General features: G+C 42.8%; 4 protein-coding genes across 9 annotated transcripts; 1 reads left to right on the top strand and 3 right to left on the bottom strand.

The window, feature by feature from the left end:
• Positions 1-16,409: 16,409 nt before the first annotated feature.
• Positions 16,410-35,019, bottom strand: SINHCAF (SIN3-HDAC complex associated factor). Its single transcript, XM_065859375.2, has 6 exons — positions 34,918-35,019; positions 24,325-24,472; positions 22,422-22,521; positions 21,313-21,439; positions 19,759-19,909; positions 16,410-18,873 (listed from the first exon to the last, which is right to left on the bottom strand). The coding sequence occupies exons 2-6, from the start codon at positions 24,450-24,452 to the stop codon at positions 18,711-18,713; spliced, it is 669 nt and encodes a 222-aa protein (XP_065715447.1). The 5' UTR covers positions 24,453-24,472; positions 34,918-35,019; the 3' UTR covers positions 16,410-18,710.
• A 17,457-nt stretch (positions 35,020-52,476) lies between these two features.
• DENND5B (DENN domain containing 5B) lies at positions 52,477-171,365 on the bottom strand. 6 transcript variants are annotated; one of them, XM_071817239.1, is made up of 24 exons: positions 171,202-171,365; positions 122,346-122,411; positions 116,278-116,387; positions 110,535-111,201; positions 98,018-98,205; positions 94,059-94,595; positions 92,424-92,655; positions 91,539-91,625; positions 90,238-90,388; positions 80,223-80,316; positions 78,479-78,589; positions 76,271-76,402; positions 74,952-75,104; positions 74,327-74,405; positions 73,011-73,092; positions 67,742-67,870; positions 66,273-66,394; positions 64,177-64,322; positions 62,340-62,458; positions 60,979-61,166; positions 59,264-59,346; positions 58,974-59,100; positions 57,295-57,469; positions 52,477-56,424 (listed from the first exon to the last, which is right to left on the bottom strand). In XM_071817239.1, exons 1-24 carry the CDS (start codon positions 171,311-171,313, stop codon positions 56,241-56,243), a joined length of 4,074 nt encoding a protein of 1,357 aa, XP_071673340.1. In that variant the 5' UTR covers positions 171,314-171,365; the 3' UTR covers positions 52,477-56,240. The 6 variants fall into 6 exon arrangements, with proteins under 6 accessions (XP_071673340.1, XP_071673351.1, XP_065698060.1 ...); XM_071817250.1 differs by lacking the exon at positions 91,539-91,625; XM_065841988.2 differs by lacking the exon at positions 122,346-122,411.
• Positions 171,366-186,877: 15,512 nt separating this feature from the next.
• On the top strand, positions 186,878-194,468 carry ETFBKMT (electron transfer flavoprotein subunit beta lysine methyltransferase). The gene is made up of 4 exons (XM_065829442.2): positions 186,878-186,981; positions 189,206-189,668; positions 192,692-192,822; positions 193,539-194,468. Exons 2-4 carry the CDS (start codon positions 189,349-189,351, stop codon positions 193,901-193,903), a joined length of 816 nt encoding a protein of 271 aa, XP_065685514.1. The 5' UTR covers positions 186,878-186,981; positions 189,206-189,348; the 3' UTR covers positions 193,904-194,468.
• A 901-nt stretch (positions 194,469-195,369) lies between these two features.
• On the bottom strand, positions 195,370-219,816 carry AMN1 (antagonist of mitotic exit network 1 homolog). Its single transcript, XM_065829271.2, has 7 exons — positions 219,654-219,816; positions 211,463-211,595; positions 207,248-207,392; positions 204,754-204,971; positions 202,411-202,467; positions 198,959-199,070; positions 195,370-198,415 (listed from the first exon to the last, which is right to left on the bottom strand). Exons 1-7 carry the CDS (start codon positions 219,713-219,715, stop codon positions 198,342-198,344), a joined length of 801 nt encoding a protein of 266 aa, XP_065685343.2. The 5' UTR covers positions 219,716-219,816; the 3' UTR covers positions 195,370-198,341.
• Between the last annotated feature and the right edge of the window lie 1,106 nt (positions 219,817-220,922).

The following is a 220,922-nucleotide window of genomic DNA, read 5'->3' as shown; positions in this document are numbered from 1 at the left end:
CTGCCTCACCTAACTCCTGTCTTCATTTACTCTCAGTATTTATTACAAACAGTAGTTCAAATGCTCCTTCCTCAAATGTCTGCATAGAAACTACTCTGTTTTTCTCTCACCTTGTTAAGTTTTGCCATAAGCAGCAAGCTTTCACTTGGAACAATTCCGTTAAGTACTTGGCATTTTTATGTTGGCTGTGCTGATATGAGTGCAGCCACTCACACGAGTGTCAGAACATGGCAGCCCCAAGCTCCAGGGAACATAAACTGCAGTTGAGCCTGCAAATTATGTATTTAGGACCCTGATTAAACATGTGCATAAGCCCATGCTTAACTTGGAGAACTTGACTAATCCCACTGACTTAATTTGGACAATATACTCTACAAATTTAATATTTATTAAAAATTCACATTTTTGTTTGTTTGAGGCTTTTTTGTTTTGGTGGGTTTTGGGGTTATTTTTGCTGCTTTTCTCCTGATCACAACAATTGTGATCTTAATGAGACAGTTCATCTTCTTAAAGAGAAGCAGTAAGTGCTTCCTCAAGATAAAAATTTTGGTAGCTTTCCAGCACAATATTTGTATGCTAAGAGAAAAATGACATGAGAGAACTTTACTTAAAGTGTTTGTCAATAATTTTTTACTGTCTGTATTATTCATATAATTCCGACACATATGCATTGTTATGTTTTCAAAGTTATGAATACTGCTCTATTCAGAGATCCTGTTTAAAAAAAAAGAAAAACGGAAAACAAAGGCCTAGTGTTCCTGCAGCACTTTGAACATGCAGAAATGTGGTTGAAAATAACAATGAATAATATTGTCAAAAGAATACTGCTGTTACACGTCCTAGAGCAAATGGAATATGAGGCATGTTTTCTGGTAAGAAAAAACAGAACCAGCTCTAAAGCTTGCCAGAATATAGGAGAAAAGTTTCTCTAATTTGCTTACAATTTTCTGGTTTTTTTCAACCAGCTGTACATTAACACAACTGAAGACAAAAACCTGAGAAACAATCAGAGTCTTCAGCCTGCGTCAAGTTAACAGCAGCAGAGTGTTTTCCAGTCCTCAGAAAAGCACTCCCAGCATTATACTCCTGCAGCACCTCCACTGCTGATAAGAAAACAAAATAGCCAGGAGTGAGCCTGGGAGAGAGACAGAGATTTAATGACCATTCTACAGTTTGGAAGAAAACCTGTAAAAACCCAAACAAAGCACAACCTTGAAACCTGCTCTTACAGTAATGCTGAAAGGCAACGTGAACATATGTGGCTGTCCTCATGTTTCAGTGTTAAATAAAAATGTATTCATTTCACAGACTAGAATGACCTAGATTGACTCAAGTGTCAACAGCATGATGCACAGGATTCTTAACACGAATTGAAGAAAAAAAACCCCTCTTGGATCCTGCCCTGCCTCGTGTGCTGAGCTTATGGCCACATTGTCCTTGCCACCAGCACATCAATGAGAGCACAAAATCCTGGCCCACGCTGGATGGCCACACTTCCCAGGCCTCAGAGTCCTTTGGAAGTGCCCAAACTATTCAGTGTCACATACAGGGACGGGAGCAATGGACACTAGTCTGTTTTGCACTTGGGTTTCCTTCCCAAACAGCTGGTTGCAGGCACCAGGGCAGAGGGTGGGTGCATCCAGCATGGGCTGTGTGACTGGTGAGCGGATCAGATCTCACATGCAGGACCAGCAGCCAGTCAAGCTTCAAGTCCCTGAGGGAAGGTGGGACTCCTGGTAACCCTGGATCAGGGCTGTCAAACTCATTTTCACCAGAGGCCACATAGCCCTGCAGTTGCCTTCAAAGGACCAAATGTAATTTTACGGCTGTATAAATGTAAATACTTCTACAGTCCTAAAATGACATTCAGCCCTTTGAAGGCAACCGCAAGGCTGATGTGGCCCCTGGTGAAAATGAGTTTGACACCGCTTGTCTAGACTGAGCAGACAACTCGGTAGCTAAAAGCCTCTACTTCCAGAAATGCTGTTCCACCTACAGGTCACTCTGATGTCCCTGGTAACCAGAAATGCTCAGCCACTCTGGAAATAACACCAAAAGCCCCTGAGTCTGTAAATATCAGTTCACAGGTTTATCTTTAAGTATGTAAGTAATCCTGTAAGACAGCATCCAGCCTTCATTGAAGCCATTGGAAATATTGCCATGGGCTTCTTGGAGGTCAGTATTTTGCCCCTCACTCCTATGCGCCTCTTGTGTATTGAGAACAGGCCTAAATTTGACTTATATGTTCACAAGAAACAATACCCTGAATATTTGGATATATTTTATGGCAGAGGTTTTAAATTAAAAACTTCCACATTCTCCCTTACCTTGCTGTAATTCTGACCCATGATGCTGCTGTTATTTTCATGCTGCCAAAGGTTTACTAGTTTCATCTTTGCATTTTAGTTTGCTCTTGAATTTTGATGCAATTTAAAGAAAATATTCTTATAAAGCTCCCCCCTGCACCCCCCCAGCCAGCCTTGCAGCAACTGACCTTTCTCACAGCTAATCAAGATACGATTATTTACCCTGAAATTCTATACACAGACTTCAAGCAGAAATATTATCCCAGTTTAACAGGCTACAAAACATTTCTAACCTTTTTTATTTCTGCATTTAGCTGATGTTACTGTTGCAATTAGGAACACCCTTCAAGTCTGCAGGTGCAGTTGAAGGAACTTTACATGGGAACTTCCCTTGAAAATTGGTGTCAAGGATAAAAAATTATGTAAAGTAGCAGATTGAATTTTAGAAAACTGACCAGCTGCCTTCTCAGCCTTCCAAATAGTCTGCACCTCCAAATATACAGAGGAAGGAGAAGTTTCTGGTCTTTTATGTTACAATTATTAGAAGAAGAAGATGTGCTTCACTCTGTGTGTGTGAGGGGGAACTATTCACATCCGGTCGATTGAGAAGAAAGAGAAGTATTTCTGAGTAGGTGCATTTTACGTGATTACTATGTTGCCAGTCCAGCAAAGCACAGACCTATAGTGCTCAAGAAATCCAATTTACTCCAATTTAATTTTAAACACCTTCTTTTTGTGAATTTGTAGTTTCTTTAGACTTTTTAAAAGTATACTGCTTAGCTAATAAGTGGTTTGTTAGGCTCACATTATTCAATTTCCCAGCAAATCCTGGAAGTGCAGCATTCAGCCAGAGCTCAGTTGATTCCACCTTTTACAGGAATCTCATGGTTGTCCAGAAGCTTCCCACCCTGGGAGAGAATGCTTGTGGTGACAGGTGGCATCCTGATGAGTGAGGGAAGTTAAGCTATTTTTGTAATCATCTGTTGATTAGTTTCATCATGTTTCCTTTTCTAGTCATCCTCCTAATATTCCATTGTCCTCGGGGAGTAACACCTCTGTCCAACATTTTTTCAATGACGCTTCTTCTTTCTAATAGCCTCAGGCTACCTGCTTCCCTTCTTCATCAGACAATTACACCATATGAAGTGTGTAGGATGCAGATGAAGCGTTGTGAAGGAAAGGGTGTCTTGAACTCATTATTTGGAGAGATATGCAACAATGAACTATTTGTGATGCTGTTGGAATAACATATGAAATAAATTAAGTGGAACTGGCTTTGCCATTTTGCATATGACAATGGAGAGTTTAAAAACAATGTCTTAAAAAATGATGGAGTTGATTGAAATTATTATACATTTATTTTCTACCTCATACATTAATTTTCACCTCATACATTAATAAAAGAGCTGTGACAGTGATTTCTAAATAGATAATAGAGAACAGTGAACTAACACGGATGCTTCAAAACCATGATTTGAAAAATCTCCTACTTTGTTGCATAGTCATGAGGGCTGTAACTTGCGCATTTAATTGCCTTTGAATACTTTTTACCCTGTGAATGATTATGATTATTAAATGAATGTACTGAAGACTGAATAATTATTTTTATTGCTGTCTAGATACTAAGGCAGGTAGAAGTGATGATGTTTTTTTTTAAAGACAAATGTTTTATTTCTTCTGTTGAGCATAAGTTTTCAACTAATTTGAAAATTTAAATGAATTGACAGCTTACAACAGACAACAGAAAGACAGTCCTAAAAATAGAAATCTCATTTTCCCTTGTGTTGGGTTGATCGAAACAAACAACGTATTTTAAAGGGCTACGGCTGCAAGTATGATGTAGTGGTCAGCTCATATCCACAGTTAATTTATATGTTTTTATTTTGTTGGTTGGTTTTGTTTATTTTTTTTTGTTTTGGTTTTGTGGGGTTTTTGTTTGTCTTAATTTTAAAACCCCAAGATTTTCGAAAACCTGAAATAAAAACAAATTTTGAAATTAGGCAGAGGTTCTAGCGGTTCCAGAGTGTATTTGGTTTCCATGGCCAGGTTCTGATAACAGGGAGGCTTTGGTGAGATGGTGCTAGAAGCTTCCCCCATGTCCAACAGAGCCGATGCCAGCCGGCTCCAAGAGGGACCCGCTGCTGGCCAATGCTGAGCCCACCAGTGACAGTGGTAACAGCCCTGGGATAACAGAGTTAAGAAGGGGAAAAGTTGCTGCACAACAGCAATTGCAGCCAGAGAGAGGAGTGAGAATATGTGAGCGAAACAACTCTGCAGATACCAAGGTCGGTGAAGAAGGAGGGGCAGGAGCTGCTCCAGCTGCCGAGCAGAGTTTCCCCTGCAGTCCATGGTGCAGGTCAGCTGTCCCTCTGCAGCCTGTGGAGGTCCATGGTGGAGCAGATCTCCACATGCAACCTGGGGAGGACCCCTCACCAGAGCAGGTGGATGCCCGAAGGAGGCTGTGACCTCCATCCCATGCTGGAGCAGGCTCCTGACAGGACCTGTGGCCCCATGGACAGAGGAGCCCAGGCTGGAGCAGGTTTGCTGGCAGGACTTGTGACTCCATAGGGGACCCACCCCAGAGCAGTCTGTTCCTGAGGGACTGCACCCCATGGAAGGGACCCACACTGGAGCAGTTCATGAAGAACTGCAGCCCATGAGAAGGAGTCACATTCATGGAAAACTGTCTCCAGTGGCAGGGACCCCACACTAGAGTGGCAGGGACAGTGTGTGATGAACTCATTGCAAACCCCCATTCCCCATCCACCTACACTGCTGGCAGTGAGAAGGTAGAGAAATCAGGAGTGAAGCTGAACCCAGAAAGAAGGGAGGGGTGGGGGGAAGGTGTTTTTAAGATTTGGATTTATTTCTCATTAACCTACTCTGATTTGATTGGTAATAAATTAAACTAATTGCCTCAAGTCAAGTCTGTTTTGCCCATGATGGCCATTGGTGAGGGATCTCTTCTCTGTCCTTATCTTGACCCACGAGCCTTTTGTTACCTTTTGTCTCCCCGTCCATCTGAGGAGGGGAATGGTAGAGCAGCCTTGGTGGGCACCTGGAGTTCAGCCAGGGCCAGCCCACCACACAAAGCATCTAGAATACTGGATATTCCTTTACTATTTAATCTCACACTACCACCAATAGCCCTTACTGACAAGCCATTTTACTTATGTTGATTTTAAGACTTTTCCAGAAATATTTTAAAGCTCCTTGATCAACAGCTCTAATTCTTTGCATATTTAGAACTGGGTACGTGGCCTGATCCATCCTCCAAATGGTTACACACGGGGGCTATAGATTTCTAGATTCAGATCCTAAATTGGGTGGCTATAAAATTAGTTGCAACAACCAAAACACCGGAAAAGACTAGAAGAACTGGTAGTACAGCATCAGTCCTGTGATGAAGCCGGAACAGGAACAGGACCTTCTGCATATGCTGCCACCGGTGGGTTTCACCCCCAACAGTCTTCTTGCTCAGCAGCCTCACCTTTGGCAGATAATCCATGACAAACAGCTTGTAACAAGCTTGCAATAGCTTCCTAGACAGTAACATCGCAAACAATTAATCTGTTTGCAAATGTACATGGACCTGTGCCCTAACAAAGTTGTAAAAGTGAAAATACATAGAGTGTACAACTGACTGAGCACCTGTTTTCCGTGTTTTGGTGGCCTTTGTTTGCATATTTGTTACAGAAGTGGTTCAGACAACTGGAAATAACTCATTCTTCTAACAGAGCAAGAATGCCCTTCCAGTGGGAAATGTGATATTGTTATAACTCCAGTGTATTTTTAGAGATATTATTCTAATCCTTTAATAATTCATGCTTTCTGCCATAGATGCAATCAAGCGCAAAGGAACTCATGAGGAAAGAGAAGAGACAGTTTGAAGTTGCGGGGGGAAGCTTTAAAGTTGGCAAGGGCCCTGGGTAAACTCACCATCCTGTGTACACATGTGTATAACTTACACTGTTGGAACAGTGGACTCTGCTCATATAAATACTGATTTACTATCTGTAAATTTTACATGTACATTTACAGCCACTTTAAAGGTTATTTATATTGTCAGTACAGGCTGTTGTGGCCTAAGTTTAAACAGAAATCAGATTCTTGTTCTTTCTTAACTTTTGAAATAGCTAATCATCTTCAAAGACTATACAATAAGAGAAAAATGTGAAACAGAAAGAAGCAATTTCCATTTTGTTCCAGTTAGATAAGAGCAGAGGTGACAGCATAATTTTTGAAATTTTCTCACTAGATTTGGCCAATAACTTGTCACCCACTGGCTTAAGTGCTCTAAAGAAGGAGACAGGCAATAATTTACACCATTAGAAATCCCATCTCCATTCTCATTATAGAATATAGAACTGTGAGGGGACCCATCCAGGATCATGGAGTAGGTTCCTCTGCAGCCACAGGCAGCCAGCAAGCATAATTGGTCATATAAACACTGCCCTTTTATTTTGGCCACCTCACAGATACATAATCTCCAAGTTAGAAAATTAAGAGAAATCTACCTCATGGTTCACAGCTTGCAGATGTTGCTTCTTTTAACCTAATGCAAGTGATGTAAGAAACAATAAAGAATTCACGTGAAAGGGAGAGACTTGACATTCCTGATTTTTTATCAGAAAATCAAATTTAATCTAACTATATAACAGATTAACAGAATCACCTTCTAAACTCCACAGCAGAAATTTCACTCCCATAATTTCTTCCTTGCCCTTTAAAGCCTACAGAAGTCTGAATTACATTCCCCTGCATGAATATTAAATAATTCCTATTTAGTTTTAGTTTCTTTTCTGTTTTCCCTGCAGGTGAAAAGGGGTCTGAGGGATCTACACAGGTCACTGTGAATGGAGATTTTGCTCAAGAAAGGACATGGGGGGAACCAGCTGTCTGTTACTCCAACGGATCTCTGCTCAGCTGCCTTCTCCACAGCCCCACGCGGCAACCGCACAACTGTCTGCAGCTCACAAACTTCCCATCTGAGCCTCAAAGCTGTACATCGTGTTGCTCAGAGCGCTATTATCATAGGCATAAACAGCAGCCGAGGGTTAGCTCATATAAACAATGAAAGGTATGCAGAGGGGATGGGATCTTCCCGTACCTGCCTTCAAAAAGAGGAGAAAGCGCCTGCCTGGCAAACAGCTGGTCTCACATAGAAAGCTGGTAATACAGGTGAGACGAAGCTCCTGCCTGCTGACAGAGGCCTTCCAGAAGCAAAAGAGACAATGGACAGTTACTGTGTGCTAATACCACTGAAAATCTGTTCAAGTCCCGCTATTTCTCAGCTATCCTTTTATTCTACATTCCCACTAATCTCCATATTCTCTCAGACCTTTCCTAAAAGGCACATTTTTCCTCACCTGCAATAGGAAATCTGCGTTATACCGGTGACAACACTTAGATTTAGAAAAATAATATTTTCCTTCACTTAGAAAACTGACCCTTTTCTGTTTATTTCTTGTCACATTTGCTCAGTCTTCCTATATTGAAATCCACTTGGATACTGTCTGCTCTCATTTCCCATTTGATCTTTTTCTTAAACATTCAGCTCATATCAGGACTCCCACCTACTCCCAAAGGTGCAGTCTTGCAACAAAACCATTATAATCAGTTATCACTCAGACTTCAAAAGTGTGTCTAACAGGCTATGCAAAAATGACAGAACCATTAAAAGAGACAGAGGAACAACAAGATTGAAAAAGGCGAGAGAGAAAGTGGGGGGCGAAATCAGACTAACAAGGTGATGTTACTTAGGGGGAGCTAGTAGATAACATGATTAGATTTTACTGAGTTGTTCTTTCTAGGGTACCTTGACCTCTTTTCATGACTATTTCAGAATTTGTAGAACCTCTGTAACTTTTGACGATTAAAAAATAACAGAAAAAGGAGCAAAGGGGTTTCTATATTCCAAATGTATTTCAATCCAGCTTAAAGGAGGAAAATAAACCTGCTGCCCCTTCAGGATGCATGTTAACTCCAGTAGTATCTGTGCTACAGCAGCTTCAGGAACAATTGATCATCTTGTTTCCCCCTCCCATGTTTCTCTCCCTACGTCTCCTTCAGCAGGTGCCCGTGCACTGGCCCCGCGCAGTGTGAAGGGATTGGACCATGGGGATTTTGATAAATCAGACGTAAAAAGGAGGCTGCATTCATCATTAATTATTTACATAGATCTAATTAACTCCTCGTGAACTCACCCTGTGCCATTGTTCCGTAAAGGATTCTGGCTGTGGTTTGCTCTTGAAAGAAATCCTGTCAAGGAGACATTAATGTCTGATCTGTGATGCCCCACCTGGATTCAATCCATTGTGTTTTTCCAATTAATTAGTAAGGTTTCTCAAGCATGTGGAAGACCTCCTCGTACTAGATCAAAACTCTGCTTCAGCATCAAACTGCTGTGAAATGTCATGGCATTATTGAGGCAATCTTAACAAGTAGCAGCAGCACATAGCTGTGAGCTCTCATTAGAGTGGAACAAAAGTTGTTGCTCCTTGCTATGTTGCATCTGAGAATCAGCTGTAAAATTCACAGCCATTTAATTTGCATCTGTTCTCAGATGAAAGAACAGGGGCTTTTGACTCAATTGAAGTGGCCTGCATCCTTGATTGGGATTTGGCCCTTGATACTCTGTGGACTCTGCAAGCGATAGATGGCATGTACGCTTCCTGTATGACCTACGCTTTTGCTTCTTGAAGATAAAAATCACAGAAGGTATACCAGTGGCTTAGGACCCATGAAGAATGCCAAAGTTTCTTGATCAGCAAAGCTCCTCAAGCCTGATGAGGAGTGGTTGAGGGAACTGGGGCTCTTTAGCCTGGAGAAAAGGAGGCTGAGGGGAGAACTTATTGCTGTCTGCAACTACCTGAAAGGAGGTTGTAGCATGGAGGGTGTTGGTCTCTTGTCCCAGGCAGCAAGTGATAGGACAAGAGGAAATGGCCTCAAGTTGCATCAGGGAAGGTTCAGGTATTAGGAAAAATTTCTTCACGGAAAGGGTTGTCAGGCATTGGAATGGGCTGCCCAGGGAAGTGATAGAGTAACCATCCATAGAGATGTTTAAAAGGCAGGTTCTTAGGGACATGGCTTAGTGCTAGAGTTAGGTTATGATTGCACTTGGTGATCCTGAGGGTCTCTCCCAACTAAAATGATTCTATGATTCTACCTACTGATTTATGACCTGATGTATACTGTCCCGAAAGCAGAGCTGCAAAAAGACTGTGGGTGGGTGTAAGATCTGTTTCTCTCACTGTTACAGAAGGTGAGGAAGAGGTCATGGTCCCTGCTCAGGTCCCTTTCAGACAGAAGGGGAGCCCAAAGATCACCTCTTAGAAACAAATATCAAGGGTCAAGCTATGCCAGATCAGGCAGAGTCATCAGGGAGCAATTAATTCCTAGATGTCAAGTGAAACACTTGTGAGATGCAGCATTGCTGATCACTAGGGCGTGATACAGTTTAAATACTTGGGGACAGACCTGGCAGCAGGGAAGCATGTCTGGCACCTCTAGCCCAGCTTCTAAGAAAATTGCCTGCCACATGTACCAGCTTGCAGCAGTGTTGGGACCCTGGCCTATTTTGCCATGGAGAACGGCCAAGCACAGCACCAGTCTCACAGCCTTGCAGGGCCAGCATTTCTGTGAGCATAGCTGTAGCTCTCAAATCACGACACGGCGCTCCGGCAGCAGTGAGAAAAGACAGATGTGAGCACCATGGGCTGAATTTCTTTCCCTGCTAAATGATTCTTCTAGCGGTAATTTCTCTGCATCTCTGACAGTCTCTAACTACTTTTAGTGGGCCAGATCTTCAGTTGGTGCCACCTGGCTTGGATGAGACAATGACACTAATTTACGCTGGCTGACAACCAAGCCCATCACTTCTGTATTTTGAATCTGTACCATATTCCAGGGCTCGATGGTTTGCTAGTTGCCTGCTGGGGGAGCACATTTACTAGTGTGTGTACTGTCTGGGAGGAGTCTAGACCCTGTGGTGCTTCCATCTCTGCACTCTGGAAGCGTGAGAGTGTGTTGAACCGTGCTCCACTTCAGGGTGAATTACTGATTTGCATTTTTCTGTGATAATTATTTTCTAGCAGTAAAGAATCTACCCCTCGGAACAGTAAGGGTGCTTTGTATCACTTTGGTATTGTAAGGTTCCTCAAAATCAATGCATAGGTAACATACTCCTTTAATTCTGTAAACTAGCCTAGAACAGCTGAGAGAGACCTTCATATAAATTAAGTATAGCATTACAAGTAAACATGTATGTTGCAGAGCTCTGCCTTTAGACAAATTACTTCCATCTTCAGTTCCTTTGCAGGTCAACAAAACATGCTTATCATAATCCTTGTTTGCTTGGGATGCTATATATACTTCACTATATGAGCTTTTGAGGGAGGGAAGCAGAAAAATTTGCCAGGGAGGGTTTACTTCTAGCTATGAACTTGTGTGCAAACCCCAGCCTGGCAATGGATTTTCACCTAGCTGCAAACATTATTCTATTTTTTGTCAGTGAACTTTTTCTTCCATGGCTCCTCAATTACTTTTTTGTGCTAGCCCTATACTGCTGTCTGTCCCACCTCCATCCCCTGCCCCTGCTAAAAAAGTATTCCTTTCCTCTTCAAAACAATAAGCTGGACTTTAGATGGGTCCTCAGCACCCATCAGGACTAGACCTGCTTTAAGGAAAAAACTAAGGTACACCAAATCAAATATACTAGTTGTTCATTTGCATTTAATTTGGAAACCTATAGAGTGTGCACATTATAAACAATTTCACTCAACCACTCTGTACTTTAAAATGCAGAGACTGTAAAAAAAAAGCAATTTCAAATTAGAATATGTAGGAGGATTTTTAGGACTTTGCTTTAGCTGGAAATTTGATTGACTGAAGTGCTGATAGTCTTAAACCTTAAGTGCCTTGTGTCAGCAAGAAGGTGAACTTTATAGCTGAGTTTTACAATCTGAAAATAAGAATTTATGTGAAAACATGTGAGAGGTCCTTAATGAAAGTGTTATCAGGCAATGCTATAATAATACTAATGCTTCTGTGTTCTTACTCTTGACCTCCCTCCTAGTTAGATGTAAAGGTGCCAGGGGAGAAGGTTTGCTCCAGTACAGGAATTTTGGATGAGGACTCTCAAAAATAATGGATTTTAAAATTATTTTATAATAGTGCCTCTGGTCCCTCCACTTTCAGAAAAATCAGTAAAAATCTGTATATATCTGTCATCTCATACACATTAAAATCTAGATTGTAGTTAGGGGACAAAGGATGCTGCAGTGGCACCAGCCTCTTCAACAGCTTACCCCTGGGCAGATGACAATCAGGGAATGGCATCCAGGGGAAGGAAGAGGCTGCCCAACTTGTGCCATGTGAAGGATAACAGCCTGACAAGGGTGCCAACCCAAGAGCAATCATGCAGATGCCTGGGGCAACGAAAATGGAGGGAAAATTTAGAACCCAAGGAGAGGGAGTCCTTGTGCCCAGCAGGGCAGGGAGGGCATGGGGAGTGGTGTTTGGAAAGTTTCAGCTGGTTTACTTTTCTTGGTTTCTAAGTGGTCATTTAAAGGACAACAAATGATACTCAAGCAAAGGGTCTGCAGAGATGTGAGCTCTGGAATTTTACTGTCCCTCTCTACAGTGGAGAAACAACCTATTATTTAATATCCCTCCCTTCAGGAAGGCATTTAATGATAGGCATCTCCATTTCCATACAAAACACTACCACCACCCCTCACCCACCCACCTTAAAGTGTTTCTAAGCCTGTTTTATTTTGCCTTAAGTTGCCATCTAGAAGTGCCAGGCAACTCTGGGAAGGTGACAGGGAGAGATGGACAGCAGGTAAGGAGAAGCTGCTCCATATCCATCACACAGGCCAGCTAAAGTCATCCAGAGAAAATACCCAGCCACTGCCTTCCTTGCCACACAAGCTTTTCACAATCTTTTCAACAGACTGGGAGCACTGCTCTTTTCCTTACCCCCTCACCATGTTCTAGTTCTTTAGAAGTAGGAGCGGGATGATGGACAGAGACAAGACCAGGCCAACAGGAACATGCTTGAGAAGGCATGGTGACTTTCTGACCTGCCTATCACTACTCCAAACACCTGCACGTCTGTTAGTCAGAGGATACAACACTGAGCCCAACTGAACAGTCAGCATCTTGTGGTGTCCAAGATCATGCTGGCTAACCGGGATCAGCCCTTGATCTGTGCCGAGCACTATCCAGGCTCATTATGCTTTCGGCTCCCTCTTTACCGCTTCTCAAGCATCGTGGAGCCATGATGATGCTCACAGTAAAACCCACATAAGGAACAGCTGAGCATTATTAAAAGAGAATACAAACAAACAATTAAACTAGAACCTGGACAGTCACCTTATTCTGCTGATGCCAGCTATAATCACTGAGGCAATCAAAAAGCACCTCCTATAGCCCCGGAGCTGTTGTTGGAGCTTCTTAATAGCCACCACAGGTGTACATGTAAGTGTGACAATATTACCTATGGCCATAGAAGAGCCTTTCCAAGCCAGGCTGGTACTCTAAGAGTCACAGAGTCATTTTGGTTGGAAGAGACCCTCAAGATCATCAAGTCCAACCGTTAACCTAATACTGGTGCTAAACCATGTCCCTAAGAACCTCATTTGTTTCTCTTTTAAACACCTCCGGGGATGATGACTCAACTACTTCCCTGAGCAGCCTGTTCCAATACCTGACAATCCTTTCGGTGAATACATTTTCCCTAATATCCAATCTAAACCTCCCCTTGCACAACTTGAGGCCATTTACTCTTGTCCTATCACTTGCTACATGGGAGAAGAGATCAACCCCCTCCATGCTACAACCTCCTTTCAGGTGGTTGTAGACAGCGATAAGGTCTCCCCTCAGCCTCCTTTTCTCCAGGCTAAACAGCCCCAGTTCCCTCAGCTGCTCCTCATCAGACTTGTGCTCCAGACCTCTCACCAGCCTCATCGCTCTTCTCTGAACTCTCTCCAGCACCTCAATGGCTTTCTTATAGTGAAGGGCCCAAAACTGAACACAGGATTCAAGTTGCAGCCTCATCAGTGCTGAGTACAGGGGAACAATCACTTGTTTATACGAGTGCTCTGAAACTCCTTGTGGCCTAAGTCTCCAATGCTGCATCTTCCTTGGCCTCTTGCTCTCACTCCTTGTGTCCCCAGAGCTCTGTCCAGCCACCTCTCCTCAGAAACAGGCTCCACATTCCTCTAAGGAGGAGAAGTTTTTTCCTTATTTTTTGTGGCTGAAGAGCAGAGCTGGTAGGCCGTGCCGGTGCAGTTATGGAGAGCCAAATACTACTGGGTCAATCAGCTCTTACCAGCACCTGACGAGCAAAGTGACCATGACCAAGCAAGGGCAACTAAAGCTTCATCCCCTGAGTTGAGGAGGGTACTGCCAAAAGACGCCATGACTGCCATCCAGGCAAGGGACACTGCCTGCAAAACCTGTATGGGCGCTGCTGGCAGCAGCAGCCCGGACAGTCTGGTTGTGCCTCATGGCGGGGGCCCGTCTGTCAACAGCTGAAACAACTGGTTTCCACCTTTGACTGACCACCCCCACAGCCCGGCCTGCTCCCTCACACTGCCCGCTGCGCAAGACTCTCACCCAGTCGAATACGAGCTCCCAGCAGACACGTACTTGGCGTAGCAAGGCCCAGGTGAGGTGGCTGCCAGTCATGGGCGTGTACGGCCTCATCAAAAGCTGTAGACAGCATGAAGGTGAGAGGCACTGGCAGCTTTGCTGGGAGAAAATTGTGGTACGAATAGGACATAACCGCACTGGGATCATAGGGTAATTTGGGGTTGGAAAGGACCTTCCAAGGGCATCCAGTCCAACCCCCAGCCATGAGCAGGGACATCTTCAACTAGATCAGGTTGCTCAGAGCCCCGTCCAGCCTGGCCTTGAATGTTTCCAGGGATGGGGCGTCTACCACCTCTCTGGGCAACCTAGGCCAGGGTTTCACCACCCTCATTATAAAATATTTCTTCTTCACGTCCAGCCTGAATCTCCCCTTTTAGTTTAAAACCATTACTCCTTGTTCTATTGTAACAGGCCCTGCTAAAAAGTCTGTCCCCTTCTTTTGTATAGGCCCCTTTTAAGTACTTAGATGGGATACCTCAACAGCTTTACAGCCCCTATAATGTAATAATCCTGCAAGGGAGCACAGGTTTTGTGTTTGTTTACTGTAGACTGTTTATATGGAGGAAGCCAGCAGTGTCTACCTGGTGTCACTTCCAGTGTCTGAAAAAGGGGACCTGGACATTTGCTTCCTTTTCCCCTTGTGGCCAGATTCCCATAGGAAGGGAACAGAAAACAAGAGCCAAAAAGGAGCTGCATCTCTGATGCTGTCGATCACAGGACTGAGTCTCCAGAATACACAGCAGACTGCTCTTACCCCTCATCTGGACCACCTAAAAATGACATTATGTGCTGCAAGAACCCTTTAGACAGAGTTTCTCTTTTTCTTACATGATGTTGAAAACAGATTTTTATATGACTTCAAAAGAGTTGTAACTGTTTAGTGACTGGGGGTGGATGGCACACAGCCATCTGCTCAGAAAGCAGCTTAGAGGTTCAGTGTTGTAGAAGTCACAGACAAAGAAATTTCCACATCGTACAAATCAAAGTAAAATTACTCTTCGTGCAGCATCTTAAAAATGCAAACAATCTGCCCTTGTGTTCCTCACCAGCAGCACTGGGCACTCAGCTCAGGCTTTGGAAACTGTGGATCTGCTCCCTGTACGTTGGTGACCTCCAGCAAAATACCTTCTTGCCACATGCATTGTTTTTCTTCATCTTTTGAGTATAATACAATGCTCTGTAAAGCATCTTCACAATGCTCGCAGTGTAAGGTATCTTAGCACATGTCACACTTGTCATTGTGACAGCTGATTCAGGTGAAGCACAGGAAGGCTTTACCCAGGATTTTGCCTCCTGATTTCATTCCACGTTGTTCTGAAGATGGCAAGTTCTGCCTCTCCAGTGTTCTCACAGGAGCTTCCTCCTTCGCAGCTGTAGCCTCCATTTAGATTACCTGCCCCACAAAAAAAAAGGCCCTCTGTCCATCAACATGTTCTCAGCACCTGGAGGTTACCTCAACAGTACCTGTAGTCACCAGTGTGCAGCAGCAGTGTAAAAGAGAGAAGGAAAAGGAACATATTATTTGAAAAAGGGTTTAAGTTCCAGAGTGGGATACATAGTAAGTTTGCCTGCTTTAAACCACCTTTTTGTGCTTCTCTTCAGTGACTTTACACAGACCTTTTTAGGTGAACCAAATCATGCACCTACAGGAGATAATGTAAATATGTCCAAAATAGATGCTATTGTATTAAAATCATGTGGTCTTGCAATCTATGCAGAGCTTTCACTTTAATGTTTTCTACACGAATCTCTGGATATCATCGTGCTCCCTTTATAAGAAAACAGCCAGAATTATCAGCAGGAATAAATCAGCATCTACATTGAAGTTCAAAATAGTCTTTGGCAACACACCACCATGTTTAAGGTTGCAACGTTTTCCCCATTATGAGGGAACAGCCTCATCTTCTTCTGAACTCAGTTACTCACTGCCATCCCCTGCCAGAGACCTTGCTCCCACCGGTCTGCTGGAGCTTATCCAGCCAACTACACCCATCGTGGGAAGAAACAGTCTGGATTCTAGCTACAGCAGCAGAGCACTAGTCTCTTCCACCAACTCCACTGGATCTGGAAAGCGGTGTTTCCACATGCTGTCAGCTCCAAATCTGCAGCGGCTGCTGTTTCAGCTGCCCCTTGCTAAATGCCAGTGAGCTGGAGAACAAGGCCCCTGGGGACAGCACATGTCAGCACCACCCACCGCCTGCAAAGGAATGCCTGACACACAAGCAGTGCCAAGGGAAAGCTCTGTGATTCTACCCTGAGACAGCTGTCTATCATAATAAACACCATCTCCTTCCCTTGCTCTGCTCTTCTTTCCAAATTCAACAGGAAGAGAATTATCTCGCCCCCCTAAAAAAAAATCTTGAAGTCTTGTTCAAATAGAAACATGGGTTGCTTGGGCTAGTTCAAACAGTAATTAATGGAAAAGAGTTGAAATAAACAGAGAAGTTGTTTATTTTCTAAATAAGTCTAAATTTATTCATTACCCTAGTAAAAAAAAGTTTGGATTACAAGTGTCTGAACAGTATAAAAGTACAAAACAGGTTCCATAGATTTCTAATACATTAATACAAAGTGCATGACTACATACAGTTCATTTTGCGTTACTACTGGGAATGGAAGAGGTGGGAGGGAGTAGGGGAAGCAGTTGGCAGTTGAAATCTAGCAATAAATAAATAAATACAGAAGAGATGATCCGTATCAGAGCACATCCTACCACCAATACTGCAGCCTTAGGTGTACAGAATTACTGATGCTGAAAACACAAATTCAAATGGAAGCAGGTGTCTGCAAAAACAGCTGGGACTCTTGCTCAAGCCCTTATCAGACATGACCAACCTGGTTATGCTGTTATACAAGCAAGGATCCATTATACCTCTGGTTGGACTCCATGATCATAAAGGTATTTTCCAACCTAGGTCTTTTCTATTTGGTTGCAGATGAAAGCAAGGTAGGCAGCTTTGTCCTCCCTTCAGAATCTCAGAGTGTTTTGGAACAGCAAAATAAGATCGATGAAAGCTCTAAGCTGCAAGGCTGTGATAAGTCAAAGCCCTGTTTCCCCTGATGTTCTTTCTCTCCAGAGGTTGGATTAACCAACAGGAGAGGACAAAAAAAAAGTTTAAAAAAAGAAGAAAGAAAAGAAATAGAACCTTTGAGGGTAGAGTCTCCTCTTAAAACTTGCTTATCTTTCCCTACCTATATTTTCATTTGCTAAGCATTCCCATCTCAGGAAGTGAGATTACATGGAAGTCCAGTCCTAAACCCCACCCACCCCAGTATTATGCCAAAGACTCTCACAAAAAGGAAAGCTTGTAGCAATCCATTGCAGAATACCCCAAAAGAGTAAGAAAAAATCCTACCCACCCCCCCAATCAGAAACAAACAACAACAAAAAAAGCAGCATTCCCAAGTTACAGAAATTAAACCTTCATAAAAGGAACATGAAGAAACTGGGAGCTAAAACTGCAGCACCTTCTTCCAGGAAGCTGCTTCCACCCTACAGGTAAAGTGGAGTTTTGAAGGAGCATCACAATGGTTTGCACACAAATTTTTTTGGAAATCCATGTAAGAAATACCATCTATTTATCACGTATGCAAACAGAGCTGCCTCGACTCAGTACAGCACCATTCTTAACAGGATTTTTTCATATTCAGTATTCACAAAAGTACTGATCTGGTGGTTGTTCAAACAAACAAAAATAAAGCAAAACACAGAGAAGCACTGCAGGGCAAGGGTTCCAAAAAAGCAATCATGAATCCAGGCCCCAGGCTGCAACCAGATTATGTCCCTGGAGTAGAGTCTCATTTGCTGAATGAGGAGCTTGTTTTATATTAGGTCCAGCATGAAGTCTGGTCTGTGGTCACATTTCAGCTGCAGTGGGCTAACACACAGCAGTTACTCAGTTTTGGCCATCATCTACACCTAACTTGGGCATCAAGGTGTTTTGTTGGTCCATCTCTGATCACCAGTCAGTTACTACATGAAACCCAGGGTATCTGCTGCTGAGTTAAAATTAAAGTAGCCTCCCATTTCGCTATGGTTAATTCTTAGGTAAATCTTCCTCCTTAGCTAAGGAGGAGAGCTCTCCCACCCCTTCTGAAGAGCACTTCATGTTGGGGGCCTTCTCTGATAACTAACGCTTGTAGTAGAGACATCTGCAGTTTACCAGTCAGTGTCACACAGGAGGGATGAAATATTTGTCTTTTTTACGTCAGTAGTATAGGGTGAGATCTCCACACCTTCAAAAAATATATATTTATATAACTAGAGAGGTGACTTATAACATTTCTATGCATTAGTTCATCTTATTGACTCATACATGTCTAAGAATGAAATATTTTCTTGGGGATTTAAGGGAGGTTACTAACCAACTTAAAAAATGCCTTACAACCACTGCTTCTTTCAATACAGAAACATGAACTACATATACTTTAATATACAAAACCCCGTCCTCATATTCACTTGTGAAGCAAACAGAGTGGGGGGGAAGAGGGAGGGAAGATGAGACAACCTTGCAGCAGCATTCAGCTTTGCTAAGTGTTCCATAGCATCTTAAATATTATATACAGTCTTTCTGAATGATACAAACTGGCTTCGGAGTTTGTAGAATTGTAGCAGTAAAACCCAAAACAGTTCTAGGGAATAGTCTTTTGGCAGCATAGCAGATGTCCAAAGTGAACAGTCACTTTTCTAGTATTTTTCCAGAGAATAAGAGGATCTGTATAACCTTTTGCAGCTATCCAAGGAAGTCACCACTCCTCCTGGGTGGAGATTGCAGGAGATTGTGGTCCTTCTTGTTCTGGTTTTTCAGTGGCAGACTTTTTATTGCTACAGCAAGGTTTGAAGAGATGAGTGTCTATGAGGACTTCCCCAAAACGCCCTTTGTAAATAATGCCACAGCAGACCTTTTGCCTGGAAGAAAGGGCAGGGAGAGAGACAGACGGTTTATGTGTTTAGAATACACAGAATTTACAAAATGCAAAAAAATCCGTTTGACCCAAGGCACTACTTTTCTGAGCCTCCAGCTCAGAGGCTGGGAGGACAGGTTGCTCAGAAAGTCTGTCTGTAAATGCACATTGCTTTGGGAAAACAAAACAAAACAAAACAAAACAAAACAACCAACACAACAAAACACAACCCACTGCCAAACCCACGTCTGCACAAAACTAAGTCTCCCATTTTGCTCCCCAGAAGTTTCAGACAACTATCTGGGCTGAACTAACCTTGAATACAGTGCACTTGCAAACACTATTTGAGAGGATGCAACAAAGTCAGAACAATCTCAAGAGAGCAATTAGCTAAACAAGGGATTACTGTGTCACAACAAGCAATAAAAGATAACAAGCTCATCAGCTCCCAGAAAATCTTGTAGGTTTCCGCCCACTCCAGACTTTTTTTTTTTAATTACTATCATCACAGGTCAACCAAATCAAATGCTGTTTTGCTGGCAAGCTGAGAGCACTATTGTACTTGGTAACGCATCACGTCTACAGAGCACAGTTTTAAGATAAGATAACAACAGTCAGGAATATTATCTGTAACTTCCAAAAACGCAAAAATATTTTGCAGCAACTAGCAACTGTATTAGTTTTTAGGGAACTGAAAGGAGACTGGGGAAAATATCTTAAACACATGGCATTTCTTTCCAAAGGCAGATACTGTATAATACTCTGCGACTTAAATTATATCCTTAAAACAAATTGAAGTTCAGCAGCAGCAAATTCCTGAAGAAGCAGAATCCAGCACCGTGCATGTAAATTGCTGTCTGCAGTGAGCGAATATTCTGTCACTATTTACCTTTTCCAGTATGTGAGATCTAAAAAGGAAAAAACTGGTGTTCTGCTGGACCCAGCACTCATCTCTGTGTCTGAGCCATCGTCAGACTGGTTACTGTAACAGGGCGACTGAGCTGGGGAGGCACTGGAAGTGGTGCTGTGGGCATCGGAATCTGCAGGAGAAAGAAGAAACGCAACAATCAGGACATGCATTCGATGACTTGTCCTCTTCCTGACTTGTAAACTGTCACATGCAGATTTGGAACAGAGAGACAGAATGCTTTTAATTAAGAAGAAAAAACTAGTAACAGCAACCCATTTTTCACTTGCCTCTGCCAGATCCAATAGAGAGACTGTCAGCATTTGAGAGAGAGACCACAGAACTGGAGAGGGTGCTTGTACACGAGGGATGGAAAGAAGTTCAGGATCATCAGGCTTCAGTTCCTGGCTCTCAAACACGGTCTGTGCAGGCCACGCTTTGGCCAACATACTAGTCCTGTTCTGGAATCACTGGAAGATCCTTGAAGATGATGGGCATCTGTGCTTCACACCTAGCACGTTCTCTCTCACTGTAAATCTCCTTTCTTACCCATTCAGTTAAAGTCTTGCAAAACTCTTCTCATTAGTGCAATGGGTTAGGCAGCACTGAGCTCTTGCTGGATTGACACTATGAGCTACGGACTCCAGTGCAGACACAAACCATAACAGAGTGTGTACTAGCCTACCTTTTAGTTACAGTTTCTGGCACATGCAGTAGCACTGTTTGGTTAACTACAGCACATTGAATGAGGAGATATGAGCTCTTTGGGTGAGGGCCTGTACTGATTCTTTGGAGAGTTTTTCCTTCAGGTCAGGTAGGATAATTGAAAGAGAGAGAAGACCAAGTCAAGGAACAGTTAAAAACCTGGTTTGCTTTAGAGGAAAAACCTAAAGTACTGACATATATTTAGAGCATAACTGGCAGATGGCTTTGTTGGAAAGCTATGAATCCAAATCTATTTGAGGAGTCTAAGTGCTACTGGAAAGAAATCACCGAGACCAGCAGAGGAAGCTGTAAGGAAACTGTACAGAGGAAACATGGTAGGAGTTTAAAGGGAGGGAAATCTAGGCTAAATAGAAAGCCTGGGTTGAAAACACATATGGAATAAAAACACTGACAGTGGTATCAACAGAACTGTGCTGAAAACGGCTATTAGTGCATTACTGAGGGCAGGGGGAAACCTCTTCCAACTTCAGTTTCAATTAGGGTCTTGTCCAAGAAGTTCTTTCCAGAGACACATCATTCAAGAGTGGGGCATAAGCTACAGCTACCTACATTTTTAAGCCAGGCTCCCCACTCCCACCTTGACACTTCCCCACCCCTCTCTCACAGCCCAACCTGCGCACAAGCTCTTCCTCCTCATTCCACCCCCTCCCCAAGCCCTAGGAGGAGGATGAGAGGTTGTGAAAACAGAGTGTGCCCAAATGTGTGAGCACATAGTTGAATCTAGATGGTGATTCAGCCTGGCCAGTTAACAGGAAGCTATATTAGGGGAGGCCAAAGTTTATTGCCAGAATTCTCTTTGGATCTACTTACTGTGCCGCTTGAATTCCTTTTGCAGTTTGCTGATTTGATTGCTCTTTATTCTGCTTCCAGATAGAGTTTTCATTTTCTTTGGTTTCAATGTTGTTTTAAGACTGGGTCCAGCCCTGGCATCTACCACCTACAACACAGAAAATGCATGCGTAATACTTCTGTGTCATGCTGAGGTATTGCTCTAGCCAAGGTACCTGTACTGACTTAGCTGAAGGTGTTCAAAACCAATGTAGTTAAACAAAGGCACTTCTGTGCACCAACACTCATATGGTTCATTTAGATCAGGTTTGCAAGAGGCTGAATCTGCAGGAAAAGGCAGCAAACTCATTTAAAAAGCATATTCAGTTCAACTTTTGCCTTCTTTATATTTTTGACAAATTCGGTTTGGTGTAAAGCAGTTGTTTATGCCAATACAAGTTCAGTTCAGAGTGTCTGCCAAGCATTTGCCCTGGCATTTTTCAAAACTTTCATCAATTTAACTTCTGAATAAAGCTAGTGGTAGTAATAACCATAGTTCTGGCTCTCATTACCATCAAGGCTTCCCGAATAAAGGTTATAAAATACAAAAAGAATCCTGCTCATCTTCCCAGCCCTAGGCCTAAACTGAATTAGATGTATCAAAACAGAATATATGAGGGGGAATAGCTGCAAGATATTAGTCATTGTAATTATCTGACTAAACGACATTGATTTATGTGTTGCTTGAGCAAGTCACCTTGCTTGTTCAAACTATTAAAAAAACCAAACCAAAGAAGAGCAACCAATTTTGGACAGAGGCCAAACTTGAAATGTTTTGAATATCATAGGAGACTTTTGGACAAAGTTATGAGCTTGTGAAAACAACGAATTACAAGGTAGATTAGCCTGTGACTCCATCCTGGGCTTGCACAATCACCATCGGCATGTAAACCAAAGGTGCAAGTGACAGAGAAAAGCCAGGTAACAGGAAATACTTCAGGAAGGATTTAGAGATGCTGAGGATGGGAAGGGAGAGTGTGATGGAAACAGCAAATCCCAAACCCTTGCCAGCACCTCCCTCTCTAGCAGGATGGACTAAAGACAGGGATGAGTTTGTTTTGGGGCAGAGAAGAAATAAATAATTGACTAACGTGATTCCAGTTTTTTTTTGATCCTGCTGGCAATTTTTTCCATCTTTTCACCAAAAGGACACATGCATTGCAAATATCTCCTGAGCGGGCCTCATGGAGCCTGGTGAAAACAAAAGCAAAAATCACTTTACAACAGTTAATAAAAGCACCCCCCACTTTGACAGCAGCAAGAAGCATAAAAATTGTTGGAAAAGAAGGGTTCTCAAGTTCTGGTTTTCAGGCATTACAATTAATCTGGGGTGCTCAAACACTGCCGTTTAAAGACCAGGCCTGACTTTCGGAAAGCTTTCTTCCATATAGAAGTACAAGGTGTTGTGATCTGCCTCCAGAGGGGTACTGAAAACAGTCTCATCACCTTCAGTTGGTTGTTTTTTTTCCCTTAAACAAACATTCCTCTCCCCCAAAAAAGCAAACAAAAGCAAACGAAAAAAAAAGTCACACAGCAAAAAACCAAACCAAAATACCAAAACCAACGCACAGTTCCAGCGGGTTGGCTGGTTTGAATGAAGAGGGAGGGAGGAGGAGTAATCATACACCTTGAATGTGCGTTTGGGAACAGACCTCAGAGATCTGACAAAAGCTTATTCAGCTCCTAACTTTCTCACAGGACTTCAAGGATGAGTAACAAATACCAGCCAACATGCTCCTGCATAAGAGTAGGATAAGGTTTCAGAAACAGCAGTCACTGGAATGACAGCAATACTTGCTTGCTTTAACATGTTTTCTCCATAAATCAACGCTACTGCTACTTCACACTAAAAGAAATATACAGGGGACAGAATTGTAGAATTTGGAACTGTAGAACAAATAGAACTGTAGAATTTTTCAGTCATTTAAATGGGAAGACTTTGAAGCATTTATAGATGAACGGGGCAGGCTCAGTGTTAAAGACTACATTTTTACATTGGCAAACATATTTCAGATAGCACAAGACCAAAGGCTCTGGTATACTACAAGCTTCTTTACCGTAGTTCAAAAAAAAGCAATTTGTTTTCATACAGTCTTTCCACTGGCAAGGACAGTCACCAAGAAATACAACAACGAAAACTGTCAGCACCAGATTTATGTACAAAAATCCATGGTAAACACAAAGCACTATAAAGCTGTGCATGAAAAGAGTGTTTCTAGAAAAAGGGAGAGGGAAATATTTCTAAAGATTGCAAAGATTTACACATACGAAGTTATGAACTTCAGACAAGAGTAGCAATACTGATACGTATATATAGCTTTTAATCTGATGCATGAAAGTTCCAACTGGGCCCAAGATTTTGATGAGAGGTAATCCAACAAGACTGGAAGAAAAAAAAGCAGAAAACATTTATCGACAACACAGATGTTTTCCAGGGGAAATAATTTCATGGAAAACCACAGAATAAGCAGGAGAAAATCTTACTGCCTCATAAAAAAAAAAATCAAAATAAATACAGTAAAAAAAAAAGTAGAAGCTATCACAGAAGAATTTACGTCGCTGACATCTCAGGGACACAGGTCTATACAGAATTTCAAAGTTCTTAGAAAGTATTTTTAAAAGTTAATAGGTCACAACAGCTAGGTGTAAGAAATCATGGGTATTTATAGTTTTGCCTACCAATGTTTTCAAGTAACACTATGTGCAACATTGCCCAACTGGAAAGCCAAACACTTAATGCTCACTTTTCATCAGAATGGGTTTCCAATGAGAAGTTTTAATAACATCTTGATACACTGTATTTGAATGAAGGCACCAACACCTGAATGAAGGTACTGTGCATAAAACCTGCTGGAACTGCTAAATATTCATCCATCGAATTTTCATTAACATTCTTGAATCTTCAGAGTCTCTCAAAGCAAGAGCGCATCAGGTTTGTGGCTTGGAGGTTAACACTATGACTGACCACGATGTTGATTAAAGGAAGAATCTTACCCAAAACAATTCTGGAAATCCTTTTCATAACGTTTGCTGTCAGTGAAACGAGAACTGGAAGATTTAGCTCTGCAAATACAGCAGCCCTCTATACTCCGATACATCTTCGGTTTGTGAAAGCCAAACATCTTTTCCTCCCAGCTGTGGCCTGTGAAAACAAACAGGAACTGGTGTTACTCATCACTGGTAGATAATAAAAGAAAAACCTGGGCAATTCACTGGGCAAATCAAAAGTAAATTATAATTCAGGATGGCAAACTGCTAGATTAGGCAATAGCTCTATTCTGCATTGCCCCTGAAGAACAGATACACATGCAATACACTTATAAAAATAATTAACAAACAATTAACAACAGCTGGAATATTAAGCAATACCCAGCAGGACTCAAGACAAGCTCATTTACTGCACAATTCTACTCTAAGGGCACATCTACAACACCACAATCCAGAGGTGTGAGTGCAGCAGACTCGGTTAATGAAAGCCCCATGTATGTGGTGGGGCAGACTGGGGGACCCTGCCCAAGCCCCTGGGTAAGCAGCTGGCAGCTGAACCCTAGGTCACTGGAACTACCTCGTCATCACCACCCGTGTTTGCTGGAAACATCCCTGACAAATTTTGCTGAAAAGTGAGGAGGAGTTGTTTTAAATGAGCTGCAGTCATACCCCTAGGCTGCAGGGCAGACATACCTGAAAAGCCACTCTAAAAGCAGGAGGGTGGGGTCCCACCCAGCCCTCCGTGGCCACCTCTGCACCGCGGGACCCAGAAGCACTGCTTGACTCTCAGGTCTGGGTGAGCATCCCAGCGCCGTGTCAGCACAGGCTCAGTTCTTGCCCTCCCGCCTTCCCCACCCTGCTCTCACCATGGGAAGAAAACCCAGAGAGAAAAGGGACTGGGAGCAGGATCCTGGGGCGCTTACCACATATTCCAGCCATCGCCAATGACGCCGGAGCAAAAGGTGCTGCATTTATTGGGAAACTGTTCCTCAACCATCAGCTCAGAAAGCCAAAAGCCACGCTGCTCATGGGGGTCTGTGTATCCTTTTCAGTACACACAGGCTGGGCTTTGCTATCAGAGCAGGTAACTCTCAGTGGAGGACTTTTCCAGGCAGAAACTTTTAAAGTCAGTTACAAGTGGATTTACTGCAGTCACCACAACAAAGACCCCTTCAACACACGATGTCCACACCACCAAATCAGTTCTTCCCAGGCCCCAGTTACACCCCAGCACAGACTCCTGTTAGACATAGTCTGACACGGCATGAGAAGCTGTCAGAGCGAACGGAGCTCCCACAGAACTTCAAAAAACCAAACCAGCAACTGAGCAAAGCTGGTGCTTTCCTGGCGCTGGGCCTGGACACATAGCAAGTCCTCGCAGGCCACACAGCATTTGTCTTATACACACAGGTAGGGACTGTTCCAAGGTGTTCTCTTTCAAACAGACCACAGTGCAAGATTTGCCACAACCACCTGCTGCAGGAAGCAAGCAGCAAGCTCTGCTGCTTATCACACGCTAACTTCTCAGAGAGGAGACAGGCTCCAGGAAGCTCCCTGAGAACAGGAATCCACTGCTGAGAACTTCTGCTTTTCAAAAATTTAAAACTACAGCCATAGAAATAACACAAGATTTCCCCCTCTCCCCTTAACAAAAGGGCAAGTTGTTAAATACTTGTAGAAGCAAACAGCAAACTACCTCTTCTCCCCACAAATGCTGCTCAAATACCCAGTAGCAGCTCAGGCAGGACTTTTGGGAGAGCAGCATCTCCATAATTTGTGGACAAGTCTGGTGAGAGAGAACTCCCAGTCACTTCTCAGTCCCAGGGACTGTCAAGTCCCAGCAACCCAACTTGGGTTACTGGTCAATGTATCAGGCATAGGGATGTGTCCCCAAATCTTCCAGCTGCAGGAAGATAAGGAACATAATCCTAACATCCTCCAGAGAGACAGAGAAAATTAACCTGAAGTCTTTAGTCTACAGACTTGCCACATCATTACAACAATAAAATAATTTGAAAAGCAGTTTCAGATGAGTTCAAAAATATGCTTCCACAAAATGACCCATATCTAGTATCATGCTTACCTTACTGACAGAGACTGCACGTGATGGAAAAAAATCCCAAGTATTTTTGCAGGACCACAGTAAAAGCTAGTAAACTACCCAGTCCTAGTCACAGCCTTCCACACAGAGGTAAAAATACAATCCCCCACCCCCAAAAGGGAAAGATCAGAGCATGGCAGCACTGCAAAATAAACACGCAAGGTTCCCAGGCTCCTGAGAACAACGGAAAAGCAAAATAATAATATTGTTGGTTAATACTCTTACAAGAAATGCATTAAGGAATCCATATCCAGCTGAAAGCATACATGTTTACATTTCTGTCTAGCATATCATATTGTAAGACCAACTTGGTGCCCCCTGAGGTTGTGTCTCCTTGCAATTACGACCCCACAAACATGTAGAAAGACACAAGTCAACTCCCCAAAAAGCTTGTATTGACCAACCCCCTTGCAGAGCCTGTTGACAGAAAGGAACTTGTTAAGAGGGAGACGGAGCAGATAGGTCTTTCCTTCCCTCTTGTCCCAACTCGTGCTCTTTGCCGCAAGCTTTAAGTGCTGTATTCCCTTCTGCTGTGCACACTTACAGCGCAAGGAGCTCACCTAGGGCTGAGTTCTCACAAGGATGATTTGTGCAAATGTCCAGCAAAGTCACCCCAAATGCTGCCCGGCCTCTTAGGAGACCATTTGCTCTATTATCACAGTATTAGCCTGAAGGCCAGGAGCAACTGTAGTAGGTAAAATAAGGTACACAACCAGTGAGTGACCTGCTGAATGGGTTTGTTGAGGGACAGTTAGAACTACGCTCTGCCTCTGCTTAGGTACGCTTTCAGGGACACTTCACAAATCAACTTGAATGCACAACCGAATCAGGTTAGCATCCCTGGATCGTAAAGACAAATAAACAGAGTGCCTAGGCAAATACTTCAGAGTACCTATTTTGTTTCTTGGCATCTTATGTGCTCCTTCAAGAGACACTGTCTTCTCTTGAGGACACAGTGTTTAACAAGCCTCTGGAGATCCAACAGCACATTCACTTGGGCATTGTCAGCTACCAAATAGTGATTTTAGATTTTGCTTGACTACCCCAGCACTAAGTCCACAGCCTGGTGCTTTTCTTTGGAAAGTCAAAGACTAACTGCAGACACAAAACTTCAGCAGCAAGAACACTTTGACTGTTACAGGGCAAGACACAGAACTGATCTCTACAATTTTATTTACTTTGTAACCCAGTTTCTCCCACTAATCCAGACGCTCATGAGACCATCTCTGTCACTAGCTGGGATTTATACCACAGTGAGACCAAGATGCATGTTTTACAATTAATCTTCTGGCAAAGGCTGGCATCAGACATGAATATTCTGAAAATATTTTGTTTTGCATTGTTGTTGCCATTCTCACAGAAGCAGCCTTTCAACACAATCTCTCAATAGAAGGGAAACTAGTGCCATCTGTTTCCCACTTGATGAATGGTCAGCAATGGTATTACCATATATCATGCCTGAATGGGGAAGAGCTAGCAGCAAAACCACAAGCAAAACACATTTCTCTGACAACTGCATCAAAGTGCAGTTATAAATGTGTAACTGGACTGACGCCTTCCATTTAATCCCAAGCAGCTGCCATTTGACCATTATATACTAAATATTCTGTCAGCTGGAGAGCTTAATAGCGAATGTAGAAGCATTTGAGTCTAGAAGTACCTATCAGCACTGCTAAACTTAAAGCTCTCTGTCTCAGCTTCCATTCTAAACCATAATTGTGTGTGTGGTGCTGGAGTTGACACTACATTTCTATAGACTTAAGTGTACTTAGAAGTACATACGACTAAGTCCTTTAAAAGGTTTAACTTGAAAGCTTTGCAATTTATATCTCAAATCAGAACCAGGGTGTTAGACTGCCAGCTACTGTTAACACCTGAATCTTAGACGTGAAAGTTTAAGCCTGCAAAATTTGGAAAGATAAAAAGCCGGTAAGTAGGAATGTAGCTTCACAGAAGTTAAAACACATTACACAAGATAATTTTGCCAAGTTAAAGCACTTTATTGAAATACACGACATTTTTAAATCAGCAGTTGCGCAGAAGTGAAAGGGATAACTCAACAGCAAAGAACCATAAATCCTGGGAGAGTGTATTTGTCACTCTGCAGAAATGGAGATTTACCTGCATTAGAAGGGGAGTGGTATTCCCCCAAGCCAGGGGAAAAGCAATCCTTCTCCTCCTCCTCACTGGTCTCCCTGCAAAAGTTGCTATTCCCCTAAGTTCTGCTTTAAACAACTGGTAAGCAACTTGAATGAACTCAGAAAAAACTGCAGGAACAAGTTCTTTCCATCCCTCTGCCCTTCCACTTTCGGAAAAATAGCATCAAAAAGAGGGACTTGTCTTGCAAAAAAATTTGGGGTCAAGCGGGGAACAGTAAAGTAGGTGGGAAATTAAAAAAAACAAACCACCACACCCTACTCATTACATTTGTGAAAGGCTGGTACAAAGCAGCGTGCATCACGTGTGTGTGAATATGGTTTCATGCTTTCGTTACCTGTCAGGACTGGAATCTGGTGCTTAGTTTTCTTAGCAAAATTTATGTGATGATTTAAATTAAAAGGAGGTATTACTTCAGATGCTCATTAAGTTTTCAAGCTAAGGAAGGACTTCTGAACTCTTGAATTTTAAAACAGAAAAAAGCCGAGCCACTTTCATTTGCCCTTCCAAATTCCTTCTGCATTCTTTCTGATCACCCAAGAAGAATGAAAACCCTTTATAATAGAAAGGAAGGAATTCCTAGAAGGCAGGCATGTCTCTCTTTGTAACGCAATTATCAGGCCAGTTGGAAGGAACATGCTCACCTGCTTCTTGCAAAGCTGAAAAAGAAACATTCCCTGGGGTTATGGGAGAGCAGAGGGATGCCAGTCCAACTACTCAATACCTTCCTCTCTTCCCATCTCTGAATCATTCACCCTTTGTGCAACTTGAAATTGCCAGTACATTGTCAGAGAGGAGGAGAATGCCTGAAAGTAATTTGATTTTTCCCTTCTATGTACAAAACAGACTCAGCACAGCCTTCCTGAAGTGGGGCTACAAAAAATATGATCCAGCCTACATATGCTGATGCAGCCGGTTCCTGTCAGTAAGAATCTCACCATGCTCATCTCTGTAGCATTTCACTGGAACTAAGAAACGTAGCCAAAATGGTACTTTTTTTTTTAAATGAAAAGAAATAAATGCCTTACTATAGAAAGAATATACGTGCTCTGGATTTTACATATGCAAGTGCATACACCCAGGCACATGCACACACACGAAAAAGGCTTCCAGAGCTGTCTATGGCGCCAGAAGCAGAGTTGCCTGTCTCACTAATAAATTCTTGGGCCTGTCCCTCTGCTGAAATAAACCGCAATACCTCTACTGAAAATCAACTGTAGGACAGAAAATTGTACATCAACAGAGGAGCTGATCTATATCAGAGACTCAATGTAAACATACCTCCCCTGAGTTCACATGCTGCAAAAAGAAACTTTGGAATAGAAGTTAAAATTGGACCCCAGCAAGCCACATTTTAATATGCCCAAAGCCAGAATGCTCCAATGAAGAGACTGAGCTAATTGGAGTCATAAGGAAATGCAAACTTCAGTATTTGAAAAATCTTTTTTTTTTTTTTTTTTTTTTACACTGTCATCTGCCCTTACAGCTCAAAACACAGTGACTAATTTCCAACAACCATAACCTTAAAATTGTGTGTACTGTACACTCCTCTGGTTCCCTATATCCTCAGATTTTCCTTCTACTTCCCTTCCTCTCTCTACTCAACTTTATTCGGAAGAAAGCTGTATTTGGCCTCTACAGCCCAAGCACATCTGAATGAAACAGCATCCTGTGGAGTTTTCACTTGAGCAAAACCAGTAAAAGGTCAAAACTACATCTTCAGGAATCTTTTCTCTGCCAAAATAACTCGCTCTTTTGCTGATAGTTGTCCACAGCTACTGTTGTGCCCTCAGTGCTGCAGTGCACTCTTAACACACCAGATGTGAATGGCAGCAACTACTAAGCACACATTAAGAAAAAAAATCAAACTGGACATTTCTTTCCCATGTTTGAGCCTCCACATCATCCCGATGGGGTCACAAGCTGTTCTCAGTGAAGTTCTGAGAAGGAGTCAAGCCACAAAGGGACCTAATTACCTGCTGATCTTCAGTGGGAAATAGGTACCTAACCCATTTAGACAAAAGAAGTGAAAGGCTAAGCTACTTGCTCATTCCTCTAAACTGTCACGCGGTTAGTGCTCCAGAAGGGATATGCCAAAGCATGAAAACAGTAATCAGTAAGATTTGCATAGGAGGGGGAAAATAAAAAATCCCAAACCTATCTCACCTGCAGACATTCCATCTTGAAAGAGGACTTTCCCACCCCCTCTCCAACTCCTACTGCATAACTAACACCATGCTCAGCCTGAGCTGGAGCCCTGCAAGGAAAACCTGGGATGTTCCCAAGCAAGAGCTGGAGTTCAGCCTGCGATGCTTATCTGAGTACAGTCACTGCAGCTGTTATAATGCTGTCTGTCTGCAGCCACCTGCTACTGATAAAGCATCACAGACACTTCAGATCATGAGACACTGAATAGTTTGGGGTTTCTTATTTGCTTGTTTTTAAAAAGAGGGTAACATACCTGATGGGGATTTGAAGAGAAGCAGTAGAAATTATTTGGCTGAACAGCTAAAGTGACTTCATTAAAAAGGGTACATTTCCATGTCCTTAAGTAACATTACTGGTCACTTCACTTGGACTTTGGACTGAGCACATTCTACAGCTTGAGCTATGGAATGGAGTCTTGAGTGTACATTCTGCCTAGCCACTCAGTTTTCAAGCCCCAGCTCACTAGCTGCTGCTTTCTGTCAAAAAGCAAGTGCTACAAGGTGTGGAAGTCTGAGGAAGTTGGTTGTCAAGTGGGACTGTGTGTATAATTCCCGTCTTTATGAAAGAGGTACAAAGCATCAGGTGTTAAGAATCAATGCAAAGCAGAAGTTTTGTTTCACAGAAAGAGCTGTTCAGCATGAGTAAGACATTAAACCGTCACAGTTTTAATGTTATTTTTAACCTGTGTGAGTTTATCAGCATTTTTAACATCATCTTCTACTAAGAAGTCAGCAGTATCTTCTTTTTAAAGGAAAGAGTGCAAACGCAATTAGCTCTTCTTTGCAAATCTCTGGGCTGGGAGAAAAGTGAGGAGGAATTTTTCCCAGAGGCTTTGGCGCTCAATCCCACCTACTTTCGGTGGGAGCTGGATGCTGCATGCCTGTGGGTGTGTTTGAAAAACCCACGACTTATTACCTTCTGATTTTCTACCACAGATCCCAAGAAACCTGGAATTCACCTGGGTGCCAAAGGAGCTCAGTATTCACTGCTGTCAGCAGAAAGGCCTCCAGTTCACTGCCTGCCCCTACACTGCAGGGTTCACGCAATCTTTTTATCTTTATTTTAAAAAAGCTGTAAACTACACAGCGAATCTGGCCATGCGCAGACTGGGGCAAGAGGGGTTTCCGCAGCACACGCCCTGCACATGGCTGTTTAAAAACAGTCTCACCTTTGGAAGCAAACACACAGTAATAAAAGGGGTTTGCTGAGGAACTTGTCATCCTCCTGGCTTGCCTTGTAAAAGGGTTAAACAGACATCTCCATGGTTGCCAACCTACCACCTTCCAACAGCACTGACTTAAAATTTAAAAGGAAAAAGAGAGCATTACAGCTAGGGTGTGTTCAAGCATGTTACTCGGCCTCCACAAGTGCAATGCTGTTATAGTTCTGAGCTCAATTCAGGACACCAGGCTTTCTCCTCTCCTGTCCCCACTCAGGATGGGACAGTGCAGGGGCCCTTCAGCCCAGCCAGGAGACACATGTTTTGGGCACACAGCAGCAGGCTGAGGGGCAGCATCCTTCCCCAGCTGCCTGCAGAACTGCAGCTCCAAACTTTTTTGCAGTTGAGATGGTTATTGAAGTCCAAAGGACTGCCCATCAGGAGACTGATGGGGACAAGGCTCTTTGTAGCGTGAACCAAGGCACTCACCGCCAGGAGAGAGCTGCCGGGGAAGCCCCGGGGTGGGTAGGATTCAGCCCCGCTCGCTGCGCCGAAGCGCATCCGAGTAAACAACAGGTCTGGCAGGTCCCTTTAAATGCCTTTAGCTACACACCGCCGGAGACGGAGAGGAGGCGGCAACTTTTACCTCATGAATACGAGAGCGCGACTGGGAGCATTGCCCTGGCGCAAAACTGCAAGTTAAAAATAATTAAAATATATATATATATATATATATATAAAATAGTGGGTAAAGATGCATGAAAAGGTAGAGGCTGGTCGCGCCGCTCCCGCAGCCCCTGAGACGAGCGCCGTGCGGGAGGCCGGAGGCGGCGGTCGCCGCTTTCCGCCCAGCACCGCATGGCGCGGGAGAAGCGCTGGCCCCTGTACGGCGGGCGCCCCGCTCCCGCCCGTTACCGCCGGCGGGCTCGCTGGGCGGCTGGGGACCGCGGCGGGCGGAGGCGCGGTAGCGCCGGGAACAAAGACCCCCCGCCCAGGGCGGACGACCTACTTTCACAGGCGGCCCCGCCGGTCAGGTGGAGCCGCGGGAGCACACACACACGCACCCACGCGGGCAGCCCCTGCTCTGCCCTCCCCGGGGCTGCCAAGCGTTCAACTATCCGAAATGCGTAAAAATTTATATAAATTAAAACAGTACAGGAAGGGGCAGGCGGCACGCCAGGGAGGAAAGCCCCGAGCGCGGAGGGAGGTGGGCGCTGCGAGGCGGCCCCCGCGCTGCAAACGCCGCCCCACCACGCGGTTTCGGTGCAGCCGCCCCATCCGGCGCGGTGCGGGGCTGGGGGGGAGCAGCAGCAACGGCAGCAGCTCCGCCGGGCACCCCGACCCCTGCCCCGGCAGGGTGACGGCTGCCTCCCGCCGTCCCCCGGTCCGGTCCTGTACCGCCGCCCCGCGCTGGTTCCTCATGGCTCGGCCCTGACGTAATTCAAACATGGCAACAGTTGCACTTCAGAGGGCCGTCGCAGACCTCCCAGCAATGCGGGCACGCCGCGGCGGGGGCGACACAGACTCCCCCGGGCCTGGGAGTCTGCGGCAGCCCCGGGGCGATCGGCGGAGCTCGCCTGCACGCCCTTGCATACCAGCGCCGTGCGCGCAGCGTGGTACCCCGCGGAGCGCGTGTGCAAAGTTTCACCGACCCTCCAAAGTCCTCCAAAACCGGCAGCCAGCCGCTAAAAAACACCGTCCCCCGCAGGACAAGTTTTACCCCACCGATACCCCCACCCCCTGGGCCTCAGCAACCACCCCCTCCGCGCGTACGAGCGCTTTTCCCCGGCGCGCCGGGGAGCCGCGGCGCCCGCAGCACATGCGAGCCCTTTGTTTTCCCTGCAGCCGGGCGCTGCCTACGTGCCGCGCCGGGGGCACGCCGGCCGCCCCGCCGCCGCGCAAACCCCGTGGAAAACAGCGGTTGAAACTTGTTGGCGCCGGGCGCGGGCACACGTTGCCGGGGCCGGGAGCGACCTTCACTCGCGCTGTGTTGCGGGAGCGGTACGGACGCCATCGCCGCCCGCCGCACCGTCCCCACGCCGGCAACGCTGCGCACCGCGCCGGTGGCAGGGCGCCGGCCGGAGCGGGGAAGGCCCCACACGCCGCGACCCGTGCGACAGGCAGCACGTGTCACGCTAGCCCACAGCTGCACGTTTCCCCCCTCTCGGGGCGTGTACAGACCCCCGGCCCCTTTGCAAATCCTAGTTATAACTATTAATAAAACCGCACCCCTCACCCTCCGCGCAACACAGGGAAGGAGAAATCGCGGGAACGACCGTGCTCCCCGCCCCTCTGCCGACACCAACTTGTGCGCGCCGCCGCCACAGGTGTGCGGTGCGGGACTGCGCGGGGAGCGCCGGCGGCCGCACCTGCGCCACCCGCTCCGCTCCGCACCGGCCAGAGACGCGGCCGCGCAGCCCGCGTGGCGAGCCCGGGCAGCCGCGGCCCGGCAACGATACCGTGCAGCCCGGTTTCTGCAACCCGCGCCGCAGTCGAGGACCGCTTTGGGAGTTAAATCGTCGGGAGGGTGGCTGCGCTTCCTCCTTGAGACTTGGGGCTTTAATCGTACTTTGGGGTCTGCGGGAAGCTGGGGGAGAGGGGGGGGGTTGGGAAGTCAAAGTTGTCGGGACGGGTCTGCAACAATGCGGGAGGCGTTTCCCCCGGCCAGCACCTCCTTTAAACTCCAGTAATTGAAGAAAAAGGGGGGAAACCGCCGCGCGCAGGAACCACGCGTGTCAAACTGTTTCAGGCGGCAAAAGTCTTTTCGCCGCAGCAGAACTGGAGATGAGCTCCGGGATGAACTCGTGCTCAACACAAAACACCGACTGCTGAAATCAAACAAGCAAACAAACAAACCCTACCAAACAACACACACAAAACCCCCAAACAAACAAAAACACCGGTTTAAACCTCCCGTTCCCTCTCGGTTGTACTTTTCTTTCCTGCACTCCGAGCAGAAAGAGACACCACTCACCGCTCTGCTGCGCCCACCAACAAACGTGCGGTGCAGTGCGCGGCGCTCCCCGCCGCTGCGCGCCCTCACCGTCCCTCCGCGATCTGCCTGCCAGCCCGCGCGAGCCCACACCCCCCCGCCGCCTTCCTCCTCCCCCTCCCCTCGGCAACCGCCGCTCTGCGCATGCGCCGCTCCCACGGCCCCATTCTCCTCAATCGAGCCCTCTCCGCTTTGCGCGCCCCATTGTCCTTTTAAGGGAGAAAGGGCCGCGCGGGAAGGCTGGGGAGGAGGGAGGTGTTGTCCATTGTGACGACAGAGGTGACTTCACGCGCGCGCTCCGCCCACCGGTCGGTGGGCGGGTCCCCGGAGGCTCCAGCACCGCCCCGCCTCGGCGGGGACCGTCCCCCGGCACCTGCCTCTTCCGCGCCCGCGTGGCGTGCAGCGCTCCGCAGACCCGCGAAACGAAACAAAACGGAACAAAACTAAACAAAACAAAACAGAAACCACGGCGAACATGAGCGTTCCGAGCGCACCCGCTTCCCCTGCGCGGTTTTAACGGCGCTACCGCTGTTTCCTCACCCGGGAGCAGCACCTGGAAGCCGCTCCGAGCGCAGCGCGGCTGCCGCTGCACCGGAGCGACCGGCGGTGAACCTCGGGGCACCCGCGGGCGGAGGGTCACAGCCCCCGGGTGGAAGGGGGAAAGTTTTTTCTTGATCTTTATTATTATTATTTTTTTTTCCAGTATGGTTCATCATAACGTGCTTTGAAAAACCAGCGATGGCGCATATAATTTTTTCCTGCTGCGTCAGAATGATTTAAATATCCACATTGTCACAACCTTTGGTTCAGTTTTTGTGTGCAATTTAGGAGGAGTCGCTTCACAAAACCACTGGTGGGTTATGTTGAAATGGATTTCCTTTAAAAAAACCTAAACTAACTATGTCAGAGTGATTAGCATGTGATGTACAGGGTGACACTTAGGCAGTTATGACTTAGCACCAGTACAGCCTGTAACTACAGTAGAGCTGGAAGCCACTCCCTCCCAGACTCACACCCAAAGAAGCCCCAATATTGAGGGCCTTCCTCCCAGCTATTTAAAACATAAAACTTTTCCCACAGAATGGACAGCAGCTCATGCACAATGTGCAATTTCTGTTGTTTGATGCTTGAAAATATTAAAAGAATGGGGGTGAGTGTTTATATAACAAATTATTTTATCCTGATAGGGAGCTTTCCAGTCTAATCCTAATTTAGGAACAGATTCAGCAACTCACCAAGAATGCTGCTGAAATGATCATTTGCTTCAAGCAGCAGCACTAGCAAACCCTGCGGCATTTCCACGAGAGCAGGACAGTCTGCTTTTCCTTGCAGTTACTCTGAGCACCTCAACATCATCTTTTACTTGCTTGTAAATGCTTAGTAATTCTACACCTTTTCCTTCCTCAGTGCTGCAAAACCTGCCAATCTGGGCATGAAGGGCAGGAAGATTTGTCACACGGAAGTCTCGAGGTTCATCTGTGAGGGTTCTGTTATTTTGTGTGTGTGGTTATGCATATTTTTTTGGTTTTTTTGGTTTTTTTTTAAACAATCATAATGTGCTGCCTTTGTTATCTGTGCTTCCTTCCCGACACAGCTAAATCAAATCACATTCAACTTGTGAAACTGAATAATTTCCCAAAATGCGTATATAATTTTACTTGTTTTAACTAGTCTAGGGAACTCTACAAGCTTTTTGGGAAACTTTTGTTTGCATGAAACACCTGTCTAGCTTTATCTGCATTTTTTGGTTTTAGGCAGTGATTCTCCCAGATTATTTCCCATTACTTTCCCATTTTTTCTTCCACACATTTCTCAAGGCCCCTTAGTGCCATTCCTTTTAGTCCAATGCCATTTAGTACAGTATTTAAATTCCCAAGTGAAAAGGCATTTTCAAGGAGAATCCTCATAGCTATCAAGCAATGATGACATTTCAGGTCTACCTCGTAAAGTCAACAGTGGTTTGAGTTTTCATTTTTGGCTGGTAGCCAGCTTGCAAATAAACAAGAAGCAGTTAAATAGCTAACAAGCTTTCATCAAGGTTCCTCTAGAGCTGGGGTATCAAACTCATTTTCACTGTATAGTCCTAAAATCACATTCGACCCTTTGATGGCAACTGCAAGGTTGATGTGGCCCCCAGTGAAAATGAGTTTGACGCCCCTGTTCTAGTCTCTTCCCCTCAAGCAAACCACTTGTGCACCCCCCACTGTCAGAAGGACACATTGTCTGGCCTCACCGCGTGGAAAGAAAGTGATGAAAAATAGCCCCAAACTTGGAACAAACCTCAGGAGTTTAATGTGGAAAACACAGACACCTGAAACAGACTTTACACCACAGGTAAAGCCTCATTTGACAAGGCTCTGTTTTAAAAAAATAAACATCTTCCTTTCCACTCACTGCTTGGTATAAAGGAGGAATATGGGATTCCATGGAGAGCACAGGTGACCTGGAATATGAGCTTTAGACCAGAGGATTTGTTCCCATCCAGGTCAGTTCTAAAAAAAAGTTTAAGAGTGCATGTGGTCAATCTGTTGTTGCATTGCAGTTAAACTGGTACCTATCCTGGGTGGGATCTTAATTATTTTAGCTAGGATGCTAAATTGTGTCAATGGTGTAATGATAGAGCTAACCACAAGGGGTATTAAAATGTAAAACATACATGTATCATGAATGCTGTGGCAGGGGCACTAACACAGAGGAAAAGTAGGGCATTTGCTGGCTAAGACATCTGATCCTATTGTGTTATTTTTCAATATTAATGAATAAGTAAACACAAATAGGCCACTTGTTGTTACGTGAAGAGCAGCTGTCAAAACTGAACACAGGCAGCTGTTCCTGCTTTGAGATTTCACTGTAAAATATTTTACTTAAGTAATTGGAAAGTTTGCTTTATTGGTGAAATTCCTGGGCAAAATATCTTGAAAAAATTGCCAGGAGTACTTTCAGGAGGAAAAAAAAAAAAGGTATTGATTGTTTTACAGTTGTAAATAAGATTTTCCCAAGGAGTACAATTTCAGAGATAGATATAATTAACAGATCAGTTCTTTAGATCCTGCTTGCACCAGTTATCCATATAAGTAACAGCATATTAATTTTTTGAAGGTGCAAATGCTCACGGAACTGGTAGTTTAAAGCAAACAGGTCAATAAAGATATGTGATTCTTTCCTCTGTTTTATGTTTTACGACACATGACAGATGGCTACAAATAAACAGTGACAGCAAAGTTTGATGATAATAAAAATAGATATTATGATATCCATGCTGCCAGAATGAAGTACTCAAGTTATGTGGCTTAGTGAGACAGGACCTTGGACTGGTTTACTCCGATGGACAAGGCAGATCCTTTATAGCCCAGCCTAAATAAGACAGCCATCAGAGCTTAACAGAGAATAGTAACCTTTCTGAAGAGTTTGTCATTGATATTTGAAATTCCTTAAGAGGAAGATAATTCTCTTAAATTCTTAAGGATCGCTCAAATCCTATTGCAAAATAATAATTTTCTATTACAGCTTAAAGACCTTTAGTGCAGCTTCTCAAGTGATACTCATTTCTTTGCAGCACCACTGCTTTCATCCCTATTAAAGCCAGTAAGACTATTCTATGAGGATTTATATTAAGGCGATTTGAAGACGCCATTAAGGAGATCAGCACTCTCTGCCTCCCAGGCTGTTTCCTGTCAAGAAAGCTATTCTGCCATTTGGGGCAGTTCTGAAAATGGAGACCAAGTATTTGGAAACCCAGGAGATATGTCTCCTCTGAACCCAGACCTTAATCTTCCTCAATGGCCTGGGGAGACATTCCAGATTTTTATATTGACAATTTCAGAGTAATCTTTAGGGAAGAAAAAGTTATGAACTGCTTTGGAGCGTGTTGTGTAGGCCTGGTCTCACATGAGATCATTTAAGGGACAGGATTTGCTTTTGAAGCTTCTTACTGAACCTAAGACTCCTGACCAAGTGCATCCATCTCCTTAAATGTGTTGACCACTGCATGGCCCTGAACACAGCATAGCTGGCTGGGCAAGAGAGAAAAGCAAGGGTAGCTAGTTGGGAGAGCATCCATGGTGTCTAGAAAGTAATGCTTCAGTGTGACAGGCTTTTTCTCTTGACCTTTTTCTCGACAGGAATTGAACAGGTAAATAGGAATGCCTGAGAAGGGAAAGACCTAGGGAAGCTAATTGTTTTTTGTCATGTCTCGGGAATGAAGTCATATCCTGACACCTGAAATCCTCTGCTAGGGAACAACCAGCATTGTCAGCATGGGGGGCAACAGGACTCCTGGGGGAGCTGCCAGGAAGGATTTTCTTACAGGTGCAGGTGCTGCAGGATCATACCCTGAACTCTGCTAGATAAAAACAAGCAACCTGAGGCGTTATCTTTCCAGGTTAAAGTCTTCACTCATCACTATCCTTTCTTTGGAGATTTTCTAGCCTACAGGTCTGTCCTCAGTAACACAGCTTTTTAATTTAGAGTTCCAGCTGACGGAACAAAGGTCCAGAGGTTCCCTTTTCAGGGAAGAAAAAAAAAAATTATTAAAAAGAGATTTTCCCAGATTAAGGAGGAGCTAGCTGAAGAATGAGGTCAGCCTAACACTGAGGTAGCCCTAGGAAAGGAAAAAGGCACTTTGAGGAGGTGACGGTTTCGGATTTAATTCTTTGACTGCAGGGAGACACAGAAACCATGGAGTAAACCAATCTCTCTGTGGGCAGAGTTTTTACTCAACCACAGCAAGGCAGAGAATAGTGATGCCTCATCGAGCTCAGGTCCAAGTGACTAGTCTTGTGAGGGGACAGCATCTTGCTGACCTTATTGCCAAAGACTGACACAGTACCTACAAGTCTCCTGGCAAGGAAGAATAGCTGTGGGCAAGACTTGGCTAACCAGGGGAAGGAGGTGGTAGGAGGAAATGGTCCTTGAAGGAAATCTGCAGAACCTGGAGTCTCAATCACAAGCTTTGAACATGCAGCCAAGAACCAAGTGGAAATCTACCACTGAGATCTGGAGGGAGGAGCTGCAGGCAAAAATTTTTGCAACGGTAAGAGGGAATGGAGTTGGCTAAGAAAGTCACCACACTGCACAGATAACTTCTGATAGCTTAATTGGATTGAATCGGCTAATTGGACTGCAACAAATCAACCAAATTTGACACTTAACATCCTCTAAAAATCAAGCCAAGGGCAGGTAGAGGAAAAGGGCAGGCAGGGAGAAAAGCAGTGTGAAGGGAGGAGGCAGTAGGATACATCCCACTTCCTCAGGGCAGAGGCTTCCCATTCTGAAAAATGAAAATAAGGTAAAGAAAAGTTAAAGACTTTACCAGGAGGAAGGCTTCACTCACAAAACCATGTAGGTAAAGGGAGGACAGAAACAGGATGAGCAAGCTTCAGGTAAAATTTGAGCAGATGTTGGTCACAGGGATCCTCAAAAGCAAGTCAGGTCCCACAATGGATGTTCATCGTCAGGAATTAATTCGACAGGGTGATAAAAAAGACTTAACTAAACCCAAACCAGGACATACATCTGCCTTTAGTGACTTCCCTCAGTTCTGACTGGCTGTTCATATTGCAACTAACAGCATGCAGAGATGTCAAGGGACCCAGATGCTACCTCCGGGGCAGAAATGGCAGAGCCGGAGCCACAGAGCTAGCTAGTGTGCAGCATGAGCCCTGGGCCAGCGGGAAAATTCCTCTGTCTTCACTGACCCCATGATGCAGAGACAACCAAGGAAGCTAACACCAGTGCCATGTGGGTATGGAAGAGAAAGGACGCAAGAGGGTACTGGTTCTGCAGGGCCACAGGAGATATTCTCCAAGTTATCTGTGTCTCCAGAAAAGATGTATGAAGCCTCTGAGCAAGGAGAGGACAGTTTCTGAAGGAGGAGGCTTTAGGACTTCCACACCACAGACCTTTCACCTCCCAAAGACGTTATAGCCACAGTTGAGCTTTTACTCTTTGCACATGGACTGGGGTGACTGGGCTTATCTGGGAGATGTTAAGGTGGATTAGGTACTGTGGGAGGGGAGATATTCCAGCTGGGACTAGGCTCACCTGAGCAGGTTGGGGGCTCAGCCAAGCAGCAGTGCCCTGAAGCATATGGGATACGTGAGGAGCCCAGCCTCCCTGCAGGAAGGCAGGTGAGCATGTGTAGGCTGGCTCCTTGAGTGATGGCATCCCCAGGTGAGCTTCTGCTCCTCTTATGAGCCTTGGGGACTCCTAGAAAAGCTGAGCAAGAGCAGCCTGCAGGGATGGCCAGGCCATGAGGAGGTGTCCTGGGATGCCATTGACCTTCAGTCATGGGCACTTTTTGAAAAACAGCAAAACAAAGTGATTGCTATTTACAGAGTAACAAGCTGGCTGGTCAGAGACACTTCAAAAACTGGCCTTTCTAAAAGCAGCCAGCAGTGTGGTTTCTGAGATGTTATTTTCAGCATGCTGTCAAAACAAATCTCTATCCATAGCTGAACTGACTGACTCCTCTTGTCAGGACAGCTACCCTTAGCAGTGGCTGAACCAGTCCTAACACAAGGTTTCAAAAACAAGAGCAATACTTACTGGTTGATTTGCATTATCTGTAGGAGGGAAGTGGGAAAACCAGATAGCTACAAAAGTGACCTCTTTGTCCTGCAAATGCCAGGGCTGAGTATTTGCACTTGGAGTTCACTGGGGAATCAGGAACGTTTAATTCACACTGTGTAATTAAAAAAAGTTTGAGCACGGGCTAAACCCCTCCCACTTAGGCCAATTGCTAATTGCTTGATGGCAAGCTAAAAAGATCAAGGTTTCAGGTGTCTCCTAGCAGCCATGGTCCCACAGACCCAAGACTGCAGGTCTGACCAGCGAGGTGTTTACTTCTAGATCCTCAAGCTGTTTCAGAACTAAGAGACTGGGCACATTCAGACACATAAAGAAGGCAGGAGGAGTGGCCCAACTGCAGCCCTCAGGTGCAAGGATGTTGGTGCCCATCAAGCAGAGAGATGTGTATGTTGGGAAGGCCCAGATCTTTCCCAGTCATGTGTGTGTGAGCGTTCAAATGCTTCTCACTTCAATAGTCACGCCAAGTTTAATCTCTTATAAAACACATCCTGCTATAAATTAGAATAAGCAGCCATTCATAGGTGACCTGCAAACCAGGAGGGGTTTTGTATGCGCCATCCTTTAAGGCAGCAGCAACCCTTTAAAGCCTTTTTTAAAAGCTGTGGCAAATGGGCCCCCAGCATTCTCCTTACCCTGGGTCAGCATGTAGATGGTAACTGGGGCTCTGGAAACAACATTTTGAAGGTGTGCTGGGAGCCCCAGGGCATAGATACCAATTGCTAAACACAAGAGTCCAATTCAATCAGTGGCACCTTTCTATCTAACCCTAGATGGACCAGGATGTTGGGTGTGAACCTTGTGCGGGCATAGCATGCCAGAGACTCAGCTTCTTGGAAACTGACTCTGAAATAGGTCAGTGCCGTAGTCCAAGTTCCTTCAAGCCTGCTGCATAGATCCCCTTGTCCTTAAAGGCAGACTATTTAGCTCTGGTAAATACTGTGATGCTTTGTAATCCCTGTGCTATGGCAGTCCCCTCCCATGCTCGTCGTTCCAGGCTCTCACTACCCTGGCCATAAGGCTGGGATGCTCCTGTGCTGCCTTTTACCCCCTTTCCCACCTCCTGTGGAGCAGCAGGGCTCAGCGATGCCTCCATAACTTTTTTGTCTGCCAGATATTTTGGTGTGTCTTCATGATGGCAAGCTTCTGCTCTGCAACTGTACACCTCCTTGCTAGGTTTATGTACTCCACCATTATCACTTTTTCCTGCTCCACGTGTTTTTAGTGCTTTAAATACACAGAGAAAGACACAGAGTCCCCTCCAACAGGTACTTACAGTCATGTTTCAAGTGAGCCCCACTATAAATAAGTGATCCAGGTCCCTTTATAGGGAAGCCATTATGACAGCAGTCACTCATTTTCCATTCTCCAAGTCTGTCATGGTAAGCAGACAGGAGCAGAAAATATCATCTGCCTGTACAAAATTCATATATGGTCCTTGCCAAAACACTGAGAGTAGCCAGCTATAGCATCTAAACTACATTCCTCATAGAAATTTAGACTTGAGTTGCTGGAGTGCAATCTGTTACCATCAGTGTGGAAGCCCTACTATGTCATTAGTCTGACATGGTGGGCTAAGAGCTACTTTAGATTCGAAAACATCCATAAACCTCCTGAATAAGTGTGGTGTGTTCCCTTCACTGCTAGTTCTCTGTCGGGCTTCTAAAACTCACCTAAATTTTATGTATGGTCCTAAGAAAGCAGGTGTTTCCCTCTCCACAAAGGAAATGGGAGAATCCAACTTCTCTGACATCAGCCAATAATGTTGCTGGGAAACTCCCATTTCTCTCTCAGGCAGGAGCGATAATGCCCATAATAACACCAGTCACAGGAAACTGGAAATAGTACGCAGATCTAAGCAAATGCACAGTATATGTACCAAAAAATGGTCTTACAACAAAACACCTTCCAAAGTATTGGTCAAGTGAGTGACAGCATCCATTCCACACAACTGTCAAAAGATCTGCAGTGCCACACATGGCATCTGAAGCAAAGTGGAGAATCTTCTGTCCTGGGAAAGTAAACTGCATCATTGTGTACAGTAAAAAAAATACCTGGTCTGTTATCAGGAAGCTGGGGCTGGCACAAAGACCATCCCGTCTTCTCAGGTTGCAAGGTGTCTCTGACCAGCATGACCACGTCTAGGGTGGCTAAAGTCAACAGGGGTTCACTTTTGAAGGTGGAAGAAAGCAGTACCTGTAAGTGTGCAGATTGGTTCCAGTGCAGAGCAAGCTAAGCACACTCTGGTTATCCTCTGTTAAGGAACTGGGGACTGCTCTGACTGGATGAAAACCACCTGGTCTAGATTGTATCCATGTAGCTTAGTAAGTCAGGCATAAAACACTTGCCAGCTTTTAGGTCTCATTCACCAACACAGGATACCCAGAGTGTGACAGAAAGCGAGAGTGATAGAAAGAGCAAAACTCACTGGTAACTACTATCTGATATTGCTTCTGGACTATGTAGCTTGTAGCTCCATGAGCAGCTTACTCTTTATGGACTCATGTTGGTTGTGGTGCAAATTCTGAGCGCTAGACAAGGCTGGATTCAGGCCAGAAAGCAAGATCTTGGACCAAAGGTTTTCACTAGACACAGAAATAGAATCTTCTTCCAACACTAAAACAAGGCAGGAACAGTAGTTCTCGATTTGATAAAGGAGTACAATGTTATCTTTGGCCCCGGTCTGATTATATGATGGCAAAGATATTGACTTAGTAGGATATTTGTGCCTGTGAATCTGATACTTTGGGACAAGTGACTTCAATTGAGGTCATATAATGAGATGAATTTCTAGACAATTCAAGGAAAATAAGTTTTAAAACATCTTTTCTTGTGTTTAACTTTTCCAAACCCTTCATGAATTATTTTTTTCTAAAAGCTTGCAACCATGGGAGTAGATAGGCTCACAGTTACCTGCCTCCACAAATCCTGCAAGACTATTCAAAACATAGCAGAAATTGGCTCTTAAATAAACATGCAGGCATGTTTGTTAATGCCACAGAGGCTGATGCTAGCTGTCTGCTTCTGGTTTGAAGACTTCAGTGCTTTGGGTGGATAAATGCTTCCTATTCAAAATAAACTATCTGAAGTTGAATCAACCCATGAGGACAACAACAGAAGCCTAACCCAAAAAGCCCCCAGATGGAGGGCTGCCAGTCTTCTCTCACCTCCCAACTGGTAGCAGGTGTCAGAGCAGCACCTCCCTCACTGACGACGTGACTAACATTGAAAAGAAAGAACCTACACTGTTTGTCTATACTGAAGGGTTTTGACACTGGCCTTTCAGCAGAGAACAGATCTAGGCTATGTTATTGATTGCCCTCACGACAGACCATGCTACATTGTATTGGGAAAAATGAAATCAAATAGTTAATAGGACCAGGAGGTTCCTCCCATTAGAGGCTCCTCTTGGGTCAACTGAGTTGTGAAATTGTGCTAGGTCTGGTGCAGGCTTAGTTATTTCAAACGTGGCATGGCATATCTGGCTCTAACTTAAGTGGGGGTAGACTAAGCTTTCTATAATGTGATATGGCAGAACCTTGTGTCAGACAGGAAAGGTTTTGTTCCAGCTGGATGGGGTAGTTCACTGGCAGCCTCAGCTGGTGGGTTCTTCAGACCGGTACAGGGCCTGGAAACCCCACACTCTTCTCCCCAGTGGTCACAGGTTATCAGGGCCACAGCCTCTTTGCTATCTTAAAGAGATTATGGCCCTACTTTTCCCCAGGTGTTCACGTAGTCCCCATCACGGCCCTCTAAAATCACCAAAAGGTGTCTGCTGTCTTCCTGTGGGCTGGGACAGTGTGCCAGGTGAGGAAGAGGAGGCAAATTCTTCATGCTCCATTTGCCGTTTCGCTCACAGGCCCAGAGCTACTGCCCTCAAGCCCTTTGTAGCCCTGGCTTCCTCAGCTCTCCTTCTCTTACTATTATTTTGATCCTGTGCTGTCCTCCCTCTTTTTTTTTTTTATTGTTTCAATTTATCTTTTGTTTTATACCTTCAATAACTGCCTGGCTATCCCGCTTCTTTTGCAGCCCTTCCTCATAACCTTGTTGGTGAGCCACGCTTACCTGTACAGGTTTGCATAAAAGCAGAACCACCTCTCTAAATGTCTCCATGATTTCTGTTTAAGGAATGGGGTGTTCAGGATTGCCACACTCCAGCCCATGCTGTTCAGCTCAGCAAAGCTAAAGCACGCACTTGGCTTTACATGTTCATGTGATTCCACAGAGTTCTTAATCTTTAAAATTAATTGTAAAGGTTTTATTGACTCTGATTAGAAGGCTCAGAAGTTGGATCGAATCCTTCCGAGACAGTCTGGGGTTGCCACAAATGGAGAATTAAATCAGGCCTGTTCTGGATATCAGGTGCAGGGAGCGACCAAGAAGTTTCACTTGCTTGTTTATACCTTCCGGGTTCATCTTGTGCTTGTGCAAAACATGCTTGGGTTTTGATAAAAATGTGAACACACAAGAGCTGTGTGTCCTTGTATTGGACTCAACTTTGTTCTTGGCTTCACATTCACATTTTGTCCCTTCATTTTACATTACGGAAAATCTGTTCTTGAACATGCATTTAGCCAGAGGTTCAAGAACAAACACTCTCCTGTCTCATCCAAGCATTTTTCTCCTGCTTTAATGTGTTTTGTCTATTTCCTTGCTACTTGTGCTCAGCAGACGTGCCCTTTAAAATATTGTTCCTCTGCATATACCACACCTGTTCTATCTGTGCTAATTCTAGAGACATGCAAAGCACAACACGAAGGTGTTCAGACAACTCTGGCCCCTGCCAGCTGTTTGTGCATTTAATGCATTTTTAATTGTGCACACTCCTGTTTGTCCCCAGCTTAATGCTTTCATGAAGAAAGCCTGGCATTGGCTTGGTTTGCAGCCATGTACTCCTTCGTAAGCAAAATCCTGTTTCATAACAGCCTTTCTGTAGCTTGGGTGCTGGTTATACCACAGAACAATGTTTTAATAAATGCTATTTATATTTTTCATGGTAGCTAGAGGGGGCTTGGTTTTAATTAGCTGAGTAGGAGAGCCATGAGTGATTATACAGACAAGAAACAGAACTGCTACCATCATCTCCCAGCTCCTTACCCATGGCTCCTGTGCCAACACAGCTGAAACAAGGGAAAAATAGTACAGGCCCCTGCAGGCAAATATGTGTTTGCAAGAGGGAGAGGTGAAATTGATTGAGATGTTACAGTGTGTATTGTGCATGGAGTCCTCAATTGCTTCTCCTTACCTGATTGCCTAAGACAGAGGCAGAAAGTCTCTCTTAGATTTGGGAGGAACGAAGGGAGTGCGAGCCCTCCTGCCATCCTCTCCCAAGCAATACTTTGGTGGGGGGATAGTCAGGGAGGTTCTTCTATGGAAACGCTGCCTGCTGCAAACCATTTCAATGAGCTACAGGCTCCTTCCTCCCCCATCTTGCTGCTGCTTCCTTCTCCTTCCCTTCCTGACCCTTATTCTCAGCACAAAAGTCACTCAGAATCCACCTGCTTATGAAATCAAGGAAGGACCAAGGTCCAAGGGAGACAGGGGCATCCCAGGAAGCTCTTTGAGGAGGCACTTTGCTCAGTAGTTCAGCCTAGGACAAGGGTGTCAAACTCATTTTCACCGAGGTCCATACCAGCCTCAAGGTTGCCTTCAAAGAGCCGAATGTAATTTTAAAACTGTATAGATGTAACTACCCCTACATTTATACAGGGTAGTAGGCCAGGAATGCAGCCAGCCTGGACAGCCAGAGAAGCAGACAAGGCATGAGGCTTGCAGTGCTTGGGAAAATTTGCTAGGAGCCCTGCATCATTTTTTTGGATGAAAACTTCTTGATACTTTGGACGCTTGCAGGAGGCTGGACCCATTGCAAGCAGCTTTAACTTCCAATGTCAAAGGAAAGATTCATTCAGCCATAGGCCAAGTGTGAGTAAAAGACTGGTGTATGCAGGCTCCAGCTGGCAAAGTGCTTCTGGTAACTACAGCCTGGAGTGGCTGTGGAGGGGAGAAAAGGGGCGGGCCTACACTGTCACCCTGTACTGCTGGGTCCTGTTCTACCATGGAGAACGGGGTCTCAGGTTTGCCCACAGACACATCTGTGATCCTGGGGTGGGTGGGATCTCTGCAGGAGATCCTGTACTTGGTGATAAGCCAAACCATGCTGTTCACAGCTCTACCTAGAGTCAACACCCTGGTAGTCTTTGTGGTCAATCTCTTACTTGTCAGACACTGTGTGTGGCCACTATTCTCTTCCAGGCTATCATAATCAAAGAGGGGAACACAAGGCTTTTGAATATCTTCACTAGCGCAAGCCTGGCCCTTCACAGAGATAAGCATTTTGTACGCAAATTGCTGAGATCACCTTGGAGCAAAGTCTTATGCACAAGAGTGGGACTGGCTTAATAAACATCATGTGTTGAAAGCAGCAACAATAGTGATTTTATTATTTTCCTAAAAGAGAACTGCTTCTCTTCTGTTCACAAACAGGCTAGCAGACTACAGTGTTCATGGATGCCTGTCTAAACTTATCGGTTTTAGGAATTTCCACTGACTTCAGCAGGCCATGGCAGATCAACTTGTATTTGCAGTTCCTTGGACACACATTTGAATTGAAGATCAGCTAGTTCATGGCTCTTCCATGCTTGTTCATTCCTCACTTCTCAGCATTGTGCCTGTTAAACACAAATGACTAAACTTGGAACAGCTATCCTATTTCTCACTGATCACAGCTACCCACACTACCCCTGCCTGGCACAAATTCCTGCTGACATCTGAAATTCTCTTCTAACAAAGTCCACACAAAGTTTGAATGGAAACCTTTTTCACAGCTTTAAGAACATGAAAGTTGGGTAGAGCCATAGGGTGATGTTTCCTCTTATGTTCCCTGAATGCAGTTTTTTCTAAAAGTCATTTTATAGGGAGGCAGTGGAGGCAGGGGGGAATGTCCTGTGCACCACACCCACTTTCAGCCAGCTTCATACTGTTTATACAGTCAGGAACCACAGACCATCTGCAAGAGGTTTAGATTTCAGGCAAGCCAATAGCCACACTAATTCCAAGCTGGTGTGTTCATATTATATGGTCTGATTTAGAGCACATCCTATTTATCTCATGGAGCAAGAACAGTTCAAAAGCTGCGCATGTACAGGCAGATAAACTTAATTCAGGTGAGAGCATTGAGTAGAAGAAACAGGCTAAGGAGACTTAATGAAAGAGTTCACTGCTATCTCAAGTACAGAAGCACAGCCTTTGGGCTGACATCCCAATGCATTTGAAATTATTCCATGCCTTTTTTAAAACAACCATTTCTGACTACTATTGGAAATCTCTTGGTAGAACTTTAGATGTATTCCACCATGCATTTTCTGATATCGGTGATGATCTATTTGGGCTCACAATAAGCAGGGACAAGTTGTGAGTCAGAAAGGGAACAGGAATAACTTGATATATCTGCACACAGCAAGAAGGTCCTCCACATTCTTAGGCAACCCCCTGCCATGAGCCATACCCAGAGAAGCTAAGCTTGCAGACTTCTCCATCACCTCCACCCAGGAATAACTACTGTTTCTTGCTCTTGACAGCTTGTCTTGTTCCAGCAGCCACAGCTTCCGAGATGGACTTGTGGATAGGTGTACCTCCTAGAAGAGCTTTGGACTTAGGATGAAAAGCCAGGGAGACTTGCTCTTGCAAAGCATCTGTTTTCTCTTCCTCCCTTTTGGTAGGGAATTGGTTGCCATCCTCTCATAACAGCCAAGCGACAATTTATAGGCATTTCTGTAGTGCTTAATGACATTGCAGATAGTAACCATAATCACTGTATTGTAGTTAAGTACGAAGAAAGCCTGTTCTTCTGTCCTGTTACAAAACTCTCTAACCATACACAGCAAGACAGACTTGCACGTGCCCACACCACCATAAATCAACAGGTTTCAGAAATGCCTTTAAACTGGAATTAACCACGGATGAGACCTCAGGGTACTTCTGTCACAGGAGCATTGAAAAGCTGCTCTTGGTCATACCCCAATGGATGCTGGATGTGCAATTTCTAACCCTGAGTCTGAACTGCCTAGATCAGCAAAGCAGAGACTGACTGAAGCCAAGTCCCACCACTCTGTACCTCAAGCTCCCCAGCAGAAAAATAGGACAGGCTGTAAGGAAATCGCTTAAAGGTCTCGGTGGAAGTCAGGGAGACCTAGGAATTGAAGCCATATTTTTCTGATCTCTATCCTGTGCCTCCGTGAGACAAGTAAGGAATTTTTCTTCACATCTGAATTATTAATATATTGTAAAAAACACAGCTACCTCAGTCCATCACCCTTAAGATTTCACTCTTGTAAACTTCTTTTTTTTTTATGTATAAAGAACATTCTAATACATCACTTGGATGCCTTTGAAGAAATGAACTCACTATGGGAGGACAATGCTAGGAGGGGTTATTCATAAAGATTAATGCTAGCTTAGGTTCCACAAGCTGCCTCTGTTGGACTTCTCTAGGCATAACTAAAAGCAGCCAAGTGAGGTTTCTCCTCACAAGGCTTGCTGAAGGAGCCCAGCTCTTCCCTCTGGCTGCAGAAGCAGGGTAAGAAAATTGGTTTCCCTAGGCTAACACCAGCCTTTGTGACAACATCTCGCTGAAAGCAGGAGAATCCAAGGACTGCAGAGCACCAAACCCAACATCTGGCTGCTATTGAGGGAGGAGCTTAATTTTATTTTAGTTTAGGCTTGCATCAGCTGGCTGTAGGAGTGGGAGAGAACCTGGCACTGAATGTGCGGTGCAAAGATTGGGGTGGCTCTTGCATTCTCCATGCCTGCCACTCACTGGTAGAATAGATTCCTTGTGATAATAGATGCCCTGTGAGCTTCCTCGGAATTACATCTGCTGCACAGTCCTGACAAATGCACTTTGCAAACAAAACTCTGTTGTTCATTTGCCACCTGCGCTTGCTTAGCACTTCAGCCTACAGGAAGGCTTGAACTCCTGAGGCTGGGTGAACAGACCACTCCACAATTCATCCACTTTGACATGTCGCTCTGGCCAGGTCTAAGAGTAAGGAGATAATTCAGGGAAAGGGTCTCATAGAACTAAGGGGATCCGTATTGGGCAAAAGACAGTTATTTTCCACAGAGAAAGAATTATAAGTGTTGGCTATCTTCTACATTTATCCTTTGTGCAAATCAAGTAGACTTACACAAGTCTTGGATAATCACTACAAGCAAGAGGGCCAATGCTTCACAGATTACTTCATTACTCACAGTAACTGGTGTGAATACTTGAGCCTCTCTGATATAAACCACTGTTATTTTACATTTATGGATCCCACAGAATTCATTATTGAATTATAACAAGTTTGTCACTAGATCACACAGCAATAAGGTACTTCAGAGCAACATGTTTTGAAAAATACGCTGTGGGTAAGGATCAGGGACGTTTTAGCTGTGGTTGTGGTTTGGGATTCTTTTGTGTGTGTGTTTTCTATTTTGTTTTGGGTTTTTTTGTGTGTGTGTGTTTTGTTTTTCTTTTTTCTTTCCAGCTCCCTTTCCTCCCCCTGTTTCAAGACAAAGGTGGGCTTGGTTAAAGGAGAAAATCATTTGTCTGGTCACATCCTCTTCTGACAGAAGACATTCTTTCAAAGGAGCTGAAATGCCTTGCAAGGTCTGTGGGGAACACAGATGGGCCCATTAAAATGTCAAGCTTTCGTGCAGAACTACAGCTTTCCACTGACAAATCAGCTTCACAGTGGCTTTGGCAGATAGTTTACTTTAACCAGCCACTGGATAGCAGACCTGTACAGAAATTTTCCCATTCCTGTCACATCCTGTGCTGAGCTCAAGCCAGCTTATGATGATACATGTCTGATGGAATAGCAGAAGAAAAAATAGGAATGTCAGCAATGAAATGCTCCCTGACTGCAATGACAGGAGCTTCAACCTCTGAGCTGAGGGGGTGACAGACAGAGAAGCAGCTTCACCCTTAACTTGAGCACAATTTGTTCCAACAAGCTTACCTGAAATGCTGGAAAGGAACAAAGTAGATCGGTGAGCTATTTCAACTCCTACCCATGCAAGTTTTCTCAGACAGTTTTCTTCTACTCACTCTTCACACAGAACATTGTCGTGTTCACAGACTGTATCAATAACAGCGCAGTGGAAAGGAGTGTAGTCCTGCTTCACTTAAAGTACTTACTGCCATTAAAATGTAGATCCCACTACCTCCAATTTACGCACTTAAGCCTATCGCATTTAGTGGGCAGGTGTGTTAAGTATGGTCATTTGTCCTACTGAAATTTGACCACAAGCAGCTCTATGGATTTTATCTACATTTATGGGATCCTATAATTTTGCTGCTACACTGTTGATAAATATCAGTATCATAAAAAAAAGTATTTCTGATTTTCCACATATGTGGTCCCAAGCTCTGAGGCTTTCAGTCTCTGCCTTTTCAAAACCAAGATGTCAAATGAATGAATTGGCGTGCCCCACCTCGCGCACCCCATGCACACACACATGCAGGGAACTGCATTTCAACTACGCAGTTGCCAAAAATCTTCATATTTTTGCCAATTCCAGCAGAGCTACAGCTGGGAGGGACAAGGTGAGAGGAATTTCTGAAAAGCCAGTCCAGCTTAGAAAAGCCTTTAGTTACTAAGCAGGGCATTTCACTATCATTCTTTTGCACCTGTTTTTGTTGCTAGCACCCATCTCTTTTCTAGCAACTTCTCTTCTTACAACTGACTGGAGGATATGAATTTCACTTCAGCTTTTTAACCCTGAGCTCAAATATCAGAGAAACTCATGTGAAGAGAGGAAAGAGACCCTTGACTGCAGTTAATCTCAGTATCAGCTGAATCGTTTTGTTTGACTTGTTCCCTTTATGAAATGTGCCCTCCAGGTTCAGATCAGCTCTTTGGTTTGAGACTCGAATCTCTTGGTTCCTCTGCAAGGAGAAAGAGACACCGACCATTATTCTCACAGTTTTATTTGTAAAGGATGTAGCATGAAAAGCTGTATTTCAATGTACTTCAAAACCTGAAAAATCCATGTCAGTTTGTGATATGTATGTTAAAGTGCTTGATATAACAATACGTTTACTAATGTTGTCTTGAAAATAATCCAGTTCTTATTCAGTTAGTAATAATGTAAAGACAAAATATACTTAATGGAGACATTTAAGGATCATTTTAAGCTATACAGGGCACATTTGTACATTTCAAGTGTAACATACAGTATTTCCCCTTAAGATGCGCACCTTCATTTGATTGAAAGAAGGAAGTTTCTCAAATATGCCATCGCACAACTATTCTAAAAAGACATTTTTGAACAATGATATCTAATTACACAAACCAACTTGGAATAAACTAGTAAATTTCCCACAAAACAGTAGAATTTCATTCATTTCAGAGAATTATAAATACACATTTGATACACGATGAGGCATTTGATTCTCTGACTCCCTTAAGTTACCATGTTGGATGTTAGTATAACAGGACTATGCAAACTCAGACATCTGCAGACAGGTACCGGATAGGAATTTTGTTTTTTAAAAAGCAGATACCAGAGAGCTTTGGTCTTTTCCAAGATTCCCTTTCTCAACCCATGAAGGTGCTTTAACACTGAAGTAAAAACTGTGTCAGCTTAGAAGAATCCTGATGGGTTTCTCGCCACTCTAGTGGGCAGAATGATTTCTGTAAACCTTACAGAAAATAAAAACCTCACAGTTTGCAATAAACAAAAGTAGTCTACTAAAAAAAAGAAATACATGGTAGAATAAAAATTCACTACAAAGAACCATACTCCCAAGGTTGTCAGATAACTAGTCTTCTAGGAGTCAGAGGCACTCAGCTGTGCCTTGTTCAACGTATCTTAGGGTGCTTTATTGCCTACAAGGAAATATTCCACACACATCATTTTAATTGGATTATTATTAATATGATGTGAAACTTGACAAAAAACAAACAAGTCAACACTCGCTGAAAAAGCCGATGTGAAGTTCTGTTAAATTTAAGTGCTAAAGGCTCCTTAATGTAGTTTGAAATGGGAGAAGGCCCTGTTTTGAATTTTTAAATTTCTCAGGTTTTGACTTATTTTAATTTAAGAAAGACTCTGTGTGGTTCCTGCCCTTTTCTCTGTGTGTGGTTTATTCATCTATTCTTGACCTTTAGAGGTGCTCACATTTCTACTTTATCCTGCTTGCACTTAACCCCTGTCATGTTGGATGAATGTTAGGACTGCTTAAGTCATAAAAAGTCCTTGGAGAAGCATGCAGTAGTATGCGTCTGAGAAGTATCCAGCTAGCAAATGCAGATGATGCTGCAAAGAAATCTAGGACTGAAGAGGTTATTATTTCTGTAAAATGAAAGTCACTCAGACTGGGTTGGGCATGAAAAATCATGTACATCAGTCATTAGACATAAAAGGCCTGAGTGCTAATAGAAATCAAAACATCCTAAGCAGTCATTACCAAATAATGCTGCCACATGGCTTCTGGTGCTAAATGTGTAATTTATTGATAGAGTTAAGTACTAGTGACGCATTTTCAATAGCTGCTAAAGGGCTGCTGTGCATCCTCTGCTGACTTTAAGCAGACTCGCCTGGCCACACAGAAAACCCTAACACCCCAAATTTCACATTTCTGGAAACGTAAGAGAGATGTCACACAGCCGCGGGCTCTGGCTACTAACTCGTGACACCGTTCACAGCCCTTACGTTAGTTACTCACACCCACAGTGCTGCCGACAGTATTTGGGATGAGTTCAGACAGTGTAAGGAAGTACAAGCCCCGGAGGCAAGAACGGTTATTAAAAAGCTGGAACCCTCACTAAAGTCAATGACTCCCTGACAGTATTATTTTACTTTTCTTAGAAACAGAAAGCTTCTATAACAAAAAACTCTCCTTTCTAATGAAATGAAATCAACAAGAAGAGTTTTCTTCTGGCTGGGAATGTGACATGAAACTTGGACACTAAAGAGAGTTGCTGGTATAAGAACTGGACAGCAGAAGGACCGCAGGAAAGCAGAGAAGCTTCACAAAAAGCAGGTGAGGAAGCAAACCCGAATTTTCATCCTCCTTCCTTTTCCTTGGCTCTCACCCCTCCCTCCACCACGTGCACACTGTACTGAGACCTGCTGCTGCCCACCATTCCCAAGTCCCTCCTAACACCACTTGAGAGCACAGCACCATGGAATGCACTTATAGTACCAGCCAGGGGCCTTTCCCAAGCCACAGCTGGCAGCCACAAAAATCCACTGACAAAATGACCAAAATCATAGGGAATAAACAAGTGAAAATGAACACCTATCTTTAAACTAACCTCCAAAAACTAAAACCAGATGAAACTATGCCCTCATATCCTTCCAACCCCCATCTACGAGAACAGAAAGTGTACTCTGTATTTGCTGCACGTATCCATAAGATGATTTTAATATAATCTGTTGCTAAATTTTTAGCGTACAGGATTTCAGTTGCTCCCAGTTCCTCTTCAAGGGCTGTATAAGCACACTGTATTACTAACATATTAACTGGAAAGAGTGAAGTAGAGAAGCCTCAAAGAAACAAAGTGATATTATTTTTCCCCCACCTCTTGCTTAGTTCATTTTTCAGTAGCTAGATAATTAAAAAAAAAATCCTGTACTTCCTAGGAACACTCATTCTGTGGGATAAAGGAGTCACTCAGTGGGATAAAGGAAGACTCATAACCTGTCAGCATTTGAAAACCAGCTGATACAGTTCAGTAGCACAGCAACATCAGTGTTTGTGGCTCTACAGCAATGATTCCTCTCAATTACAGCAAGAATTTGGTATGAACCAAATTCCTTAATATGAAAAAAAAAAAAACCCACAAAACCAAAAAAAGAAGCCTTCCACGACACAAACTGGCTGAGCGTGAGGGGGAATAATCAGAACATCTGGACAGGCAAGGGACACACTGAGCAAGACAAGCAAGCCATCGTTCCCCATCTCGGGCTGCAGCTTAAACAGGCCTCATACTCGCAGGCTGACAGGAGTCTTCCTCTCCAGTGCTTAAGCATTTCAACACTTGTCTCCCCTCCTGGAGATCAACAGAAGTGACACGAAAGACCTTACAGAAAAAAAAAAATGACAACTCACAGCTTCCATGCATGGAAAGGGTTGAGTCTTTGAGCAAACAAAAAAAATGAAGGGAGACCGTGTACAGTAGGCCAAACAGCATATGCTTACGACATTTCCAAGAGTGAGACAATCACAATGGCTACATAAGGATATTTGCTGTATTAATTTGCAATACCTGAAAAAAGCCCTGCTGAGTTTGAGCTGTATTTACATATCGTTTGGCTTCTTCCTTGCAAGCAAGTAGGGGCATCCCTTCCCATCTTGGCCCTTCCCCTCCCCTAGTCCTTCCCCTGGGTTTAAGCTACTCATAGTCAGAACAAGAACATTCACTCTAAGAAAATTTTCTTAGAGTAATATAATTTCTTCAAGAAGATAGCATATTTACACACATCTAACACATGAAAATACTCTATTTTATACTACATTTCTGTTTCAAATAAACTACAATACTGCATCTTAGCTTTCTGCAGCTTTAGAGAAGAGTCCCCATCGGGCACAAACTGGGCTTCCCGCTCCCACTTCAACCAGCAGCTTTGCCTTACAGTGGTGCACTACCATCGCGTTCAAGTCCTGACAGGTCTCCAATTGTGGTTTGCTTGCTTGGGAAAAGAATAATGAAGTTCTCAGCAAAGCCATGCTAAACATCCACTCCTTTAATGAGCGATCCTTCTAGGATGATGTTGAAATCTTGCAACGTCTGTAGGACTCGGATAAGGGAGTTGACAGTCATGCGGTCTCGTAGGAGAGCGTTCTCCTCATACATCCTTGTAATGGGTGGGCACTCTGCCAGCAACGGGATCCACTGAGAGAGAAAGTGGTCCCTGCCAAGGGGATGAAAGGGATTATTTTAGCGCCAAGTACAACAGATCTCGAACCAAAATTCTCCTCCAAGAACACAACCCAAAACATGCAGTCTGTTTTTTGCGGGTGATGCACGTTGTTTGCACATAAAAGTTCCCTGTATACTCGTAACCCTTTAATTTGTTAGTAAAATATAGGTAACTGAACATCCTATAGGAATGAAGATGGAGAGATACCAGCAGAATTTGACAACTGACTTTGTAAGAATTCAGCAATATTTTCAGATCAGAAACAGGGAAAGTAAAACTCAGGCAAAACCAGCTGACCCTTTTCCAACTGTTTTTCCATGTATCCAGACAGGCAAGACAAAAATGATACTTATCTCTAGATATATCAGCTTCCACCCTTCAAAATAAAACTAAGCACCCGTGCCTTGCCCTTCCCCAAGTGCAAGACAGATAGCATCCTATTGAGAAAGAAAGATTCATCCAAAATAATTTTGTCAAAATTATAACAGACACCCAATTTTCATAGGCAAAGTGATTCAATCAGGATTCAGAAATGTACCAGCTCTTGCAAAGGAACTCTGCACTCCCAAAGGCAGCACGTCACTAAAAATACAATTTCAAGACATTTCATACATACGACTGTAAAACTAACGGTTATAATAAAGCTCACAATATTTTTAGCAGTCGAGAGACAAGTCATGTATCATTACTGCTTCTTTGCTCCAATTTCGCATCTAGTATTACAACTGCCTAAAATAGGTACTAGATAACAGATAGGTACGAGATATCTTAAAATGGAAAACCAGAGGTAATAACAACGGTGTAAAAATATTCTTCTAGTCTAATGCAAGAGGACACATTTAATAAAGAACAATTAGGTACCTCGTCCCCAGGCAAACCAGAATTTGGAATTTGCCATCCTTTCCAATGTTCCTTGGAGCTGTATTGATGGCATTCACATAGTGACAGAAGGTTTTGCATGACGATCTTTGAAGTAAGAGGGCCTCCTCGTTGTCTCCAATCTGGTCACTGGTTTCAAAATAAGCAACAGCTTTCTCTGTGGTTAGGAGAAAATCAGAATCCAGTGAGTATAAGCATATAAGTTGGGGAATGACCTATTAGAGAACAGCGCAGGGCAAAGGGACCTGGGGGTCCTGGTGGACAGCAGGATGACCATGAGCCAGCACTGTGCCCTTGTGGCCAGGAAGGCCAATGGCATCCTGGGGTGTATCAGAAGAGGGGTGGTTAGTAGGTCAAGAGAGGTTCTCCTCCCCCTCTGCTCTGCCCTGGTGAGACCACATCTGGAATATTGTGTCCAGTTCTGGGCCCCTCAGTTCAGGAAGGACAGGGAACTGCTGGAGAGAGTCCAGCACAGGGCAACCAATATGATTAAGGGAGTGGAGCATCTCCCTTATGAGGAAAGGCTGAGGGAGCTGGGTCTCTTTAGCTTGGAGAAGAGGAGACTGAGGGGTGACCTCATTAATGTTTACGAATATATAAAGGGTGAGTGTCAGGATGATGGAGCCAGGCTCTTCTCGGTGACAACCAATGATAGGACAAGGGGTAATGGGTTCAAACTGGAACACAAGAGGTTCAATTTAAATTTGAGAAGAAACTTCTCAGTGAGGGTGACAGAGCACTGGAACAGGCTGCCCAGGGAGGTTGTGGAGTCTCCTGCTCTGGACACATTCCAAACCCGCCTGGACACATTCCTGTGTAACCTCATCTAGGTGTTCCTGCTCCGGCAGGGGGATTGGTCTAGATGATCTTTTGAGGTCCCTTCCAACCCCTAACATTCTGTGATTCTGTAAGCAGAAGTACTTCATGGCAACTTAGAGTTAACAACCTGCTGAGGGCTATTGCACAGTTTATGTATAAATTCCTCGCTCTGAAGACCATAGGTAGCTAGTGATCTCCACTTCTGCTGCACAGCAGTGGTCAGCAGACTGGCTGATGTCTAATACAGTTAGATGACATCAAAGAGTCGCACCAGAGTGCTCTCATTTTAGGCGATACCATCAGCTTGGATTTTTAACCTTTTCTGAGTAAGCACTTACCCTCAGGCTAAGAATCTCAACTTGCCAGCATGTTTTAAGGGGGGTAAATACACCTTAAATTACTACAACATAGTCCTACAGATAAGCATCACCAGAAGACCAGTGCAATGGTTAGGAGAATTCTCATGAACAACTGGAAATCTAAACCTTTTACTTCCTGCCCTTTCCCAGCTCTCCCCCTAACATCAATTGCTACTCCACTCCAACCTCCATCCTACCTTTTTTCTGAATAGAAAAGCAGTTGTTTCTAACACTCATCTATGAATAAATGACTAGAATTTGAAGTGCTCTTAAATTTATGAACAGATTCACACTCATGCCTTATGGAGTGTTTAGTATTTCTCATCTTCCATCTTGTATCTCACTGACACTAAGCCACCTGGAGCAGTTGCTAGGCAGGAACAAGCAGCATTGTAGCTGATGAGAATCCAAGGTCTGTGCGTGGGTAGTCATTTTGCCCTAAGCTTTCTTCCCCTTCTGCCCCCAGATCACATACCAGCTTACCTATGAAATCCCAGATGAAGACATTCTTATGAAAAATGCGAGATGATTTGAATCCATGGTGGAAGACCTGCTCCAGTGCTGCGACCAGACCATTTTCTCCACACAACAGAATGGTAAGGCTCCCTCTCTGTGGGAAAGGGAACGTATGTAAGTACAACTTCCCTTGTTTGTATGCCAGAAGCCTCAAATCTAAAGATTAACAGTCTCTACTGGTGCTTGGGTTCCATTTCTGTTTGTAAAAATATTTACATGCATTGTAGATACCAGGCAAATAATAAAGTAGGAAGTACCTCTTTTTCTGGCTTGTGAAAGTGTTTCACAATATTGTTCACAGCTTCCCCGATTCCCTCTTGGATCTGTCCCGCATTAGGCTCTGTGAAATGACAGAGAGCATACTAGTTGAAGATACCAACTTTAAAACATTCATCAGATTCTCGTGATGACATAGCTTGAACTGCAGGAATTATTCTGTATCTTTATCAGAGTTTAGGCAGTCATTTGTCTTGAGTAAACCTGAGCCTTAATTACAAGCAACTGATGAGCAAGCCTGGACTAATCAAATAAATTGCCCTACTTAAAAATGCACAACCCAAGGATCTGGCTTAATAAATATTTTATTTGAGTTAATCGCATCTTTCCCATCACATAAAGTACAGCAAACATCACATGAAGAGACATGGGCTGAGAGGTTGTAGCCCAGTCATTTGACTCACTTCTACGTGACACAGGCCAGAAAACCCAGCACTCATTAATTCCTGACTTGAACTCAAAATGTTTTATTGAGCCAAGACAAGTATCTATTTTAGGCACATGTCATTGTACCAGTGTGAGTGGCCACAGGCAGAGAATATTCCTTATTAATGGTTCCAAGCGTAAGTTATCTTCTGCCATGTTTCTGTTCTGAATCTGTTTAGCTGTGTACCTCTGCTACTGAATCATGCTGTGCCTCCACCTGCTACCATCTCATCTTCCTACGGAGGTACCTGCAGAAAATCATGTAGTCCCTCATTAACTTTCTGATTAAAACAGACTGAACTTTTTAAAAACTTCATTTTAAGCAAATGTTTTCCAGACTTCAACCGTTTTCATGGTTTTTCTACAAGTCCTTTCTAGTTTTTCAAACATAGGCAGGTTGCTATTAGCTTGTCCTACAATTGTTGTTTTGGAAGTATGGAGTAATTCAGTATCATTTTAGGACCTGATGATCTCCACAGTCTTTGCCAGGTCTAACACAGAGCCTCATATGGCTCCCAAGGCAAATTAATTATTTGGCCTTAGTGTTCTCAGTCCTGAGGAAACATTCTGCAAGTAGCCCTGCTACCCACTCCTCCAGCTAATGTGGACTCACAGGTGAAGAGCTGCAGTGGTCCTGTGGTGGTTTTTAAATGCTGCATTGCTCTTGGAGACTAATCTTTCCTTGCTTGACGTTTCAGCAGTTGTGTTCTCTAATTTTGCTGGACTGATCTGTGAACAGGATCTACACTGTGTTCCTCTGTATGCTTTAGCACAGAATGCCTTGCGTTCCCCTTACAGTCCCATGCCCCATCGTAGCCAGGTGCAGTTACTCATAAAAAACCCATAATTTTAGGTACAAGAAGCTGACATCTCCTAAGGTCCTTCTGGAGACGTGATCCTCCAGAAGGCATTTCACAGCATCCACATCAGGCTTTGAACTGCCCTTCAGAAAAAAATGTCTTCCCACTGACTGCAAAGTGAGCAGCACCAGCTACTGCAAATTCTACTGCCTCCTATCTCCATGTTCCAAGAACAGAGGTTATCTCCCAGCTATCAAATGGGGACCCTGAAAGAAGCAACGTGTACAGTCACAGAGCAAGCTGTGGACATACAAACTGGGGCAGGAAAAAAGAAAATCATCAGCTCACAGGTGTTCCTCTGCACCAAGCCTTGCTTCAGTAGGAGCTCTCCTGTTCCCAGGAGCTTTACTTTCCCAGCAGTTGCTGCTGCCCACTTCTCTAGGGTCCTGGGGAGAAAGTAAAGCACTTACTAGTGTTCTTCCCTGTGAGGGAAGTGATGCTGAGTCGTCGAGCCGTGGTAGGAGACTTCTGCTGGGGTGGGGTACGGCACTGCTTTCCCAGCTCTTCGTCAGATGTGGAGGACACCAGCTCCCCGATGAGTATTCGCTCCAAGCTGCCATCGTCAACGCCCTTTCCCAGCCATCGCCCACAGGGAAACCTGCCGTGCAGCCAGCACAAGCACAGGTCAGCTGCACAGGGAGGCTACCTCCATCCCAAAGCTGCAGGGACAGACAGCTAGCACCCAGAAACACTGCTCATGGGCAGGGAATACTCTGCAGCCAGAAACTTGTCACAAACCAGAGCTCACCAGGCAGCATTGCCTGTACCACAACTGATCATCCTTAGGGAAAGGGAAATACGCTAAGCTTGCGTGAAAGCACAGGACAACAGAAAGTGTTATACACATGGTCTGCATCTTGATTTCTACCTGATTGTTTTTCACTTGCAACCACAACTGATATTCAGCCTTTAAGAAATATTGTGATGATTAACAATTAAATCCCCATGCAGAGTTCCCATCCTGCTGAAGCTGTGACATCTCCTTATACTTAAACCTCACCCCACATTTTATTGCTGTACTTTTTGACCCCATCCACAGCCCTAAAGAAACCCACACGCATGTCCATAACTCCAGTCCTTGTACCCCGTTTTCTTCCTACTTTCCCCCTTACACTGTGGCCAACTATGGCTTTGGAGCTTACGTCTCTGAATTATTGTTTTCTAATTCTGTTTTTAGGGGAAAAAAAAAAAAAGTCTGCTTGCCCAGATGTTTTGTAAAACCAGTAGTGGGTTAGGAGATCACTTCAACACAAGAGGTATGTGCTTAATAGAAAATATAGAAGAAATCATCAAAACCTTTTCTTTTCTTGCAAACTGAGTTTCTGTAGATTTGTTACAGTACTTAGATATTCAATTTTTTTTAAAAGGAAAATAAACCAATAAACCCTAAACTATCATTCCAGCTCAGGGGGATTTAAACAGTTCATTTACGCACAATTTTACCACACTACTTTAAATCAAGAGATTAAATTATTAGACACAAACATATGAATCAATTCAAAAATATCCACCCTATCTGTCCTGTCTCAGAGAGATGCAGAGAAAATCCTACATTCAAGTCTCATTTCATATTTATCAGATTATTTGACTTCAACCAGGGCTTCTGAAAAGAGAGAAATGGGAGTGGGGGAGACAACCCAACCATATTCGGTACCCAAATCAGCCTCCAGTGCTTGATCAACTGAGGAGAAGACAGATGCCTTCTTGATTTCTCTAGATTTAACAAACAGGAATTTCAGACAAAAAAAAAAAAAAACAACTTGTTGCTTACTTGTATGTGTGTCCTGTTATTTCATTTCTGACCATGACACAATCAACCAGCCACTTGGCTAGTAGCCCTGAGTTGTCATGACCAATCTGAACGGTCGTCAGCTTCCCTAAATTCTGGCACTGAAATGAATAACAGTTTTTACTTAATTTAAAACACAACACACACCCCCACCACATGCACACATATGGTCTCAAATGTATGGTTTTATTCCATTTCCTTTGATTTACACAGCAAGTAGTTTCAACCAAACACGCAGAATGTTTTGAAAAGCAGCATAATTATTTTAACACAGGAGAAAAGAAATACCTTGAAATAAAACTATTAAAAGCTTGCGAGGAGATTACATTCTTTGTTGTGAGCACTCACTCTGAATACTTCTGAGAAGTTTTCATTACAAATTTCTGAGCTAAGGTGATAAGGTATGCTTTTGTAGAGGAAATAGATCTCCAGTACAAGCAACTTTTAAAAAAAATGCATTTTGAGCATATTGACCTTCAGGTGACCCACTCTACACTATGAAGCAGTCCCGAGATGCTTTATTATTTTCAGAGATCAATTTACTTATTGTTGGGCAAAACAAGTCACCAACATGAGACAGAACAAGGAAAACAAGGGACTGTGAATTCCAGTGTGATATGTAATTGTAGGTGGGGCTGGCAGCAACATCTATTAACGTCACCTAAATACTTCCCTTGCAAGACCTTGGTTTTCATTGCTTCTAATACTGCCAAACAAGCAGCTTGGACTGACATTTTCCATAGTGGGTGGCTACCCAAGCTGATATTTTAGGAAAGCTTCAGCCAAAGGAGTATTCTAGAACAATGTTAGTATGGTGTTTAGTGTTAGAAGCTTGCAGATCTTTTCTACAAAATACTACTATGTGAATGAGAGGCAGCAAAATATCATGTCTCTGTCAAAATCTACCACTATTTGGCAAGAAGTGGTTTTTTGTGTGTGCTTTGTTTGTTTGGGTTTGATTTTTTTGCAATTGTTGTTGACCAGTCTGCCTATGCTCATTGGATGCAATTTCAATTTTAGGAGATTTTCCTACGAAATCACTCCTTACTGGATATGGTACAGCCTAGAGCTACAGGAGCCTGATGGGGCTTTCCCTACAAATTCCTGCTACCAGCTGCTTTGGTGCGGCACTTAGCCAACCTGTAATTGATGGGTGGGAAAGCAGAGGGGAACGCTGGGTCCTCAAACGCAAAGAGAAAACCACAGTAAGTACGGAGAAAAGAGCCTGATGGGGGTGGTGGCTCTGAGGTTTGCTGGGGGTAGCACATGAAGTTGGGAAGTTGAAGAACACAGGAGTTAGACTGGCTGGTTGGAAGGAAAGCAACATTGGACAAGGAGTTGGAGTGGGAGGAGAAGAAATTTGGGACTGGCCAGAAGAAGAAAGAAAGGGGAGAAGAAATTTAGGACCTGGGTGGTGCTAAGTGGGAAGACAAATTAAAACAGAAAAGAAACTGAGGAGGGAAATGAGGAGTCAGAAATGAGCCCTGAAAGAGAAAATTAGGATAGCTGGCAAAGAGATGTGAAAGGGAAAGAGATGTGGAAATAGATCAGCGAGGTGAGAAAAGAGGAGCTGGCCTGGGATAGGGACAGCAGTGAAGCCTGTGGTTAAAAGTGGTACCTGGTCACAGGAAACTTTTGTCTGGCACAGGAGGGGCAGACAGCACTATTTTTTTTCCTGATTTTGAATGTACAGAAACCTTAAACACCTGGACAGAATCTCAAATACTGTGCTCTTAAGACAATAAATCCTCACCAAAATAACATTTAATTCGAAGCATGTTTAATATTGAAAAGTAAAATGTAAAGAGCATGTACTCACCTCAAATGTCATTTCTAGGTGGTTTTTAGGAATCTGCATTACACCTGTATCTCCTAGTTCTCCCGACACACAAATCCACGGGTTTGATGTGGTTATTGCATTGCTTAGTTTTTTGATGGGTATTATCACAGACCTATAAGGGATCACTAAGAACAGGGGTGGGGGAGGAAACAAGTTAGTCTTGACTTCTTATTTTTTTTCCCCTTAAACACAACTTCTGGAGTAAACCACGCCTCTCCCTTGAGGGTAAGTTCTTGCCCCGTGTCTCAGCAGCCTAACTCCTCCGTTCTCCATAGAAAGGGTGAGACAAACCCGTAGAGTGTCCCACTGCGGCGGCAAAGCTTCTCCTCTCCCGCGGCTGGGGGGACCGCGGCAGTACCCCCTGCTCTTGCCAAATGCAGACCAGAAGCAGCAGCTTTTGGGGAGCTCCCACCCACGTTCGTCACTGCCAGCAGCTTTCTGCAGAAGCTTTTTCAGCCGCTCTCGGTTCAGCTGCTCTGCGGGCAGCGGTGCCGCACGGTGGTGCTGCAGCTCCGCGGCTGAGCCGGGCTTAGCGCAAAAACCGCTCCGGAGTCGGCCGGGGAAAGGGATTAAGCGCGAGGGGTGGGAAGGTAACGGCACACACGGAAGGTTGCAGGGACGAAAGGATGTCAGAAACGCTGGCGTGGATGGCAACGGCATAGTTGAAGTCTCAAGTGTCTGTGGACATGCCCCCCTTACATTAGGTAGATGCCCCATTGCTGGAGACATTGAAGGTCAGGCTGGATGAGGCTCTGAGCAACCTGATCTAGTTGAAGATGTCCCTGCTCTAGATGGCCTTTGAAGGTCCCTTCTGACCCAAACTATTCTATGATTCTATTATTACTATTATTCTTTTAAATCTGCACCACCCATGTGTGCTTAAGCCAAGGACCGCCACCCGCCCCTATTTGGATTTGACTCAGATACCACACGCTAGCACTGCAAGATTCTCTCTCCATATATTTTGTAAGCTGTCTTTTTAACTGGGTAAGATAAGCCAGGCTTTTGTTTGTTTGTTTCCACTTTTTGTGTGCCATGCAATGATACTGCACTCAGAAAAATACCATAGAATCATAGAATCATTTCAGTTGGAAGAGACCCTCAGGATCATTGAGTCCAACCATAACCTAACACAACTCTAGCACTAAACCACGTCCCTAAGAACCTTGTCCAAATGCCTTTTAGACACCTCCAGGGATGCTGACTCCACCACTTCCCTGGGCAGCCTGTTCCAATGCTTGACAAACCTCAAATCCAAACGCTTGTCCTACAGGGGAAAGCTGTCAAGCAAGATGCCCCACAGAAATAAGGTAACCAAGGATGAATAAATCTCTTTGCACTGTGCTGGTTCTGAGGGGATTTATTGCTTTAAGAGGAGAAAAAGTAGAATGAATGCTTGACAGCCATGTAAAACTTGCTTCACTTCACTCTGAACAGGCAGGAAAATGAAGACTAAGGGCTGCCAAGGTGAATTCAAATAATTAGGTCATCTCATGGCTCCTGCCTTCACATTGCCTGGTGCTAAAGAGACAGAGATTCATTTTCAGATTTCAAGCCCAATCTCTGCTCTCCTTACAGAAGGAGAAAGGAAAGGGAATCTTTTTGATATTTAAGGAGACACAAAAAGAGATGTAAAATACACAGCAGAGCACAAAGTGCCCTGTATTTCAGCCTCCAAAACTTCCATCTCCTTCTCAGTCTGCAGAGAGCAGGCTGTAAGGATGCACACTTTGAAAAGGCCAGAGGGAAGCATTAGGATGTAGAGGACTCATCTGGGAGGGAAGATGAAAGACACTACACAACTCGGTGAGGAATACCAAGTGCTAGGGCAGCACCCTCTGCTGATTACTCTCCTTTGTGCAGTGCTCTTCTCCCAAGCACTCCCATACAACCTTGGCTCTCCAGCTGGTTTCCCAGGGCAACACCCAGCACCCATGAGCCAGCAGCAACAACCAAGATTGGGGTTTTCAGGTAATGTCTCAGCTACTCAGACACCAGCAACAGCAACATCATCTCTTACAAATCATGACAGCAACTAATTTTTATTCAGGGGGGAAATTGATTCTCCAACTCACTGATTGTTGTGAAGACACTCGTGAAGCAGAAGTAATCCACGGCGTTGAGTGAGAGCAGGTGATACAGAAACTGCTCCCGTTCTTCTTCACAGCGCAGGAAAGCATAACGCTTGTAAAGTTTCCTGGTAGGAACAAATACATTGCTTTCTTGTTGAAAAAGCACCATGTATCTTAAAAGGTGTTTGAATCTCAAAACACCAAATGAAGAGTTGATCTTCATGGGAGGTATGAAAAGTGAGATTCCCCAGGTAACACAAGTTTCTAGAAACCCATAGGGGCCATTTACCCTTTGTGCTGTATGTGTGTTTTAAAGACCACTCTCAGCTCCACATTACCGCTGCAAGGCAACAGCGTTCATCTCATTAAAGGATCAGTTCTGCTTTGCTGCAAAGCACAGAAATAAACTAATGCTGCTCACAACAGCAGACCTGAACCAACACATGACAACCTCATTTCTTCCCCATATCTTCCCATTGTGGAATAACCTTGTCTAATAATCCGATCTTCCTTAGAAAACTAACCAGAAGGCACCAAGCAGCAGCAGGGGTCCTCCCGCCACTCTTTCATTTTGGCAAATGCAGCGTACATCATCAGCTGCCCAAAGCAGCACACAGGCACACCAGGAGTTAACCTGACCTGCTCTGAGACAGCACAGGGCTTGTGACACTGTGTGCAGTCTGAAGGCAACAGAGTCCCAAAAAGCAGGTAAGGCAGACAGATGTAGATGAAACTTCAGGAAAAGACAGGTCTGTCAAGGTGCCTTCAGGTGATCACCCAACAGGTGATGGTTTCCAGCTACTCCTCTCTCTACCTTTTAGCAGACTTGAGTATTTGTTAGCTTCTGGCATAGTGATGCATGTAACATCACAGAGCCTGTTCTGATAAGAACTGCATGCAATAGCTAGGATGTTTTCAAAAGGTTTGGGGTTTTCTTCTCCTAAATGCATTGCTTTGTGAAAATGAAGTCAGGGAACATCTAGACAGGCAGATCCTTAAGTGCCTGTGCTTGCAGAAGGAGGCAAAGCTGGGGGAGCTGCTAAGTGGCTGGGAGGGCTGATCTCTAACCCAACCCATCTGCAATCAGGACAGGAGCCTATGCTGAGCTTGAGTCAAAATAACACAGGGCTGATCTGAGAAAAAGGGGCATTCCTGCCCCTACTACTTCATTTGCACAAGACAGAGTGATTGTAGGGCCACAAAGTGGAATGGATCAATCCACTGATCTGACCAAATCCTAATGCATCCTTCCTGAAAATTGTGATTTGTTACTCCAGGTGGATGAGCAGATTTCTGTGCTGCTGGGTAGGCAGCACCTCCTCCCCCAGCTCCCCTCTGCCTTTCATTCACTTCTGGCTGGAAACCACAGTACCCAAACAGGGTGCCTTGCTGCACCTCAAGCCTGCACAGCACCCTCACACACCACCAAGGAAGATGTGAAAGTGAAGCTTAGAGAAAAAGAGGCAGCTTACTTGGCAAGTGCCTGGTTGGAAAGCAGCTGCTTCAGGTGCTGAGACAGAAGTTTCTTCTCCAGAGAAAGCCTTATCCAGGCTCGGGCTCGCCCCACATCAGTCTTTATCTCACTCATGTTCTGAACATGCCTGAAATGGGTGGGGAAAAAAAGAAACAAAAACAATAGATGAATTGTAAAAATCCTACATGCTTCGAATGGCAACATCCAGTGTGATGCAGAACTGAAAAACATCTCCTGACATCCATTCTAGAGAAAGAGACCTCCAGCATGTCCCCAGGGAGCCCTGCACTGTGGCATTGAGAACCTCAGCAGCCCTAGGGCTGGCCTGGGGACATGGGACAGCCCTTCCCAGGCACAGCACGTTGCAACCCAGGACACACTACAGCTCGTATCAGCTGCTCTGGGTCCTGGCATTTGCCTGGCCAAGGTGAGCAGGGGTAGATCTGCTCATCTCCGCATTGCCTAAGGTAGATGTCCCCATGGGCACCTCGTGAGACCCAGTTATACCACAGTCACTCCCTCAATTTGCTGAGGCCAGCGGGTTTGTCTGGGAGGGCAGAGGGCAATACACATCTTAAAGAGTTTCTCCAAACCACCATCTACTCTGAAGGCTTGATCAAACTGATGGCAGCAGCAATGGGAAATCTGAGAAAAGAGGATTGTTGGAGCAAAACCAGCAACAGGCAGTGACAAGCAGAATTATATTTTCACAGATATAAGGGGCCCTCATGTAAGTGATAATCTGAACAGCCCTCAACATGTTTGGTCTGTAAGAAAAGCAGAACTGTTCCATAGGGGCTTTCTTCTATGGTTTTGCTTTTCTTTTTAAAAACTTCCCATATCTTAGTTTGGGGAATGACAGAAACCCTAGTTTTAGAGCACAGGAAGCTTTAGAAGAGGAAGAGAACTGCTGTAGCAGGGCAAAGCTGCTTCTCAAAACCCCCCATTTGGTTAAACAGACAACAAGAAAAATGAGTAACAGCTCCCAGCAGGAGAAAGAAAAGGCTGCATTTTCTTAATTTTCACACAGTGTGCATGTTAAGTGCACAGGCAATTGAGCCCTCCAAGCCTCCAGGGCAGGGTACAAGTACTGTCAGCTGAATCTGAACTGACCTCTGTTACTTTACAACTCCTGCACCTTCCTTGAAGGCCCTCCGTACATTGCTGAGCATTAGGGAATGTGGCAATATTTACTCCAAAGAAAATCCAATGAAGTCACGCAGTGACTGGTGCTTTTTATATTGACTAGTACAGTCTCACTGTCTCGTGCTTTCCCCCATCTGTTATACCCAGACGCGTGCTTTGCGTTATATTTAGACTCTGCACTATTTGAGAAAAATACTCTCTTGTTTATAGAGCTTCTAATATAACAGCACTGGGCCCTTAGGGGCAAATTCGCAAAGTACAACTTGGTGCTGTTCAGAAACGTGTGGTTCCTCTGCACAGACGAAGTGGATACCAGACACAGCTTGGCAGCTCCATTCTCCACCAGGCTGACCTACCCAAATTCTCAAAGTACAGGTTTACTTTTGATACAGACACCTCAGCTTGGGCTGCAAACGGCTCTGTGCTGTACATATATATATGAAGCACCATCAGGAAGAAACAATCGATAGGAGTAACGGTAGCTTGCCAGTGGGAAAACCGAGGATACTTTAAATCTCTTAAAAAGAAAAAAATTTAAAGAAACTTTTCTTATTTTCTAATGTGACACATGGGTAGTTCTCTGATGGACCAAGTGAGAAGTACTAACTCTCAGTGAGCTGTAAAACAAACCCAGGAGGGCACACTATGCTCACATACAAGTCCTTGCCCTTTATAAGCAAGCTCAGCAACCTCTCTCTGCCAGCCATGACGCCGACCAGCTGAATCCCTGCCCAGAGCCTTGCTCCTGGTGCATGGAAAACCCTTCCTGGCTCAGAGCATGGCAGCCAGGCTTAGACCTTCCAGCCCAGACAGCTGGGCACGTGATCCTGGCTCCTTGAGAAGCAGGAGGTGTGTTACACTCAGCTACATCGTCGTGTTGAGACACTCTCCTCAGACATTTTGAGTCTTCTAGGGTGGGAAGATCAAAGCACAGACTATCAGCCCTCTCCCTCCCCTTCCCCCCTCAATGCTCGGCTTAAATTACATCTAATGTGAAACACTGAGTAGAATATGTTATTTTACTGTGAGAAGATTCCAGTATAGATGGACTCAACCTTATTCCATGCATGCTCTGTACCTCTTCATTACCTGTTTCTGGTTCAGATCACATTGGTATTAATTGTGTGTTCAGGAAATAAAAGGATCTGCAACGAGGCAGCTTGCCAGAAGCATTAAAAAGGTTCAGTAATAAGCCTTGGCGTCAGGAAAAGCAGAGTGTAACAGAACAGAGCATTCGGAAACTCGGATTTATTTCACCCTCAGTTGTGAGAGTCAGAACAGCTCTATTTTTATCAGTGACCTAAGCATGAGCACTCTATATTCACCACCACACAGCAAACTCTTCGTGTCAGAGCACTGAACAACAATTTCAGTGCAGCTCCCTAGGTTGGGATTTGCTTTTCATCCCATTAGTAATAAAGAAAAAAAATCTATTTTCCATGTCAAATGTAAGCCTGGGGTATGGCAAGCCATACCCTCTGCAAATAGCTGGGCTGACAGAAGAGGTTACAGCTGCTCAGTGTGGCCATGCCCCCAAGGATGGTGTGCTTGCTCCTGATCCCTGCGCAGCCAGAAACAAGCCGTACCAGTTCATACCATGGAGATAGCAGGTCTTTGCTAACCCAGCTTCTTTTGACTGCAGCAGGTTAAGCATCACTGCCATGGGCCCAGCACCCACATCCTCTGCTGCAAACTCCTCACGAGAGGGGAGGTGCTACACGGGCATGAAAGGAAGTGCCAGTGGCAAGGAAAGGCTTGCCTGAAGGGAAAGGACCTGAAACTTGAGCCCAGCAAGGCGAATGGTTTTGTGGGGGTTGCCTTGGCGCGGACTGGTCCAGCTGGATGCGCAGCAATGCACTCAGCAGTGAGGCCATGGCAGGGTGAGGCTGCAGCAGGAGTGTGCCAGGGAGCTGAGAAAAGGGTGGGAGAGATGCTGCAGATCCTCACCTGGGAGAAAGGCTGAGCGGCATAGCCCAAACACACTTCTGCAGAGACTCTCCGTGCAGGGAACCAAAATAAACATCTTGAGCATTTTCCTCACCACATCTAAGATGCCTGGCTTTGCGAGGGAGGCAGAGGACACGCAGCATTACCTGCAGCACAGGCTTAGCAGACATTCAGAGCGTGACTGTGATTCAGCCTTGCTTTTTTAAGTTGTTTACATAACCTTGCATGAGCCACCAAAAAACAAGCTCTGCTTAAGGCAATGCTTAATCCTCTAGTCATTAGTTCAGTTAGCACCACAACCTCAGCAATTTAACAATTATTCATCCTTCTAACTTCAGCATAAACCTATATATGCAAACAAATATTAAGCAGAATTCCTTCCAAGCAGGACAAAGTATGCCATGAGATTACAGATGACAAATTCGACTCACTATCTGCCCAGCATTTTTTATGACCAGCCATGTTTGTGGACAGTCACGAATACCCAAGATACTACAAAAAGCTAGTGCTCTGCTTCTGTATTTTTTCCTCTGAAAAGCAGTGGAAACACTCTTGTGATTCAAGCAAGAGAGCTCAAGATCTGCGCTGGGCTTTCACCGCTCAAGTGGAAGGACGTGGAAGATGAAACCCGTGCACGCAGCAGCGAGCACACACAGCATCACCGGCCAGCATCCCCCCCAGCATGGGAGTTTCCGCTCCAGATCCTCCTTCATCCTTTCCTTGGACTGACCCTCTATCAAGCCTGTCAGCCTCACAGGACTGAATTAAGTAAATAGCTGCCGCATCCCATGGGAGCGATGCTAAAATGACAGACACGTGTTCAAAATGACCTCTTGGCATTATACTCCCAATTACACTGCATATATTCTCCCTGGCCCTTTCGCATGTTGTTTTAGCCTTGTGTGGCATGTCATATTCTTTGAAATTGGAACACAAGACTCAAACTACATAGCATCAAACAAAAAAGTTTGCACACTGCAGGTGGGAATTATAGTCATTTTCTTCCAGAACAGTCTGAATAATCTGTGGGATCTCACATAAGAAAAAAATAACCATAGAACACACATGGTAAAAAATCACACCACTGTAATCATGGCTTTGTGAGTTAACTACAATTAATCTTATTTTTGCCATGAGATATTTTTGGTCATATTTTTACATGGAAGAAGGACATGATATTACAAGAAACAATACTGACTTTGCCTCACACACTGAATTGCTAGCAGTTACTAGCCGGTCTCTACAGATGAGCACTATTGCATTACTCCTCCCCTCTTTTCATGGCACTTTTATTACCCCACTGCAATGCTTAGCCGTAGCAAGTCCAGTGCCAAAACAGCAGCGTGACTTGGCAGTGGCTTGGTCAAGGAGATGCCCTGAAGAACAACTGCCCGGAGCCATCACAACCACCTCCACCTTTTCTTACTCTCTAATCCAGGGGTGTCAAACTCATTTCCACCCAGGGCCACATCAGCCTCATGGTTATAAATGCAGGATAAATATAGGAGTAGTTACATTTATACAGTCCTAAAATTACATTTGGCCCTTTGAAGGCAATTGCAAGGCTAATGTCACCCCCAGTGAAAATGAATTTGAGACCCCTGCTCTAATTCTTCCAGGTCTCAACCAACACTTCCCAGAAAGCTCTCCAGAGCCAGGCTGTGATCTACAGAGCACCTGCCCTTACTTCACATTCCAACTTCAAACTCACCCAAATACTAAGTTTTACTACATTTCTAAATTTGTACGTTTATTACTATTTGTCATAAAAATGCTAACTGAAAAGAAAGAATACTGCTCAGGCATCACGAGTAGTTTTTCATAACCCTTTGCTTCGGCTATCAACTGTACTTGCTTGGTCAGTAACTTAAAATAAATAAAAATACACAAACTCAAAGTACCAAGGAGTTCAGCATATCTGCTGTTATTTGTAGAAGTTGGCTTTATTGCTGGGAAAAACAAAAACTCCAGTAAAACTTGTTTTTCATTGACTTTTAGCTTAAATAAATCAAGTAAACATGCAAAAACATTTTGTAAAATAAAAAGGTAAGACTTCATTAGCTCTCCTTAGCCCATTTAGTTCTCCTTAGCCTTTGTAAACCCAAAGCCAGTGAGGATCTTTACCTTATGCTACACAGTTAAAACCACAATTAATGCCTTTGGAAACTGTGTACCTCATATCTTGTATCAGGGAAACCCTCAAAGTAGGCAGAGTAATTCCTGTATCGGACTTCCGTCTTTCTGTTCCAACAGCAACTACAATGGAAAAAATATATGAAGTTAACACAAAATTACAGCAATGGTCAACAATGCATTTGTTTTACACACAGCTGAAAACAATCTTAAATGGTTGGTAACTGCGATGTTTCTGTGCATTATCATTAAGTCTATCCTGGAAATGCAGAAGCAGACAAAATTAAAAACGCTTAATACATCACCTGTTTCTTCCTTAATCCAGTGCTGAACTTGGAGATGTAACAATTTCCTTTTTTGTATGTGAAAACATGAACACAAGTCTGTACATTGATGAGTTTTATTAGTAATATATTTTTATGGGAAGTTCACAGCTGAGGAGATAAAATTAAGCTACAGCAGCATATTTGATGCTAAGAATGCCACACATTTCTGTGCTCCGCTACTCTGATCAAACTGCTTTGTGGTGACGCATTTTGCTTTCAGGAATTTGTGCCTGCTAGCCAGATTGCTTAGTGCATTACTCATCAAAGCTTATTAAAAAGTCTTTTCATGAGCGAAGCTAGTTTGTCCATAAATGTGTCTTTGAGGACTGATCATGCAAGTTCCCATCTGCAGGATCTAGAGGATTGGAGTCTCCTTGGAAGATGATCCACTGAGGTTCAGAGACCTTCACTACAATCAATACCCAGCAGCAGGCTGCGGGCAGGGACATCTCAAGGTGATCAGAAAGCCAGCCTCTCTCACAACACAGAAGTAACTTAGTGATTGTTAAGGGACAAGCCAAAGTATAAACTGAGCACCTAGATTGATGGATAGAGATTAAATACACAACATGTGAAGTGTACTGTTCACCTGTATAAAGATTTATCGAACATGGAGTTATTCACATTGGGATTTGAGAGGCCGATTATGCTCACTGAAAGAAAAACATCAGCTATCTGAGCCACAGCTTCACACCTTCAGCTCCTTCAGAAACCACCTCTTGCAGAAGCACTGCTTCTCGCACCTCATGCAGGCTGGTTAAAAGGGAATGAAGGTAGTGAACAGACATCGAGTGACTTTCCAGACAGGGATAACAAATACGTTAATTTGCCTCCAACAATACCAGTCTATTTTGTCCAGACATCAAGGAATCTTCATAATGATTATGAAAGGTCTCAAAATGTAACTGTGATATTAGCAAGCAAATAAACCAAAAATCATGCATAGGATTTGTGTGGTTGCACTGTTCCTCTCAGGCCCCAGTTCATTCACTGTGATGGACCCTTCATGGCATCAGCTGCCAAGTACTCACCTGGGGACTCAGCACTGTGCTCTTGCTTCTCTTCTCTCTCCTGGTACTGAAGTAAATGGGACCACAAAGCAGATTTCCCCTGGAAATTGAATACGTAGTACATAGCTTTAAATAAATCAGGCTAAAGAAAAGAGGCCAGTGAACACAGCAAAATAATGGGATGGCATTTCATTGGGCCAAATGTTCAGTAGTGAGAATCAATTCTTCTCTCCTGGGCCATGAGACCTTAAGGAAGAGGAGAGGACAATCTCATTGACCTCGTAGTCACACCACCTGCCTTGTTTCTTTGTCCTCTCCCTGGGTTTCCCTTCTGAAGGTTGACAGAGAAGCAACCAAACACGTATTTAACAACATCATTGCAATTTCCAGAGGTACCTCTCAAATAAAAACAAACCCGAAAAACTACCAAACCACCAAACAACCAAAAAAAACCCCACAAACAACAACCCAAACCCCAAAACAAATCTCCCAAGCCCTCAGAAGATATGAACCAGAGACTCTGAGCCCAAAGACACCTCCCACTTTAAGTTGGAATGACATTGAGTAGCAGCTTAAAAGGTTGAGATGGCATTCAGTATTTGCTAGACCACTGTATGCACCAAGTCCTGAGTTCCCAGTTACCAACCTGTTTGACCTGCAGACCATGGCTCCAGATTCTTTCCAGCAGATCACAGAGACTGGCAATCAACGTATTTTCCTCCAGACCTGTTATGTTGGCTTCCCCATGTCCCAGCTCAACTGCTTCATGGCCCATCTTCTCTACCAACATGCGTTTAGTCTTTACAAAAATAAAAATCCCCAAAGGTTTCTGAGAATGTTATCCAACAAGGGACAGAATTTATAGATGAGTTTACTTAAACATGCTTAATCTAGAGACCATCACTAATGGCCTGACCAGAGAAACTTCAAATCTCTTTAGAGGTTTTACAGTTAAAAGAATAATTTAAGAAGTTTGCATGATTACTGTCCTATTTCTATACCCTTTATCTATTGTGCTATTCCTACACTGTTGATCTATTACCAACTAGTATCAAAAACAGAGTACAGAGCTAGATACATTTTCGATCTTACTCATTATGTTTTTCTTCCTGTTCTCATTACCTGTTTTTCTTCTTGTTAGAGCTATTAAAGTTTAACACTCAGGTAATACTGTATACCACCAGCTGCAACTGATACAAAGAAATATCTCCATGCATAGAAAAGCTTCTTCAATATTAGAAACTGCTATACTTAATTCCCTCTGCCTAAACAACATACAGAACAGTTGCACATGCTGAACACTTCCTTTTCTGACCATGGGTCTTGAGCTTATTACATTCAGGCTACATTTACACATGAATAATTACAGCAAATACTCCTTAAGATGTCTGACCCTGCCGATCCTCCTTCCAGTCCTTTTTACTCATTTCACCAACTTTGACTGCCTTTCAGTACTTAAAAGGCGTAAGAAAGATGAGGACAGACATTTTAGCAGGGCCTTTTGCAATAGGACAAGGGGTGATGGTTTTAAACTTAAAGAGAGGAGATTCAGGCTAGATGTGAGGAATAAATTTTTTACAAGGTTGGTGAAACCCTCACCCAGGTTTCCCAGAGAAGTGGTAGACGCCCCATCCCTGAAGACATTCAAGGCTGGGCTGGATGGGGCTCTGAGCAACCTGATGAAGATGTCCCTGCTCATGGCAGAGGGTTGGACTAGATGACCTTGGAAGGTCCCTTCCAATCCAAACTATCTACGATTCTATGACACAGAAGAGCAATAACACGTTCCCTTTCTAGCGGTTGAAAAATATGACACTAAAGGGACATCCACCCTGCAATAGCCTGGTACACCAGCAGACCAGCAGCATTCCAGCTGTGAAGGACTTTCAGGCAACCATCTGCAGATGCTGTTTTCGCTCAGTGTACGCAAGGGGAGAGCAGGCAGCGGGGAGGGGGAGGACCTACCTTCATGCGACATTCCTTCAGTAACCCTTCCACAAATTTCCAGTTGGTCTGTGCAATCACGGCTGGAGAGAGGTCTGAGAGTTTGGGCTGCCTTAAATTTTTTCCTAAACTCCTCGCCTCCTGCATGTATTTCTAAAAATAAACAGAATAATTTTAGACGTACGTACAAGTCAGAGGGATTCTCCTCATCCTAATCCTAGGCAAGCAAATGCTGGTGAAAAGGAACGACCCAGTGTTAAATCTAGGAACAACGTCATGATTTGTCTGATGCTCAGGAGGAGTGGAATCCTCCTTTTTGACAATAGAAAAAACAAGATATTTTCCTGCATGGAACCAGAACAGTCAACGTTAGTCAGTGAACTGTGCTGTTAACCACTAGAACAAAGTTAGCCACACCAAGTGCATAAAAGTGCAATACCTTCATTCAGCAAAATCAAAATATCAAGTAAAGTTTTCTTCCATTGTTATTTGGTTTTCACTTGAAAAAAAAATAATTTAAAAAATTAAAAGCCATTTGTCTAATCTGTTGCAGACTGTACGTGAATGGAAAACATCCTTTGAAAAGAAATCCCAAGAAAAAGAAATACACCTAATGAAGGAGAAATATTTAATCCATTACTTTTCATCTAGACAATTTAGGTGGGGGGGGGGTGGGGGGGGTGGCGGGAAGAGACTTGATTTTATTCTCAATTAACTTCTTAATTACAAGTGAAGCTTATTTTAAATGAAACCGACATTTAAGATCATTCATGTATTTACTGTGGGGTGGTAATTGAGAAGTATGGACAAAACCTGGCATGCTCTTTAAAAAAAGGATCCAAGCTATAACAAAAGACTTTTAAACCTTCTCACTCCATTGCCTTATTGTTCAGGGCTTTTTTAGATGTTTTTTTTGTTTGTTTAGCAAAACACCCCAAACCAATCAACAAAGTGTCCTCTGGCCCAGCATCAGTGAGATGGCTACATGCTGAGCAAAGCTAAGAAGTTGGCTGCATTTAGGGGTGCAAATAGGAAGCTTATGAAAAAGTTGCCCAAGCTTTTGTTTGTGTCTGTGTTAAAAAGAGTAAAATAACAATATTGTCAAGTAAAATGGTTTTGAAGCATAGTGCTCATAGCTGCTGGCTGTGTTTTCTGGGGAACTGAGAGGAAACTATGGCTGCTGAATCCTTAGAGCTTTCTGTCTGGCTGTCTGGGGAGATAATAATTTATGTAGCAAAAGGAAAATCCAAACACATTGAAGTTTAGTGAAATTGCTCACCTTTTTTTTTTTTTTTTTTTTTTTTTGTAATGGGAGAGTACAGTTTTTCTGACACACTTGGATTTTTTCAATATAAAATTCGGACAGGAACCACTTAACATCAGTCTCACAGGTCAAATGAGAACGTTGGGTTCTGCCATGGGAAGCTGTGTTTAACAACAGTGCTCAGCTATGTAATTACAGTTTCACTGATACTGTAAGGACTTAAAAATAGTTGAGAAACTACATGTGGGAATTAAAAAAATCACAGATGATGAAAGTGTGTTGTTCAGCAAGCAATCGCTTAAGTGACTTCCATCTAACTCACTGCAAAAATTAGCAATAAAAACAGTGAAAAGTAATACAGGGAATACATATATAAAATGCATAATTAGGATATCTCGTATTTCTTTTTAAAGGTAAAGGGATAAATAAAATACAAAGTGCGGTTATAGTCTGAAGAGTACAAAACACAGATAGCCTTAATTTATTCATCGTATGTCTTATTATTACACTAAAGTAAAAAATAAAAAATTATGAACTCTGATAAGTTCAAGAGAAGAGTAAGGGTGGGATGAAAGATCCAACTGATTGCCCTTTGCCTGTTCGTCAGCATCCACACACCTCCACCCTCTTTCACACCGCGATGTGACAACCCAGCAGTCAGAAAGCAACGCTTTTTGGATTTGACACCCTGAGCTGAATTGCCAGGTGAGGAACACAGGAATAAATGAAGCTAAACAAAATTCTCATCTTTCAGCCATGAAGCCATCATGTTTGCCAGGGAGCTGGTGTGGAAGCCTAGAGCTGATTTCCAGCTACTTTTCCGATTATAACCACACTTCCAAGCGCTACAGGGACGTGCTCATACTCTACGAGAAAGGGAGAGGTTTGAGACGCAGTGAAGACAGCGGTTCCGCATGCTAACAACATCTCAAAAGCAGCTTTCAACAAGAAAAACTAAAACATACCAGGCAGCATTCAGAGAAGGATTTTTTAGGAGGCCGTGCAGGAGGGGGTGGTCCCTGATCCCACTCCCAGAAGGCCATTGAGTTCTGATGAAGCAAAAGCTCCTCCGATGGCTAAGAGGAGGCAGATGCCACAGCGGCAGAACAGCCAGAAAGAAAGAGGAGACAAAGCAAAAGAAGCATGCATATGATCCACAGCCAGAAAAAAAAAAAAAAAAAAAAAAAAAAAGAAAGTAAATACATGACAAAGTATTGAAAAGGCTCTGGTGAGATATACATAAGAGGCAATGCTTAAAATATACCTGCAAAGCCACGTTAGCAAAAATCGCAAACATGTACAAGTGCTGTTTTGCTGCGTTTCCATGAAACGTGCAAAGCTGTGGTTCAAGAGTCTACTCATCAGTTCAGGTTCTTTCAAAGTGCAAATGCCAACACTGGCCAATATTATCCAGCAAGATTTGCCACAAAACAGCACATATGTTTTATTTTTGCTAGTGACATACAAAAGAAGCACATGGACATAAGCAGAAATATATGGCAAAAAAAATACTTAACGAAGGATGAAAAACTGAAAAAAATGGGAAAGAAATGTGTGTATGTGACTGACATTTATAAGATGCATGGGAGTTTCCAAGCACAGAAAGGCCCCAAAGTCTTAACCTTTCAAATAGGCTTACTCATGTCAGGAATCTACATAAGACTGAGAGAAAAAAAAAAATCCTTTAAACCAGAAAAAAGTCCTGCTCCATTTGCCTCTACAGCACCGACATCTATTCCAGGACTTGACTTTTGTGGAGAACTTAACTCTGTCCAGAGCTGGGCAGCTACACGCAGGCAGGCACCAGGTCACTGCTCTCTGTGTGTGGTTACATGACTAGGGTCTATGTCAGCAATTAAGCCACTTTCCTAGTGACAAAGGGGCTATCTTACTCCAAAATAATAAAAGCATTTGATTTCTGTTGTGCAATTTGGAGTTGTACAACCTGTACAGGCATCTTGGCATCCTGGGGTGTACTAGAAGAGGGGTGGTCAGTAGGTCGAGAGAGGTTCTCCTCTCCCTCTACTCTGCCCTGGTGAGACCACATCTGGAATATTGTGCCCAGTTCTGGGCCCCTCAGTTCCAGAAGGACAGGGAACTACTGGAGAGAGTCCAGCGCAGGGCAACAAAGATGATGAAGGGAGTGGAGCATCTCACTTATGAGGAAAGGCTGAGGGAGCTGGGGCTCTTTAGCTTGGAGAAGAGGAGACTGAGGGGTGACCTCATTAATGCTTATAAATATATAAAGGGTGAGTGTCACGAGGATGGAGCCAGGCTCTTCTCAGTGACAACCAATGACAGGACAAGGGGCAATGGGTACAACCTGGAACACAGAAGGTTCAATTTAAATTTGAGAAGAAACTTCTTCACAGTGAGGGTAACAGAGCACTGGAACAGGCTGCCCAGGGGGGTTGTGGAGTCTCCTTCTCTGGAGACATTCAAAACCCACCTGGACACCTTCCTGTGTAACCTCATCTAGGTGTTCCTGCTCCGGCAGGGGGATTGGACTAGATGATCTTTCGAGGTCCCTTCCAATTCCTAACGTTCTGCGATTCGGTGTGATTCTGTGATCTGTGGCAAGAAGCATCTACACACAATGGCGGCAGAGACCCACACAAACCTCACAGTAGCAACAAAACCGCTTGACGCAACAGCGTGCTGTTTGTCTAAATTGCATCTCCTGGATCACAGGCAGATAATGCCACCTACCTCCCTCAAATCGTTGTCCAGCCCGATGTGCTCCGAGTGCTGCCGCAGGCGGTCCTTCCTCCGCTGCGTGGTCGCGCTGCGACTGGCCCAGCGGCTGGGGGAGTCAGAAAGAGGGAAGACACGCGTGAGTGGGAAATATCGGAAAGGAAAGCAGTGGAAGACAGTAAAGCGCAAGCTCAGAGGTTGCAAGCTGGCACCTGAGCTCCCATGGGAAAGCAATGGGTGGTGACAGGCCAGCACGCAGCCAGGGGACAAACCCCTGATAGAAACATGTTCATGGCCTGCCAGGGTCTCCAGCCAGAGATCCTGTGTCCTCTGAATTGCAGATCATTGATGCCACCACTGGGAAAACTGTTGTGCTTGGTTACCCAACAACATCATTGTTTGCTATGTTTGCTGAAGTTTGGTAAAAATGGTGTCCGTAGGAACAAACAAAATACAAAGATGTATTTTAAACAACAACTTCTAAATTTTTTTCTCTTTTGTGAAAGGTGGTAACTTCTCCTTTTTGCACTTTCTGCAGTACTTCCAGGAATTATTTCAGAGAACCTTGCGTCACTGCAATAGTAAGTACTGTGATACTGAGTACATCTATTTTTAAAGGTTACAAACAATACTGACTTTCTGGGATTAATCACATTGCTATCTTCACCGTATCTTGCTTGCATCACGTTTATAAACACCACAGAAAGCCTGAACTTTTTGCTACATGTTCTTATGTGTGCAGTTGAATTTCTTCCTCATCGGAAGCTGTTGCCTGAAAGAAGCCACTTGGTAACCAGGTTTCAAACTAAGCCACCTTAAAGCTCCCAAGTGTCCAAACTCCTTTATGCTAGATACTATAACAAAACACAAAACAAGATAACTCTGTCCTGAGGAATTTCTAGTTTGATTGTAGAGTTTCTAATAATAGCATAGACTTCTGTTGCATCCTTGAAAACAAAAAAGCTCAACTGGTGCAGACAGTAAATAAGTTAATACATTATTTATAAAAGAAAGCTGAAACAACACTGTATAAAGCAACCTATCAAGCATTAAAAATTAGTATCTTAATACACATGAAGACTACATCTTCAGAATGGTATTACTTTATTACTGCAGTTGTGTTTATTAAAATGAAAAATATCTTTAAAATACAGTAAGAAAAGAAAAGCCTTTAAGTTTACAATCTTTCTGTCACTTCATGAAGTCAACTGTTCTGCCTCTCTCCTGCACTCAGAAGATAAAGAGCAAAACTGAGGTGAAACAGAACACAAAGCCTGCTCAGGGCAGCGCTCCAGTGCCTGGTGGGATGTATGAACAAGGCTCTACCTATGGGAGGAAACTGCTCAGCAGAGTTTGAAGGGATAACCTAAATCTGGAAGATGAAAAAGAAAGAGGGAGGGTCAGAAGAGAGGGAGAAAGGAGGGAGGGAAAGAAAGGAAAGACTGGGTGGGGGGGGAAAGAAAGACGGGGGGAAGGAAGGAAAAAAAAGAAAGAAGGGGGAAGGAAGAAAGGGGGAGAGGGGGAAAAGGAAGGGAGGGAGGAAGGGAGGGAGGAAGGGAGGGAGGGAGGGAGGGAGGGGGAAATTAATTAAATAAATAAATTTTTTTAAAAGAGACCAGGAAAGCAACACCCCACACTCCCCAGCCTTGGTACTTGAGTCATAGGGACCCTCCAACACCTGTCTCTGTCCTGGCCCCTGTACTCCAGACCGAAGTGTCCCTGCTGGGCACCACGCCAGAAGGACTGCTGTGATATGGCTTTTTTCTATAGGAGCTGTGATAACAGGCAGAGCCCCTGGGGGTTTGGGTTCTCTGCCTTTGATAGATCTATACAGAGAGAAACATCAGAGGCAGGAGAGTGTGCTTGGTGAGCCCCTCCACACAGGTGGTATTGGCGAGGACAGTGTCTCCAGAACCCAAACTCATCTATTTCTGTGTGTGCCCCAAACAGAAGCATACACAAATAGGATCTGGGATCTGAACTGCTTGGGCAATGAGTTTCAGCTGGTGACACGTAGGCAGATACATGTCTGGAGGGGGAAGACCATGCACAGAGCTGGTCTTGAGTCCTGACATGTCTGTCAAGCTGTCAGGGATGCACAGGGAGGAGAGCCTGACTCAAGAGAAGTGCAGGGACCTGACCCCTGGTAGCAAACCTTCCTTTCTCCAGAGAGAAAGATTTTGCATACATATACCTTTCTCCACTAATTCCTCCTGTGAGATCACCAAAGACCACATTTTGGCTAAATGCACAGGTAAAAAGGACCAAAAAAGAGAGTCACAGGATTGACAGTTTTTATGGTCAGAATCAAAATCCCTTCCTACCTTCCAAAAAATGCCAAGAAAAAAAGTGTAAAGGAAGAAATAAACATCTGGGTTTGCATGTGACTATGGTTCAGCACCTTGCCATCCCATATGACAAGAAATTTATTTTTAAAGCAACATAGCCTCAAGTCTCTAATAACAAAAAAACACCAGCCCGATAGGTGTCTGCACAGCAAACACCTATACCTTCTCAGAGGAATACATTACTGACATAAGCGTCTTTGCACTTCCTCAGAAGTCTTAAAAATATCCAGCCCATGAGTTTACTAAGTCGCCACTTTATTTTTTTCAGAAGCAACTCCCAATGCCTCACTAGATGACTGAGAGGGGAGAAATAAAACCCTTCATTTTAATAATCTCAACAAGTAGAAATGCAGCAGATAAAACCCCCACTTGAACAGATGATAGGAAACATAAAAGTGACTTTCACCACCTGGCTTTGGAAACCTTCCATTTATTGCAGGTTAGTACCACACAGATTTCACACAATAAAATGCCAATAACACATTAGAAATTTAAGATATATATCAAATATTATCCATATGGTATTTTTCTGCTCCTATTTATATTATATTTTCTGAATCCCAGACAAAGCTTTGATGTCTCTCCACCTGCATTTCTGCAGTTACTGGAAGATTAAAGAATTGCTATAAGTGTCCTTTGAGGGAATATGTCTCACTGAAGGTGAAAATAGAATAAAAGCCACAGAATAATTACAAGTAATACAACATCATTAAAGCATTTTCAGTTAATTTCAGCCCTGTACTCCATCTGGGAGAAGGCACAGATCATTCTCCAGATTATTAAGAAGAACTATTTGAACATTTTCAGCATTCAAACATAAAGATCATTGGCCATTTATGAAAAAAGACCACTGCTCATTAGCTGGAGTAATTACACATGTAGTGAGCTGCATGTTCCCTTTTCCCCACCTTCTCAGGGAAGAGGGAGCTGCTGGGGCGCTGGGTGAGGTCTGAGCATTCGGATGTCGCTCTGAATCTCTCTGGGAGATTTTCTGAAGATCTAACAGCAGATAAGCAGGATTAAGCAGCTAAATCTTTTAAAGCCTTTTCTTTACTGGGCCACATAGAATTTTCCCAAAATAACACTTCAGTATCACAATAACCATTCCCAACCTCCTCATCAGCAGAGATTGCACTTGAAATTACTCCTTCTCTCCCTTCGGTCACTCAAAGTGATTCTAAGGGAGGGTAGAAGTCTTCCCCAGTGATCACACACCACCTCCCCTTGTGTTGCTGACATCCCACACGAGTGTCTCTCCTGGCCCTGCCATCAGCTGACCCCTTTATTTTTTGCCTGTAGAGCTATGAGCATGGACTGCTGGCATATTTCATGTATTCCTTGCAATAGACACGTTGCTACAAGCACCAGGTCTCTGGGGACGAAGCAGCTGCAGCTCGGGTTCTGTGTTGTGGGGATCCCAGGGACAAGGTGCTTATGTGGAGAAGGGAGAAAGGGCTCGATTTGATTGTCTGCCTGTATCTAACTCTCATGTCCAAAGATGAACGGTATTCACCTCCAGGGACTGCAAAAAAGCAGTGACCTTTCAAAGGAGGGACCAGGGAAGACTGTGCTCTCTTCAGTATAGAGAAATGGAATGAAGACATTTCCAACCAAGACTCTTTTAACACGAAGACAGGGGAGTCAGTATTGTTTAATATCAAATTAGACCCAACAAGCATAGGAATAGGTTTGCAGACCTTGGAGGAAATGTAAAGGCAACATTTGGAAAAGATGACACTTAACCTGTGATGCTTAATTTCTGTAATGAAAATGGTAAGACAGCATCCAAGCTGTCTTTGATATCACAAGCCAATCTAGCAAAAGAGCAGCCTCACATCAGGGACTGTCCATGCTGTACTGCAATCATGTAATCTGCTCATGTTCAGGAGCAGTTTGACACAAAGATACCAAGTCAAATACACTTTGGATCGAACAAATTTAAAAAAGAAGGTCAAAAGCAAGCTCCATCTGATCACAGGTGGTCTGACAGGGGATGTGTTCTGCACTGTCCATCTGCTCTGCACACACTGCTCCATGGTGAGGAGAACGAAGGCTCAAATAGAGACTAATGCACCTTCTCCATCTCTGCTCAGGAAACATTCTAAACTGCTGATCGGGTGGACAAAAATGAGCAGAGAGTGGTCTTGTACTGACAGGCTGTCTCATCAGATTATATGAAAATAAGTGATTTAAAAGAGTGGTACCCACAACTGCCCTCCTCTGCAAGGAACAGCAGTGGCAGTTTGCCAGCATCACCCCGTAGTCCTTGATGAACCATGGTCCTAAGTGTTATTTAGTTCGCAAACTTGCTTGAGACAGTAACACTCTTAATGGGAGAGTAAATAGAATATAGGATGCAAGGATTCGACACGTATTTTTCCCTGTGAACTTTATCCTGAATAGCTATTTTAAAATTATATATTAGCTGAAATAAGTTAATTGCCCTTTTACTGCCTTGCACCAGCTGAGCAGAGGATCAGCACACAGGAGATATGCCCATGAAGTTCCAAGTCCCCATAGCACATGGTTCCTATTTTAGGAACCATTTTTAAGCACAGATTATCAAATTCAGTCACGCTTCATACTCGAAAACAAATATATTTGAATACAAGTAGTTAATATTTTCATTGCACCTGTCAGTGGTTTGCTATATTAAGTTACCTAATGTATAGTATTGTCTTGTTTCAGATTTTTCATACTTAGGAGGTAAGCTTTTACCTCTTGCAAAGTTTAAATGACGCCAGTGTTGTGTGTGGACAGCTCATTGCTGACTCATTTCTCACTCATTTAGATGCACTGCAGAGATGCTACCCCATACTACTTGAAAGTGCAATTGTTTGGCTTGATTCAGAAATTACAGAAATTTTTAAAAACCCAACACACTTCATTAAAGACAGTCAGCCTTAAAACAGTACTCAACATGCAGAGAGTAGAAAAAGCACATATAATATGAAGCACTCAGTACAAGAGACAGACAATTTCCTATACAAAAAATAATTTAAAGCCAGAATAAATTCTATTATCACATAGAGATTCAGCAAAAGGATACCTCTTTGCATTCTATATATGTGTAAAATATTTTCTTCAAAAACATTAAACAGTGTTAATATTGGTGAATAAACAAATAGCAGTCCTATTAAAAAATTAAGAGAGCCAAGGTGCCAGCCAGATAATCCTTGAGCAGTTCACAACTTGAAGGGGTCACTAGCGATAGAGGCCACGCATTGTGCCATAAACTGGAACACAAAAAGGAACCAATTTAATACACTTCCAATGCCCTAATTTCACAAATAAATACTGACACAGTGGTGATGTCAGCAAGACACAGCACAGGAACAAATGCCTGGAGAAAGCAATCAAGTACTTTTGAAATCTGCTTTAAGGGTAAGAATAATGCATCACTTTTAGCTAAAGCCTGAGGGCAGGAGGCCGCATACAGTGGGATCTGGGCTTGAAGATTCAGACTGTGCCTTCATTTGAGGACTGCTGCAGGTCAGGTAGGACAGAGAGGACAGACAGAAAGATACAAGCAAGAGGGCTCAGGAGAGAGAAGTGGTCAGGGTAGGAAAGAATAAATAGGCTGGTCAGGGGAGGAGGCAAGGAGGAAAGCAGGGTGCTGATAAAGGAGGAAGGGAAAACAGGGCTAAACAAAGAGAAAGGGAAAAAAAAAGGATAATTTAAGACATTTCGTAAATGCGTAATGAAGAAAAACCTTCCTTTGAAAACCAAAATACAAATCAGTTCAGTTGTTCTTTGCAGGCATTCACTACAATTTGCCAGAATGCAAATATGTTTCCCATGCTTACTTGGCAATCAGTGTTTTCCTCTGCAATATTTAACATCATTTATCAAGCTTCTTAGTACAAATTAAGTTACAATGTAATCAATTAGATTGAAAACACAGCTTGTTTCATTGTTTTAATTTTGCAGTATAAGCATATTCACCCTAATCTAACAATTAGCTAATCAAAAACCATGAAGCGTTTATGTAGCTTGGCTTTTTGTCATTCAAATTCCTTTCCTGTACCCTTGCGAATGCACCAGCCAGTGGAGTCCCAGCTAGGATTTTAAAAGACTGGCAGAAAACACACATGGGGAAGGAAGAGGGGAATGTGTAGAAACCAGAACGTGGTGCTGGGATTTGAAAAAGGAAAGGAAGACTCTGGAAATGGCTGCTCATTTCCAGATAAATAGCGAAACTGCCTATGGGACTGCAGCCTATTTTCTCCTGGAACAGTTTCTAGGAGGAATTCTGCAGAAGCCACTGCATTACGAGGCTAGAGCAGGGTGGATAGGTCACTTTTGTACCCAGAGGATGCTGCAGCTGCTGGCTGTAGATTCCGAAGGTTTTCCCATGATGTGGGGGATGAACTGTTCTTTTCTGTACAGAAAAATGTTTCTTCTAATTTCTAGGAATATTTCACATGATCGTTATCGCCTTTTGGTGAAGTCTAGATCTGCATATTCTGCAGTTAATGTCTTTCCATGTTCTGGCAGTTTTGGTCAAAAAGATGATTAGGGCAACTGCCTATTCTCCAGTTTTATGGAGGTGGGGGTTTGCACTGCAGTGGGGTTGTTTGTTTGCTTTGTGGTTGGTTCGTTTGTGTTTGTGGTTTTGTGTTGTGGGTTTTTGTTTGTTTGTTGTTTTTTCCATTTACTACTTTTTAAACTTCTCATTTATTTTCAAAAAAGTGCAGTTTGGAGTTATTTTCAATGAAGTTCTTACTTCAAAGAAACCAATGTTTCCTTACCACCGCAAGAGAAGAGGTAAAGACGAGCCCTAATGACACCAAGCATCCACCTGCAGCTTGTCCAGGACAGGAGCAGATGTAAAAGGAGGCTCTCCCAACCCACAGATGACCAAGCAGACGAGAGAAAGCAGCAAGCAATGTGACACTGGCTGGGGCCAGAGGAGCACAGGTTCACCCCCTTGGCCAGTCTTTTAGAGGACACCTTGAGGGGACGCGGGAGGAGGCAGCAGAGTGACAGAAGTGGGGCAAAGCATGCTGCTGAGCACGGCCGCAGGCTGACACACGAGATGTTATCAGACTTCACTTCTCTGACAGACTTTGGTGTTTCAACACTTGCACATGGTAATGTGATCAGCATTTGTTTCCAGCTGCGTTTAGATGGAACTGATCCGATGTGACTGTCAACCTTCCCTCTGTTCCCAAGCCCTTGCAAGCAGAACCAGACAACTCCTCTCCCACACACCATTTCTGCCTGTCTGGGCAACATGGTTTTCTGGGATCATGTATGGGATGTAGGACTAAACAAATTAAAAATGTTCAGTCTTTGCATTATATTTTTGATTTAGATATACTACACATATAACAGCCCAATAACTGACAGAGGTCCCTTCAGTGCTCTGCCTGACTACAGGAAAGGAACATTACATGATGAGCTCTAGTTATAATGTTTGTTACATTATCTATCCAGAAATGAAAGCAATAAAAATCTGATTGCTGGCCAGTGAGGACAGGTTTTCATTAAAACAGCTTTGAATTGGTTTATTTGCTGCTGTTCAACAAGAACCAACTGGAGTACAGGAATGATTTTTTTTTTTCCCCTGCAAATACACCTCTTTACAACATCCAAGACAAAATTTGCTATGTAAAACTGAAGTTTACAAAAATAATTCTCAGCTACATTGTAATACCCTTTGCATTAACTTTATGAACACAAAATTGCTACATGTGAAGTGCCAGGGAATAGAGTTGAAATGTTTTCTTCCCACATTCCTGTACGCAAAGGCACAGTTCTATATGCAATTATAATATCTCTCCAAGAAGCATGCAGTGGGAAGTTCAAATTAATTGAAGGCTATACTTCAATTGTTTTTGTGGTCAAAAGAATTATGCTGTATTTGCAGAGAGCATGAAAAGACTATCTGCTTTACATGTGGGTGTAAATTCAGCAGAATTTCATGTCTTAAATGAGAGAGTCCACTCAACTGCTCATATAAAAATCCAGGAAGCAGAAAGATATAAACAGATGGTCTTGAGATTTTCCAATTACAAACCTTTCTGGCAATATACAACTGGAGGAATTCCAAACATTCGTCACTTCGACACCACTTTGTGGTAAGTAATGAGATTTTGGTACTTACAAATTCTGAAACATGCTGCAATTTGAAGACCAAAACCAGCTATCTAAAATCAAGGAGTTAAAGTCACATTTTAGGACAGGTGCCAATATAACAGAAGCAACTCGGAAGGCACAAGGAATACTATTTTTTTAATGCTTATTCATAGATTCACTAAGATTCTGCAATAGATCCAGAAGATATAAGCAACTTTGAGCAGACTGAGCATGCTCGCACTGTTGCTGACACTGTAAAACTGAAACCCACCATAAGGATTAGAGGCAGACTGCTAAACACAGCATCCCACAAGATGAAGAAACCCTCCATTCCTCAAGGGAGCCTTACCCATAAATTTTTGTCTCTGTTTACAGGAACACTGCAAACAAAGGAACTTCAAAATATGCATTCTTTGTTCTGGTCGTGGGGTTTTTTATTGTTGTTGGGTTTTTTTTGCCTTTTTTTTTAAATCTCTTTTAAAAAAATTCAACTCTTTAAGCGCATTTTATAATCTGCAAGTCTTACTCCTAGTAGGTTATCAAAAAGGAATTAGCTATCGGGGTGGGGAGGGGTGCACAAAAGGTGTATAAATAGAATTGAGTGGGCACCTTGTACAGGAGCTCAGAGCAACGTGAGTACATGCACATATCTAAAACAAGAGCTAGCTTTAACATTTGGACGATTGCAGTTTTTGGAGCTCTTGGATTTATCTGTGCTCCCACATTTTGACTTGCCACAAAAACTGGAAGTGAGGGCTTAAGCTAATAATTTCAGGAACTAGTAATCATTGATGCACAGATCTTCCATTTTTGAAGGGGGAGAAAAGCCCCCTCATCCTGGGTTTTGAAGGAAAAAAAAAAAGAGAAGTAGTAACTTAGAACACTTACTTTAGATTATAATTGTATAAATGTAAAGTGTATCAGTACTTCAGGTTCTCATTTTACATTAGGTAAACTAACTAGGTAATGCCATGCTCAATTCCACAGCTATAGGTACCCCACCTTCATATCAAAGTGCTCTACAGAACCTTATCAAGCTCAGAAGAGAAACTCAAGTATGAAACCACATAATTTCCATCCTCACCAAGTTACTGCTCCAGGTTATTCCAACATGGAAACTGAAAGAGAGCTATAAAAATGTTTGGGTCACGTAATAACAGCTAAAGAAAAGAGAGGAACAGAGCAGGCATTAATTTAATTCTGCAGTATGGTGTGGAGGTTTCAATACCAAAATTGCTTTCAGAATCTGAATTTTGGCTGGGTTTCCAAATTATCCTATTCAGTGCAAAATGGCAAAGAAACTATTTTTGAATTTATTCCAGCAACAAAACTACAAATACGTATGAGAAGACACGACACTTACCACTCAACAGAAAGCAGTACTCAGGAATCTTCCCAAAACCAGAGGTAACACTTTCTAACATAACCCAAACCACAGCTATAAATTCAAAAGTCGCAGCCCGTACAAAGCAGAAATGGAAAAAGTTGCTAGGTTTCATCAGACTAGTGAGAAGGCATCCAAAATTATGACTACTGTCCAATTATGTTAATCTTTTATATGAAAAACCTGCTTTCACATCCAGAAAATAAACCATGCTTACTTGTTATTAGTGGGTCCCGTTGCCAAGACATCAGATTGCAACTTCGGAAAAAATCCTTGTTCATATTTCCCTTGACCGATTTTCATATCAAGTAAGTGTGGGTGGATGGCTGTGTGATCAATCTTCATCAGCCGCTGCTCGATGGATTGGGCTGCAAGTGACAGTCACACGTGAACAACCAGGTTAGTGAAACACCTTAAGACACGTGCCACGACAACAGAAGTGGTCATGCTCTGATCCCTGAAAACACTCTAGAAAGTTAAATACTTATTAATAGTGACTTCAGATCCAGAAATGTGTCACTTAAAGAAGTGAGGAAATGTCTGTGCTGTTATTTTGTTATTTTGCTTCCACCCAACACAACTAGCACAAGCAAGTTAGCTACTAAGCAAGCAGGTATTTACAGGAGCCTATGGGTTATGAATCGGAAAGAGCACTGCAATCTTTCCCTGAAATTCGGTGTTTGGCTTTAACGCTCCTTCAGCAGAATGGAGACCTCTGACACAGGCTGCAATTCTTTGTGGGGTTGGGCACATCGCTTTGCCCCAGACACCTCAGCCTGGGCAGATGCACAGGGGATGATACCCGAATTTTGCAAATGCCTGGCACCTATAACGATCCTCCTCCTGAAATTAGCAGGGCTTTTTGAAGGCCTGCCATCCTGCAATGACGTATCTAATTGTAGCAAGGCCCAAGGGTCATCAAAAAGATCAAGAGATGCCTGGAAACAAGGGAGGCTATAGCAAGACAGGAGAATCTTGGCTCCACTGAGACTAATGTGGTTCAGTCGTCTGTTTCAAGGACATGAGGATTTCATCTCAAATATTAAGCAGGATGAAAATAAAATCTGTCACCCTCTCAACACTGAAGAAGAGGGAAAAGGATGTGTACGGGGGAAATCACCATTTAATTAGCAACTTTAATATTCACCTCTGTAGTCCATCCATTAAGGGGCAGGCCCATTCTTTTCAGCATATCACAACTAGTGAATAAATATGCAAAACATGGAAGCCAAATCCAGTTTCCATTTGTCAAGAACAACACAGAACTCATTTCCCATTTTATAAAACTGTGATGGGAAATAAACTGTCATAAGATTTACATACATAATCATTAGAAACTTGGCAACTTTTTTTTTCCCCTTAGCTTAGTACGGTTTTATTTTGGAGAAATGGACAGGATAGTGTGGGACCAGGGGGTTTGAAGGATTCTGGAAATAGCAGGTTAAATTAACAGGTGTTGGATTGATACTGGGGTCACACATATTGTGAATATTAAATATGAGGGAAAGTTGGTATTACTATCAGTTTGCTGCATTTCACAAGAGAGAAAATGAGGTTCCGGTGCCACAATATCTACCAAAACTAGACGCTGAATAGACAGTCGACCTGCAAATTAGAATTGGTTTTAAATAGAAAAAGTTAAACAGGCACAGGATTTCTATTTCTGCCACATTTGTAACAAGTAAAATGCTTTGAAGGAATTGAAAAAAAAAGAGAAATGTATTTACCTCAGTTCATCAGTATGTGTCCCAACAAATCTAAGACTATAATTTCCCTGTTACTTGGAAATGAAATAAATACTTGCACAGTAAGAAACTTGAGCATAATTTGAAAATGCATCCTGCGACTGTAATGGAAAAAAATCCAAATCTTCAGTACACAGGGCATTGTTCATTAATACCGAGAACCTATTGCTCGATCGACTAAATATGCCACACAGGACTAGGTCCCCGGCATCCCCCGCTGCTCTAACCAAATGGCGTAAGGCAAAAAAAAAGGTCTTTTTAAGGGAAAGGGGAGACGAGGCCAGTGGAGCAGACACCAGGGCTCGGCTCCTCAGTGTCGCTGGCGCTGGTCCCACCACCATGGTGAAGGAAAGCTCTCCTGGCAATGGAACAGGAGCTGCCTGAACCGAGAAAGAGCAAGCCCAGCTCTGTGGCTTGGTTTGTGTTGATTAAAAGCACCAGCCTAGGAGAGCTCGAAGAGAAGGTTAAGGCTTCTGCTGTTTCTAGCATTTAAAGCATGCTCAAGTTTTTGTCTAGGGAAAATAAGGACACCGCTGAGTTCTCCTCAGGTAGTTCTAGAGCTTCCTCATCAGCTCCAATACTCAGATGACTGAGGACCTATATTTTTTTGTGACTGACATTGTACTTTTGAATATTTTACCAGCCCATCTGAACATACCTGCTTCTTTCAAAGTGCTGCATTTCTGGTAGTTGGATGTCCGCAGTGCAGGGGCCCTCACATTATATAGTTTTATTTTCTCAATGCGGGAGTCAAATACTCGCAGAAAAGGGTCCTTCTCCTCCCACTGGGAGATTATCTTATTGTCTATGAAGGTTGCAAACATCTGTGTTTCAATGAAGTGTGAAAGGAATGGGAGGTAAGGCTCGGGTTGGTCCGAAAGGAAGGAAGCCTGAAATACAAAACAGTTCATTAGTGCCATGTTCCTGCCCAGCGTTGACACAACGAACCATCTTGGAACAAAGAACCAATCCAACAGCCAACCACAAGGTTTGGACAAGGCTTCCCCACCAAGAAAACACCTCTCAGAGAGGTGTGAATTGATATATGAAGGGGTTTGGTTCATGGGTCACCTCTTGGGTCACGACTGTGAGAAATAAGCAGCTGGGGAGGCTTTGTGACAGCTAGAGTAAAGGGAATACTGAATTACTGAGGAAGTATCTGTGCTTCCAAGCTTTTCAAAGCAGCCTAGGAGCTACCACCTGCAGCAATGAGCCCTGTGCAGCCCCCAGTAGACCATCACCAACATGTGCCCACTGGGGACCTCTGGTCTGCGCAACCCTGCTTGGGACCACATCACTTACTAAGGTGTTACACATACCAAGGGGTGTACACTGCTCTTCAGCTAGTGCTCTTTTGTGAAGTCAAGCAGGGCAATTAATAATTAATTTCCAATTAAAACTGAGTGTGTGCCTACGTCTCTGTCTAAGCTTCAAAAACCCTGATCTTAACAGTCCATTTTATTGTAGCAGTAGTAACAGAGATTGCTTAAACTCCCTCCTTTTGAATGCTGCACTGTTCATTGCCTGAATACAAACAAGACTAATAAAAGGCATGGCAGCATTTTTTAATCTAAAACTGACTCAGATCAACACTTCGTCTGATCCTGACTGCTTACCCCTCTAACATTCTCCTTAGAGAAGGACTTGTATCTAAAAAGGATGATGGCTAAGAATGCTATCTACTTTTCAGGGTCACTCAGAAATAGTAACTCTGCAAGCTTCCCAACATTTCTCATTCATTTTACTAGTCTACAGTCTCTCTATTTCCTCATTTCTAATCACAGCTTCCTTTTCACTCTTGTGTACACACTACAATGGAGTCATAACATGACTCTTCTGCCATAACAATGTGATTAGCCTCTACAGAACAACACTACCTATTACCAAGAAGTTCTGTTGTGAAATTAGGAAACAAGAAAGATAGGATTCGGGTTTTGTCTCACATGTGTACCTCTCCTGGAGGAGGAGAGGAGGAGGAGAGGAGGATGAGAGGAAAGTTCACTTTCCATTGCCATCCTTTCACTAACATGCAAGAGAAGCCCATCAGCTGGGCAGAAGCCCAGCAGCTTGGTTTGTACAAGCCAGAACAGCTCTGACCAGCCCAGTGGATCTGCATTGATTTACTTTGGCAGGCGATCTGGCTCCGTGTAATCAAAATAGACAAATCCCTCGGTAAGGCAGATGAAGAATGGCGGATTAAAGAGTACCTAGGCTATATATACATAATACAGCTATTCTCCCTCCCTCCCAAAAGCACTCTCAGATGGAAAAATGAATATGGGGCTATCTTTACTTTGTCAAAGTTTTGCATTTGTTCCCTGTTTGTCAGCCATGACTCCATATCGGGGGCAGCCTGAATGACGAAAGCCTCATAGTCTGCAAACATCTGCGTGAAGCGGTTGGCAAAGACCTCGCGAAGCTGCACATTCAGTTTGTAGTCCCTCAGCTCCATCTCCTCACAGGGCAACTTCCCACCCTTCTCCTTCTCTGCAAGGGGAGCTGTGATGGTCATTTTTTCCATCGTCACGCCTGTTCTCTTGGCGAGAGCCTGCAGGCGAGCAACCGTCTCGTTGCCTTTCAGCAGCTCGTACACGTTGAGGGCATTGCTGGGTATGTTCCCATTCTTCTTGTCATTCACCAAGTCACTAAGAACCAGGTTCTTGAGTTTGGTGGCACTGTCACTGCAGTGCAGGTTACCCTCTGGTGGGATCCCAAACTGCAGGAGAACCTCGGAGATTTCCTGGATAAACTCCAGCTTGTTGGGGAACTGGGGAAATTCCTCTGGCAGTTCAATGAAATGGTTATCGATGTCCACAAAGCACAAGTTTGCCTGAAATACAAAGAAAAGTTTCAAAACAGAGGCTCAGCACTGAATTGGCTCCTCTGCTAAGTAGCCCTGTTTTCCCAGGGTGTTTCCAGCCAGAAGGATAAGAGCACACACTTGCAGGAGACTTAAGCTCTATCATCTAGCCTGGGACACTTCAGACTTCAGCAAAGCTGGTGAGCCAACGGGATGGCAATGATTTAATGAATAAATAAAGCCTCCTTCCCCCTCCTGTTCTCCTGGGACTTTCAGATCCCAAGCTTCCCACTACAAAGATCTGATATCCCCTCCCAGACCAGCCAAGGACACACCAGGAAGCAGGTTGTGCGACACTACTTCTCAGTAATTCACACAATTAATTTGTGTGAATTACTGCATCTCAAGGGCACATTTCTGTTACCAGGACCCAACTGCAATAAGCCTCTGTAGCTGTGGTACCAAGGAATGAGATGTTCAGGGAGAAAGATGACACTGCTACTAGCAAAGCTATAAAAAAGGGTTCCCATGCAAATCCTTCAGGATCACATCTGAGTATAGCTTGTCTATGGGAGGTCAAGCCCTATTTCCCCACTCCCCCTACCCCCTGTTTCCATGGAGGCTTTTAATCTTGGCAATTCCTCTGCACGAGATTTAAAGAGTGCTCTTAGACAGCTTAGCTATGCAGAGAGATGGATCTCAGCCCATAAGATTAAAGCTAAGTGAAGACATGAATCTAGCGGAGCAGATACTTTAACTATGAAAGTGTCAATGGGGGGATGGAAGAACCCTACATAAAAAGTAATTACATTGCAAATACACCCTCAGGAATAATAGCAGAACGAAAAACAGTAATTGATCTTCTGAACTGCAGCTTGCATCTGAAATTCTCTGTCTTGAGTGCACTGTGCTGAATAAAATCTTAAACCAGGTCAGATTCCCAAGGTGCTGAGTTTCTGAGGTTTTTTCCCCAGCATAAAGCTGCAAAATAGGAGATGCAGGAACCCACAGGGCAGCAGGAGCAGGTCTTTGTTAGCCTGACTTGGCCATTAGCACAGCTCCTCCACCTTCTCCAAGCCACTTTTCCTGTTCTTCCCAGAAATCACTGTAGACTAATCTTCAGATTATATGAAGAGAAAGGATTTATTTTCCTCCTTTTTTTTGAAAAGGTTAATTTTCAGCAGGACAATACATTCCACAGCAAACATGGTTATAATGTATCAGATATTTCAGGGATATGCTTGAGATTAGTCACCTTTCACATAGATACTTTGAAGGGTATTAGGATTCATTCCACAAAGCAGAAGTGTCCCTTCAGCTCACTTTTCCATAATAAATTTGGACTGTACAAAAAAAAGCATTTTTTCATACAAAACAATTTGCTTCACTTAGCTATACATCTGTTAAAGAGTTGTGGTATGCATCAGTACAGTTCTTTAGCTCAGGGACTGTCTTCTTATCTATCAATATTTCATTTCAAAGGCTTTTTAATTTCAGCTCTGCATATCATTTACAAAATTTGAAAAAATGAGATTTGGATTTAGAAAACCCTTGGGGAATTGGTCTCACTTCTCTCTTCAAAAACGTTTAATGATTAAAGTTAATACAGAGAGATTAGTAACCTTAAGACAGCATGATGGCCAGTTGTTGGAATTCTATCTGTAACAAACAAATGGTTCATATTTAGATCAAGAGCTTGAAAAGCTAGCCCTTGGTCTGAACAATAAAGGACTACTAAAGCGAACAGTGCTTCATCAATGCTTGCATGTGAAGGATTTTTCGGTTTTTATTGTCTAGAGGAATCTGAGATCCAAGATCTTCCCTGTTCAATACCTCTTCTTTTCCTTTCCCACAGTTACTGGACCTGTGGTGCTCATAAATGCTGTGCTGGTATTTTTCACTCATTTGTTAAACATCATAATGGGGTTGGGGGTGTTCCACCCCACTATTACTCTTCCCTCACTGGTGATATTTAATTTGTTATTCAAGCCATCCTGCAAGTCCAGCACATTAAAATTTTAATTTAAGGAAAATGACAGCTTAATCTGCTAAATAAAAGGATATGACTAATAATTTTTAAAATCACAGTAATTATGTAACATTAGCATGGTTTTACTGAAAAAGCATAGCTAGATACCACTGTTATTTCCATGCCAGTGCAAATTTCATGCAATTGGGCCATTGTATCCATGAGGTAAGACTTGATTTGCACTGTTACATCCCACCTAGGCTAAGAATCAGTCACCTCCACCTAATACTTAATATAGCTCTTTAATAAAAACTGTATGGTCCTTGTCCTGTTTTTATCTCCCCACTTCCACATACAAACTCCCTCTCCTTCATATTCTTCTCTGCAGCTGCTCCCACCTGCCTTCTCAGTAAGAGCCGTAGGGCCTCTGTCTCCAGGAGATGTCCCCGCATGGAGCTGGGCACAGTAGTGCCACCGTCATGAGATGTTACAGCCATACAAACACTTATTCTTGAGGTTCCCACTGATTTTAAGAAGAAACCCAAGTTAAAATGTGTGGCATGCTCAAGAGATGGGTCCAGACACCATCTCCAAAACAGACAGGCGAGCCACATCCCAAAGACATTGCAGTATGGAGAGTAATCAGTGGCCATGTTAAGATATGAAGCAGTTTTAATAATCTTGGTCAAATTTTGAGTAGAAAAATCTCCATTTCACTCTCTACCATCAGTGATTTTAACACCTAGACTAGGAGGATGGCCTTTCCTTCCTTTTTTTTTTTTTTTTCCCACTCTGGGGAAAATCTGATAGACCAGACAAAGTTTTCACTTCTCATTGCACAGGAGAGCAGAAGATTTTCAGTCCAAAAGATCATAATTGGAATGAGTCAATATTTCAGAAATATGTATCTACATATATAAAAATAAACACACAGATATATATATATATAAATAAGTGGTTCACAGGTATGGTATCAACGCAAACCTGGCTTGTCTGAGGCCAGGACACTGGTCTAGTAATAGACCTTGACCCAGTCAGGAACACATGGGCTCACCCATGGGTGGAACGAGGTTGGCAGGATGGGGCACACTTCTCATCAGCGGTGGGGAGACAGGAACAGGTTTATACCATCTAGCAAACAGACCCAATGAAATGCTCTTTAGCCCTGTGTCAATAGGACTGACCAAGAGTAACAAAACATGGTGAAGCGTGTGATGCAGGGAAAGCAGAGAGACTTTTCGCATCACAGCAAGAAGCAAAAAGAGAAGCATTTAGAAGCCAATGGAATTAGTGGCCTTCATTAAATTCAGAAATGGACCAAGAAGGGCCAAGGAAACTTCCCCTGCTGCCTCCCTCCTACTGGCAAACAATCTTCACGGTGCCAGAGAAGCCTCCCAACACTGGGCACAGCATTTTCCAGCAGGAATTCACACAAATATTAATAACATGTTTCAGAGTAGCAACCCCAAAGTTGGAGACTGACCTCCTGAGGCAGCTCCAGCTTGGAGCGGTCAGTTCCCTCCTTGGACTGCAGCCCCATCAGGTAGGGAACAGGAGCATCCAGAAAATGCAGGAGAGAGGCGGGAAGGATGGGGACGTACACGTGCTGCCACTGAAATGGGAACAGCAGCGTCGTGATCCCTTCTGCCACCGTCATCAGGCGCTGATAATCTAGACAGGGAGAGAGAGACTGAATTATTTTTCTCTGTTTGGCTTTTGAAATCTGGTTGGCAAGGACAGTCAGAGACAAAACAAGATAGACCATGTTTATACAGTACAATGTTCTTTTGAAAATAAGACAGCATTTAAAAGCCTTAAATATTATTTAATTCATCAAAACTCATTACCCCCAGGAAGAAAATGCTGAACATAAATATTCATATCTTATCTAGACCTTTTCTGTCATTAAATTCATTTATTAAAAGGCTATCAAAAGATCTCTCTAAAGTACAGGATAATAATACTCTGATTCTATTAAAAGCATGTATTTTCACATGGCAAAAGGAGGAGAAATAAGTGAACATCAATGAAACATTGTGGTAAGGTTTTCTTGCTTGCTCCTGCCTGCCTGGTTCTCCTCCACTTGCTACCACTTCTAAGGCTGAGTGTATTTTCCAGGAGACTCATTTTGGTCAAGTACCAGCAGAAGTTTACAGTCCCTACTTATTTAAAAGCATCATTGTTACAGAAAATCCAAACAGATGCCTAACAGAAATTTAGTTCTCAAAAATATTCTGTATAGCTAGCATAATTATATTGCATTATTTTCCAAAATTTGTATTTAATTCACTAGTTCATCGCTTTGCAATGTTTTGGTTCAAGTAAACACACTGCGCATTAGGCTTTTAATTAAAATTTGATTCAAAACAGTTGAGCTGCAAGAATATTTCCGAACTTGGATAAGAGCAAATTATTCCTCAAGTATCTAGCTGGCATGATGCAATAGCACAATCTATTTATTAATATAAATGAGGAAATTTAAATTTAAGAACACAGTTTAATAAAAAATAAACACCAGATGTTGACAATAAGGAGATGGCCATCCTTACAGTGAATTCCAAACTGCAGGCAAACCATCAGGAAACAGGTAAAGACCTCTGGGTCTTGTAAACTACAAGTGAATGCGAAACCAGATGGGTTGCTTCTACTCCATATTATAGCAACTTCTGCATTAGCAGCAACTCCCCTCAAATTACTAAGAACGCAAAAAATACTTAAACCTCAATTCCTTAGGAATCTTAACTTGCACTGAAGAAGCAGCACATGTCATAATGGTTAAAGACAGGGACACTGAAATGCAAGTTTGTGAATGACTTTGAACTTGCAGGAGGCAGGTGGCACAGACAAGCAGGGCAGTCGGTTCCGATTCCCATCCTGGGCCTCCTCCACTCATGAAAGCTGCTCTTCACGATGTGTAAAAGGAATGGTTCCCCACAGCTGCAGTGCACAGGTACATTGCCAGTAACCGCCAAGAGTGGCAGAAGGGATATCTCCGCTATGGCTCTATCCAAAACCAGTTCTCATCAATGCCAGGCAAGTCTCATGAGCTTTGGCTTGAGCAAGCAAAAGATTTTCAGCCTCACCAAGACCAGATCCTTGTAACACTCAGCTTGTTGCCCCTTTCTTCTAAGTCCTCTGCCCAACTCCATGAAATTAAAGATATACAGATGAACACTGGTTTTGAGTCAGGCAACAAGGCTTTTCTTCTATAGCTCCACTGACTGCTTCTGCATCGACAGGAACCCAGCTTGGCTCTTCCCATCTCCTGAACAAGCCAACCTGATACCCTGGCAGACATCAGTGAGAGCAAAAGTGCTGTCATCTGACACTGCTCTGCTTTTAGGAGGTCACTGGGAAGATGAACTTGAATAAATATGCAAATTAAAACAACAAATTGCATAACCCATTCTCCTTGCTAGCACCTCTCCGTGGAAAACCAGCCTCAATCTGTAGAAGGTCAGCCAGCAGGGCAAAAACATTTTTCATCTTGTCTTCATAATAGCTAGTCACTCAATCTTCAAAATTATTTTCATGCATGCAAGTCAGTCTCAAGGTTACACCTCAAAACCATTCCTGGCTACAGATCAGCCATTCATGAATCTGTCCCTATGCAATGGTCTATAATTATACACATCCATTGCCTGTCTTGTTGAGGAGCACTTATACAGGATCAACTTACAACACCTCCTGGTGAAGCTTAGGCATCTCATAACGTATCATAACTCTAAAAGCTTTAAAGGTTAAAACAAAAATCAAATACAGAAAGCAGCACGTCTTAGTACGCATGAGACCATTTCAAAGTCTGTTCTGATGTGCATAGCCAGGTGAAATAACAGGTCTTTATAGCAAAGTTGCAAATATCTTTTTGGATAAGGGCATACAACTCTGGAAACATGTACTCACTATTCTTTGATGCCATGATAGTATTTAACAGTCACCAGCACAAGTTTTGTAAACTACTTACTATGAGGAAAACTTTTTTTTTTCTTAAACAGGGATGATTTCATTATTAGGTTGTTACCATTTAGCAATGTTTGTTAGCAATTAGCAGAGAGAAAAACAATTCCGTACTCAGCAGTTTACATCAGAAGAAGTTCCCAGGTTCCTCCAGAATAACAACTTGAAATAAAACACTTAGAAATTATTCTTTTTGATATTTGTTCAATGAAATAAGAAAATCTAGTTGCTTTGTATTTATTTTCAAGCCCGTACAAGGTTAGACACCTATCCTATAAGGCATAAAGTCTTTTTTTGATGGAGAGATTCTTGCACCTGAGGGAGGCTTACGTGGTCACAGAGGATAATCTGGGAACAAGGGATTCCTCCATTTCCCCAAGTCACAGAGAGAAAAAGGGGAGACAGAACAGAATAAAAGGAAATAGGGAAAGGATGGAAGCAGATGGAAAACACAGGGTTTGTACAGACTACATGTGCTTGCATCAAGGGGGACAGAGTTTCCAGATCCTATTCCACCACCACTACTAGACTTCAATAACAATCTCCAACTGCAAGCCAAGTTTTGTCTGTTAATTTATGAATGACAGACTCAGGTAGGAAATCGATTCTCTGGTTCCACTCCAACCTTTAGAGCTAGAATAGGGGATTAGATAGTATTCACCAGTTTAGCAAGTGTCTTTTGAGAAGTTTGTTTAGCAGAGAAAGGACACAACAGTCCTGTTTCCCATTCATCTGACATTAAGAAATATCCAGAGAAGACACAAAAAGTAAAAACACTGCCTAGGTGATATCCACAGAAGGTCACAACTCAGAGTGATGAACAGCTCACATCAAGGGAATTTGCTGAGATCAGTGAAATAAATCCCTTCCTCTTCTTGGAGCTCACCCATCTCATTTGGTGTATGCCATGCTGGATGCAGTGAAAGACCCTTGATTAGTAGTCTGGAGCATCTTTCTCATGAGGAGAGACTGAGAAAGACAGAGAGCTGGATCTGTTCAGCTTGGAGAAGGCTAAGACGGGATCTTATAAATGCTTATAAAAATCCCAAAGGTGGGTGTCAAGAGGATAGGACCAAACTCCTTTCAGTGGTGCCTAATGATAGGATGAGGGGCAACAGACACAGAATGAAGCACAGGAGGTTCCATCTGAATATGAGGAGAAACATCTTTACTTTGAGGGTGCCAGAGCACTGAACAGGCTGCTCAGAGAGGTTGTGGAGTCTCCTTCTCTGGAGACATTCAAAACTCGCCTGGATGCCCTCCAGTGCAATCTGCTCTAGGTGAACCTGCTTTAGCAGGTGTGTTGGACTAGATGATCTCCAGAGGTCCCTACCAACTCCAACCATTCTGTGATCTCTCTTACTTGCATTGTTATGTCCTTCTCTACTTGGAAGTTTTAATTTCTTACCACTCCTGAAGTGCTAATAGTAGAGTGCAGTATTTATTTTTCTTGGCAGCTATATCTGCATCCCACGCCCTATCATTTTGGGACAGGGCACTATCCTGCCTTCTCCAGGACAGGGAGCACAGCCCCTACAGCAAGTTCTTTGTGCTCAGAGTTAAATCTCTAATTTGTACACAGGACATTTTCCAAGACAAACTGCACAGAGAGGATAATCCCAAGGTAAAGTGGCCCCTATGGCTTCTATTGCAACTGCTGCCTCCTAACAACCGCTTAGCTGTATTTGGCACGGGTCTGTCTCTCACACTTAACCTTCCCCTTGAGTGCAGAGGGCAACTAAGTCAAGTTCAAAGACTCTGGACTCCTTGTTCTGGCAGCTTCTGCCAGGGGTCCTTGGCCAAGTCCCTGCACAGGACAAGTAACCGCAGCGGGGACCTGCTCTGCTATGGTTCAGCATTCTGCTGCACAAGTGCCATGTTTCAGAAAGGTCTGGAAACATTCACAAGGTTTGCAAGGTACAGTGTAATGCTTAAAATGCAAACCCTGAGAGATTCTTGCATAATTACAAATCTCTGTTTTGTGCTAGAGATGGAAATGGTTTCAGCATTTGAATGTCAACTTACCATGTTTTTCTTAAAGAAGACAAAATTTTTACAAGTTTTTGCCTTGATGTCAATTCTCTATAATACAATAACAAGACAATAATCAATCCGCATGGTATTACAACAGATACTGTGCCTGCAGAAATATCTATCCTGAAGCACTTTAAGTCCAAACACAGGCAGTGACTGAGAAAACAAAACAAAATAATCCTTCTTTCATTTTACAGATTTGGTATAGAAGTGCTGAGATGTTAAGCAATTCACAAAGTTCAACATAAAAATCGCTATTCCTGCTACAAAGGAATCTGATATCTCAGAATCCTTCCCATGCTGCAGCAAAGCAAAACCAAGGTCCTTTGAGAAGGGAAAGGGACATCAATGTTACCCCTGACCAGAACAGCTAAGGCCTCCCTCATTCAGGAGCTACCTCCAAAACAGGTTCAAATCTTTGACTATAATCAAAGAGAAGATAATTTCACCTGGGGCCTTCTCAGCAAATACCCAGACACAGAATTTTTCAGCATAAGGCATGTGTAGGAGCACACACACTCATTCAAACCAGAAGCTGAGTTCTTGCTGTGATCAGTACAGTGTTATTGAAGGTCCCAACACACCCAGCCTTCCTGACGAACGAACAATACAGCAGTTTTCCAGCTCTCTGTTCCAGTAACCTACCCAAAGGTAACATAGAAGCCTACTGCAGAGCTGGAGTCTCACCCTGGACCTTATATATCCTCTATGGTGCTTTGAAAACAGACAATGCTTCCTCTTTCTATTCCTTTTGAAGTCCCACTTTTCATAAAATTTGAAAGCATTGGAAAAGATGGGTTACCTGGACACCACTTCCTTTCCCCTACTGCTTTTTGAACATACATAAAGTATAACCACAGCTTTACAAAGCCACCTTTTAAATATGTATCCTCAAAGATGACAATCAGATGATGTTCTCAGAGACTACCTTATCAAAAGGAACAAACAAATTCTAAGCAACAGTTTTAAATCAAACAAAGCCAACAACAGAGGAAAAAAAAATCAGGAAAAAAATGAACCTTACTGAGTAAGAATCAATAGTGGGAAAGACCTGAACCAGCTTTAAAACATTTTTGTGACTAATAGCTTTTCTATATACTCCCTCTTCACTCAAAGTATTAGAAGCAATTGCTGTTCAACAGCTACTACTGGATTAGCTGAGCCAGGTATATTGGAAAAGCTGACAAATAAAAATTAATATTTTTCTTTAAGCTCTGAGCGTGAGTCAGGAACGGTACACAATGGTTATGAGAGCTATCTAGGGGCTCGGTACCTTCAGATCTGTAGTGTTTATATACAGCATACTGCAGATGAAAAAGGAAATCTGAAATTCACATCTGAGACAAAAATTGTTTATGAAAGCAAAGGTTTGTGCATCAGATCTCAATATTTCCACAGAAGCAATGCATATAAGTGTCACAGGCTTCAAAGCACCCTGGAAGCTTCCATCTTTCATCTGGTTTATGTACCAGCAGCTGCGATGCCTGACAAGCTGGGCCAGGTGATTTTCAAGAGAAGTTCATCCAAAATGCACAAAAGTGCTTCAGGAAACGTTTATTTGCCATAGTAATCACCTCATAACAGTGCTGCCTTCAGCAAACTCGGACAGGTTGGTGACACAGGGCCATAAACATCAGACTGTCCTGCAGAATGACCCACAGCATCTCAATGCCCTTTATTCTGATGGAAGAGGGCATCTACCAGTCAGTGACACAGGACATGAGTTACAAGACAAAAACAGAGCAGCGATTTATGCAAATCTGAAAATACATCTTTTCTTACACTGGATGAAAAAGACGAGCCTGCAACTAATTGCCTGAACTAAGAATTAGCCTGGGGGTCAGCTCTGCCCCAAGGGAAACATCCTGAGGCGAAATTTACTCAGGCCAATTCTTCACATTTTCCCCAGTTGGCAAATGCTTAATGGAAAAAAATCACTTCCACTTCAATAAATTTCCATTTATACAATTTATCTGTGTCACAGCCTGCCATCAGTGGTTCAGCATAAATTAGTTTCTGATTAAGAGCCACCTTAAGAATTATTTCACATGAAAACTTGCACTAGCTCCCATTGCCAGCATGGTTAAGCCTTTGAGAGCAGGGCAAAAGTCTGTGCCAAGCTGACAATGTGGCAGCAGGACTCATGAAGATGCCCCTAATGACACAGGGAGCTCTGAAGGGGCAGAGCAGCCTCCTGGGTGGGCAGCAGCTCCAGGCCAGGGCAGCCAGGAGGACACAGACTCCAGCAGGCAACAGCTTTGCTCAAGATCACTTTGTCTGCCATGTTGTTTATCTGGTGTTCGCCATAGTTGGAAGGTAAAAGCCTTATTTAACTTCTCCTCCCGTATCCCCCCTCCCCATAGTTCTTAAAAGGTAAAGATGTTTTATAATGAAAGATTGTAGGTTCCAATTTAAATAAGCAGAGAGGTGATGGAGTGTGTGTTTGCACGTGTGCATAGTATGAAAAGTGGTTATTAAATCTTCCTCTACATGTCACTGTTAATACAAACTGGAGTGGAGCTGTGGTACAGACCTGTACTAGCTCCTTCTCCTTGTTTCCAGCTGCTTTAAAAACTTGACTTTTCAGGCTGTATTGACTTCAGGTAACAAAATTGAGCAACCTTTAAATTAAAAATGCATCCGTCTTTTTCCCTAAGTTAAAAACCAAGAAGATACTTGATTCTTTGATTACTCTATCCAATTGCTTTTCTCCTTTCCAGGGGAGCAAAGACTGCAGTCTCCTCTGGCTATGGTGCTGTTGAGGCCCTAAACTTGGATCTCTACCACAGCACAGACACATTTTTTCTATGTGTAAACTGTTCACCATTAGCTCTGCAATAGCTTCCCATTGGTTTTGACGAATACCCATGTGGAGTGCAACTATTTAAATAATGAGCAGAGAAGAGCAAAGGTTTTCCATGTAATTCTTCGGTGTAAAAAGGCTTTAAAAGGCAAATGCATCATGCATGTATTCATTTTAAAACATCTCCCCCAAACCAGACTTCGCAAGAAAGATCTTCCAGACACCAACTTTTTCTAAGAAATTACGACATATATGCATAGTCATTTGCATTATAATTTCTAAGACTGAAAAAAAAAATGCAAATAATATTTCAATCTTTGAGAAGCAATTACTCAAGCCCTTTGAAAAACAACTTGGGAAATGCTCAAAATTATAATGAGTAGAAATAGCCTAAGCTCTAAGTAGTTTATCTTTGTCTCATCCGCACGTTTCCTCTCATGTTTAAATCCCTAGAAAGGCAGACATACAAAATGGATTGCTGAGGTTTCCGCAGAGCCCATAGTTTAATTCATCTCTCTCCAGCAGACATCTCATGCCAGTGACGTTTTGTTACCGATCCTTGGGAAATTCTAGCAGCTATTGCCGTGTTATTAACTTGGACACTGCTGGGAGCCTGGACATTCACAATACCCTTACATCTTCACAGTTGCATGGGAGAGCTGTGCTTTGAATAAAATAAAGGGCACTTGCAAGAGTATTAATTTCTACAATTGAATACACTTAACAGAACTACAACAGCAAGTCTGTTTCGTAAATGCAAGTCTGTAAGCTCCAAGCTTACACAATGTCAGACGTGTGCTACACTGTGTGCCTTGTTTAGTGATAACAAGTATGACACTATATCAGTTTTTTCTCCTTTATTGCAAGTCTGGTAGTTCTTATGCCCTTCCTTTGAAAGTCACAGGAACACACCATAATCCAAGCTTTGATTTTTTAGAGGACCAAGTTTATAAGGCTGAAATCCAAAGACTGCACCCTGAAGAACTGCAGGCAAAAAAATATCTAATCCCTTCCCTTGGTTTTCAAAGTCCCATTGTTAAAATTTGGCCCTTTTCAAACTTAAAAGCATCCTCTAATTGCAGGAAGACGTAACCTGAAGCCATGGGAGTTCTGCTTCTAGTGCTTTCAGCTACAGCTTTCTGTACCACTTTTGCAGGCCAGTGTCGGCACTTTGAGCCGTCTCTTACATCTGCCCACCAATAGCGACCTTGATTAACTCCCTGGAACTCCATGCTGTCTCCATTAACATTAAGGATTTGTCTTTTTGTTCATGCTATTTAGGGCACAAGCACAGGTCTCTGGCAGCTCCCGAGCTGTTCTCACTTTGTTCTGCATTTTGGCCTAATGCTGCCCCAGCACTGTTTGCTGTTCCCGAGCTGCACAGACACTTCACATCTTCAGACTGAAATGCTTTGGTCATAGTGGCTTTTGCCTCAAAAGGAGGTAATTATCCACACCAGCAGTTCCCAAACTCTGGTTTGTAAAGCCACAGTGATAGCTTCTTAGCGCCAGGCTGCTTTAAAGTTTAAACCATAAATTTGAGAGAAATTGAGGATTAAGGAAGTTGCCTGCAATCCAAAATGTTTGGAAATGAAAGAGCTCAAAAAGTGAGCTCAAAAAATGAGCTCACCATTCTTTCACATCAGTCCCTCCACCGCTCTGCTTGACCACCACAGCTGCAAAGTGAAGTTACAGTCCACTGCAATCCCTTCATTTTCCCAAGTGATGGGACACTATGAGCAGAGCAACTAGATACCCAAAGTTGACAGCAGCAGCCATAGTACAAACAGCTACCAATTGGCCCTGTCTCTACCCCTGAGCTGTGCCAGACACTCTCATATCATGCTGGGAACACATCCAGGGCAAGCTGGGTAAAGTCACCCAACACCCTCACCCCTTCATTTAGTTGGATGCCTTTGTTCAGGCTGCTGGAAACATTATGCCTCAGCTACAGGGTTAAAAATAAACTTTTTCATCATCAGCTCCTGGTTCACTAGAGAAAAACCACTCCAGAAGAGCCAATACAGTTGTCTGTGCAACCTTCCTGCCAGCCCTTCACTGCTGTTATCACCAACTAGGTGCAACTGCACTTGAGCAGCACCCTTTTGCCAGGCAGTCCACTGCCTATACTGGCATAGACAGTTTGGGACTACAGTTGTACAGCCAGTTGTTCCCCATGTTTGCAGTCTTCAGAGCCCTCCTGCTCCTTCTTGGTCACAAAAAGTAATCTGCCTTTAGTGGTCACATGTTTAGTGAGAAAGTTTCAAGTTCTCAGCACATGGCCAGCAGGTTCATTGTATGGTCAGGGTTATGCAACAATTTACATTTTTTTCACTTAGCCTTCCAAAATAATTCTTTATTTTTAAAAAAGAACAGAAGTTTTGGCAAGTTTGAATGAAAAGTTTCCTTCCAACAAGGCTAGGAGAATCACAAAAAAACCCCCAGCTTTCGTTTTCCTATGTGCTATTAGCAACACTCTCTGACATAGTTTGGTGAACTGAGGTAGGTTTTGGTCCAGTGCTCCACTTTCTTGACTATGGTAGCATTTCAGTGAATTCGGATTTTGGGTTCATAATGCTATCTTGCTTGAAATTGCACCTCATGGATACAAGATTATCTTCTAAACTCTTGTTGAGTTTGCGAAGGCTGCAGCAAGGCCAGGCCACTGGAAACATGGTCCAGCAAGTCCATCCTCTTCCAAGCAGAAAGGGGAGGAAGGACAAATTTGCAAAATCATTCTCTCATTCATTACTTTGGAACAAGAGACACGTAAGCCAACAACTCCTTTTCATCTTTTGCCTTGAAAGAACTTGGTAATTAAGAAAGCATTTCTCCCTGATAGGTCTCAAAGCTTAGAGAGGAGACTTCAGTGCAATCTAGTCCAGTTATATCTCAAATAGGAAAAGAGCGGCTTTGTTTTGTTTTCCTCTTTCAGGAATCGCAAGACTGACATTTAAAAGAAGCCACAGTGCACAGTTAGCCAAGCACTCAGCTATCAGGATATGCCAAAACAGAGGCTTTGCACTTGACCTCCACTCCACATTCCTCACCTCTGGGAACCGGCATTATGATGCTATTTACATAATCACAGTATTTCCCTAATACAACTGCATGCTTTTCCCTGTGCACCATCAAGTTGTGTCTCTATTAGAATAGAGATGTAAAGGTCATGTCAAGGACATCCCCAGATTCACTAGTAATAGAGGAGGGGAAAAAAAAAAAAAAAAAAATCTAGATTTTGGAGGGTGGGGAGGATTAATCCTCACCATTTTATTTTTCTTAAAAAAACCCAAACCAAATCCAACAAACAACACCACACACAGTGAAAACAAACAAAACCACCAACAAATAAAACCCAACAAGTAAACCCTTAAATTATAGCCAGTAACTGGAAGAAAAGCACTTATTTATATAACTTCTGGTGGCACTGAAAATTGAGTCAAAATTATTTAGTGGATGTTTTGTATCTGTCTTGAGGACTACTGCACAAGTAATGTATCTGCAGGCTGTTCTTCATCTGCACAAAATATTACTAAAATGTAATCTGACAAGCAGATTTTTCCTAATGCCACCAGCTTACATGAAAAACTTAATTTTCAGTGAGTCCACAACCAGTGTGGGAATGACAAGCTGGGATGGGGAGGTATCTCAGTGGTGTTCTAGCTTTATGTCCAGCCCCAGTGTCAAGATGCAAAGGCAGCATGATTCAAACTGAGAAAGAAAGGGGTAAGCACACATACCCAGAAGCAGAAGGGAGAGGAAAAGTGGCCTAATCAAAACTAACAGCAGGATTTCTGCTCATACTTCAAACTGGGAGCAGAAAAAGCCCTTCATTTGCAGTTCTTGAAAGCAAACTCCTGGAGTCCATGTGGAGAAGTGCTCTGTAAAGAACTGACAATCCTTTGAATTCAGTGATCTTCAGAAGTATCACCCTCTTTCCACTCCCCGGAACATTTTTCCCATCTCAGTCACTTATTCATTAGTACTACTATTACACACTTACTGACCTTTTCTTTTATATGACAAACCCAAGTGTTCATTTTTGAAGCCTGAGGTTCATCACCTGTACTCATTTTAGATGACTTTCCATACTCCCCCTCCTCTTCATTTCAAGCTGTCTGATTTTTGAGAAGTTGCTTGAAACACATCTCTTGAGAAGTCCAGGTATTCACCATCTTCTTTTTGTTAAAAGGTATGTGTACCTCCTGGCTTCACATTCTTCACTTTAGTCTGATGAAACCACCCCCCAAACTTTTTCTCTGAGGTACATGTTACAAATTTAGGGTCAGCATTACAGATGCCACTTGGGAACCCAAATAATTTTGACAGACATCCAGCGAGGCTTAGAGGAACCTCAAAAAAGTTTAGACAACCCCCTGAAAGACAGCAGGAAACTGGAACTGGACTTGTTCAGGCACTCAGATGCACTGCAACAGCAGCAACATGTACCTTTTGGTACCCAAATGCCACCAGGGCCAGACTCACAGCAACCAGCATCATACAGGACACTGTACCAGGCGTGTCAAACCTCAGAGTGTGCCCAGTGCTATATCAAGACTCCCAAAACTTGCAGGAGATTATCACACTATTGCAGAAAGACACAAGCAGAAGAGAAAAGGTACAGTGCCTCAAGAAGTACCTGCATCCTTGTGAGAAAAGTTCCCAAACACCTTAAGTAGGGCTACAAAGGGATGCCCTGTCACTCCACTTGGTTACAACCCAGCATTAAAACTTCAGCCTCTAAGTGCTAAAAAACTCTCAGTGCTCTAACCAGAACCTATCCATCATATGGGAGGTAGGATTTCAATAAGCTGCTGAAATTTGAAAAAGAAAGTAGCAAGAGTGTTTTCTGCAAAACATATTACTTTCTGCTGGTATTTTTGCAGAAGATGGGATTAGTTTCTTGCTGTCTTGCAGTATGATCAAGGGCAACGTAAGGATAATAATTAAGTGAATTCTATTGCTAGCTGTCACAAGTGATAAATATAATGCATAATTAAACAAGCGGCATCTAGACTGCCTGGAGGAGAAATTATTTAGTTCTTTCATTAGGACAGACTAATATCTCTCACATTTTTGCATTGCATTCTCACATTTCATGAATCCGCTGAAAATCAACAGCTTTACATTAGTTTCTGTGGCTGCAGCTGCCCAGGAACTGCCCACTGGGAACAGATCCAACATGCATCACCAGATCAGCGCCCACCTTGTGAGTACAGAAGGATCTGCATCTCCAGAAGAACACAGGTGAAAACCTGGACCAGGTTCTCCAGGCCCAGCAGCTCGAAGACCTCTCGCAGCGGGTAGTCAGAGAGCGGCAGCTCGTTGGGCCCAGGTCTCTGGCAAATGATGGGCTCGTAAACTCCATAAAACTTCAGCGACCTCCCCGGGGGCGGCAGGGGCACCTCGTAGAGGATGTTGTGGATGTAGCTCTCCAGGGGCAGAGGTGGTGGCTGCTGGGAGGTCACCGCCTTATAGAGCTGGATCAGGAACTTCTTGCAGGCTTGCATGAAGGGCAGAGGGGTGATGAGACAGATGCATTTGGAGACATACAGCGTGTCTCTGCTGATGTCGTAGGAGTTGTACCGCTGGAGCTTGGCCAGGGACGTGGCATCGCCCTCGTCGATGCTGCTGGCCAGGGAGTCCATGCTGCACGAGGAGGAGGCGCAGACGCTGCTGTATTGCTCTGCATTGTGCATCTGGTAGAGGGTTTGCATGGCTGTGCAGATCTGCTTGCTCGTGACCTCCTCGTAGAACGTGAGCACGAACCCATACGTACGAGAGCCATCTTCTCTGGTGATGATGAACGAATGGAGCTGTGGATCTCTGTTGTCTGCCTGCGTCCTGAACGACAGCCCTTTGGGCATACACAGCTAAGAATAGAAAAGAAATATATATAGTGAACTAAGCTGCAAATTCTATTTTGTTACTTCTGCTTCACAGGCACATTGTTTTTTTGCACCACATCATAACAAGCCAGTTATCACTAAATATAACTCCCCTGAAAAGTAACTCAAAACCAAACAGCTTAAAACTGATGCTACTTAAGAGTTAGGCGTGACTGAAGGAAGGAAAACACCCTCAAAAATCACCTATTAAGTCATTATGACTTATTTCCATTACTTTGTAAATTTATTTTCACTTTGTGAGCCTTTGTCTCATTTACTTAAACATCACATAAAGACATCTACTTTTGTTGCCATTTGCATATATCATTCCCACAGTAATCTAAAATCAGAGCATCAAGGGAGCATCTTTTACCACTGAATTAAAATTACAGACTTTCTGAAATTCTTTGATCTTCCATAATTTTCTTAAAAGAAAGCAAAACAATTGATTGACAGCTATTCAATTCACTTACATTGGAAGAAGGGCGGGGGGGCAGGGAGGGGCAGGGATGTGCATGGAACCACCCAAAATCTATGGAAGTTTCATTTTTTATTTACCACTCTGCAAAATCTTTTGCACTGATTCCACTGCACTGGGTGTTTCTCTGAAATATAGCACTAGTGATAACTTGAGGCATTTTTCCAGGCATTCCTCAGGAATTCTTTCACCCTTCTAATACAAATTAACAAACATCCAGCAAAACTTGTTTGAATGCGCATCAGCATGAAACTCCTTATGTTCTATCTACATCAGTTTGTTAATAAACAAAGAATAAAGATTACTCTGTACCTTCCATCTGAAGGAATCGAAAGAAGAGAGGGAGACCCTTCAAAGTGCTCCTCCTGTTCCAAAAGGCAACACGAGAAGGCAACTTTCCCAAGGGATGTGAACATGAACACAACTGAGTGCACCCCCTAATGTCTCACCTTGACCAGGACTAAATTCTTCTGATGGTGGAAGAAGTAAAGTGAAATAATTACATATTTTCAGGCACATCCTATGCTGAACTTCACCAGTTCATCTTGCAGAGACCATTCAACAACCTGATAAACTGCTACCTGCCTGGCTGGGATTTAGACAAGTGCTCCAGATCATTCCACAACATGCTAGCAAGCCCCTAAGTTGTCATCTAGGACAGCTCTTACGTATTCCTCTAAAAGGTAATGTATAGGAAAATAAGTAGCTTGGAGTTGGTAGAATTTAATTCAGTTGATGAGCTTTGCTGACATAAACCCTGAAATTGCAGCTTAAATCATTTTTGAACAGCAGCTTCATTTTCATTCAAAAGATTTCTATTTTTTTATTGAGGCATTAACAGCAGTGCCATAGTTAAGGCTTCTCCAATAAAGAAGTACTAAAAAATCCTTCTCATGCTTTATTTAAATTTATTCTGCACAACAATTATCTCTTAAGTTCATTTTTTGGCAGGCTTGCTTAATAAAAATTTATTTCTAGAATATGGGCATTCAATGGCAGCTAGAGCCTTATCAAATCCAATCAGGCCAAAATCATAGGTTTTAATCTTGACACTATCAAAGATTATATTTTTTTTTTTGCTTTACAGAAAAAGCAAATTATATCTACTGGTACAATCAGGAACAGACAAGCATCAAGGAAATTCAGACCAGCTGAGATAATTTCAGAAGGCTATACGAAATAAATTTCCTCCAAGTCTCAATTATCACCCTCTTGTCTTTTATATACCGAGTGTATACACACACGACAGGACACATGTTAAGTTTCAGCCACAGCCCAGCATATAGCGGATATTGACATTTTAAGACCCTGGCACAGAGAACTGCCACCGTTGTTAGATCTACAAGAGGACATGAGAAAAAGCAAGGAAAGAAAGAAGATGGGAAAACAGGGCAGGGAAGAATGACCAAGAATCACTTAAGAAGCTAAGATCAAAAGGAAGAGCCTGTGCTCATTTTCCAGCAATACAGAAAGCTTCAAATTTGCAGTTAATGCATGAAAACTTTCATCTTAGTGCCTTGGACATCAATCACTTCCCATCTCATCCGTGTTTGTCACATGTGCCACAGGAGAGTGCTGGGGAAGAGCAGCTCGGGATGTGCAGCGGTTGAAAGCTTTGCCTGCTGGTGAAGCGGGCTGGCTAATGGCAGTCAGACACCTGTATCGTGTCTTTGTATTAACACAGAAAACTATTCAAGATTACTGATGAAAGGACAGGATTCTGGTTTTCAGAGCACTTCATTATTTACGTTTAAACATATCCATCAGCAGAAAAATGTGGAATTAAATCATACCTGCCATAAGGGTTACAATCAACACGGTTTGTAAAAACAAAAGGAAACCGCATAATGACAGAAAGATATCAAGTAATCCGTACCTCACCTCTGCAAGTGATGATCAGGAGATACCCTTTTCCTAAACACAGAAGCAGGACACACACACACAGTGTAATCCCTCTCTCCTTCCTCCTCCCAGCCATCACCAAGTGCAGATATTTCTGAACCAAAGGTCCCCTCTGGACCACTGCCCATTAGCATCAGTTCAGCTCTTCTCCATTGGATCCTCTTATTTCACTTTTTAAGCCCCTGCGTATTTTTAATGTTCAAAACGTGCCACGGCAGCAAGCTCCATACCTCAATTGCTCTGTGGGTGAGGGGGTGGAGAGAAAGACGCTTTTGTTTGTATTAAAGCCTGTTCCTTCAAATTACACTGCAGAACCTTCAATTCTTTTATTTTGGTACATGACATGTTAAACAGATGATACTTCCTTGGACTTCAGAAATACAGGCAAAGATTTACATACCTTGATGCGCTAAAATAGGAGGTTTATTTCCTAAAAATTTCACTTTCCTCTTAATTGAGAGCTTCAGTTTGGTACAAAGCATTACTTGCAGAATGGCCACAGAAGAAAGTATGTGACATTAGGCAGGGATAAGCAAAAAGCAGTGGGGGGAAAAGAAATACTTCCCTATTAAAGGGAACTCCATATACTTCGAAAGGGAGAGAAAACAAGACTCACAGGCAGAGACATTTCTTGGGAATTCACGGGGTTATTTTTAAAGCAACAAGATGGTTTCAGAAGGCAATTGAAATTCTTTAGGCATCCAGCAAAGCCAGAGTTCTCACAAGCTAACCTTCAAGGATTTATGCATTTTCTTCTCTGAAGAAAATTGCTTCTGGAAGCTCACATAAAGCAAAACATAGGCAGAACTAATACAGCAAAGCAAGATCAGAAAGGCCAATAATTGCTTCAAGGGATTCTGTGGAGGTGGATATTACTTTAAATGATGTCTCAGATCAAAACAATAAAGAAGTTTTCCAAAAGATTATTTAAAAGACCATTAAATACTGCTGGTGTTAGTAAACGTCTTTTTTTTTTTTTTCCTCCAAGATACATTGCAAATGAAAGCTGTGTTCTTCAGCTATTTGATTTTGGTTGAATGCAGCTCAGTTCAACTATTTTAATAGGTCTCTTGCTGGTTTTGTTATTCCATTTTTGTCTGATAATATGATTACACTTCATGAATACCAGATATTTTCAACTGCAACCTGAGAGACAAATAATGCAGCAATTCCAGCTATTGCCTTCTGCTGCCATATTCCTGCTGCACATCCCCCATCACTCCTCCAAACACCCCTAATTCAAAGGCAGAACTAAAAGGCAAAAGTAGCCTTGGTGGTTATTACCATCTTAACTGTGCTGATGAAACACCATTTGGAGTCCTCTGTATATGCAAAGTAATGTGGAGACCTGCCCAAATACTGCATCATCTCCATCAATGCACATTTGGAAGCAGAGGACAGAAGTGCTGAGCTGTTAGTGGGCAAAGTGACTGATACTGGTAGCAGGCTCATCTTTGCCTTTCTGCGCACGTGCAAGTGCCAGAGTATCAGTTCTCAGCATCACTGCTACTTCCATCTCCTGAGTTTTCATCTTAAGTATTTGGCACTATGCTAAAAAAATAAAATTCAGTGGAAATTGAGATGAACTTTGAAGATTCCTACACCTTCACAACTGCAGAGAAGTTGCAAATGTGAACTGAGCATAATTCAGACCGCATTTACAAAAGCCATTGTATTGCAGTTCCCTGTTTCTCCATCAGAGTGAGGGCCAGGAGATTGTCTTGACTTCCTACCTGCACCAAGTTTAGCTCTGGTTTGAAGTAGCTAGCATGTGGTCCTACACTCCTCAAATGTGAAGCACATCATGGAAAATGAAGAGTTCCTAATTCTCCAATTTTGAGTTAAACCCAATAGTTTTGAAAACATCTGGAATTGCTAATATTGCTTTAATGTTATTATTACAATAGCTGTTAAAGTTATAAAACAAACAGCTTTTTCTGTACTGGGAAGCTCAAATACCAGTAATCTGTTGTCTTTTTCAGGATATGTTCTTAACAAGTGCTTTAGTGATTTTGGGAACATCCTTTGAATATGAGCTCTTTGAGAACATTTCCAGTGGATTATCAGTGTTTTAGCTGTCACTACCCACCAGCTGTTCCCTCCTCCCTCCCCTTTAACCATGTAGGCAAACCCACACCAAATTCAGCCGAGAGGAAAGAGATGTACAGAAGATGCACTGGTGCAGGGGCACCATTTAAAGTGACCACCTAAACCAAGCCATGTTTTAGGCAAGTTCCAACTTCTCAGTAAAGATTCCTCTCTCCCTTGCTATATGCAGCGTCAAGGTGGGGTTTTTTTATACTAATGTCCATGTGAAATTTTTGTGTATCTTAAAATTCGGTTTGCCTTCTTCCCACCTGCTGATACATGTCCTGGGTGACTGCATCCCTTCTCAGACAGACATCGAGCTTGTGGTTAGACTTGTTTAATCACGCAGTAGACTTAACTAGAACTAACAAAGGAAATGTAGCATTTTGCTATTGTTATGCCTGAAAGTATTCTGTATTTTCACAATACCTCTTCCTCTAAAGCTTTTCAACCAGCATGCCTTGTGGATGCATCTAGTGTCAGCAGAAGCACCTTCTTCATCACATCACATGGGCTGGTTGTAAACAACTCAGGAACCACTGTAGAGCTGAAGTTGTCAGGAAACAGCTTGAGGAGAGAATTTCTCTACCTACCATATTGACGGCATCCTGGTCAAAGGGGTTCCACTCAATGTTCTGAGGGTAATGGGCCAAAACTTTGGACTTGAAGGTTCTTCTCAAGGGGCTCTGGTCAAAATTCTCTCCTGCAACAAATGAAGAAATAATGACTTATCACTGCAGTGATACTTCAGAGAGAGCTTGCCTGAGCAGCTTACTTTCATTACTTTCACTTTTTTTTTTTTTAAATGAAATCTGAAGGGCATTTACATTCCCAACAGATGTATTACTTATGAAAGAAAAACATAAAATATGCACATTCAGTCTGATCTTGCCCTCTTTCGCACAAAATCTTATTACTGTTGCAACACAGCTTCCAGGTCAGTATTTACCACATGGAAATGTATCATTAAGAGAAAAATTAATGCTGGAGTTTTATGGAAAAAGCTGAATTCTCCATCTTCTCCTATAGCATGAATATCTAGAAACGACTCTACTCAAATGCTGAAAGAGCACTTTCCCTGAAGTTCGTTAGAAACTGTCTTATACTCAATAAAAAGGATGAGCACCTTTCAGCTATTATAAATCATTCAATGATTTTTTCTATATCACAAGTCCTGTGTGAACATTAAACATATCTTTTTTCCTACATCAAATTTCCAGGACAGACTTCTTCCACACAAAAAATTCAGCAAGTGCAAAGAGGAAGAATGAAATTAGACCTCAGGCAGAAATGCATCCAGTTATCAGCATACAAACAGTGTATTTCACAGTAATATTGCTAATAGAGTTTCCATTGTTGGACAGTCTACAGTATACAACACAGTAACTAAAATAAGAAGTTCTTAAACTATTTGCTATGCTACCATCTACTACGCTTTTCTCAGATACCAGGTTACTAATTTTGGACCTCTTGGTTTAGACTACAAGTGGGTCTTTCTTGTCCAGTTCCTTTCTCACCTCAGAGGGGAGAATGGGATGGAAGCCTGAAGTTTACAATAGTAAATATTTCACCAAACCTTTCTGGGCATGCAAAGGCACCTTTCCAGACTTAGTGTTAAATAGATACTTTCAAAAATGTGTTATCAAAACATAATTGGATTTATTTTCTTTATATATATAGATATATATATCTTTATACTTAAAGACAGAATGACTATGTCATTAATGTTTTTAATGACAGGTTATTTAGGATGAAGAAAACACTCAATCACTTGGCAAGCTCTAAAGGCAATCGCTGTTCCTGCAGAAAAGTTAAACAAGTTACTAACCTCACTAACCCCTCTCTGAAAACAACATGGACTGTGGGAGTATAATTTGCGCTTGCTGAGTTAGATGTGACAACCCAACCTTCGCGCAGCTAAGCAGCCTTTGAGTGATGTTGCAAAATCCACAGTTCAGCAGTTATGTGAAGGTTTGTGAGGCCGCAGCCATTTCGGACGTGCCCTTTGCTCCATGAGAAGCACAGTCTACACCATCATTTGACTCAGAGTGAATTAATCCAAGGAAATTTCTGTACAAATTGATACCTGAAGGCACAGCTTCTCAGCCTTTGTCTGGCAGAACTTCGGGTGTGCAGATAATTAGGAGGAACACAAGAGGAAAAAGGAGTTGCAATTCACAAGGTAAAAGTTATCCAGACAAAGTTTTAGGAGGGTTGAAAACCATTTGCTGTATGAACCCTTAACACATCTTCAATGCTACGGCAGGAGCTGCCCGGTCTCTCAGGGGCTGCTGTACCAGGGCCACCGCAGCATCATCTGCACAACAAAGGCAGATGGAGGAAGAGAAGGTGGTCAGGCATTTCTTACACCAACACCAGCCGCCCACTCGGTCAGGAAGGGGAAGCAAAGGCGCAAAGGCTTCTGCCGGAGCTCCCCTCCATGAGGATGTGTGTAGGCAGATGGAAATTCCTCGGGAGGTGTGCTGGGACTGCGCTTTGCCCCGTTGTAAGAGCCACCAAGCCGAGCTGGGAGCCAGGCGGAGGAGAGCTCACCCGCTCTTCTGACAGTGCTCGCTTGCAAATGCATTCAGAGAACAGCTTCAAAAAAAGTCTTTTCCTTCCCAAGAGACCTCTGAGATTTTTAAGGATACAGGTAATTTTTTTACAATGGTTCATTTTTAACACATTATTTAGACACATTTCAGTGTTGTGTTTTCAATATTATGTCTCATTGATTTGGGTAGATTATTGTGGGGGAGAAAAAAAGCAAATAAGCTTCTACAAGGACATTTTTTATTTGAGAGTAGAAAAGGTCCAAGACAATGCAATGCTGCAGCCATATTTCCTGGGGCAAGAATAAATGTAAGTGGTAAGATGAGGATCTCTGGCAGGGAATCCAGCATGCTTCTGGAATTGCTCAAGGCAAACCAGAAATCCAGCAAAACTGTATGCATCACAGAAATAAAGAAAACTGAAAGTAACAGCTAAACTGGATCAAATTAAAAGACATGTCAGGATTTAGCTGATTAGCTCATCACATCTGTCAAACTGAACCAGACTTGCCATTAGATGCTATGGCAGTCCAGAGCACAAGCTCTACAAAGATCCTCTCCATCTCAGTTGTAAAGCTCAGACTGAGGTATACAAAAGAGAGACCATCACTCTATTACAGAATATGGCAGTAGAACGACCTCTTCTTTTAGCCCAGAAGTTCTTTGCAGAGGCATTAAAGATATAATGTCATCCATTGATTCCTGAAGTTTTACAGAATAAACACTTGAAGGACATCAGACTACTCAAAGGGATTTGGGAACTAATCCTGGAAAGCTTCTCCACAGGAAAATACCTTATCCTAGTTTGATGGTTCAGTTGCTAACCCCACTAGAAAGAGCTGTACTTATTTCCATCTTAGACCAAAAATTATATCACCAGGGATATGTGAGCAGGAAAATTCTTGATTTTCTGCTGTTCTAGTTACCCCCCCATCTTGACAGGTAATACTGCAACAGCATCTGGAACCAGTGGAGATGAACAAGGCATGTTTACCAATAAACCATAGCAATCATGAAAAATTAGGGTTTCAATCACCTTTTGGAAATGACCAATAATTTGTATGTTGCTGCGAATACTTGTACAGTCACTTGGATGTCAGAGATGTCTAAAAAGTTTTCTTTATGAAACACAAACATTGCTTTAAGAAACCCAGCCTTCCAAAACAGGCAGTAATAATGTTCTAGTAGGCCGACAACATGGATTCATTTTGTCCAGGAAAATGAATGGCACAAATAACTTACCTTTGCAGAGTCTCTGCAGGGTTTGTATTTTACTACTATGGTGGTTTTAAAAAAAAATAATCATAAATTAAAGGTAAAGCGCACACCCACAAAATACAATTTTCTCAATCAGTGATCACAAGACAAAAGAGAAGAGCCAAGAAACCACACGGGAGTGAATCAGCTGGTCATTAACTCAAAAGGACAGCATTAAACCCTTCATAAAAAGCTGCCCCCAGAAGACAGGCATGGTAAGCTTTTAGAGACACATAATTTGGGAAGGAAACAGTATAAGGATACAACAGAAAGCAGATCGCATGTCAGGGTGAAGCGTCATCATTTGGCCAATCCAGCAGGAAACACCCTGACTCTCACCAAAATTTGATGAGCGATGTGGAACATGACACCCAGCTCCACACTGACAAGCAGCTGGAAGAGAACCACAAGGAGCAAAACCTTCTTGGCAAACATGAGGGAAGGAATTTGGACAAAGGATACCTGATATTATCAGATCTCAGCCTTGATAGCTCTGAACTGTGGAGTCACATGTGACAAAGTTTATTTAGCTGTTATTCTAGGCAAACAGTAAATTTTCATTAAACCTAGTGTGTGCTTATTTAAGTACTTGCTTGCTAGCTTCCAAAACTGGATTAGCAAGGCACATTAATAATGAAGCAAGTATCAAATGTGAATTGAATCCATATTCTAAAATATTAATGGCTGGATAACAGTATTAAGAATACAGACAGAAACATTGTACTTCATGTGTGGTATCCATTCATGCAAACAGCACATCTCATAGGGTAAGCTGCCTGTAAGAGGCAAACTAAAACTTTGGTTTTGAATGGACTCCTTTTGCTTTCAGGATTTTTTTTTTTTAAATCATTCAAGTATTTTTCAAAATCATGTAAAATGTGTCAGATTCAAGTTCCATTTTGACTAGATACAACATCCTGTGTAATGGTACTTTTAAACAATTTGCACTTTCCCTTAAAGGCACTAATTTTTTAAAGGAATCTTTAGTTTCAGACTAAAAGCAAATAGTGAAATGATGGGTTCTATATCAAGAAGAAACATCCTGATTTCATTTTAGAATCAAAAGATTTCTCAAAATTAGAAAACTAGGATCTTCTGCATTTTGAATGAAAGATAAAATTTCTAGGGAAAGGCAGCTACAGTTGTGATGTTGCCGGTCCTGATGGCTTTCATATGAGTGATTATTTAAAAACTTAGCGATCTTAACATCTAAGCAGATCTGTTTTAATTAATTATCACAGCCACAGAGGCATACAAAAACATGTACCAAATAGGCAGAGGCATCATCCTTCACCCACACCCTCTGGTTCAGGGAATGCGAACTATCTGTCGCTCCTTCCAGGCTCTGGAACGTACACAGGAATGCCTGTCACCACAGAAGTAAAAATATCTTTTATTCCTTTAGAGGAACGTACTGGCAGCACGACTAACACACAGTACTGCACCTCACGGTGACAACCTCTTTGATAGTTATTTCTAATTAAAAGTGCTCGGCACATCCAGCTATGTCCTTTTCCTGAAGGCAGAACCTGTGTAAGCATTGGGTAACTGGATGACCCTGCACGAGAAGCAAGTGATGTACAACATGTGAGTGAGAAAACAACATGGAGACAGGAAAAATAGTGCTTGGCTGGGGAGCAATTAAACTGTTAACTGTCAGGCTCAAGAGATGGATCATTTAAGTAGGGCAGAAATTGTGCTCTGCTGCTTTTCTTCTGCATCTCACCATAAGACCAAAGCAGCAGTGGTAGGCCTGTCAGTGTTCAAGGATGTTAACTCAAAGGCATCATTCCTGACCACATATTCTCATAATCTTACAGTGGAGGAGGGAAATTATAGGAAAGGAAGGGCTGGGACAAGGCAGACAAAACAGCATTCATCCCAAAGTTTTAAAATCTGAGTTGTCTGTAACATGGTGGTGACTTTTTCAGGAGGCAGGAGAGATGAGAAGGGTCTAACCCACCTCTTCTGTGTCCACATGTAAAAGGATTAATGGATCGTATTTAAACAGGAAGCCATAGTGGGTTGTGTATCTCATCAATACATCTACAACGGCTGCCTCACGGTGGCCTTCAAAGGGCCGAATGTGATTTTTAGGACTGTAGAACTGTAGGAGTAGTTACACTTATGCAGTCCTAAAATGACATTTGGCTCCTTGAAAGCAACCACGAGGTTGATGTGACCCCAGGTGAAAATCAGTTTGACACCCCCGGTCTACATGATCTGGTTTGGGGTTTGTCAGGGTTTTTTTGTTGTTTTGTTTGGGTTTTTTGTTTGTTTGTTTTGGTTTCTGTTTTGTTGCTTTGGGGGTTTTGTTGTTGTTCTGTTGTGGGTTTTTTGTTTGTTTTGGGTTGGGTTTTTTGGTGTGTCTGTGTGGACCTTTTTAAATCTAGACTGCAAAACATGCTTCCTTGAGGTGTCAGGAACCTTTGGGTCTCAGCAGCAGAAACTGGTGGAGCTGGACCTTCCAGTACCCTTTGTACATAAGTCTACATAGTTAAGCCCAGTCAGATTTCTTGGGGAGTATTCTCTAAAGCAGCCTCACGCAAGATACTGCTCACTATTTACTAAGCACACTAAGATGTAGCAATTTGTATATCCATCAATATACCTGACACCCCCAGTAGCATTTCTTTGGAGAGGGGAAGCACATCTGCCAAGAGAGCTTCAAGAAGAAAGACTAAAATTTATCAGATATTGATTCAAATCAGGTAAAAGAATGAAAAAGTTGAGGATTTTTGGTTTAATTTTTAAACTCTGACCCTTAATTTGATTGAAAGGGAATTGGGAGTCAGAAAATAAGAGAGAGAAAGAGGGCCTGGTGATTGCTTTTGTCCTCAACGCCTCTTTACCTGAGGTTTTGTCTGCAGTATCTGAGCTCTTGCCATGGAGGTCTGCTTCTAGCCATTTGTACAAGACTACACAACATAACAAACAGAGATAAAAGAGAAAGCAAGTATGAACAAAATTAAAAGATACACAAATGTACGGGGGAAGGGAAAAACATGAGGCAGACATTAAACACACCCCGGTGCAACCTCTCTTCCCCCCACTACTGCCAAAGGGTAAATCCATGTGATAAATAAAACCCCCTGCGACTGTATTGCTATAAAGGTGTTGAATGCACTGACAGACACGGTAGAAGTACTTGTCAAAATTAGCAACAAGATTAAATTCTCGGCACTTCAAACAGTATGCTGCTGTACAGCTTCCCTATTATGAAAAACAGTTCTGTTCATATATTGAGCCATTCCAGAGCTTGTGAAACTCAGGGGGAAAAACATCAGTTCTGTAACTGGTATTGAACCAAACTCAAGAGGTTTTCTTTAGCATAATACTGTTAGCCACATCGTTACACCTTCAATGCTGTACTATGTGCCATTTTCAGGACTTGCTAAAGTTACCCAATAGTTTTATTCATCATTTTTGTCTCATAATAGGGTGGTTTTAGACAAAGACTGGAATAAGTAATCTATGTTTATAACTTGGATGAACAATTTTAATCTCTTCCAGTAACAGCTACCCCAATAGACACTTGTATTGGAAAAAATTCCTGCTAGCGTGTCTAACTGAGGTTTCTTCCAAAGGGTTTGCTCAACTCTTGCAGAAAACCACAGATGCCATGGCATTCCTTCATCAAAAACAGTCCCATTCATAGGCTATGCAAACACGTTATGCAATCCTCCTCAAGTTAAATCTATTTTTATAAACCTAGAGTGTCTACTTAAGCTGCAATGCCATTGACCTCTGTGGTCATTCAGTTTCTAGGTGTAATTTCAGAGTATTTCCACCATGACCTCCTACTTGAGCTGTTAATCCAGGTGTCAGTTCAGAGGACCCAGATAATTCTGCCAAGGCTGTATTTTCTGGAAGACAACCCTCAGCACAGGAGTTCTTTCAATAAGGACTTCTAGATGTGAATTTGTATTTGAGGATAATTTTTCTTATTTCTTTCAGAGGCACCTAAAGATAAGTCACATTCAAATCTGCAGGATGATGTTTTGCCGCTCTAGATATCTTAAGCTATTTCATTCTACTTTTGAGCTGTTTAAACTAAAAAGTTGTATAAGTATTTACAGTAAAGGAAACAAAACGATTTCCAAAGCTGTAGACTCCCCTTGCTAGTGACCTGTATCCACTGTGCCTTTACAAGTGTCTCTGCCAGGCTGTCCTCACTGCTCTCCCTAAAAGTCCTTTACATGCAAAGTCCATTATCATGCAAAAGGAATTTGGCATTGAGCTTCCACGGACTTAGCCACAACCTCTGTAATAGGAACTGTGAAAAGACGGCAATTTGTAACAGGATGCATAGCCAGATGCATTGGGACAGGTTCTGGTTTTGCTGCCCATTTCAGTATTTTGACCATTTATCATCATCAGTCATATAGCTAAACAGTCACAGAAGTTATGCAAAAACTCCTGCACAACAAGTCAAATAACAGAACACCACTGACATGATACAAATACAGAGCTATGAACACTTTTGTACAGCCTAATTCTTTATGCACACAAAATGCAACATAATATACCTATTGCCACAAATTAATTTCACTCAGAAAATTCTCAGTATTTCAAAAGTGTGTTTAAAAAAGGAGATTTGTTCACCTGAGTTATTGCACAAGTCTAAATAAAGATAAAAAAGCTACAAAGTTTAATTCACTATTATCCCTTTCTTCTGATTTTGATTAAAACACTTAATTATCTGCCTACGAAGTAACATTATACAGCATCAACATTGTCAGCTTCTTAAAATAGCCTCAGGTCCCAGCTGCCAACTGACCACAGGCATCCCACTACACTAGCAAACAACTATGAATTACACCATCCCCTTTCCATAAAGTTGCATCATAATCTTGTCAAATCCAAAAGGCCATAGTTTAAACTATGGTTGTTTGGGTGAGTGGGAGTTTAACAAACAGGTACCCCAGGCATGGTGCTCCTACACGGTTACCCTGGAATCTGTCCTCAAGTGCTGGAATGTATTAGGAGAAAACAGTGGAGCGGGTATAAAGCTGGACCTGTACTTACAAATATAGGGGATTATTTACACCTTGGGCCTTTATTTTTTGTAAAAATCATGGTGTGTGGAATTTACTCATTCTGTTCCCTGCCTGTCACCCTGCCTTTCCAAGCACAGGCTCCCAATCCAGTGTTGGTGGTATACAGAGAGTGTGCTCCAGAGATCCTTGGTCTACCCTGTTTATACACAGCAAGTATATAGATTTTTTTTAATTGCATTTTTGTATTAAAATCTGCTCTTCTTTTTGAATACATGATATGGAATGAAGAAGCATTTTTACTAATACAGAAAACAATTCAAGCTATAATTAAAAGTTTCGTATATCATTATTCTTAAATTGCCTGCTAACCTTTTGATTACTTATGTAGCAAACGAGCAACATATGAAACTGAAAGGTTTGAAATCCATCTCTCAGTTCCCAGAAGTGCATTAATGATAGCAGAGTGAAAAACGTTCAAGGAAGAGCAAAACACCAGCTCAGGTCCTTGAACACCGCAGGATGCCAAAGCCCATCAAGCAAGGGGGTCCCTGGCTTTGGAGCAAGACACCTGACTGCAGGCTTGGGCTGAACTGCCAAGGAATGTATGGCATTTTAGATGCCATCACGTCCTCTATGAAGTTCAGATGGCTTCCTGCTCAGTACAACGTGTTTCCCACTCCTCATTTCACACGTTCGCCTCCCTCCGAGCACTGAACGCAACAGGAGGCTTCCAGTCACGCCTTTTGCACAAGAGTCCTTTCACACTTGTACTTTCTACTAATTTACAAGGCCAGGACCAAGTTCAAATATACCTGATTTCTGTGTTAAAACATGATGTTGCACTCTCAGACTGGTTTTGGAAACACACTCTCGCAAACATCATTTTTGATTCAAGCGAATCTTAAAGCAGGTTTCATCCTCTACGCCCCTGGGACAGAGGTAGCACAAGAGTCTTGCTTCAAAATCTGCTTTATTACACTTGATCTTTCTGGAGATGAAAACAAACACACACAAAACCAAACAAACATACCATCCCCTCACCCCTTATCCCCCTCCACCCCCAAAATACAACCAGAACTTGTCATCCTAAAAATCCCTGTGCCATTACTGTTTAGGTTTGTGTGCAAGAATGTAGGAAAAAGAGGGGATTTTCCCAGTAAATTTTGCTTTGGGGACTTTTTAATACAAGAACAAGTAGCTTTATTTTTATTCTTCATATTTATAATTACACTGCATTCAGTTATATTTTAAGTTGGGCTGTATTAAGATAGGTTTTTCTTTTTAAACCACTCCGCAATGTCCATAAGACAATGCACCAAAATTAGCCTCCCTTGGATCATCAGGATGGCAAATTTCAGGTGTTTTGTCACTTGAAGTTAGAAGCAGTTTCACCAGAGCTGCATTTACACAACAGCAGAGTGCAAATAAATTCACCGACAACAACTTCTGCCACCATAATTAAGCTCCGTTTGCAAATCAGTACAAGAAAGAAGCTTAATTTGGCCTGGAACATTTTCAGCACTAATCAACTTTGACATAAACAGAGCACAAAGATGCCTGTCCAGCAGCTCGATGAGTCAGCTATGCCTGTTTTGGGATTTTGCTTTTTGGGGACTTCGTTTGCCCATCTCACACAAGCGTGAGGCCTCAGTTTCCTGGACTTAGTACTGTTACACTGGGCAATAGACTTTTCAGCTTTAAAGGAAACTCTTGATTTTGGAGGTCCCCAAGAACTGTCCCTTGGTGCGCTGAGCCACAAAGAGTATCCAAAGGACTCATGGTTGATGTTTTTAATCAGCCATGCAGAACCCAGTCACTGAAACCCCATCTTCTACATCCATCAGTACCTTCCAGGAGGAAGCTGTTCCAAATTTCTGAAGGCTTTCCTTCTCAAATAACTGAATCCACAACCCAATAGTGGCACTAAAGGTGACAACTTAAGACATGCTGGGAAGAAACAGCCTCTTCATGCTTACTGAAAAGCCAGCCCACATGTTCAAGGTCTAGAAAATTGGTTTTATTAGTGGGGCAAGAGGTGAATTTAGAGACAGTGGACCCAGAATTAGCTCCTCACTGTATACTTTTTTTTTTCATACCCTTTAGAAGCAATGGGTTACAGCAATGCAATGCTTGCTTGTCAAAGCTGCAGCTGCTAAGTCTTATGAAAACTTAGTTATATGCAGTTTCAACGTGAAGGAGATCCAGCAAAGAAAGAACTTTGCTTCTTGTGTTTAGGAAAGCTCTTTCATCAGCACGAAGTAGAAACACTCCTTTGTGTAGCACAAACTGATTTTGTTCAAGAGTCTTTGAGAAACTGCTGTTTAAGCTGCTGCCAACAATTAATTGTGCCTATGACAGTCTCCAAGAGCCCGTCTTCCACCAGTTTTCAACAACTGAATCCTTTTAGAAAAGACAAAAGGTTTCCACATACTCAAAAGTCACAAGCACCCGCAGGCAAGGCTTGAAGTTACCAGAGCTTCCGGATGACGGATAGCAGTGAATAGGAACGAAAACATGGGCAGAGGAGGATTCGCGGCCTGCACAGCCACACTGGACCTTAGAGCTGATACATCCACTTAAGAGCTACTCGAGAAACCATTTCAGTTTGGAGATCGCTCTCAGATGCTTTAACTGAGGTGTACCACAGTAACTAGAGATCACCCTATTGCTGCAAATACTTCTACTACTGTGGGTAAACCTACCACCGAAGGAACAAGACATTTATACAACGTGCTGGATGATGTTGTTTTTATTAACTTTTGAAAAAACAACAATGCAGTTTTGTCAACTAAAAATATCATCATATTGAAAGAAAGATCAGTTCTTGGAACTATTCACCTCTTCTGCCACAAACATCTCTGCAAGAACCTACATGTCTTGGTCAACACCACCTGCATTTAGAAACAGTTTGAAGATGAGGCTGCTGCCAGCGAGTTTACACAAGGGATCATTAAGAAGCTATCAGTGGACAGTAATTTCACATCTAAGCATAGAGAATATTTTTCATGTGGCTTAAGTAAACCATGACTAGTTAGATACAGCTTTAGTTTTTTTCCTCAATGCAGCAGAGCTCTATACATATCAGAAAAAGCATAAATAAACAGATTTATTATTTATCACAACTGACCGTTTTGTGGCCAGTTTCCAAGTCTACTGAAAATACAGAATGCTGAAAGTAGGACTCAATCACCATGCCAGAGTAAAGTGTCAGGATTCAAATCCAAAGGTGTGGACCAATACTAATTTCTAGATCCAAACCAGACTCCAGATGAGAAACTGAAAGCACAGCAGTGTTTCTACCATGCATCTAGATTTGGTTCAGATCCCTACAAAGGGGAGCCCAGAAAATAAATCCTTTGGCTTCCCCTAATGCCTTGGGGAGTCTTAGGTGCCAAAGCATCTTTGTAAAGGTGGATCTCCATTGAGAAAGCCAGAAAAATAATAGTCTCTGGGTTCAGCTTGCAAATGCCCCTGCAGCTCAGACCCTTTATTCCCTTGTTTCACTTGTTCCCATAGATGTCGGGAGGTGATTCTACAGGTTCATCCCTAACCTTTGTGCACCCCAAAAATACCATTTCAAGGTTTCCGTCAAATTCGGTCTCCAATGTAATTTGGGGTTTCCTGCTCTCCCAACAACCCAGATTTAAACCCTGGGATACATCTTCCACTGTCATCAACAAGATCTCTTAAAGAACACAGGTAAGTCCCACAAAACAGGCAAAAGGAATCAACACAGAGGATTCTGTATCTTAAAAGTATGTCCTTCGGCAAAGTTCAATGAAAACCAGTGTCTTACTTCCTGTCGCCTCAGATTTCCACTGCCACTCCACTAAAAATCCCTCTGTAGAGCAGTAGACACTCATGTAAAAACAGTAATTATTTTTGGAATGTTTTTAGACCCTAAAGGTAACAAGAAGGTAGAGAGCCACAAAAGGCGACAGAGCATGTTTCCTGGCCTGAAACAGGGTTGAAAAGAGCTGGTGGGACTTTCAAAGAGAAGCTGCAGAGATGCACAGAAAGGTAAGAAATCAAAGTCCACTTTCACTCCAGGTGCCTATTTTGCCTGCTGTTTTAGTGTCCTGCTAGTAGAGATGGAAACAGCAGAGAATGGAGATCTAAATAACCCTAAAATTACCTGGCATTTAAGCAAATGTTTCCTCTTTACCACTAATCCACTAATCTTCTAGTGCCTGGATCCCAGGTTGATTGGCACACTAAGAATACATGGGTTAGAAGGCATATAATTGCTGCTCTCATTTTTAAATAAGCACGAGTTGTCACTGACTACAGAGAGGTTAATTCAAAAGCAAACCATTTAGAGCCACCCCAAATAGGCACAAGAGCCCTCCTGGCCACTGCACACATCTCATGCAAAACCAACAGGAGTTGTTATGATATTTTACACTTTTCCTTTTGCATAAAGGGCAATTTTGTGGAACTAAACAGAATACTTCACATAATGAAGCAACCCACACCATGCTGCTTTGGATGCCTCAGTAACTGTTTGAGTGCATGTTAGAAAGGGAGTATTTCATACTGAGCAGATCAAGGCTGGATTAGGCACAGACCACACCATAGCTGAACACGCATTAGTACCTACAGTCTCTGTGAGTCTATTAAGGTCTGGGAGGTCTAATAAATACAGGGAAGCACACATAAAAGGAAAGAGGACTAACAACATACATGGGCATAGGAGCACAACTCTGAAAATGATGTTGTGACAATATGGGACAGCTAAATCAGAGCATCTTGTTACAGAAAACAAGAACTAATCATTTTTCATGGAGGAAGAAGTTGTTATTCCTCCAATCAAGACAGGAGAGAGTTGTTTATGCTGCATAAGGATGGGTTTCAATAGTCACCACTTATATTCCCTATCATGCATGAGGCTACCAGCTAAAGAGCGTTATTCTGTGTAAGAAAGAGCACATGTGTAATGTACTCCCAACCACACACGTGTATGCTCCTTCTCTCCCAAAGAGAGCGAAGTGACAGGAACATTGTCTTATAGGTTCAAAGTCTGTCTCCTGCACCTGGGGCTCTCCCCAGCTCCACCAAATAGCCCAAGCAACAATAAACATGGTCCTCAAACCTGGACACCAGCTGGCTCATCATTCCTCACAGCACTGCGGTAGCATCAGGGGTTCCTGCATTGCTCCCACAGGATTAGAATTCCCATCTCATATCAGATAGGATACACACAGGCCAGATTGAAGAGATGCAGGCATTTGCATTTATGTTCAGGGCTTGACAGGTTTCTGGTGATTTATTCTGCAAGATGCAAATCAACTGAGAGCATCCCTGATGGATACCTCTTCAATGCAAAGGTTAACAGGTTGGATTAAATATTTACATTAAGGAAGGACTTTTTTGGGGGGAGATACTTACACAGAAAGCACACACAAGAAGAAAGACACAAACTATAAATATTTGTAACAGCAAATGATACAGATAGCAGCAGTTACATTGTTGTGAGTTTACTTAGCAATACGCTAAGCAAAGGGTAGCTGAGCACAAGGATTACTAGATATTTGCGTACCTAAAGCCTGCAGCTTTATTGTCAGGCTGAAAAATATACCTTCTTATAAACGACTGTAAGGTGATTCACTAATATTAGATTACCACACAATATAATGAATATTTCAAGGGCTTCACACCTGTACAGAGAATCAGTCCAACGGGACTGGTCTCAGAGTCATCACAGGAACAGGCAGTGCACATGGGGAACAGAATTCCCCTTTGAAATCAAGGAGTATGTATGTACACCAGATTAAAGGGATCTGAGCACTCACAAACATCCTACAGCTGCAAATTCAAGGGCTGTGAAAGAATTAAAAAACACTCAAACTTCTAGCAAAGTTTATTTATAAGCCACAACAACAAAACTTCAAAAATACATTCCTCCTGCCTCTGAAAAAGGTTGTTTGTTAAAGCAGGAGTCCACCCCAGGCTTTGAATTCAGCAAGGTTTATTCTCTGTTTATACCAATATAACAGCCTGAATATGACTTATTTTAATACAGAAATATGAAACTTCAAGCTGAATCTGTATTTTGTGGCATCAGAGTATCACTTTATAAACAACCTGAGGAAATGGGTATTTTAAATCAGCTATTAAACTAGTGCAGTACCAGTTCTGGAGCTGCTTTTGGTTAACCCTTTCCCAAGATTAATCCTTCCCCAAAGAAAACATCTTTTTGCCACCTGTCCCAGAGATCTTAACTCTTTGAGAGTTTCTCTAGGTATCTCCCTCACCTTTTCTGCTCCCTTTCTTGTACCGGTGATTTCCAACAACGCTGGCTCAGGCTGCAGGTTAGCGCTGAGCCTCATTTTTCAGGTCAGCAACACTTTCCACTTTGTGGTGAGGGTGGTGGATGTGCCTTGTAAGGATCCTGCAATGGCACTAGCCTGCATCACCTTCCGACCTCTCCATCGCTGCTTCTACGTCTAAAGAGATGATGGATTTGGAAGCAGCCCACAGGGGTAGATCTTGAGCAGCTGACTGAATGGCAGCAAAACCTGAGCCCTGTATGGGTACAGCTCCTTCTCTAGTCCAGGTCAAAGTGCAGTCGCCCTACCCAAATGATAACACACAGATTCACATGACTCTGCAACAGTCATCCAGGTGGACTCTCTGACAGAGTTTTGCACTTTTGTAGGCAAAAAGACAACATTGCTTCATCTCCCTGAACTGTCAGGGCATGTTGAAGAAGCCATACAACCAACATTGCCTAAAATAACTTATGTTTCCTACGCCTTTTTAGTGTCTGCTTTGAAAATGTGTCTAATCACAGCTTTGTGTCAACGTGTAGAAGCAAAAGCACTTAATACATGTTCTGTCCTGACAGAAGGTCAGCTTTTCCCTTCCCGTGACCTTTCTTTTACTTAACATTTTGGAAATTTTGCTCTTCTGAGAAAGCTTTAACCTCAGTGGCTACAATAGAACAATACATACATCAAGCCTGCATCACCTCAGCCCCGAACACAATTCCCAGGTTCCAGCTTGGTCATTGCTACTCCTTGTCCACATGGCCTTTGTTGAGCTGCAGGCTAGCAGCCCGGCAGGTAAGTGATCCCCAAAGCTGCAGACACCCAGCAGCAGTGATACTTCGGGCACCACAAGCAGCTCCTCCTCTCACCTCTTCTCATTCCCAGCCCTGCACCCAAGCTTTTGGTTCATCAGCTCAGGTATTTCCAGCAAGGAACTGCACCAGTGAGCTGAGCCAGCTGAAGGATACCTGGGGGAGGGAGGGAAGGATGAAGAACAGAGGGGAACATGCTGCTTTTCAGCCCCCAGCTGGATTAATCTTTCCATCCAGTTAATCTCATCTGTGCAAAAAACTGTAGGAGGGTGGGAAACAGTAAGTGAAGGAAAGGAGGAGGAAGGAGGACTGCATACACTGGCACTGATACCTGGAACAAGGGAATACATTCCAAATGCAACAAAAACCACAACATCTCAAAAACTGAAAAAACAAACCACACATCTACAGAAGGAACTTTTAAGCACCACTCCATCAGGCTCACAAAGGGTCCAGGGAAAGCTAGGCAATACAGTAATAGTGCACTACAACAAGAAGCATAAATGTACATAGGTTTGGTTTTTTTATTTATTATAAAATTAGATCATTTTAAGCAGAAGAAAAGCTTCTGACCACAGCTTTTTTCCCCCCCAGCATTATTCAGAAAACAAAACTTCCAGTCAGATCATGAACTTGAAAATGGATGTGCCTTCAGACATTTGAAATCCAAGTTGTCCCTTTTCTTTAAAACCCTCATCTATACAAGCTAGACACATACAAAACTTGAAACTCACACATGGGTCCTTAAGATAGAGAAATGAGCTGCATCAGGTCAAATTTTCCTGGAGAGCTCTTCTCCTGGAAGATGAATTATTAGTTCCCTGACAGGCAGTGTAGATCTGTGCTTCTCACAGGATGCCCTGAGGCAGAAGAGGCAACAAGGCACTTCTGGCTGCTTCAGCTCCTCCAGGACAAGCTTGGGAGTTGCTGCAGGGAAAACTGAACCGCAAAAAAAGAGGGTTTCCAGCTGGGACATCATGCAGACAGGCTCAATAGGATTTCAGCTTTGCCTTATCCAGCACTTTCTTTACAGCCTCAACTGTCCAGAACATCAAGGTGCCTCTCTGGCCTATAAGGTAGACCTTTTCCTGCCTTAAAAAGGCTACCTGTTGTTTCTTCTTACATCTTCTCACAATTTAAAAAAAGCGACCAAATGCAAAATTCACCTTTTGGTTGATAATCATGATATTTGGAGTTTTGGATGGGGGATGGGGGAAGAGAGAAAACCATACCCCCAGAAAACTAGGAAGAGATAGGTTTAACATTTGCAAGCTCCATAAGAGCATTAGAAATCGAGAAACTGAGATCTGGACAGCAGGGGAGCCCTGGACACAACAATCAAGCAGGAGAGCACGGGCAAGCAGGTAACACCTCAGAACACAGCACTAGCCATCACAGAGAGCATCAAATCCCTTCCACGTCAGTCAGGGACATGGGATCTGTTCAAACATTTGCACAGACAGCCTTGCCGCTCTCTCCTGAAACCCTGTTTGTCATCACCAAGGTAGGGATGAAATTGTTCCAGCATCCCTTTAGCTGCCATCTGTGCTCCCACAGGAAGGGGGCTCAAACCTGTCAAATGCCTCAAATTAAAAAACAAAACAACCTCTTGCATTAGAAATGGTAAGAGGTAGCAATTTCAAGGTAACAGCCTGAAGCCACTGGCTGTCAGCAGAGCACACTGCATATGATTAAGCATGAAAAATAGGCCCCCAGAATCCAAGTGTAACACTGCATTTAGGAAAGTCACTTTTGAAGAACCAGAGACTCTGAAATAGTGATAGTTTGTTTATGAAAAAATAAGAGTCTTTAAGGAAAGAAGATAAAAGGGGGCTTGGGTTACAGCAAATCTAGTTTCTGTTACTTGCCTGCTCCCCCGCCCCCTCCTTTAAAGCAGCTATTTTTGATCACTTTTGTCATGGAAAGAATGAGACATATAATTAGCACAAACAGGGCAGGTTAGGATGTTGCTAGAAGATGGTTAGGACAAAGGAGAAACCTGAGAGATGTGCTCTGTACTGCAAGGTCCAGTTTGCTCTGCAGTGCAGGAGGTTCAGGGTGATGAGGGACCAAATGCTTCCCTGCCTTTCCCGCCTGTAGTGAGGGCAGAGCTTCCACACCAGCCAGGTTTCTCTCACCCAAGACTGGCTCAGCAAAAAAAAAATCAAAATAAAAATCAGAGAGAGCAGAGTCATAGAGGTTCATAACTAATTTCCACACATACCTGTGGGGACCAACCATTTCCATGTCTATTCAAACCTGCACATTGAAGGCTACTTTGAAAGCCATTCTATTTCTGTTAGTGCCTAGTTGGAAACCAAGTTTTCAAAACATTAAGGAATTTTTTAGTTTGATTTTGTTTGGTTGGTTTTTAACTTTTTACTCCCACTTAAGTACATCCCCAAAACCATTTCACTTCCCTTTACAGAATCACAGAATGGTTGGGGTTGGAAGGGACCTCTGGAGATCATCTAGCCCAACCCACCTGCTAAAGCAGGATCACCCAGAGCAGATTGCACTGGAAGGTGTCCAGGCGGGTTTGAATGTCTCCAGAGAAGGAGATTTCACAACCTCTCTGGGCAGCCTGTTCAGTGTTCTGGCATACGCAAGGTAAAGAAGTTTCTCCTCATATTCAGATGGAACCTCCTGTGCTTCAGTCTGTGCCTGTTGCCCGCATCCTATTGTTGGGCACCACTGAAAGGAGTCTGGTCCCATCCTCTTGACACCCACTCTTGAGATTTTATAAACATTGAGGAGATCCCCTCTCAGCCTTCTGTTCTCCAGGCTAAACAGACCATTAGGAAAGCAGTGTTTCAGAAAGCACTGCTGGTAGCCAATACTCTTCTGCCTAATCAATAACCTCACATCCACCAAATGTTCCACATTGTCAGATGTCACCCAAGGAGACCTCAGCAGAGAGGGCATTCAGGTTTCACAGGAGCTTTGGTCACACAGCGCTGCACCTTATCAGACCCTCGCGCCCAAAGCAGATAGAGTCTCACCAAGATCCCCACAGCTGATCTCACATATGAGTAAGTACAGGACAAGGCTGGGGACTTTGGTCCCTTCTTCACAGAGACCTGATGGATTTTTCTAGCAATGAGAGCACTCAGAAAGCAGATCTGTTCCTGGGTTTCTGTTCACTCATCTCAGACAGGTTTGTGGCTAATGATTTTTCCCTTACAAGAAGGATTTATTACCTTGCATAGCTTATAATTAATTGGGGCATCTTAGACCATAAGGTCTGCTTGCTCCCCCTAAATGAGCTTCCTCAACAATGACAACATGCTTAACATGTGGCAGCGACTCAGTTCAAAAGTTCATTTGGGCTTAGCTTTGTACTAGAAAAGAGTTTTTATGTGTAAATTTAGGCAGATGCAGATTTACCTAGAGGCTTAGGGGGCCTAAAAAGGCATTTAGAGCATGGCTGTGCCCATTGTGGATAATACAGGAGCATACCAATTTTATGTAATTATACAATGAACTGTTACAGCTACATTCAGGGAAGGGATGACTAATGCTGAGCAGATACACAAACAGACAGACCCCCTAACAGAGCTGAGAGGAAGACTGAGAATTTTAGGCAGAGAACTATCTAAAACATGCACCTGTGAAAACCAGAGGATCAGAATAACCGGGCTGGAAAGGACCTCTGGATGTCCAAGCCCCCATTCAAAGCAAGATCAACTTCAAAGCTAAATTGTGCTGCTCAGGACTGAGACAGAAATAATTTGACATTAAAAACTGCAAAGACAATTCAATAGCTGTAGGGAGAGGAGAGCAAAGTATGACATCAACATTTCAGTATCTTTGGAGCGAAAAAGCATATGTTGGTCTCTCTCCGATTTAATGTTTTCATTGCAAACCAGGAGGCACTCTTGAATCTGCGGTGTAAATACCAGGCAGAAAAACAGTTACTGTGAAGCATGAGAGCTATGAATCATCACTTGCCAAGCCTCAGGTCTCCACTCAGAAATATTTCCACCTCCCAGCCTTCATGTTTAGTATTAACGCATCTATTACAGTATAAAATAAGACTAGCAGGAACATCACTATCATCTTTTGGCTGGAGACCACATAGTGAACTTTTTCGTGCTTCCCTGCCTTGCCTTTCCAGGAGAAGAAAGCCCAGCGTGTTCAAAGGCACCACCTGTATCTCCTGGATATTTCAGCTCCATGGACACTGCACCTTCTCCTGCTTTTATATTTACGGACACATACGGTAAATCATGCTGAGTTCTCACTGTTAAGCCACTTTTTCTGGCAGTTGCCTAGGGACTTTCATAACAACAACGCCCAGGGAAAATACTCTGTGCAGTTTCGGTGCCTTTCCTTGCGCAGCTGCAACCCAGGCAGGACTTAACACTAATCCCTCCTGAACAGCCTTGCTGCTCTTGCCTTGCTACAGGGCAGCCCGCCGCAGCCCTCCCAACATCGGTTTAATGCTGATTAGTCCCGACACAATTCTGGTGCAGGCTTCCTGCCAGGCAAGGGAATGAACAAAATTGGTTTGCGCACAGGCCAGACGACAGCTGCAGTCACTCCAGCTCAAATCTGTTGAATAAGGACCCTTTTCTTGTTTACCAAGATGAGGCTAAATTAGCCCAGCATGAGACAGAAGGACAGAGCAAATCCTAAAAGCCAGCGATGCCAACCTGGCTCTGAAGGTGTGAGAGGCGGCTTGGTCAGGCCCCATCACTTGGGCTACAAATAAGCCACAGGGGAAGCAGAAGCTTTGTGTAAAGTGAAACACTACAACTCCCCCCGCCCAGGTAAGAGCTGTAGTTTTAAAAAGAAAGGATTTGAGGAGAAAGATTACAAACAGAATGTCCTCAGGTTTTTTCAGAGCTAGAGAAAGAGTCAGTGCACACTTGGAGCATATTTTCCCCTTCCCTCTTTTTTCCTCCAGCTCTATGAAGGAAGAAACCTCCAGCCTTCATAAATGCTCCCACCCCCCTGTGCCCTTACAGTTCTATTCTCACTACCACATCTTTCTCCAGTCCTGATTTCCTCCTATGCTGAACGACTGGAATCAATCTGTATTTATCCACTTAACTTAAAATGCTTTTACTGGGTAGCAACATAAAGATTATTGAGCACACAGACGTTTACAGACTGTTACCAAAGGCAAACTCAACCTGTTTTCTAAATTCATTCTGGTACATATTTAAGGACAGATAGCCTTTAGGTGCAAAACCATTAAGATCGGTAATATATTGTTCAGGTTACAGAAAATAATTAAAATTAAGATGCATCAAAATTGAGAGACACAGTATAAGTAAAGACTCATTTAGATGATTGCTGTTCCTTGTTTAGAAATGAGGAAATAGGGAAAGAGGGAAGAGTCGAGAAAGATTCGATCTGATGATAAAAAAAAATATTTTTTTATAAGATGGTTCAGCTAAAACTGCATTATGCATAGCTGCAGAAGCTGCCTGAATAGGAAGAGATTAAGGGTAGGTCTTCTGTTTGTTGGTGTAGTCTGAAGGGATACTCCTGTCATCACTTAAGCATACACTTCTGTGTTCCCCTCCTTGGGGAGCACTTCGGGCTACTATGGCCTGACTCCCCACATGTAAAAGACACTCACCAATCTCAGAGATGCTCAAAAGAGCATCTACAAATCTACAAAGGTTTCTAAAATAAGACGCCCTTATTAGCATGCTGTCAGTAAGTACCTGTATACTAGTATTAGCTATGATGCTTGTTTTCAAAATGCAGAGGGTATCCTGTTTGGAAGGTTTCCTGCTCAGGAGTGATCTATCAATTTGATCTTAAGCATCACCTCTGTTTGCAGAATGATGCACAGAACTCTTGACATGAATTACAGAATCCACCACCTTCCCAGAGGCAGCACACGCACAGAGGCAACACTTGCACGTGAACTGCTTGTCAGCAAGGCTAGTATTACTCAGGCTCTTTACAAAACGGATTTAATGGAAAATTAATACTGCTGAGCTCTCTGGTCTTTGAAAAAAAACTTTAAATCCATATCCAAAAGTGGATACACTACCATAGGATCTTCCTTATATATATATGAAAAGCCTGGCTTTTGGCACTGGCAGTGTTGGCTGGTCATTGATTGGGGGTTTATGGATTTATGAAATAACTTATGGTTTCAGCCTGAAAATTCCTTGGGTACTTCCAGCTCTGCAGGGTGCTCCTTTCCATCACATCTCAGCTGCTAGAGAAACAGCTCCTGCTCACCTCAGCTACAGTTCAGGCACCACTTTGCCTCATTTCCAGTCCCTGCCTGGCCTGATCCAGCAAGCAAGCTTCAAGTGTTTTACAAGCATAGTGTCCCCACAAAATGCAGCTATAGCATCTTGCTAAGGGAACAGCAAGGATCTGCTTTTACATGGCATAAGAGGTAGAACACTTCAGGCATGAAAGATTTGTTCAATTTGGGTTTTTTTTACTTGCTGGAATGGAGAGCGATTGGGTCTAAATTACCTTCTCTCACCTCCCAGGAGAGGCGATATCAACCCAAACTGGCTCACTCCACAGAAAAGGAAGTGCACCATTAGTACAATGGAAGGAGAAATGGAAGAAGGATCTCAAACATAACTCAGTGGCCCAGGATTTTCAGTCAATGCACGAACACTCCTGGGGTACGCTCCCTGCCCAGCTTCATGTGCATGGGGATCCCCATAACCAGCCCTCAATAACAGTGTGAGAGCAGGGACTGGCATCCAGACAGCCCTGGAGAAGGTTCTGCGTGGGATCTCCCAAGTGATGTGTCTAGCCAACAAAGAAGATCCCAGCAACTACAGGCCACTTCAGAAAGATACTACTTATTTTAGGCTTACTTCATATAGGCTACACTCCAACAGAGCAAGGTCAGCTCAATGATGAAGTCCATTAAAAAAAAAAATAAATAAAAATTTTTTTTCCTGTTAACAGGATTTGGGTCCCATATGTTCTTCAACAGCAGAAAGAGCAAAGGAAGGCAAAAAAATAATCTCTTCAGGTAGTTCTGTTCAAGACCACTGGAAGGAGGGCTGAGGTAGGGTAGAAGAAATTTTATCTTTAAAAGAATGTCAGGAAATGCATCAATTAACCTTTTTTAGGTTATGAGAGGTTACAGAACTTCTGTTTCACATCAACTAACCAAACTTAACCAGTCAGACATGAAGCTTAGTCAACCTAATTTCTTGCATCCTATTGATTTTAAAAAAGATGTCTCTCCTTTCTACTCAGGTATGGCATGCAAGTTTCAGGACAACTGTAGCACCCTGGCTGAAAAGGTAGCACCTTTCTCCATCTTATTAAGAACAAATAAAGCACGTGTCTGAAGGACTTTGGGAGCTATCTTTGGCAATAAACAGCATCTTCCAATTATCTGTGTACCTGTAGAGGAAGAAAGCACATCACCCTTTGCAGGGCAGAGTAGGGCTCTCAATCACAACAAGGTTCCCAGAGCTACTAGATGCTACTTCATTATCCCCACAAGCAACTTCCATCAAAATCCTGCCAAAAGAAGGAATTTTACTAAGCTCTTTGCTAGCCCATCTTAGACTTACATCTTGCCCAGCAGGAAAACAGAAGAAATTTATATTTCCCAGTAGTTCTCAGCATCTGTTATAGATGCAGACCAAAGGAACTCTGTATTTTAAGCCATTTGGGGAACTCAGTGCACAAGAACCTGGCCATGCAGAAACAAGTCTCGGTCACAATCTATACAACTTTCCCTCATTGGCTCATCAGCCATTCAATACACAGCTTTTACATAAAGGAAAAAGGAAAAGCCAGTCTTACTGATGATACTAAGAAGGAAATAAACTTTGTTAAGAGACAAAAATGGACACAGAAGTGTGGAAGTAATACAAAGTGAACTTTCATTTGTCTATATATTGACAAGACTGAAGTATTATTAATTTTACATTCAGAATTTATTCATGCAGTTAACAGCTCTTCTGAAGTTCCCCATTTTATCTCCAAGGCTTAATGTGTTTACATGAAGATAACGGTATGGAAGACTGAAGGACATTTTAAGCATCTCAGGATGAACACCAATAAACCACTAGCTTCTGGAACAATAATTTCACTTCCCTGAAAGTAGCAGACTGGGGAAAAAGGCCAGCCTCTTAGCAGCCAGCAACACTCACTAAATGGTTCGGTAAATTTACCATGGGAGAGTTATTTACCACACCAGTGCTGGAAGTTCACCTCCACCAAAAGATTATTACAGATGAAGCTTAGCAGAAATCTCAGATCCAGCACAGGATGAGCAGCACATTCGTCATTCCATCAGCCCTCAGAGAACAGTCAGTCAAATGAGCTTCTGTTAATCTCTTTGATATGCTATTCCTTATAACTAAGTTGCGTAAGTCATCCTGAGAGACTTTAACTGTCATTGCTTTAGACAGTGAAACTTCACAGTGTGCAAGGTGCATTGATCATGGTTACACCCAAGTAAATTTATAAGGTTCATATGGAAAACCTCTATTGATTTGCCATCAGCCCTCTGGCATGTAATGCTCAGCCAGGTGCCAGACCAGCTCCTGGGGAGGTCAGGGGTGTTAGAGGGACATAAGGATCTCCAAAGAAAGGAGGAACAGACAGCTATTTGGCTGGCAGAAAGTAGTCCCAAGACACCATCGGTCTAGTTTTACTTTCACCCATATGAGTGTTTCTCAACTTTGCAACTGTGTTGTCTGCATTTCAGTCTTGTAATTAAAAATCTTCTATGTTTACCTCATGCTGCTTCACAACAGATTTCAGGTCAAGTGATGAACACAAGACATTCCCTTTCTTCAGGGTAGCTATCCCAGACATGAGGGCACTGGAGCACCGTCACTGTGCCAGACCTTAGGTCCTCCAGTCATCCTGGAGAGACCAGCACAGTGCCAAGGAGGTGGCCACTCATGGGTGGCAAATGGTAGGACACAGCCAGGTGGCTCCCTGGCAGCAGTAGGACAGGGAGTGAGGGCACCTGAACCCCCAAGGAGTCCCAACCCAGGAGACAGGTAACAACCGCAGGTCATAGCAGAGCTGCTGACTCAAAGGGCAGAATCCACTACCAAAAGCAATTAATTAATTACAAAGTGCGATTGAAAAATATGTATGTGTTACTACAGATTGTTGCTTTGCTGCTTTCCCTCCCAGTGGTCCAACAGTTCATTGCTCTTTCTAATCCCACTGGTCCCAGGTATAGCTGACACTTTACTATCAAGATACAACCTCCAGCAGGCATCATCCTATGTAATACAGCTTAAAATTATTCAAAGCAGGAAGTAGACCCTTAATTCACAATTTCTAGTCCTGCCACTTTCCCTTCAGTCCCTCCCAAACTGTTTCTGTTACAACTCCATATTTCTTTACTTTTTTCTTTGGTTTGACAACCCTAAAATTGTACATGACTTGAGTCATAAACTGCATTATCAAAGAGAAAGCAAGCTTGCATTATGTGATTATGATCTGATTTTATTTGCTCCTCTTTTACAACTGTCTTCTATCCATCCTTTACAATAACCTAAAAAGCAAGGGAAACTCACGTATCCAGAAACCAGCTAGAATAAACATTCTCCTGTTTTAATGTGTCCTCAAGTGTTACTTATACGGATGCCTGATTACCCTGGGCTTTTTGCAGTACAAAATCTGACTTCAGACACCTCTCATGCCACAGGGCTTGACGAATGTTTTCACAAGGGCAATTCTTTTAAACAGGAACCAGAACGGGCCCTGGGAGGCCAGTTCCCAAGCAGGTAACAGGTAACATGCCCTCCTGCAGCTACCACCCACCCTGTTCTCCAGTGGAAACTGTGTCCACCAGTGACAGCGAGAGAACAGAAGTGACATCTCAATCTGCTACTCAGGGCAAGTCAGGCAGAAGAAGGGCGTCCCAGGGACAGGCAGCTCCAGGCAGACCCCTACATGGGCCAGTACCACTGGCTGCCTGCTTGGCACCACCCTGTAGAGATGGAGAGAGGCTGCACCGGCTTCTCACTGATACAGGGAGGGCCCAGAGGGACACCAGGCAGACTCATCACTGACTGCCAAGTCCTTTTGCACCACTCCATGCCCTGCCCTGGAGCCCTCTCCAACCTCCAGACAAGGGCAGACAGGGTGCCCTGACACCCCCTTCCCCACATCTCCAGGGAGCCTGAGGGATGAGCATCCAGGGACTGCCACCGTGAACAGATAGACTCTTGTGTCAGCAAAAACAGATGGCAAAGCTGGGCAAATGGGGAGACTCCTCTGCCAGAGGTGGGAGTAGGATAGGGATGAGAACGGGAGAAGGAGACCAGAGGTCCCCACCAGTGCTGCTGTGTGGGCTTTCCCCAGCCCAGACGTGAGGTAAGGGCAACACCACAAAATGCCCCAGCTGCAAGGAATGGCTCATGCTTATTTTCAAATGGTTAAAATCAATCATGCACAAGGCAGATCTGCAGGAGACTCAGGCTCCATTCATTCTAGTGCTCAAGGAATTGCTGATTGTTTGCTTTAAATATGTTAACTGCTATTGTGGGGAATAATACATATCACCTATTACTCCTACAATCTGATGTGAACGTGTATGTTGACATTGGTTTGTACTTTGTATGCAAGTCACCTACAGCTAACCCAGGAACTATCTCTTAGAATCAGACATAAAGAGCACTTTGCAATTTAAGTTAACTATGATAGAAGAGAGAGGGGGCAGGGAGGGAAATCCACTTGCAAGCAGAACAAAACCCTGTTTCCAGGGGGTCTGTCTCCATCATTTTCTAGCTACTGTTTTCCAACAGTAGCAGCCACTAATCCTCAGAAAGATACGCTTCCACTTGAAGAGAAAATAAAGAAAATGAAAGAAATTGGAAATTGTAAAGTCGCAGTAATGACAGCAACTGTTAATAGAAGAGTTTCTGTGCCCTGCTGGCTCCTATTTAGCAGGTTTCTGTTCCAGTGTAACCATAGGAACAGCAGTGAAGAGTCTCATTTAAAAGCCTTCACTTCAGCTGGTATGTTAAGTTATGAGACTGCAATGGGCTTGAATATTAAAAACATTCAAACGGCTCTTAGAAAAAAAAAAAGCTCAGTTTGAATGAGAACTGTATGACTGTATTGTAGGAGACAGACATCTGTGTTGTAAACAGACACAGTGCCCCGCCAATAAAGTGGCAAGGGGAAGCCTGACACCAGCCACCCTAGAACAAACAAATCCTACTGATGGAGGCAACCAAAAATCAGGCTCAATAAACAGGTTAAGACCACAAATCGTGAATTGCTTAACACACTGTGCCACTAAAACTGAAACCATATGTTTCCTGTAGCTGTCGTTTTGTTTAACAGAGCGCAGCAGGACGACGAGTTGAACAGAGGAGGTAACACAACAGCTTCATTGCAACATTCATCCAAACCAGTAAATTCTGTATGCCAAATTTTACTTGATTTTTCAAAGTAAAAAATGACTCTGTTTTAGCTCATTATCCTTCTTTAAGGAAATATGAACTAACATAAGTCAGCTATCTTGAAAGAAGTCCAGTCATGGGAACAAAGCCAACCAAATACATAGCCCAAGTAGATTAGAGATGTTAAAGGCAGCTCTCAGAACCAGGGAAATAAAAAAATTATGGACCAAAAAAGTGAGGCATACCTAGGGACACTGTATGGAATTACACCTTTCTCCCAAAGAACATGAAGATAGCAGCTAACCTAAGGCATCTGTTACTTTTCACACATTAGCAATAACATTCATTTGAAAGCATAGCTGGAGACATGTTCAATTATTCAGTAACACCTTTTTAAAACAATGTACTACAATAAACAACTGGACAAAAAACGGAAACAAGTTCACATTGCCCAAGCTGCAAGGAAGAGGCTTGTACATAATAGGAAAGCATAATGTCCCTTTTTCATAAACAAGCAAATATGAAAACTTTAAAGCAAATATTATGTAGACAATATTATGTAGACAATAACCTTCCAGTGATTATCTGTACAATTTGCTGTCTTAATTTAGAAGGAGTGTTGAAATATTTCAAGCAGTTACAAAAATTATAAGGTCTCTGCAAGGCCACATGAGAGATTAAGTAGAACATAAAATGAAGCTTCAGTAACCATCTACATACATTTTAGGGAACACGATTTGCTGTTGTTAAAATGGCTGTAATCTTCTGCTTAATTTCTCATCTGTGTCCCTATTCTAGAGGCTCTGGCAGGGAGGAGGCAGGAAGAGATGAATACTCTGTTCTCTGGGCTGCCTTAGCATCACTTGTCAAATATTTAGCCAGGATCAGACAGATCTATATTATTTTTCTTATAACTGTATGTCGAGGGTTTAGATTGCAGGGTGACAATCAAACCCTGGCAGATGTATTGTGAACCTCCTCTCCCTCCCACTTCCCCCTTTTGCCCCTCCCTCTCCCCCCTTCCCACTCAGGACAGGCGATCAGGAGGGAAAGAAGGACAGAGAGAAGAGAGTTGGAAAAGTTAAAGATGTTTTACTAATGCTACTAATAAGAATAGAGAAAATAATACAAAATATACAAAGCCAATCTTGAAAGTCTCAGCAACTGCAGAGCCAGCACCCGAAGTCCTGGATTAGATTCTGTAGCCAACTGGAGCTGGATTCAGTCTCTCACTAGGCCTCCGTTCACAGGGACAACCAGCAAGGTCCTCTCCTAATGTCAGCCATGAGGAAAAAGGGACAAAAAGGGACGAGATCCTCGTGATCTCCCACTTTTATATGAAGTATTCACGTGAATGGAATGTTATACACAGTTGGTCAGTTTCTTGGTCACCGGTTTCTCCTTGCCCCTCTTGTGAGATGTCCATCCATGCTTATCAATAAGTTTGCATTCCATTGCTAGGTTTACCAAAACAGGTGTCTGGTTCTCCAGGAAAATGCAGCTAATATGAAGGCTTTAGCTGACAGGCAAAATTCACTAAAAGAGAAAGTTGTTTTTTAACAAAACCAGGACACTGTAATAATTACCATTTCACTGGCTAATTTATGATTTTCTATCTATTGTTACTGCTCAAACATGTTCTTCGGTCTGTCTTGTGCATATTCACTTTTAACTAATGCTGAGGCTCTATCCCCACAGGTCACTATCTGCTTTGCCTGTAGTAATCAAATTTTCAGAAGTCCACCATTCCCTTCAAAAGTACAACTGATGTGGTAAGTAATGTGGAAAAATCCCAGTCCTTTTATGCTCTGTATAATGTCAGTCACCTCTAATTGCCTCAGAGGTGCTATCAGAGCTTCAGAAGTATATTTGTAGCATTAAAGAAACCAAAGAAAATGTAGGCTCATGTCATTTCAAGTGTTTCAGATCTGATGCAGGGCCGGCAGCCTTTACTGCCTCACTGTTGTGCCAAGGAGACTACAGGTGGTCTACTAACCAGGCTTTTACTGGCTAAAATAGGCACCACAATCTGTGCTTGCAGTTAATGTTGGCTTTATTTGAAGAGAGAAACCAAAAGTTTTCTACTTCCTATGTCCTTGTTGTTCTAAGCACCTGTGCAGCTGAGTTGATTTACTTTGCTAACAGTGCCACAACAGGATCCCTGACATCTGTTTCAGCTTTTCACATTTCTTTTGACTAATGAGTCTCATCATTATTGCAAAGCCCTGTCCTTGTTTTATTTACAGATGGTAAATGATTCCACATTCAGATCCACATATAAAATTTTCATGTTAAACATCTGCAAGTTAATTATGATATAAAAGTCTCCACAAGCTCCAGCGCCCTGCATGGTAGGTTAGTGATGCCTTGGAGATGGTTTCAGCCTCTTCTGTTAAAAAGACACCTGGAGGATGGGGAGAATCTGGGGAAAAACAAGCAAGCAAGCAGCACTAGCTTTAAACAGTTCAGGGAAGCTGTCTCTGGTTTCACAGGCAAAAGTTGTTTTAAATTTCTGAATAGTGGAAATGTTTACTAAAAGCAGAGACTTTAATGTGCACTGATTTAAAAAAAAAAAGACAATAAAATACAGACATTCTCTCTAGCAGTTGAGATCTCAAACTTGCAAAGGAAAACTGTTACGACACAGCAGAAAGAAAGAGTGAAATAAGTGAAAACTGACCTGAAATGCAGAATGATGAAAAACATTTAATTACCTCATTTTGAAATAAGGTTCCCATAGCTACCTTAGTAAAAGCTGGCTTACAAAGGGTAATCATGGGGTTTTCCAAATGTGTAGCCAGGGACTTCCTCTTAGGGGGCTACTGCTCATTTTTGCCTTCCCTCCCACACACACACTACTGCAAGGCAGTCCAATAATATGCTGCTGTTTGACATGACTGCATTTATAATTTACACCAAGAAAACTACTGCAGTGAGAGAAGCCTGCACCTGATGAGCCCGAGGCTCTTCATTGCTTTGGAATAGTCATTTCTGCAATGCGCCAGGGATATATTTTTTTAAAAATTATTTTAAGTGATTAGGATCTAGGATCAAATGAAGAGGACTACCCATTTTACAGTGTCACTGAACTATAAATGCTGCTGCATGCATTGTTGAGGAATTAGCCCAACTAACCAAGAGCAAAAGGCCCTCTAGGAGATGAACACCACTGTGCTTGAGTTGTCCATATCAGAGACATTGATCACGGAGCTGCAAATCACAGAACCATTTTGGTTGGAAGAGACCCTCAAGATCACCAAGTCCAATCATAAATGGGGCACTCCAAAGCGTTGCCAAGTCAATCACTACATACAGTCCTTCAGAGCCTACATGAAGGATTATGCATTACTTCAAATGGTGCCATGCCATTGAAAACACTTTAAAGGAAAAGTGTCTTGCCTGGCTAAGCCAAGAAGCTTGTAAAATGACCGCAGACAAGGCCCATAAGGTGACTAACTCTGTAGTCCCTTGGTGACACCACTCATCTGACAGGGATGAGCTTCATGTTGGAAGGTAAGTTGCCTGACCCATCACAGCTGGATAAAATACAGGGACAAATCCCACGAGTAGGGACTGGGATTTCCTCAGTCTCATGCTGAACTTTGTAACTATGTTACAGAATCAAAGTTCTTCTTGTGCTCTGCAGCTTTCATTGGGTCAGAGAGATTTATGGGCCCCATTAAGCAGAGGGTGATGAGCAATTGCTTCTGATTTCCTGGGGCAAGCTCTTTTATGGATATCAACCTAGTGACTTCGGTCCATGCAGATGCCTGTGACTGGCACTGCTAATGTCATACTTTACTTTCTGATGCTTACTCCCTGCTGTTCTGAAGGTGGAGAAGGGCAGGGGAAATCCTGTTCACATGCATATTTCAGGATAATCAGGATAATCTTCCCCTGCTTGAACTCACACTCTGAACATCAAGTTTTAACATTTTAATGAGGTGTCTAAACCATGCTTGTTGCAATTAAAGTTTAACAAGCATTTAAAGCAAGATTTTAAGTTCTACATTAATATTTCACAATGAGCTTTATTACTTTGTGCCATTCCGTACCAAATGGTTTATGCAACCTGCAAAAGTTTTTGATTCAGCCAGGCACTGCAGTTCTCCAAAACACAGCAAAGCAGTGACTCCTTCACACAGCCTCTTCAAGCTGCTACCCACCCCACAATACAATCAAAAGGTTTGTTCTTGTAAACCAAAGCTGTGACAGGACCTTGGAATATTTTAACAACGGGCTAACATTTACAATATATCAACTTATATTTCATACCATGAGGATATTTAATCTTTGCATCAACAACAACTAGTCCAGGAGCAGCTACTCGGAAGTCACACAGCATCCAGTCCAACCCATAACAACTCTGAAAGTTACGTGAACATCTGGGGTTTTTTTTGTTGTTTTGTTGGTGGTGGTGGTCATGGGTTTTTTTGTTGTTGTTTTTGGTTGGTTGGTTTTTACACATGAGATTTGCTGAAGGTAACTACAATAGTGGGACCTTAAGCTCTCCTTAAATAGTTGATGTACTTAACACCCCCTTTGTGAGGAGAGCTTTAGCAAGAGGACTTTGACATTCCTCAACCCCACAGATACTGCACATCAACTCTATCTGAAGAATACAAAGTTTTAGTACCACTGCTCCTCTTGAGGGACACCTCAGGGATATTGCCTAGACAAGAGGAGCAAGAAGAGGACAGCAGGGAAGAGTCTGCAGCTTGAGTGCAGGACTTGGGAGGGGAGCACCCCCAAACCTCTTCTGTGAGCCTGTGCCACTGCTTCCCATGTGCTCAGAGGTGCAGATCTGCTGAACCCTCAGCCAACCAAAACAAAAACTTAAATTAAAATGGACTTAGAAACTCTCTTTTGCTCTTCCTAGAAGGATTCCTGGGGCTCTCCCAGGAATTCTTGATAGGTAAGCCCAAACTTGAGGCCTATACACCACAACCTGTATACTTCACTTGCAAACCTGCAATAAGCAAACATGCTCAAAAACTGAGCCTCGCCACAGCAAGTTGCCTCATACAGAGTGCTGAGACTGTGTGGTGGGCAAGAACACCTACATAACAAATGAACTGGATAAAATGAATACATCAAAGAGCAAAGTATTGATGGAATCATTTGTAAATGAATGAAAACCATATTGATGAGTCCATTACTTTGTTTCAGCAGTACTTGCACTAAATAGCAGGGTGGTTTTGATTAACGCAGTGATGACACTGAACTTCAATTTCCTTAATATTTTATTTCTTCATATTACTGCTTCTGTTTGAAGGACTGTGGCTCATTGAGCATGAGTAACCACGCATTGAGAGGATTCTGTACTACTTCAGACAGGTTTCCAAAACGGCATTGTGCACTACCTTCTTTCCAGGGGCAATGAATGCACTGGTGCTGTGATTTCTTGGACTTCTGGATGGGCACAGTACTTTCCTGAGCTGGAAGAGTTTCTTAATATAGCATAAAAGAGAAGTAAGCATGTTCTTCAAAAACGCTAGTTCTGATTTTTCTGAAGACTGTACAAGTGCAGGCAATCTGGCAGCCTCAAGGAAGCAATCCAAATAACTACAACCTCCTCTCTCTCACTTCCAAAAATATCATGTCTCGATAAGCTGTGACTCCACCTCCCATCAACTGACTAAACAACTTTCCAAAATAAGGATAAAAGTTGGAATAGAAATGTAATACTGTGGTGGGGATAAATTCCATCCATCAGGCAAACTGAACAGAGTTATACAGGCATCACTCAAATTACTTTCCAGGCTAGGGATGCTCGTGAAGAGAATTCTGGGCACACAGGAGACAGACAAACAAAAACTCCCTTTGGTATCAGTAGAGGATGAAAAGCTGACTGGCCATTGACCTCGTCCACCCATCATGGCACACTGGGCTCAGCAGAAGGATGCACATGCACACAGATGGGCTCCCTGCTATTTCAGCATGTAAATCAACCTTTCCAAAGGATAACCATGAAGATGTGCCCCCTCAGGGACAGTTATTTTAGGACACTGGCTATGAATCGTACTCCACAGTAACAGCATATACCAGCTATTGGACAAGATGGACAGTACATCTGACCAGGACAGGAATTGCCGTATACAAGTTAGCTGCTATTAATAGGTAACAGAAAGCACACCGGATCCTCTCTGGCATTAGGTTGAACAGTTGGCAATCTAGGCAGACACTGATACACAGCACAGAACAGCACTTGCAGCTCAAGCTACTTAATCAACATACGGGACTGCCTGGGTGAGACAACCTGTTTCTTTCTTTTTTTTTTTTTTTTTTCAGCTTTCCAACTAAATTTAACCCAGTAGTACAAAATATGGCAACAACTATCCTTAGTAGTCTTTAAATTGCTTCAAAAAGGAAAGTACTTTTCTTTGGAGATGTAGCAACGTGAGAGAAGGCAAAGAGTTGTAAGACCTCTCCTACTAGACAGGTTAAGTATTGTGGAGAAAGATCAAGCTTGCAGAGCAGAGGACTCTTCCGAAGGGTATCTACTTCCATCAGAGCAAGTCCTCTGAGGCCTCTTACACCACACTCTCTCTTGAAAACAAGAAAAAAAAAAACTTACAGGCCCTTAGATAACCCTCTCCTTTTTGTTAGCACTCCAACACAAGAGTCAGACTGAAGAATAAGAAAACTTGTATCGAAAGTTGTTTTTGAAGGAAAGAATTTCAGACATCAGTGAATGGACTGGTCTTTGAGAACTGTCCAAATCTGCTTCAAGCTCCCACCCACGAGATTTTTAGCATGATAGTTCAGCTAAGCCTTTTTGTGCAGTTAAGCATCACCAGACAGGCCAGTCCCAATAAGTCCTTCATCTCCCTAAAATTCATCACGAACTCTTCTCTTCCCCCAGCCAACTGCTTTGCCAGTGCTGCAGTAACCATCATCACCACCACACCAAAATGCCTAACTCAGTCCTCACCCACTGCTACAAGAGCAGGGTGATTTTTGCAGCCCATTTCGGAAGCCACTCATCACCTCACAGGACTATGTGGTACCTGCACTGTGGGGACAGAGATCACACGTGCAGCATTGAAAAGCATCACCTTGGCTGAAGACACAGGGGCTGCCAGCTTCAAAATGAAATTTGAAACAAAACAACAACAACAAACAAACCCAAAACAACAAAACAAAACAAACACCACGGCTGTCAGCTCTGAGTCACTCTTCTAAGACCACTGAACATTTTGATGAACGTGGAGGAAACTGAGCTTGTGCTTTCACAGCATAAACGAAGACTTCTGGGTAAGTTTGTGGCAAATGACTTTGTATCAGAGCCATGTCATAAAAAAATCTACATGCTGTACTCATCTGGACATGCTGTGATCTGTTCTGCCAGAGGTTTAACAGTAGTTTATCTTGTACAAATACATATATATGTAGGGCAATCCCTATACATCACCTATCTCAACAAGTCATCTTAGAAACATATACCAAAATTACTCCCATATATATCTCTTTACTTCTTACTGCATGGATTTTGAAACGTGGATTTTCTATTAAGAGTCTTAAAGAAGTTAAGAACGTTATATTGGTTTATAATGAACACACACAAGAGATATTGATTTCTTGTTTCATTTTCCACAACTTTCTGTTTGTGAACTGAGGGACAGAGTGAGGGAACCAGGTGTCACTACTTAGAAAGGTTTGGAGAGATGCAGAGGATCACTCTTGGTGGAATAATAGAACTTGTGGATTAATAAGGCTCTTAAACAAGCATTAGAATCAATTGTCATGTACCATAAAAAGAAGCCTTTGCACATTGATCTGCAAGAACCATGGCAACAAATGGATTTGACTTCGTTGCTCAGATCACTGACTGGACACCCCATGCGAAAGATTATTATAGTTACTTAATTCTCAGATCTGGTGTAGAAAAACACACACATGAAGTCATTAAGTTTCCATGATTCTTCTTGAAGCTGTACCTGCTGGCCGTCAAGGTCACCTCTCATTTAGGACTATCAGAAAACTCCTTTGAATTCTCATTTAGTGAGGAGAAAAGGGTCATAGAGAGCTGTGAGCCAGCAGAAACTCCATTTTCTAACAACTTGAGTTATTTGGGGTCCCTTTGGCTGTGAAGGAAGAGAGGAACATGATCCACACATGGATTCGTACACACATTTCCCCACTGATTTGGAGAAGGAAAAGCTTCCCAGGGGTTGTGCATCTTTGCTTCGATGATTTTTGACAGTGTTGTAAAACCATTAGTTGGTGATGCTGGAAGTCTAATCTCTCTTCTGTTTGATAATATTTTTCCCTTATAACCTGGGAAAACTACCAAGTCTCTTATTGGTTTTGCCTGTTTCTTAGATTACAGACTTCTCCTCCCCTACAAATTTCTGCAAGTTCCCTCTTCCAAGCAGCAATCTGCATTCCAGCTTTAGCACACTTTTCAACCTCAACATTTCAGCAGGCTGTATTCCAGTTTTAATGTGCTTTTTAAACTCAGCTTTTGTATCTGGGCTATTTTAATGTGGTGTATGAAACAAAAAACAAACCCAAAAGATAATCTTTAATGTGTTCATTGCCTCCTATTCTTCACCCCTTCACTGCACTTATAGCCATTTCCTCCAGGTCTAAAAGAAGCACAATCTCCCTTAATCCAGGGCAGGAATCTCACACACCCACTGAGGCACACCCATGACCACAGATAAACTACACCCCGCTTCCCCTGACTGTATTAGATTCCCTTTTTTTTGTTGGCACATTTTAATAACCTATGTTCTGGATAGGACAAACAGAAAGCTCTCATTCTAAGACTAAGAACACAAACCCAGCAGCAAGCCTGCCTATTTTCACAACAAAGTTATAGTCTTCTGTCTTGGTCTGTTGGTTGAAATTGATCTCACTTCTCAGAGGTACCTCAAATACATTTGAACATTTATTCAAATATACCTGAAGAACTTGAGGTTTCTACCTTTTTACATTAAAAACTTTGAAGAGTTGGCATTCACCCCAAACCAAAGCAAGATGCATTTTACAAGGTTATCAAAACCACCTTCCTGCTCAGGCTTGAGCCTGTACCCTCAAATTTCCTTCTCCACCTCAATTTATCTTCCTCCAATTGAAATCACTGCTACAGCAGATGAGGTTTATCAAGTTTATCAAACAAAAACAGCAGCTCGTACATCCACAGCTCCAAATTAACTCAAATGGAAGGCATTCATTTGCACACCACTCCTCCCCTTCCCAATTAAAGCAACAACTAATTTGGCAGGATGTTAGTTCCTTGCCATCCCAGTAGGCAGGCTGGAATGGTTCAGAACCATCCCTCTGTACATGTAAATAACTGCAGCTTTTTTCACAGCCAACACTTTCAGTGCCCTGTACAAATAACACATTTTTTCCAGTAGACTGCAGGAAAGACAGAACATAAAGGACCTCAGAACCTACAGTCAATGCCACACCAGGATTAAAATTCAGAATTTAGGTTCCCTTACTATACCCTTATTCTTCCAGACACAAATGACGCTCCTGCATAATGGGATGTGAAAACTCTTGCCTTCCTCTCACAGCTCCCAAGTAATCCCAGTTTTCCTTCTCCATAAAGGCTTGATCAGATGAGATGCATTCTCCAGAGCACAGCCTGTGCAGGCACCTGCTTGGATGGCACCAACTACACACACTCTGCAAGGACAAAAATCCTTATGGTGGCAACCCATGCTGCCTGCTGTAAGCAGCTCATTTTTGTGCATTGGACACATGCTCAAATGTCCCAGACTGACTCAGGAAGAGGAAATGACCCACCGTCACCATTGGGTCAAGAAGGCATTTCAGGGCTGCCTCTTCAGTTCATGCAGCATTGGCTCAGCATTTTCCTTCACCTCTCTGCAGCTTTGAATGCTGCTGACTAGCGAAGGGAGGGGCTGAAACTGCTATGTCACGGCTTGTTCCAGCTTGGCAAATTCTGTTAAGTATAGCAGAAAAGTTCTTACCTGATAGAGCCAAAGCTTCTTTGGCTAAACCAACTAAATCAGCTGCTGTTTCCATGAATAATGTTTCCATCATTTTTGTTCTCTTAAGTATCGCTTCCTACCTGCCTTTTATTTTGAAGGTGTAGCAGATACAAAGACCACACAGAAACAGAAGACACAGAGGATCATACAGCTATCACTGTAGCAAGTTCAGTAGCTCCCAAAAAGCATCATATATACACATTGCCAATAGCCTGGAGATCACAAACAGACCACAACGAGCATGTTGGCTTCTCAAACTCAACACTCATTTTAAATGCACTGATAACACAGACACCTGGAAGTAACTGATTTATCGTCATTGGCTACTGCATCCCATTATGAGAACTTTCCTTAAAACCCTTTCGATTTTAATCTGCTCCCTTAAGCTAATGAAGACACTTTGGTGAAGCTTGTTGTCTCAGCCTGTAGTTTAGTGGAAGAGAACCAAGAGATTCTCAGCTTTGGTAACTTAAAGTTAACAGCATGAAAATGGTGGGCTTCCTCAAGCACATTTCCAAGGGTCCCATATAAGTGCTGGTACTTGACATGGCAGGGCCTGACAAGCCCTATCTTGGCAAGATATTTAAACTCCATGAAATGGCCAGGTAAAGCACCTAGGAACCCATATTAGTAGGAGCAGCCTGCAATTAGACTGCCTACTACATATGGAGCTCCGGTCTTTTTTTAAGAGTTGAGTACACTGTCATTTAAGTTAACCCCATTCACCAGGAATGCCACTTCTCTGGTGCCTACATATTTACCTGGAATGTTTCCAGGTTTGTTATGCCCTTTGGACCTTGAAGATCTCAGCTACTCAGAACCAAGATGTGGACTTCTGCTACAAGCAACCTTCCCTCAGCACCAGTGCTTCACATCAGCTGCAGAACCACCTCTGACAAAAACTTTCCTACCATATTTAAGGATGGGATTTCCAAGGAAGATAGATGATGCCTTAATCTCAAGATGAAGCCTGAAGAAGATTAAATATGGAGGCTGAGAAAAAGGTGGAAGAATTGACCTTATCAAGACCACACCACTGGTGTAGTTTCTGCAGGGTGTCAGGGGCTACTTCTCAGGAGCCATTAATGGACTTCAGAGGAAATCCTGGCTACCACATCTGGCAGCAGAGAGCCTAGTATACAACCAGGCTGCCACATCAAAGGCGGTCATTTTATTCATTTAATTCCCTCAAAAAAAAAGCTGCTTCTCTTCACAGCTGCCTGCACAGAAGAAAATCCCTCCTTGCTCAAGCAGCACAGGCTCAGGCGCAGAGCTGCAAGGAAAGCTGGGGCAGGGAATTGGACCTGGTTGTGCTGCTCAGCAGCTGATTGCCATGTCTCCATCTTCCATGTGACAGGCAGGGCAGGCAGCTCCCTCTCTCATATCAGCCCACAGCACCATGCCGCTCACCAGGGCTGGGAGCAAGTTTGGATAAAAGGTTAATTCAAGGAATGGCCAGATATACAGCACTCCAGCAATGAGAGCATGAGTTCCCACGTGGCTCACCAGCTTTCTGCTAGTGGCTGGCAACCAGCAGAAGCAAAAGTGTTGGTGGCAAACACTGTTTCACAGAAGGGTGCCAAGGTAGTACCCAGGATGGCTACGGAGGCACACGTTTCTGGCACGGTACATGGGGGGTTTTGTGTTTGTGGGTGAGTGGAAGGCGCCAGTCTCGCAGCTGCCACATTTTTAATGTGACATTCATCGGTAGTGCACTAACTCGCCACAATGAGGGGAGCATTGCACTTCCAGCCCCATATCCAGTGATGCATGTGTGTACCTGCACAGCTACAGCAGCCACACCAGTCATTTCCCTTAACAAAAATGAAAAGATGAACCATAAGAGCATTAGAAAGGACCAGATCAACCCTCTCCCCCCATTTTGCACCATCAGAGCAACTGGCTAAATAAATGAGCAGGACAGGACTGTGAGCCAGGACCTCTTTACCAGTGCTGGAAGTCCTGCTCGTCTCCAGCTGGAAAGAAACTGCGGAGGCTTTACCCCTTTTTTTTCCTAAGCCCTGCAGCAGGATGTTTTCCTGCCCTCCAGACCTGGATTGCGCAGCTCTGTGCTACCTCCAGTAGTTAAACATAGAAACAATCCATTAACAGTCAGGTTAACACATGGCACATAAATAGATTGTATTTGTCAGCATGTCTAAGCCCTACAGGTCGGCTGGTTGTTTTATTTAAGAGACTCTGCAGTGGAATCACTGCAGAAAGTTGAACTTTGCAGTCCGGATTACAGAGGCAGAGTACGAACATCTGTTCTTTTCTGTTGTTTCCAAGAGAGCACAAGACAAAAGTTTGGCACAAGTGAAAAATCAAATGAAGGCTGAACATTATTTCTTCTCCAATCTCTGCCTTATATGCTTATGTATCATAATAAATGCAAACGACCTGAAGGTAGCCAGATATTGCATTACAGAGAGCTTGGGTGGGGGCTGGAGGGTAGAACAGAACACACTTTGGGGGATGAGTGCATCTATTCTAAAATACAAGTATTTCAGAAGACATCAACCCATCACTAATGAGATTCGGACAGCCAGCTTGCCCGGGGGAGGGCAAAAGGGGAGTTCCTATTAATAATTTCAAAACTAAGCACAGTTTAAGAACTCAAATACAAAGGCCCAGAAGTTCTCAAAAAACAAACCAAACCATGCAACTTTTTCAGCATGCAAACTGCATCCCTTCTCCACAAAAACTTGCTTTTAGAAACAGATGGCAGCCTGCAAGACCTACAAATCCTTTGTCTGGAGTGCCAAACTAGGCCCTATTGCCCATCAAAATCAACCGTCACATTGTGAAGCACTGACCCTAGCAAATCCATTATGTTTCTTTCTACCACAATGCTAAACCAGACAAAATGAGTTGGACTTTAAATAGGAAATGGTGAGGGATTTAAAATCCCTTCCTCCCCCCATCCCCACAAAAAATAATGACAAAAGGGGAGAGGCTGTGTTTACCCTTCGCTCATGAGCCCTGCCAAACCCTGCGGTCAGGGCTGCCCACTTGGGCCAGGCTGCCCGAAGGAGGATGGATTTGAAGCATTTACACGGTGCTCTGCAAAGGCTTTGAAGTCAGCACACGTTGTCAGTCAAACTACCCACACAGTCAAGAGCAAATATCCCAAGCAGGAAAGAAAGGCCCTTCTGCTAGCTGAATAATTAGGTCTGATGTGCTTTGTAGTTCCTCAGCCCTCCCTTCCCAGCTCTGCCGAAGTACAGATACACAGCACACAGACGGGTATAACTCTTCACAGGTGGCTGCAGGGAAGAGAATATGTTTGTTGTGGTTTGGTTTTTTGGTTTTGTTTGCCTCTTGTGTCAGCTGAACCCAGGCAAAGGAGAGAGAAATGTGAAAAAACAGGAGCTCATATCAAAGGGCTGCTGCCTTCAGTCAAGGGAAGGAAAAACAGAGAAGCCTGCTGAGGAAGTGATGGATGGGGCAGTGGTGTGGAAAGGATCGAAAAGCCTTCTCCCTGCTATGGGTATTTGGTGCATCTTGACACACAAAAGGAAACACCCATCACTGGTCCTGTCAGCAGATACCTCCCAGCAAGGAATACTTTAGTCAAAGAGAAAAATCTTTCTCAATAACAGTGGGTCCAGTTTATGAATGATCCAACTGCTTTTATCTTGCATATTTAAAAACAAGATACAACAAAAAAGTCAATGTCTTCAAGAGCAACAGATTGGTTGGATTCTTCACACTCATAGGAATCGCCCCCCACTCCTCTTTACTGATTTTCTTTGGCATAAAACAATCTCTCAAGGACACGGCAACAATGACGCTGAAATTCAAAGCGTTGGGATCAAATACATGAAGCTGACGCTCATTATGGCTAAATTATGTCACCTATCTGAAGGCTCAAGCTTATTATTTAAGACAATACAAGAGTCATTAATCACAGACATTGTGTGCTGCTCGAAAGGCGTCTAGAAAGCTAAAGAATACAAGGGAGATTTATTATACTACGGTGCCAGATTTAATTACATGGTTTTCTCCTCAGTACCTCGCCGCTTGTAGCTCACCACCTGTTTGCACCAGAGGACCAGAAATAAAGACGTGCCTGCCCTTGAGGCTAGGCATGCCAAAGAGGGCTTGTGCTGGGCTTTTGCTACGCCTGCTGTAGCAGACCAGTGGGCAAAGAGAACAGACCATTTCAGGAGCCACTGGCTTGCAAATCACTTATGTAGAGCTATTGTTTTTCGCAAGATGTTTTAAACTTCCAGTTCCTCTGAATACATATTTCTGTAGAGAATGAATACACCCTTGAGCCCATGCGCAAGGCGATACAACTCACTGTCTTCTTCTAAAGCTGCAGCGCGAAGATTCATGCCCTCACCAACACAACAATGTCTTTAAGCAGTACGTCTGTCTGCTGGCAGCCTTCTGAGTTTGCATTTTCATCTATAAATATTTAACGTAGAAGAACTGTTCATGTTACCCACTTTGCCCGAAATGTTTTGACAGCCATGCTCACCACATGACAATGATGCTCTATTTAACACTGCAGCTGCAGACAGGAGGATTTGGTTTCAGTTTTATACAGTATTGTGAAACCGATGACCTCCCACAAAAATAAACCAGGTAATACATTCAAATTCTACTACTTAAAAATGTATTAGCAAGACAATTATTGGTAAGTCACTGCAAGAAAGGAAAACAGAAATTTAAGTCCCAAATGCAAGAGTTTGCTTAAATTTAGCTGCAATCTCCTTTTTATTAAACATACTCAGAAAGTGAAAATAAGACAATCAACCCTGCAAAAGCTAAGCAGCCTCCTGAATTGGTTTCTCTTAAGGCTAGAATAATTTCCAGACTTTCTGGACCGCAAATTATCGTCAGCCCTCAGAGACCTCTACACACTTTCACCAACCAGTTAATTGTATCCACTCAAAAGAAGATGGCTCAGAAGACCACTTGTCCAGCCCTGAGGGAGGTTTGGCCCCAACATCTGTCTAACATGGTTAAACTCAGCATAGTGTAACAGTGACTAACCAAGAGTCAGTCTTTTGGATCTGAGGAACACAACAGTTTTCAGGTGGAGGAAGTTCAGGAAAACAAAGGGTTTAAATAACCCAGCCACACAAAACAGCTCTGTGACTGTTAGTGATGCCAAGAGGAATTTTAAAATGCTCACTTTAACATGGAATCACTTAAGCACTGCTTGGAAAAACACATGTAGAGGTCATATAAGAAAGAGAAACTGAGTCAGCAACATTTATCTTAATTTCCCCCCCAACCCCCAAGCACAGTTTCAGTTACCCAGGCGCCCACATTAATGCACTCATCTATAACAAGCGTGCTGGAAGCATGGAACGATGCCACTTTGGTATGAGAAGATTAATCAAGTGTGGATTGCCACCCTCCCACTGCACTGCAATGCAATGCCGTCTCCTTCTAGGCTGTTTCAGTGGACAGATTCGGCTGAATATTGCCATTTACTTCCAAGACAACTCATAAATGCAGAGTGATTAGCCATCCCTTGCGGTGCCTTTTACTGGAGTTACTCAAAATTTAAAGCACTTAATAGGGTTTTATGACTCCTTCTGCATCATTAGCACTTTAACAGATCACAATACAGTTCTTGGTTTTTAACAATATTATCAGAAAGGTCAGAACAACTTTAAAACAATAAAGCATGAGGATAAGCTGATTTGTTTTAAGTGTGGGAAGGAGAAAGATTAAGGAGAAAAAAAAAAAGTAGAGAACCCTCTTCCCAAGCACATATCTCCCACTCGGTGCATTTTGAAAAACAAATAAGTCCTTTTGCACAGATACATCTATTGGATGCAAAAGCACCAACACCACCAAGCTCCTACATCCTTTCATTGACCCTGAGGAAGGGCTTGGACCAGCAACCAACCATCCTTGCATTGCTATTTATTGCCAAACACAGCTTTGCTCCCACCACCTGTTACCACATTATAGGAGCTGTAGCAGAATTGCTCCCCTAACAAATACTCTTCCTTTGAGGCCCAGACGGAAAGACAAGGGAAGATGGCATTAACACAGCTGAACGGATTCACAGGCATGGGTGAAGAGCACTCGCATTTATGTGACAGGATGCCAGGACAGAAGTCACGGTCCTCTCATCTGCAGCTCCTTTTGCTCACACAAGCCTGTGAGCTCCCATCTTCCTTCTTTTCCTTCCCCTCTCAGTACCACAGGTTACCCTTCAGCGCCCTTCAGTCCCTGACCCACCAGATGGGCAAGATGCAACACTCACTCCTCTCACATCCCAGCACCCCAGGCTACCAATCAGCCCACCAGGGTACCCGCGTGGAGGGGCCTCTCCTGCTTTACAAAGTTTTGTTGCTTTTCTTCCAGTCTTTGTATGATTGGAAGGTTAATGAGGATCTCTGCTCTAGCCGCAGGGAATTTACACGCACAAGAAAAAAATCCCATATCTTTTGAGTTCCACCTCTGACAACATTGACTTACGGGCTCAGAAGTTGATAGATAAGGACACAGCTTTATTTATTTATTTAGAGGGGTGTATTTTTTGTTGTTTTTGTATAAAGGAAACAGGCCTAGTGTGATCAGGTTATCAATCACGCAAGCCTGAGTGTTAAGTGTGATAATACTACACTACTAACAACACAGATGGTCTCTTGCTTAGCGTCAATGTCCCTTTTGAGCTGTTCGGTGCACAAGTGATGCTGGGACACAGAAGTCACTGCCACAAAGTGCTGACAAAATACTAACCAATAACTGAAAACCAAGACAGATTTTGAATTGCAAATAGTTTTCAGATCTTCACCACTATCAAGTATGATATCTTGGATATTTCACTGCTATAGTTGCTCCAGGCAATTAATTCTCAGTTTTAGGAAAGACCTAAATCTGTGCCTTTTTTCCTCAGCTCCTGAACAAATGCCTTTTCCAGCGCTAGCAGAGACCTGCAGGCAAGGAGCATGAATACATCCAGGCCCCACGACAAGATGTTTTCTCATTCTTACTCCTGCCGAAAGCACAAGAGCTGAACTAATCGGGGCCCCGAGCCCCTGGGTCACAGCCAGGGCACCGAGCCGGGGACCTCAGCTCTTTCTCACCTGCTGACCGGGACAAAGCAGGGCTGAGGGGCCTGAGCTCATTAAGGCAGAGTTTTCATGGGAAGTTCACCCCCCATTAAGCTAAATTGTTTCTTTTTGTTGGTGGTGGTGGTGATTTTTTTTCTCATGTGCGTATTAGACGGAGCAATTTTCAAATAGGGCTCTTCCTTTCCCCTCCCAACTCACCATCCTGCATGCAGCTCCAAGAAGAAAGAAAACAAAGAAACAGGCATAGAAATTATAGTAAGTTATTAGCCAGAGCAGCTACTGCTAAAGTTAACATCTGCCATCACTTTGCTAAGACAGACAGCAGACCACATCTACAGCTGCCTCACCCTATGCAGATGTTCATTTTTTCATAAATAAATATGATTACTTAATAGCATTCCTTACACTGAGATTCTTTAGTTCTTAGTCATTCCTCAATTTGAGATAGAAACACTAGACTACACATCCCTGCTTGAATTAAGAGAGTCAAACAACATCTGCTATCACACTAAAGCCAGAATGAGACACTGAAGCCAGAGTCAACATATTTGCAAATGCTAGTCAGACAAACTTATCTTGAACAGCATCACCTTGGGAAAAGGCTAAACACCTAATTCAGCTGGGCTGAAGAGCTGCTTTCCTGACTTCAGAGATAAATATTCTCCCTTAACAGATACATAACCATAGACACTAGAGGTTAACAACCCAAAAAGGAGGTGCATTAGAGAGACTGTAGTACCATTCTTCCTGGCCCTCACATTCTTGAAGTGTTTACAAGGCAAAACCTACAGCAGAATACACCCTTCAAAGCTCTTTGACAGAGCGTACATCACCATCAGCTGTTTTACAAAGTGCCTGGCAGTTTTACGCATTGAGTCACGACCAGCCATTTCTTCTTCATATGATTACACAAAATTTTAGCGGTTTGGGTGTTTTGTTGCTTCTGGTTTGTTTTAAAATAAAATGCGAGAATTCTGCCCCAAATACTTGGTGCTGTGTATTTTCAAATTGTTATACTGGAAGAATAAACAAAATGAGAAAGCACAACATCTACATTACAAAAAGTCCCTATAAACTGTGCAACAGCCCTTCATCTCTCCACATCAGCCGACATCACAGCTGAGACAAAGCCTATGTTAACATGTCTATGTTGTTTTAAGCATAAAATTGTTCTTCATTTTACATTCACGTCAGAGTGTTACACAGCATAAAGCAAACAATAATATCAAGTGGAAATACTGATAGAAAAAACAGTACTGTGTGAATAACTAACTAATCAGCAAATCCTCCCCTCCCTCAGCAATGGAAAGCCAAATATTTACTCAATTGTATATTATTGCGTTCTTTGCTCAAATACTTCATAGTTTGAATCTGAAAAAATAAATCTCAATTCTCTTTCCTGAGCATCTCATGGGAGACCAGAGGCCCTAGCAGAAGGTACCTGCATCATCTGACTGGATTTATCTCAGCAGCAACCCAGACAAAAAGCAGGAGAGAGGGAGTCCTAAATCAGGAACTTGGATCCTCTAGACAGTCACCAGGACAGTGAGAACCTGGGCTCCAGATCTCAGACATTTAAAGTCAGTGTAACCAGTACCTATTTGGACCATGACAGCATCCTCCTCTCCCAGCAGGTTCCAGCTACATCTCAAATGTCAGTTGGTCCAAAGCAGACCACTCGGCCCATTTGATCAATATTTCATTGAGAAACTACCAGTTCAGTAAGCGCTTGGTTTCATCATTTCTTTACAAGAGCTCAGCCCTCTTGTTGTTCAGTCACAAGACACTGGAAGCACCTTTTCTACCTGGGGGGCCTCAGCTAAGGGGCATCCACAGCGACACTTGCTTTTTCCTTGTATCTATAGTTACTGCTAAAGCAGGTAATGTTGCATTACATCGCATGCCAGTTTGCATGTGAAAATAGCTATGCATGGAAATGAGCATGGGTTTATCTAGATGCCAGGGGGAAAATGCAAATTTATACAAATAATTTCAGTCATGCATGAAAAGCACCAGCCACTACATACCCATGACAGTTGAGCTTTGCCTTTTTTTAAATCCTATTACTGTTTAGACAGAATGGTGTTTCAGATTAAGCCCCCTTACCCTTCCACATGTTAGTCTTCAACATAACAAGAGAACACCAAGAAGAGGGTGGACAGGGGATTCTTCCAGCTTTCATGCTGTGCAACCTACCACTCACACAGCTTTGAAACATGATTTGACTCCATTTCATACGCAGCTTATTTAAAAAATGCTACTAGGTGCCAGAATTATTGTTGGAATTTCATTACTAAGATGACTGTAAAGCAAAGCCAAGTTTGTGCTCCAAGGTGGGGGGCAGAGGTGGAATCTCATTCTCCCAAGACTGACATTGCCTCTGAACACAACACAAGGACTGCTGACATTTTTGTATGAAATCCTGAAAGTTCTTCTCCAGTGAGAGAAGAAGTTTTCTTTGCAGATCCAAACCTCGACATTTGCCCCCATGTTATATTCTACTAAGAGTTAAATTTTGTACTATCAATCAAAGCTGCTCACTGAGATCTAGTGAAGTCCTTCATGACTACTCTACATGGAGTATCTATTAGCAAGGGAATACTCTTACCATTTCACCCTTTAAGTATCTGTTGGGGTGTTTTGATGTTATTTTTCATGGATTGAGTTGGTATGTAGAAGTAGGACGAAGCAAAACCCCTCACCTTGAAGGAGCATGGTTTCACATTTCCAGCCAGGCATCTTCATCAAGCCTAGGACATCTTAACGAGAAAGCTCTCAGCTAAGATATAATAATCAGACAGCCAAGTAAAACCATCTTTGACTCCAAGCAAGGAGCAAAAACTGAGCTGTTTGTACTTGCATACTTCAACAGAAGCTTCTTCCAGCCATGTCAGTATCTGACACCCCAGCAGTCTGTCACACAGTCGTCTCCCCAGTATGTGTCTTTTATTGTCATTATCCATCATCATTTCTTTCCTATTTACACTTGAGATTGTCAATATCGCTCATGCGACCAAAATAACAGAGTATGTCTATTGTTGCCTAACCAAATTTGTTTTTCCTCAATGTAACACTTCCTACTTCTGGTCAAGAGGTAGATTAAAAAAAAAGTCAGTTACTTACACTTGCAAACTCTATGAAGGCTCATATATTGACTGTTACAGTTCCTCTCCATGTGCACAAGAGATGGCTGAACAAGCTACTTGTGATCTTCTTCCCACATATGTAAACAGTCCTACAGATCTCAAATAGAACCAACCAAGCACCACACCATTAACTGGATCGAAGTCCAAATGCTGTTTATTTTTTTTTTTTCTTTCCCTGCTTCATTCACATTTCCCATTGACTCCAGCCCTCGTTGCAGCAGATCAGCAGCTGCAGCAGGGAGCAGCATGCCAGCCGCGCATCCAGCGTCAAGCCTGCGCAGAGGCTTTGCAGGCTGTACGTTTGCCAGCGTGTTTCAGGGACGAGCTGGCATTAAGGACAACTTGATTAGCCCATGACAAGCAGGTGAAAGAACCCAGGCAAGAGAGCCCTGACACCCTTGCCCTGCTGGCTTGCATGCATTTTAACCAGCTTATTTTGGAGGTTTTCCTACAGTGAGTGCTGTGCTGGCAGAGGAATGCTGTGGGCACAGTGTCGGGGAGCTGGCACAGCTCCTGCAGTGCTGGTAGATTGCCCTGGAGAGGACGGAAAGGCTTCACGAGCAGACAGCTGAGCAGAGAAATCAATACTCCAGCCACACACTGCCCTGGACAATTCTGACATATCCACTGTTTCTGCTCTCCTGTTTTGAGAAGAGTAGTAATCCTCTTCCCCCAGATCCCACTTTCCTCCAGCACTGTGAGGACCACCACAGAGGTGGATGCTGACATGGGAGCCCCTCCATTGGCAACAAACACCTTCAACGTAAGCTCTAAACTATCATTTCATGCTTCCTACCAACACCTAGCCATGACAAGGCCTGATACAGCACTGCTACGGTCTCCAGGACATCATAGAATATTTTGGGTTGGAAGGGACCTTTCAAAGGTCATCTAGCAGAACCCCCTGCCATGAGCAGGGACATTTTCAACTAGATCAGCTTGCTCAGAGTCCCATCCAGCCTGGACTTGAATGTCTCCAGGGATGGGGCATCTACCACTTCTCTGGGCAACCTGGGCCACCCTCATAGTAAAAAAATGTCTTCCTCATGTCTAACCTGAATCTCCCCTCTTTAGTTTAAAACCATAACCCTTGTCCTATTGCAATTGGCCCTGCTGAAAAGCCTGTCCCCATCTCTCTTATAGGCCCCTTTTAAGTAAGACATGTGCAAGTTTGCCTTTCAGAGCTCTTTGACTGAGGCACGTGGTTGCAGCCCCAGGGACCTCGGTGCTCCCCAGCCACCGCACCACTAAGCCATCAGGGTGGGACTGGCCATGATTTCAGGCTGATGCTCAGGGACAAGATTAGAGTTGGATTTAGGTCGTTCTTATGAAGGACAGCAGCTCAGCCAGTCCGCCTGCCAGCAATTTGATTACTACTGAGGTTTACACTATGTGAAGGAAAAAAAGCTACATACCCCAATATTAACAGATCAGTTACTAGAATTTTCCCTAAAACAAACCCTCATGTACATGGTCACACCTTCCTCTGTGCTACTGCAACAACTGCTGCTGGCAGCTAAACAGCCTCTGAGAGTGCAAAAGGTTTTAGTCTTTCTAATTGGAAATTAAAACAGCAGCTTATCTAGCAAAAAAGTACATGAAATTATCTTTGGTTTAGCATTGATGAGTCAGTGCTATTGATAGGAATAATGATTTTTTTTTCCAAGGAATAGAGTATAAAAACTTAGATGAGGGCAGACATATAAAAGAATAGTCACACCAGGGTTGGGGGAGCATTTAAATCCAATGTCTCTCTGGCACAGAGAATGAAAACGCTATTACTAAAGCATAATACGTCACAACCATTAGAAATTCCACAAATGGTCTGTTACCCAAGTAAGCAAGACAGTCAGTCCTTAAAGTTTATCATAAATGGAGATGATACTTGTCAATAATATCGACAATTCTTTATAAAAAAGCACTGCTTCCTTTGGCTGCAGAGATCCCCCTACAGCAGCTAAGTCTTTAATTTATAATTCAGAAATCTATTTTTTAGAGTCTGTGTGGTGTCACAATGCAGTTCTGTCTTTCTCTGGTAGCAAAAAAACAAAAAAACAAGTTTAAGAACAAACCATTACAGCAGTTGTCCACGCCACCACCTTTAAAGATGCACAAGAGAGCAGAAACATCATTTCCATTTCAGCATCAAGCTGAGGTGGCACAGAAGCAGGGATGATCTCCAAACTCCCTTTAACTATAACAGCTGCTCTTTACTTACGCAGATCAAGATCAAAAGATTTATTTTCACATGAACAAAATATTAATCTGGCTTAGATTTTTATCAAACAGGTTTCCAAAATGTCATAACAAACAAGGAAACACTGGGTATACAAGTTACAAAAAAACCCAAGTTACTTCAATAATAAGCCAACTGCTCCGTCCAGTCCCTCATCCATGAGAATTGCTTATTCCAGCCATAAAGTCAGAAGATTTAGCTCTGCATTTAAGCATCGCTTCTTAAGCAGGAGAAATGCTTGAGTCCCATCCATCCCACAAGCCTTACAATTATCAGAAAACCTCAGCAATCTACTACAATTGCTTCTGAGGAACAAGTTAAGTTTTGTTAAGTTGCACAGTACTCATATCACTCTCATCCACATCCAGATTACTTAACCTGGGCAATCCCTCCAAAAATCCTTTATGCAACTCTGGACTGTACTTAAAAATGAAAAGCAAAACTCCCGTAGCCCGCTTTTCATTTGTGGCAACTGCGCAAGTCATGAACAGGAACTGCAACTGCTCAGATATTCCTTGGTAAAGGGAAATTTCTCAGTCTATTTCCAGTAAACTAGGAAAAAAAACCCAATTACTTATTTTCAGAAAAAGACATGTACATGAGAAGTTGTATTGCTGTAGCAATACCAGCAAGTTATCTGGCACTGCAGGGTGACTTGGCATGAAGGAACCGGGATGGAGAACTGCAATAGAGAAACCGCACGGGCTGCAGGGACGCTCTGCAAGGCGTGAGCGCGCAGGTTCCAAGCTCACACAAGGACAAAAAAGGTCCTTTAGCTTTCTAAAACTAAGAGCCTACTAGACAAAAACCAGTTAGTCAGATTGCAATACAACCTGTTTGGTTTTCAACATTATGAAATGAACTAGCATTTAATTGGGGGGGAATTAATTACCAATATCTGTAGGGAAACAGCATGAGGCAGAAGTAGTGTTTATCTTCGCGAAGAGACTCAACATTTCCAATGAGCATGACTGGTAAAAGCATTCTCAGCTTCAGCAGTCATAAAAGAAAAGAAAGCAACCTTAAAAGTAGAGTAGTGAAGCTCTCTACAGCTTTGAAGTGTACACTGAACCAGGACAATAAGACAGTGAATCTTCATGCAATGGCCAGAACTAGACAGTGCAAAATATGTTGCTAGACAAGATACAATAACTGAAATATGTCCTCACTGTAAGCATAGCCCTGAGGTAATATTTTTATGGTTTATGTGTGGAAAGAAGCTATAAAACTTTTCATTTCATACAGCAAGAGGGCTGCCACAACTCCACTGATAATTCACATTTGGAGACGCAGAAGGCATCATCCAACATGGTCCTTCAGAGCCCAGTTCTCATGCTGGCTTACTGCATCCTTTCTACCTCCAAACTGCACCAGCAACAGCATCCTCAATGGAGCATAACTGTCCTTCCACTTGGGAACAAAACACCCGTCTGTAATTCTCTCTCTCTCCTTTCTTCCAGAGCACTAAATTACTTCCCCAATAAAAGATATTTAATTTTCTTATTAATTGACACATAGGTATTTTGGATTTTTCTAAATTCTAGTTCGTGACACTCTGTAAAAAGATACTACAAAATTTAATATGCTCTCAAAGTAAAATGTAAAAGCCGCTACAGCCAGAAAAATTTTGTGCCTTGCAGACACAAAGTTCATATAGTACAACAAAATACGCAATTAATGAATGATTACACCTTTTTGTTTAAGCTGATGTTAAATATTTACTGTAACAAGCCCATTTAAGCATATGCAATTCCAAGGCTGATAGTCTCAAAACAGCTTTTCCTGAAAGATGTAGGCATGAAGATGAAAGTGAACTGCATGGTATTTTCTATCAGCCACAAACATGAAAGAAAAGCTGCCTTCACCCTATTTTAGTGCAGTTCAACTGGCCACAGAAACTAATAATGAAATTTTCAAGTTTTTCAAGATATTTCATATCAAATATCCTGCTCTTCTTTTCTGACCTCTCCAACTATTAATTGCCAAGAAATCCTTAGATAGCTTCATTTCCTCCCTCAAGTCCCTAGAAAGACTTCTTTCTTCCGCCCGTGACTGAGAGCTTTGTGATTGTGCCACAAGTGTTTTGATAGCATTAGAATCCAATACACCACTTTGCTGTGTGCCTGGATACGCCACCAAGTTGAACAATACATAAACAGCTTTTTATTTTTCAAAATTAATTCACTTTAAAAACTAAAATTAATCCATTTGAAAAGCCAGCTGTGAAGTAATTTGCTAATTAAAAAAATAGGAAAATTTGTACCAGAAAATAGTATCCAGGCAAAGGAAAAAAAAAATCTAAGCAAAATGAACCATTTGCATAGTGGTAAATTCTCATCTATCACAGAATCACAGAATGTCAGGGATTGGAAGGGACCTTGAAAGATCATCTAGTCCAATCCCCCTGCCGGAGCAGGAACACCTGGATGAGGTTACACAGGAAGGCATCCAGGCGGGTTTTGAATGTCTCCAGAGAAGGAGACTCCACAACCCCCCTGGGCAGCCTGTTCCAGTGCTCTGGCACCCTCACTGAGGAGAAGTTTCTTCTCAAATTCAAGTGGAACCTTTTGTGTTCCAGTTTGAACCCATTTATTTTAAGCACCAAGCATCCACAGGAACAAGAACCATAAAGAAAATCACTCTTGCCTAAAAGAACGTCAATACCTCACACAACTTTAAAACCTTGATTTTGTTGCATTTCATTTTGTGAAAACACCCAATTAAAAACTTAGTTCTTCACCCCACCTCCAAAACTATCATCAAAACATTTCACTTCATGCCAGATGGAGTAGATGAGGGGCTTTTGTGTTTTTTGGTTTGGGGTTTTTTTGTTGCTGTTTTGTGGGGTTTTTTTTGTTTGTTTGTTTTGGTTTTTTTGTTTTTTAACTGCAGATGGCTTTGTGTGTAAAGAGACTTTGGGTTTAACCCATCAGGCAAGGAAAGCATTCACATGGGATGGGTGCCCATCTGTCCCCACCAAAGGGAGGTCACAGGTTGGGGAGCTCCAAGTGACACTGGAGAAGACTTGCCACACACCCTGGTGAGGCAACTGTGCCTCAGCTGATCACCAGTAACTATCTGGAAACCAAAAATCCCTCCAGGATTTTTCAACTTCTGCTTCTCTGTTCAGAAGAGAGGCCCCAGGCTGGCAGAATTGCTTCTCTTGTCTCCTCCTGCTCCTCTGTTCCACCCTAGCAAAGCTCCATTCAGCCAGACCTGGCTTGAGCAAGGCACTTTGTGTACACCAGCTGCTAAGGCACTCACAGGTCTGGAGATAAGCAGGTTCTTAATTACTTTTTTGCTAAATTGGGGATGATCTGTGCAGCAGCTTAAGTCACAGCAACTTTTCATCGGCGCTGTGACTTACCTCAAGATCTTTAAGCACAAAGCTAGCAGCATGGGAAGCTATCACAGCTATGTAATTCAATACTGGAAAAAGCAGGATCATTTATTTCTACAAAATGTTGTAAATGCATTTTTAGGAATAAATAACCTTAATTTGTGAGTTTTCTGTGACACAACAGGCTTCTGTTTCCACAAGTATCTTTCTCCCCACCTGTTTGGTTATGAATTCAACCCTGGTAACTTGGTTTTTGAAAACTCTTCACACAGATTTCCAGATGAGATCTCACTACTACTTGCCTACTGTGACACCCCCCAAGCTTTAGCAGAAATGTTTCCTCAGCTCCATCTAAAAGGAGAGTTAATTTTTCCGCGGCTGCATTATATTTGTAGCTCACAGCACTCCCTGTTCTTCTCTAACATTTCCAACTGCTGAGCTCCCAGCTGATAGCAGAAAGCTCTTGTCACGAGTCCCTAAAAATATAACATTGCTCAGAGGCAATATTAAGTCTCATCATATTTCTGTTACTCCACTTCTTCCGCTACCACATCCCAACACTCCTAGGTTGCCTCCTAAATTGGCATTACCAAAAAATGTTGTATGTTTAAACCATACTGCTGGACCTCGCCTAGTTTAAACAAGTTACAGTAGACATTTCTACTTGTGATTTCCAATTGGAGGGGAGGGAGAAAATAAAAGAAGCCCCAGTTGCTTTAAAAACAACTACTTGTGGTAATTTCTCTTTGAAATGATTCATGGTTGCATTAAATTTTATAAATGGACATATCATAGATGTGCCAAAATGTCTTTATTTTACAGAAAAACAAAGAAGGAGACTTGCTTTAGCTTTGACATCTGCTTAATGTTGCTGGGGCAGTTCAACTAAACCTACTGAATGACCATGAAAGTGGAGCCCTGGTAGCTGAGCTATTACACGGCACAAACCCACTGCACTCAGCCTGTCCTTGAGCAGCACTCCAAGAACACGCCTGCGCATCTCACTGGGAAACAGAGCAGAAATCCGCAAAAGACAAGCTGAAAGTCTGGGTACTCATCAGGGAAGGCAGAGCCTGCCAGCCTGTGACGGGTGCGTTCTATGTTTTAAAAATAGTTTATTTTCAGATAGAAGAGTTTGAGATGACTCAAAGTTTAAGAAGCTGAAACCCCAAGAGGTCATACTATGCAAATCCAGCTCTGTACACCATCAGCTGAGAGATGGGTCACAAGCCAGGAGTTTTCTACTAAAAGCAGCAAAACTGAAAAGATACAATTGCGGTCACTAGTACACTTTAAAAAGCAAACAGATATTTAAGTACATTTGGCTAATAGTTCAACTTGGAGATCCTAGGGCTACCTCAGAGTGTGCTCACTGCAAATGGAAAAGATATAGGCACCCCACATTAAGATAAAGCTCCTTGGAATATCAGTTGCATGCATCCACCCTTCTCACAGGTTACAAAAATATGAACTTCAACCAGGGTACATCGATCAGTGATGTAGATCATTAAGTCTCTCTCTTACACAACAGGAAGGTGAGGTACTTTCTGACACGATAGCAGTGGAGGCCTCGCCAGGATCCCATCACCTGGCAGAGGTGCCCACAGTGACAGCTACAGCCGCCTTCAGTTTCATTCACAACCCATTCACTTGCAGTGTAAACACATCGGAACAGTGAAACATAAGCACTTAAGGGCTTTCTCACTCAACTCAGAGAGAAAATCTTTAGCTTCCATGATATTGAGCCCTGTTATTCATTTTGTGTGTAAAAAATGACAAACAGTTCCTTTTATTTAAACACAACGGACATTTGGGAAGGAATACTGCCTTTTCCCAACATCATCAGCTCAAAACCAGTCATAAACTCTCCAAAAAAAATTTTTAAAAATGCATTTCATTCTTTGATTCTGTAACATTTTGGGGATGGAGAAAGAACGAACGATGCAGAAAGACTATTTCCAAATAGACATAAGATATGAATGAAGCAACATGATTAAAGATGCGATTCCACTAATTTATTCCATTCTTCTCAGATTCCCCACCACCCCCCCCCGCCTCCGCCCTTTCTAGTGCAAATAGAGATGAAAATGCAACTGCCCCGACAGAAAGCCCGGTCATTCCGCTCCCCTCAATTCCGTAACCCCCCGTACCCTTATCCCGTCAATCGCACCCTGCTGGCCGCGGCAGAGCCGCTATACCCTCCCGCCCAGGGCTGCCTTTCCCCTTCCACCATTAGGGACCAGGGCCAACGGCGGAGCCCTGCCGGCGGGGGAGGGCGCATCCCGGCGGCCGACAGACAAACGCCCCCCGCGGGAGCTGCCCTCCGGGGATGCTCCACTAGCTCTCCCGCGGATGCGCTAGCCTTCAAAGTTGCTCCCTCCCTGCGGTTTCTGCCGGCGGGGTGACCCCCCCGTTTCGCTTCTCCCCCTCCCCGGGGCTGGGGGGGCAGACATTTTGAAGCAACGGATCCCAAAAGCCCGCCGGGCCGCGGCGAGCCGCAGCGGTACGGCTGCGGGCGAGGCCGCCGCGCCGCGCCCGGCGGCAGCGCTCACCTGCCAGCTCGTCGGGCTCCAGCCCGCTCTCCGCGTCGATGCCGCACAGCACGAAGTAGTGGGCGAAGCGACAGGGCGCCGCACCGGGCCCGGGGGCGCCGCTCCCGCTCATCCCGCCGGCGGCGGCGGCTCCCTGCGGTAGCGCGGCTCTGCGCGGGGGCGCGCCCGCGGGACGGTCACGGCGCGCCGGCCCCCATCCCCGGCGGGAGCGCGCAGGCCGCGGCGGGCACCGAGCGGCTCCGCTGTCAGCTGAGCGGGGCGGAGGGAGCGGAGCGGGCGGTACCGCACTACCAGCCCGCCCCCGCGGGGCATTTAAACCCTGGGCGGCCGCGGCGGCGCCTCCTCCGGTTCGCTCCGCTCCTCCTGCTTCGGGGCTTTAGCGAGACATTTCCGGCCCTTATCGGCGTTTTGGGTGGGAGGGATGCGGGAAAGCCCCGGGCGGCTTCGCCTCACGTTTTTTGCACGATCCTCGAGATGTGTGATGATTGAAGCTCTCCCCCTCGTCTCCGAGGAGTGAGCAGAAGAGGTTGGCTTTTGTTTAAATAAAAGAAGGGATGATGCCGCTTCCTATCGGAAATGTTGCTCCCCCCATTAGGAGGCAGCGCCCGAAGCGCCACAGCCAGAACTGGCCGAGCATCAGCCAGCGCCCGGGCTGCGCAGAGCGTTTTCTGCAGGAATTCTGCGGGGAGAAATGGCTTTTTCTTCTCCCGACCCGAATGTCGAAACAACGACAACAAACCCACTCCAGTGAGGGTCTGCTGACAGGGGAAGAAGGGGCTGATGGCTAGCTTTTGTGTGGTCTCCATCGCTGCGCCGTGGTGGATTTACAGATTACGTTAACTTCTGGGACAGAGAACTGTTTCTTTGCCACATGCGCTCTGTTTAAAAGCAAAATCTAAAAAGTTTATTCATTCCCAGCTTACTTAAGATTTTATGACCATTCTGCTGCGTCCAGGAAAAAACAAACAAACAATCAACACAGTATTGTTTTAATCCCCGTTTCTAAAAACCCTCCCGTTATTATTACCCGATGCCAAAGTGCTGGCAGATCCGCTCGGGAGTGCCACCTACTTTTAAAGGGACAGAGATGATGCTTTTGAAGTTCTGAGATTTTTTTTCTCCAAACCGATGAGATCCCTGCTTATGTCAGATAACTCTGCCATCTGTATATTTTAAGGAGGTTGTTTGTAGAATTCAGTATGCACTTTGATCCTTCTGGGTTTATCTGTTTACTAGTCTTGGTCCATGCAGTCTGTAATAATTACAGTCGCATCCTTTGCTTACTGTGGACTCTTATGACCTCTTTCACTTATCTCTCAGCAGCGTCAGACTTTTTTTTTTTTTCTTTTTTCCCTATGATGTACCTTTTTTTCTTCTTGAACAAGCGTCTTTGATAAGGAAATGCCTGCAATGAACTTGGTATTTCATCCAGCATGGGTCGTTTTATGGACGTATGTGGAACAACTCTTCCTTCTTACCTGGAAGCAATCCAGACAAGCATATCTCTCTCTTTTCCCTTTGAATTAAGAAGTTGTATGCCCTTTTACTTCTCAGCTTCCTACAGTACTCTACTGAGAGCAGGCAAGAGCTAAACCAATTTCCTCACTTCCCATTATATCCCAGTGAGTCTTCTATCACAGTCGCTGATTCTGGTGGTTGCAGCACTGAGTATAACAAGCTGAACCTTGCTAGATCCACATAGGAGTTTGTCAGAAGACCAGTTATTTTTTCGACTTTGCACTTAGAGCTAGGTTATTTTATTTAGTTTGGTTTGTTTATTAACTTGTATGTGTTTGCTTATTCAGCTCTAGGTCAGATGAGAAGTCTGTCTCTGACTCTCATTTAAAACTAATTGCTCTTACTGTGGAGAAATACCATCTTGTACTCTTGTTGTAGGCTTCTCTCTTGAAGGCCTGATTGCATGGGTGTCTCCAGGCAGTCCAAGATAGAAGCTTTACCAGTCTCTCTAAAGGATGTATGAGTTAAGATTGCTTCTAAGATTACTTAAAATGTAACACAATGGTCCTGACCTTTATTTCTTGGGCAGCAGGCAGTTCTAGAATGCTTTGGCTTAGCTGTCTTCTGTACAGAATAGTATTCTTTTCTTGGATAAAGCTCAATGCACAGATACTTCAATAAAATCAGTAATACGTAGAGCATTAAACATGAACACAAAGTACATAACACGTGAGACTGCACATATAAAGTCTGATAAATTCACTCCTCTTCCTGGAACAGCTGTGAGGTTGAGCTCCTGCTCCTGTACATACAGCTCACACAGGCACTCTTGTAAGAGTTTCATGACAGCAAGGATTTCTTCTAATAAAACAGATCTGTTGAGTCACGTTATGTCCCTGGGCCTGGATTTTTCCCATCTAAAACCTGCCATCTGAGTTGTTCCAGTCTTTCCCTCCAAGCTGGTCTAGCTTTAGACAGGGCATATGCTGCGTTTGGGTAGCTCTTATTCACTCATGTTTGTCTTCTCCACCCTGGCTCCCATCCCAAGGAATTAGTAATTTTGGGGAGATTTTAACAGGGAGAGTAAGCTTAAAAGGTGACTCACTGGACAATAGTATCAGTTATAATTGAAAATTTCAGAACTCAACTGCACAATCTTATTTAATATCAAGACTCTTTTCTTCCTACCCGGTGGCAGTATTTCCCTCCACTACAAGAGGGAGACTGGGTACCCATTTACAGCTGTTTTTTCTTTTGTCTTCCTTCCCTCTTCAGTTACATGTACTGCAGCACAAAATGGATAGGAACACATTCAAGTTTGTCATAAGCTGCTTCCTTCTTCTATCCAGGTATAAGCAACAAAAGGCAGCAGGAGCTTTGCCTTTGGCTGGAATAAGCCTGCACAGCAGAGTCATGTTGGCTTGCAGGACCCAGCAGCACTTTGTGCCCACCCTATGCTCTGTTCTGCCATGGAGTCTTCCCACATCAGGTGTGTGAAAAAAGTGCAACAGCACCTCTGTGTATCATGTGCCACCACCTGATGCACGTTACCTTGTGGTGCACAGCACAGGAAAGCACCAAGGTGTTCCCTCTCTGTCCATAATTCTCTTTTCTCCATACTGAGATTTTTTTGCACTACTTTCCCCCTCTGCACCCCCCGCCCCCATAATCTAGGCATTTCTGTCTTCTCACCATCCCAGCCTACCCTGTACTGGTCACCAGTGCCTCTCTAGAGGGGCTACCCTGCTTTAGAGACATACCAAACACTGTTCTGTTCGCGACATCGCTTGCTTAAATTTCACAGCAGTCACAAGCAAGTTCACAAAGAGGCTGTGGAGCTTCTTTCAAGAGTGAGAGGATAACAAAAGATGAGGCCTCAAAGCATCATGAACTGCTGCACATACTTACTAATCAGCCAAATGCCATGGAAAAGCATTTGTACAACCTGGGAAGTGGCAGTTACTGATAGGATTGTGCTGCGAGGCACATCTGGGATGATCAGCAGTAACTGGGTGGGACTGTGAGTATTTTTTCCTTTCACCAACAAAGGATGTTAAAGCTCCAGAAGCAGCATGGGTGGGCTGGATGTCCCCTATTCAAAGCATATTAACAATGACCCTGGGGAGACAAGGCCTTTCCCTGGCACAGTGGAGCACAAAGCAGTGTCAGAGCTCTAGAAGCTTCTTACATGTTCCTCCAAGGAACAGGGATAAGGTAAGATTGAGGATTTCAGACTGGGATGAGAACAAAAAACTTACTGGCATAGACCTGGGACCCTTCTCTTTGATCTGCTCTCCTGTGGCAGCAGTTTTGTCCCGTCTCCAGCTAGATTGCCAGTGCTGCAACACAGCAGGGGAAGGTTTTTGGCTTGACGGATTTGTTCTTGTTCCTTAGGTACTTGTGTCTTCGGTTGCAGTGAATATTTCTCTTAATATCAAGTCGGTTGAGCTTTCCCTCTCGTTAACCTCTTGGCCAGTCTTTGTTTCTCAGAACCTGTTAGTTTAAACTGGGTCAAATGCTAACAAGCGTGTCAGCCCCCTCTGCCTTTAGGGTCTGCCATAAAAGATCAGACTAGAGGCCCGTCAAGCTCTTTGTCCTAATTCTGCAAGGAGCCAATGCCTGCTGCTTCCAAGAGGTGGAATAACCCTTCTATTTAAAGGTTACATCCCTTCTTCCTTGCTGTGATGCTCTCGCTTCACTTTTTATTTTCTTCAACATTCTTCAATGAGTTGGAAATCACGCTGCTGGTGAGGGATTGCTCAACTCCTTCACACTGCTCTACAGTTCCCCCTAGAAGATCTTTCACCAGCTGCCAAGATGCATTGGTTTTCCATTCAAAGCCTCTCCTGTTCTGCTCTAATATTTATGTGGTCATGAGATCCTGTAGGGTGGAAGAGAGTGATAACAACTAAGATGTAATACAAATGTTTTGTGATGCTCAGAAGAACAGTTTTCTACTTTTGGCTGACTTTCAGTTGAGCGGTTCAGTGTCTTGAGCTATTTCACGAGAAGCTAAATGTGAATAGTCAGCTGAAAGAAATGGGATAAGGATGGACTGTAAGGCTGGAATTGAAGTCATTCTGGCATAAAGCAGAGAAGACTACATAGTGGAAGTGAGAAGAAAAAGAACAGCAGAAGATTTTATAGCGAAGTTTGTAAAAAAAAAGGATTTTTATTCGCTGAGCCTATGCAAAAAGACTAGTTAAAGCATTGGAGGTGTTGGCTGCCTTGGGGTTTTAAACCAAATAGACCAGAATGCTAGCCATAAGACATAAAGCAAAGAACATACCCTCCAGAGTGATTCACCATTGCTTAGAAAGCATATACTGCAGGCACATATTCTAACCTTAAATCAGATTATAATACCATTAATGCAAGTAGCTCATCTTCCATACTGGCCTTATATCTATAAAGATTAAGGTTGAATAAAAGCACACGGCTTTGCTCTGTCACATTGTGTAATGATTAATCATACACCAGAATGTAGATAACAAAGTGAAAGATGGCTAGTTTCTTGCCTCTCTGCCATAGGGACCTCTGAAGCTTCTGTGATTTAAAATTTAAAGGTTTAAAATCTCTAATCTCCTATTGTAGCTCATTGCATTTTGTTAATTTTATGTACATCCATCATACACATGCCCTTGAATTGAAAACACATATAGACACATTCTGCTCTTACCTACTTTCAGTGAGGATCCTTGGGGAAGAGGTTTCATGAGACAACTGAAATGATTTAATAGCTAAGTGCAGTTTTTCGCTGCTCCCTCCCACAACAGGCCCTAAGTTCCTGCTGCTCCTTTCACAAAAAAAAATCTGTAGTTTTGTCTGCCTCCTGGGTGAGTGCATCCAGTTCACAACCAGGAAACTTTTCCCACAACATGGGCAAGGATGGACATGGGACAAGACAGTTGCCAGTCTTCATTCGCATGGTGACCATGCTGCAAACCAGGCTTTGCAGTATGCAGCTGATGAGCTCTCTGTGGAGGAGGCACCTCCTCTTCAGGCCTGGCCTCATCTCCTGTGTTTCAAACTCTACCCAAGACTGAATCAGCTTTCTCTAGGGGTTCAGATCTTGGGGAGGTGGGGAGGGAAGTGGCAATGACACCCCAGGCAGATAGGGTGCATGGACTCTGAACACCACCTCAGAAATTACTCCCAGGCAAGTCCAGCAGTTGCTGTGCCAAGTTCCTGCAGGTTTGTGTCCTTTGCCACCCTGCCCTTTCCTCTCCATGTGTTCAGTGGCACAGAATGGCAAAAATCCGTGGTGACTCCTGCCATTTCACTCCGCTTCTGTCTTTGATTTTATACTAAGCTTGTGAGATGTGCCTCCTCCTGCTGAGACACCGATTAGGTGGGTTTTCCTTCCCTCCCTCATGAAGTCAGGAGCAGGATCATATGCAGCCATTACCTTTTGTGTGATTCAGTGCCAAGACCCAGAGGTCAAAGACCGTATTTTGCTCAGAGTGAGGTATGCCTTCTGCTCTTTGCCTGTAGGAGATGCACAGACTGTTCCAGCCGCTGAGATAATAACCTAATCAGCAAAGTACGCTGCTTGGATAAATCACCGGCATGTCACACACTAATGGAGATGTTGTGCCGGGACCGTCAAGCTAAAGCACCCACACGGAGATTTCCATCCATCTCTGACAACATCACTCACTCACTGCATGACCTTGGCCAAATCACTCATAGCCTGACTTGCAGAAGCACCAGCATCCTGGAAATCAAGTCAGTGCATTCCCTGTGCTTCAACTGCCCCCAGGAAGAGAAAGCAAATGCTGCTTCTCCTCTGCCTGGACATCTGCCAGACACAAAGCTCTATTGTTCCCAAAGGCAGCCCTGATGGCGTCACACCGGGAGGCAGATGTACCTCTAAGCGGGCAGCAGCCCTGACGCCGAGTCCTTCTAGCCCACGCGTCCCAACTCCATAGTCTGCTGACAGATGCCTTCCACACCAGGCTTGAGATGAAGCAGGTTTTCAGTGGAGACAGCAAAGCTCTGTTCTTCATTTTGAAATAATTTTTGCTCTCTGCTGAGGGTGCTTTGTTTCCCTACCTTTAAACTCTGATTTCTCTGTTTTCAGTGCTCCAAGACCCCGGTACCTTACAATCTGTCTGCTTTGGGAAAGACCTGAGGAGGTAAAAGAGTTTTGCAACATAATATACCTGCCCATGTAAAGCATGAGAAAAGGGCTGTGGCCTTTAAAAAAAAAAAACAAAAACAAACCAAAAACACCCTCCCCCCCCCAACACCCCAAAACCAAACCAAACCAAACCAATAACAACAAAAAAAAAATTGAAAAATGCAAAACACCAAACAAACAAACAAAATCAACAGGAAGCAAATCATCAACAACAACAACACAAACAAACAAACAAACAAACAAACAAAACCAAAACAAGAGCTTCACAGGTATATATTGTGGCAAGGAGAAAGGCAGGAGGAGATCCTGGTGAGCTGCTTGGACTACATGCCCCCACCAATATTGTCTGCAGTGGCAGGGGTTCGGGCACAGCTGTGCCAGTGGCCTGTGCTCCCAGTTAGCTGATTTCTGGCACTGGGAAAGCATCCAAAGGAGATGCACTCAGACTGTCACATCTATCCAAGCAACAGCATTTTGTTCAAAGCCTAGTCACAAATACTGTTTTCCATTATCTTCATTTCCAAAAATCAGGCAGTCCCCTGTCTGCTGATACCAATGGGAGCGTGAACCAACCATACACTTTCATGCACTCTGGACAAAACCTGTGCATGAACAGCAGGTAAGCTTTGTGAGAAGACCTTTGGCCTCTGTACAAATGTAATTAGAGTGTGATTTCGACTTCCCCGATTTCAATTTCCTACTTCCCTTTGAAGCCTTGTTCAGTAAGAAGTGCCAGACACCCTGCATCTACATTACAATGCATCCTAGCACACTTGAAAGCCCAAGGGCGTGCTAAAGAAATCCAAATCCAACAAATCCATAGCCAATATACAACATGAGATCAAGGACAGATGAAAAGTATTTCCTGCAATGAATATGCATGGTGAATTGTTTTGTCATTTAGCAAAGACTGCTGCTTTCCTGCCTGCTGTTATAGTACATGTCCACACCATTGCAGTGATGTTATGTTATGAATCTAAAAGCAGTTCTTGCTAATCAAAGCACTAAAGGATCTGTTTTGATTTTCCTGTTAGTGTTTTTAGCAGACGTCTAAACGTTTATGTCCATAGGTTCAGCCATATCTCTCTCCCACTTATTATTCATGCCTGAGAACAGCACATGGTCTTGAAGTACCTGCTGAGACTTGCTACTGATGACATCTGGATTGTAGCTTTTCTGTGTTGGCGTAACGCCCTTGTGCTTTAGCTTAGAAATACTGGAAATCAGCTCTGAGCTCACATGGAACAGAAGGACAGAGATCAAAGCAATTCACTTCTCCTTGAGGATCGTGTTTCTTGGTGACTTCCTTGCAAACCAATAGCCACAAATTATTGAAGCCCGGATCCATGCTGAGCAATTCCAGCAGTTCACATCAAGCACATCCTTTGGAGGTGGGAACATTTGACACTCTCTGATATCTCAAAGGCCTAGCTCAGCACCTCCTTCGAGGCCAGAATTCTTGGACTATTACTGAGCAATCCCGGTAAATGGTATTTCCCAGGCTAAATCAGAGCCATTGACTCCTGGTGCTCAAGCAGGGTTAAAGGCAGGAGAGCAGCAGCAGTTTATTGGTGCCAGGTACTGTCAGTGTGTCCAGCTGCTGCGACTCTGCTGTCAGCCCATGGGTGAGGGCCAAGATCAGGTACAGCGAGGGGAACCAGCCTGGGAACATGGTGCTAGGATGGCTATGGAATGGGGGACAGCTTGGTGGGGCCCACGGACAAGCAGGGCTGCAGTGAGCTGGAGACCAGCCTTGCTGTGATGTCCCTAGGGCAGGGACTGGCAGTTCCAGGGGCTGAAATGAGCCATGGGTAGGTTGGGAGGAGCCCTGGAGAGGCAGAGGACAAGGCCATTGGGGCCCATTAGTGATGAACTGAGAAGTGCTGATTTCAGTCATGGAAGTGCTCAGTTTCTTGTTTAGAAGATGGCAGAGCCTGTGTGCTCTGTTATCCTTGGGCTTTTTATTCAGACAGAGGATTAGCCTGCCTGCAGATGCTCCCACCCTGGCTGCCCCAGAGCCGATTCACACAGCTGCAGCTGTGGCAGATGTGCTGCAGGGTCACAGCGATACTGTTGCTTCCACTCATGCTGGATGCAGCTGTTTGCATGAAGCCTGAGGCCTCAGTTGGCAAAACCTGAGATGCAAGATCACAGAGTGCAGGGTTGGGGGTCTCCAGTGTTACCTTCACTATTAGGAGCCATGGGGCTGTGACAAGGAGGCATCCAAGCAACTCCACATCCAACCTGCCCAGCCCTGAAGGTAGCAGGTCCAGCTGGAAGCGAGAGCCCTCCCACCCAAGCCATGTGGGTGTCACTATCCCACATCCTCTGCCACGGTGAAGGAAATTGCAGTGCACTGCCAATGCACTGAGCTTGGACAAGCTTGAAACGCACGAAGACATTACATATGGGCTAATGTCAGTTTAAGTCATTCTGTAGGAAAGCCCCATGGATCTGGTCACATGTGTATTTGGAATTTTCTGATACAAAAGTGACAAAAGTTGCCTGTATCCTAAAGAAGAGGTGTGCCAAGTGCTTCTTCAGAGGGTATACTGCATAAGTATGGGTGGGAAAGCCAGTGAAACTAACACTTTGTAGGATACCACTGAAAACTGACAAGAGGTCCAAGGACTGAGTTATTTTTTTCCCAGTCCCTTCCGACCTTCCCATGCCTCCATGTGCATAAATAGTAACTATTCTGTCCTTGGTCACATTGAACTTAAGCTCCAGCCTGTTCATGACGTGAGGGAGCTGGCTGGTGTTTCTATTCCTCAGAGCACCCTTGCAGTGCTATCACTTGTTTTCTATGTCCTCTGGATACTAGTGCAAAATAGCGAAGAGCAGAGGTCTTGACACAGCATGACCCTGACTCAGAACAAACTTGCTTGAGGACCTCAAAAGCCTCCCAAGATGCAAGAGCACACAATAGCCAAAAGAAGAGGCTTATTGTATGAGGTTCTTGGCAAACAGCTTCCTCTAGGAGCTCTAGAGAGTAAGCACCACCTGCCTGTCTTGTGTCTGTCTCAGATCTCCATAGTTTCCTTTGTCCCCAGGTCCCTGGAAGAGTCCAAATGTTTGGCAGGCTATCATGTGGAAGGTGAAAGGAAGATTATAGCTGTTGCCAGACTCTGAGCAACAGTGGGAAAATAAGAAATTTTAATTGGAAAGTCAACTGGCTGCTGTGAACTGATGCAATTCCTTATAAACTTGATTTCATTACCTTATCCCCATCATTGATGGCCATTGGTATGATCCTTAAAAATCAGATGACCAGACAAACTATGGCTTCAAGCTTTATTTCCAGAGTAAGCTGAAGCAATTGCACTGCCTGGAGAAAACAGAAGGAATTAGTCAGAGGTTTAAACACGGCAGTGAATCCAGCCTACCTGGCAACAAAGAGAGCTAAGCTTGGGAAGCATCGCTTGTGCTAGGGCCCCAGCCCATGGTCACATTCTCATGCTCCAAAATAAATGTTGGCATAGCTCTGTTGTTTGAGAGTATTTCTGCCTGTCTGGGAAAAGCTAAGGTCTAGCAAATATACTGAAGTAATGAGACTTGCGAATGACCCTTGATACAACACATATGGAGGGGACGTGGGACAAAGTCATGTGGGAAAGGCATCCAGGATGGATTTTCTTGTAATTGCAAGTCAACAGGGATGAGGACACGGAGAACACCTCCATTTAATTCAGGAAAACTTAGGCAGCTACCGGTTGTATGGAGATCAGACTGGAGAGGCTCCATAGTGCCTAAGCAGCCCCTTTCCTTGGCTGCACATTTTCTCTCAGCTTCCATTGTCTTTCTGTCTCAGGGCTTTTCAGGAAAGCACAGAAAAAAACCCTCAAACAAGAACAAAAATACCCCAAATAAATGCGGTGACACTAGGCACAGCTGTTGCTCAGCTCTACAGTCCTTCCTTCTTCCTCCTGTGCTTCCATCCCACCTTGGGCTGGCTCCAGATCTCAACCAGGCCTCGGGGACACCCAAAAGCTTCCTGCAAACAAGACAGGACAATGGCATCCAGAAAGCTATTACAGATGACTGCAGTAGCATCACAACAGTACAAAAAGTACAACAGGGATGGCTCAGTTTGTGGAAAACTGGAGGGAGCTACAAACTGTGTGTGCCCCCCATTTCTCTTTCAGTGCACTAATGCAGGTAGTTGTATCACCACAAGTGGCTGGGCCAACATAGTGGCTGGTGCCTGTGCTGCAAAATTCTTGCTGTGCAGCTAACACCACCCGGGCATCTGATTTTTCAAGGCATATCTCTATATGTATTCATTAGGTACAAATATATTCATCGGGCTGGACTACTTTCCATTTACTTCTCCTTCACAATGAGGTTTCACTCATACTAGCTGATTGTCACAAAATATTGCTGAGGCCCAAAACTCAGGATCCCAAGTATCATTACTGTAAGAGATATGTGGGAGTTAAAATCCCACTAGTTCAAGTAGAGTTCAGCTGTTCAAATACAAAGCTTGAAAATACGTACCCTCTAATTTCAACATCAAAACAAGCATCCAAACAACACACCAAAGAGAAGCACAAACCATCTGACTCTGTGTGTCTTTCTAGTCCTCACCTCTGCTACAAAAATGCTCCCATGTCTGACTGTATATGAACACAAGCAGTCAGCTAAGGCCAAATGTGCTTTAACTACACATATGAACAAAAGACAAAACCAAAAAATGAGTACAGCTTCCATGTGGGGTACTGCAGTGGGTCCATGGATTCCCTGATAGAGGGTATGGGAACAAAGATTAGCCTTGAAGATATTAAGGACTACCCATGAGAAAGATGGGAGTAGAAGAGTAGCCGAAGACATTAAGGCGTACCTGTGAGAAAGAAGGGACTTAAAGAGTAACATTGACGATAACAAAATTAGGCAATGATATGTTACTATTGCAGCTTGTAACCAATAGCAAAAAGACACATGAGCTAGTAAAGACTATATAAAAAAGCATTTGTGGCAATAAATGGACACTGCTGTTTGTACTTAAGGACTTGGTCTATGTCATTAGTCTGTCTCAACCACAACACTTTCAACTTCTCAGTCTTACTATGAAGGCTCTTGCAGGGACTCCTCCATTCAGGAAGACCAAATGTGCAGTGGCACAAAGGCCAGATTAATACAGCTTCTCCTCATTTTGTCATTCCACCTCCACCCCCTCAAAGAGGCATCTTGCAGATTCCCCTCCTTACATCCACTGCCAGAAGTTACTTGATACCCTCATCTCTGCCAGCTGTCACTTCTAACCTAATGCAGCTGGTAAGGCAGCAGGGAAAGGTAATCCTATGAAAAACATATCTAATGCTTTTGGGACATATTACAGGTAATGTGTGATTTGCTTTGTTAGGACATCTATTCTTCAACTGCCAGAGATGTACAGTGATTCTGAAATGAGTAGGTGTGGATTGTAGCTGGGGGCACAACAGAACAATTGAATTGCCTCTCCCTTACCTGGCCAGAGCTCTCATTTTTAATTTTACCTTAGCTACTAGCTGATGTGCCAGCTACATTTTGGTATTGACTTTCTTCTGCAGCCTCTGGGTGACCACAAATTGATCTTGATGTGCAAAAACCCCTGACTGTTGATATAGAGCTGTCAGGATGCTCTGAAGCCAATCCCTCTTCCCTTCTGTGAATTTTGCTGCAGCAAATTGCAGCAGCTGGCCTTGCTGGAAATTAGGACTGGAGCTTCAGCTGTGACAGCTAGAAGAGAAGGCGTGAAATGATCACCTGGCTGCTGAGCCACAGACCTGCTTTCTTTTGAGTTTAAACCTTTCTATCTATGAAGACTCATGAGTTGTGGGCTTGTTAATGTGAAGGTAGCTCCTCTCTGTCCTTGTGCATTTCTATTTCTTTGTTGTTAATTGGCTCAAACAAGATTTCCCCTGAGACTTGGGCAGTGGTATCATCAGCTAGTAATCCACTAATTCCCTTGGATACATGGAAGTCCCTTGTGTGCTACTCTACGATGGCATTTTGCAAGTGTTGCACTCCTCCGTGATACACCAAATCAATATTATGTTGTGATCAAAGATGTCCTTGTCCTCAGAGCAAATTCCAGCACAGTTATGGTAGCTGCTTGCACAGTATACCATACATTTAAGCAGTAGAAATTCTCAAGATGTTACCATCTAAAGCAAAAAGCCTTTGGAAATTCAACATTTTTTTTTCTCTCAGAGAATACGCTTTGATACTCTGCTGAAGTAATCAGCACAAAGCATGCCCTAGAAGTCTGAGTGGTTTACTCGGGCTTTCACGAGAGGGCTGACAGCTATCATTGGTATCAAAGCTTTCTTATGTCATGCTAGGAATCCATACAATAATAATTAAATCTTGTTAGCCAAAAAGAATGATCAGATTTATGGCTTTAACATCCCAGCCAATGTTACCGGGAAGTGAGGACTTCACTCCTCCTGTTTTAGCTAAGCAATTCCTAGGCTGGAAGCAGCCAGGGAAGGTTGTGGTAGTTTGTGGTTTTTGTTTTGGTTTGGTTTTTTTTGTTTGTTTTTAACTGCCCCAGTGTGATCACAGTCTGTATTAGACAGAAGTGACTTCACTGAGGTTCACATAGCTACTGGGGAATATCGTATATCAGGAGTTCAGAAAAAAAATCAAGACCTGAGAAGTTATGTGTTAAAATACCCAATCAAAGAGGTTGAAGATCCATGTGAAAAAGCTTTCCTGTCAGATTTCTCTGGGGACCTTCTCAGGCATAAAATAAAATGTGCAAAGTAGAGGTGTATCATCACCTGTCAGTGTGCCTAAAGCTGCTACCATGTCCCACATGGCATCCTGAGCTAATGCTGATAAAGATTCTCCTGTTATATATATTACTGAGTTCTTTTTTCCTAGAATAATGATGAGTATCTAGAGGACACAAGGACCTTTGTACTGAAGTGCACATCTTGTGCACAGTTTTGAGTATTTAAAGTGCTTTCGATGTCTCACTCCTTGGAGAGGACCAGCAAGAACTGCAGAAAGACTCAAGACCTTTGAAACTCTAAGTGCTACAAGAAATAAAGCCCTTCCCGAGCCTAAACCACAAAGTTCCACACTTTTATATAAATTTTGAGGATCATGTCTGAGGAGACTGAGTGTGAGTCCTGCTTTACGAGAGTAAAAAGTGTACAAGTATCCCTGTAGCTTAACCTGTGAACTTCAGTCTCCTTCATGTGGCAGGTGGACACCAGCTTCTCTCTGGATCCTGGCCTCCTCCCAGTGCATCACCTCCATCCCGGCCTCTCTGCAGCCCAGCACGGAGGAATCACCTTCCCCCAGGGCACTGGGGATCACTCACGTTTAGAGAAAAAGACCGGTTTTATAAGCAGCTTTCACACCCCGAAGAGCACGTTTTAACTGTACTAAGCCAGCAGATCACTAGATGGCCTCATAACCTCAGCGATTTGGGCAGATCTAGGCTTAGGCTGTGTAATCGCCAGATTTATTCTTGAAAACTTCTCACCCTAAGTGCTGTAGGACTTAACGACCGTCACCTCAGGCGATGCACAAGAGCCTTTTCAAACTGCAGCGTATGAAATATGGGACACTTAGTCCCAAAGGGAAGCTAGAGAAAACCATGTTTGTCACTCTCGTTGTCAGCAGCTGCTTGTTTTCCCAAAATCCCGGCAGGTGGGATTGGAGATAGGGTAGAGACCCCGTGAGACCTACTGGAGAGCCACTAATCAACACAGCAAAACCAGCTCCTGCAGAAAGGGCGCCATGGGATTGCAGCAGCGGACCCACAAGGCAGGAATCCATGTACCCCCTCGGCCCCCACCTGGGAGGCAGGTGAGGCCCCGTATGGGGGATCCCTCTCTGGAGGACAGAGGCCAGGGAAGGGGGGAGACGTGGGAGGGTTTGGTTCCTTGCCCAGCCACCGCAGTCACTGCCTAGTGAAAATGCACTTCGTGGCCTCAGAGGAAACACAGCTGTCTGTTGGCAGGTTGTCAGGTGCTGACAGCAGAGCTGTGCCCTCCAGAGTCACAACAAAACAGCACTTTAAGGGGAGACTCTTCCCGCATGTCCGTACTGGAGAAGGTTTGTGGAAGAGAGAAGCAACGGCATCTTTAAAGCAGCAGAAATGGAGAATGTTTCATAGAATCATTTCAGCTGAAAGAGACCCTCTGCATCATTGAATCCAACCATAACCTAACCTAACTCTAGCACTAAACCACGTCCCTAAGAACCTCGTCTAAATGCCTTTTAAACACCTCCAGGGATGCTGACTCCACCACTTCCCTGGGCAGCCTGTTCCAATGCCTGATAAGCCTTTCCGTGAAGAATTTTTTCCTAATATCCAATCTAGATCTCCCTTGGCGTGACTTGAGGCCATTTCCTCTTGTCCTATCACTTGCTCCTTTCAAGTAGTTGTAGACAGCGATAAGGTCTCCCCTCAGCCTCCTTTTCTCCAGGCTAAGCAGCGCCAGTTCCCTCAGCCACTTCTCATCAGACTTGTTTCAAAAAGATGGACCCGATTCCAAAGCAATGTGATTTCAGATTGGGTTCACCTTTATGAAACACCTTCTGTTAGCGGGATAGACAGGGCACAGGGAAGAGACACACATGGAAGGAAGACAGAGGTTCAGCGTGGCCAAGTAACAGACCCAGCACTGGCTGGCCGGTCTTTTGTGGCCAGCACCTTCAACAGCTGTTGCTGTAACAAAGAGGTCGGGAAACCTTGGTTAGGCCATAGAACATTTTACAGTGCCTTTGATCTGATGTGCTAAAGAAAAAAAACCCCAAATTTTCTCTGCTGTCAAATTCAGATGTGTGTTATCACTCCTTTTCCCATGTGGATTTTTATTACCATTTTAAAATACAGAGCTAGTTTACATTGTCACAAGTCTTCTAAAAGCTAATTTAAATGAAGCGGGACCAGAGAAAGCACATGACACTGAGCAGTGACCCGCATTTAGAGAAAGGCAGGGCCTGGCCGCTGCGCCCAAGCGCTGCGGTATTGGTAAAAAACAACTCCCAGCACCAGCGAACACTTCAGCGTGAGAAGCTGCCGGGACCGGAGCCGGGACCGGTACCTCACGCTCCGCGGCGCTGCCGCTTTAAGGGAGGGCGGGGATCCCGGCCCCAATCGCCCCGGCCCGCCTCGGCCCGGCCCCCGCGCAGCGCAGCGGGGCGGGACGAAGCGGCGGCTGCGGCCGGGAGCAGCGGTAAGTGAGGGCCGGGCGCTCCTCGGCCCCGGTCCCGCCCCGGCGGGGGCGGTGCGGCCTGGCCCCGGCCTTCTCTTCCCCTTCCCCCTGCCTCCCCACCGCCCCCCCCTCCCGGAGGGCCGGCCCGGGGTGACAAACTGGGGATGCCGGGCTGGGGGCGGTGTGTCCCGGCGGGTCGCCCCGGGCTGCGGGTGGGTCGCTGGTGACCGCGGGGCTGGGTGACCGGGAGCTGAAGCAGGCAGCCTTTGACCTTGGTCGGGTCTGGCTTCCCCCGATGGGAAGCAAGGGGTCTGTGTGGTTATGCCTTGAATGGCACCTGCTCCTCTTTTTATTTAAAAAAAAAAAAAAAAAAGCATAAATCACACTTCTTTTTTCTTTTTTTTTGTCCCATTTTCCAAGTTCTGCTCACCCACTGATTGTATTCCCAATAAGACGGCAAGGCCAGGAGTGTTAAAACACAAGGATATCCATCCTGACGCCTTCCCGCACCGAGCGCTTAAGCTCAGTTTGGCGTTTTGAGCAAAATGCTCTTGGCAGATGTTTCTCTACAGACCATCAATTTTAAAAGAGTAACCACCATGACAGGCAATGCAAAATACACGCTGCCGAATTGCAGCCCTGCTAATTTGCAGCAATTCATGGGGAAAAACCAGCATAAGGTATTAGCTGACAAGATTGATGTCTCTGATTGATTTCAGTTAACTTCATGCTTCCCCTAGGCAGATGGGGATTATATAGCTCTCTGCCTTCAAGAAGGAAGGCAATCGTTAATTACATTTATTAATTGCATGGACTCTGCTGGATGGCGTTCTCAAATGTGGAAAAATGCAAAAGGTTTGGTGACATGTATTTATTTGTAATAGAAATTCAAAGTCAAAGCCTTTAGCCAGTGGTTTAAACAAAGACTTAACTGGACTGTTTGCCTAAACAGCAGAGTGTTACTGGCAGGAGGGTCACAGCTTAACATTGTAGTAAGTGATGGAGCTAAACCCAGCCCCTAAAGCAGAGCCCAGCACGTAACAAAAATGCCACTAAAAGCGTATGAATTTTTACTAAAGATACGGACAGATAAAGGAAAAATGAAGTAACGATAAATGAAGTTTGAAGGCTTTGTTTTATTAGCATATCACAGTATCACAGTATCGCAGTATGTTTGGGATTGGAAGGGACCTCAAAAGATCATCTAGTCCAATCCCCCTGCTGGAGCAGGAACGCCTAGGTGAGGTCGCACAGGAATGTGTCCAGGCGGGCTTTGAATGTCTCCAGGGAAGGAGACTCCACAACCTCCCTGGGCAGCCTGTTCCAGTGCTCTGTTACCCTCACTGAGAAGAAGTTCTTTCTCAAATTTAAGTGGAACCTCTTGTGTTCCAGCTTGATCCCATTGCCCCTTGTCCTATCATTGTTTGCCACTGAGAAAAGCCTGACTCCATCCTCGTGGCACTCACCCTTTATATATTTATAAACATTAATAAGGTCACCCCTCAGTCTCCTCCAAACTAAAGAGCCCCAGCTCCCTCATATATTCCTGTTGTCCCTTTGCCTAGTTTTTTAAGGGCAACCTGCACAGGCCTGGATGGTGAAACTGGCCACAACTCTTCTGTTGTGAAAAATAGGCAGGAGTGGGCTGAAGCTGACTTTCTTCATGCATCATTCTGCTTTTTCATTAAAACCACTGCAGAAGAGAGAAAACAATTGCAAAATAGTGAGTGCAGTTTCCCTTGTCTCTGTTGCTACTTGCAGTCATACTGTAGTGGAGGCACAGGCCTTAAATGCTTCTCTGGTCATCAGTGTAGGGGAGGTTCGAAAGCTGTGCCCTGAAGCAAGTAACTGCAAGTTATTGAAAAGAAATTAGAGAGCAAGATGAGGAAGGAAAAAAGTTAAGGGAATATTAAAGGATGGATGAAGGAGATGTGAGCAGGAAGGCAGGAAAGCAGCTGTTCTCTCTTCATGCCACTGCTTGGTAAGGATACTCAGAGGATCAGCTGTCCTGCTAACTGGTTGTTTGTCATGGGTTATGTTTATAGCACTCTCCTGAATGGGTCTCTTGATAGCTTCTTCCTTAAATACCACTTCTTTCAGACTTCAAAGGCTCTTCAGGCAGGGGCAAGGCACATATTCACAGTTACACAACAGCACATGGACCTCTTCTTCCTAAAGCCCTGGTGGGGCATAGCCTTGAAATCACTGAAGAAACATGACTTATGTAGCATTGTTCTCCTTTCAGGAATTGTCTGTCGTGCGTTGTCTGTCGCTATGAAAAACAACATCCTGTGAGTTCGTTTGGAGCCTTCTGCCTCATCCTCTGCTGTACTCATCAGATAGGCTGTGCTCTGAGCTCTCCTGGGGAGGGTTTGTCCTTGGGGAGACATGGCCTTGCGCAGCTGGAAGCGGCTCCTTCTCTTGGGCAGGCAGACCACCTTTGCCAAGGCTTGGAGGAGCAGGAGGGGAGGCCCCTCTCTGCGCTGGAAGCGCTGCTGCCATTGGAGCACCAGCAAGTCTCTGGACCCCGAGGTGAGGGCGTTTTTGGAGGAGAACACGGAGGTCACCAGCAGCGGGAACCTCACGCCAGAGATACGACTGCGCCTCCTCACCCCTCACTGCAGGTTCTGGAAGGAAAAACCTGACCTGTGGCCTTATGGGGACCCGTTCTGGGCAATTTACTGGCCAGGAGGCCAAGCCCTCTCAAGGTACGCACCATTCATGACCAAAAAGTCCAACCTGCTGCAGGCCAGGATGTCAGACCTGGCTCTGCTTATAGTAATTCATAGCGATGTGTATTTGCCCTGTATGAGAACGCATTATCCATACTCTCCTCTGATTACACAGGAGAGACGCAATCTCTGGTGCTTGGTAGGGAAGTTTCAGCACCTGCAGCATATAGAATAACTTACAGCTCTTTAAGTTGAAATCTATTGTTTTCAGTGGTGATGCATGTGTTGACAATGGGGCTGAATTTGGATCTGTGGAAGGGCTGTGCAGTTGCCATCAAAACCTAGTAAGGTGTTTAACTCTATTGCTCATTGTCACTCCAAACAGGAGGATTGTTTTTTTGTCATACATGTGGTTTGGTGGTTTTTTTTGTAGGAGACAGACAGGAGTGCAGATGTGCGTCTGGTCTGTTGAGAAAAGTAGGTTTATGCTGATGCACTTGGGAGTGCTGGTTAGCCTGAATCACTTTCCTCATTTAGGATTTCAGCAGCCTCATTGTTGAGCCTTATTGTGGCTGTCTTTTAGTGATGTCAGAACCCAATTTTCATTTTGGCCACTTCCTGTCAAAATGTCTTTAATGTTCCTGATTTCCAGGAACTAGTTAAGAGTTCTTTTATCCTGTAAAATCCAATCTCTCACTTTGAACAGCAGAAAAAGTTTCTAATTGTTACAGCAAAGAACAAGCTGTCAGACATTACCCACATGGATGAAAGGGAAGGATCTGAATTGGGGTTTGTTGTTTTTCTGCAAGAAAGCATAAAATAGAAAGGCATTTTTGAGCAGGGTAAGATGAATCTTAAAGTGTGAGTTGATTAGCCTGCCATGTAGATAAACTACAGTGCTCCTGAATGTTGCATAATTGAATTAGGTATTTCTACATTTTATTATCATATGATTCATATGCCCAGATATTTGGGTAGCAATAATAATTATCTGGCATTTCACCACTTTGTTGACTTATCGTTTATGCACTTGCTTTGATGTATTGGGAATCTCAGAAATCAGCTGCATCATCTGGAGAAGTAGAAAGAAAAAGGGAGCATGAGAACATGCTGCTTCCATAACCCTGCTTGTTTCACAGTTGGCATTTCTACACCACGAGGAGTCTTCTGTTTGAAGCTGTTCCTCTTGGTGTAATCCAAGACACTCCGTTAACCCAGCACGGCAGACAGCAGGCTCCAGCAGCAGCGTAATGTGCTGTGTCTGTGCCAGGGGGGACAGTTGGTTCCAGCTGTCCTAAGTCACCACCATCATTAGCGGTAACTTGAGAACCGCTCAGCTGGAAACATGGCACTTGCAGCATTGGGCCAGGTCATGCTCTACACAAGTTACTGCTGGAAGGTCATTGCAGATCCAAGCATAGCCCCTAGAAAGGGGAAATGAAATGCTTTTTGTGGAGGTTGCACCCCTGTCCTCTGCGCTGTTGCGAAGCTAGGGGCTGGCCTCAGAGGAGTGGTGGCCTCAGGGGGAGAGTTGCCAAACATCTGAAATGCTGAGCCTCTGATGTCCTGCCTGGGTGACCTTGAGAGCATCTGTAGGTCTTCAAAGTAGCAAATAATGCTGCAGACCTCATAGGAGAAGGTGCTTTTTCATTAACACTGACCCAGTTTTGCTCATTGGATCCAAACTCACATACTCAAAAGCACCAAGCTGTGCATGTCCAAGCTGTCTGGTAGGGTTCTATGTGATGACATGAAGGACAAGAGGCATGGGATGTCAAGCCTTCCTCATGTCTCCTGGGTTTCTGATCTGGGTATTTTGTAGCTTCAGTCCTGGTCTCAACCTTCCTGCTATCATCTCATAATGGCTCAAACTGGTTATTTTGACAGTAGGTTGTCTTTTTTCTCCTAGCCCGTGCTCCTAGGAATCTGTATACAAAGGTGCTGGGATCTAGGTAACATTAACACTTGACATTCTTATTAGGCCTCCTTCTGCCATTCCTAGTGGTGCTTTCAGGCCCAGACATTTCCACCCATCCATTTGCCGTTTACACCAATCTTCACATTTCCATTACAGTTGTCTGCATTGGAACCCACCTGCAAAAGCTCTGCTCACCAGTAGCCCAGCATGAGGAGTCAGCCATCAGCCTCCACGCCAGAAGACAACACAAATGTAGAATCCTCTCCTGTTTCTACTGTATAGCAATTGGTAGTAAATTTATGGCAATTGCAGTAATTTATGTCACCTCATGCTCTTCCCTGTCACTTTAGGCCTTTTCCTTTGCAGAAGATTGAATTTCAAGGCAATTGTTAAAGTTCTGAACCCTCAGTAACAGTTATATGATTCGTAGCATTTAACAATAACTGCTGCTTGTCTTCTGTCAGTTCCTCTCATTTCCCAGCCTAGAGGTTTTTGCTTGTTGATTCCTCAGGCAGGTGTCAGCAACTAGATGAAGACGCTCTTTCTGCTCACTGCTGCTTTGTTCTCATTTTCTTCTTGCTACTCAGGAGCAACATTAAACAGACTAGAAGAATTTGCATCTGTGTCTGCACAGCTCAGGAAAAGAAAGAGGAGAAATTCCTCTTCTTCCAAGCAGTTGCAAAAGCAGTGTTTTAGATCAATGGGTAGAAGCCTTGTCTTTTGATGGGTGCAACATTCTCTGCAAATACATCTTCGCATTTCTTCAGTCAGATTCCTTTTAATTTCTACAAATCTTTACATCCTTATTTCTGATATCAAGCATTTTAGTCACCTTGCAGTTTGTGTCTATTTATTAGATAAGCACACCTGTCAGAGAAGGAGCTGATTGAAGTAAAATGTTGCTTACTTGGCTGGATTTCTTCTTGTTTGGGGAATGAAAACTAAGGAAGAAAGACGATGGTTCTTAATTTTTATATCAGCAGAGGCAAATAAGGAGCTATGTATCAGCTGCACACATCGAACACTGTTTTTAAGATACCATGCTTCATTACATGTATGATGTGAACTCTTCTGTAGTGTAATGCAAAACTGAGAAATGTGCATAATCTTGCTAATTGCTGTAACATATTTTTCTTTTCAGGTACATTTTAGATAATCCACGTGTTGTTAAAGGACGGTCAGTTTTGGATCTTGGAAGTGGATGTGGAGCAACAGCAATAGCTGCTGTGATGAGTGGTGCATCACAAGTCCTTGCTAATGACATCGACCCTAGTAAGGCCTTTATTTTCATCTCTGTGTGAAGATATTTATTATTTTTTAAAGGACATTTACGGTGGCTTTTCTTTGCTGCATTTGTGAGAAATTCAGGTTCTAAACAGCCTTCTAAGAATGCTAAAAAGGTTAATGGATTTTGCCAGCATCTCTCGCATCGAGTATATTTCCATAGCTCCTTAGAAAGAATTAAAAAGCAAAGGTTCTCTCAAACGCTTCCTCTACACCATCATGGCTGGTTTGGAAGAGAACTCTAAGTGCAGACAGCAAGTTGGCTTCTCTGCAGGACCATGGCATTCTCCTGCACTTTATGATGTTAGGGCCTAGATTTTTGCCTTTTTCCCCCCAGATTTTCCCATAATTGACTTACAAATTCAGTTTATTCATAATTTAATTTTTCCTTGGCTAAGAAGGAAGTATAGCTGTAGATTAAGGCAGTTGGATATTTTGGCTGGATGATTCCATGCTTGGTTTCCACTGGTACTGATGCCAGGAATAGTTCTTGCCTGTGTCATGGTGCAATGAGCATAAAATTGCATCACATCATGCCAGATTTTGACCCATAATGAAAACTGTGGAAGTCCCTAGATAAGAGAAACAAAAATATTTAGATGAAACTGAAAGATTTGTCAAGGAAATTTGTAAGAAGGCTGAATGGCAGAATCCTAAAATGTAATTTTCATTCTACTTCTACTCTTCATTCTACTCTTCTTCAGTTGCAGGAATGGCAATGATCTTGAACTGTGAACTGAACCACCTGAATCCCTTCCCCATCACTATTAAGAACATCATTAATTCGGAGGCTGGAAACTGGGACCTCATTGTTCTAGGAGATATGTTTTATGATGAACAACTTGCTGATGGTCTCCATCACTGGCTGAGGAAATGCATCAGGATACAGCAAACTGAAGTGCTGATTGGTGACCCTGGCAGGCATCAGTTTTTAAGCCACAGTATTCACAGTCAATTGCACAAAGTTATTGAATATTCACTTCCCGAGTATACTAGACAAGAAAACAATGGATTAACATCAAGTATCGTCTGGAGTTATCAGCCCTCAAATAGCTTAGAAAGTTGTTGAAGCTGGCTTTCTTAATGAATTTTGTCTCACTTGGTTGGCTTTTTTGTAAGTATGTAAAATAAAAATGGGAATTAAACATGGGACATACCTGTTGACGCGAAGTAGATTACCTTCACTGTACTGATTACAGTCATACTCACTGAGGCTTTTGCTCCATTTGAGGTACAACCTATGTGCAGACTGTATTCAAAGGGGCCTACACTGAAGTGCAAATGCAAAACCAAGCTACATGTAAGAGTTCGCATGCTTGATGTTTTCCATGTAAATTCATGTATCAGTCTTGCTCTCTGACGTGATTGTGAAATGTTTTAGACATTCAGCGTACTGCTGTGGGGAGAGGAAGAAGGGGCCTGAAAAATTACTGCACTGCTTTCACAGACTTTTTTAGCTTATTTACAGAGAAAATTATTGCTCTTCTTCATAAATCTCTCTGCTAGACCATTAGCTCATACTATACTCAACTAAAAGTGCCTTGCTCTTTTTCTGGATATCTCTTCTGAATGTCAAAGTAACTAATTTAAGTCTCCCACCTCCCCTCTATAATAAAAATTTACTCTTTCTTGAAGTTGCCAGAGTGATTATTTAGGAGTTGCACACAAATCTGAAATACTCTTCTTGAACTCCAGCTAAAGTTTTTAGTAAGTGGAAAGTTACTAAATGGCAATAGCTACAGAGTAACTTTATCCCCTAGGGCAGGGGCGTCAAATCCATTTTCACAAGTGGCCACATCAGCCTCACAGTGGCCTTCAAAGGGCCAAATGTCATTTTAGGACTGTATAGATGTAACTACTCCTACATTTCTACAGTCCTGAAATGACATTTGGCCCTTTGAAGGCCACCACGAGGCTGATGTGGCCCCCAGTGAAAATGAGTTTGACAGCCGTGGTCAAGAGAGTAGGGTCAAATGATTTACATTCACTAACTTTGCAGGGGTACAAAAGGCAATCTATCATCATGGGAAGCTGGTGAGGGATGAAGAAATTTTTCCTTCCATTAGTGTTTCTGAACAGAAGGTAACAAAAAATAGGGGATGAAAGTTGGATATAATTATTTTTCTCTTCTCTTGAGGAGATGCTAGACAACAAGCTACAGAATCATTCTCAGCTACATCTGTCAAGGAAGAACCATCTGCAGGGTAAAAATAAAAAAAATTTCCATGGGTAGAGGCTGTAAATGCAGCCATTTGAAGAAGAAACTAATGTTTTCAGAGCAGTCTTGCAGGAACTATCACCTTTAGTGGTTAACTATTGAACAAGCAGTGATGGGGAACTAACAACTGCAGAACAGAAGATGCTGTGCCAACAACTATCCAAATACCAAGTGACATGGTGGAAGCTTATAAAAGTGAAAAAGTATGTGGTACTCACTCAGAAAACCATGGTGTTTACAAAGCAGGCGGTTTAGGAGCACATTCGGATGTACGTGGTCATAAAATGTAATTTAACAAGTTTTAAAAACAATCCAAGTGGAAGACTTAAAAACTTTAATCTTCAGAACAACACGTGAATATTCTGTAGTGTTCACCCAACAATTTACAACAATAATATTCAAACAATACAGAATATGAAGTGGTAAGTGCACACATTATGTTCTTTTCCCACTTCACTCAGCACTTGTAAACATTCGTGGAAAATAACTGATTTAACCTGAATGAAAAAACATTACTGTAGAGTTATGCTAGCAGCAAACCCATAAGACAGCAGACTCAAGCTCTGGCACTGAAGGATTTATCATGACTTAGATTAAACTTTCAAACCTACAAGTACAATGCTAATTCATTGCAGTGTTGTACAGATTTTTAAGCACAAGATGATGATATACCTCTAAGGTACACATTTAGAAGAGGCTATAGGAGAACATGGTAAATCCACACACGTTTAAGCATAAGTCGCATTTTCCTTCAACATGACAAATCCAAGGTTACATTAGCAAGGGGGAAAAGGACATCTTTGCCAGTGAGGTTAGCAGCAGCACTGTCCCACAGATAGAATTTTTTTGTGTCCTTTGCTGTTACAGAGGTTAAAGGTCTTCCACCTTCAGCTGCTTAATGTTATTTCCATTTACAATTTTCTTTTTGGATGTAGCACTTGAGAGTCTGGCAACTATCACCACACTATGCTATAGTCACATGTCTTACAACAACAGACTAAGGGAATGAGGTTTGTTACACCTGGAAAAGAGAAGGCTTCAAGGGAGCAGCCTGCTCACACCTATGACGAGGCTGTCGAGATAAGAGGCAGGTTCTTCCAGTGAGAAAGAGTGTAAATTGAAACAAAATAGGGTCAAACAGGACAGAAGAAAAACTTTTTTCTGCCATTAATATAGTCAAGCAGTGAAACAGGTTGCCTCAGAAGGTCGTGAAGGCTCTGTCATCTTCAGTTTTTCAAGAATTGGCTGGATAAAGCCCTCAGTCAGCTGCTCTGAGCTGTCCCTGCTTTGAGCAGGAGGTTAGACTAGGAACCTCCCACGGCCCCCTCCCACTTGAGTTAGCTTACAATTCTACTTACTCTTTTTGTAACACCGTTCCTGAAACCAGGGCAGCCTGATCCTTATACTTTATTCAACATGATCACTGAGCCTGTCAGTGCTGCTTTCTCATCAGCTAGATGGATTAGCATGAAAAACAGTGTAAAACAAATGTATTGCCAGCTCATGTCCAAGAGTTCAAAGTAATTATTTGCCCCAACTGACACCAGACATCCCGCATGGCAAAACAATATACTACTCTTTAGCCGAAAAAATAATAAAATACGGTTGATTAAAACAGGGACCTAGGTATATACTTACGTTCTTAAGCCTATATCTCAGTGTTGTCAAACCAATTTTCACTGGGGACCACATCGGCCTCACAGTAGGAGCAGTTACATTTATAGAGCCCCAAAATTACACTTGGCCCTTTGAAGACAACTGCAAGGCTGACGTGACCCCTGGTGAAAATGAGCTTGACACCCCTGGTTTATCTAGTCCACAGATTTGCTGCAATTACAGCCTTCAAATGCTAGTTGCTAACACATCAAAACAAACTTCTGTTTGTGGAAATGGCTATACCTATAGGTATCATAGGAACACATACATCACAGACCTGAGCCATGGTACTGCATGCAACAAGAATTACAGATTTAGGCACCGGAGTTTGAAAATTACACTTTCAGTCACACTTGAACAAGTTTTTAAAATGGACTTGTTCTTCCATAAACCATATAATCAACAGAAGAACACAGATTGTTGCCAGACAACATAATATCCTTTAATATTACCGGATGCAACACATATTATTATCTTCCATGCAATTTGACCTGAACTTTGAATAGATTAGTAGAAGACTGGTTTATTTCTGCAACACTTAAAAGGAGGGTGACTATGACAAGTGTTAAAGTAAACATATTCCTTTTGGTTGCCTAAACTCATGGGTACTCAAGTGTCATCACATCCATGTAAGACCAGCCTAGCTAAACCTTGCCACTTCCAGATGCAAAGTATCAACATAGTATCCTACCTGCCCTGCATAATGCTGAAATTGCTAACATTTAAAAATGTTTCATGTAGGAATCGTAAAAGTTTCAAGAAAGCAAACGAACACGACTTATAATTGTGGTAGGACCACTGCTCTGCCATGTAATAAAATTCTACACTAATTTTTTTCTTCAATATGACTACAATTGAACAATACATACATGGTTGTTATTTTCAGCTTCTGGAGGCCACTGGAGAAATAATAAAATGCATACAGTAGAACACATACTCAGCTGAACTCTATCATCCTGAGATTACTGTGCTCAGACACTGAGTTTGGTCCTATTTCACTCAAAGCTATGTTTATGAGGACCAATATTTTGTTCCCTAAAAGGATTTTCATACAGGAACACAGGCAAAAGCCAGAGCAAATACATATCTGCCATTCCAGACCTAACAAAAGTATATGGTGAAAGGAGACTGTTTGTTACTGCTTAAAATACACTTGCATTGATGTTAATGCCACCTCCATTCACCAATACTGTCTGTTGACTTTTGTCGGATTAAAGGTCCAACTTTATTTTTAGTTGCAACTACCCTCTCAGACTACAAACTCAGAACAGAGACTTATTTAAATTGAGTTTGTATATTAGTTCAGTTTGTATATGTAGCTAAGGTGCTAAGTAGTAGCCAACTCTGATACTTCAAGGAGGCTGAGCGATGTCAGTGTAATGCTAACTATAGATTAACTTTCCTCTTAATGAAGTATGACCAGCAATGCAAAGACAGACAGAGCTCTAAGCAGAGACAACTGGGAAGCCCAGACTCGCAGGCAAAGACTGGAATGGCAATGGAGGCCTCTGGTGGGAACAAGGAGGGATGCAATCCAGTGTTACAAAGTCACCAGCTCTTTCTTGGAGGTGCTTGTTTTCTGAAAGAGCTCTCCCATCTGTAAACTTTACACTCATATGTATATGATAAATAATCAGTAAACAGTCCATGATACTTGCTTGATTTTGTTTGATATGATTAGCTGCTCTAAAACATCTCGGGAACGATCTGCAAAAGAACCAAGGAGCTTCTTGTTATTCATTCAGAATTGTGGTGTTTAGAAACTAGGTAAAGAGTAGAATGCTTCCATTATGTATCTGCATTTATGCTTATCTTGCTATTACAATATCACACTTCAGACATACCTGTAGTAATTCAAAACCACACAGTTATTTCTCCAATTACATAACTGTAAAGCATTATGATCTATCTTAAATTCAAGTTCAGTTGGTTTGTAATCTCTCTTAAGTTTGGTTTGGTTTTATTTTGCATTTTTGTATGCTTGTTTGTTTGGTGGTTGTTGTTGTTTTCCACATCCTACTCCTTTTCCACTGTTTCTTGAATAGACAGTTCCACACTTTGGGAAGGCTGCCATGGTTCAAAGCAAAACTCTCACCTTGCTTGGAAAATCTCAATGTATGATTATTATTTTATCTATTAAGCTATCATTTGTTTGGAATTATTTATAAAGTATAGTGTGCTTTTCCAGAGAGCAAGAAGATATTATCAGGAAGTAATTACTCTTCTTACTCCCTGCATGATTCGACCTACCTGTCACCAATGGGCACCCATGGAACAGAAAAATGTGTATCTTCGGACAACAAGTAAGGACGGCTTCCACAGCAACATCGGTCAGATTCACACAGCGTTCCATGTGGATCTCCTGTTATAAGAATAGTAGTAACACAAGCCTGTCAGAGCACTCATATTTTTGGAAGTAAAGCTTTCCTTTGCCCAGTGATTTTCAGAGATCCCCACCCAGAAGAAATTATGACCTCCTATTCCTCTGCGCATTGACCCCGTATGTGGTCCTGTACAGACCAGGAAAATACCCTCAGGAAAAATAAGACAGCTTTTCTACAAAAAGTCAAAACTAAACCACATAAACCTGAGTTTTCCCAAAACACGTATCTTTCAAGACAACTGCAAAAACTCTTCAATGGTATTCTACGGTGTTTGAGTCCCATCAGTTCTCCTGTGACATCCACTCTCCTAGCAGTTTGTGATCCAGAAGAAGAGAACCCAGACTGAATTCTGGGGTGCATGAGGCAGGATTCATGAGTCTCTGCTGAAATTCGTAATCTCTCTCTCCCTCCCCTTCTCTTCTGTTCCTAAAAGAAGTCGAAGAACTTCCTCCAAGACTAGACTAAAACCTGCTCTCTTCTTCATTTCTGTGTAGTTGTGAAACTAGTACCCGCTAGAGAAAGAATAAATTCAGAATACATTTTTTCCCCTAAACTGCCTTACATATCAATAAATATACCAGAAGAAATACAGAAAAGAGACTAACAAATCTTATGAAAATAGGACTTGGGCATGTTAGGGTAAAAACAAAAAAAAAAACCCCATTGTTTTACTGTGAAAGAGTGTCTTTCCAAATTATAAACTCCAAAGACCTTGAAAGAGCACAGAAATTAAAGGGACTTCTTGTAATAAGTGCAACTTTGTACATAATGATGACACAGGAAAGAACTGTATTCATAGAAGCAAGATATACAAAAGCTGATATATGTATAGTTTTGAGTTCATTTTAATAAGTGAAATGTGGAATCTGAATGCCTCTGAATGAAGTAAAAAGATTTACAAATCTGCCTGCTAGTTACAATCTGAGAATTTTAAGATCCTACTTTTTTCACCATGTATCTGACTCTAGATAACTGTCAACAAATTTGCACTTTGATGACATGAAACAGAGGTATGAGGGTTGTGACAGACAAGAAAAGGGGTTACACTGAAGAACAGATTGTAGCAAATAATTCCATATTCTCTACTAAATTTATTTTTCTTACTGCTTGTAAACCAAGAGACCTAAACCATTCTAGCCTTTTATACCAACAGAACACAACTTTTGTTTTTAAAATTGTCATTCCATGGAAAATGATGAAATTTTGCCTTACTAAAACTGCACAAACTGCCTTGCCTCGCCCCCCCAAAAAAACAAATGCAAAAGCACTTAAATCCATGCCTTTTAAGAGAGTGGGAACAAGTATTAAGCACAGGAAAAGGAACAAGCAAAATCCATACTTCCATTCTGTCTGGCATGACTGAAATTTCCCATTAGTCCTCCTGAAACCAAAGCTCACCACCTCAACATTACTTTCCTGAACATTTTTAGATGGAGCAGGTCTTAGGCAAGTGACTTGACTTGTTCTTCCTGATCTAGTATGGCTTCCATAGGCATCCACACGCAAAAGAAAACCTGTACACTTTCTAAGAAATAGTACCTACAGTGATGTGATCAGGAAACACTAAGGGTCACAATTTGTAAGCTAGAAATTTTTATTAAAAAAAATGGAACTGTGTTTCTATGATTTGAAGAAAAAGGGCTTACACACAAAAATATAATTCCCTGCAAACTGCGGTCAGTAATAATACAGAAGAGGGAAGATAATACTGACTGAGTAATTATACCACTATCGCTGGAAAACAGTTCAAAACCATCTAGAAACTTTACAGAACCCTGCTCTACTCAGTAGCAAATCCAAAACTTATTACAATATTTGTGTTTTAAGACATATGTACTGAAGACTTTTGAGAGTCACCTCGTCCAAATGACCTAACCCACATCACCGTGATACACGTTGCTTTACATCTGTAAGCTGGATATGAGAGGTATCCTATGAAGAGTGTCTACATAGTCTTGAGGTTGCTTAGAAAATCTGGAATCACTGTTTTGCTACAACTAAAGATGTAACCAGCTAAAAGACAAAAATAATTTCAAGTCACTTCTAGTATCTAAAATAAAAAAAGATCTCTCATTGCTATGGTCTGAAAAATAATAATTTCATCTTGTACCACAAGACTTCTTAAGACTAAAAAAATTGTCCAAAATAGACAAAATCAGCTAAAAAAAAAAAAAAAATCTAACTGTTCACCCTCCAAATAAAAGAAAAACAGTTTTACTTTTTCCAGGTTATTGTCAGTTGACCCAGATCTGGTCTTTTCCTTAGGTTTGTGGTGTATGTTTGGTTGTTTTTTTTAATTAAACACTATAAACTAGCAAAAGTATTACTTGTTTCCCATCTTAGTTCCTATATGAATAGCTTGGATTCATGTGGGGGACTACAGTGGGTCCGTGGATTCCCTGACGGAGGGCATGGGAACAGAGACTGGCCTTGAAGATATTAAGGTGTAGCCGTGAGAAAGAAGGAGTAAAGGAGTATCCAGAGATACTAAGTTGTATCCGTGAGAAACAAGGGAGTAAAAGAGTAACACTGAGGATGGCAAAATTAGCCAACTATATGTTACTATTGCAGCCTGTAACCAATAGCAAAAAGACACTTGAGCTGGTAAAGACTATATAAAAAAGCATTTGTGGCAATAAATGGGGACTGCTGTTTGTACTTAAGAACTTGGTCTATGTTGTTTGTCCATCTCAACTGCGACAGATTCAGAACCAGCCTTAATGGAAGTAAAGACACACAGAGAGATAAGAAATGTACTATATAGAAAAGTAGATAATTTATGGTAAGAGGTATGGGATGCCTCTTCTCCACCATTTTACCACTCTCTCAGTCCCTAGATAATCTTTACACAAAGACAACTTCAATTTCACAAGTGCTTTCATGAGTTAGAGGTTTATCTATGCAGAGGTGCTAACTGATTTCTTAAATCTGTGAAATTATCTACATTACACATTCTGCCTCAGTGTTCAACAGAATCAGGAAATAACTACCAAAAAATCAAGGGAAAAAGTTAAGCATTCATTTGCAATGATTCTACAGCTCTCTAAAACAACATGAGTTAAAATAAGCACACTACATTCAACAGAAGAAAACTCACTTTGAAAATACTGAGGTTCTCAAAAAGCGGGACTGGGGCACTACTACAGAGAGCCAGAAAATATTCAGTTCCTAACCAAAAATCAGGGCAAGGGTGTCCACAAAGGTAAAAGTCAGTCAAAAACAACTTCTCAGAAGTAATACTGATAATAACAATGATTTTTTTAAAAATGCAGGTGTTTGCTTTTGTTAATTTCTTTGTTGTTTGGTTAAATAAGTTACCTTTAAATTCTTTGAACATTTTCCACTCACTAGTGCTGTAACGCCATCATCTGTTACCTAGAGAAAAAAGATTGTTATTAACACAATGGATTAAAGCTATTTTTTCAAGCAGAGCTATTTGAGAGAAAAAAAATATTCACTCCCTGCAGTCATTGAATACACTTAACATTACAATACTTTCTTACCACTTAAATATGCAGAGAAAATTATCCAAGTATGGTTTTTTTCAGTCTATTAAACACTGTTGCATTTTACTGCTATGTGTGCCAACCTGGCTTTCTGCCAGGATGTTCTCAACTGTGTAAGCGCTATTTCTGCAGCTTCGTTGTCTCATTTAACAGTGGGTACACTACTATGGTCAGAGTATGAAATCTTTAATTTCTGAAGTTTAAAGCATTTCTGCTCTACCTAGATCAGTTTTTCCCTTCTTTTCAGGACTGCTGGAGAGGTTCCTGAAGGAAGATTTTTGGGTTGGGGGAAAAAAAAAAAGTAATCAGAGCAGTCTTTTATCTGCTGTCTTACTTATCTTGAAGCAAACCAGTTACATAAGATAAATATCCCTCAAACAAGCAGTCTTAGAGCAGTTGTCATACACTCACACTAAAAAGTTTATCAAAGTGACAAGCTACAGACAACCAAGAAGCAATGATTACCTGCAAGAGGGAGGAGAAAGACAAATGACACTACTCTCCTTAGAAAGGCAAATTTATTTGTTTGCTTCTGGGAAGTAAATTCATTCAATTTCCTCCCCGCTTCAAAAGCTGGGCTGGATATCAGATCTGCCACACAGTTTTTTTCATTGAGCTTTTATTAGAAGGCAGGAATAGCCATCATCAAATATACACAGTAAGGCTCAGACAAATTTGTCAGCTAGAATCCAGAGACCACAAGCTCCATTTCTGTTTCAAGATTTATTTCCATTACACAAAATGTTTTATTGCCTTCTGGCCCTCTAGTGCAAGTCTACTGGACAGAACTGTCACAGAAAGGGTCAGATCAGTGCAAAAGCAGAATGGACAGGAACATCCCAGCATGGAGGCACACAAAAGCCTATAAGAATGGTAGGTATTGTCAGTACCTAGCTCTGCAGGTCATCAAGATGACAGCACGTTTAGCTCCTCAAGACACCCAGACCAGGAGACAAAAGGCAGTAAATGAATAAATTCTAAAAACTCCCATCAGTGGGAGAGAATGGAGAGATTAATCGCTGACATTTCGTAAAGGGTATAAAATTGCACATACAAAACCAGCGCTTTGTCACCAACCTAAGAGTAACCCAAGGAACGTGATGAAGATTTGACATCCTCCACGACATGAAAACAAACCTGGATCAGACTGCCCAGTTAGTCCCTGAACAGTGGAGAGCCCATCTGAATGTTACTGACTTGATGCTTGTGAGTATATGGTTATGACAGTGTGAGAGCATGAAACCCATTTTGTATTAAAACAAAGTCCCCTTATTTCCCTGTATGAGCTCACAGCAACTACTGTGCTTGACTCACATTCAACGTAACCGCTCACCATCACAGTTAACTTAATGCTACACTTACCACAAGTAAATCCTCTCCCCCAATTATCTTACTGTAATTATGAAGTAGGTTACAGTATTGCTGTTGCAGCTGATTTCCCACTTCTCATGCTAAATTCTAACTGTTGTTAAAACCTCTTACCTGCCTTTTTTGGCATTTTAAATGTCAATTTTTTCCATGTTGACTCCATAACTCTGACAAGTCATTCAGAAAGCATGGTCACTCCTGAACTAGAAATAGTTATGGAGTATTGCAACAGACACACTCAACGCCCCCACAACCAAACCAGCAGCAGTTTGGTCCAGGCTTCAAAGGCGGCAAAGGCCTGAGCTGCAGCTGGGCCAAGAACTCCTTTTAGGAAACACACAACAAAGCAGAAGGGCGCTGAACACTGACCAGTTGTGGGTGCAGGGAGTCTTGTGCAGACCTTTCCCACTGTATGCAATCTGACTATGAGCCAACCACTTTATTCCATAAATATGACAGTCTGTGTGAGCCTACTTTGAGCTCTCTCTGCTAAACATACATGACTGTAAGGCGATGATAACTTCTATCACTCGCAAATCTCCAATATTAGGTAGACTCTAATAAAAGTTTATGTTTGGTCCACAATATATGCTATAATACAAAAATGTTCATTTTTCTGGTAACCACAATGCAAAATATATTTCCTTTTCCTTGAGAGGAGGAAATTGGAAGTGAACTGTGGTCTTAAATCTCATCAAGAGTAGAGCTAAAAGATCCCCTTTAAATTTTATCATGAAAATCCTTAAAAAGAAACAAAAGTCAATTAGCCAATTGCCACCGTAGTTACCTGAGTAGATGAGAAGTCCACACTATGGAGAAATTTGCAGTTTTGTCCTAGTGCCTGCAGAGATGCATCCATGATTCCTGAACAGCTGCCCAAGTTCACTATTTGTAGGAACTGGCAGTTGAGCGCAAGAGCAAGAACTCCACTGTCAGTTATATCGCAGCACCTTTTAAAAGACGCTTCACGCAAGTAAGGACAGGACAAGGCCAGCGCTATGACACCTGTCAAAGAAACAATGAAATTTAAATAATTATTTGTTTCTTAAAGAATTATTCATTTTTTTTAAATAAGCAACATGTTGAATCCAATACACTGTCCCCTAGTCATTGACTGTTCAGCTTTCAGCTCATGCACTGCTGACAAGATTCTGCACAAGCTAATAATTTTGTGGTTGGTTTCTTTTAATTCAAGAATGAAAAAAAGAAAATGACAATGAACAATGCTAGAGTTGATAAAAATTTCTAAATGCTAAATACTCTTCCATACTGCAGAGGGATACCTGAGGGATATTATACACGAGGTATCACCTTAGTGAGTGCACAAAGAAAAGCTGATGGCTTGAAAGCATACGGATAGTGCCGAGTCCCACTGATGGTGCAGTGAATATCAGGCAAAAAGCAAAGTAAAAGGTCATGCCTGAGGTCAATTCAAGAAATCAAAACGATTATTCAGAAGCAGGACAGGGACCAGTTACACCTATGACACAGCTCAGGACAGCACTGAAGGTGCATGTATAGCTGGTGTAGGTGGGCACAGCAGGTGAGACCAGTCATGGCCATTAAGGTCTGTTGGTGCCCTCAGAACCCAGACAGTTAGTAATAACCAAAATATTTGCACAGAAGTGTCAGGAGCTAGCCAATAAAATAGAAGTACATGAACTACAGATGCAATTCATGAAATGAATTCATTTCAAAGATTATGGAAACATGACTACAGTGGTACAGAAAATTACATCATTTCTGGATAGATGGAAATATTAATAAAAAGTTGAATGTCATTACAAGATGTTATTATGTAAGAACTTCAGATAAACATGGATAAGATAGTACTTGCTTGGTTTAGAACCACTTTGCAAAGAATGACAGAAGAGGCAGTAGTGGCAGTTGAATTTGACAGACAAGTAAGTACTACTGGATATTGTATTAAATAACACTAAACATTCCACATGCAACCTAGAGAGCAAATGTTTCCTAGTAATGATAGGGCTCAGGTATTTCTGGATGTAGTAGCCAGAAGGTTTCTTAGGAAAACAAAAAACCCAAAAAAACTAAACAAACAAACTGACCAAAACAAACAACAACAAAACCAACCAAGCAAAAACTCCAACACTCAGACAAACCAACCAGAAAACCCTTTCCTGTTACCGAACCAGAAAAAGGCAACACTGGTTTAAAATGGCATGGGTTTGGGTCTTTTTTTCTGTGTGTAATTTAGATGAGTGATAAAGAACTGTTCCAGCTTAAATTAAAGGCTTCACAACTTATTCTCAGTTTATAAGTAGGAAAGTTAGTAAAGTCAGATAGACTAGGAACTTGCCAATAAAGAACTAGACTTCCCAGTTTTAACTGCAAAGTAATCAGGAATCTCTATCCAAACAGATGAAAGGAGTACATAAAGAGGTCTAGCCTTAGCTGGTACCTTAAGAACCATACTAGAAACCAGTGGCCAGACGAAGGCATGGAGGGAAGACCATCACAAACCATAATGAAGGGATCAAAAAGTACAGCAAAGAGGTGACACCAAAAATAAATATAATCCGATTTTTAAAAGTTTAACCAATTACTTCAGTAGAAAGATAAGTATATCACTATGCAGTGGTAAGGAAATACAAACCAAGACTGATCTAAAAGTATGGTATACTTTAGCTTAATACTAAATTAATATTTTGCCTCAATTTTCAATACGGATGAGTTAATGATGGAACAAAGGAGTAAGTGTAATCAAAAGACAAATCAAAACTTGTGGGAAATAAAACTCACCAAGTTTAACTCTTTTATGCTAATAGCTCCTGATACAATTTGAAACTGGAGGTTAAAATGAATCCTAAAGAATCCTAAAGTCCTAAAGCAAGTGAAGTCTTTTAAGTTAGAGAAGACGCTATAAGCTTATTATATAAAAAATGCATTTAATTTAAAAAGAACAAAAAAGTAATGTAGGAAACCACAAGCCTGACACTTCAACCACAGTGGTACTGGTAAGACTCTGGAACAACTTTTGACAAAGGAATAATTAAGATGAAGTGGAAAACATGATCAAATGTAGCACAGTTTTAACAGAAACCAAGCATGAGAGTAACCCCATAGCTCTCTTTCATAAGATAATCAGTACTCCAGGCCTACAATTTACACCAGTTAAGTGACTTTTAATTAGTATTTGTGTGGCATTGGGGATTTTTTTAAGCAATACTTACCCTAGATATTTTCCACAATTTACTCCAATCTAACAAAAAATATAAAACAGAAATAAGATCTCTGTTATCTGTGCACAGATAACATACCTTCTGAAGTGATTCCCAATCTGTCTTCTTTACAAGAATTCAAGTTGATTTTTTTCAGCTGCTTGCATTTATAAAGCTGCAATAACGCATTATCTGAAATATCGCAGTCTCGGAGGTCTAGAGACTCTACAGCAGGGTGCAATACCTGTAATGAAAACCTACAATTTCAGTCAAATTCTGCTATGTCATCGAACACACATTTTTAATCCAAAATAACTGCCATTTTAGACTCACATAGAACTTCTACAAAATATTCCCTAGAGGATGGGATTACCAGCCTTAGGAATTAAAAACTCCCAAGGAAATATGGTATATTTGCTGTAGTAGTTCATCTCCTACAGCATAAACATTCAGTTTCTGTGGTCAGATCTGAAGTAGAAGCACATTAACACTACTATTTGAAGAGTGGAAGTACTATTTTGACAGTATAGCTGCTAACAGTAGTGCTTCTGCCCAAACCAGTATGTTAACCAAGGATATTACCCTCAGACTTATTAGGACAATTCTGACGGCAGAAACCTGAAGTGTAAAAAAATACTGACTGTGATGAAAACTTAAATCTGCTGAACAGATAAGGGTAACATTTGAAAGATATTTTGGCCCACAGTGTTTTTCTCACTTACACACATGCTCTTTTCCTCATAAACAAGCACTCTCATTATCACACCTTGAGGAGGTATCAAATCCTCATTAAATAGGCTCTTTCACTCTCACAAGACCATACATTGGAGTTTTTGCGAAATATTCTCCAAGAGGACATTTATGAAACTTAGACAAGCAACAGAAGGCCTCAGATTTTAGCAGCAACAGCCATATATCTTACCTCTAATTAAATTTTCAAGGATTCTCACTGCTTTTTAATAAATATTGTTTATAGCTCCCTTTTGTGCAAACAATCTACACCTACGCTGAGCTGTACTTCAGACCAACAGGCAAATGTTTGATCAGGTTTTCACATTACCTTATATTATTCCTTTCATCTTGTCATTCCCTTCCTTAATTCATAAGAATTAAAACATACAGTGAATTTCCACACACAAGCAAAGATATCAGCATAGCTGACAGGCTGGTTAAAGGCCTATTCCTTTCTCAGGTTCACCTTTCTAACAGGTACAATTACATTACAAGGAAAACTTTTTTTCTGTTTTGCAAATATATAAGATGCTAAAATCTTTAATGACAAAGTCAGATAAGACTTTGGAAAAAAAGCAAAAACTTCTTGTAGATTATAATTGCAACCTTTCTGCAAAATGAATGGCAGACCTCAGACAGCTTTGACAGCTGTTTCTCCCCAAATGCTAAAAGCCTCAAATATGTCTCTTTATGCCACAAAACCACCAATATATCTCATAACACACTTGTGTAACAGTTTTTACATCGTAACATTCAGCTTTTATCTCTATCATATTTCTGAATTCATATCTAAGGAAATAAACCAGTCAAACACAGAGATGACATGCTCAAAGCCAAAGTGACCATCAACCTTTGTTCAAGATGCTTTCCTTGACTGTTGGCTTTCTTTCACTGTGGAGAGTCTCTGGCTGTGTGCTGTGAACAAGCCAGGGCTTGATGCGGCTGTGCTGCACGGAAGGATTTCCCTGAGACACCAGAGACAAAAGGAAAGTAAACAAAAGCTGCTCTGCCCTCGACCCAGGCTGCAGGAGGGGCGTTGCCGCTGCGCATGAACAGTCTGTGAACAGTGCCCTGCAGCCAATCGCCATAGTGGGGGGGGATGAGTGACTGTGAGTGTAACCAATTGTAGCCTGCACTTGCCGCATGGCCTTTTGGTATAGAGTATATAAGGCTTGGAAAAACGTGGTCTCGGGGACATTGATATTCAGTGTTGTTTAAGAGTTCATTAAAGAGTACGGATGGTAAATTCACATTGAATTAGACTCCTTACTCTCGCCCGGCCCGCCCGTTCGATCAAAGAGCTTATGCCGGCGTCTGGATTCGTCGAATTTGCTACCACTACATTTCACCATTCCAAATTGCCTAGGACACAACAAGTGAGCAAATTGCTGGTTTTGAAGCCACATGAGAAATCATATGAGAAAAAGAACTATCAGATGCAAGCAAGTCTAAATGACAAGCAACGATACTAACAGAATGCTGTCTATTTAAAGTAGCTAGAATATTAAGCTTCCCTATGTCATGATTCTTCACATGCTCAAGTATTACTTCAGAGGTTTGATTTCTACTATTATTCCCAGATTCATATTCACTGAATGCATATACTAAAATCTAATCAATCTCAAAGAAGATGGAATTTTAGACAGAGTAAGGATTGTTTGGATGCAGAATACAGGAGATTAAACTATAAACATATCCTATGGACTAATGCTGAATGGCTTTATAGATCTTTATGGTAAAAGTGAGTTGGAATAAGGAGCTTAGGATGTGTGTCATGGAAGGCTGCTCCAAGCAAAAAGCAGAGTTAGGAAAAAAAAAGCGCAAGATAACATAAATCTGGGCAAGAACAGGGGGGTAAAATCTGAAATAGAAGTTTATAAATAAATGCAGGTTAACAGAATTTCAAATGGAAGAAACTTGACTTAAAGCAAAATGCTTTAACACCACCAAAGAAAGGACATGCATAAAAGCAAATGAGGTAGCATAGCCAGGAAATTCCAAGAGAATCGATCAGGCTGCAATACTGTGGACACTATGAAAGAAAAGGGCAGGACAGAACCAACAGCAAAGAAAAATTCCTTATCCATGTGGAAAACTAACTGAGATGCTGCAAATGTGTCACATGTAGAATGGTTATACCTGATGTGAGGAAGGAATAGTAAGAAAAGCTTAACATAAGCCATCTTTGCTATGTCAAGCTACAAAAATATCTGCAAGATGAAAGAACAAGAAAACTGAATAGTGAAATGGTATGGAGAAACAGTCCCAATTCAGAATCCAAGAGGTGGCTAGCATTTTTTTTTCAAATGCAAGTGATATAAACCTGGAAGCTGTTAGCAAAAAAAGCTAAAGTTTAACATGCCCAAGAAAAGTGATGACAGCTAAGGACAGAATTGCAGGAAATTGCAGGAACAGAAAAAGGAAAAACATATGAGAAAAAGAACCTGAACAGACTATCCCAGTGTCAGACGGAAAACAGGCTCCACGAGAAGGCACTGATCAACTGCTGAATGAAGACGAAGACAGATGACGTGTTACAAAGAGACGAAGGAAAAGACTGTAACTTACACTGTAGTTTGTGTACAGACTTAAGATATCCTAATAGGTTTTGTGCATTTATATGGACACAATCATACGGTTTTAATCAAATAAATCTCTTAGGATGCTTAGAAAGGGTTACTTACTGAAAAGATAGCCTAAACCAAATTTTGTCAACTCAAATTTTCCAAAATAATATAAATTAATAAGACTGATTTTTACACAAAGCCTTACTTTGTAGAATCAAAAAAATGGTGCATATTAAAGATAATTTTTTCTTGGTCATAAGTTTTCCACAGTACTCCTGATTCTGCTTCTACTCTTGGCCTCACTACTCTGACTCTGAGAAACTGACACTATTTGCCTCATCTGAGTTACAGGTCAAAGCAGGAATGAACAGGGAGTCTTCCATTTTCTGTTTCACCACGGCCAACCTTGAGCTTTCCTCAGTTCTCACACCTCCCTTTGAGGCTAAATGAGATAACAGTAGGCAGATAACAGAATACATGTATCCCTGAATTTACAGCTAAAGAAAAGTCATTAACTGATTTCATTTTGTCAGTGAGCAAAAGGGATGAGATAATTAGAACTACCAATTTCTAGCCCTAGCATCATCATATTTCAAAGAATCAAGATTTAAATAGTGCATCATGTCAATAGAATGTAGCAGAAATCTAACAAGTTCCTGAAATACTGTCATTACTAAATTATGCACTAGCTTCTTGAAACATACTACATTCAGGAATAGAGGCTGGTTTGCAACAGATCCTAGTTTCCCATACTGAAAATGAATAATATAAGTCAGCCAATTACACAGAAGTAAATTATCACTGAAGGGAGAACATTTTAATTTGTCACTACAAATATAATCTTATTACTACTAATACAGGACTATTAACATTATGAAGAAAAAAAAAAAACCTTAAAGATACGGACAGAGTAAGCGGGCCTGAATTTATCTGTTGTTTCCTGTAAACAGTTTTAGTTTAGTAAATCCTTGTGTATTAACTATCACAGACAGAATAGTTTTGAATGGGTTCTTACCTCACTGATATTTGAATCTGTTATTTGCCCTTGACTACTCATTAATTTAATAAGTTTATCCTTTATGTTTGGTGGCAATGGCTTAATATCTGCAGCATATCTGGAAAGGTTCTTTGTCAAACATTGAAGGCATCTGAAATAAAGGAAAGTTACAGTGTAGTCAAAAATAAGCACTATGCATTAGAACTAGAACAATCAAGCCATTAGGTGTCATCTTCTGCGTCCACCTATGTTGCCTTCTAACTTCATCAGTTCCAGTTGTCCCATGCTACCACCAACTCAGTTATTGTCCTTTGGAGTCAATCAGCTGTTCCTTCTGTGCAAACATTCCCCAAACAACTGTGGGCAAAAATTGTAGCCTCATTCACTGTGATCACTAACCCAGCTCACAAAATGAGTTTGCTGGTAGCACATTCACGAGCTCTAAGAAAAGCCTTCTCACTAGCTAAGCCTCCACCAAGTAGGCATCTTTAGTTGTGACAGCTACTTCCAGAGAAGGGACACTTCTCTTTCACCTCAGTTAAGAACACTAAGAAGATATTTTCAGATGTAGTATTTTGTTCACTCTCTCTAGTTTGTAGTACTCTTTCAATATGAATTGTGCTGTGTAACCCTCTGCTCAGCCTTTTGAAACTTTTGCTTAAAACTAGATCTGATCACAGAGGATTGTCACCTGAGGAATAAATTTTGGTGTCTTAGTGGGGTCCAAGAAATCACAGATCAACAAGTTCATGGTCCTACAAAATAAATCAGACAACGTAACTAGTGGACACATGGAAAATATAATACACAGGGAACAGTAAACTCATTTGGATATTTACAAGGTATTCAAAAAGCCTCCTTGACAATTGTTCTTCATGAAATTAAGCTGTCCTGGGAAGAGAAGGAAGGTTCTCACACAACTGGTTGAAATCCTGTCACAATCAGAAACATTCATTGGCTTGATTCAGCATAGCCTTTCTTTTTTTTTAATAGCAGTATGTTAGACCTCCTTCTCCCCTCCCCCCACCACATGCCGATTCATCAGAATAATTTCTCAACCTGAGGGAAACAGCCTGATTATCATACACACTGGGTTAGAGATTTTGAACTAACAATAATGCTAACACATGCTGCTTTTCTGTATACCATAAATGTCTTGCTCTCTGGACACCTTTTGTATTCAGGGTCAAAACTGTTTACCTGTTCCAAGAAATCTATTGCCTTTGCCAGATACTGAAACTTGACTTAAAAGTTTCCATGGTGAGTTACTGCTGCATGAGAAATTGCAAACAAATCTTAAAGGCACAGAGGGCTTAAGTATTTATCCGAAAAGGCAAAAATAAATATTAGTAGACCTACTAGTATCACACAGTTCTGGGTGATGCTTTAAGACAGGGTTTGAAATCCTAGAATTTTGTCTCTGTGACTGCAACAAAAAGGGATCATTTCAGTAAGATTATGCTGTTAAGAGATTCCAGATGGAACAGAGCTTTCTGGGAGAAGACATGAAGAACTTTACTTAAGCAAAATAAAACAGAGATCAGTATTATCCGGATATATGTGGAACAATACCCAAGTGGAACACTTGAAATAATGGTTTTAAAGGTCAAATATGTAGAAGACTGTTTACTTATCCAATATTGAGTACCATAGAGGGGCACTAGCAATCCTATTTTTTTAAGATTCCCAAGGCATTTCAGTCTATCATAGGATACAAAAATGTTCATGTCCCAACCTCTGCAACTTTAAATCACAATCACAGGCTTACTGAGCCACCAGAGGCAAGTCCAGGAAGAGCTTATGAATAGCTTCTAAACATCTTGTGCATGCCGGCATTTAAGGCACGGGTGTCAAACTCATTTTTACTGGGGGCAAAAGCAGCCTCACAGTTGCCTTCAAAGGGCCGAACGTAATTTTCAGACTGCATAAATGTAACTACTCCTACCGCTTTAGAGCAATCACCAACTGTTAATATGCTAAAAGACAACTGCTGGTCCTTAAGGAAGGAATTGAAACTCTCCAGAGGTAGACTTTATTATCACAAAACAAAGTCCCTAGGCAAATAAGGAACATAAACTCGAATGAAGCTAATCAACATCCAGAGGAAACTGAAAACTAAGACTCTGTCATCTATGAAATGCCAAGACTTCAAAAAGGGTTACACTACAGCAAAACTAAAATGGAGGGAGTTAAAATGGGGGAGGAAAGATAACTTGTGACTGTACCTCTCTTCCTTAGAAACATTAGTCCATATGTTGCCAGATAGGCCAAAACACCTGATCATGAGGCCTACTAGAAAGTTAATATTAGATTAATAATAGATGAGATGTCTAGCATAGGTTAACTTTACTACGAATAATAAATGAGATGTCTAGCAGTAATTAACTTTTCATTGTAAAACAAAGCCTATCCCAGAATTGAGAAGTCAACCATGAACAGTTGATTATCCAGTGATTATTGCCAAATTTTGTGGACACGCTGAACCTACGGTAAACTTTGCTCACTATAGTATCATTATAATGCTAAAAAACACACCCCTGAAGGAAAGACCCCTGGCCCATCCAGGACCCTTCCTCAGGGAGCATGAGTAGTAAGAACAGTGTTATGTAATTTGTATGCAAATGTTGTAAACAATCAGCCCTACAGGACTGCCCTGAGGGGGTGTAAATGGTGATAAGATTTTCTATAAATGAGCAAGACTTTTGTATTGCTGGTATGTTAGTTTGATCTTGTACACCTCTGCAATAAAATCCATATCTTGTCTCTGAATGTGAGATTGGCTTCGCACTCCGGAAGCAAACTCACAATTCATGACAACACATGTAAGTGATGGAGTTCTTAAAATTGGAGGTTCTATTATCTATTGATCATAGCTATCCGAATTAGATTGCCTAGGCCAACCTTTCTTTTTAAATCCTATCCAAAATTTTGAAAGAAAACATTACTGTCCTACAAAATATTTTGCTTTTGTAGAATCAACATTTTTCCATTAACTCGACCTACTAGTAAGCTCAGATCAGCTACTCTAAGTGCACAGTAACTCTACTGTATTTGGCTTGTCTACTTTTATGTGATCTGTATACACATAGCAATAACTAAGATTGGTACATAATGAGTGTTATGCATTCACCTGGCAAACAGATTTCGTCCCAGTCTAACTTAATGAAAGAAATCATGAATCCTGGATTTCATAGACAGGGAAAAAATGAGCAGTGCTTTATTCCTGTAATAACCTGATGAAAGAGAATTCCTCCTTGCAAACCTCCCAACTGCATTTTCCCTGGCTCCACATTATCAGGTTTGTTACACAAGCCGTTCATAATTCATAGCTATCTACAAAGAGTCAAATGGCTTACTGATTTGTTCCAAATGTGTAAAGAGCTGCAGAGCAAAAAAGGCCCCTCATTTTAACCTAAGCTTCATAACAGAGTTAAGGTCTCATGACAGGACAAAATGTGTACATTTCCAACAGAAACTAGATCTTTATGACTAATTATTCTACAAACAGTTTAACTTACATCAAGGTGCAGTATATACTAAAGTTATGTCACATGAAATAGAATAGCAGGGCAAATGTTAGAAGTGGGACACATCAGAACAAGAAATGAACTAGAAGAAGAGATAATAGAACAAATTTGATGGCAAATAACAGTATACATATATTTTCCTGCATTCTTTATATACACAGTAAGACTATAAAAGGAAGTTCTGTTTTCAAACTGATGCTCCACTTCCATCCTCAGTTTTTGTTCATGCTAATATAACCATCTACAGATGTTCTGATGCCTTTGTAAGACCTTAGTTTTCCAAGACACTGGCAGGTGAGGTAATGCATTAGTCTGCAGTAGGCTGGCCACCTGTTAATGACACCTGTTACACAGGAGCTAACTATCAACGAACCATGGAACAATCAAACCTAAGCAATACGCAACTATATAATCTTGTGACAACTTACACATGCAGCACATTTCTTTATTGTGTAATGACAATCTTAATTAAAACACCTTTACATTTGATGTTTCGTTCGTGTTGCTCTAAGAGTCTCATTTTTAACAGCAGAAACTCCCTTGTCTCCGAACTTATGTCTGGGCATTAACAGCTCGGCTTAAAACACCTGCCTGGGCTCTGAGAGATTTGTAGCAGCAGCCTCCTCCAAGTATGACACCTAAAACTGCTGTCGGCCCTGGCTGCCTGCTCTATCTCTCCAGCAAGCATTAGTGCTGCCAGGCATCCTCTCTACTTGGCAGGCCCTGCAACTCCTACACTGTCAATTTTCAACTAAGCATAATTATGTAAATGAACTTTTATACCAGTTTGGTGTACCTCAATATGCTGGCCTTAAAACTGCAGAAGCTAGGAGTGTGTGTGTAAGTTGGTCATTTCACATCTTGGGAACAATAACTTCGGGAAACAGAAGCTAATATAGGATATAACTTGAACTCAAAAAAAAAAAAAAAAAGAAAAGAATGTTTCTAAATATTTCTAATATGATGCTCTTGTGCATGTGACCTTTGGACTGCTACTTCGTCTTTTTAGGCACAGGGCAAAGGCCAATAAGCAGCAAACAAGCAGCAGATACACTTTAATCTAACACACTTTCTGATAGGTTTGGAAATCTTAAAAATAATGAGGTTAGTGAAAGGACTACTCCACACCCTAAGAGATTTGTTTCGGTTTTTAGTTTCTGTTTTAAGTCCTGCTAGTTAAACAGTAAGCCTAAGCGTTGGCATAAATCAGAGGCTTAAAGTGCAGGCAGGCATAGACAGCCATCACTTGATTGGTGTGAGACAAGAAACAATACATGAAAATTACACACATCTGTTGAAAAGTTGTGTAATTATTAATTTCAAGTATTAGCCTTATTGGTATAACTCTATCATTATATTATATAGAAAATCACTGCAGCAGTACGAATACAGTAGTGTAAAAAAATATTAGTAACCAAACAAAAGCAGCAATTGTTTATGCTATCAAGTGCTACAGCACACATAAAGGAAAATTACTAGGTTTAAGATCTAAGGTTAATCACGAGAACATAAGCATGTAGTATAATGCATGTCTTAATCATCATTTTAATAGATTGATCATGCACAACAACAACAAAGTATAGGTACTGTTTTAGCTTTACAAAAACAGAAAAATTATTAGCAGACAGAACCCTTGTAATTAATTCCTATTTGCAGTCCAGCTGTCATTACACACCACTCTAATCAAATGCAAAGGTCAAATAGGCTGAAAAGGCTCGTTCCAGCCCACCTTGTCTCCCAATCACTTTTTAGCGCACCCTGCTCATGCTGGCTCTGAAACTCACAGTTGCGCAGTGAGCTGTTTGGCATCTGATCTGAACGAGAATTCCAGTGACTAAAACTGTGGGGTCACAGAAATAATACTGCCAAAACAAGTGGCTGAGGGCAGGGGGCAGCAACAGCCTAGAGTTAAGCCAAACTAGATTTAGCATATAGCCACAACTCCCAAGTCCCTATAGACAATGTTTTTGCAACAGAACATTGTCTGGCACCAGAATGCTGCCAAATCACAGTAAATTAAACTCATACATACCGATTAAAAACTCCAGATAAGTCAAAATATCAAGGCTCTATAATCTGAAGTGAAGCAGATCTAAGCTAGGAAAGCAGCAAGACTTCCAGTGTGGAAGCACATTAAAAAAACCTCTAAAGTCAGCACAGTGTGATAAGAGCACCTGTAGCATGTCACTGCAGAAGACGCTGCAACAAGAAGAAAGTGATTTCAAGCAGAATCCGGGCAGAATTTAATCACAGGCCTTGCTTACAGAGACCCATACATCAGCAGGAGTGCTCATTACATAAACTGAGCACACACCATGGTTGTCTTTAACTCCTTCCTCTAAAGGTGTTTAAAAATGAAATACCTCCACGGAACTCCGGTGACTGCTGGATTAACTTAGCTGACTGCCGGTAGCAGAGAAGCCTGTACAAGGCTCCGACTCAATACACGCACAAGTAGATTATACCATCCACATTTTTTGTTTAGTCTTGAGATTAAACAGTGTATCTACATGTAATGTTCCTTTACTTGACTGCAGTTCTGAAGACTAGTTGTTTACTTCTAAATAAATCTTCTCAAAGCTCTAAAGGCCACAGAAGGGGCTTGTGTGATGCTGCGATAGCCAGGGTACTCAGCATCAGACGTAAGATTGCTGTCACATTTTCCACTGCTAGTATTCTTTGTGCAACAAACCAGTTAACTAGCCTTGAGAGCCCACGCCTTTCCTACTGAGATCCCAAATTAACCAGCATCTCCTCAGTGCAAAACAGCACCCCACCTTTGGCTAGGGTGAGACCAATAGACTGTCTGAGCCTTTTGGGGGATGATGTGTGCGCCCACCATGTGACTTTGTTCTGCAATGGATGCTTCTTGAGTCATGTGAATGGGTGGGCAGTCCTTTGTTATACAAGGGCACACACTTCAGTCATGTGCTAAACACATATTTATCATACGACACCTACATTTTGGACACTGGGTAAACGAACTTTTCTGGAAATTCATCCTGAAGGAGGCAGATATACCATATACTGTATTACACAGGAATAGTTGTATTGAAAAACTTACAGCTGTGCTTGAACAGCGACCTGCAAATCTAGACTGACTACTTAGTTCAAATTTGCAGAAGATACTCCAAAACCAGTGCAGATACATGGAAATCAATGTGAGCTATATCAAATCTAGTTACATTTAAATGTCCCTTGCCACAGAATTTTAGATTTAATTTGAGAGAAAAGCTTATTAAGATTAATCATGTTATTTTCTCAGAATACATTACTGATCTGCAGTTTAAGCAATCGTCTAAAATACAAATGTTTTCACTGTTATTATACTTTATAAGAAACAACAAAACACTTAGTGCTACACCAGGGTAACCACAATCTTATCTTCAGTGCTTTAAAAGAAGAATAAAACGTGTAAGAGTAACTACATTGTTTGCTAGCTATTTTCCTCCTAGCTGTCACATCAAATATTTTAACCCTCTGCTGTTTCTAATTCCCTCCTAAACACTAAGGAATTTAACATAATGAAAAACTCAAAACAAAACACCATTCAGTAGATTCACTGTGGCTGCTGTCCCAAAAGCGAGGTTCTTTATCTAGTGTGCAAGCAGCCGAATATACACACAAGAATCAAGATATCATTTTATTACAGACTGCACAATGTCAGGTGCTAACACCACAAAGTCACCACACTTTTTTCACGGTACTTATATAATTTACACTTTCGATTTCGGTAAGCACCTCCCCACGTTTCCACCCCTTTTTCCAGGATTGGTTAGTCATTTACATAAGGTTACACAATCATTTTCTTGTACTCTCCATGCTCGTGGGTTAGGGTCCTCACTTCACGGGTTTTCCCACCTGCGGGTGTGATTTTTAGTATTATAATGGGCAAAGTTCACCTAAAGTTCACTGTCTGACAGCCTCAAGATACACATTAAACAAACTGAGCTAATTATGAATGTTCCAGGATGTTCAAACTGCAAGGACGGCAGCTACTGATAGGAAGTTCCTCAAATCACTCTTTTTTTAAGCAGCCGACTGACCTGGTACTGTGCCACTGCTTGCATATTCCTAGGTTAGTAATTGTTGACAGGATTCGTATTGCCTACACATCCTTGCTAACATGATTCATTCTATTAATCGCTGAAGAGAAGCCAGGGATCCTCAACCATCCTTCCATATCCGGATCTGTCAGGATCATCCTGTTGTCTGCCTGCTGAACCCTGTCACCCCCAAGCAAGCCCCATCACTTTTGTGAAACCCTGCCACCTGTCTTGTAATTCCTCCCAAACTGTCACCTCTGCCAAACCCTGTCACCTACCCTGCCACCCCATCAAACCCTGTCACCTACCCTGCCACTCCATCAAACCCTGTCACCTCTGCCAAACCCTGTCACCTACTCTGCCACCCTTGTCACCTCTCCTGTAGCTCCTGCTGAACTCTGCCGAACCCTGTCACCTACCTACCCTGTCACCACCACGAATGCTGCCACCCCTGCCAAATCCTGTCCCCTGCCCTGTCACCCTGGCCAAGCCCTTTCTTCGGGCTCCTCACAGGGCGCCCCGCGGGGCTGCGTTTACTCGAGGTCTGACCCGCCCGGCCGGCCCGGAATCCACCGGGCTTCCCAGAGGGAAAAGAGGCCCGGCGGGCCCTGGGGAGGGTGTCGGGGCGGCACTCACAGGTCCAGGAGGAGCTGGACTTCCTCGCCGGTGCCGTCCCAAGCGCCGCTGATGCGGCTCATGGCGACGGCGGGGAACACAGAACGCGGCGCCGCCCCGACCCAATCCAACCCAACGGCTCCCTAAGAGCGGTGCCGAAATGGCGGCGGCTCGCTGCGTCTGGCGGGCATGATGGGAGATGTAGTCCGGTTGCCCGCCCGCCCTGCGGTCGCCTCAGGGCTAGTGGCGGGAAACAGCAGTAGTGCCTCACGGAACACCGAATCTCGCACAAAGGGCCGTCTCTTCCCCACTTCCAGCGCTTAATATTTAGGACAAAGTACCTTCCAAAGAGTGGAAGCACAGGAGAGCTTGGGTAGGTTTGGAACCTTCAGGCAAGCAACAAACTGCTGATTCCCTCGTGGCTGACATTGAAGAGAAGCTGCTAAATTAACGTATACGGTGATCAAGTTACAAAAGGCGTTCCCATCATTAACCAATTGACATGAGATAAATGCTTTCTGACCACCTGCGAAACGAGGGGATGTTTTTCAAGTTTTAGATCGTTCTGCATGACAAGAGAGAGACAGAAGATTAAGTAATACGTTGCCTAGAAGCAGAGTGCTTAGTTTATATTTAACTATTAATAGGCGTATGTAAGAAACTAAAGAATTATAACTAACATCATCAATTATTTCTTAGTATAGATATATTGTATGTCAAAATTTTCAAAAATTGTAAGGCATATATAATAATTATGTGAATATGCATTTAGTCTTTGGAGCACTTACGGAGGATGATTCCCAGTGTTCCCCGGCGCTGATAAAATAAATGTGAGACATGCAGTTGTGATTAGTGCTGAGAAGATGTTTAATGTTTACGGATGTAACCAAATGAGGCACAGGTTCTGAACCTGAAAAAAGGAAAAGGTGGTTAAGTTCTATGTAAAAAGTTGTGGAACTTGTTTATGAAGTTATATTGATAGAGCGAGCTAACATTTTAAGGGTTAACCAACCACATAATGAGTGCCTACTAACGTTCTAACACTTTAAGCCACATAATGAATGCCTAGTTTAGAGCTCTATGTAACCAATTGTGTTAAGGAAAAACAGAATCTCATCAAATGCCAAGATCAGTTTTACAGCACCGGCTGTAACTTTGAGGAGGCAAGATAACCAAGATTTACAGCAAAAGGGGGCGCCAGTCTGGTTTTGGTCGACTTGGCAGCTTGGGTTCCAGTCAATTCAACATAATGAGCCAAAGGTAAAAAGTTCACTGTGATGAAGCTGAAGG

This window comes from Patagioenas fasciata, chromosome 1 (genome assembly GCF_037038585.1).
Source record: "Patagioenas fasciata isolate bPatFas1 chromosome 1, bPatFas1.hap1, whole genome shotgun sequence".
Classification (NCBI taxonomy): domain Eukaryota; kingdom Metazoa; phylum Chordata; class Aves; order Columbiformes; family Columbidae; genus Patagioenas; species Patagioenas fasciata.
This window is presented reverse-complemented; position numbering and strand designations above follow the sequence as displayed.

Coding starts and splice junctions, on each gene's coding strand:
- DENND5B (XM_071817239.1), bottom strand. CDS start 171,313: ATGAGCGGGAGCGGCGCCCCCGGGCCCGGTGCGGCGCCCTGTCGCTTC. Junction 66,395..67,741: donor TCCAACCAGGCACTTGCCAA/GTAAGCTGCCTC, acceptor TGTTCCTACCAG/GAAACTTTACAAGCGTTATG. Junction 59,101..59,263: donor TTCACAAGCCAGAAAAAGAG/GTACTTCCTACT, acceptor CCTTTCCCACAG/AGAGGGAGCCTTACCATTCT.
- ETFBKMT (XM_065829442.2), top strand. CDS start 189,349: ATGGCCTTGCGCAGCTGGAAGCGGCTCCTTCTCTTGGGCAGGCAGACC. Junction 189,669..192,691: donor GGAGGCCAAGCCCTCTCAAG/GTACGCACCATT, acceptor TTTTCTTTTCAG/GTACATTTTAGATAATCCAC. Junction 192,823..193,538: donor TGCTAATGACATCGACCCTA/GTAAGGCCTTTA, acceptor ACTCTTCTTCAG/TTGCAGGAATGGCAATGATC.
- SINHCAF (XM_065859375.2), bottom strand. CDS start 24,452: ATGTTTGGCTTTCACAAACCGAAGATGTATCGGAGTATAGAGGGCTGC. Junction 22,522..24,324: donor GATTTCCAGAATTGTTTTGG/GTAAGATTCTTC, acceptor TGTTTTCACCAG/GCTCCATGAGGCCCGCTCAG. Junction 19,910..21,312: donor AAAGGAATTCAAGCGGCACA/GTAAGTAGATCC, acceptor TTTCTCCTGCAG/ATTCCGATGCCCACAGCACC.
- AMN1 (XM_065829271.2), bottom strand. CDS start 219,715: ATGAGCCGCATCAGCGGCGCTTGGGACGGCACCGGCGAGGAAGTCCAG. Junction 202,468..204,753: donor TGGACTTCTCATCTACTCAG/GTAACTACGGTG, acceptor TTTTTTCTCTAG/GTAACAGATGATGGCGTTAC. Junction 199,071..202,410: donor AATGTTCAAAGAATTTAAAG/GTAACTTATTTA, acceptor TTCTTATAACAG/GAGATCCACATGGAACGCTG.